The sequence below is a fragment of the Salminus brasiliensis genome, chromosome 12, assembly GCF_030463535.1.
Source record: "Salminus brasiliensis chromosome 12, fSalBra1.hap2, whole genome shotgun sequence".
Taxonomy (NCBI): Eukaryota; Metazoa; Chordata; class Actinopteri; order Characiformes; family Bryconidae; genus Salminus; species Salminus brasiliensis.
Window position 1 is genome coordinate 23,442,482 of NC_132889.1, and position 277,083 is coordinate 23,719,564.

The window sequence follows — 277,083 nt, forward strand, 5'->3', positions numbered from 1 at the left end:
GTAGAAAATAATTGTAAATCTCTATGCTTTTTCAGATATGTTGTTTTAGTAACTCAGCATTTTGATTTAGGCAAAGCAGCAGAAGCAGAGCCACCAGCAGTTGTGCTCCTGTACACTTTATTCAGCACTGTGTCGTTAAATTGAGTCCATTTATCTTCTTTAGAATGCCACAGATATAGAATGAATCTCAGACTGGTAAGAGTAGGCTGTCAGATGGAACTCCAAGCATTCCATCATTCCTATCACGGTCTTGCAGTCGTAATTATGGTTTTACCTGTGATTTTTCTTTGCTTATACAGTCTTAATTGTGAGACCCATGTGTTTTTCATTGTTTTCTCGCTCTGTATTTATCAGTTAACCTGCTGCTCGCAGAGCCTCTTCCAAACTGCTGAATCTATCTACCACTCTAGCTCCCCTTTTCTTCATTCTTTCTTCCTCTACGGTTTTGTTAACACTCTTGATGGTCACCCTTTTCAATCATCCCATAATTTTTCTCCATTCATCCAGTCCAATTCAATCACTCAGTGTTTGGAAAAAAGATAAACTCCTTTTAACTTATTTGAACAATAAAAGTAGTTTGATTAGTAGTTGGTAGATTGGTAGTGTGATGGCGTGGGGATGCTTTAATGTTTCAGGGATATTTCCACGTTTCAAGGCCTTAAAAATGAATAGCTATCACAGCTATTATTCAAAGATAGTAAAAGAGCACAGAATCTGTTAACCACATTTTAGTTATCCAGCAGGCTAACTGTATGTTTTCACAGGTTTTGGGAGGCATCATTGGCTAATGATGAGTCTGATATAATGCACTTGAAATGTAGTGACCAGTGGGCCAAATTTGTAATTAATATTTATTAATACTACCCTTATTACCATTAAAATGTCTACAATGAGAGTTGTGGTAATGTGTTACTTTTTACCTCTGAAAATAGCCTGGCACAAAAATAGAATGTTTTACAAAGTAAAGCCCAACTCTATTCAACATTTGTAGTTGTACAATTTTCAATATTCAACTTTTCATATTTTACATTACTTTAAATGTGTATATTAACAAACAATCAAATAAAAATCTTTGCACGGTTCATGAAAATACAGTCCATCTCAGAGAAGAAAATACATTTTAATAACAAGAAAAAGATAGTAAAGAAAGTAAAGAAATTAGTAAAATATGGTAGTTAAAAACGTCCTCTAGAATGTGGGGAGCAAAGCTGCTTAAAATGGGTGAGCTGAAGACCTCAGTGATATGAACCTGTCCATCAGGCTGAACCTCCATATTCAGAGTTGGACAACTGACGGCCTTTCACAGACGCTGCTTGATTTTGCGGCCCAGCTGCAGGCTGTAGGGCCGGAGCTCTCCTGAGGGAGCTCTGAGCAGAGGGTCAATAATAGAGTGATGGACGCTCTGGTAGTCCTTTACACTAAGACCATGAATCAGGGAGGTCTCTACCCCCAGTGGAGCTCGTCTCTGGGACAGAGTCAGCAGCAGTGGGTGGACGGAAGGCAGACTGAATGGAGAGACGCAACGAGAGAGTTCAGCACCTGATTTCTGAATGCCTTTAGTTGAGTTATTGAATGTCACGTATTAATGTCTTTTAGGACCTATAACTATGTCTACAGAGGAGCTTTACTAGATCTGAAGGGTTTCTAGGTTCTGCTGCTGTGTGATTTACCTTCTGGCTGGACTGAATTCTCACAGGCTTGCAGATGCAGCTGTTAGTGTGGTCCAGCCTGGAGCTCAGCACCTGTACTGATACCTCTGGAGCTTTCGGCTTAGAGGTTTTACTTTTGGCTGCTGACACTTCCTCCAAATAGTCTCTCAGCCGTCTGGTAGGTACTATTTTCCTTCTGAGGCCGTACTGACCTACAGAGGAACGATTCCCTGTGTCCTGAAACTGAAATAGAAATCTTTAATAATTCTGTACTATTAAATATATCAGTCTGATTGAAGAAACACCCTTCCACAGATAGATGTACCATTTCTGTAGGAGATGGAGCTGTACTAGAAGGTAGCTGTTGTTTGAAGAGCAGAGTTGAGGAGCAGAGTTGTGGTGTGTGTGTGTGTGTGTGTGTGTGTGTGTGTGTGTTATCAGAGAGAGTCTCTTTGAGTTTGTTGTCGTTTGAAATCTGGACTCAACATTCGGTATGACATCATTAGGCGATGATGATCTCATGACCTGTTGAGGTGTAAACTCTGGTCTCCATGGATGCAGATCAGCAGCAGTGTTTAGAACGTTGGGCTGATTTAAATGGACACAGGTTTCTCTGCACTGACACAAACACTCATATAAAGAGTCAACAGCTGCTGTGTAGGTGACCTACAGCAACCACTGCAGCAACTGATCCACAATTCAAAATGATCATCACAGTCCTCATGCACAACACAGGACTCTGCAGCACACAGTTAACTGGCTAACCACAGTAACCGCAATACGCAGTCCAGTGATGGTGCCACACCTTTAAAAAAGGCGCAGAACAACTACTTAAACCTAAAATCTATTGGGTAGAAAGACCCCCAGCATTGAGCTGTGGAGCACTGGAATACTTTTCAGATGAATTGGGGAAGAAGTGGGGTGATCATCCAATATCCTGACCTCACTAAAATCCCCACAACAATGTTCCAAAATCTAATATCTAAATCTAATAGAAAGCTTTTCCTGGAGAGTAGAGACATTTACTATTTTACTCTTTTTAAAGGGTGCCTGTGGATGATTTCGAGATTTCCTGTGTGTACCCTTCCAAAAACCCTTTGGTGCCAGGACAGAAAAAAGCCTGGATGCTTGTCTTACGCGAATCTTAAGGGATGGCTTTTCGAGCCAAGCCGTACTTGAAGCTTGAAGGGCTCTTGGTGCAGATCGGCTTTTGACCAAAATATTACATGGTATTGGTGCCTGATAATTGTCAATATTAATGCCTCTGGATTTAAAATAGAAGATCATAAAAACTTCTGCAGGTGTAATGAGTAGATGTCCCATACTTTTGTCCATATAGTATTTCATCCTTAGACTCTAGCCTATTCCCACTGGCTAGGGATCCTCTCTTAGAGGACAACAAAGCACTTTTGCGAGTGTCTGCTCAGTGCCATACATTTAATGTTCGAAAATAATTCTCCCGCACAATTCCTCAATTTCTTAACATTTTCCATCTGGGCCAAACGGAGAAAACGTGGTTTGGAGGCAGCCTCGAGTTTAAGTAAATCTTGCCTGTTTTCACGCTTCTGTGGTTTTTGATTTGCTGGAACAAAATGACAAACACTTCCTTATCTCCAAGAGCTGGGAAGTGCTGCTTTTTACTGGTGCCATAATGTTCAGGCAATGCATTTTCTTTTGGCACCCTCTGTGAAGATGAGTTACCCTCTGTGAAAAAGGAGCCATGAGTGAAAGTCTTTGTTGTTTTTCTGCTGTTCATGTTTCATAAAAGAGGGAAGGTTTCCTGTGAACAGAGCACCCAACCTTTTAGTATTGGAAATGTATTTAAATGCAAAAATCCTGGCCTTTCTCATTTCAGATGGCACTGTGTTCTGTGGCCTATACTAGGACAGTATATCAGTTCTCAGGATGCTGATGCATGTTAATGTGAATGTGAATGTAAATGCAGAGCCCCTCTGATACTACTAGTCAGCCAGCGCTCTGTCAGTATGTCAATGCTGAAGGAGCACAGCTTGCTGGAAGTCTAAATGGACCTCTAAGGCTTTGTGGAAAGTGCTTATGTTGAGCATGTGCAGAGCTGGGGGAGAAGTGTAGCCCAGTGCTCTGCAGGAGATGGGTGGATGCAGTGATTATCAAAAGTCGAGATGGAGGAGAGGTGTTAATGAAACCCATGGTTCCTTGAGGTCGTGCAGTGAACCTCAGGTGTTGATGAGAGGCGGAATGGATGTAAATAACGGAAGCGACAAGGAAACACCATGCCAGCGGAGTTCATATTCACATAAGGCCTCTTGACGGAGATTAAGGCGGAGAGTGGCTTGTTTGTGAGGGGACTAAGAAGAAAGGAACAAGCAGAACTCTTGAAACAAAAATGTGATTTAGCCTGGGTAAAAAGAGGCTTGCTGGCGCCTGCAAGCACATGAAAAATCCAAAGCGCAGTTGGGAAGGATTTACAGTGCTTGCCGGCAAGAAGGATAGAGTGGTTTGTCGGCAGCTGAGCAGCCAAGACAGGCTTGATCTTCTCTGGCTGCGAACAATAAGGGTGGCTTTAATTGAGTGTGATCTCAGGCAAAGCTTCTCTCCAGCCTGCACTGCCGGCAGTCACACCTCTGGTGCAAAGAGCATCTCATGTACACCTCGCCATTTACGTCAGTAGAAAAAGACTGCGCATGTGAGAGTAGAAGAGGTAAACAGACTATATGGTGTGTGTTGTATAATCATGGTATGTTATTTTATTTTTTTTAGATCAATTTTGTATTGAATTTTGAGCAGTTATAAAATAATAAAATAATATATAATAGTAGAATTACAGTAAAGATAGGATGGGGAGGAAAAACACTATAACAATGTAACTGATAAAGTAAATGGAAAAAATAAAAATCAGTAAAAAATAAAGAAATAAACAAACAAGTATGAATTAAATACGTAAAAATAATGTAAATAAACTGCAAAGCTAAAAGAAAGGAGGCACGTAGCATTTTCATGTGTAACAATTTAACAGCTAGTAAAGGCTGTACTTAGGGTGTACTCACACTAGGCCTAGTTGCCTTGTACCAAGCTTGAGCACAACTGTCCCCCCTCTTCACTCCTGCACTGGCTTGCGCTCACACTGAACTTAATGTTCCAGACCTGAGCATGCTTATATTGCATGCTTATATCATGGAGGAATGCTGCCTGCCTGGTTTGGACTGCATGCACAGAACTTCTATTTCCCAGATTGGATTTACTCGGATGCTTTTTTGGAGTTGTTTGGGGATACACAGCACTATCCTTATATACTCGCCTTATAGATTCATGTTCTGTTAATAGTGCTGCTCGTTTAAGAATACGCAAGGAGCATCACTGACGTCATGTTCGAGCCCTGTGCTCTTCAAGTGGGACCAGGGGATCATACTAGTCAACTTGAGGGGGAAACATGCTTGGGCACGGTACCTATAGCCTAGTGTGAGTTGAGCTCCTGCAAATGAAACATAGCCAAACTTTTCTGGAAACTAAACAATAGATTTTCTAATGCGGCCAAGATACTCATTTTCGTGCAGCAGTGAGAAGCAGATGGTGCTATAGAGGCCCTCCCTCCACTGTGTGATCAATTTACAGCCTAGTGTTAAAGCAGTTTGGCAGTGGAGGGCTCTAGATCTGACAGAGCAGAAGGCTCCTCCATGATACACAATCCAGGTGAGAACTGAATGTGATGTGATGCGAATTTTCTCAATATAGTATTAAATGTATGATTAGAAGATCTGTAAATTAGGACACTCCCACATCATGTGCATCAGAGTGCCTAAGAATGTCTGCATTTACTTAAGGAAAGTGCACTTGTAGGACTGATGTAAGCACATACTTTGGTTCCTTGTCATTGCAGTGGTGAGACACCACAGACCAAGACTGTACAATGATAATAAATATAAGCTCACTGGGCAGAAATGCAGTTGCATGAATTATTTATTTACTAGTACTTGGCTATGCGTCCACTTTAGTCCACTCTCCTCACAGCTGGGTGAACATTTTTGCTTATTTATGGCCACATTTCAGCACTGTTTGTTCAAAATGAAAATTTGAGATTAAGGTGTAGTGATTTTGCTGGTCAGTCAAAGAGTTTCTAGTGTTCTATCAGTCCATCAAATAGTATGTGGAACCAATCACACAGAGTTGGTCAGAATGTGTCAGTGTCGGGTTCTTCTTGGACATAAAGCACAGAGTTCATGGAAGAGTGAGCTACAGTGGTGTAATCCATACCTGACAGGACTGATGCTGTGTCGTCGTGGTTCGTCTTGTTTAAAAGGAGACCTGTGACCACTGTCTTTCAGTTGTAACAATGAACCATTTCATTCCAATCAAAAGTACAGTGTGGAGAGAGTCCACCGATTCTGGGTGCCCCTCGATCTCTCTCTCTCTCTCTCTCTCTCTCTCTCTCTCTCTCTCTCTCTCCTCGTTTTTATACCCTACTACACGTCATATTCTGTTGGACTGTTCCCATATGCAGAATGTTTGCATTTCATCCATAAGGAACACTCATTAGCCACCACCATTACATACGTGGTCCACAGACACATCTGGACCACCTTAACGGCTGCTCTGTTATATGTACAAAAGTTTGTAGACACCTGCTACTCCAGAGTTGCTTTTGAACTTTTTGGCATAATTGGAATCTGGCAGCTGTTCTTTACCTTACATTATGCAAGAATTTTATAATGAACAGATAATAGAAGTGCTCCATTAAATGCTAAGAAAGTTAGAAGCTCTTGAAAGTTGTCATTTTGAATATACAAGGTTTTGTGTGACAGTATGTACCTTACATTGTAAACATAGATGACAACTAGGCATTGGTCCATCATAGTGGACATACGTGCTGTATACCAGTTCACCCTCTTTAGTCATCGGAATGTGAACGGCCGGTTTTGATTTGGCTATTCAACAAGTGAAGTGAAAGTGGCAAGTAAAATCATCAAATAAATATACAATATTTGTACAAAAGTATCCAGACACTTCTTTTATTATCCTGTCTAAAACTGTCTAAAATCTAGTGTAATGGCAGCAAAGGGAAAGCAAACTCCCTATTATCACTGTCATGATCCACACGGTCTGACAAGAATGGGTGAACACTCGCAGGGGATGGACCAAGGCGAGAGAGTTTATTGATCACAATAAACCGTAAACAAAACAGAAATGCAGCAATGATTACCAGGGATAAGGAGCTGCCGGGGCTGAGCCAATACAATTACTCAGAAACATAAACCTCCAAGCCGAGCCTGGGAAAACTATGAACTAGGACATAAAGAGTAGCGCTAGTCAGGCGCATTGAACTTACTAGACTTGAGAGCGTGAGGAGTCAGCCACCAAACCTAGACGACTGTTCCAGGAGCTCCAGGACCCCAGCTTGCAGAACCGAAGAAGCCTGGCGAAAGATCGCCACAGACCTACATTAGCTCCCTAATGGACCCTGAGACGAGAGCTGCCTAGCTAGTTAGCTTTCCCTGCTAAGCTAGCTAGGTTGAAAGAGTACGTACTCTGTACGAGGATGGACTCTACAGACTAGACCGGTGAATACTGAGTCTCTACCGTGAACTCAATAACCTGGGTGCATGTGGTGCACTAAGAGTAATTCTCTGCAACCGGCAGCTGACACTAGCCCTACTTAAATACACCAGCCCACAGGTGTAACACATAAACCAGACAATGAACAGACACATGACAAACACAACCTAAAACCAAGATGGCGTTGATGGATGTCAACACAAGAGTCCTTTTCAACATAAAAATCCAGAGCATAACAAAACATGACATGAACATGACAAGACTGTGAAGGGGGAGTTCTAGATTGCCTGTGAGCCGCGGCCCAAGACCGCCCCTGGGGCGGGCACGGCGGCGCGGGCGTGACAATCACCCTGGATTTTAAAAGCAACTCTGGAGGAGCAGGTGTCTACAAACTTTTGTACGTGTAGTGTATAGTGTAGTTGATTTACCCCAAAATATTTCACATTATGAGTATTACTAATATGATTTACTTATTTTTAGACATTTTACTTACTTCAAATAATTGTATCTAGCCCTTTCATTTCTGAATTATTAAATAACAGAGGTGGATTTTTTTTGTTGACTTTAATTTTTTTTTCCAATATCCATTATTTTGATGAAGATACATAACTGTCCACTGTAGTGTACACAACTCCAACAAAAAAACTAATTTTCACAATGTTTTTCACTTCATTTATGACCATTCAATTGCAGAATTTCATATTCTGACAAATATGTAAATGTGTCTAACAGGTCTGTAGTATAGAAGCAATATATATTGAACATTAAACCAAAGCTTTCATAGCATTTCTAAATTAATTTATGATCTAGTACATTAGTGGCTTGAAATGAGATACAGCCACAACAAAAGAATGATGATAAATCATTTCTAATTGAAGTCCTTTGAATTGAATTTTCTTATTTTTAAGACACCCTGCAAAATAACATGTATTAAATACATAAGTATCTATATTTAGATAAATATATCATACTATTGATTACCTATTGCTATTTTACCCAATAGACAGAATAGGTCCTCACCTATTGTGGCACCGAAGTAGTGGAACGAACTTTCACTGAGTGTTTGAATGGCAGAATTGCTGAAAACAGACTGAAAACCCATCTAAGCGTAGAGGTATCTTTTGGGTTCTAGCCAATACAAGCTAGCTAAGGGTATTAGTCGGAGTCGACACTGGAGTCGACAGTTACAGTTTGCAGGAAGGGACAAAACTTTTATTAATTAAACTTTGATACAATTATTCCCTACAACTTAGTTAATCAGGTAATGTTTTTGTAACCCTGTGTATTCCATCATTAAATAGGTCAGTATTCACATGGTTACATCCACTACCATCTGCCATTTTGGATCTATGATATAATAATTCAGTATGTTCAGCATATTTAGTGTCAAATATTAATATGACGAGTAAGTATTGCAAGGCATGTGGTTTAAAATTATGTTTGGATATACGTATATCTCCTCTAGTGGACACCATGCACACAAGGCCTATAGAAATTGGCGAATTCTATTAGCAGTGGAGTAGATACTGTATATTTGCTTTCTTCAAAAAATAATGCTATTTTTTTATAATACTGTCTTTAAAATCCTGCTATTAGAACTGGCACAGAAGCGCTAAGCCACCGTAGACCACTTTGTTTCACACAGGTCTGTTCTATTTTAACAAGCAGTCAAATGACCCCTTGTCAAAGTAGGTGGGCATTTTACCACGCCAGTCGCACAAAGCATTTCTGGTGACAGCTAGAAATTTGGCTTATTTAAGAGGGGCATTCCTATGTACTGTGCATTCCACTCACAACCTGAGGGAAAGAATAGGTGTCTCAGAGAAGCACTGATCAAAACCTCATAGCACGCCAGCAATCAGCAGACAGCTGACCTGTGCACTGGTGCGGCTGACCAGAACATCTTGTTGGCTTACGTGTTGGCATTTCAGTCGATACCAGGCACTGTCATCAAACAACCTTTGACCCAACTTCTATCAAAGGCCAGAATGTCAAGTCAACACAGGGTCCAGCTTTTTTCAAGGCAGTTCAGTATGTTGACCGCATGTGGAGTCACACCCAATCCACTTTAAAAGAGAGAACAGCAATCTTGGATAATGCATTTTCATTCCTGAGGGAAGTGGATGTTTCCTTTCAGACCTAAAACAATTTCTTTTCTTTGAAAAGGGCCTTTCATCAGTGTTGGAAAGTAAAGTATTGATATTTAGGAGTTGTTGGTATTCATGCTGCCATATAGGCTCTTCAATCTACAATGAACATACCAGAGATGTCCAGTGACGTTTTTGTTGTTGTTGTTGTTTGAGTCAATACAATACAGTGAAGAAGAACCATGGAATTGAAGCAGCTATGAATCAGATGCATTTTAATACAGTTTCCCCATTTCAGGGGTCCATCTGTAATTAGACAAACAAGCAATTGTTCAGTCTTGTCATGGCGGGTGAGGCCGGACACAGAGGGATGACCACTCAATGCAAGTAGTTTATTTAACAAACAAAAGGGGGCAAGTGAGACAAAAATGCAGCAACTAAAGGGCATAAACATGAACACAGACCAGCTACTAGACAAGAGCGGCTAGGCCGACGCAACCTGGAACTGCTGCGTGGCAGAGGGTCACCTAGCTGGAACGAGAGTCGTGGGTATAACGTAGCAGATAGTGAGCGAACCTCGCTGAGTATTTTAACCGCCGGCTGGCTTGCTCGCAGAAGGGGTAATCGAGCAGAAGCTGGCCTAACCCAAACGTGGCCTAATCCTTAAGGTTCCTTAACCATTTATTTATATTTATCATATTCTTGGCAAGGAGCTCTGTAGCCGAGCTTCTTAAGTACCCCCTGTCTCAGGTGATACACAACTAAACAAGACATGATAAACCTGAACCAAAACACGTGCACATGAACAAAACACTGAACCCAACATACATGAACACAAATGAACAAGAACTGAGTCTGTAGACCACAACCCACAAGTATCAATCAATGTCTTATTTTGGTGGTGTCCTACAAGGCCTGAAATGAAGCAATTTTTTTAGCTCCTGCTGGTTTTGAAAGCATTTTGCCTTCAGTGATTCAACAGCATGCTCAGTGGGGTTTAGGTCAGGTAATAGTCTTTGGCCAGTCAAGGACTTTCCACTTTTTCACATAGAAAAGCTGTGTTGTTGGTAATGTCTTGGGTTATTAAGTCCTGCCAGTCAAATGAGTATTCAGTTTTCAGCATATACGCACTTCAGAACTCATCCGACCTCTGCTCTAGGCAGTCAAATCATCAATAAGACAGTTCTACTGGCAGCACTTCACGCCTAAGGTTCCCAATTTTGTTATTATATTGCTATTCCTCATGCGTCCATTAAACCATCCAGAAAAAGCTGTCCATAATGCTCAGGAAGCCATAGTCTGACCTTTCAGTTCTTGACTCAGGTCTTACCAGCTCTTTGCATGTTGTTGGAAATTCTCGGAGGTCATGCTGGTGTTTTCTTCCCTTTATAGAAGCCTTTGACACATCTAGGCCTTCATCATGGAGTGTGTACTTGACAGCTCGACAGTGTTACTTTTTTTTTATATGCTTCAAAGAATCCTTTGGTCATGCACTACTGCAGTCCTCGGTGGCCTGTCAGCTTGTTTGTTATTGCTAAACTCTCCAGTGGGTTCATGCTTCTTAATAATTCACCAAATCGTGGGTTTTGACACACCTCATGCTTTGCTGTATTGTCTAATTTAAAGCTGTCTCTCTAAATTGAGTTAGTCGGATGTTTTAGCCTTATGACAGCCTGCTAAACTGACACTGACACTTCTTTAGTCACTGAGAGACAACACCAGTGACCTGCATAATCTAGAATCAGCAAGGTTGTTGTGCATGAATCAAAAAAACGAATGAACTACTTACAATTTATTTATTATTAATCACATATTTTGTTTATTTTTTAAGGGAAAAGAAGAGAACACCACCCCCAGCACACTATACAAAATGTGTAATAAATAACCAGTAAAATAATTTGTAAAGAAAGAATGAATACTTGCAAATGCACACAAATACAGCTTGTCTAGTCATTGTAGAGAAGTACTGCCAATAGATTAGGACTCTCTGGAGCAGGTAAACATGATCCTACTGCACCGTGCCCAATGCCATGAGTGGGCCAGAGGGGTATACAGCCCATTAGCGTTGAGCTGTGGAGCAGTGGAACTGTGTTCTCTGGAATGATGGTGCTCCATCCAGTACTTTTGGTGATGGGCTGGAGAGTTGGGATGAGGTTGGGTGGTGTGAATTTACATGCTAGGTTATTCCACAGTGAAACAGTAAAATATTAGTTATTTAATTTCTTCATAAACAATTCTGCATTGACGTTTCACTCCTCTTTTAGCCAACATTTAATTGATGCACGCAGAGTTTTTAGCAGCTATTTATACTAGACTACTGAGCCAGGACAGGCAGAAGCAGCTTCAGGCTCTGCAGCCCTGTCTATACCCATCCCCATATCCCAGCCCTACTACCAAGTATAGAAGGAGGTGAGCAGCACTGTGTTGAATGACTTATCAGTTAGCATAACTACAGGAGTTCAGTGGGAATTTCTTTAATAATGATTATTTTATTTTATAAGTCTTATAAATTCTTTGCAATAAAAATAATTCAATTCCTTTTTCATTCCCTGCTTCGAAACAGAGGCACAAACCATCATGTGTTTTAGGCTGGTCAGTGTTTGGTCTGGTGCTGATTCAGGTGGTTTAGAGCATTTTAGTGAGTGTCCAGTTTACAGCTTTCTGTATTTTTTAAAGCGTCTGGCTATATTTTAAAATAGCTCATCTGTTGTCAACTAATTTACCATAATTACACTACGCTTTTGTCTGTTTTTTACACTGCTGCTATCAGACATGGTTAGTGAGGGTGTGTTATTTAATAATTGGGAAGAACACAACAAGCTCCTCACAGACAGTGACCAGAGCTGGGATTTAACCCACAAGCCCAGGTCCGTGGAGCTGTGTGACACATTGACTACTGCCCACCATTGTTATCATGATGTGTAATTAAATTAGGATTACTGTACATAAAAGGTTTTGTACCTCCATATATAGACATCACATCTGCCAGATTTGATCATTTTGAGAGGAATGCACGGCATGATGATGGAAATTGATAGTAGGTTAAAAAAAACCTTGCCAGAAATGACTCAGCACTTCACAATCAGTGGCTTTGTTTTTTCATTTTTTCATTTTCCCAAGTAGGCCAGACAAATTTAGACTCCCTCTTCAATCTCTTCTCTTCTTTGTCTTTGGCAACAACAATTCCAGGCTATCATAGAGCAAAATCAGGTCACATACTTTAAACAGATAAACATGATCCTCCGGCACCATGTCTAATGCCATGTGTGGGCTAGAGGGCTATTATACAGCCCCTCAGCATTGAGTTGTGGAGCAGTGGAACTGTGTTCTCTGGGATGATGGTGCTTCATGCAGTACTTTTAGTGATGGGTTGGAGAGTTGGGGTGAGGTGGGGTGGTAATCTTCATAGTGGTGCTCCAAAATCTAGTAGAAAGCCTTTTCTGGACAGTAGAGACAGTTACTCCAACAAATGCAGGATAAACTCTTTATTAAGACAGAATGAGGAGGTGTCCCAATACTTTTGATCATATAGTGTATATCTAGATGAACGAAAATGACACCTCCTCCTTTGCCTTGGGTGTTACGAGATGAGATGAATTGCAAAGATAGGATTGCCAAAAACATCTTCTTGTCAGAGAGGTTCATGCCATCTGCTTTGCATCTGCATTTGGTAGTTCTTTTTACTGAGTTCAGGAATAGAATTCGAAACATGCTCCATTTGTGGAGCTTTTAATAAAATGCATTATTACATTCATAATGGAGCAAACCACTCAAATCCATCATCCTATCTGTTTCTTCCTCGTTAGGAGCACAATGGGTCTGGAGCCTACTTGGAAACACTGGGTAAAAGGCACCAGTTCATCACGTGGTACGACACACACCAAGAGGCAGTTTAGCATGACCAATTGAAGGGAGGGAAGAATGAAGTATGTGAAGGAAAATCACTTGGATAAAAGGGGACACTGAACTCTATTTGTATAAGATCAATACTATATGCATACGGCTTTGCAACCAATAAAATCTGAAGGCCCTACCCAAATCTGAAGGCTCAATCAAAGATTGCTGGAGCCTACTCATAATCACTGGGCGCAAGGCAGAAATGCCCCCTGGATAGGGTCCAGTTTTTAGAAAATACTTCAGTGTCCTCCAATTCTCTATAATTGTCAACCATAGGATCCATTAGTTTAGTAGCTAAAATAATAGTAATAATAGTAAAATAATAATAATAACAGCAACAGAGCACAGGAGCAACATTCACAGATTCTCACTGGTACTGTAAAGCAGAGGTCACTGATCTTGTCCCCAAAGGGCCAGTGTGGCTACAGTTTTACCCACCAAAACATACACAAGCACACATTAAGACAGAGACCAATTACACTGTTAAAAGTATAAGATCCTTGAGGAACTTTTGGAAGTTCTTCAGTTTAATATTGTGAAGGAACCTTTGAGGCTAAACCCTTGAAGGTTCCTCAAAAAAGGCTCTGGTGGCAGAATGCTTTTACAGAATCTCAGCAATGTTTTCAAAAATACAGCACACATTAGACACTGATAGATTTAAGCCAAAACTACTAATAGCACCCTTGTTTTCAGCTGCTTGTGTTTGAGGAGAAAGGTCAGTTTAGGAGAAAGTCAGTGCTTAGTTTAAAAGTAGTAAGAAAAGCATTTTCTCATATTTTTCCATATTTATGTTTATATGTATAGCCTCTACTACAGCCTTAATGTGCAAGGCTAAGTCATATTGGATGTGGTAGGCTGTGCTCACATGTTAATCTGATACCAGCATGGCCTCATGAGAACACTTTTAGTTGATTTCTCTTTCATCCCCAGCACTTGATCATCAATGCACACCACACCTGATCCACACAGTCCTCACTCCAAACTGCATGATGATCCGCCTGTGATTTCTTTCAGTAGGCATTTCATTTTCTTTCGCCCAGACCTTGAGTAGTATCCACTATATCTTGGAGCTTCTCTAAGCATAGAGACACAATTCAATAGAGTAACTTAATAATGGTTCCTTGTGTCTTTTTCTACCTCTGGGACTTTTTCATACTGCATGATGTCTACATGCTATGTCAAAGCCTGGACAGTATGTTTGTTTTCAGCATTAAATGGTCTGTTAAGGTTTTCCAGTGCTTAAAGCATAGGCCATATTCTTAAATCGTTCTTAAGAAGAAAATTCTTAAACCCCATAAACACAGTTTTCATGAGGATTCTGTTATTCACAATGCTTTATTTTGGGATTTGTTTGGTTAATGAGGTAAACAGCATCTGTCATTATAAAAGCAGAGCTGCAATCAGTTCTGCTGTTTAAAAACATGACTTTTCTCAAGAACAAATTTAGGAACGATGGGAAGAGACTGGTGAATGAAGCCCATTATTAGTAACTGCTGACTATGTTTTTGAGGGGTAATTGCTTCAGGAAGTTTTAGCCTTATGCAAGCTTATCTTTTTCATTGCAATCTTGCTGCATGGTGGCAGGATTATAGGCACCTTGCATTGTGACTTTTCGGTTTAACACTGCTCTATGTGACTTATGGGCCAACAGATGCCTCACCACAAGCCATTAATATTAGAATTCAAAAATAACAAAGCAGCAATAATTGGCCAATATCTGTAAGCCTACAATTTACCTACACCACTCCCTCTGCTATATTGGATTTTCCTCTAGTGATTGGTAAAGAGAGGAGGAAGGTTTATTGGTTTATTGGCAGTGGCTATATAACAAATATATTTTCACATGTTTGTGAACTTCTAGGTGTATGAGTTCATTTATTGGTGTAATTGAATTCAGTTATTTTAATCAAGTAGATGTCATTGAGATGTGAGTAAAGAGCCCCTCTTATGTTGCAGGAACACTTTTTTCTTAACTGTTAAGAAGTCTGGTCTCCACTACATAGTTTTATAAAGGATCAGATGTGTATATTTAATGTTGGATAATTTTGCTCAATACATAAATGTCAAAATTACAGTGAGTTGCATCATCTGTTTAACTGAGATCTCATTATTTAGTTTTAGGACAGGATGAACATCTGCAGAAATACATAAAGCTGCAAAGGGTTCACAAACTTACTGCTTGGAATAAATTAATATTCACAACCTTATCTTACCTTAAGTTTAACCTTGCTGCCATTAGCTGGGTGTCATGATCCACTGGGTCAGACAATGAGGGATGGACCAAGGCGAGAGAGTTTATTAACTCAAACAGGGCAGAAAACAAGGAAAAAGCAGCAACAGACTAACAGGGTTAACGATAAACAAAAGACAAACGTGACAACTAAACTGGGCAAACAAAAGAGCACACCTGTGGCTGGTGAGGGACGAGGGCTAGGCTAGCATACCAGGGCTGAGCCAGAACGATACAGAAAACCTAAACCAACAGGCCATGCCTGGGGAAAACTGTGAAACAGAAAGACAGCGCGGGCCAGGCGCTTCCGAGACTTACTGGACCTCCAGAGCTGAGGGATCCACTGCCGAACCCAAACAACAGAACCGATACAATGACGGGGCTAGCACATAAACGATGAACAGACACATGTCAAACACAACCTAAAACCAAGATGGCGACGATGGGTGTCAACATGAGTCCTTTTCAACATAAAAGTCCAGAACATAACTAAACATGACATGAACATGACAAGACTGTGAAGGAGGAGTTTTTGATTGCCTGTGAGCCGCGGCCCGAGACCGCCCCTGGGGCGGGGACACGACGGGGCGGGCGTGACACTGGGGTTTCATTCACACATTCCTTGGAATAACAAATTAATGGCAAATTAAATTATGAAAACAAACTTGCTGAATAAATACCATAAATGTAAAATTGTCTGAATAGTTAGATGCTTCTCTTTTTTGTGTTTAGCTGTTGCGGCAAATTACATGACTTAAAGTTTAAATAATTCAAAAGTTCTGATATCATAACAAAGGTAAAGGTAAGGGAAATGTAATATTTGACAGTAAAATGTGGGATTAGCAGACATTTTTTGAGCTATATTGTTAGTGGTAGTGTTTACTGTTATGACTCTAGAACATCCCACAAAGTTAGCGGTATCCAAGATGCTATTACCCTTCGTTCTATACTATTATTAAGGATGACTATCATGCCCTTTTGTACATCATATTGTGGCCTTTGCTCATGACAATTGTTTTGCGTTCTGCTACAACTAACTGGTGTGCTCGCTAATTTATACGTTCAGCAAACCCGGTCACAAGGAATCTGTGACATCCTAGGCCAAGTTCATTACAAACCAGGGGTGGTCATAATATTCTGATATGACTGTGACAGTGTATGCTCTAGATTAGTGAAGGTGTACCAAAAACGCCTCCCAGCGGCATAGCAGTGGTGCCACACAGGTTATTGGAGCCAGAAAGGAATGCCGACTGTAGTGAGTGGTACAGACCAATCGACGTGCCACTGTGAAGCCACAACATCTCACTAGCGTCATCTGAGCCAAGGGAGCCTTTTAGTTAAGAAACAGAAAGAATAAGCTGCTCTGTCTTTCTTAGATGAGCTTCAGAGTCCTCTCTTCTATTGTACAGAATGGATGGAAACGCAGCCCAATTTGCATAGTTTCTCAGAAACTGGACAGAAAAATCAGGCTTTGGCTTGGCTATTTGTTCATTATATGAATGACTTATGTTTACCTACTGCTCTCATCTTCCCTTTTTAGAGCTTGTAATTGCACTCTTCCTTTCACAGCGCAGAATTTAGGAACAAGTCTGAAAATAAAGAAAAAGGAGACACGTGCTGCAGAAGGATGATGGTAATCTTTTTCTGTGGGAGAACTGGCAGTGCAATGCGGCTGCCAGCCCCTCACACTGCTCTCTAAGCACGTCAGGGAGCAGATGACTGCACTTTTCCAGCTAATATATTGCTTCCTTCCTCCCATGAGAGTCACGACAAGCCCTAATCTCATGAGGCCATACCGCCACTACAAATGGAAGAATTTGGAAACACACACACACACACACACACACACACACACACACACACACACACACACACACACACACACACACACAGGGGTGACTAAAACCATCTAATCCCTGTTCCAAGCTAAATTTGTATAGTTGCACATCAGAATTTGGACCTCGATCAACTAAGCGCCAGATACATAAATGTATCAGTAAATGCCTGTTCACTGCTGTTTTCTTTACATATAAAGTCCCTGCGTAAACAGGATAAAATATGAAACGTTGTATGATTCTAAAAAGGGATGTTTAATAAAACATCTAGCAGAGTTTGGGTGAAAACAAGATAGAAAACTGAATGTTTTGGGTCCTGCCATAGCATTTTAATAGGTGACTTTAACTAGGTCATTCCAAAAGTTTAAATGTTCTAAAAGTTTTATTTTACAACCGCTGTGAGATAGATGTGCTTGTGTGATTTGGATCATTGTCTTGTTGCATGGCCCAACTGCGCTTTAGTTTATTGACAGATGACCTGACATTCTCATGAAGGACTCTCTGACAGAGTTCATAGTTTCCCCAGTGGTAGCAATGCATTCAGGTCACGATGCAGCTAAGCATCCCCAAACCACAAGGCTTCACAGTTGGAATAGGGCTATTACTCTTCAGCATTTAGACAGTATGGTAGTTCTGTGGAGCCCTAGAGTCTTAGAAATGATGTTGTAACCGTTTCCAGACTAACCTTGTACTGCAAGAATCTCTCTTCTCTGAGACATTATATGCCTGACAGGACAAACCGTGTGCTGCCCAAGTTCACAGTGATTTAAAACCCAAATTACATTAGATTACAGAGGGCAATCCCAATTTTAGGCAGGTCATTAACTGTCACTAACTTTCTTCATTTGATTGCATTATCTCAGGCGCCCTATAATACTCATTTTAAATTATACTCTAATTATTAAGGACTATCTAGAAGCAGCGAAATGATAAATTAGTGATTTGAACATAAATGCTCTTCTTATCCATGCTCACACCATTGCAAAGGAACAACTGAGGAACAACTATGTAGTAACTATGCAGTCAGGCTTAAAATTACTTCTATTTTTTAAAGTATAGATATTTATTAGTAGGTAAAGTGTAAATATTAGCCTGTTAGATGTAGCTGAAAATGAAAATAAACTGAGAGAATTATGAATGATAAAGTAATATTATCAGTTCATATAAACATAATCCTTTATTTCTCTCACAGGCTGAGGAAGCTGAACAAAAAAAATGTATTCCTAATTCTTTACAGTAGTAAATGCATGCAGAAGTAAGCATTACAGTTATACCCTGTAAAATCTTCACATCTTTGGTGTCAGCATAAACAATATGGCTGTTCTTCTTCAGACCATGATAATCTCAGATCATTTTCTCACCCCTTTTCTCATCCCCTATGAACTTCATTTTAGTCATAATATCTGCTCATCTGCTCACTATTGTGCCAGGGGTACTTTAACATCCTCCACAGCTAATAGCCTTATTGATGTACACTCACATCTATCGGCTTTAATCAGCTCTCCATCAAATCCCCCAAGAACTGGATATTATAAGTACGTTTCGCTCTACTTTAGATAATGTGTCACCTCTAAGAATGAAAATAAATGCCATAATGATCGGATTAGTCCTTTAAAACTGTCGGTCTAGAAGCTAGAATGCAAATCATGGCTGGCAACACCAGAACCATTCCGGTTTCCTCCTGGACTGACATCCCTATACAATACAGAAGAGCACTTATGGAGGCTCGTTCAACTTGTCTCTCCTCACTGATCGATCCCAAAATACTATTTAGCAAAATCTCTGAACAAACTATATACCGCACAGCTACTGAGCTCTAAATACCAGCAGTTTGTAGTGGCAATAATGACATGATTATTTTAATAATAAAATGGATTTTGTATTAGACAAAAATTCAATCCACACATCAAATTTGAACAAACCTGCTGTCTTATGCAGATGGTGTAGTGCATGTACACTGCACTACAGAGTGTACACTACAGTATGTATAACCTATACTATTATATAAACTTACAGTTTTGTGATTTACAGGATAAAATATGATACTGTAGAATTCATGCGCTACTGAATTTTGGCCATGATGCTGTACAGATCTACAGTAACACGTTGTATTCAGTAAAAATGCGTTCATTATACAGAAGTAATGCTGGAATGCTACAGAAATGTTTTACATTGAATGATCAAGAAACCTAACAGGCAAGAAAACTTGGTCGGGATCACAATATTAGGTTGGTCCTGGTTCAAATCATACCTGACAGTTTGCTATCATTTTGTAAATGTATACAGTAAAGTGGTATACAGTACACGTTCTAGGGTCTCTATTATTCATATCATATACGTCACCTCTGGGTAAAATTCCACCAGCATGCACCACTTAAGCCACTAATATTACTGATCCCTGCATGAACTTTTGCTATCTGGTGTTGACCAGAGGAGGATTGGCTTTGAGTTATGCGTCCAATTAAGGTTTCTTCCTGTCCTTCTTAGTGAGTTTTTATTCGCCATTGTCCCCATTGGCTTGCTCACTTGGGGCTCGAACCCAGATCTCTGTAAAGCTGATTAGTGACAATGTCTTCTGTTAAAAGTGCTACATATATAAACTTGAACATAAACATCTGTTTCAAATCACCCCAATGCAAGCAATCATTCTTTAAATCAAGTGTATTCTGCATGGAACTATACTTTTTAATTTTGTAATAAGAATGTAACTTCTGCTAAACCTTTCATTAGTTGTTATACAGTTACATATTCAGCATTTTAATAATGCCCTGTTTATAAAACAAACATTGTTTCCCTAATGTCAACTATATTCATAAAGTATATTCATCATAAAATTGAATTCATGCTGTTTGTAGTAGAGCACTGGACAATACCATGGCTGCCCCTGAGTATTGTTTTGCCCTGGTCAACCTATGACATCACAAGGCTCATCCAATAGAATGAATCAAGCTAAGGTAATATTCAACTTTAACCTGGCACAGATCAAGTATACGTGGCCTTAGTAACTGAGCAGCGCTCAAGATGAACTCCTCCTGTGAAACTAAAATTAGTCCGGATTATTGATTTAGCCCTCTTTGTGCAAGACTCCCAAAGGATTGCAAAATTGGTACATTGCACATCATAGACATGAAAAGTCCCCTTTTATGTATTACTACAGTCTACAATAAACTCAGACTAACTGTATTGTGAAAAATGTGCACAAGCTCAAAAAGCCAGACAAGGCTTTTGTTAAAACTGTGCAGGTGGTGCCATTAGCCTTCCCCGACAGCAGATGTTTTTGGGCCAAATGCATCCCAGTTAAGGCAATGGCACATATATTGTGCCCCCAAAATTAGCCCAACTACCATTTATTGACATTGTGTTCATTTGTGTCTACTTGTGTCTACTACACTGTTAGCTTGGTTAGTAGTATTAAAAGCCCATGGTTTGACTCAGACCTTAACATCACCAGTAGTGACAAAAAACAGACAAGGCACACATACACAGTCCTCCATAATGTTTGGGACATAAACCATGAGCAACCTTGTTGTCATTTTACTAAAACAGGGTTGTACAGTACAATGAAACACTGTTAGGCTATGGATAGACAAAGGACAACAGGCAAAACACGAGACAGTGTGCATAGGCAACAAGTACAAAGATAATACATACAATAAATACAAAAATATGCAAATATGTGCATGTACAAATGTGTGAGTGAGGTTAGGTGATTAAGATCTGAGCTAAGTTACTATACTAATAGTAAAATGGAATACATATGTAGAGCAGGGATGTGTTGTGCATGTAAACGAGGAAAACAGGGAGTTCAGGAGCGTCTGCTGAGGTAGACCAGTGTGGTATTATAGCAGCATCATGTATGTAAACAAATGATTAAAGCTGCTAGTGTTTAGGTACAGAGGACAGTACACTGCTTATGTCCAGTAGAACGAATTCCACAGCTAGTGGAGCTCAGTGTGGGTATGATGAGTGAGAAGGAAGGATCAGAGTGATTAGTAGCTGTCTCTCTGTGTGTGTTCAGGTTGAGGTTGGTGTTGCTGGTGAGACCAGTTTAACAGCACACTGAAAGAAACTCTTCTTAAATCTGGTGGTTTCTGTACCTCTTTCTGGATGACAGGTGTTGAAACAGGAAGTGGCAGGGATGAGTGGGGTCAGAGGAGTTGCTGATGGCTTTCTCTTGTTGTAGAGATCCTTTATGGGTGGGCAGGCAGCTGCAGTGATGCACTGGGCAATTTTCACCACTCTCTGCAGGGCCTTGTGTATAGCAGCAGTGGTGCTGCCATGCCAGACCGGTCAGGATGCTCTCCACAGTGGAACTGTAGTGGCAGGTTGAGTCTCCTCAGCCATCAGAGGAAGTGGAGGTGTTGCTGGGCCTTCCTGTGTGGTGTGTTGAGTGAAAAGGTCCTCAGATATGTGGACACAGAGGAACTTGAAGCTGCTCACTCTCTCCACCGCTGTTTCCTTGATGCTTAGGGTTGTGTGTTCTCTCTCCTAAAGGTAACGCTCCTTAGTCTTGCTGACGTTGAGGAGAGCAGGTAGGAACAGTAGATGTACCAGGGAGATGTTAAAGATGTCCATGAAGGTGAAGGCCAGTTGGTTGGCACATGCTTTCAGGACTCTACCAGGGATTCCTTCTGGGTCAGATGCTTTCCACAGAAAGACCGGCATCAAGTCAAGTCAGATTTATTTGTATAGCGCTTTTTACAACTGTTGTCGTCACAAAGCAGCTTTACATAAATAGTAATTAATAAAAGACAGAGACAAAGAAGAAAGAAGAAAATAATGTAAGAATGCATCAATGCTTTCCTCACATCATCTGTACAAATATGAGTGGCACGTTTATGGTGGAGGGGAGGACAGTGATGGTGAGCTCAAAGCGGGCACAGAAAGTGTTCAGTTCAGCAGGGAGGGAGGCGTCTGAGGATGCTGAGTTACAGACTATGCTCTTATATTGACTGACTGCTCGAATTCTTTGGATTCCTTCATTGGCTGCAATTTATGTATTGTAATTGTGTTTAGCAGCTGTCGTGTCAGCAGCCATTTTAAGGTTGAGAAATCAGAGTAAGCAGCCAAACTTTAGACTTATCAAAATCAACATTATTAAGTAGAAAAAGAAATTATGAAGAAAAACTGACCATGGATAAAAAGAGCTGCTATTTCTACATGGTAAAACTACCCTTTATTGAAATCTGAGAAAGTGCAATTTATGCATATGGTTATTATTTGAGTCCAAGCTGTGCAGTTCAGAGGCAGAAAACATGATTCTGTCCCAAACATTATGGAGAGTGCAATCACTGTACCATGAAATTACAAACTGTCTTCAAGTGACAAGTAATATTATTTCAGTTCTTTTCACTGAAGGAAAGGAAAAAGTTTCCCATCTGTAATTTCCGCAACCTTTATCTTCTCAGTCTGATTGCATGTGTTACATATGTAAAATTAGATTGCAGTGATAAAAGGAGCATATTCATTTTTCCCCTTTGAGTACCAGCATGCTTTTGTCTCAATTACCCCTGCCTCTCTGATTCTTTTAGCTACTTAGCTGAAGTATCCTTTTTGAAGAAAGTCCCCTGACTCTGCTCCCACTTCATTACCACTTGCAAAAAAAGTAATTACCAGTTACAACACATTTGGAATAGCAGACGTGATGTTAATGCCAATCAATGTATCACTAACAACCGTTGATGAAGCTGGTAAAGCCATCTCTTAAAATTGGTTTTAACTTTTGGTATCACTTCACTTGGATGGTTCATTATAGATGCCTTGCAGATGTTCTCCTGACATTCAACAAAATTACTGTCTATAGAATGTAGCCCTACACCTAACCCTAACCCTAACCATACCCTTTCAGAGTTAGGTTCAGGGTTAGATTTAAGCTTTAGGTTAAGGTTACATTAAATAGACAGTCATTTACATTCAACTTAGACTTCAGTTGCATTTGATAGACATTCAGTTGAACACCCACTGAATGTCAGGTGAGCATCTATGATGCATCTACAATAGGCCATCCAAATAAAGTGATATCTAACCTTTTAACAACATATTAAGATAATACCCATTCTTTGATGTTTTTTTATTTGTCCTGCCCACCATCCTTATTGTCAGATCCAGTAACATTCAATGGCACCAATTTGCTTAGAAGCTGCCCAGAAGCTGAAACTCTTATCCATGTGTGTGTGTGTGTGTGTGTATATATATATATATATATATATATATATATATATATATATATATATATACTGTGAAAATTGCAACACAGAATTGTGTAAACCTATCGTAAAGCCACATTTTCTGTAAAGCAGGATAACAGAAGTGGGTATCTGGAGCTCTTATTTATTGGTTGAACAGGAAATGGAAAGGTTTGTGATAACCCAGTGATAGATGAACCTTCCTTACACTTTGACAGACCTTTTGTATTCTCTTCCTGAATGTCTTGTAAGAAAAACATAGCCAAAGGCCAGTCTGCGTAAGATCTCTCTGATTTTCAGAACCTCTGCTCACACTCTTCAGAGCCTTTGAAAGTCTATAATAATGTGCTAGAGGAAAACACTGAAGACATGTACTGGTCTCTTTTGTTTTTTGAAGGGCACTTTACTTCTTCTCAGAATAAGTATAACATGGTAAAACAGAAAACCAGCCTTGTATATTTCACTTTAAACAGCCTTACATCTGTACATGTTTGGAATAACTGCCATGGGTCAGAAGCACTTACTGTTTAATGACCGCATCAAATCCATTAAAAATGTTGACCCTAAAGACAGGTTAAACTCGGTAGCTCTGCAGGAGTACAGAAGTAATATAAGCAGCAAAAATGTTATGGATGAAGAGCTGAGTTGCAAAATGGATTAAACACGTAGACTTTAATATAGAACAGGGGTTCACAACCCTGGTCCTGGAGGAACCCTTGCCCTATACATTTTAGTGTTTTATCTGCTCCTAACACACCTGATCCAGCTAATCAGCTCATTAGCAAGCCCTTCCTGAGTTGAAGGCAGTGTGTTAGAGCAGGAACCCCCTGAAATGTACAGGGCACGGGTGGACACTGGTGTAGAATATAGAGACTATGGCATAGAATAAAGAATTTTATTGAGTTGACCACACTTTGGGCGGCCATGGTATGCATACTCTCTAAATTGGTCTCTTTCTACATTCTTACTATAGACTTGTCAGCCCCTCTGTATTGCGCCCTCCCCCGGGAGCCGCCCACAGGCTCACATGAGGACTTTTGTTGTGTTTCCATTCTGGTTTTGATTCATGGATTTGGTTCTTGTTCATTTACGTTCATGTATGTTTGGTTCAGTGTCTTGATTCATGTTCATGTGTTTGATTCAGTTTCATCATGTCTTGTTTGCCTAATGTGTGTTTTACCTGAGGTTGGGGGCTACAGAGCTCCTCGCCGAGAATTGGATGTAGGTTCTGAGCCTCGAGGTAGCCTGAGAGGTTCGCTACTCAGATCACGGTTTGTTTAGGCCTTGCTTCACAGTTCCAGTCCTCTAGTGGACCTTGCTTCTTTTGTCAGGTTTTGCGAGTCGTTTTTGCACGCTCCCTGAATAAATCTGCGACTCTTGCTCCAGCTAGGCAACCCTCTTCCACTTTGCGTCTCCAGGTTTGGTCGGCCTAGCCGTTTATGGTTCTGCGGCTGGTTCCCCAGCTCTCTCCCCCCAGTTTTGTGTAGTCTCTGCGTGGTGCACACATGTCCTTAGTTTTCCCCTTAGTCTCCCCAGGCACGCCCCCCCTCGGTCTCAGGTGTGCTTTTGTGTTCGCCCGTTTGGTTGACAAGTATACATTGCTTTACTGTTTAAACCCTTTAGTTGCTGCTTTACTTGCTTTTTGTTTGTTTTGTGTATCCCCCCCTTTTTTTGTTGTTAATAAAGTACTTGCATTGGATCCATCTCTGCGAGTGTTCGTCCCTCGGTGTCTGGCCTAACCAGTCATGACAAGACTCTATATTAGATGCGGCAACTCATACATGTAATCAAATGCCAGGGGAGTTCACCAATTTCTACAGAAAAATCTGACATTGTGTTCACCTGAAGCATGACATAATATTGGCAACTTCTACAAGTTGACCACAGTTGCAGATAGTCAGTGAAATGATTTACAGTCTTATGCAAATGTGTGGGCATCCCAAATTATTTCGTTTTTAATTAGGAAGTAGTAATCATATCCTATTATTTTTAGCAAATGCAAAATGAACAAAATAATGAAATTATCACTGTGACCTGAGCAAAGTTCGCCCCTGTTCACCATTAGTGTTCTTTTATGATATACAATTTTTTTTTCCAAGCTTAGCTTTGCTTATTGTGGCCAGTTGTGTTTTGACTGCAACAGTCCACTGTTGTTTTCTAGATGTTCTGTAGCATACGTACACGTTTCCATGAAGATTATGTTTGTAAGGCTGCAGAGTAGAAATGTGCACACTTTTTCTAACTCCTTCCTACAGGTTCTTGGCAATGACAGGGAGGTATTGATTTGTTTGTCCTGCCGGCACAAGCAGTTTGCTCTGTGAGTTTTCTTGATCTTCCAGATCTGCCTAGGCCTTCACAGTTCCCCTGAACAGTTATTTCTTAATAACATTCCACACTGTAAAAAGTGTGGAAAAGGAAAATCTTGTTAGCCTAACTTTCCCCTGTTTCATTAAGCTTGGAAATTTGATTTGGCTAACAGTTCTTAATAACAACTGGTGACATGACCCAGACAATTTAGCTATAAAAACTTTGCAACGCTAATTTTCCTAGCAGTAACTGGTCATTGGGTTCTGCTGAGAAAGTTGTGAATAATGTTTGCTACAGAGATAGTAACAGTATACTAACAAAACATTCCCCAAACCTCACACCACCTCCACCAGCCTGGACTGTTGTCAAAAGGCAGGTGGTGTCCATAGGTTCATGCTGCTGGCATCAACTTTGGTGGACCAGGCTTCCTGTCTTTAACTGTCCAGTTGTGGTGAGCCTGTGGCCACTGTAGCCTCAGCCTTCTGTTCTTGACTGACAGAGGAGGAAGCTGACATAGTGTTTTGCTGTTGTAGCAGAAGGTTTGAGGTATTATGCTGTGGTTCTCTGTTAGCTCGATCCCGTCTGTCCGTTCTATGTTGACCTCTCCTGCCAACATATTCATCTGCAGAACTGACGCTCACTGGATGCTTTTTCTTGATTGCCTTATTATTGCATTATTCTGTGCAAACTCTAGAGACTGATGTGCATACTTAAAATGATCACTGAGATCACGTTTACCCCTTTTTTGTAATGTTTACTGTAAACATGTGAAGCCGGTGGGCTGTTTTTGCATGAATCAGTAGGTCTACAGGATGTTGTACCTTGTCAATTAATTCCTTTTTTTTAAATCATGGCCTTATTTTCAAATGTGATGCTCTCAACACATGCTAAAAAAGGGGAGAGGAACATGTTTACCATGTTCACCTTTTCTTTTAATAACACCTATTAATTATTTGAGAATGAAAGGCACCAATTTGTCCAGTTTTGAAAGAGGAAACTTCCCTTATGCAAGTCTTCCGCTGGGGAACATTGTGCTTCATAAAGCATTATGTTAGTTTTAGTGCCTGAACTGCAGGTAGGCTAGTCTTGCACCCACACTCTTGAATAACACAGCCATGCTGCTATGAATCATGCAGAACATGGCTTGTCTTTTCTGAAAAGACGCCATCTATACTGCAAATGTTGCCTCGGCATATGTATATGCAGTCTCTTCCAGCATTGATAGTACTTCCACAGATGTGCAGGTTACCCATGCTGTAGGCACTGCTATATCCCCAGTCCATGACATACCCTGGCTTCAGGACTTTATTTTGGTAACAATGTGAATGGTTCCTTCTTGGCCTGGAGGATGTGACATTCATTATTTCCATAAACAGAAAGGTTTACCTGTCAGACCACAATACACATTTTCACTGTGCATCCATCCATTTCAGTGGAGCCCAGAAAGGTTGTTGCTGTTTCTGAGTGACCGGTTTTATTCACCTTTCAAATACTGTCACTTTTCATACTGTCACTGTAAGGGTTTAAATGTGGATAGCTGGCCCTTGTGTATGAATGTGCTTTTCTAACAGTGATTCTTGTTGCTACAATTACAATATCCTTGTAGCTGCAATTATAACCTCATTGTATCTAGTATTAATAAGCTTACAATGTTCTTTGAGTTGAACACAATTCCAGGACCCATCCTTGGGCCCAAATGTTTACATATAGGTCTACAGCAGGGAATTGTTAAAAAAAAGTTGTCTGTCTGTCCAATTTGATCACCAGTGTAGACTTCACATGCCTGAGGAAATGTGTATTATGCCTCATTTCTTTCAATGGGTATGAATAAGATCGCCTATATTCATGTCAGCCAGTGGTTATTTTGGTAGGTGGTTTTAAATTAGTTTCAGCCTTAGTCTTTCATTCTAAAACATATATTGTTTTTTGTCACATTTTAGTTATTTACAAAACATTTTAGTCAAGTTTAATCAGTTAAATGAAGTTAGTTGAGCTTCAAAAATATTTAGTCATGCATTTTTTAAGGGTTTTATTATTTCAGAAGTATATTTATTGCTAACTATCCTAAACAATAGGTTAAAATAATGTTATAAAATAATGTTATAATGGTATAGTTGTCTTTGCTTTCATATGCATTTTGCATTTATTTAACTTAAAAATGCTGCCAATTTCCCTGATATGACATTTGCTCTGTTAAACAGGTACATATAATATGGTTTCACTGTGGCTGAGGGGGGAATTTTGTATACCCTTCTAGTCCCTTGGTTTTTATGTTGCCTTTTTCGCTATATTGATCATTTTATTTATGAAACTTTTTTTTTGAGCTTGGTAAAGTTAGTTTGATATTGGATATTTAGTGGGTATTCGAATTTCGACCCCTCCTAAATTTCAAGATTTATTTGGTGAAATGGAAAAACCAGGAACTCTAAAAAACAAATACGTTTTAGCTAACAACACTGATGTCAGCATTTGGACCATGCAGAACAACGGTTTCAAAGATTTACAAAGGATTCTTGCTGTTAGCTGGAAACATAAGTACATAGCTGTTACAAATGTGTCCAACTGGCACAGGTGAGAGTTGGAGCCCTATTGTGTCTTTGCAATAGTACGCCTTGCGCAGCTTGAAATGCGCAAAAAGGCATGTACTAAGTCTCTTAATTATTCATTGGTTGTGTTTTGGGCGTGACATGCAATAAACCAATCAGCATGTCAGCTGCTATTCCATTTAAGAGCCAGGTGCCTAACATTTGTTGACAATTCACTGCCAAGACAGCAATGAACGTCTGACTGATGACGTCTGCCTAGGTTGTATTGATCCAGTGGTGCACCAAAGTTATCCACTGTCAAGATAGCAATATGCCAGAAATTTACCTGAACAAACCTAATGTCCAGACCACGCCCATCGGCGTAGATATATTCATAAGCACTGTGGCTATTTCAACGAAAATGGCAGAGGGTGTGAAAATAGACTGTTGGTGGGGTGTAAAATAGCAAAGAGCATCGTGCCACGCCTTGCACAGGGTGTAAGATAGGGCCCTTGTTCTTTACAAAGAGTTAGACACTCTCACACTTCCTACCTTTTTAAGCTTCACACATAGCAGCAGCGTAGGCAGTGTTCTCATTTAATAGATATGTTCTTGATTAGGGAAGCTCCTTAGCCCATGTTAATTAAGTACTGGGGAGCCATGAGCAAAATCCCTAGAGTAAGGTTAGTTCATTATTGACTTGTTAAATTACAGCTAGGACAGATCTTTGGCTTCATTTAAAATATCTACATTGTTTCAGGCTGTGTGTGTGTCTATGTGTGTGTGTGTAGGAGGTGTGAAGGGTAGAAATCCTTTCCTATTATACAGAATTATACAGGATTTATGTGTTATACTTGTTAAACCTGTGAGTCATCCTATATTTGACTTGCCTTAATTATTAATATATACAATTGTACATACAAAGTAAACCCCAATATAATCGGTTCCTTAGTATCAAAGCCCCTTGCATGTTCCAAGCAGTTTGTAGGTTACAAATAATACACATACTCATATTCTGAATAAGCAAATCTGAAACATTATTTGGGACTGTTTTCTCTTATATCCTGGATATTTGTTTTCAGGCCATAGGCTTTTTAAGGGGTTAGATTATGTCACATCTCAATGGGACTGAGGTCATGACTCTGGCTTTTTGTTTTTGGACAACTCCATTGTCGTACTGGCCTCTCAAGATGCTTCCACCACCGTACATCACCCAATGTGTAGGCATAGGCACTGCTAGGTTTGTACAATGCTTTGTTTTTTTAAGTCATCTGACTCACATCATGATCTTGTCCTGCTCCGCTTAGGAAGATGTCTAGCTGGTGAGAGATGTAGATTCCACCTACTAATCCTATTACTGACTTGACAGATTTTACTTGGAGGTTCAAACACTTGGATTACTACTATTTTGTACCCTTTTCAGCATTTCTGAATTTGTATGACTTTAACTGGAATTTCCTTCAGGTTCACAGCTTGAAAAATTACAGCCTGAGCAAAGTGATTTTGGATTTATCCAGAAAAGGTGGCGCTGACATTGTAATGGTTCACCAGCAAGAACAATTATTGTCAATCATGTAAAATTACGAGGAAATCGCACATTTGTTAGGGAGTTTTTTTGTCTTGTGGAAGCTTGGTGCTTCCAAAAATGATTTAAAGGTTATGCAAGTTTAAAGATTTAAAGTGTAAAGTTTTTTTTTTTAATTTCTAATCCGTGAATGTATAAATATTAATATGTGTATTGGAAGTATGTATCTAATTTAAGGACTCATTAATTTAAGATACATTAGAAATCAAACTTATTATTATCATGAAAAAATAGAGATTAGAGATACTTCAAACCTTGAAAACAGTCTTGGTCTATCACTTCAAAAATAAAAGGAGTCAAAAAAGAAAGTTATATAGTTATATTTGTAATTCCGAACCATTTTTGTAAAGGAGACGTGTGATTTAACGCAATAAAAAGATTCCTTCTTATGTATTGCTTTTCATCAGTAGGGACCTAAAGTGCCTCTTCTACTGTGGTTCTGTTCAGAGAACCCATGTGGCATCTTTTGAAGGAGTGTATAGCTACTCGCATAAGATTTTTGTTTCATCTCTGCAGGATATGGTTCCCATATGGTTTTACGAATACAAATTCATATGGTGATAAAGGCTACTGCTCACATTCGATATGTGGGAATGACGTCAAAACTAAAACATGAATGTGAAAACTAGTGACCACTTAAGATTTCATGACAGCCTGACATAAATACACAATAGTTCCTAGTTCAGGAAGAAATAAATTATGTGCAATTTGCCACAGTCTGGTTTGCTTACATACATAGATAAAATTGCAGTCCTGGTCTCAAACAGTGAGCATTACCTTGGCTTACCTCTTACTTAGGCCAGAGAAGATTTCTTTCAAGTGGAAAGTGCAGAGTTTTTAAGCAGGTAGATAGCAAAATCCAATTATTAACGAGAAACTGTAGAAGATAAACATTGCCTTATGCCTTTGAACACTAATTATTATGTCTTACGCTGCACAGATAAATAGATTGCTCAATTTAAGCATTTGTGTTTGACTCACTGGGCTTTCTTCTAATCATACAAAAGCAGAGAAACAACTTGGACTGACCTCGGTATTTAAATCCTCCACTATACATTCACAGGGCGTGAAAGAGAATCTGTCTTCTGTACCTTGCAATTTTCCCCCTGAATAAGCCAGTCCAGTCTACTCCTAAATGATATGGGGGTCATGACAAAGGGTGTGTTTAATTTGCTATATTAAAAATAAAGCAAAGTACAATGTGTTATATAAAGCGACAGTACAAAGAGATATAAGATTTGTTTTCAGTGTTCTTTAGACATGTGCTTCAATTCATACTTTCAAGATTTTGCCATTTGATCATTATCTAAGCAATACAAGTTACTGGACACTTTACAACTCTATTTACATTACTTCCAGTTTGGTTAAAAATGTCAAGTACAAAATGTTTGCATAAAAATACATTTCCAACCGTAATCCCTTAATAGTAACATCCTAGAGCCATCCTTCGCTATAATTCTTCGAAACATCAGAAAACAGACCCAGAGATCTGCTGCCCATAACCAGAAATGAATCATAAATGAAACTGGGGACTTCAGTGTATGTGAATGTGACTATAATACAGGATTGTGAAAGTATATACTATTAGGTTCTGAGCCAGACAGCTGGTTTCACAGAGTATGTGGAGCTCATACAGTTAGAACTCACCTTTAACTCCTTGCCAGCTTATTGTCAATGAAAGATGGGTAAATTACCCCAGGTCACTTTTACTCCATGTGAAGCCAAGCCCAAAACACTCTCTCTGACCGGCAATACATGGTGGAAAGCCTCTATGTAAACAGATAAAATAGAAAAATGAAATCAAGATAGGGGCCTTAAAACAATCGTCATAACAGAGTGTTTGCACAACGTCGCAGCGGTGATAGCTGGATTATGAAAGGGCAGTGCCGAGTCGCACTGCTTGCTCCAATGGTTGGTTAAATGCATTTCGGATTCCTATCTCCAAGGCCGCTCACCATGACAACCCCAAGCTGGGGTTTAATAAACAAACAAAGAAGACTTTAAGGGAGATGCAACTGCACTGTTTGGCTAGCTGTGCTGCAGAAATCTCTGGCTGTAAGCACACCCATTACTGGCCAAGAGAATGAAAAGAGGGAACAGTGGCTTGATAAATCAACTGACAACAAACAGACTACACTGAGAGTTTCTTTTTTCTAGCCAAATTACACTCCCCAGCTGGAAGCCATGATTTTCGTTCACAGGCAATTTCTCTCGCCAATATTTTGTATAGTTAATTTGTCACACTGTATTCATTCATTTCAGAACAGTATGGAAGAGTATGTAAAAGACGCCTCCACACATTGTTGCTATTTCTAAACAATGGACAAAAAGATACCAGACATAGTTGAAAAAGAGGTGACACTCAGCATAATGTTGCTGTTATATCAAAGCCTCACACTCACATCTTTCTGGTTCATATTCATTCATTTGTGGGACATTCTACCAGAAACATACATTATCTACCCTGGAGGTTTTATAGTGAATAGAACTATAATCCAAAATCCAATCCAAAAATGCCAAAACTCATTCGAAGACACTTCTGAAAATGACAAAAAAGACATCTTTCATAGTTGGGTTATGATAAAAACTAGAGATGTCCTGATTAGGTTACTGTTCCCCCCAATCCAATCCGAGTATCTTAATGCTGAGTATCAGACGATACTGTGTTGATCCGATCTTTGTGTTTGTATAAATAATATAGCCGCACAGTTTAGATAAGGTATTTTTAATAAAGTTAAATTACTTTATTTCTATAATGAGACATTGTGGACATGATTTATTTAGATTAGTAGAGACTGTTTTCTAGTTACCTCATGTGTTCTAGAGTTAATATCTTATAATCCAGTCTGACTTTAAATCCCAGACCACTGGCTCCCAGTTTCTTTAAAACACTGCAGTCAAATCACTGTGTGTGTGTGTGTGTGTGTGTGTGTAGTTGTACACAGTCTGCACTGAGATCTGTGGTTGTTTGTCTAATACTGATGTGAAATAATAATGATGTGTGAGGTGAATGCGCTATAATTTAGGTTTCTACGGCATGTGTGTATTAGCATGAGCGTTAGACTTCACTCGGATCTGAACGCGCTCTTCAGTGCTGGTTATAAACAAAGAAAGGCACAGATTTATAAAGTTTTAGATTAGGTTAGATAGATTAGATATTATGTTATGTTTTCATGTACCACTGTACAAATGTTTTTAGGACGAAAACACCCTTAACAACAAAATTAATTTATCATTTACATGAACTGATTGAAACAAAATAATAAATACTTTCTACAACTAAACAGCATTTTACAACTAAAGGTAGGACTTTTACAATGACATGAGCACCTGGTGGTTATTCTGTACTTACCTTCAACTACAGTTTAGCGAAATGTTGGCTAAATGTCTAAAGGGAACTTCAAAACCATGTTAGAAACACTGGCATGTGATATTATTGGCAGTTAGAAAATACTATTTGTGTCAAAGAAATTCATTAGGAAGCCATTCCAACCATATACAGAAATGAAATGTGTATACAAATGTGTTTTATTCAAGCATAGTTTAACATGTCCTCCATAAGACTCCCAAGATGTTTGGAAGTGGACATTTTAGTTTCTGGTAGAATGTCTTCTTTTTATTTTTGCACCATTTAAAAACACCTTTTTATTAAGTAATCACTAATGGACCATCAGAAAACTTAAAATCACACATACATTGAAGTTAAGGACATTATTCCCATTCTATAAAGTTACTATTTTGAGGATATAGGGTTTTGCTACAACAGCAACAGTAAGTGTATAGATGGCTTTAGTAAATAAAAGCATTGCCTATTTACTGACAAGATTTACACTGACTGACTGACTGACTGATGCACTGGCAACAGTGGCAGGACCGAGAAAAAAAAGAAACATGATTTATACATCAGCCACTCTCTCTGATTGTATCTGCATAGCAACAAAAAGATAATGCAAGGACAGTAACATGTGCCAGTGATGTGAATATGTTTGTCTAGTAAGGGCACGTGTATGGGCCGTGTGTCTGTCATCTGTGCCATAATGTCCAGTGTGCAGATTACGTGAGCAATTACCCATCTGTGTGTGCAAATGATTGTGTATTTACCAGTCTACCAACGATTGTGCATGCATATGGGAGAGTGTGCACGTAGGGTGCAATAATGCTGCTCTTTCAAGAACCATTACAAAAAAGGCACTTACTAAATGCATTCCACATCTCAAATCTTCACCTGTTTCACTGACTGATGCTGACTGCAATTTCTGGCTTAAGTCGAACTGCTCCGTTCTCCCAGGGAGAGACTAGTCTGTTTTCTGGAAGCATTATCGGCGTTTATCGGCGTTTAACATTGTGGGGCGTCTATTTAATTCCAATTTCAGCCTCATGCTTCATACCATTTGACATATGGGAAGTTCTCAAAACGGCTGTCATGTCCAAACCTTCTGTGCCTGTTTGGGTGGATCTATTTATGAAGGAGCCAGATGCTGGGGGTGAAGCCACAGTAGACAGATAAGCTGCAGAGACCACAGTGGCTTCTGTTTTCACAAAAGACATCTGGTTGTTTGTGGCTCTTATTTGTGAAAAATTATAAGAAAAAGTGCTAAAATGATATGCTTTGGGGTTTGGTCGGCAGGAGGCATCTTCCAAATGCCATGTAATCACTTGCTTGTTAGTGACAACAATAGCTGCACTCTGGACCTTGAGCTTGGTCCCATTATCTGAGGCTGGCACCAGAATTAATTTGGGCTGGACATTACTCAAGATCTGTTTTTGTTCCAGTTTGAAAACAGATGAAACAGATGAATGTGAAAATGCCTTAGAGGTGATTACTGTCTTCTCGGTAGGGGAGGCACATACTATCAAATTAGTTCCACACAAACATGAGTACCGTAGCTACAGATACACATACACTTTCCCTTCGGCTGCCCAGATATCAGAAGCAGGATTCGGGCACAGGTCTCTGTCTGCCTAGTGAGGTGGTACTGTATCTGGCCCTCTGCAGAGTAGCAAAAGAAGGTTTATCTGCAGTCAGTGCCTTGTGGGCTGGCATCAGCGGCCCGTTCTTCTGGAGAGACGCTGTCCTCCTCAGGCTAAGATCCAGCCTGCTTTGAATACTGGAAGAGCTGTGTGCTCTCTTAATATCAGTTATGCTCACAGATCCATTGTGATTTTCCCTTCCATTGACAAGGGCTTTGCTGTTGTGCTGCCCATTGCTGCTTCTATGGGCGCTGCTGGCTTTCTTCTCCTCGGATACCACCCCATTCAAGGTTCCATTAGACAGTGAGAGCTTGGTTGAGTTCTTATTAGTTGGTATTTTTCCTTGACCAGTCTCCTTAGAAAGTCCTTCCTTTGTCTGGCTGTCCTTCTTAATAGTGCCCATTTTTAAGAAAGACAGGACACCATCTTGGCTTCCAGTCACCTCTTCTGATTGGTTTTGACTATAGGGAGTTCTGCTGGCTCCAGCTGGCTGGCTCCACAGTCTCTTTAATGTGGAGTCTCTACTAGCAGGTGCACTGCTAACAATGTTTGCAACAGCAGAAGCCCCTGATTGCGGGGCAGCAGTTGAAGCTTGGTGGGACTGACCAGCTTGAGTCTTGCCATGTTGCTCCGGCCTGCTCCTTTTGGAACTCCTTCGAGCTACTGAGCCCTCATCTCGTCCCTTAGCATTAGCAGTAGCAGTGCTTCTATCTAGAGCTGGTCTGCTCTGGCCTTCAGGCACTCTGGGCGAGCTTCCTTGTTCCACGCCACTGAAGCTACTGCTGCCACTAGGAGAGCTAAGTGAGTCTCCCTCGTGGAAATGGGCTTTCACTTGAGCAGGGCTAGCAACCAGGCTAACAATGGGCTCCTTGGTGCACCGTGGCCTTCGTCCAGATTCCAGGTATTCCACCAGTTCACCAGGCTCAGCTGGTGCAGTCTGGGGGACAGACGTAGGTTTTTTGTGGTCCTTGGAACCAAAAGACCAGCGTAGAGGAAGAGTTTTGCCCAAACTTTCCTTGCTCTTGCTGGGTGAACGCATGCTCACACTGCGGCCCTGGGTGCCCCGGACAAATGGTCTTGAATCAAATCCATCTAAGGGGTGTAGAATGTAGAACAAAGCTATAATGCAAATACAACATTTAATAAAAGTCTTAAATATGTTTCTGACAACTATAGTCAGTGCTCTGAAAACTAATTGGTCAGATCTGCAGAATATCTGCAGGTTTTGTAAGTTACTTTTTACATAGCTAATATTATTATACAGACAAAGGGCAGGCCACTGTAGTTAACTGTCAAAGTATATTAAACAGAGAAATAACTGACCACTATCTCCTTTAATGGATTGCTCGTGGAAGACGGGAATGGTTGGCGTTTGAGGCTCGGGTGCAGAGGAACAGCTGGAAGTCTTGGTTGATGGGCTAGAGGGTTGGTTCTCTCCTGTCAAAGATGGCAGACGGACGAGCCAATGATTAAATGTGGAGGGAGTGGTAGAGCCTGTGAGAAAGGGAAAGACCCTGTCAATGTATGACAACCTTGTTAAATCTCTTTGCCTTAACAAATGCAGTTAATCATAAGTAGGAAACAAACAAAGGTAATTTTGCACATTACGACCCTGTCAATCATAAAAGCACCAGCAATTTACTGGTTTTAATCTTCAGTCAGTGACAAAAGCACTGCCAATCAACCCTGTTCATTATCCATATTTTATTTTTTATATTTAAAGATTGTAATCCATGTTGACTCAACCTAAGAGGCATTTAGTTTTGAGAGATTTACTTTGAATATTAATGCATCTCCCACCTCCATATAGCTCTCAACTTAGATTTACAATGTACCAACACAGATTCAGGTCAAGCTTGGGTTAAATCTATCTTTATTTATTAACCCAACTGCACCAAACGTAATACCTCATTTTTAACGAGGATTGGTTGTAATTTTAATCCTGGTTCTTGGTTTTACAGTGAACCTAGATAATTGTAATTGTAATCTTGTTGCTCCATGACTTTTAACTGAGATTGAAACTTCAGTTAGGGATTGAATTTAACCTGGCACTAGTTGTCCTTTACCTTATGTCAAAATGTCATAATGAACATTGACTTTCTCACATTGACTCCTCATTCAAAAGCTTCAAATGCCCATTCTTACCTTTAGATCTCTCGTTAGTACTATTGAATAAATGTCGAGAAAAAGGAATGAAGACCTCTATTTAATGTGCTGCTGTGGTAGTTTTCAGTCATAAGGGGTGTAAAACGTACTGATAGTAGTGTTGAGAGTTTACTTGCACTGGCAAATTCATCATAGTACACATGGAGGTACCCTTGATTTAAATCTTGTTGGTGTAACTCACATTTAATATTGTTCATGGCTGTGTAAAGCTTGGGATTTGGTAAATAAATGATCCTATGTTTTTTGATGCTTAATTAAATAATAATAAAAAAATGATAAATTAAAATCTTATCAATCATTATCTGTAAATGGTTCTATCATGGTCATGGTTCAATACACTGATCGTGATGTTCTTGTAATTCATCAATCCATCATATATCTGAACTAGGGTTTGACTGACACATCTGTTTGCCAATAATATCAGTCAGTGATATCTCACACCTTATTGGTATTGGCAAAATAAAGCTCATCAGCTTAAATCAATAAAGACTACTAAAGTGATCACCACTTGCTAATTTTTATCACAGCAGTACAGGCTGATTAGGCAAATATGAACATAAAATACCACCAGTGGCAGACAGGTCTTAATATGTGATGCACAAAATATTTCAGGTAGATGTATGTCTGTAGAGCGGCCCTGCTCTGGTCTAACCAAGAACAAATTGGCTGTCTGGGAGTGGCCCGCCCCCGTAGTGCATGGGGTTCCACCCTCACAGTTTGTTATGACAGCGACTGCATGGCCTGTCAGCTGTGCACGGGCACACCCGTGGCTTGTTGTTCCTAATCAGCAACACCTAAATCCACTCGCCAAGCTGACTGTGGCATTACAAAAAACTCAGAGCAGCTTTGAGAGTGAAATAATCTCTCTGCTGAACAGTGCATGATCTGTGCTTCCCTCCAGTGACCTACCTGTGGTTTTATTCTTCTTTCGTTTTCCCTTTTCTCTCTCTCTCTCCCCTTGAGACTCAATAAAGCCCCTCTGCTAAGAGGTTTTGAACTGTACTCCTGCTGTCTGTTGTTTCTGGTTGATGGGCAGTGCCACCCCCCGCCACAGTAGATAGAAGACTATTTATTCATATTGGGTATTGAGAATAGCAGTGAAGCCCAATGGATATTAGGTTTGAGCTGGTGTACATACTGCGTGTTGAGAAGATTAATACTGACCTTGAAGAGCGAAGTTAGCTGACCATGCAGGGATGCTGTTGCGTCTCTGGTAGAAGAGGATATAAGCGCCCCGTGTGCACACCTCCCCCTCGGGCACAGGCTCTACGCTGCTGTCGTCATAGCCATACCACTGACCATCCACTGAGTTCCTGCAGTATGCTGTTTCATAAAATGTATAAGAATAAGTGGCAGAAAATTAACATTCATAGACATTTGCTTGTGCACCCACTGCCAGACTGCTGGTTTAAGAAGTAAACACGCAACTGTACTCTCAGTTCCTGAAAAAGTAATATGTGCACAATGAATCACTTCAGCTTCTAGCACCCTATACAACCTAAGCAAAGGGTTCTATATAGTACCGCAAAATGATTATTTGACTTTGTATTTCTATGTAGAACCGTAAAAAAATATTCAATATAATGTTATATCTATAAAACTTTAGACCGGGCTAAAGTACCACTGAGGCATCATGCCAAGAGTTGACATGATTCAATATTAAAGCTTTGTAATTTCTTTTAGATACCATAAAGAAGCCCTTTTTGTAAAGAATGTAGAGACGACTGAATGTTTTAGTTGAATGGGGTTAGTCAGTACATTATTCATGATCCATTTTTAAAAAGAAATTAGTGGAACATATTAGTGTAAAAATGTTTAATGGAACTGTTTATATGAAAACTGTGTAAAATGAGATGTATTAATACATGAAGATGAACTAAACTATTTCTGAATTATTAACTAATAATGCCCATGCATAGTGTGTTTTTTCTATATTGCAAAAGGTTGTCAAAGGTTGTTTTTACTATATGTATATATTATAACACCTCTGTAGTACTGTCAAAAAAGTAATAATTATATTGTAGAAATCCTTCAGAAATACAGTAGCACTGCATTACTTTTTTCATGAGGAAACAAATACAAATTCAGTTATCTTACATTATCTGACAAAGACCATCAAGAATTTCTATTAATAAATTATAAATAAATTTAGTATAAAGGAATGTTGCATTTAGCAATGAATCATTCATTTTATGACCTTTATTTAAATTGAACAGATTGCTACTTTGCCCTGTCACAGATAAAAAAGAAAAGGCAGGAGAAGTAGATAATGCAGTAGATGCACAGCTTTACCAGGACAGCAGTGCAGTCAAGCAAGTGTAACAGCAACAGGAAGAGTAGAGGCAGACACATCAACATGAAATTGTAATGTGGTGCTCACTTACAGCAGGGTTTGAACCCAGGCCGCCGTGTTGGCGGGCCGGCGCGCTACTGAGTGAGCTACCACGATCACGTGACCAACGGGCCCAAGTGCAGAGTCTTTCAATCTTAGAGCAGGTAAAATGGAAATGAAAAACAAAGCCTCTCGGGACTCGAACCCAGGCCGCCGCGTCGCAAGCCTGACGCTCTGCCGCTTCACCAAAGCGGCAGTTATGAAAGCGGCCAACAAAAGAAACTTTAAAAAGGATGGGTTTAATAAATAAACGAAGGACACCAGGGGAGAGCTGGCTACCTCTTTAACTCTAGAGGGAAATACAACTGAGGGCAAAAGGATCTCCCAAAAGAAACCAGAAAACTGAGAAGTTACAGGGAAGGCAGACACTCCTGCCTTCCTCTGTAAAACTAGTGTATGTGTGCAAACACACACACACACACACACACACACACACACACACACACACACACACACACACACGGGCACACACACCAGGGAAGACAGACACTCCTGCCTTCCTCTGTAACACAAGTGTATGTGTGCTACGCGCACACACACACAGACACACACACCAGGGAAGACAGACACTCCTGCCTTCCTCTGGTACACGGGTGTATGAGTGCTACGCGCACACACACACACAGACACACACACTGCACAGACACCGGGAGAGAGAGACTCGGGAGAGACACACGAAGGGGAGTGACACACACTCAACCTTCACCTCGAGATCTACACAGGCACACAGACACACACACCACCAGAATCAAAAGATCCAGCAGTGGGGCAACTGGATCTGTGTGCCTATATAGCCTACAGCCCAGGTGTAGGGAATTGGGCTCGATTACTGGCTGGGGTGACTCGGGGCCTCCCCCTGGTGGCAGGAGGAGGCCTTGCCCTAGAGCCACCCCTTACAGGACCCCCCCCCCGAGGGGCGGCACCCGACGTCCCCAACCCAGCAGCACGGTCCCGACGAAACGCCCGGATGAGCTCGGGGTCCAGAATGTGGCGGGAGGGCACCCAGGACCGCTCCTCCGGGCCATAACCCTCCCAGTCCACTAGATACTGGAGGCCGCCGCGGATCCGACGGACATCCAGAAGGCGCCTGACAGTGTAGGCCGGCGCACCGCCAACCGTACGCGGGCCCGGCGGATCGGCGGGACCCACGGAACACAAGACTGGCTTGAGGCGGGACACGTGGAAGGTGGGGTTCACACGCATCGAAGGGGGAAGGGCAAGGCGGTAGGCAACGGGGTTGACCCGGCGAAGGATCTTGAACGGTCCGACGTACCGAGGCGCCAACTTGCGGGGAGCACCACGCAAGGGCAGATCCTTAGCCGAAAGCCAAACCCGTTGCCCAGGACGATAGGTCGGAGCTGGCCTTCGCCTCCTGTCCGCATAGCGCTTCTGAGCAGCTACTGCAGACAGGAGGGACCTGCGGGCTTTCTGCCAGGTTCTCCGACAGCGCCTGACCATCTGTTCCGCTGACTGGACCCCAGTTCCTGCCTCCTGTCCTGGGAACATGGGCGGAGCGTACCCGTATTGGCACTCAAAGGGTGACATTCCCAGAGACGAGTGCCAGAGGGTGTTATGTGCGTACTCCGCCCAAATCAGTTGGTCAGACCAGGTAGAAGGTGAGGAGGAGGCCAGACAGCGGAGGGTGCGCTCTAGGTCTTGATTGACCCTCTCTGTCTGGCCGTTAGACTGGGGGTGGAAGCCAGATGTGAGGCTGGCCTCCGCCCCCAACAGTCGGCAAAATGCACCCCAGAACCGGCTGGTGAATTGGCGCCCACGGTCTGACACAATGTCAGAGGGGAGTCCGTGAACCCGAACCACCTGGTTGAGTACTAGATCCGCTGTCTCCTTAGCTGATGGCAGCTTTGGAAGCGCCACAAAGCAGCCAGCCTTGGAGAACCTGTCCACAATGACTAGAATCACAGTGTTGCCACGTGATCGGGGCAACCCTGTGATAAAGTCAAGGGCCAGGTGGGACCAAGGACGCGTGGGGACAGCCAGAGGGAGCAGCAGACCAGTTGGCCTGGTTCTGGGATCTTTGCACTGAGAGCACACCAAACAGGAAGCTACATGAGCACGCACGTCTCCTTCCATGCCGGGCCACCAGAATCGCCGGCGCAGAAGCTCGAGCGTGCGTGTAGTCCCTGGGTGTGCTGCCTGGGAGGACGCATGGCCCCACTGAAGCACCCGTTCCCTTACAGGCCTGGGTACATAAAGTCGATCCGGGGGGCCACCACCCGGATCAGGTTCAGTGAGGTGGGCCTGTTTGACCGCGTCCTCTAGTCCCCATCGGATGGGCGCCACAATCCGGTCTTCGGGGACTATAGTCGTGGGTGTGCTTGATAGAGGAGGGGGCTCCCACTGGCGAGAGAGAGCATCGGGCTTGGTGTTCTTCGAGCCCGGTCGGAACGATAACACAAAATCGAACCGAGTGAAGAACAATCCCCACCTGGCCTGGCGCGGATTAAGACGTTTGGCCTGTTGGATGTAGGCCAAATTCTTGTGATCCGTCCAGACCAGAAAGGGATGTTTTGCTCCCTCAAGCCAGTGTCTCCACTCCTCTAATGCAAGCTTGACCGCCAATAATTCGCGGTCACCCACATCATAATTCCGTTCAGCCGGGGAAAGGCGGTGGGAGAAGTAGGCGCAGGGGTGCAGCTTTTGGCCTGGACCAGACCGCTGGGAGAGTACTGCACCCACGCCTACCTCAGAGGCGTCCACCTCCACGATGAACGGAAGTTCCGGGTCGGGCAACTGGAGAACAGGGGCCGTGGTCAACAGGCGCCTTAGAGTGTCAAACGCTTCCTGGGCCTCCGTGGTCTAAACAAACCTCCCTGACGTCTTCCTCGTCAAAGCGGTCAGAGGGGTTGCCACGGAGCCAAAATTCCTCACGAACCTTCGGAAGAAGTTGGCAAAACCCAGAAAGCGCTGGACAAGGCGCAAAGAGGTTGGCCTGGGCCAGTTTTCCACGGCCTTGATTTTGGCCGGGTCCATGCACCATGTAGGAAGGCTGAAACAAGAGCACTGGCATTCCATCCACTTTCCGCCGATAGCGTGCGGAATTCAGTGGCATAATCAGCCACCGACCTTTCTCCCTGACGTAGGTGCAGGAGGCGGGACCCTGCCTCTTCTGCACGGAGCGGAAGGTCGAAAGTTTGTGACAGCGCAGCCGCAAAGCGGGCCACAGAGGCACATACATGGGGTTGATACTCCCACACCGGGGTGGCCCAGGCTAATGCCCTACCGGTGAGGAGAGAGATGATGTATGCCACCTTAGCACGCTCGGATGGAAAGTGGGATGGTTGCAGCTCAAAAGCCAGTGAACATTGAAGGAGGAACCCTCTACATCCTCCTGGTCCACCAGCATAGCGCTCTGGGGCTGGTAGAGGGGGCTCAGCACTAGAAACCACAGCTGCTTGGGCAGCGGTAGCCTCCTCCTGGGGAAAGACAGGAGTGTGCTGGCTGGTGTGTTGAGTCACTAGATTTGTCAAACCCTGCAGCTGAGAAAGAATCTGCTGCAGGGCCTGCTCATGCCTCCCCACAGTCCCCCCCTGACTTGCTAGAGCGACTTTTACCTGCTCTAGATCGAATGTCTCTGCTGGGTCCATGTCTTGGCTGGATCTTTCTGTAATGTGGTGCTCACTTACAGCAGGGTTTGAACCCAGGCCGCCGTGTTGGCGGGCCGGCGCGCTACTGAGTGAGCTACCACGATCACGTGACCAACGGGCCCAAGTGCAGAGTCTTTCAATCTTAGAGCAGGTAAAATGGAAATGAAAAACAAAGCCTCTCGGGACTCGAACCCAGGCCGCCGCGTCGCAAGCCTGACGCTCTGCCGCTTCACCAAAGCGGCAGTTATGAAAGCGGCCAACAAAAGAAACTTTAAAAAGGATGGGTTTAATAAATAAACGAAGGACACCAGGGGAGAGCTGGCTACCTCTTTAACTCTAGAGGGAAATACAACAAAAGGATCTCCCAAAAGAAACCAGAAAACTGAGAAGTTACAGGGAAGGCAGACACTCCTGCCTTCCTCTGTAAAACTAGTGTATGTGTGCAAACACACACACACACACACACACACACGGGCACACACACCAGGGAAGACAGACACTCCTGCCTTCCTCTGTAACACAAGTGTATGTGTGCTACGCGCACACACACACAGACACACACACCAGGGAAGACAGACACTCCTGCCTTCCTCTGGTACACGAGTGTATGAGTGCTACGCGCACACACACACACAGACACACACACTGCACAGACACAGGGAGAGAGACTCGGGAGAGACACACGAAGGGGAGTGACACACACTCAACCTTCACCTCGAGATCTACACAGGCACACAGACACACACACCACCAGAATCAAAAGATCCAGCAGTGGGGCAACTGGATCTGTGTGCCTATATAGCCTACAGCCCAGGTGTAGGGAATTGGGCTCGATTACTGGCTGGGGTGACTCGGGGCCTCCCCCTGGTGGCAGGAGGAGGCCTTGCCCTAGAGCCACCCCTTACAGAAATAGATGTGAAGTGGAGACAGAGGACATGAAATAAGAAATTGGATACCATGATGGGGTGATACCACGCTACAAAGTTGCACTGTGGAGCTAAGGGGCTGAGAGAAAATGTGGGATTGTTTCCAACATCTTGTGAAATCCATGCCATGAATAAAGTAATGAGAGTCCCTTCCCTGTGTTAGTACTACTAACTTAGTCCTAATAAAGTGCTCCATGAGTGTAGAAATTAGACATAAAGGATGTTCACAAATCATTTGTGAACTTAACATACCAAAGGAGTTCAGAATTAGAGGCAGCATCTAGAGAGCAGACTCTAGCATCACAACCCCTCATTGTTGTTAAAGGAAGTTTCACAATAACAAGCCTTTGAGACATTTCATTGATAGTAGAGGTGGGTGACATGGTAAAAAAATAGTATCATGATGTTTAATAACAAATACTATCCCACACTCAGTATGGTAATACATATTCAAAGTTGCTGCACTTCATCTGATAAAACTGAACTAATTACACTCTCTGACATAAAATATTCCATCAGTGTTATTTAAGCACTGATGATACCCACAATATGCTCAGTAAGTGTGTATTACGACAACAGAATTGTCACAATACCATAAAATTTTGTTTTTTTTTGTCATATTGCCAACAATTGTTAATTGATCAATCAATTGCTAATTGATACTGTTATGCAAGGTGTTCCCCAGGAATCAGTGCTTGGCCCTTTTCTGCTGTATACTGTACATGCTACCTCTCGGGCAAATCAACTTGAGTTTGCATGGTTTCAACTTTCATTCCTATGCTGGCGATGCCCGTATTTATGTAAGTACGAAAACCCATCACATCTCTCCCACCCCTTGTCCTATTATTATGCGTCTGACGCACAGTGGAGCAGTGGAGGTAAGCTTGACAAAACTCAAGCACTGCTTATTGTTCCCAAACCCAAATCCCTGGTCCCTAGACTTTGAAATTCACCTTGATGTGGTGTGTGCTAAAGCCTCTATTGTAGCTCAAAACCTTTGCGTTCCTTTTGATTCTACCCTTACTTTTAAACCTCATATTAAGCATGTGCTTGCTTTCTTACACCTCCGCAATATTGCCCATCTCTATTCACCATGCTCATAACATGTTGCCTAGATTACAGTAATTACCTCTGTGTTAACAATCCAGAAAAAAAGTTCATATTGAGTTTAAGGCTCTGTTTGTGACATACAATGCCTTAAATGCTCATACTGTATATGACCTCTTTCTGCCATACACTTCTACCCATTTACTGAGGTCTTCCGGCACTGGTCCCCTGGTGGTTTCACCCTTTAAATGATCTACTTTTGGGGCTGCTTCTGTAGTTTCACAGCACTATAGAATACTCTTCCTCTATCTCTCTGACTTTGCTGACTCTATCTCTGACTCTCTCCTGTTCTTTTGTCTTCGCTTGTTTTGTCTTGAGGGTCAAAAATAACCCACCACTATGTTTAGCACTATGTTTAGTGACCCCAACACAAGAGAAAGTGAATTATTGACTTTGTTCATACGTCCATGAAAGCTGTACAACACCAGGGTAAACAAATTGTCTTCGGGCCATTTTAGAACCCAATAGGACAATTTAATCCGTAGGACATATGTGCCCCCCAGATGATGCTTTCTTGCCCTTCACCTCCTCCATTATTTTATAACATCTGTATTTTTACACTTTTAAACACCTACCATGTTTGTCTATGCTCTGATGCACACGGTGATGAGCAAAAGCCATTATCAGTCAAAACAGACATTTAGTAATTATTTTTATGCTATTAATTATGTAAGTAATTAAGTTAATAATTATTCAGCATCAGAATAAAATGCAAAATACATTTAATTGAAAATCCCACTGAAGTAATAAAAATAAATAACAAAATGAATATTAATTAGACATAAAATTAAAGATATTTAACAGATTTAATCCCTGTCCAAAAACGCCCCAAAACATTATAATATTTCTAAAGTAGAGGGACTGAACCTCCAGCGCTTTGCCTACCATGTAAGCAGATTTCCATATGATGTAGTCGTCCTTGCTACACTCACTGTGATTAAAATAAGTACTTGTACTTACTGATCATTTTGACGGGAAATTACATTTATTATGGGTGGACTCCTATGGGTGAAGTCTTTCTGTCTGTTGTACATGGGGAGTTTAGATAATTAAGCTATTAATACACAGCATTCATGCTTTTGTACACAAAATTCATCCTAAAACCTGGTATAAAAAGCTTAGTAATCTGAGTCAACAATTACACATCAAAGGCCTTCAGCACACAGCATAAGCTTGTACCCAGGGTGTAAGTCTATAATTCACTGCATAAAAAAAACATATCTAAGCAATTTTAGGTCATTTACCATCATTTCACATACCTGTGTAGTGACCCCCATGCATGCCTCCATGATGGTTACATACGGCGTACAGGTCGTACAGGAAATCCTGAGCTTGCTGGGCCATTTCAGCCCTTTGAGGCTGGTGTTTCCAACCTGTGGGGAGTCGTGTGAAGTTGCTCCTCTTGACCATGTGGGGCGCCATATCCAGGGCAGTCAGCGGGAACCGGACAAGCGTGGACAGCTTGTTCCGCCGTTCACCCACTTGTCGAAATCGCTTGAGGTGGAGGATGAGGATGTCAGGAAGTGTCCAAAGACTCATCTGAACCGTGCCTTGCTGGAGCTGCTTGCAGTGTGGACATTTCCACGCGTCATCAGGAGCCAGCTGAGTGGACAGAGAGTATATGATAAGGCACTAGAATTTATAGAGAAAGGCATGGTTGGATTTAGGCTAGGTTAGACTGCTTACACTGTTGTTTTACATTCTGATTTGTTCCTCTTTCATATGTGCGACTAAAATCTGATATGTGGCAATGTGCCATATTTTATGTCGACCCAGCTCAACTTTATTTGATCTTTTCTCATTTGGTGTCCAAGAGTTGCTTCTTCAGTTTTGGTACTGATTTATATATTGATTAGCCTTGTAGCTAAGTCTGGCTGCCAAATGTCATGGTTGACCAACTACTTTTGTGCTAAGAAGATTTAGCAACTAGCCTTCACTGCAAACTTACCTAAAGGTGACTCTTAAAGGTTGATAGTTCTTGATAACAGGATGGGTATTATTTTACTTGTGTGGGTCATTTCAGAGGTGTAACCTATTCTGACTCATGTTGAATTTGGACATATTAAAAAGATAATGTAACAGCGTAAGGTAAGAACTGGACTTGTGTAGTAAATTGAAAGAGAACACGCAGGTGTACAGTGTGAAAGTAGTTTTTGTAAAATAGCTGATAGGAATTATTACTGTATCTCAGAGGTCACAATATGAGCTTGCTGTAATTCAACCACTACTCCACTTCAACAAACCTACTCAAATAAGCATTTGCTCCCATCCCACTCCAAAAAGCACTGTTTTATTGAATGTATTAAAGAAATAGTTTTTTACTTTAACTCCCCCACAATACCCTGACAACCCCTTTAACAGTTAAGTATCCCCAGCAGAAATATTAGATCTTTTAATATTCTGTTCTTCCTAGTCACACTCAAGTTGCTCTCAAGAAATGGCACTGAGGTGCTACATGAAGACTAGCACTGGCAATTGGGTCAACATCAAACACATTTTTCATGTTCCACTATAAAGACATCTAGCTAAGCTATCATCCATAATAAAACAACTTTACTTTGATGTAAACAGGGATCATGCTACTAACGCATAATCCTACGCACGTTTCAAAGTTCTATTGATCTCTTGTTGTAAAGGTGGTCATTTTCCTTATTCAAGTTCTTACTACTGAGTCAAGCCTCTTGTAGTGAATCGAGGGATGTAGCAGAGGCGTAAAAACTAGATGGAGTTAACAAAAAAAAACCCCCACAAATTTTCTTCAAGTGCTAGAAAAAATGTACAGCCACTTGTACGTAACGGTGTAAGTAGGATGCTTTTAATGTCTTGCAGCAGGTTGTGGAATCCAAGCTTTTGTGACAACATTTGGACAGCTGATACATTACATATTCTAGAACTGGTAAATCAAGCTCCACACTTGCATCAGATATGAAACAACCTGTCCAAGTGCTTCTGTCCATCCTTCTACTGTAAAAAAGCTGTGGATCAGTGCTGTGGATCTGAAAGGATCTCTTAGTAAATGAAACAGACACAAAAGTACAATGGACTGACCACCCCAGAAACCAGGCCACAACATCACTGAACATGCTAAAGATTATGTGGATGGTGAAAAGCCACAAATTCTCCAATGTCTATTTGGAGGTGTGGAATTCTGCAGATTTCTACAGAAAAAAAGGTTAAGATAAGAAAGAGTGAAGTCACTTAATATTGAAACAGCTGATGTCATATTCAGTTGTTGATGTTTTTTTTTCTCATATATACAGTGAGGAAAATAAATATTTGAACACCCTGCGACTTTGCAAGTTCTCCCTCTTAGAAATCATGGAGGGGTCTGAAATTTTTCATAAAAAATCTGGAAATCACAATGTATGATTTTTTAATAATTTATTTTGTTACTGCTGCAAATAAGTATTTGAACACCTGTGAAAATCAATGTTATTATTTGGTACAGTAGCCTTTGTTTGCAATTACAGAGGTCAAACGTTTCCTGTAGTTTTTCACCAGGTTTGCACACACTGCAGCAGGGATTTTGGCCCAATTCTCCACACAGATCTTCTCCAGATCAGCCAGGTTTCTGGGAAACACGGAGTTTGAGCTTCCTCCAAAGATTTTCTATAGGGTTTAGGTCTGGAGACTGGCTAGGCCACTCCAGAACCTTGATATGCTTCTTACGGAGCCACTCCATGGTTATCCTGGCTGTGTGCTTTAGGTCATTGTCATGTTGAAAAACCCAGCCACGACCCATCTTCAGTGCTCTAACTGGGGGAAGGAGGTTGTTCCCCAAAATCTCGCAATACATGGCCCCGGTCATCCTCTCCTTAATACAGTGCAGTTGTCCTGTCCCATGTGCAGAAAGACACCCCCAAAGCATGATGCTTCCTCCCCCCATGCTTTACAGTAGGGATGGTGTTTTTGGGATGGTACTCATCATTCTTCGTCCTCCAAACACGGCGAGTGGAATTAAGACCAAAAAGTTCTATTTTGGTCTCATCTGACCACAGAACTTTCTCCCATGACTCCTCTGGATCATCCAAATGGTCATGGGCAAACTTAAGACGGGCCTGGACGTGTGCTGATTTCAGCAGGGGAACATTCCGTGCCATGCATGACTTTAAACTATGATGATTACCCACAGTTACCTTGGAAACAGTGGTGCCAGCTCTCTTCAGGTCATTGACCAGCTCCTCCCGTGTAGTTCTGGGCTGATTCCTCACCTTTATTAGGATTATTGATACGCCACGAGGTGAGATCTTGCATGGAGCCCCAGTCCGAGGGAGATGGACAGTCATGTTTAGCTTCTTCCATTTTCTAATAATTGCTCCAAACAGGTGATTCTAATTTAGAATAATAAGTGGAGTGGAGGTGGACTTTTTAGAGGCGGACTAACAGGTCTTTGAGGGCCAGAATTTTTGCTGATTGGCAGGTGTTCAAATACTTATTTGCAGCAGTAACACAAATAAATTATTAAAAAATCATACATTGTGATTTCCGGATTTATTTTTAGATTATGTCTCTCACAGTGGACATGCACCTAAGATGAAAATTTCAGACCCCTCCATGATTTCTAAGTGGGAGAACTTGCAAAGTCGCAGGGTGTTCAAATACTTATTTTCCTCACTGTATTTTCTGATGCTATAACTAACTGTTAACTAACTGATATAACTATAAATGCACTTAATGGAAATTGAACTAAACTAAAAATGGCATCACAGAAACGAAGGGTAGTCTTTGACTTTTGCACAGTATTGCAGATCACAACAGAGCAGGCTAATAAAAAATAACTGCGGACACACTAAAGCTAAAGTTAAAGCTTAACTGGTGACCAAAGGATAAGTAGCATTCTCATAAAACACCATGACCTGTTTTATTTCTTGTCCAGTATTCATTGTTCACAGTTGGTTGAAATTATAAAAATGATGAAATTATGTGATCTAGTGTTGCCATTTTGATTGTCTGCTTCACAAAACTTGTTTCACAATCGTTTTACTGAGCTGCCATGGTTACAACTGCTGCAGCTGGGTTTCAAACTGTTAACCACATTTTAAACTAATGAACCATAGTCTGTGAGCAGAATATGTTATACAGCAGGAGGAGGCAGTCATTGCTGGAGGGTAAATAAAATAGCACAAAACTTAAGAGGAAGAGAAACAGTGTATCTTTTTTTCAAACAGTTTTATAACCGCATGAAATAAACAGACAGCTTCAAATAAATCCACAAGTGGCTTGCGTAAGTAATAAGACAACACAGAGATGATAAACGCTAAGTATTTCCATAGTCAGAAAACCTGGAGAGCAAACCACTTTATTAACCACCTTATTAGAATGGCACCCAGGGCCAGCTCTAGACTATAGGAGGCCCTAGACAATACTTTTAAGGTCTGACAAGGATGAACAAGTTCTGACAAGTTCATTTTAGCATCTATTTATTTGATCTGGTTTTCAAGGCATGTACTATGCCGGTCGAATGTTTTAGAACACACTGTATACACTATATTGCCAAAAGTATTATACATATGCCTACTTTTGCATGCATATGAACTTGAGTGACATCCAATTCTTAATCCATAGGGTTTAATTATGATGTCGGGCCACTCTTTACAGCTATAAACAGCTTCAACTCTTCTGGGAAGGCTTTCCACAAGATCTAGGAGTATGTTAATGGGAATTTCTAACCATTCTTTCGTGCATTTGTGAGGTCAGACACTGATGTTGAATGAGAAGGCCTGGCTCGCAGTCTCTGCTCTAATTCATCCCAAAGGTGTTCTATCAGGTTGAAGTCAGGTCAAGTTCTTCTACACCAAACCCGCTAATCCATCCATAGTCTTTGTGGACCTTGCTTTGTGCACTGTTGCGCGGTCATGTTGGAACAAGAAAGGGCCATCCCCAAACTGTTCCTGCAAAGTTGGGAGCATGAAGTTGACCAAAATCTCTTGGTATGCTGAAGCATTAAGAGTTCCTTTTAGTTTGGGCTAAACCCAACTTCTGAAAAACATCCCCACACCATAATCCCCCCTCCACCAAACTTACCACAAAACCCAGACTCATCTATCGGATTGCCAGACGGAGTAGCATCATTCCACTTTGTTATAATACCACTGACAGTTGACTGTGAAATATTTAGTAGTGAGGAAATTTCACGACTAGACTTGCTGGACAGGTGGCATCCTATCATGGTACCATGCTGGAATCCACGCTGGAGGTCAAAAGTGCGACCCATTCTTTCACAAATGTTTGTAGAAGCAGTCTGCATACCTAAGTGCTTGGTTTTATACATCTGTGGCCATGGAATTGATTGGAACACCTGAATTCAATGATTTGGATGGGTGAGTGAATACTTTTGACAATATAGTATATATATATATATATATATATATATATATATATATATATATATATACACACAAGACACCATCATTTGATACAAATAACAAATAAACTCACTCGCATTGAATTCTCACATCGGTAAAATTTCACATTGACATCTAGTAACTTGTCAAAGCTCAAGTAGGTGGAGGTGTACTGCAGTAGCTTACTTTACAACCAGCCAAATATATATATATATATATATAAATTGTTCTGCAATGGAAAGGTCTGTCATTGTTTTTAGAATCTTTTAGTTTCTAAGGAGCAAGAACACTACTGCCTGACTCCAGTGTCTGGTCTACAGAGTTTGGCTTGCCGTCTAACTGAATTTACAACACCTATTTGAGGGCAGTACACCGATCAACACAACTATACAGATGCATGCTTTACACACTATCACTCTAAAACATTAGACACGGTTAGAAAGGCTGATGCACCAGGATACCGCATTTATAGTCACCTTGCTTATTTGGATTTTGATTTAGATTATGCTAAAGCAGTACACTTTTACCTACCTGACCTTTGACATCACTGGACAAGTTCCGAGATGTCAAAGTGAAGTTTCAAACTTCAATCTGAGTAATTTGTTTCAAATGTTGGTGTCTGTCAAAACACTTCACGTTATGGCGCAGTCAGGCTGTGTTATTTATAACTACCTTAGCAAAACTGCTATGCAAACTGCTTCTTGAGATTAGTACCTCACCGGTAGACGCAGTGCTGTGGGCATGCAGGGGCTATTAATTAAAAAACAACCTAAACTGATAAAGGTAAAGGTTTCTTAAAAGACGACCAGGATTTCAATTAATTTCATTTAAAAGTAGAGAGAGAGAGAGAGAGAGAGAGAGGGAGACAGAGAAAGAGGGAGATAGAGAGAGTGAGTAGGTGCAGGTTAGATTTAATAAGACCAAGTTTCCATGCTTTCTGAACACTCAAGAGGAGGAAGTTAAATTGATGTCTTACCAATACAAAGCCACTCTATATTCCCCAGTTCCACACACATCCTGCTGTACTCCGTGTTTCAGGATGCAAAGACAAAACAAAGCTTCTGCCTGTCTTTTTGCACACATGCCTTATATTCCTTGAGCTGCAATCATGTTATGCGCCATAAGCCTGTTTGGAGAGCACTGGGAATATCATCGGCACTAAAAAACACTGAGCAGCTATGTATTTTTTTTATGCAAAAGAGCATAATTTGTCATGTTTCAATTCAGTCTGGATACAGTGTAGCACAGTTTGATATCACTACTACTACTAGTTATTGACAGTGCTTTGAAAATTATGCACAATTCTTCCATATGTCCACTACTGCTGTTTGTGTAGGAACCAAAAACAGCCCCACTTTCCAACCACTCTTTTCCCCTTACAAATAAACACTGTAACTGTCTCTTCAAAACTAACAGGTTTTCTGATTGTCTGAAGCCCTGCATTGTTCCTCAGTGTAATCCCTTCAATCAATATATGGACATATGATATAGCAAAAACAGTCCAAACATATTCAGTTATGTGAATAAAATAGGACATATCAATATTTTATATTCAAATATGGGTCAGTATCATGTTACATGGTCCACCTCTGCTTCAGCTTCAGTTTTTGAACAGATGATTTTCCTCAAGCCCCTTTTGATACAATAAGGAATTCACAGTGGATTCTATGATAGAGAGCTTGCCAGGCTCTGCTGCAGCAAAGCAGCCCCAAACCATGATATTTCCACCTCCAGTCTTCACAGCTGGTATGAGGTTCTTGTGCTCAAATGCTGTGTTTGGTTTGCAACAGACATGTCTTCTGTTACTGTGCCCAAATACTTCAACTTTGGATTTATCTGTCCAAAACACATTGTTCCACATTGTCTTTCTCTGGGGTTTCTCTTAAATATTTAAGCCTTGCCCTGTCATTTTTTGACAGCAAGGGTTTTACTTTACTTTTACTTTAACTTATAGGTAACTGTAAGAAAAAGAGTGTAGAATTCTTCTTTATGCGCATTGCGGTCTGCTACTTGGGCTAAACTTGCTAAGGTGGCGTGACCTGGTCATGCTGAAAGCTGTACATTATTTTGTGTACAGTGGAACGGCTGATTTGTACTTAAACAACCTCCCAGACTCATCTGTGTCTATAACATGCTTTTTGAAGAGAGCTCTTTGGAACAAACCAAGAGCAAAGCAAACTAAATGTCTATGAGGTTTAAATATGACAGGCTCCTCCAAAATCCTCTCTATTGATATCCTTATCATCTGCAGCTGATGTGCTGCACCTGATTCTAATTTCAGGAACGTCTTCTTCAGAAGACAATTGCATTTTCATTAATTACCTTTTTAAACCTATACCTATATAAAAAATTCTATTTTATTTGTATATGTTATATTACCTCCAGTCTGTCAGTATTGTGTTTAAATATGTTAAAAAGACAAAAGATTTCATGGGGTGTCATCGGAGGCTATGTGGCTATGGGTTACCTGCTCCTCTTTCGTGTAAAGCTGAAAGCACTCATCCAGTGTACAGCTGTGCTGCTGAACATGCTGCTGCTGCTGGCTACGTACACTCTCAGAATCCTTCACCACCTCCTCCTGGATGTTACCAAACAGACTACACACATACACACACAGACATAGAGTAAAGCCCTTAGAACCAGGTCAATCTCTCGGAGCAATAACTGTTTACAAGCAAGAAAACATAATTAGCCATCCATTCAATTCATGTCACTGAATTCTTGCGATTTTTACCCCATGGGGGGGTATTTGTTTAATAACATGAAATACAGAAATAAAGTGCTGTCCAATGAAAAACTCAAAAAACTGTGATTATACAGGAGAAGACAAAAATGCTCTTAACTACGAACAGAAGTCAATGTAAAATAAGAGTTTATTCCAAATGATTTCGAGCATTTCTATTGGTCTATTCATCCAGAATTATTTGCACAGTGTACAGAGCAGCTATAGGGATCAAACCACAAAATCTAGAGACATGTTTTTTTGGACAGCAGCAAAATATTACATGGTTAGCCACTTAATTCTTGCTTCGTGCCATGGATGGGGTTTGTGCATAAATAAATAATTAATTTAAATTAGTAATCATGTCATATTATTCACATACACGGAGAGTGTATCCAGGGTTCACACATACTCAAGTTCCCAATGACCTACAGAAGATAAAAAATCTAATTTGTCTTGTCTTCTATCTGAATAGTGTTTTAATGACTAGGAGTTTTGTGGACTGCAGTAGCCAGCTGGGGACATTGTTAAGAGGCTTCCACACACAATACAACACTAATGTGGGCCGTGCTGCCTTCTTGTCTACTTACAATTTAGCAAAATTACATCTTCAGATCGATTAGACATGATAATGGATTGACTCACCAGTCTTTTATCCTGTGTTCCCACTCAACAATCAGCTTCACATGCGGAGGCCCACCTGAGCCACACAGCTTCAGGGCCCTGAAGAAAGACACGTGAATAACAGAGGCGGTATTTACGGTTAAACATCTCAGTAATACCTACTAAAAAACCTTACATCTCAAATGAACACATCTGTAGGGAAAGTGGCGGCAATGTGATTGCAATGATTACAAAGGTCAGTAGGGCTTTTGTAAGGAAGCTGTTTATGCATTGAATTAGCTTGTTTACACATTTAGGTTTCAATTAAATGCATTACAAGCATGGTGTAAACACACATAGTATCATAATTAATTTGTCCAACTCAATTCAGCACATTCAGAGAGCATCTGCACACTTTCTCTGCACCTTTCTCTGTCTCATGTTGTGGTGCAGCGGCAGGATGTCTCCTTCAATAATGCACATAATTCAAAGCATAATGCGTATATATATATATATATATATATATATATATGTTCTCTTCTTTATAGTCTTTTATGACATAAAAAAGAGATAAAAAAAATCGTGCAAAACGCTTAGTTTAAAAAAATATATATTTATTTATTTTAAAAAACGTCACCAACTGTAGTTAGGAACTGTCCGCTGGATGACATTTCCAAGCTTTCTACACTCTCGAACCCTTCAAACCTTACACTAACAATCATCAAACATGGACTCCTTTAAGCAACTGTCTAAAGAACTAAAAATTAAAGTAATCAAAGTACACAAAGAGGATAGCCAAGTTTTTCCAGCGTGCAGTTCCTACAGTATGGACTGTTGGTAGTTCAGGGGAACTGTGAAGGTCAAGATATGTGTAATAATGAGAAATGACACTGTAAAAGTATTGAATACGCTTACTGAAATGTATTTCATACTTTAGATAAAAGCCTTCGTTGGTGATGACAGCTTCAAGACGCCTCCTGTATGGAGAACGTAGTCGCATGCGTTGCTCAGGTGTGATTTTGGCCCATTCCTCCACACAAACATTCTCCAAATCCTGAAGGTTCTGTGGGCTCCTTCCATAAACTCCCATAGATTTTTAGTTGGATTCAGGTCAAATGACTGGCTGGGCCGTTCTTGCAGCTTTACTGTCTTTCTCTGAAACCCAGTAGAGAGTTTCCTTGGCTGTGTGTTTTGGATTTATTATCCTGGTAGATGGTGGCAGATGTTTATGAAGAATGTCTTGATACATTTGTCCTTTCATCGTACCTTTAATTATATTAAGAGTGCCAGTGCCGTGTGCTGAAAAACAGCCCCACAATGTGATGTTCCCACCTACAAACTTCACTGTTGGTATGGTGTTCTTGGTGTTGGTTTGGAGTCTTGCGTGGCGAACGTGCAAACAGGCTGTGGCGCTTGGGTGCATTTCTTATTGCTTTCTTTGAAACACCTGTACCTGCTGATTCCAGGTCTTTCTGCAGCTCTCCACAGGTGGTCCTTGGCTCTTGGGCAACTTCTCTGATAATTCTTTTCACTTCTCGGTCTGAAATCTTGCGGGGAGCACCTGATCGCGGCCGGTTTATGGCGAAATGATGTTCTTTCCCCTTCCTGATGATGGCCCCAATAGTGCTCACTGGAACCTCCAGTAGTTACCAATGCCATCAGTGTGTTTTGCAACAATAAGGTTGTGAAGGTCTTGAGAGAGCTCACTGGTTTTACCCATCATGAGATGTTTCTTGTGTGGCACCTTGGTAATGAGGCAGCTGATATTAATGTGCACTAAGTGGCAGGACTGCTTTCTAATTACTGATAGAGTTCAGCTGGTATCATGACTTCCCATGGCTTTGTACAACTCTCTTTCTTCATGTGTTATACTTTCCCCCCTCATTTCTCAGTGTGTATGTATGTATATATGTCAATTTCATCATGAATGGACTATATAGACTAGGAATTATTCGAAATGATCAAAAATAAAACATTTTTACTTAATGTTAAATTAAGAATACTACGATTTTAATCATTACAATAATCACTAGATTATTATGGATAGGTATGAATGCTCTCTGTACCATTTCAAGTGCCATTGTTTGAAGTTTAGGACGAGGTCATTAATAGCATAAAAGGGTTAGGGATGGCGAGTTGCTTGTAGATGTACTTCATTTAGGTCAGAAAGCCTGTGCTGAACCTGTTTATTTTTAGAACTGAAATCGATCAACTGAAATGCTTATCTCCTGTCACAACATTACAAAAATGTAATTTAAAAAGTCTGAGTAATCGTCTGTCTCCTTTATGAAATCTTTTCAAAAGGTTTCAACCCCAGCATTAGGATGAGGTATATTAAGGATGGCTGAGAATTTAGAATATAGAGAGTGAGAGATGGCATCAAGATTAACTACAGCAAGGTTTACACACTGCCTTTAATTTTATTTAATGTAATCTGCTTGGGTAGGCCTTTAACATGGTATGTTTATTTGGACTGGCATATGTGTTTATATATATATATATATATATATATATATATATATATATATATATGAGTTAATGTTGCTATTATACTGCATTACTTATCTGCTGAAACGTATTACTGGGCCATCAGGATGTGTGAGAACTCCCCTCTCTATTTTTATTTATGGAAAAAATGCTGAAAGTAAGTGGATGATTATCGGCTTCCCTGAAGCCCTATCATTGCAGCAAAGTGATGAATATGCTCAACTCTGATAATGATAATTTTAAATAGTATTTCTAAAAATAGCTGAGAGCGCTGAGAACAAAAAGAAGATATAAAGATTTATCACAGACTCACACACACACACACACACACACACACACACACACACAAACAAACAGAAGCACACATGCTTTTGTGTCCTTTTTAAGTGCCCAAGAGCACAATGAGTGATCAGGGATGACGATGCTGTGATAAGCGCTCTGTGTGAGTATTAGTGAAAACATTGCTTTTGTATTTTTCATAAAACTGCTGAAGTGCTTTAGGTCTTATTACTCATTGAGGAGCATTAGTTGAATTTTTGTCCATTTTCTTATAGTATAACCGATCAGAACAAATATATTGAAACACCTTTACATTACACATAGAGGCACACCATGGAGTTGGTCCACTCTTTGCAGCTCTAACAGCAGGTATTGAACAATAGTGTTGACGACTTTTACGTACTATGCCCCTTAGCACTTTCTGACCCTGCTCTGTAATTCTACGTGGTCAGCCACTGCATTGCTGAGTTGCTGTGGTTCCTAAACACTTCCACTTTTCAATAATACCACTCGCAGTTGATGGTGGAGTATCTAGGAGGGAAGACATTTCACCAACTGACTTGTTGCAACACTGGCATCCTGTTACAATGCCCATGCCCAAATTTTGCAAGTTTACAAACGGCATGGCATCAGCATGTGTATTAGGTGCCTTAGAACCTGTTTCAAAAACAGGGCCCTGACTTGGCTGCAGGATTTACACTGATCACCTGCCAGTCTGCGTGAGACTCTCTTCAGCATCCCATTACTCCACCCCATCTCCACAATGCCCCATCATTTCACACTATTTCCAGCCAAATCTGGTAAGCAAACTGCACCTCTTGGGGCAAAAAATATGCAGTGCTGTTAAAAAAACGAAACAAGAAAGGCGAGAGTTAATGCTGGAAGTGCTTTTTCAAAATGTTGTTGGTGATCAGTTAATACACTCAAAGAAGATAAAGTTGGACATAGAATTAGCGACGTAGCAGGTCTATAAATGCTGTAAACCTGTATTAAATGTGCTGGGGCTTTACATAAAGAATGGTGAAGATAAATATATCATTTTACTAAATTAACCACTCCAAGGCTTATTACACTCTAAGGTGTATTATTCAGTAGCTACAGGGACATCTGTACAAACTGGTGGAGCTATTCTTTGGTAACAGAAACACCTTCGGCCCACCGGGGGGCCATAATTCAATACATAACACACATGAAACTGGGTTTCTTTGGCCTTATCTGCCTTCTTTTTTAAACAAGCTTTGCAGCTGAGTTGTCCAGGAGAAAGTCTTTAAGGAACTCCATTATTTCCAGCTCTTTCACAGCACTGCACTGTGGTCTTAAAAAAGGAGTGATATTATAAGAAAGCTTTCCATTTTACTTACAAAGGCACAAAGAAAACAGAAAAGCTTCAGGTTTAAAAAACACTGAGTCTGAGTAGTATACACAAACAGCTTACAGTCGCCCACCCCCCACCCACCCCCCCAAACTCAGAAATACATTATCACCTACCACAGATGCAATTCATTATAGAGCAAGGTTTCTCTCCAGAAACAAACACGGTGCCATTCACGTCATTAACGGGCATGGCAGAGAGTGCTTTATCTTTGAAAAGGTAATCAGCTCAGAACTGCTCCAGGTCAACTCTTGGGTGCAGTTTTCCAGAATTCTGAGCTTTTAAACTGATTGAGCAATGTATGAAGGCCAGCAAGCCATGCATTTTGTGCTGTAATTGCTAAGGGAATGGCTTCCTGTCAAACTGAAGGTGAACAACCATCTTATTCCATTTTTTTTTTCCTTTTTGTCCTTGGTTCTGTTTTTGCTCACTGACTGCAGAAGAGACAAATCAATACGTTCCCATTTCTTATGTAGTTAGAATGCACAGTAGGGCTTCAGCAATGATTCAGCTGCCAATGAGGCAGGATGCAAATGCGAGTGGTATTTATTAAAGTCCATAATGATAGAGAACTCAATGAAACAACAAAATACAGACGGAAAAAATAGAAAACAAAACATCAAAGACTTCAGAAACCGAAGTAATAAGCTGGGTGAGCAAGCCAGAAAAAAAAAGAAAAAAACGTCAGACATTCCAAAAGGATAATTTGCTAAACAATGAACATGGAAATGAGAACAACAAGCAATGAACAACACTGAACCATAAAGATGCAACACAGAGCTCAAGCACAGAGGGGTTTATGTCCACAAACACAAACAAGTAAAAAACAAGGGCAATGTTATGGAGCAGAAGCAGGTGGGAACCCTAAAGACCAAGCAAACCAGGGCGCAGGGACTAGGATGAAAACAAACACAGGTGTGCGAGGGGAAAGTAAACAAGGGACCCTGTTAAGGACAATATAAGGGCAGGGCTAAGTGTTACAGCTTCCTTCATATTCCCAGATAAAATGTCCTATACATTGGAGAGACTCTGTATAGATCAGTACATGAGACATGGCCAAATACCTTTTTTTTGGGGACAACGTGCATGAGACACCAAGTACTGCATCTAGCCTGATTATTGGTCAAAAGGTCATGGTTCTCAGTTGGACATGGTGACGGAAAGTAGCAAGAAAAGGAAAGGAATGGAAATTGCAGTGTGTAATTTATAGGCATCCTCCCTTATGCTGTAAACACACATGCGGAAAGTCAGCTTCACCCAAATCACAGTAAAAAAGGCTTGTTGTTCAGCAGATTCAAAGTTCTGACTGTGATAGGCTGTTAAATCCCATATGTAGATGCCCTTCTACTGTATTATGTAAATGTAACTACACAACATGATTATTTCTATGGCTATAAAATTATTTCTTTATTGATGAGTTTAGACCCAAGTTTCCTACTGGTGCATTCCAATGTCAACAAACAGCAAAAAATAAGAAAAAGAAGAAGTCTCTTTCTACTGAACAACACACCTCCACCTTAACACACTTGCACAAGCTTGCACTCTTACTCTCCCTTACCTGTCTACTGCAGGGTGGTAAAGTGGACGTCCATCTTGAGGACTCAGGTAGCTGCAGGAAATGGACCCTCCAACGACTCGGATCTTAAACAGTACTCTGGTGTTCTAAAATGAATTAAAAACACAGCCAGATATAAAGCAATTAAAGTAGCAGGTAAAACTGTTTCCTGTTTGCTTAAAACTGTTTCCTTACAACTTACAAAATATAGGAAAATAAAAGGAGCTTGATGTAGCACGTGAACTCCCACATTCTCTACTTGGCCATACAACCCAAGTAATATGTAAACTAAATAGTATGTAAAATGCAAAAACACCTCTACCGCACATCTCACAGGCCATGAAAGATCTGCTGGAGTTAGATACCACAGGACAACTTCAAAGGTCTTGTACAGTAAGCTCCAGAACCAGTAGCATATAGGCAGATGGTATGATATATTGGCTTGTTGGCAGTTTAGTCCTGCCTTTTTATGCTAAAGTTTCAGCCTAGACTACTTTAATGAAGAGGCAGATGTACAATGACAGATGCTATGCTTTTATATAGGCCAGCAACTCAGAGCCGCTCATTAACAAACATAAGCAGTGGAAGACAGCTGGTCCGATGTACATGTCCTACACTGATCTTCAGCAACTTCAGATGTTTTGAGCAATACAAAGATGCCTCACCACTTATTAAGGAGTGGGTTGAGGAGTCAAGAAATTCAGGTGACGTAATGAACAACACAATCAGCAGACAGAAACAGCACGGAAAAAGTTTGGGACTGTGTTGGAGATGGAAATGTGTGAGAAGAAAAGTACAACCGCTACAGGGGGTCTGTGGACCGCAGCCAATAAGACAATATGAAAGAGCAGCAGTGTGAGGCAGTAATCGAGCCCAGAGAAAGACGTACAGAATACTGATGCTTATGCTCAGATGCTTAGATAGTTTGTTTGTTTTGATGCCATGGTATTTATCATATGAGTGAGCATTACAAAAGATTTAAGCAAAGTGTCTGTTTAAAAAAGCAGTCTTTTGATATTCACAAAGGGTCTTGCTGTTCTGTTTGTTCTCAAAACAGGCGTCTGTGATTACAGAATTCGTTTTGGTAATAGGATTTCTTGTCCTCCAGGTATAGTTGACGAGCCCTGCTGTTAGAAAACACAAGACAGATTTCTCATTAAGTCTTCTGGTGACCTCTAAAGCAGAATGTGTTTGAATCTCCTATTAGACTAATCAAATTGCCTGAGGTACAAAAGCTAACAACAAGAATATGAACAATGGCGGTGGCCACACAGAAGCCCAGGCGTCCACAATCCCTTATCTGAAGTAAGCTCTGCTTTGAAGAAGAGTTCCACCACCAAAACCACTCAACTTCTGTATTTTAGCCCTAGCAGAACTTCATTTGTGATATACACATTAATATAAAAAAGTACCAATACTGTCAGAGAACGGGTAAAAGGACAACCTCTGCTTTTCGGCACTGACCAAAATTGTCTCATAGTTCCGCGTAATGAAGGTCCATTTAGACCGCTCTTTTGTACATATTTCCAAAACTGAAAATGTAGCTCTGATTAACCGCCAGAAGTTAGGAGTTTTTAAGATTTTGCTATTTCATATTGTTATTATTATCACTGCCCAATCATTAGTTCTTTCAATAGCAATGTTAATAATATTCAAATAATACATTAAAATGTGTTCAATTAATAATGCCACATATTTTTGACACAATTCCCCAGTTGACCTCTTTCAACTGTCTGTGGACTAGAGCTAGGCAATATGACAACATTTTATCGTATTGTAATACATTTTCTTAATTGTGATACACAATATGCTCTTCTAATCATATCGAGGATATGATCAGTGCTTAAATAACACTGATCAGCTGTAAGTTTCATTACAAACAGTGCAATTAGTCTGGTTTAACTGGATAAAGCGCAGCACAATGATACAGTGATACAATATTTTTGTATCATATCGCCCAGCCCTTGGGTGGACTATGCCACCTGCACCCTCTCAATTTTGATTTATTGTAATGTATGTAATGTAAGTCCTGAAATACTTCTACACCCAAATGGTTTGTTATATGTCCAATAGAAAGCTATTTATATTCTTCTTTAGCTTGCACTATGTAACATTTAGTGCTCTGTACACAATAATCAGCCATAACATTAACAAAATCAATAACATTGATCATCTTGTTACAGTGGCACCTGTCATGGGGTGGGAGTTACATATTAGGCAGCATGTGAAAGAACAGTCAGTTCTTGATGAGTTGGAATCGGAACAAAAGGACAAGCATGAGGATCTGAGCGACTAAGGATCAGAACATCTTCAAAACATCAGGCAGGTCTTGCTTCAAGAAAGTGCTCCAAGAAGGGGCAACTGGCAACTAGCAACAGCATGGTCATGGGAGCCCAAAGTTCACTGATGAGATCCATGGAGGCTCCACCTCACAATTTACAGGCCTTTAATATTGGCTGCTAAAGTCTTGGTGGCAGATCCCACAGGACACATTCAGAAATCATGTGGAGTCCATGCCTCAGTGGATCAAAACTGGTTTGGCAGCACGACAGGGAACCTACACAATATTAGGCAGGTGGTTTTAATGCTATGGCTGATTTGTGTATATGTGTTATTGAATTACTAAAAGTAATAATTGCATTCTACTGAAACTTATTCCATCTCTCTCATAGCTACGGAAAAAAATCTTTAGGGAAAGATTAGCGCAAAGAAGACAAATGGGATTAAATGCAATTATATTAAACAAAACAACGTGATTATCATAATTAGTTATTTGAATCATTTGGCATCCCTGGTAATTATGCAATTACCTGATGTATTAAATGTTGAGTTAATTAAATTTCTGTCATGCATGCATAGAACCAATAGCTGCTTCATTGTTGTGATGATACTGATGATGATGCATACAGTCTCAATTAGGGTCTAATTTTTCCAGCATGTCCAAAACATAAAACATAAAGTCAAGCTTTATGAAAGGAAACAGATGTTAGTGAACATAATCAATCAACAGCAAACGTGAGCCACTGCTATCTCTCCGATCACAACTGTTCTTCTGCGAGTATGAGTTGAGTGTGACAATCCAATCTTAATTAATACTATCAATAATATCATTAATAGATTTGTAAAGACTGTCAAAATCTCAATCAATCAAAAATTGTACATAGGGTATCTGTTTTTAAACATTTCTATTTAAGTTCTGGTGCAGACCTTATCTTTCTGAGATGTGTGCTTAAAATAAAGGCTCTGCGACCATTTTCAACATCACAACAAAACACAACAAAGCAAACAAACAAACAAACAAACAAACAAAAAAACATATTTTGACAAGCCAACCATAAGTGATCAAGCACAGTCCTTGAGTACACTTTTTTCATTTAAAGGAACATTTAGTCAGCTTAATCCTTAATCCCTGGATGGGAAACCAGCCCAAAATGTCATGTTATTCTATGACAACTATTTTAGACCTTAACAACCTTTACACAATTGGTTTACAAATTGGGTGTAATTGGATTTATTGGATAAATCAAATGTCTCTCTTTTTCATTCACAAACTTTAATGTAACCGATTTGAAAGGTTTAGAGGTTTTCTTGCTATGAGCGAGAAACAATGAACCCAGCGCCACACTGTTGTTATCTGCAGAGACAGCATAGGTGCTCTATTAGTTGTGCTCAAGTGTTTCTGCATTCTGCAAAGGGTCTTTCATGCTTTGTAAAATGAAAGGAAAAACTGGAATCGATTTGCTCTCCTTTCGAAATGAAATCATGTGTTGGTCTGGCCTCGGCGAGATGATAAACAAAAACAAGAAGTCCTGCAGGGAGGGAGCAAGTGAGGGAAAAATAGATGTTTTTTTTATTTTATTTATTTATTTATTTTTTTAAAAAGGTGGTTAAAAAGAAAATGTGGACCACTTCTAAGACTCCTTTTTTTCCCTGAGCTGTTCCACTGTGATTGCAGAGATGTGAGCATTATTGCCTCAGAAATGCTGCCAGGGCGTGACTGGTGACAATTAGGTTATCACTGAGTGATACGGGCACCATGCCTCAAACATACACACACACACACTAAGAGGCTACATCATCCTTAGAGGAATAGATCAAATGAAGTAGACATCAAAACCTGGTCATTTATATCCCACTGTTTCTGGTTATCATACTGTCATGCTGTTGTGTTTACATGCTGAGCTGATAAATGTTAGTGGGGGTGTATTCTTCTAAGTGTCCAGCAGAGGGCAGACTCTGACTGCTGATGAAGAATGGGAATGAATTCTTTAAAAACTGAAACTGTATGATGACTACGATGTACATCAGCATGGTAGGGGCTAAAATGCTACAATCTTTACACAGGACGGGCCCTTTGGCTGTTGTCACACCTAGTTTGTTTGCTAAAGTTTGCACCAGAGTTGGTTTTGCACTTGGACTTTCACCCACCCATTATGTTGGGTGTTTCACGACCAGGGTGATTAAAATATTCATAATTGTATACATAGTTCTGCATTATAGATCACTTTATCACACCTGAATTGAATCAATCAGGTATCAGGAATAGGTATGCCCTTTATGCAGCCCTGCTGCACTGTTTAAGGTGAATTGGAAAAGGGAAATAAAAAGCCTTCAAAAGGAGCTTTAGCCTTGTGTCATTTCTATGTCAGAAAGGTGCTGGGACTTGCTTGGGATTTGGCTGTGAAGAAACAGGAATCAAAATTTCTTGATTGGTGTATAGCTGTTTGTTACCGCATGAAACTTGGTGGAATAGGCCACAAGAAAGAAGCTATTCTGGACTGAGTTTCCCAAATGCTTCATCATGGTAACATGGTAACACGGTATGTTAATTGGCTCCTAAGTCTGTTTTCCAAGACCTGTGTAACAAAAGTACAATGTGTACCTGCTTGCTTATTAACAACTAACCCAACTTATTCATTATTCACAAAATATTTAATCATTATAATAATCACATTACCAAAATACATATATTATAATACACACATGCTTATTTATAAATTACTTTCATTTATTTTCTTTCTCTTTCTAACATTTGCAGCACTAATATAGATTTAAGTTAATTCATGTTGTGTGATTTCAGTATTGGTGTTATTGTATAATATTATTTGAAAGTAACATAAGGATATACTGTGTATCTGACTGATTTAAATCTATGTTTGAAGAAGAACATAGAACAAAACAAAAATCTAGATATGATTTCTCACAACAGATTAATGTTTGCGTGATTTAGTGCGTAGGGCACTTAAACTAGACGATTTTAATGTCATCCGAGGCTTGCATATGTGTGCAATACGGACAACGTGTGTAATATGTAATTTGCCACTAAATGTAGTTCTGTGAGCATGGAGGGGGGTGTGGTTGTATATGAATTTCGAAATCAAAGTCACCCACACATACTTTGGCTGAAATGTGAAATAACCCCCCCTATAAGCATATCTGATCATTTCTGAGAGCAAATCCGAAAACACACACAACACAGCAAATAAATTAGCACAGTTGAATGTCATTCACAGAGACCTACGGAATCTAAAACCTGAACTTGCATGCCCTTTACAGTAAATCAGTCACATCCCATGTCCATTATTTAGAGCTAATTGCAACATCCCAGAACTGATCTGTACCAGCTAAATTGCCTTTAATAATAAGGCTGGGCTGCACAAAGTAAATTCAGCTATTTATAGAACAGGCAGACTGCCAGACAGAACACATTACTTAGCTGTGTCTCTTTCTAGCCTTGTCTGTGTAACACTCACTCACTGTCTCACTTTCTGTCTCACTTTCTTTCTCTCTCTCTCTCTCTCTCTCTCTCTCTCTCTCACACACACACACACACACACACACACACACACACACACACACACACACACACACAAATGAGGAAGGTATGTCCAAACGTTTCTAAAATTAGAATACCTCCACAGTCACAATATACTGTAGTCTCTAGTCTCGCAAGCTAGACGTCTGCCTATAATTACAGTCTGGTACTTTTCATCGCTTAACTTGGCCAAGAACCGCCTACTTTGAAAGGATGATGCAGCTTGACTGACATGTAAAAAACAACTAATCACAGCCCACTGTTTTGTCTTGGCTTGTAGGAGAAGGCTCTTTTTTGTCATGAAGTTGAGTAAAGGGAACTGGTCACCTCTGCCGAGAAGAAAACAACAGAGGTCAATATCACTATAATGATTTATAAGAATAATGCTGCCTTCACGTGCTAGTCGGAAGATCCTACTATCCCACCTGTGAAGTCGGGATTTTCGAGCATGTCACGATTAAGTGTCAAACTGACGGACGAAACGACAGCTTATGTAACGTTAATGAATTGCGCTGCACTAGCAGAGTAGTCAATTCGCTACGGACAGCGACAGATAACATTGTTTTATAGCACATTACATGCACACAGAATACAGATTAAAATAATGTGCACAGCAGCTGCACTGTAAAAATGAAGTACTCTTCTCCGCCATGTTAAAAGTTTCATGGTCACCTCAATTCAAAATTATGAAAATTACCTCAGAATTTCTCACTTAAAATTATGACGTGAGGGGCTGTTAATGTGCAACTGCCAAGTCACCCACAATTCCGACTGCATGTGCCGGCAGCATTAGGCATGGTGTAAAAAACACATCTGGATCAATACCTTCAACTCATGTCCCAAAGATCAGACTCGCCGAAGGTCTACGGACTGGCCACCTGAGGCAATCAGGCCAGTCTTTTAGAGCTCTCAATAAACACATACTCACACACTGCAAGATTACATATAGTGCAGTAGTGGCGTCTTGAGCCTTGAGTGGCAATGACGAAGAAGCTGTTTTCCCTATGGAAAGTCAAGTAAAGCCTGATGATTTTTAATTTTAGGCTAAATTTGCTGTATAGTGTCACTTTAAATTTCAATTTAAATTAAGTAGAGTGTAAAATAAGCTGGAACCTGATGTTTATCACAGTGCTTCCTATGTGGTGTTTCTGTGTATCTGGACTTCTCAGCAGCATCTAATGCTGCATCTAAAGACTTCCTGAACAGTGATGGCTGCCCTACAAACATGTTCAATTCTCTGGTTTAAGATGTAAGATGTATGGTTCTGCACTGCCCTCTGGTGGAGCACAGGGTGCAGAGATGACAAACTGGCAGAATCAACAATTCTATTTTACTATTACATTTTTTACTATTACTATTAAATCTTTCATTAATAGTGAAATATTTCAATATTCTGACCCATCAGTAATAGTAATATTATATTGAAAGGGGGCAGTGGTGGTTTAGAGGTTAGACCACTTGGCTATTGATGACAGTATTGTGGGTTTCATACCTGGGTTCGCTCTTGGGCCCTTAAAAAAGGCTCTTAACTCTCTTTGCTCCCCAGGTGCTGCAGCAAAGGTTGCCCACCACTCTGGGCATGTGTACCCATTGTAGTGGATCTCCTTGTATGTGTGTGTTCAATGTATGGATGGGTTGGAAGGCGGAAGTACATTTTGTGTCCATCACAAATGGTGAATGCTGGTGGCCTTTGTGATAGTGGTGTAACAATTAATAGTATGTAATTACTATTATTACTATAAAATATCTCTATTTGCACCTTTTTTTACTTTTATGATGAGCGGACCATCAGGAATGCTCCACAATCACTTGGAACACAATCTTTTTACATTTACTTATTAATTAATATTAGAATATTAGACGTTTTTTTTCTGTCACATGTATATTACATAAATATATTCATGTAATTAGTGTAGTATATAAATTTGCACATACTGCACAGCCTTATAGGACAGATAAAGAAAAATATTATATCTATTAAAAATAGATGCCAAAGATATGACATATATGAGTGTGTTTTTAGCATGTTCAAATGTAACTGCTGGCATGTGAGCAGCAACAGAGAGGGGGGTAGACCAGAGGTAGCAGGTGATAGATGCTGCCTGCACAGGCTATCACACTGAGCTAGAGAAGATAGATGTGAGAAAAGAAAGGCTTCTGTAGAACAGTCGGCTACCAGCTCTGATTAATCAGAGTGAGATTTAATCAAATAGTCTACTGGGGGGGCCGGACAGACGAGAAGAGTAACATGGCAAGGGTGTAATGAATGGACGAGCCCTTTCTCAGAAGCTCCACAGCTGAGTTCAGGCCAAACGTCTCTTGTTTTTTCATGCTTACTCGCTTTGTCACTAACTCTCTTTGCTTCTTACTCAATCTCAATGCTTTCCTAAATGGATATCTCAATCTAGCCCTTCTTTCCTTTGTCTCTTCAGTTTAAGACTTATTGTCCCCCTTAAAATTCCATCCTCCCCACTGTTTCTCTCGCTCTGCACCACTCCAGATCTGCCATTTAATCCATAGACATCCAGAATTACCACCTGTGTTTTGACGCACTGTATAAATGTAGGAATCTGCCAACTATCTGCCACCATTAATATCACCAGTATTAACATTATCATTACTCTCATTAGTCTTACCATCACTGCCATGACTATATTAAGTTATACTACACCATGATTATTATATTATGGTTATGAATATGTTGCACAACTGAGCAGTACAACAGTTTAGGTGGTTTGGTGACTTATCTATAATTTATAATAATAGTTCTGATCAGAGGAGGATGGGCCCCCCCTGTGAGTCTTGGTTCCTCCTAGGTTTCTTCCTCCAGCTCTGAGGGAGTTTTTCTTGCCACTGTCCTAAGTCTTTGGCTTACTAACTGGGGGTCTTAGGTTTTCTTATGTTGTTGTCTTTTTACTAATTTCTGATCGTGTAAAGCTGCTTTGTGACAACAACTGTTGTACAAAGCGCTATACTAATACATTTAATTTGAGGATTTGATTTAATACATGCAGATACATGATGCATGATGATACCCATGAAATACCAATACTGAATGTTATGTAATTTAACCATATTGATGACTTTGTCACATCGTCCACCCCATTGTGAGGGTGATGTTATTACCTGTGGCTGTGCCCCGTTGATCATCAGGTAGTAGAGCTTGCTAAGGATGCTCTGCTGCAGCTGATCCCATGACACTGACCTGTCCTCACGCATCAGGAATGGAGGACCAAACCTGTAAAAGAAGAGAGATTGGCAAATATCTCTGGTATTTTCCAAACTTAGCTGTGACACTGATGTCTTGAAACTCCAACAACATCACTAAGCCTGACACTATCGCACCAGAACCACACACACTACTCTATCAGTGTCACCGCTGTGTTGAGAATTATGGCTGGGGTGACTGGGAGAATCAGGGCTGGGGCAGGCCTGTTGAAAATAACCCGTAAATCAGTTATTTTCCTTGCACTACACTGATGCAAAACTACATTTGCCAGTGATTACCTATTGCTCCAGATACTGTACAGATACAGTACAGATACCGACTCTGTCTAACCAGCCACATTGGGTAGTTTCTCTACTCACACTTGATTCAACTTATCAGTCAATTACCAGGCAAAATGGATGTGATTAAGTAGGACAACCAAAAACCTTGGCTGGAGACAGGCCCTCCTCGACTGGAGTTGTGTACTCTTAATCTAACCTTACTACTTATCAGATGTCTATTGATCCTGATATTCACACCATTCCACTTTGTATATATTTAATTTTTTGGTGAATGCAGTGTTCTAGTGCTCTGTGTCACAAATAAAATCGCTGTTGAAAAAACAGCAATTACTGGTGGAATAAGTTTGCATTTAAATGGTAGAAATTGCCACAGTGTACAATCAAGTAAGAATGCATGGGGGAAGAGCCATAGGAAAGAAAAAAATAACTGTTACAGTTTGGAAGCGGAAAAATGACTATGCCATAATTTAACAATCAAGTGCCTGTCTCCATTAATGAAGGTGCTAAGCTTCAATGTTTGGCTTTTAACTTGATGCTTAAACTCAAACCAAAAAACTACTTGTTTTAAGCAAAACTTCCAACCATGCTAAATACAGTGGCAGTTGGCAGAATAGAATTGTTGCAACTTCTTGTCTTAAGTGTGAAGTAATTCTACAGTGCAGACAGTTTGCTTGCATTTCAAGGTATTAATGTTCTCTTTTGCCAAAACTGATGCTATATTTAAGTGTCAGCAACTACTACTACTAATAATGTGCGAATTAGGACTGCACAATACTGGAAAAAAAACTGACACTGCAATATGGTTTTGTTCTGTTGTATATATTGCAATATTAAAAACATTAGTCAGTGATCCAACATGTTATGATATTAATAATGCACTGTGTGTATCCAATATTGAAGCAAAATAAACAATATTGGGAAAATAGAATGTGCCTCTGATTGATATGTCATGGAAAATGAAAACAGTATGAGTTTGTGATAAGGATGCTGAAATTATATATTGTGCTGCCCTAGTGCTCATTATAATCAACTATGCTCTTGTTATTTTTGCTGTTTGTTTTGGCTACACTGCACCACCACTCAAAAGAAGTAAGTTGTATTTTTTATTGTCTGTATTTCTGCATGCACATTAAATTTGCCAGTGTCAAGTCAACACTGTGTTGAAGAGTTGAAGTGTTGATTAAACGCTGGCAAATTTGCTGTGATGAGGAACAATTCTTCCAGTCACATTTGTATATTAAGTATATATTTTTGAGCAATGCTAAATTATATCAATCAGCATTTTCTGAACTGTCACATTGCCAATGAAACAGACACTAAATATAAAGCATACCGACCATAAAATGTTGTTCTGGATGCATTCTGTATGTAAGGATGCATCACTCTGAAATGTGTTTTTCAACTGCATTGCTCATAATTGATATATACATATATATATATTTTAAACACAAAAATCCAATAAATTGCTTGGTATATTATTTTTTATCATCTGCATCTGTATTACTGACTCAATTTACTTATATAGTATGTCATTTGTATATCATTATTATTCAATATTTCAGTATTTTAATATATACTTTTAATATATACTTTTTATATATACATTTTGCATCTGCATACCAAAATAAAAAAAATTGATAAAAGTTAAGAGCGAGAGAGAGAGAGAGAGAGCGAGCAAGCAATAGCATGAGAGCAGAGGGAAGTAGAGGACAGTGTAGGGACTTAACACAAACCTCCAGTCAGGTCCAGGACGTGCCGAGTCCGCTCCCTCACTCAGCCACCCAAACAGTGGAAATGCTCCACATACATTAAAGAAGATTAGCCTTCATTTAAATCACCAGTGTATCAGCAGTCTGTGCTTCACTTGGCCCCAGTGGGAACACCTCAAACAAATCTGCTGGCAGAGTCCTCTGCAGAGTTCGTTCTCCATCACTGCTACAGCAGTGAGTACAGAGAAACAAATTACACCACATGTAGAAGAGAAACGAGGCACTCTGTGCTAAACAGTTAATTATACTGGGCTGTAATTATTCACTGTGGCGTCAGAGCCAGGAACAGTCGCCCGGTTGTGTGTGGCATCAGACTGAGTTCACAAACTCAGCAGCGCCAAGCTTTATTCTGCTCCTACCAGCTTTGATGTTCCTCTGCTTGGTTTGATTCTGACTTTGCCTGCAGGTACAATGGAGGGTTTCCCAATGACTACATCAGCAGCACACCTCCCTGTCTTTATCTCTATATTTCCATGCCCTCTCATTTCTGCCTTTCTTTCCCTTCTCATTTTTTCTGTCTATGGCAAACAGTAGTGGTTCTCATCACAAGACTCAAAGATGCTGAACACATACACACTGCTCTGTGCACAATACATCAGCTCAAGCATCACTAAATCACTAAAGATGCCAAACAAAACAGACAAACATTACCAAGTAATATTTGATGAATATATCTATAGATGCAAAAGAAAAGGCTGAATTTACAGCCACAAGAGGCACCAGCAACTCAAATAGGATTCGATGAAGATGTGCCGAGTTTCTTACCCTTAACTACAACCACATACAAGAACAACCCCCGGGTCAGAAAAAAAACACTAAGCATAGAAACGGGTTGTTTAACTTCACTTGAAATATAATTTTTTTAGCTGCTAGACTAAATAAAGGTTCCATTACCAGACGAAAAAAAGCTGGAGAACTGTTAGATTACTAGACTGAATAAAGCCGGAGAACTATTACATTACCAGACTGAATAAAGCCGGAGAACTATTACATTACCAGACTGAATAAAGCTGGAGAACTGTTACATTACTCGACTGAATAAAGTTGAAGAACGGTTAGATTACTAGACTGAATAAAGTTGGAGAATGGTTAGATTACTAGACTGAATAAAGTTGGAGAACTGTTAGATTACTAGACTGAATAAAGTTGAAGAACGGTTAGATTACTAGACTGAATAAAGCTGGAGAACGGTTAGATTACTAGACTGAATAAAGTTGGAGAACGGTTAGATTACTAGACTGAATAAAGTTGAAGAACGGTTAGATTACTAGACTGAATAAAGCTGGAGAACTGTTACATTACTAGACTGAATAAAGCCGGAGAACTATTACATTACCAGACTGAATAAAGCTGAAGAATGGTTAGATTACTAGACTGAATAAAGCTGGAAAACTGTTACATTACTAGACTGAATAAAGCCGGAGAACTATTACATTACCAGACTGAATAAAGCTGGAGAATGGTTACATTACTAGACTGAATAAAGCTGGAGAACTATTACATTACCAGACTGAATAAAGCTGGAGAATGATTAGATTACTAGACTGAATAAAGTTGGAGAACGGTTAGATTACTAGACTGAATAAAGCTGGAGAACAGTTCGATTACTAGACTGAATAAAGCTGGAGAATATTAAAATGACTGCACTGAGCTAGTTAGAGACATGAAAGCCCACCACCACCAATTAAAGCAATTTTGTCAATGTATATGATGCTGTGTTTAATGTAAATCATGTAGGTCTCTAAGCAACTTTTCACTTTCACTTTAGCCTGTGCATGTTAGCTTTGGACGCTGAATCATGATCCAACCCCTCTGAGAGCTCAGTGTAGAGCATGCTGAGTCATTAGCAGGCCATTAAAGTGTTCTTAAAAGGTAGAAATATATGAGAGCTTCTCCTTGTGGAGCGTAGCAAGGGTGCCTGGAGAGGAACGTGAAAAAGGCTGAGCTTTCAGTGCTGTAATTTCATGCAGGCGGAACTGCAGCAGCAACTCCCTGCTGTCACAAACCAAAACAAACCACAAACTCCCCTCCCTCTATCTCGCCTGCGATTGCTTCTGAAAGAAAGCCCACTCTAACACGTCCTCCTGCTGTGTGAGCTGAGGAGAGAAGAGAGAGCGGGGGGAAGAGAAAGAGAGAGAGAGAGAGAGAGAGAGAGAGAGAGAGGAAGAGTCGGACCGAGGGAGGGAGGGAGGGAGAACAGACGGAAGATCACATAAAGACTAATAATTGTGTCATTATTTCCAATTGTCGCTATCTCCTGTGACTCAGTATCAATCTGGGTCACGTTCGATTTGTTTGCGGCAGCCTCAAAGGATGGGGGAGTGTAATGATGGTATCGCTTAAAATGAAAAATGGCCACCTGACTCCCAGGGGCTTCATAAAGGAGCAAATAACCCAGAATGGATCCAAATGAGTCTGTCTGAACACACTGAGAGAGATTCATGAGTTGCAGTTATTCCTGGCTTTTAATGCCTTGTGTCATTGCAGGTTTTTGAATTTTTTTCTTTTCTTTTTTACACAATTATCTCATCAGAGGAGCTTATGTAAAGCATGTTCATGCATACATAGTCTTTCAGAGGAAAGTGGAGAAAGGTAGGCCCAATCGTAATCTGTAAGTTATTAACCTACTGGACTGGAGAATTTCTAAAATGCTCTTCAGATTAGCATAAGCAGTGTGCTCTTCTTTAGACTGCATAATTCAAATCATTTACATAATTTATAGACTAATGTACTGTATGTCGTTCCATATTTTAAATAATTTTGATTTGTTTGTGCAAAACAAATGAAAAAAAAGTGTGTTCATGTATTCCCATTTCCATGTAATTCTTGTTCAAAAAGGGCAAGGAAGAACCATTATCAACCCAAGATTCCAAGTTATTACTTAAAGGACATAAAAGTACGAATGCCTACCTTCCTTTGAAAACACAAAAAGAACCTAGACTATTTTTAGATCTTTCAGTCATGGTTCTCTCTTCATATGTGAAAGGCGACCGTGGGATTATCACAGAGAATTGGCAAGAAAAGGCCAGTGGAAGTGTTACTTCCTTCACAAACCAACATCTTCAGCCTCCAACGCATCTTCACTATCCAACTGATCTGCATTAGAACACTCATTCTTTCCCTGCTCCTCTGTCTCTGTCTCTTATTCCGTTGCTAGCACGCGTGGGAGGAAATCGCAGGGGACTCTCTTGATCTTTGGGTGCCACTGACAGAAGTCTATCTGATGGATCACTCTGCTGTCAAATGTCAAATATCTCTGAAAACTCTTAAAAGACAAAGTCAGAACTGAAGTAAAAGTCTGAAGATGCCAATTCAGGATTTTTGCCTGAGGCTGGGTACTTTTGACAATTGTTACGTCAGAGAATGTCTCGGATTACATGGTTTCGTTTCTTAGTGCTTGAGCTGACGTTGGCCCCCAAACTAGCAATACAATGTGAGAATTGTATTATACACAGCTACACAGAGCTCCTGCTATCTAAGCACAGGCCTAATTGTGTGTGTGCTCCCTGGGTATGTTTGACATGCACAGGTATGGTCAGTCCACTCCTTTATTCTCACCTTACAGCCTGCTGACCTGCTCCGGCTGCATTACACACCAACAGAAGAATCTTAACTGTGCCTGCACTCTGATTGAGGAATTCGGAGGACAGAGCTCCAGAAGCAGCCAGTCTTTGAGCCTCTGGCCCAGATGAGGAGTATGGTGAGGAGGGGAGGCTGTGGTGGTACCCTGAGACAAGAGAGAAGAGCAATAGTTAGCACAAACCAGCTACAGACAGCTCCTGCAGACTGCTCTACTGGGAGCATGTTTTCTACTCTCTTATTAGCTGTGGATAGGAAGACATAAAAGGGTACACTAGATTGGCGCTTGGTAGGTATCCCAAGGGAAATTTCAGCATTACAGGAGCAATACGTATATAACGATACATAAACAGACACATACTTGGCAAAGAAAAAGCAGGGTAGTGTGAATACTGCCTTAATAAGATATAAAACAGAGCAGTATTTAAGAGCATAACACACTCACCCAGCACTTTCTTCATTTCTTACTCATTCATGCAATTATACAATCAATATAAAATCAAGTAATAACCATGAGAAAAAATGCAATCTCAGTGATTTTGAGCATGGCATGATGTTTGGTGCCAGACAGGCACAGTATTTTTAGAACTGCTGATCTCTTGGGAGCGCACCATTTTGTAGAGTTTACAGAGAATGATACAATAAAGGAAAATAAAATAGAATGGGTGTCAGTTCTGCAAATGGAAATGTTGGTATGAGAGGTCAGGGGAAAATGGAAAGAGATGGGTATTCAGTATATGTCTGAAAACAGGGGGAGTGTGCTTGAATGATGATGCGCCAAGCCGAGCTTCACTTGAAACTCGATCAGGTTTTCAGCCACGGCTATCAGGTAGGGATGGTTTTAGGGTCAGTTTTTGGCTTAGTAGGCCAGTGTCAGGGTTTTAAATCTGATGCAGGCAGCTACAGGAAGCCATTGAAGGAAACACAGTAAAGGAGTGTGACATGAGCAGAGAATAATAACTGCTTAACGTAAGAGATGACAAGCCTAAGGCGCGTTGAGGACCTGTAGTTCCAGGAATGTAAAGCAGCTCAGTCTTGCTGGGGTTGACCTTTAACTGATTGGCTATTACAAAAGAGGACCCAGCAGCGGGCCTTGTGGGACACCAGTGGAGAGTCTGCATGGAGCTGATGTGATCCCACTCCATGTTATCTGGTAAGAGCGCCCTTTTAAGTAGGGCATAAACCACTGCCATGCAGAACCTGTGATTCCAAGATTGGTGAGGACTGACAGGAGGACCTTGTTTTTTTACAGAGAGATCAAGGCTGCAGGGAGATCTATAAGAATCAGGACTGATGACAGTTGATCAGTTGACGGCTGATCTCGTAGAGTGGAGTTTCTCTGAAACTGCTACGAGGACAGGATGGTTTCTCAAGTATGGAGTGCTCCAGTTTGATGCCAGACTGGTTGGGGTCCTGTAGGTTATTCAGAGTGGGAAAGAGAGACAGCTGATTGTAAACAAGATTACTCAAGAATCTTAGAGCTGTCTTGTGTTGGCTTCTTTATGATGGGGACCATTCTGGCATCCTTAAAGGCAGAAGGCATGTGGCCTATTGACAAGGAGTTGCTTACGGCAAGAGTGATAAATGGGAGAAGGTACTGAGTGATCATCTTAACCAGCGTGGATGGAATAAGGGTCTAGTGGACAGGTGGTTGGATTATTAGGTTTGAGAAGCTGTGGGATATCATTTGGGAAAAGAGGAGAGAAACAAGTAATATATGTAAGAGGAAGTGGATGGTGTCTGATGGGAGGAGTTTAGCAGAGGTCTCAGTCTGACCGCAATGTAACAAATCCAAAAAGGTTTGCAGCGTGAAAGAGCAACTGACAAATCTACAGGAATTGTGTGACTCAATCATATCAACATAGACCATCATCTCAAAGCAATGTTTTCGATTTTTAGTGGTGTCCATATGATAGACTTGAAGCTGTTTTGAAAGAGAAGGAGAGTCTACCCAGTATTACTATAGTGTTCTCAACAAAGGAAAAGGTTAAAAAGCACACACATTTTTATCAACATGATTAAATTTGCCCAATATTTTAAACTAATATTACATAAAGCATTTACTTTGTTGTGGATAAGCAGGATGTTCAGACAATGCTAAAGGCTAGACTAGGCTAAAATGCCTAAATTTCTAATCTTGGTTGATACTCATAAATATCAAGTTCCCCACAAAAAACACAGTGTTACAAACCAGTTAGTTGTAGTTGTCCTGAACTCACATGTGTGAGGTGGTTGTCTAAAAAGGCAGGTAGGCTCATTTTGTACATTTTTGAGAGAATGTTCAATAAAATACCCCAGAACAGTAATTTCGGACCCCAGACCAGAGAGAGAAACAAAATAAAGAACAAGAAAACGATCATTACTGTCAGGAATAGATATTGCCTCGTTTTCCATGTTGCCCACTGCTCCTGTCAAAGAGCAATCGTATACCTAGATTTCATCCCCATCCCAGTCACGACCACAAGAAAATTCTCCACTGAACCAGCTAGCTTCTTCTCAGGGGAGGACTGCTGGAGTTCACTCAAGAGTCTAGGCCATGAATATCAGAATCAACCACATGCCTCAAACAAGCTAAACAGCAAAGCTCATGACATCAGGGCCTTTCATTTGCCTATAATAAGGGAAATATGCTGCATTCTCCATTTATTCATGATCGCTGTAATAGAGCTTCTGCTCGCGCATGCCTCTCATACATCACACAAAGCCGTGTGCAAGATTAACCTTCAGGTACCTTCACACGATGAGGGATGACACATGTTCATAAGAAGAAGAACACAATGTAAGTGAAAGGTCTCCTTATAATGTAGCAGTGCTATACGCTAGAATAAAGGCTGTTACACATTGAACATTAGGGGTGTAAGAAAATATCAATATATTGAAGTATCACAATACTATGTTTGGCAACACTGTATTGAATCTTAAAAACACATTATAGATTTTCAATTAATAGTTCACATGCAAAGATTGGTGACAGGCAGTGGTTCATTTTGTGTTGTGTTTAACCCTCACTGCTAGACAGCTGTGTTGTCTTCAGATCCCGCTGTTGTGATTACATAAAAGTCAAATTTATTTTACTCAGATTTTATGCATAAAATAGTGTGTTAAAATAGTTAAGACAGTGTGATTTATAACATTTGCAATATGTTGAATCATAACCCCTGTATTGTAATAAATATCATATCAACAGATTCTTGCCCATTCACAGCCCTATTGACATGATACGAATAATTAACAAACACTAATAGTTGGATGTCTTTTTGTTACCTTAAAACTTTATACTGTCATTATTTATCCCCACTTCCAACTATTTTTGTCTATGTTTATGTCTACCTTGTCCTGTCTCATCCATGAGCTTATCCCTAGTGTCACCATCTGTTCGTTGTTCATAGCCCTGCTCCTTTTGTTACTTTGGTCAGTTGTTAATTGTTTAGTTAAGTATATATGATATGGTGTGTTTGTCAGTCCTTGTCGAATCTTACATGTAAAATCTGTGTAAAGTTCGGTTTAGGTTTCTTTTCTGTCTTTTAATAACAGCTTTTCACATTTAAACAAACAATAATATTGTGAAATTATATTTATGCCATAGCACCCAAATGATGACCATCAACTTAGCTGTCTCCAGGTTAATGGATACGTACATGCTGAAATACAAGCATGGAAACTTTTACTTTAGTTATACATTCTTATTATTATTCAGAGAGTAAAACTAGCTTCTAAATATCCATTCGTTGATGCCTACAAAACAGCTCCAACTTCTAAACCTCTATGATTGTAATTTGGATTAGAAAAAGTAGGATCATGGACTGGGCTCATCACCTCTGTCATCTCAACCTTTTCTGACCACAACATTGATTCTCACTCTAATTCCCCAACAGCTGAGTGAGAACTCCTCTGTGCTGTGTGCCTGTCAGTGTGAGCTCAAACTGCCAGATTCTTAATTAAACACCTCTCTTCTGTGCAGTGGTGTCCTCAGTCCTCGCCCCACAGTGCAATGGTCAAAAACATCAGCTAAATCTGTACTGACTTCACACACAGGGAAGGGTAACCCTTTTAAACTCACATTTAAACTATATGTGCACATTTGTTATTTGTTTATTCAGATGATATAACAGAATTTTGTTCAAAATAATAGCCTGTGACAATGATTAACTACGAGTCTTGACTTTGTTAGATGTTACATACCAAATCCCCGCAATTGGCGCACTGAAATATGCGTTATTACTGACTGAGTCGATAAATTGGCATTTCTTCCATTATGACATTACTATATCTGAGACACTGCTACACTGGCTACAACGGTCTATCCTTGTTTGTTGCTGGTATAATGTCAGAATGAAGCTTCAGTGGTTTGAAACTGAGCTGAATCTGAGTTGGGACTGATTTTATTTATAGTAATTAAACAAAGATTTGTAATGCATTGAATAAGTGATGGTTTGCCCCACCCATCAAGTACAAGAGCATTTGTAAGTCACATAAGCCATACAAGCACTTGTAAGTATTGATCTGAGTCAAAAGACAATACTGTCATCATACTAATGTTGACTACACATCTGTATAACCTTGGACAAACTGGAGGAGGAATAATGCACTAGATTGCTTTTAGCATCTATGTTAAATACAGCCTCCTAAGAGCACATTTCTCTTTTAAAAATCATTTGTAAAATGTAATCAACAGAAATGCAATTTTCTTGTAAGGTAGACGTTAGGACACTCATTTATTGCTACCTAAAATGCATACAATTATAATCAGGTGCACCACAACCAAACATACATCTTTCCAAAAGTCCTGGTCTTTGTCTAGGTGTTCTCTGGCGATGTGTGTTTCCTCCAAGTATTTTCTTCTAGCACACTTTGAGATCAACTGTTTGGAAAGAGCTACATGTAGGTCCCATGATGACATTTTAAGATTATTGCAAACTTCTGAGCTTGCTAGCCAGTCCTGACCTAAACATGCTGGGAGTTATTCTACTTGTAAATGATATTGAGGACAGTTTTATGGCTGATAAATGGCTGGTGCACCTGCTTCTAATTTTAGGCATTTTAATTCCTTGACACCCTGTTTTTTTTCATTCAGCAAATATTATAAATGATTTTCTCTACTATAAAGTATTAATTATTTAAATAGTATTTATTTTAGTAGTATTCAGAATTCTCATTTAAAGATGGGTTGTTGGGCCATTAGGGTTTAAAATGAAGTACTAGTAAATGTGGGGGTGTCCAAACTTTTTCCTCAGGAAAGAATTGCATTCCTATTAATACATTTTACCTGTCATGGTGTGTGAGGCCAGACCAGAAGGGATGAACATTCGCAGAGATGGAAATCAAACGTTTATTAACGAAACCAAACACAAAACAAAGGGACAAGAAACGTGAAGTGCAGCAACGTGGGCAAAACCGTGAACAGAACCAAAATGTGAAAACCCAAAATGGCGAACACAACAAACCTGGGACTGGAAGGAGCAGGGAGCTGAACCAGAGTGAAACTAAACTAAAGGGGAGATACCAAATCAAGGACAGAGCCGTGCTCTGTGTACATAAGGGGGGAGACCAAAAAGGCAAGGCCGACCTGAACGTAGGTCGCCTTGGAACCAAAGCGGAAGTGAATGTACCTCGCTTGCCTCTAGAGTAGGTAGGAGAAATTTGCCTGAACATGAACCGCAAACTAGAGCCGACCTGAACATGCCGGTAAAGCGTGCCGAATCTCTGAGCGCCCCAGGGATTCCAACAGAATCAATTCACGGCAGTGAACAAAAGTGGTAACGCTCCTTAAGTACTCCCAGTCCCAGGTGAAACGCATGAACAGACAATGAATTGTGCATCAACACAACGGAACATGAATCAACAGAAACAAACTCAAAGGAACCGGAAGTGACGGATATGTCCTTATTTGGGCCTGTGGGAGGCGGCTTGGGATTGCCCCGGGGGAGGGCGCGGTACAGTTGTATTTGTTTGGTTATATTACCTCCATCTGTCAATATATATTTAAGTGAAGTTCAAATGTTCATATGTATAATTATGTAAAAAAGACAAAGGTTTTCATGGGGTGTCCACATTTTTTCACATGGCTGTTTCTCTACTGTTAGTATCCACGTGTGTTCTGGTTACATGTCTAAATAATTGCATGACTAATGTGTACAGTGCCCATGTCCGAGTTGGAAAATCTTTGGAAATAGTCGGTTGTTGTTGTGTAAGTTACCTGATATTCGAGTAGACCCTCCCCTGATATAAAGGGGCGGGGCTTGGAAGGCATAGATTATGTCACTCTCTGCGATACTGGTCAAGTCATCCTCATCAAAAAAAGAGCGCTGGAAACCTGTGGTGTAGATTTCAGTTAAAATCACCTGGAGAGGAAAAGAACGACAGAAGAAATATTAAGAGGATTCATTCTTAACTCTACAGATTTAAACACTTTAACACTTTAAATTTATATTGATCTGATTTATTTACACCATACAACTTATGAAAGGTTGACAAAATTGCCCAGCTGTTGATTAATGGATTCAGTGCATATTTTTACGCAAGTGTTAATACATCACATTCAAGTGCTACAACTCTAATGGGGCTACTAAATCTAAGGCTCATTTGACCGGACTTTCCAAACTGAGTAATCAATAAGGTCTAAACTTCACATCAGCCTCCATACTGCTTCCTCATTTGCGCTATGTTGCCACTGCACTAAAATGAACTCCTACCTGAAATGGTTTAGCACTTCAACAAGGGATGGAATGGCACAGTTGGTGACAAATAAACATAAAATACAGATGGGCCCACTCTGAAACAATTTGTCACATTGTGCCTTGTCCAATTCACACTCTGTACAGCAGTATTTTTAACATTTTCTTTATTCACAAGTGACCTCAGTGGCCCCGAGTTCCACTCTTACACAGATTTCCATTAGCGTCCAAGAGGGTCACACCTTGTGTGTGAATATTGGCAGCACACTGCTAAGGTTGTTCATGTGTGCTGAAGTCTGGTTAACTAGAAATAGAATATGCTTTACTCTTCATAGCAGAGCACTGGCCTTCATGGGCAAGAATACCCTTTTTTATTATAATCCAGTCAGAGACCACACTTCACTCCATTCATTTCAGTTGCCTCAACAACTAAATACAATACCAAATGGTTCAGTATTTAGTGAGTCCAGCCTTTATATTTAATACAGCTTCTATTCTTTTCAGAAGACTTGCTTTCAATCTTCACCTCCAAAGCTCAGTTTTAGAAGTTGGACTCTTTTCTACTTCTCATAATCCAGGTCTACACATCTGATGACATTGGGATAGATTATCGGACCACAGTGTGCTTTGGTCACATATTACATAATGTGTCTCGATGCAGTACCCCATCCGGGGGACTTTTCGTGCATTGCTAATCGAGTACCTGCTCTTGCGTACTGCTTCTGCCGTACTCGATTTTAGACGCAGCCATTGATCATCCTGAGAACACCAGCAGTATCAGTCCTTGGCACTTGTTTACAAAATGCTTCTGTTGTCAGATTCCTTTTTAAAGATAATTCCTCAATGCAGATGTTTGTGTAAGCAATGCTGCACAGTTGAATGGTGCACCACTCCTCCTGTGTTGGTGTGTAAAACATTATGGCAGGCTTACTTTGCCTTTCATCCAGGACATGATCAGTTCTCTCTCTCTTTTTAATTTCTATTAACTTTATTTTTAGAACCATGGCTGCTTAGAGAAACCCGCGGTGAGGTAGTATTTGGAACTATCACCAGCAAAATTCACATTTACACAAAATGACAGTTCTTGAGCTGCAAAATAAGTTGATTAAGGCGCATTTACATTTCTAGGGAATTAATGTTTGTAACTTATATTTAATAATTGTAATGACAGCGTATCTGTATTGTTTGCAGTATTTGTATAACAAATCAACCAAACATGTAACTTGGCCAAGGATGCGCACATTTGCATATCATATATATTATATACACAATCAGTGGTTCCCACTCCTCCTGTAGTCTTTGAAAGCTTCGCAGTCTTGCTCTTGTTCATACAAATTTAGCACATTATTAATGGACTGATGCATTGTACTTTGTGGAGATTTTCCAGGAACTTCAGATTTGGGACTTACTGTGAGGTATTATTGCAGATGTCGTCACGATGCACATCAGAGATTGACAGAACCAAAGATGGTGTGCTTAGTTATGTTTGTGTGTCATATTACGTTTGCAATGTAATGCTAAGTCAACAATCGCAATACAGATGTTTAAACCCCCCCCCCCCCCCCCCCCACACACACACACCAGAAAAAGCCCTCAATTCTATTGGTTACTCATTTACTTGGTGACAAAGGAAAATGGTGTACTCATGTGCATGAATGGTCACCTGATCGGGTGAAATCTTGCCCTCGTCCGCCACCATCCTGCGAAGGCAAGCCAGAGAGCCGAACAAAGGAACAGCCAGTCCCACTCTCAGATACCTCTGCCCTTTACTGCTGAATACCAGGGTCACACACAGCGGCCTGGACCACACGGACAAAAACCAGTGACAGAGATTATGGTAAGACAGTCACAAAAGGCACAACGTTCTCAAACTATAACCCCTGTATCACAGACCTAGTATTTTTTATGCCTTACAGATGCAAGAATTTCATGAATAAATCAGTGCATTTAGCATTAATAATACATCCTTAAAGTTACTTCACGTGTGTGAAAAATAATGGAATCCATATTCCTATGCATTTTTAAGCAGGGCTCTGTACTTGGCTCTGACCTTTTCCCCCCTCCGAAACTGAAAGTGCTTCTGCTGACGAGGCCACAGAGAGGCAACAAAGTGGCTTTAGCCAGGACAACAACCATAAACTGTATCTACTTAGGAGATATCTGCCTGCTGTATGGACTATGAATAAACAATGAAGTGCTGAGAATAACCTGGGTGTGTTTGAGTGTGTGGTGAGGAGTGCACACTGTTCAGCTGCTCTTATTTAAGGCCAGTCCGAAGGTTTGCAGTGATGTGTGGAGAACCTTTACAGGGTCTAAAGAACCCTAACTTGATGTAAAGGTTATTTGCCATATTAAAAATCTTTCTTTATGGAACCAGAGGTGGATCAAAGAACTATTGGAAGCATCCTTTACTTTAAAGAGTGTGTATGTAACACAACCTCATATACAGTATACGCCAATGCATTTTATAGTACTACACGTTCTTTACGCTTCTTTCCGGTGAGATTTGCAGGGTCTACATGGAATCAATCGGCGCAAGTCAGGAACACCTTCTGGCCAATTGTCAAACCATTGCAAGCTAAAATAAAATGAATAATTTATAAAAATAGGCATATTAATAATGTGTAAAAGTAATTTATATATATATAAACTTGTTATTATAGAAAGGTATATTAAATGAGGTCTTGAACAAAAAAATAAGACTAACCCAGGTTTCTTTTCATTTAATATGAATGGACAGTATGTACAGTGTTAATTAAGCAGCAAAATGTAAACGTCAGCGCTGGCACTGACACTGTCCTTGTCTGATATATATCTCTGCTGTCCAATGAAAAACACATATCTCCATTTATGTCTGTTTTTAGTTTTCTCCATGGTTTGAACCCTGTAGCTGCTCTGCACACTGTGTAAACAGCTCTGGATGAACAGACAAGTAGAAATGCTCTAACTGGTGTGGAATTCATTCTTCCATTCAAAGTTCAGAAGATTCAGCATTTTGGGGAGACACATTCATTGGACATATGAGTCGCTCTCTCTACGTGCAGCAGCACTTTCCTCAGTGCATTTTTTGTTTACAGATTCAGACTGCAAGACCAAGAGGACTTCTTGAAAGTGGTTGGTTACTGTCATGTCTCTCTTTTGTACTGATATGGGACATCAGGTCGCTTTTCTTTGCAATCTTCTCTTCTTCACTCTCAATCAAGCGACAGACCACATGAAAAAGAGGACCATATCTGGGAATTTTTGGGGGATCTTCGTTGCTTGTCTGTACTCTGAAAGGGAAAATGGTTGAGCTGGAGTGTTTGTCAACCTGTGCGGAAGGTGTAGTGTAACCTCGGTGGTGGAGAGTAATGGGACAGTGTCTCTACCACACAGGTTCATTTGAGTTTGAGGGTCGAGTGATTTACCATCACCTATACGTTGAAACGCAACAACAATCAAAGCGTGTAAAGAGAAAACCTTCAGACGTGCAATTAACCTGACAATAATCTATTACACACAAGCAGGCTAATCTGTTCACAGACACCCACCAGGTCTCCGTGACAACAAACAGAGCAGGCTGGCATTTAATCAGTCCTCATTGGCCGTGGGAAGTGTTCCTAGGTTCTCTCTGGCTGTGGGAAACATTCCTAATGCTGACTAATGACTTGCTTTGTGTCATTCCACTGAAGGAAATGCAGCTCCTCTTACTGAACAGAAACCTCAACAAGTATAACAGGCCAGGCGTTTTCTATATGCAACCATATATCACCTTCATTTGTAGGAAGACATTTCTGATGTCAGACAGCAGAAGGTTAGGTTTGTCTCTGTATTTTTTTCTGTTGCAGTGATTGTTTTGATCTGCCATCTTTATCTTATACATCAGTGCAGTGATTTAACAATCTAAGTTCTGCCCACAAATGCATCATTTGTTAAAACTCTGGCCAGGCTGGACAAGTTTTACAGAATGTTGGCGTCCAAATATCATCTAAGTAATTGGGAATTGTGGTGCTCAGAACAAGTTTTTGAGTGCAAAGTGCAGGTTTTTTAAAAAGCCGTACTAATTTCAAATGAAAGGGTAAAAAATCCTTAATATGCCCACTGTATGTTGTGGTATAGTATTTTTCAAAATAATGATCAAGAATAAAAAAAGGATAAACATTTGAAGTTTTTAATATAAGCAGATGAATGCACTTCTTTACATTTTAGCATACTATTACAGCAATGGCGTTTCTGTGGCATTTGTACATAGATTTTCAATGGAAGCCTAATACATAAATAATGACTTAATACATAGAATAATGACTTAACATACAGACACTCATGGTCCAAACCTGCATTTACAGAAATACTGTTTTATGAAAAATAAGTTTTTAATAATAATTTATGTTTGGTGGACTGCAGTCAGTCAGCTAACTGAATAGTGGAGAGAACCGTCCAATGTAAAAAAAAACAAAAAAAAACAAAACATAAAATGTTGAAAAACTGTATTCACTAGTACAGCCCATGCCATTAGCATTTGATGAGTTGGACTGATGACAGTGGGAAAGACCTGAAGTTCAGGTGGCTTATGCCTCTGGTGGGAAGTGAGCGCACCCCTCCCTCCTGCTAAGTGGAATCAGAAATGAGAGAGATTTAAAAGAAGGGAGACGAGGTGGTGGAGGGTTGCAAAGACTTGTCAAAGGCATGTGAACAAGGTAGAGATTTACCTTGCCACAGTTTACCTAATTATGATCCCAGGTTGACATATTTCTAATGAATAATTAAAAGGTATTCCGTCATGCAGAATAATGCAATTCTCACAGGTGTTGCCCTGCCTGCTGTAACAGAGTTACGTAGTGCAGTTAGCAACTTACCAAGCCCAGAGTAGCAACAAGAGTGGCACTGTTCTCCCTATTACAGTCAGTCTGTAGCAGATATTTTAAAATTATAAAAAGAATATGTTTACTTATGTTTAGGTGAGCTTACTAGCTGGGTTTAGGCTGGTTAAATAGACCAGATGGAGTGTTTGTGCAATTAAAATTATATTAGTCATGTCAGTTTGCACAGTGCTGATTAGCTTCAACTACAGTCTAGTTTGCTAGTGCAACATTAAGATAACTGTATAATATCAGAAATAATAATATAATCACTTTAAATATCTTAAAAGACTTAAAAAGTGGTTCAGCTAAATTATCATTTTAAGTTTAAATTCAGTTAAATTGTTCAACTTTCTTTTAAGAATTCAATACAGTACGAAGCAAATGGAGGGGTATAAATCAAGGCTACAGTAGCACAGACAGTTCATTTGTGAATGTGCTCCTTGTGCGAGGAGGCCCAAAACAGAGACTGAACTGGTAAGTCTTATTTCATTGTTTACATAACAGTAAACAGAGGTTGCATATAGTGCACAGCCCTCGGCTAACTCAAAACACAATAACAGGCGCAGTCCGAACAATAATCCTGGGCAATATGTTGCTCAGAAGCAGTGCACCCCTCATTGTCTTCATTCACTAAAGGAAGTGGTGCTTAGGGGAAGCACCTGAACTGCTCTGCTATGAAGAAAGCTGATAAAAATAGATGGAATTTTTTAAAGGATACATGATGACTATGGAAAAACACTTAACCTGCAGAAAAGGCTTAAAATGCTTGTGTGTGTGTGTGTGAGAGAGAGAGAGAGAGAGAGAGAGAGAGAGAGAGAGAGAGTAAGTGATGGACAGAAAAGAGTGCCAGGCAAGCCCTGGAACCATAATGAGCGGTGAGAATGAGGGAGCCTGTCTCTGACACTCCTCAGGCAGGAATCTGAGGGGAGCCACTAAATCAGCTTCTCTAATTACCACACTCACCTTCCCTGCTGCACACCTGTCTCATTTACACTGAAATCACAGCACAGACAAAAAGTGAGAGAAGGAGTTAACCTATTAGCTCAACATTCCATAAAGTTCTTGAGATTCAGCAACTGTTATTAAAAACCCAACAAATGTCCCAAAAAAGATGACATGCTGTTAAAATGGCAAGACTTACTACAACTGGAAATGTATTTTAAATACATTATAATGGTTTTCTAATTTCTGCAGAAAATTTTCACATTACCAAAGCCAACGGGAAGCAGTGAGGGTGAGGAGCCTTGCATCTTTCCATTGTTTTTATTAACATTTAAGTCCACTGAATATCTTGCAATAGTACAAACTGCCAGGGCTTTTGAGTAAAATGAACTAAAACTGATGATGTAGATTGTGGGACAAAAAGGGCCTTTTTAGAAAAAAACATTTTAGGGAAGTCATTGCTTAACAACTTACAGCTAGTCTGTTAGGTAAATTAGGCTTTGACAGCTAATGTAAACAATTGATAATTTACAACTCCTTTATCTACATAAAATCAGTGTAGGAACTGTGTTACGACACTCTGCACCGCAGTATTTCAAGGTCATTGAGCATTTAGATTCCTATTATAATAATACTTCATAAGGGGTCTTAAAAGTCTTAAAAGTGTTGCTCTGCCCTTTGAGAAGTTACACGTTAAGACGGAATGTTGTGAGGACAGTTTCCTATACCAAACAGATCTTTAAATCTAGAGAAAACTAAATAGGTCTGGTACAGGAAGAGATCTGACAGACTCACATCCACAGCATCATCAGAAGACAAGTTTCTGAGAGTCAACACCTTGTGAGATCGGCAGCTCACATGACAACACCTGTTAGCACATCTTAACACTAGACCAGGTATCAGTTTTAGCTGAGAAGAGAACATTCAGAGCTGCAGGTTTGATGGGTGGAGTGGCAGTAAGAAAGTCAACGCTAAGATGGCAAAACAAGCAAAGCAGGCTTGCGTGGGCTATGCAACACTGACAGTGGACTACTGAAAAAATGGAGGCTGTTCTAAAACTTTTGACCGTTAGTGCATATAAATACTAAATTAATGTTCAGCAACAACAGGAAGAGATCAGGTAAAGATTCCCCATAAGATGGCGCTATTCACACTCACAAAGTTTTTATGTGACTAAATGAAACAGAAAAACAGCATGAAGCCACGCTCACACAATTAAATGAATTTTCAGTTATACTGTACAACCTTAATGACTTAAAACACCTAAGTATGCAAATGTAGAGTATATCCGGTGTTGATTGCAGTAGGAGATACTAAGGAAAGGCAAAAAATCACCAGTATCTTATATAGCGTAATTTTAATAATAACTGCCACAGTCAGCTAGCTAACCCACAAGCCATTACTAATATACAAGGACTGAACTCCATACTCTGCAAAGCATGCAAAGAACAGCCATTATTAAAACAATGAATGTTGTGAACGATATACAGTGATGAGTAAGGGATGGAGGAGAAGAGAGATGAGAAAAGGCAAAGAGATGAAAGTGTTTAGGTCAAAAGTATTGGGACACAACAAAACCGCATACTCTAGTCCATATATAAACCTCATATAAGCCTCTATACAGTGTGGTTGCTGTAGACCTACATTTTTTGTTTTTAACCACAGTGTGTATATGAACCATGTGTATCTGTGGATATGAGTGTGTGTGCGTGTGTGTGAGTGTTTTCTTACAGGTATGAATGGATAACTCCACTAAAATGTCAGGATTTCCCCTGCAGGCTGATGCATAGTGCTGATAGGGTGGGGTGTGCCACAAGGCTCCAGTCTGAATATCATATTGTTTTATTTAGGAGGAACTGTTTCCACAGTAGGCCTCTGCCAATTCAGCCTATTGTCCTTGAAGTAACTACCTAACTCTGCCCAGCCCTCCTCCATGCCCGTCCTAAGGGGGTTCCACCATAAACAGACTTTAGACAGACAGCTAGAAATATGCTAATTGTTTTAACTTGAAAAAGTCCACTGATGTTACATTTAAAATCATACAATTCAAACATTTCTTTGCTGTTCTGTACTACTCTGATTACAGGTTATTTATATTCCGAAGCACCTTCTTTCTTTTCTCCTTCTCCCATGCCTTTCTCCCTAACCCAATGCTAGTGCAAGTCTATTCATGAGCGGGTGCTGCTGCCTGCCTATCCTTAGGTTCAGGCTCTCCAGCTGTATTAACTTGCCATTAGTTGCCATAATTCTTCTGTTTTCTTTTTCTCTCTTTCCCATGTTTTGAGTTCTGACTTTTCTCTACAGACGCATCTCTTCACTACCCTGCTGCCTGCTTTGGATCCTTGCACTGATTCATTCACACCTCTCTAGACACTACATAGCTGTGCATATGACTATTTCACAAGAATGGACTTTTACATTAAACACTGAGTATGTGTCATACACTCCCTCACATTCTCAGAACTCATGACCTGCTGTCACATTAGCCATAGCTCTTTAATATTTCACTTTTCTATCCAGTTATTATATTGTTGTCTATTTACTAACCCGTTATTATATCAGAAGGAAACATGCAGATTTTTCTTTTATGGTAGGCTTGTGGAAAACAAAAGGCTGGTTTATGTCACCATGATGAAAAAAATATAATTATTAATATTTTGTAATTATTCTTGTGTTGTTGTCCTCTCTGGGTTCTCTCAGAACTGTGTGTGGTAAGCTAGCTGAGACTGTACCCGATCCTTCTCCCCTCTTTGGTTGGCCTAGAATTAGCTTTTAGGCTGCCCACACAATTCCACGGCTTCCACAAGCCACGCCATAGGTTCTCAGTGTCGAGAACCTTAGTTTGTACTCGCTGCAACGTTGTCCATTGGCGACATGGTACCACCGGCTGTCGCACATCGTTGGTTTTTAGTGTTTTTAACCTCACTTCAATTACTGTCCTGTAGTTGTTGCATTTAGTCTTGAAAGTTTTACTTGTGTGGGTTTTGCTCTTGACAGAGGACATAACAATGTTTGCGGTTCACAGTATGCCACTTTCATGTATTGAACTCTCCTTGTTGACCTACATCAGTGTAAATACAGTTTCCTTTTTTATAGCACCTTTAAAAAAACATGTTATATATATTTATACAATCTGTAGAGATGTACTGTAAATGTTTTTTTGTCTACGAAGCAATACAGTTTATGGATCTGTCATTTGTATCTGACAGTTTATTATCTGTCATTCGTAAATAAACAAGCAGGGTAAAAACAAGAGCTAGGAAAGCCTGCCTGATGTCTTGACCATACAATATCTCTGAAGTTGAGCTGTACTCACCTGGTTTGGCGCAAAGGAATGGGAAGAGAGATACACAGGAAAGGATCGAAGGTGTGACTCTGCTTAAGGCAATGTGGGCATGTCAGAGATGATCTAAGGAAAAGAAGAACAGACACAACATAGAAAAGAAATGAGGTTGGCATGAGAACTGTACAGGAACCTTTTCCACCTCAAGGCCCACTTGTTTATAGCTAGAAAGACTGAATGGCCTACAAAAATACAAAACTTTTTATATAACATATGATATTTTAATTTCTCAAGTGCTGAAAATGAAAAAAAAAGGATTTGGGCCTGAGCAATAGCTTAAAAGATTTATCATCGATTTTAGTTCAATTACAAAAAACAATGTAAAGATGTTAAACAAACAGAAAAGCGAGAGGAAAGTTCTCCTCTTAGCTGTAACTCCAACAAGAGCAGTCTTAAACGAACAATAACGGGACCAGTGTGTGTGTCGACCAGCCATGAGCTCTAGTCTGCACATCTGTGATGAACATAAACACACAGAACATGAATTTACTATATGCAGTAACACCATAACCACTGCGTTGTCTCAAACTGATGATGCTCGCCTTGAGTTAATTCTACTTTATCTATTAATGTTTATAGTTTGAGCTGTATAGTTAGTATTTTGCTTATACTATATACATTTTATTACACTTATACTTTTATAACTTAAAGTGCCATTACTGACCCACTGTTGCTTACTGCCACCCCCTAAGGATGGGCCTGCGGACCACTAGAGGGTGCTTCACGGCCCTTTATGTTGAGAAACCCTGCTGTACCACTGACGTGAAAGTTAAAGCTGATTCTGAGCTTTATTGTAAAAATGTATATATATATAAATACATTTTCTGAGCATATCATGGATATCATCTGCACTTCTCAGTTTTTTCTGATGGTCACCATTAGATTATACACAGATGCTCAAACTGACATCAGATACCAAACTATTCACTGAAATTCAGTTGATCCTCAGGCGGAATAGAGTTAGGGTTAGGTTTAAGATTATGTTTAAGCTTAGTCTTGTTTAGACTTGACTGAATTTATTGCATTTAATAAAGAGTTCAGCGTAATTTGGTTAATGGTTAAGCTGATTATTGTTATATGCCACTCATACCTAATCTGAAGTGAACTAGCAGGATACTGCTATTACACATCTGAGTATAGTACACCATGCATTGTATGCACTGTAGAGTATGTTACAGAGGACTAATGCTCAGTTGTAAAGGAAGTGATGTCAGGGGGGAGCAAAGAAGAAGCTGGATGAGGATTGTTTCAGCCAGTGGGAAACGATACACAGCGCACAGTTTCCATTTAATTGCATCATTCTTACCACTGCCTTCTGTGAATCTCTGCGGCTTATTCCTAGTTCACGCGTTCCCTTAGGGAGTCTTACTTGAATATAACATGGTACTTTTTACTAATGGACAACGACGGGAGAGACCAATGAAAAGAATGCTTGATTGCTGCATTGACAGCAAATGAGGTCAAATGCAGCGTGCGTTTCATGGAGAACCGCGCTCAGGAAAGATTCTTGTCTTCATAAACCTTTCAAAAATAGCAGCTTTAGATAAATCAAGTGTTTCTTTATCCTCTTTTAAGATTCACAGTCTTGCATCTGGAGTCATGCAATTCTCACCACAGCACCAAGGCCTTCTCATATTTCTGTTGCGACATGCTAGTGCTTAGTCGCATTCGCTTACTCACGTTAACTGTCACAGTAAGATATGCTTCATAGGCAGATGCATCTTCAGCATCTTGAAAACAAATAGGAGCAACATTATCATCAATATTCAGCATCATTACACACCACGATTGGACATGATTTCCTTCTCAGCTTGCACCTGATAGCCCTGTGGAGAATCAAGATCAGAGAGAGAAGAGAGAGAGACACAGATAGTGATAGAGAGAGAGCGAGAAAGAGAAGGAGAGAGGCCTAAGAAAGCCCTATTCAGCTCCAGCCAGCTGTCTGCTCTGTTTCCTCCCTCTTGCTCTCTCTCTCCCTCTCTCTCTCTCTCTTCCTCTCTTTCTCAGTGCTGGAGTTCCAGCTCGCGTACAGATGTCTATTCCTGAAAAGACACCCATCAGCTGCGCCTGCTCACTGCATACAAACAACGCAGAGCCCCCTCTACAGCTGCTGAGTGCTCTGCTTAGAGCTGCCTATAAGCACCTAATATATGAGGCTCGTGAGTCACATGTGCCAAAGGTAGTTGAGCTTTTAAAATCCATACACTGCCAACCTCGTCTTCCTCTTTAGGTTTAAACAGCTGAACAGTACCTGAACGGTACCAGTTGTTGCAAATGATCTAAATGGAAAATGGAACAGAGGTTCTCCCAAAAAGCATGATGTACAGGATACAGAACGCATCTTCTTATTGGTAAATTCAGCTGCATTTCAGTGCACCTGTTGCTGACATAGGTGTTCAAACCCACACACAGCTCATATAATCCCCATAGAAAAGTACTGTCAACAGAACAGGATGCCCTGGAGGATGCCCTGCACATGAGTCTAAAGCCAAGTGTCAGCTGGGGGGTGTAATGTCACCAAGCCTTGGAGCTGTGGAGCAGTAGAACTGTGGTCTCTGGAGTGATGGAGCTCCACTAGGATGAGCTGAAGTGGCGTTTTGTGACGCAGAACGAATCATCCAACATCTGTACCTGCCCTAAGTAATGCTCTTGTGATTGAGTGCCATCAAATCTTTACAGCAAGGTTTCAAAATCGATGGGAAAGCCTTGCTAAAGAGCAGAGACAGTTATTGCAGCAAAGAGGGAACAAACTCTTTTTAGTACTCCTGATCAAGTAGGTGTCAACTATGTAGGTGTTTCCCAGTACTATGTTGGGGTGTTGGGACTACAGCAATGACTGCAAAAACAAGCTGTGTAATATCTCAAATATAGGGCTAGGGATGGAACATTATAGTGTACCATAAAATACACTAAATGCACTTTCCCAGTAAGAATGTGAATATTTGTACCTTTTCATAACTTTCATTTAGATACACTCCAGGGTAAATGGGATATATGTAGTGCTGATAAAGGGTCTTTAACTCACAACAGTAATGGAGTCCTTCTTGGTGCTATATATGAATCCATTTTTTAAGCTGAAAGAACCCTCAAGAACATGAAGCATTCAGATGGTTCATATTACACTGAAGCTGTCAGCTTTCTTACAGCGCCAAAAATCAGCTTAACATAAGCAGGGACTTATCATTAGCGCTACTATTTACTGTTCAGATTATGTACTGTGTGTAAACACCAATTATTCTGAAATGTGCTTTGCAGGGAGATTGTAGCAGCAAGCTCTTTACTCTCACTGTGACGTTAGAAAAAGATAAATTATTCTGATTTCATATATAGTACCAATCAAAATGTCACTATATATAATACTGATCAAAGGTTTCAATGTTTGGAGTTTGAATGTCTAAGAAAGTTTTTATTGTCAAATCATCAATGGTTAGTTCTTTATACATTTCTTCACATAAAACTTATAAAACATAAAACATTTAATTTCCTAATTTAATAGAATATATTTGTGACTTTAGTTTTTTTCTCTGAATATACAGACATTATTTTATGGCTTTATTTTAAGGTTTTATTCAGTATCTACTATAAATAATAAGCATATTTTGTCCCACAAGCTATATTGAGTTAGTCCTTTTTTTTAGCTTTGTAAATGGTTTAACATGTTTTTAGAAAAAAGTGTGAGTGAGAGTGAAGAGTGATGAACTTGTCTTTAGTACCTTTTAGTAGAACATAACGATACCATATTCCTTTACAGGTTTTTATGTTGCATTGCCCCTATATACTTTGTTTTCACATTTATTATTTAATTTTTCTGTTTGCAAATGATTAAATCCGAAATTATTGTTATACACCTTTCTGCTGGAAAAGTAAAGTGTAGTTTTAAAGGAACCATATACCATGTATTTACCATGAAGGTATTATGTACCATGTAGGATAAATGTAAGATACATTTGTAGTACCTTGCAAAGCAAAAAATGTATCTGTAAAGTATCTTTTCCTGAAAGTGTACATATTACCATTGGTATTTGCAATTTAAATACAGAAGCCAAATGGTGGGCAATAATGTGATTCTATGTATTTTTCATTGACTTCTATAAAACTAATAAAACTGTTTTTGGTAGTTGAAGGAGTTGAGCAGAGTGTAATTCATGAATCACCTAATGCGGTTGGACCAACTCCATAGCGCCATCATCTACCCCAGACCATTCAAATTATCAGTCAATATACCTGCTGTAAAGACACTGATATGTATTCATTACATCCATGCTGCATTAATATGAAGGCAAGATGGATGGAAGAAGATATATTTAACAATAATAAAATCTCATATACAGTGGGAAACATGACCTTTCTGGTGAATTCTAGTGCGTTCTGGGAAAGGAAATGTGGGGGGGGGGGGGGTCAATTGTTGTAGAATTATTAAGATCAACAACTATGCAAATTCAGGTCTTGTCCACAAAGCTCTTTTGAGACCCCACATCTGTTATAAATAAAGCCAATCTAAAAATATCCTGGCTCCATTGCAGCACTCAGGCCTGATGATCGCCACTTGTAATGTATGAAGCTTTCATAGCGGTTGCAACAGCCCATAGTAATCAACGTGTTCTACATCAATTTAAGATTCAAATAAAACTAAATATTATTGTCTTAGACGAGAACAATATTCAGTTAAATTAATTGGTCCATAAAAATACATTATATATAATAATAATATTAATAACGGGAGCTACTGCTGTTCTGTGTTGGAGAGACGTGGGATTCCCTCAGCAGAGTAAATCCTCACCCCCCTTGCAAAAATGAAAAACTCCTCCAATCTACACAATTCCTGTGAGAGGCATATTTATCATTGAAAACGGTGAATTTTGCAGAAGGTGACGAGTTTGCATGTATGCCTGACAACTAGGTAATGAATCAGGGGCTTTCACATCCAGCCCATCCTTTCATGCTTTTAATGCTAGAAACTAAAGCCTGTCAGTCATCGTTTTTATATTGCACAGTCAGGATGCCAGAACAGTGTGTGAATCTACAGATGAAATAAAGTGCAGTATCTCATGCTGCTGTAACAGCTTTAAAGGAGCGCTGTTTGTCAAGTTTAAGATTTTAATGCTGCTGAGAGCCTGGCAGATGTACAGATGCTGGACATAAAGACACTTCCATGTGAGTTTTCCATTGTAGTGTGGTGAACAGGAAGCCATTCATGTCCAACAGGTGCTGCACAAGACAACACCCTGCAGAGCTCCATGATGTTCTGTTTTTGACTGCAGGTCTCCAGCCAGGGAGCATACATTTGGGAGAGTTTTTGCTATTGGCCTACATTGGCCAAGGCTATTTTTTTTTCTAAAGCATCTTAGCACATAGATGTTTTGCTCTCTCTACTACTTTAACTGATCTGTACATTAAAACTGGGCCGTAGTTATTGCTGTCACTTTCATAGCAACCAGTAGCCTTTTTGATAATCAAGATTAGCCGGTGTTTAAAGGTTTACGTTCCTGCTTAAACTGGTAGCACAGCAATGGTGTGTAGTATAGATCTATGTTGGCGTCTAACAACCTTGTGTTTTTTTTTTTTGATATTTTGTGATGTTCTTAATCAAATTAAAGAAATTTCTTGGTTAAACGCTAGAACCCTGTTTATACCTGGTCTGGATTGTATCCTGATAAGTTTTTAGCCACATACATTTACACTTCTCCAGTAAACAGACTGAAATCGATCGCTATGTGGGCCAGATTATGCAAATTAACTCACTGCACAGCAATACAGTGAGTACACACACTACTGGTGGTGTACTGGGAGGTTGGGAGGCTTTGGTTGGTAAATATGTCTTGGAGGGACATATGTGTTCACGTTGCTATAACATGTGGCTCAGATGCGTCTCAGATCACCTCCTGAAGTGGTGTGTTTCCACCTGTGTGACTTGGCCTTATCCAGATATAACCCTGATACTCAGTACGCATGAAGAGACCAGGTGTGAAAGGGGTCTAGGGGGCAACAGTCACTCAAAACCTTTTCATAAATACAACCCCCCCACACTTCTCTCAACCCACTCACTTCACATGCATGCTTCATTAAAGTTGGGCCAGCCTGCCGATGCGGTTTACAGCACAGTATGACTGACTGTGAAATATAAACATTAGACCAAACTTCACTGTGCAGCTGAACGCTAGGGACAGCCAGTAGAGACAACAGATGCTGCATACTGACTTCCCTGCGGAATTTGCATGCACACTTTAGGCAAGCATGGAAAGAAAACAACAACAAAAAAGTCAGACTCTTTGCTTGGCATTAGGTGCTGCTCTGATGTTGGCTATGTAGTAAATAAGATAAAATAGGACGAGCAGATCATTGTAAAGAAAAACAACAGAAACATTGAACATTTGGTAGTGTCATTTTGCCAGTGTATATTTTCCAGTCCGTCACAGTAAGTCTTGGGATTCTGGAAGAAATATAGAAGAAATTCTGGAATTTTAAAAGAGAAGAAATCCTGGAATTTCCTGTTTCACTTCTTATGGAATTTTTCCTGGTGAAATATCTTGTAATATCTGAATCCTATCATAGTGCTGGGTGATACAACCTCAAATGAATATCACGATTACTTGAACATTTTACCTCGCTTGCCAATAATGAACGAAGTTCCTGGAGTTGCTCAGTTGGCTTGGTGTTTCAGTTCTCCTCTATGTTGCTTTCATGTCACAAACAGGATGGGGAGGAGTCGCACAAGTACACAAATCAAAACAATTGACATGAATGGAAGTTTGCATTGATTAGAGGTTCTGAAAGTTGTTTCATTGATTCATTTTCTGGATTAACTGCCCAGCTCTACCTTGTATGAACGATCATTTATGTGTGCAAAACACAACAACACAAAGATTCCTGCACATAACGTAACATAACATAACATAAGCAAATCAGTCTGGAACAACAGTATTAACACAATAGTTATAATGTAGTAAGTTATTTATTTATTTATTAATTGTAGATAACACTGAGTGCTTAATGCTGTAGAAATGTATCCAGGTATTGGCTGATCATCTGAGCTAAGGGGAAAAACTAGGCAAATCTATTTTTTCTTCCCCAAATGATTCCTTTAAATCTCTAGAATCAGATTTTTTTTTATTACAGAAGCTTCCTTCTTACTAATGGCTACAGTACATTGCCTCAAATTAAATATGCAATGTCACAGATCAGATATAAAAATGCTTTAAATTTCCTCTACTTTTATACACTATCTTCATATTACACAGTACATAGATGCTTCACAGTATTATGGTTAAGCAGCTGTTGCTCTGGACTGACCATCAAAACATAAAACAAGAACCGCACCATTCCATTTCAAACAGGCCTCAAGCACCGCTTCATTTTCAGTTTGTAATAAACAATTATTAGACAAGAGGGTTAACCTCGAAATAACAGACTTCATGCATGATTGCAGGGATGTGATTGCACCACGCACTGACCCATTGCATCATGTGGCCTCAATGTCCATTTACGCAATAAATGATCCTGAGTAAAAGACAGCCTGCTGTGTGGACACACCCGCATGACAGGTGCTGATCTGCAAAGTTGGAGATAACCCAGCAGTTGGAGGTGATGAGCATAGATGGCAGTTTTGACAGATACGTCACAGACTGAGGACTAAACCACCAATTTAGCTAGCTGTGAGCAGATGTATGAGGAGGAAAAACGCACATGGCATCTGGTATAATGTTCGGAAAGACGTCTGCAACTTAATCATTGTTTTGGGGAGTTCTCCAGATGTCAAACATGAGTGTGAGCTGATAATTATGTTTAAAGACTTCAAATCAGTGCACAATGCTAAGAGCAGGACCATACAGCACTCAGAGCCAATATAAATATCTTATTAAGCCTAATTTGTGCTTCAGCAGTAAAGTGCTGCTACGCTTATGGTTTGACGTCTTCTGGCAAATCTTTGCAAAGCCAGGCTGGCTGCTTTGACTCTGGACAGCAATTCTAGACTGGTGTGCAGCAATAAAGTAGCAGCTATCTGTACAGATGCGGCAACTAAACGTCTTGATGAAATGCACCTACTTGATAAATTAGTATAGAGTTGGATATGTGTATAGTGGAAAGTATGAATCCTTCTGTTGGTAAGATGTAGGGGCTGGAATCTCCAGGGGCAGTGGTGGCTCAGCGGTTAGAGCGCCGGGTTATCGATAACAGGGTTGTGGGTTTGATTCCCGGGCTTGGCAAGCTGCCACTGTTGGGCCCTTGAGCAAGGCCCTTTACCCTCTCTGCTCCCCGGGCGCTGGAGTTGGCTGCCGCCCACCTGTGTGTGTGTGTGTGTGTGTGTGTGTGTGTGTGTGTGTGTGTGTGTGTGTGTGTGCGCGCGCTCACTGCCCCTAGTTCACTAGTGTGAGTGTGTGTGTTCACTACCACAGATGGGTTAAATGCAGAGGACACATTTCGCCGTACGGTGCACACTGTACAGTGACAAATATGTGCACCTTTACAGGATTTCTTAGGATATATATGGTGAATTTGCTTTCAATATAATAATATCAATTTATTAATGAAACAAATAATAATAAACCTTACCCGCCCTAGGGGTTTTGACACAGTGAGCAATTTAAGCGCTCGCTGAGAGGCCAGGTTTAGCATGAGGGCAGAGCATTTCACATGTAGGAATTTACCCTGTTTAGCAGCAGCAGCTATGCTGGAGTGTTATTAGTAACTAAAACTACTACTATCTTTTTCAGACATCTGCTACATTCTTAAACAGGTGGCTCTCATTCACTGCTCTTGTTAGGCACACAGACTGTCCGGGCACTGCACTTCCACACCTCCTAGTTCTGCCTTTTGCGTTCCGTCAACATTGCGTTATCAATTAACATTTACAGAAGAAGAATTGGACACGTACACATTAAGATACTTCTAAGAATCCTCCACCTCTAGAAGAGTGGTTAAAAAAAGAAAATGTCAATCACAGCTAACAAGCACCATCCCCTTAACGTTCAGGGATGTTACTGACCATTATACATTATACAAGTTGCAAAAATTACATGTAGGAGACCTTAAGCAACATACATATAAGATCTTGGAGAGTTGGTTATAACAAGACATTATAAGAATGACGTTCAGGTGACATTAAGCAACGTACATATACTCAAATGAACAGTCAATTCAAATTAAAAGCAGGATACATAGACGAGCATTCGAATCTGAGACACTTTAACAAGGTCCACATTGTGAAGGACCTATTTAAAGCTTTCAAGCCTTTCTGAGGATGTCCTAAAGACATGGTTTTATAAGAATGAGGACATTCCTGGAACAATGTAAGGACGTCAGAGAAGATGTCCCTTGAATAGTTACTGGAACCTAACAAAATAACATCCATAAAACATCATTCCTGAACGTCCTTGTAACTGTAAAGAGTGCTGTATAAATGTCCTAAAGTTAAACTGGCATCAGGTATATGTGCCTCCATTGAGTCAAGCTGCAACTCTCTTCTCCAAACGTATAAATGAGGTTTTACAGTAACACAGTTGTGCAGAAATAAAACTCCATCTGTCAAGTGGCTTCATTCTGAGACAGAGAGTGAGCACAGGAGAGAGTGGGAGTGAAAGAGAGAGAGCGCGAGAGAGTGAGAGACGGAGATAGCGAGAGAGACAGCGAGAGAGATAGGCGGGTATTGATCCCCAGAGTGATGGCGCTCTGGAAAAACAACTCTTCCATGTTTCATTAAACTCCGCTGTTAACATTAGCCAGTTAATCACTGTCAGTACTGTCACGGCTCGATGTGTCTCAATCAGTGCGCCTCTCCATGTCTCTCTACCATTCGCTCCCTCTGCCCCCAATGAGAGCAGGTTCAGCCTCAGCAGGAGCTCACAGTTGGTATTATATTGAAAGGACAGTCTTAAAAATAAGGGGTTCTTTGAAGCAAAGCCATCGAAGAAACAGTTTGGAATCATTTTTGTTCTCTGAGGAAGCTTTTAAAGCAGTATGTCTGTAAATGAGCTGTGAGCATGCAGAACGTCCACATATTATTAATATTCCATTATTACATTATAATTCCATTGTTTTATTTATCTGTAGATAAATAAAAGGAAAGAGTCACAAAGTGAACGACGACAAAAAGCCATAAATGTCATAAAGCCACATTGCAGCCTGATCAGAATCATTCTCTATTAATGCTCAACCTGGCGATATGATACATATCACAATACAGAGGTTATGATTCAACATTTTGCAATATATTCCTATACAGTAAGTAAAGCGATTTATTGTGATTTTTAAAAAGCAAATTTTAGGAAAACTGTTACAGTATAACAGAGTTGGGGTTTAAACACAACACAAAATGAACCACTGTCTGCCACCAAACTTTGCTTGTAAACTACTACTTAAAAACCGAAACTGTGTTTTTGAGAATTGATGCAGTACAGCAAAACGTAATATTATGATTCTGTAGTATATCAATATTTTTAAACATTACCAATGTATATTCACTTTCTCAGTTGAAGAAACCACAAAAAGTGTTTGTTTTATATAAATTGTCTTCTTTTTTTATTGTTTATTGGACAACAATTTTCAGTTAAAATACACTATTTCCAAACAGATAACACATAAATCTTCCATTCATAAGTAGGTGCTCAGAAATATCAGGTAACCAAAAGCTACATGGCTCTTTCTAGTTAAAGAAAAGGATTTATTTGAACTTTCACAGTGATCTTAAAGTTGCCAGTGGGTGCAGCTTTCCATTAACTCAGATTCCATTCTCCTAGTTATAGATGTCAACAATTTCAGTGCATTAGAAAGTAGTCCAATGACCCAGCCAGCAGTAAGACTTCAATGGGAAACCATAAAACAAAAGAGGCCTACTACAATTTTGGCACAAACAGGGTACAATAAAGTTGAAAGCTGAACGTAGAATCATGAAGGTGTTATAAGGCAGTAACCAATGGACCCTGGTGATAGGATTATGGGCATCCAAGGAACATGAATGCAAGTGGGGAGCAAAAGCTAGTCTTTTTTGATCCTAAAGAAGAGCCACAATGTCTTAAGAGGTCCATGTCTCGACAGATCAGAGCTGTTTTGGGGGCAAGAGGGACACTTACACAATATTAACCAGGTGGCTTTAATTGCTGGCTCACGTGTGTATTTTACACTTCAGTCCTATTTTATTGTTAAACCTTTAAAGATCTGAATTCCATTATGAGCTATGTTTATCTAACAATAAAGACAGCACTGTGCTTCTATATACAGTGACAGAAATACAGGAATAAGGAGACACTGACATAGTCTATAAATGGATCACAGATTAAGTTGAATTTGGTCAACTCTGACAATACAGAATATGGATGACTGCTATGTGACATCAACCAAACGACCTTGTTTTAATTTACTAGTTTCCTTTCATTGTATTCATTTGCAACTAGTTGCCATCGTGTAAATTTAAAGTGCCATCATTTAGTGCTGAAAACAAAGATGTGGCTGGAATATATGAAGATCTGATACAGACACACAGAGTATGTCCTTGTATCCAGTAATTACAGCTGTGACCTTGGTCCATTCGTCTCATGCATTCCCTCATGCATTATATATTAATACTATTACTATTATTGTGAAAGAGCTAGCTCTTGTAATGAAGGTGTAATACGAGGATTTAAAGGCACTATGGGGGCAGAATGGATTCCAATACGAGAAATGTACTGCATGGATAACTGACTTTTTTTTTTTTTAAAACAACCTTGAGATGACTCAGCAAAGCTTACTGAAAGGAAAGTGTAGCTTCCACACTAGTGTAAACAAGTATGTATTTTGCAAGGAAACCTGAGAGATAGAATTGTGAATAGAATCTCATAACCTCTTCATGCTTTTTTCCACCATTAAGGAGGTTTCTGGAGTTGTTGCATTTATGTAGGCTAAGGAACGGGAACGTGATCGAATAAAGCAAGCACATGAACAGAAATATCCTCCACAATTCAGTGACTTTTTATTGTTGCTCTAATTCAACCATTCAATAATAGGTGCTTATCGATCTGGATTGCATTCTCATTGAACTGCATGTTTAGGAAGGATTCATTGTGCTTAATTTTACAAAGTGCTAGAAAACATGGTAGCTCCAGTTTCTCTTCTGTTATGCAAAATATACATAAATACCATTTAGAAAGGTGCATTTTAACTGATTTCGATTTTGGGTAATTGATTAGCCAGCAGAAAAAAACCCAGAAAACGGAGGTTTTTGCATCAGATCAAGTACCAGGGGCTTCTATTGAAGAGGGCATAAAGACTTAAGCTGCCCATCAGAACAGTATCAGATGCTAATGTGGGCTCACTGTCTTCTATGCAAGCTCTTTTCTCTTCAGAGAACCAGAGACCAGTGAAGTTCTGAAACATGCTAGGTTGGGATTTTCTCAACCCATCTACCACAACCTGGTTAACATCTGGCTAACATCAGCTAGAGTACACTATATGTATACATGTTTGTGGACACCCCTTCTAATGAATGCATCTAGCTGCTTTAAGTTGCAATCATTGATAACACAGATGTGCAAATGCACACACACATCCTGTCTAGTGCTTGTAGAGAAGTACTGCCAAAAGAATGGGAATCTCTGGAGCAGATAAATATGAACCTACTAGCACCATGACTAATGCCAGATATTGGCTAGAGGGGTATAAAGCCCCCCAGCATTGAGCTGTGGAGCAGTGGAACTGCGCTCTCTTGAATCATGGTGATCCACCCAATACTGTTGGGATGAGTTGGGGATTGTCCCTGTTCTGTACTTTATGGATTAGTTCCACCTCACCCATTTTGGACTTCTTGTGTGAACTGCTATGCAAGGGGCACGGCTCTTTATTCAGCATTCAGCTAAACCACTTTCTAAGGCCCTAAATGGCACACGATGGAAGCGGAAGAGGTTTTCCTTTTATCCTAATTGAGTCAAAACTGTCAGAGAATCTGGGTTCCAAGATTAAAGTATAACAGATGGCTTCAAACTTTGCATTAATTCAGATGTGCAATTAATTTTTGACAGCATTGCTCAAATGATGTGGTTGCTGTGCCAAAAAAAGTTAATTTAAACTTTATGTGCTACCCATTTTCACTACAGAGAACTGGACATGATACAATCGACCGATGCTGATTCTTTTTCAGCACTGCAAAAAAAAGGTCCAATTCCGCCATTGCCAAAAAAAAAGTTCAGTAAATGCTTGTTCAAATTTTGTTAGCTCTCGAAGCTAAAACTCATGTGACAACAAATTACAGGTTTTTACACATTAAATTAAAACTATTAAAAAGTCATTTTTTGTATAATAACATACTGAGCCAGATTGATAAAGCACACCAACAGATTTACTGGGACATTAATAGGAAACATCTAGGTATTTGTGTTTTGTACTGTCTGGATTAAAAGGGCATCTACTGTACTGTCCCTTCACTGCCCTAGTGATGCATAAACTACACAGAAATGATTCTGCTGAATGATTCTACCTGATCTACCTAAATGAATCTGAACTGGCAAGAAGTTAATGTAGATGTAATTATATTTCCTGACATGTTTGGTGTCTTGATGAATGTACACACAGTCTGCTAATTGACCAACCTAATTAAAAGGCTCATTTTGATCTGTTTGAATTAAGCATCATAGCAAACATAACTGCCATTGAGATGAACCTAACCACCTTGAGAGGGATTGCAGAGCTTGAATGAGACTCAACTAGTCTCAAAAAGTCATAATGGCACCACATCCATGTGTTAAGCACTGAATCTGTCTTTAACTTTGTGTTTGACTGTGGTTGGAATTTATTTTTAATTTTGCTATCACTGAAATTGTTGGCTTATCCGATGTGTTTAGTCCTTTTTAATGTTAGATTGTTTTTTTTTTGTATTTTCCCTAAAAGAATTCTGAGATTTTTGGTTTGGTCTATGGGGAATGTTTTAAGTCTCTGTGACAGTTTAAAACAAGACACTAAATATCATTGCTTTATTTATGGGATTTACACTGATAATAATACAGGTCTTCAATATTGGCCAACAAATCAACCATTATACTACAGTTAGTTGCGGCTTTGCAACGTGATTTGCTGATAGGCATTCTATGAGTACAAATATCTCACATGCATAAACCTCATCCTCCCCAAATAAAAATATTAATAAATCACAGCCCAATTGTGTCATTTTTCATGGTTCTTTTTTTAACCAGCATAATCATTTCAGCACCTCAAAGGAGTGTACATCCTACAGAGGGTGGATCTTGGGTGTTCTTGCCTTAAAGAGAGGAGCTTGGTGCTGGAATGTGGGGCTGGCATACTCTTCCAAAGAAGGTTCAATTTTGCAGGGATAAAGGCAAGGCTTGATAGCAAAGCACATTTCTCAGAATTGACGCCTAGTGTAAACCTCAAATCCACAATCTAGAGCTTAAGAGTCTTTTCCACCTGGAATGTGCTGAAACATTGGTGGTTTGCGTCCAGAGTCTAAATCAGCTTCTTCCTCCTTGGTCTTTTTTTACCTACCAGTGGCAGCTCAAGACGATATCACAGGCAGATATCATAATACTTGAAGCCACTTACATGATGAACGATACTGCAAGTATTGCTATATTTAGTTTTGCTAAGATTAGCAAGTTCAGTATGCTAAAATACATTTAAGATCAACAGTGCCCCACAAAAGCTGTGGGCAAAAAGGCTAGCCTCTACCAAAAACTCAACATCTGACCAAGTCACCCATCTAGTGGAAAATGCGCTAACGCCTTCCCATGTGTTTATCCCTTTCACGTTTCTACTGGCCATACGTGGCCCTACAGGATAGTTAGGCTGAGGTGAGGTGACAGTTCATCCAGCTGCCAGAAGTCTCAAAATAATATGTTCAGTTCACTCTGTTCTCTTAGTCACGCTTGCTCTATTGGCACCAGCTTCCTCTGACATGTTGCCCTAACAAGGCAGCCTAGCTGTCAAACCTTATAGCAGGTACAAAGGCCGCTGTACGCAACCTGTCACCATCCACAGGAGATAACGATTAATCTGGGTGGACTTACATCTAACTTACATTAAGTTCGAGACCCTGTGGAGGCAGGAGTGCTGACCTGCATAAGTCAGTGTTGTTGTAGTGGAGTAATGATTATAGACACTCACTTGTACTGTGCCTGGAAGTGCTCCTGTACAAAGCTGTGGCGTACACTGGGCTGGTCAGGGTTTGGACACTCGGAGGCTGTCGTTTCCTCTCCTTCGGCTAGACCCTGAAACAGCAAACAAGAGTTTAAAAATACACCTCAAAGCCATTGTTTTCCTTAGATGTTGTTGAGTTATTGCTTTCTTTCTGCTGCACTACCCAAAAGTAACCTAATTACATATTTGATCCCAATTTACGTTTCAAATTAATATTCTGCATTTACAGTCTGTAAATTTTTCTGGTCTGCCTCCATGACAAAAAGCACAGATAAACGTACAGGATTATGCAGTAACAAACAATAACCTGTGGGTCTTTTCTGATACAGAAACTGAATTCTTTAAGCTTTTTTTTAAAAAGCTGTCAAACAGCAGCTTTGGAGGTCCCTCAGTATAACTGTGTCTTTCTGTCCTCTAATGTACTCTGATGGAAATAGGTTTAGGTATATTGGATGCATCTTCATAGGTGAGCAACTCCAAACTTCATACAAGTGCTGTGTGTAAATGGTTCTTTTTATTGCGGCAGGTGTACAGAATGCTTGATCTTAAGATACTTAAGCAACTTTTGCACTGTCCGTTTTATCTCAGTATGGTCCTTAATGTGGAGAGATGTAAACAGTTTTCACAGCAGGAGGTTATGAACACCTCTTAACCCTTATTGCTTTTCATTATTTACATTTCCACCTACATTTAAGGCATTTTGCAGACCCTCTTATCCAGGGCGACCTACAAAAGTGCTTTGCTAGATATCCTCAAGCTAGATAGTCAGTATGGCTACCTAGATACACAATACTCACTATACTTTGAGTACAATTGTAACCCTTAAGAAGCGCAAGATTAGTGCTGATTTAGGTACTCCTGAAAGAGATGAGTCTTCAGTTGGCGTTTGAAGACAAGAAGTGACTCTCAGTGGAAGTTCGTTTCACCACTTAGGTGCCAGGACAGAAAAAAAGTCTGGATTCTTGTCTGCCGTGGATATTAGACGATGGTGAGTCAAGCTGCGTAATACTTAAAGCTTAAAGGGTTCTTGACCATTGCCATCAAGTATAAAGGTGCAGGTCCATTCTTACATTAATGTATACAATAAGGGTATTTAGCTGATGCTCTTATCCAGAGTGGCTTACAAGGTTACTCACAATACTATTATGGAGTATTATAGAGTATTTTGGTCTCAGTATTGACTTGTGTTTGGTAGGGTCTAAGCTTAGAGGTATCTTGTGGTTATTCTTGAGTAAATAACAACACACTTCTGGATAAGCACCATATATGTAAACGTAGTGTTAGGAGTCTTGCCCAAGGACTCTTATTGGTGTAGCGTTGCATAGTCAGACCAGGAATTGAACCCCAGTCTCCCACATGGTGTGGTAGCGCCTCAATGGCAGGCAGTGGTGTTATCTGTTGCGCCACACCAACCACCAACCACAGTCTTTGTAAGCCAGTGTCAGGGTTTTGAACCTGATGTGGGCAGCCACACTGCAGCCTGCAGAGAGATCCTACAATGAGCTATTTTTAATTGGAGCACTGAAGGTAAGTTGAGAATCTAACAGCAGACTGCCATGCTCAAACTACTCAAATGTTCTACTAGCCCCCAGGATGAAATACACAGCTAGCATCACATCTCACAGAGCGAGTGTGCGACAGTTCAGGCTAGATTTGCTACAGGATTAGATTGAAGTTTTCCTTACGATACCTGCTCTTTTTCTACTTTTCAGCAAATTCTAATAATAATAAAACATCACAAAATGACAAAAGTAGTGTTGCTCTGCTGGACCGCTGCGATTGTATTTGAGCTTCTCATGTCCGATTGTGAGAGACATTTGAGAAAACCTCAGCTCATAATTAGGTCTCTTGTGGCAACAGGAAACCTTCTTTGACCAAAAGATTGCTTCGCTTTGTTTCATGTCTTTGTCTGAAGCACTAGGTTGCATTTAGCACTTGATATTCACCCCTTGACTTCTCGTAAGTGTGTTTGTTCACTGAAAGTGCTCTTTAAAGACGAGGGACTTGACTGAACTTATTTGAACCCCTTCCACAGAGGGAGCGCATCCAGCCCTCACGCTCATATGCCTGTTTTTATTTAATCACCTTCAGACCAGTGAGACTGGCTTCGGTATCAGATTTAAAAACAGGGCAGAAAAAAAAACCTCCCGGAGAAATACCACACGAGCGGCACAAGGTCAAATATGAGAGCGGAGAAGAAGGCTGGTACGGCTTAACACTGAGCTACTCACTACAGGATTCTAAACTAATGAGTAATGTAAGGGAGGGGTGGAAGGAGAGAAGGAGAGAAGGAGAGAGAGAGCGAGACAGAGAGACAAAAAGAGAAAAGGGAAATCTGCTTATCATCAATAGTGTATGAAAGAATTCATTCTTCTGTCCCTCGGTATCACCGCACTGCTATAAACAAAAACAACATAACAATAAGTCGCTGATGAAGCTTTGCAGGGGCTTCCACCTGCAGCCTTGTTTAATTCTCCAGCTCGAGCACAGATATGGCTATGACTGTGTGAGAGCATGCCAAAGGAACAAACATCTATTGTTGTGTTATACTGCTGCAACAAATGGAGGCAGGTTACATTGACCATTTCAGCCACAACAAAGAAGCAGTACAATAATAAAGTAATTAAAATAGCAAATACATAAAGGCGTTCTAGATTATTCTGAAGATTTACTTTTGAACCATGTCTGTGACAGAGATATGAAGAACCTTTAAACTGGTACAGAGATTTACATCAAGTGTAGGTTCATTAGACCTTTAAAAGCTCCTTCAACAAAATTAGGAGTAAAGGGTCGTTTGCAGATTTGATATTTATCATAATATTTTACAAGCATACCAATCAAGCCTATATCCTTTTCCACATCTCAGTATGTGAAAAGAGAGGATGGTGGAGCTAAAGGGGGGATAAAGAAAGTATTTTATCTCAGTGCAGACTTCCACAACGAACATGAAGTGATCATATGCCATCAATATATTAAGTTGATTATATACAATTATATTAATTTCCAGATATTACAATGGTGCTCCATCTCCATATTTTCACCCCAAACCACTGGTGAGTCTGATACTTTTTGTTTGGATAGGCATAGATAGGTACAGGTACAGATAAATGCCAGATCTCTGTTAAATGTATTAATATGTTCACAGTAAAATATATATATACGGTGACATACTATGATAGCAAAACATGCAATATAGTATTGCCTGAGTGCTTGGTATTACACCATAGTCATAGTACCAATTAAAGGAGCTAAAATTATCATTCAATACAGTTTATTAGGGTCAGTTCTGTGGTTAAACAGTGCTATACTCTATTCAGCACTGTATATGAAGTAAAAAAAGCTGCTAAAACATTTTTTTAACAAATAAATTTATTATAATTTTACCCCATTTTAATCCTCATTTATGTGAACTCTACATATCACTACCACATGTCTCCTTCAACACAGTCTCTGCCTTTCATCGAACTGCATTGCTAGGTCGCCAGCACGCTCACAGGACAGCGCAGCTCCCAAGATGTGTTATGACAGCTGACAGAAACCTGTGCTGACCAACATTAAAATGGGAGTGATGTGGATAGAAAGCTTTGTCCTTCAACTCTTCAACTAGCCAAGCTAGTTGTGCTCTCTCAGACTCTGACTGCAGATAGCAAGCAGCATGACCAGGGATTTGAACCAGCCATCCTTGGACCATAGGGGCAGCGCCTTAGTCCACTGGACCACTTAATGTTTGCAATCAATCTTGGTCAGGCTCTAAATGTATAGATTCATTGAATATTCATTTCGCAGTGGCAGTGGTTTTTTTTTTAAAGCAGATCAGAATGAAAACTTTGAACTTATAGCTGAAATGTCTTGGAAAAACATCTTCACCTCAAAAAGGTGGCTCTTGGCCTAATGCATTTAATCGGGAGGTCAGAGCCAGAGTGCTGATAACAGATCAGATTATTATTCATGACTTTACTAACAGAGCCAGATCTGAGATCAGCACTATCAAATAGACCCATATATTTCATTTGTTTGTTTCATCTCTCATAAATTCCCACAGATGCCACTTTGGACTTGTGCTACTTGAACCATATATTCTCTGTTTCTTTGAACTGTACATTCTCTTTCTCTTCTCTTCTCTCCCTACTGCTTTCTCTCACTCTAAGTACTGCCTCTCTCGAATCACTCTTACTTTCTTCTCGCTTTTTCCTTTCAGTATCTCCTCTTTCAAATCCCTTTCTTTCATTACCTCTCTTCCTAACTCTCTCTGTTCATCCTCCAGTCCACAGAATACTCTTGAGTTGGTAATTAGGGCCTTGAAGCGCTTGCAAAGCAGCCCTTGAACACACGTTGAGAGACAAAACACTCTCTGCGCTTGTCGCAATGGCTACAGAGGCTAGAGGGTTCAGCAGCATCTCAGCTGGAATTAAAGAACATGTGGGTCAAGTAGGTTCGTGCTACCAGCCCTATGTGAAAGCTCTTTGATAGTTTCTTTTAATGTGGTGCTCTTTAATGCATGTTGAGGGTCATAAACAGGTTATTTCTACTGAAAGAATCTTAAAACACCAAGCTAGGTTGGAACATGGGGCAATGTCTGTCTTTCATCAGAGCAGAATCTCTATCTTCAATTTTCAAGCAATCTAGTATCGTCTGGAACAGCAGAGCTACTGCGGCGGAATGATCCCTCATGATCAGCATGATTGAGAAGTGAGGGTTAGAAGGCATAAGGAGCAATTGCAACCAGACTTCTCAACTGCCAGGTACAAATTAAAGTAGGGTTGGTATCCACCTTTTCACACTGTTATACAGGGCAATTACATTCACATGGCTTCTGTACAATCTCATTCAGCCTTGATGTTTAACAGAAAAATGACCAAATACAATGTTCAGTTTGCTCGCAGGGTGACAAAGCCAACACTGTGTCATTTTAAATGAATCATTAAACTGCTCTATATCAGGAGAGAGAAGCTGGTTAGCATTAGCTTAGCATAGAGCACCACAGGACAGAAAGCTGAATTGAGTTTTTTAGCTTAATTTAATTGACAGCCCAGTGCAGCTGCTGTTGCCTTGTTGACCCGTGTCGTAGAGAGCAAAGTCGTACGACTGTTGCTGGAAATAACAGAAAGGTTATTAGAAAAGGTTAACAGAAAGCCTCATACGGTTAACAGAAAGCCTCATACTTGAGAGCATGAGTGGAGCCGAGTGAATAAGGAGTGTTTTCAACTGCTTTCAGGTACATGGTTCATTTTGTCTTTCAGTCTAACCAGAAAACGGCCGGCCACTGGTTGAAATATGAACGGGAGCTCTCCTAATGCTCAACATCGGGTCTGTTGACGGATAATGTCGTGCCTATTAACAAAAACAGCCAATCAGCTTGCTGGTTGCAACCCCCTCAGTGCAATTTGACCTTTAGTTTCCAGTGTTTTGGTCACTTCTCATTCATACAGAATATAGAAGCCTGGTCTTGTGTGGCTGGAAATAACTGCCCGGTGGCGTTGCAAAGATGGCCGCTGAGTGAACAGACTTGCCTAGAAGGTCTTTGGTCGAACTTGCAACTACGGTGGGCTTGTTTTTTTCATCACCATTCAATGACACATTCTCAGCACATTATAAAGCACAGATTATAGAGCAGAATGTTCCCAGGGCATTAATAAGATTCTTAAGAAATAATCATAGAAGATCTGCATGCTAACTCTAAGGGAATGTCTTGTGTTTGCTGGGATCACAGCTGTATGGGAAAGGTTTAGGTTAACTTTATGGTATAAATACATGCAAAAATAATCTTCCAGTTCACAGTGTAACACAGAGTAAACAAAGAGATCGACTATTTACACTGGAGTGTATAAATACAGCATAAATATTAATGGATAAATATACTATGTGTGGTGCAGTGCATTTGGAATGCTATGCTTGGAAAGCAATGAGGATTGGGTAAACAGTGTCAGCAATGTGAGTGTGTTTGTGTTTATTTACAGTTACGTGGAGATGCAGGTGTACAGGAATACACTGTTCTGTACTGTGGTATTTTGTGACCATGAACCATAATGTACCTGGTCAGTACGTTCTCCACTGTGGAACATTACTCAAAAACCAAAAATGAACTTTTAGGAAACCCGCCTCACTTCCTGGCTTTTGCCAATTTCTGTACAATGACAAAGGTAAAATCATGTTTTTTGATATCTAGTTGAGGTATATGTGAACATTGCATTTAGCCATGTCACAGCTTTAGGTGACAAAAGTCTTTGGCTAGTGGGCTTGGGGAATGTTCATTTTGTAGTGTAAATACAATGAGACAAGACTGTTACGGGTTTGGAGTTGACCCGTTTTTCCCTTTTCAGTTTTTAAGGTTTATAATATGTCAGTTCAATTTCCTTTCAGTTCAATTTAAACTAAATGCTAACAAAGCAAGATGCAGTGTTTGAATTGAAATCTGTGTGGTTTGTGGCATCTCAAGAAATGGCATCTCATGGCATCTCAAGAAATACTGTAACGTACTATCCAAACAATTCGACACTCTTCAAGAATGTAGGCAAATTACAATGTCAGCGCAAGTGAAAATATAAGATATTTTTTTTATTCTTTATACAATTTCTTTATTAACTGTGTAAAACCACATGTTCCACACAAGAATCACCTTATTAGAGTATTTTGGCAAATACTATCGGTATATGAGAGTATATGAGAATATGAGAGTCTTAGAAAATTAAAATCCGGGTATTGTGACAACCTTATTTATGGTAATGTAAAGAGTACATGGTTGGTCAGCTACTTGTCCCCAGCTCCCCAACTCATTCTACATTTAAAACATTGTGGAACTTAGGGTCGCAGTTATCAAGAGCACAGAAACACAGAAAAGAGCCTACAGAGATTTTCCATTGATGATTCTGAAACTGTACCCTATCAGCCATGCAACTTGCATGAATACATTCCATTGATATGTTTATGAAGACAGTTGAATCTGACAAAAATCACTCAAAACCATTAATTCTCCAAAGAGCTTTATCACCTTACTAAATTCTCCTCACTGACAGACCAGTTATTCTGATGAGAGGGTAAACATGGAGGGTACTCATGATAACGAGTTCTATTTCCTAAATTGGACAAAAAAGCTGCAAATTGCAAGAGATAAATTAAAACCATGAATTTATTTATTTAATTTACATGTATTTATTGTGCTTCTCATAATCTTTTAAAGTGTTGCTGTTTGACTGCGATCTATTTGCTGAGATTGCACTGTTTAGTCCAATTGTCCTGCTTTTAAGGGCTCAAAGATGAAGTATTGGACTTTGCACTGATAGTTATCTTCAAGCAAGCACAATCCACAGCCATTAGGCAGAAGCAGGTTCATTACATATAATCTTTATCTATCTAGGTTACATCCTTAAGATAGACATTTCTTTTTCGAGGCTAACGATCAACAGGATTCACTCACAGCACACAGCAGGAGCTCGTAAAACAACATGTACTCACAAGAGGGCATTTCTTGAATAAGCAATGTGTAGTACAGTACATGTGGGCTGAATAAAATAAGCCCATCCTTTACACCACTGCCACGATTTGGTCCAGTGCCATAGCTCCGCAGCTAATCTATGGTGATTTCCTCAGCCCGGTACTCCTGTGTGCTATCTCTCCTTGACGGAAAACAGGAGGGTGAACAACATCAAAGGCCCTGAGGGAAAAACAATCTGGTGGTGGGTGAGTGAGCTGGTCCACTTGTGAAGAGCACAATCATCTGATACTCTGCCAGACCTGGAGGCTGCCAAAGGTGTCACTTCACACAGGAGCACTTGGCCAGTGATTTGATTTCATTCATCTGAAGCCTTCAGACATGTATGTGAAGGCCTCTTGTCCCAGTGTGAAGAAACTGTGAGGTGTTTGCTTTGTGCTCCTTGATGCTGAGAATATTTACAGGCAAAGGTTAACAATAAAAAGGTCAATGTGGCCTGGCCTGAAATGCTTTGGAGTTCATTCTACTTGAAGGCACAGATGTTGAGACTTAACATAACACTATACAGCCTGGAATTTAGAAATTCACATGCTCATAATAATACCAGAAAAAATTATTCACTTGACTTTGCTTTTGGATTGGGCTGCCTTTGTTTTATGGGATTTGCACAAAGTTCTGTTGCTGTCTTTTTGAATGTTATTGGCATCAGATACTGGCATTAGCCAAAAATGATCATATTAATGCATTTCCAACGATGTAAGTCAACTTCAGCCTTGCTTTGGCTGCTAACTGGTAACATCAGAGCACTTAGCAGATATATATTGTCACTATGAACACTGTCATGGGTGCTGATGCTGTCTTTAACAGATGTTATGAACATGATGCATGAATGAATGCTAGGAACAGTCAAAGCACAAGAACCACAGATACTGTGTTTCACTAATCTGATTATGTTTCATGGGTGGGTTGATGGCACTTCCTCCTGTTAGCTGTTGTATCGGAACAAGGGAGCCACGCTTTTCCCAGATTCACATGTGTTGGAGAAGACATGTGCTAGTCTTCACCCTCCTAGTACTGGGGGTATTGCTGGCTGCCACTGTTGGTCCCTTGAGCAAGGCCCTTCACCCTCTCAGCTTCCCGGGTGCTGGTGTTGGCTTCCCACTGTTCTGGGTGTGTGTGCTCACTGCCTCTAGTTCAGGAGTGTGTGTGATGGGTAAAATGCGGAGAACACAGACAGATACATGCATCTTTACATAGTGGGGTAAAACTTGAAATAAATAATAAAAAAATCAAAATGCTAATACCCAAATGCCTGGATCCAGTGCCCTGATCCCATTGCAGACGCTGTACAGTGTAGACTCAGTGCTGCTGTATATCATGTAATATGTAAATAACTAAGTTTATACATAAACTATTACAGTGCATCCAATCTTGCATGCTAGCCTTAATCATCGGCATATCTGATAGCTGATATTTGACTATATGCATGCTTATACGTGCCATAGTTCCTCTGGTAGTAGATTCAAACTAGTTTCTGTTTCTGTTGGAGTTTCTGAATGAAACACAGGCAAAACATTTGGGTTAACAAGTTGAGTTCATGAAAAAGATGGTGTAATAGTTTTACTGTAGTCAAGATTTTGTGCTACTGATTTGGTGCAGTGGATAGTTAGATAAAATCCTCCAGAAAAGTGGAAAAATAGCTTTGCTGTTTCAATAGCCTCACACATCATGTGTTATGTGAAAGATGATAAAACACAGCAGGTGGCACTAGGAGCACTGCGAAACTGCATCAAATCAGGAAGTCTAACGAGGCAATTGCTCTGCATAATTCAACAGACAAAGCTCAGTTGTTACATGTCATATTAATTAGCACCAACTACCCCATCTAATAGCAGAGCAGTACGGTTTTTGTTTATTATTTCCTAAATAAATACAAATCAATTCCTTTACAAACATTGGATGTACTTAACATGTTAGCGTGCCAACAACTCATTACAATAGTAAAACATATGCTTTGTGACAGTAGTTTAGTAATATACAGGTCTTTCCCCACAAAAGAAAAAACAAGAGAGCTAACGTCAAGAAGAAGACACTTATTTCTCTCTTTCCCTTAAAATAGAACTCATCAGGGGTGGTACTGCGTGAAGGCTAATGCCAAGATATGTTAAGCCGTTGAACTGTCAACACGACGTAATCAGACGGTCTAAATGCCAGCAGGATTGCTACCCAGAGAGGCTGGGAGAAAATTAAAACTCCAATCCAGTGTGTTGGCACCAACACTGGAGTAATTGATTTCGAGGATCTAAATAAATGACTCGAGGACTGTTGTGTAAAGACTGCGTAAGAGGAATGAAGTCATACACACTTAAATGGTTTGGAGTTCACAGCAGAACAGATAGAAGACTCTCATTAAAGTCAGTGCCACGTATTGGTGATCAGAGAACATACATATAAGTACTAATTGAAGAGCAAAGTTGAATTCATCAAACTTCAAGACATCATTTGATACATTAAAGTACAATAACCCTGATGCATGAATTATAAAATCCTAAGTCAAGATTTTTTAAAAGTGCTTTTGCTATTCTTAGAGCTTCTTTTTAAAAAAAAAATCAAATATTAATAATTTTTTTTTCAGGAAGTTACAGACATGGTTACAATAGTGGACAACATACACTTAAGCACATTAAACAGTATAAACCTAATGGAAGAATGAATCAAACTGAGTTATATAGTTGTACATTTTTCATTGTATGCTTTGAAAAGCGCTTTCAATAACAAGAGGGTCAATTTGTCAAATTAAGCCTTAGAGACTTATTTGTCTTTATTTTAATTTATTTAAATATCTTTATGCTGAACCAGCTTCCATTGCAGCTTATGAGCAGACTAGACGTTGCTGTTAATTATTTATTTTAGCCGCTAAAATGAACATAAGGAATGAAAAGCAGCACATCATGAAAGGTACTGATCTGAAGCCTTCCTGGCAGAGTCGCCAGGTCAAGTGTTTAACTTTGTTTAGGTTATTGTTATTCTAGAATTCTAGAAGTTCTTGTTGCAGACTTATAAAACTAGACATAGGTGACTAAGGTTAGCTGAACTAAAGTACCTAAACCATCTATTTTGTCATCTCCTTTGTAATCACAGTTTGTAATCAAAGTTTTACTTATGGTTACCTATTATTAATTCTCTGTATCAGAAAATGTCAAAAATGACACATTTCTGGACAATGGGAGCGTAACTCACCATTGCCAGCTATTTTTCATTTTAAAAACTCTGTTTACCTCTAGGTTCATCCCTTGGCTTCTCTTGAGAAGGCTTGCTAATACCTGCCACTCGCTTTGTTTCCGTTCAGTTCTTCTTTTACTGTTACTGGGCATTTGCGGCAGACTATAGGCAGCACAGACGTAGTCCCCCAATATTTCCCCCAATAGATCAGTTGTATGACTAAACAGAATGTTCTCTGTCTCTCCTGCCCAAATTGCTAGCCCACCATTGTGGCTTGTGAGTTGATAAAATGTACCAGTCACTTTATAAAATTACCCACATCTTGCCAATGGCGGGTGCTAATTTCCCACCCAGTTTGTAGTGGATTATGATTAGTTTAAAAAGTCTTGACTATAGTAACGTTACAACAGAAGAAGAAGAAAAATATTTTATTCCAAGTCATTTTATAGCATTTCTATTGGTCCACTGATCATGACATTTGCAAGATGATCTGCCAGATCTAAACGATGTCTATAAGTGAAAAAGACAAAATGGACATATATGGACAAGGGTTGTGTGTTGAAGTAACAGCTAATAGAGTGAATTTAAGCATATCCTCTGGTAAATTGGCTTAAAAGCAGAGACATTCTTGGATTGACTAGCTACCAACAATTAAGTGAAAAGGGAGGAACAGTGGTCCCACTTCACAGCAGCAAGCCATTTATTGCTGCAATCTGAGTCTTAATAAGCTCAAACATGAGCTTCAACAATAGTTCATAAATCAATCAGTGGTTAAGTAAGAGAATTTGACTATTCTTGGCCAGTTTACTGAGCAGTCTGATAAAAATGCATGACTGAGTATGACTTATAGCAGCCTTATTTGGGTCTACAAATTTATGAATTCCAGGAGCTTGATCCCTTTTTGTTCCAAAGCAGACCTATGTCACTGACATTTATGCTTTTAATAATTAAGTTTCCTTAGTCACAGGCTCAAGCTAACGGACTGGGTGTATAAATGTTTGGGTGCATATCTAAGTCAGGATTGTTATTGTTGAACATATTTTTGAGTATCTAAAAATCAGTAAAAGAGACTCTGCATATAATGAAAGATTGCAAACTATTTGAATGAGTAATATATAATGTTGGGCTGGAATTGTGGAATACTGGGACAGACAGCAGCATGTATTTATGTTTAAATGAAGCTCTTCTAGCATATTTTATTTTTATATTTCAGTACAAACATTAAAAGCAGTTTTTTAACAAGATCAGTCTACTTCTTTATTTCTCTTTCAACATAAAAAAACTCATAAAAAGGCCTACACTAATGGGCTGGGTGTATATAAATGTTGGGGTGTAAATCTAATGAGTCAGGATTGTTATGTAACAGTTTTGGGGTTTTGGATTTGGCCCGTTTTACAGCTATGTTTTGGTTATGCCGGATTTTCTTTTCAGTGAAACAAAACACTAATTATTAAAACCTTTTATTAATTAAAACCTAACCCTAACCCTGTGCCAAGTAAACTACAATTTAATATTTTTTAAGGAACCTTACAAAAGGCTCTTCACATTCTTCTTTAGTTCTTATAGGAAACAAGAGATTATTTTACACTGTAAAAGATCATCTGAGAAAATCACCTAATGTTGTAATAAGCAATTCTGAAAGAGCTTTTTACCACAAGAGATTTTATTATTAGTTTAATGTTTTTTTTCTGTATGGTAGTGCTCCACAGAACTTCTTTTTCGCAGCTTTAAGAGTGTTTGAAATGACCCTGACTGGTTCATGAACCTCTGACATGAGCTTCAAACCCTACGTCTCTGTATGAACTGGAAAAGCGTAGCGTAGCCAGCATAGTCATGATCTAACTTGAGCCAGCGTGTCAAATGGGCCAGATCAGCGAACTAGCAGGCCGTTACAGGCAGTTTGGACACTGATTTGAGGCCTTGTCCACACACAGGCGGGAGTGAATGGATGGAATTAAACTAATGGGCCTGCAGAACCCCGGTCGCTGTGCTGTGGGAATGGGACATTCACTATGTGCGTTCATAAATGAAAATGAGTGGACTTAACTGAAGGTACTTTCTCTTCAAAGGCAGGCAATATTAAAAATAGATTTGATGGGTCTTGGGGTATAGAGGATGGAAGAAGGGAACACAATCAACCATCAGAATCATTCCTATGGTTATCATGATTACCGTCAGCAGCTGCACTGATTTCCTACAGCAGCGGAGGCGACATCTGTCAGGCTCCGATTAGCGAGGATCACGTATTCCAAGTCACAACTCCGCTCTTAGTCTAGCGCCTACAAGAGACATCATCAGTGCTGGATGATTGGAGTCCTCCACTTGAGCGCTTCACTAATTAGCCGTAGTGTCACTAAGCCACCAGACATGTGAGAGTTCTGTCTTGGACAGAAGCCGTCTGGCCAATCCTGCTGATGGATTCTGAAAAGATTTCATATGATTTTATAGCTCTGAAGTAGCATGATGATGAATAATTGAAATTCAGGAAAACAGACGGATGGGCACATGCCCGTGGAAAGTGCAGCCCCGATAAGGAAAGAGACACACACACACACATGGCAATGAATAATGGACCCCTTACTCTACTGATAGCAGGGCTACCTGCTAAGGTCCTCTCTAAAAATAGAGTGGAGGGAGAGAGAAAAACAGCAGCACTTCTACCTGAGCTCTGCTGCGACTGCTGTTCCCAGAACAACTACTCCATTAAACTAACACAATATTTAGATGTATATTTAAACCAAGGCCATAAGTGTAGGTCTATGTGCTCTAGATCTGCACTGTTAGATCATGTCGTCCTGATGATTGGAGATATTGACAAGATTTTCCTCGACAGCAACAATATGCAATTTGGCATTGATTACAAATAAAATGGTGCTTTACCCAACTCAGAACAAATTTTTGAGTATTCAAAAGTAAATCAGTAAAAGAGACTCCAAGAGACTGGGATTGTGGAATACTGGGACAGACAGCAGCATCAATGTATGTTTAAATGAAGCTCTTCTAGCCTATTTATTTTTACATTTCAGTACAAACATTAAAAGCAGTTCTTTAACAAGATCAGTCTACTTTTTTATATCTCTTTTAACACTCTACATTAAAACAAAAGAAATTATTCAAGATTTAAATTAGGTTTAGATGAAAAGAAAAACAATAGGTCTGGCAGAAACTTGCGACGTCGCCTGTATTTTGCACTTCAGATTTTGAAATATTTAAGATGAAAAAGAAAACGTTTGTCTGCAGTCTCTTCCTGCACAGCAAATAGCTAATAGGCCTAAAAAGAAAGATTGGCCTGGCCTTTAGAAAGACAAGGCAGATGTGTGGTCATACTTTCCCATGTTATGTTGGGCCCAGCTGTGATATACACAACTTTTTTTTTTTAATTAGTCTGTAAAGAGACTTATGCCTGCATTACATCTGCCCACATAATTGGAGAATGGCTATCAACAAGTGGTTTGTCGTGCTCGATGTTGTTGAATGCTATTGATATGATATTGAAATGAAATTTTTGCAGACAGAACTCGCATTTAAGATTGTTAGGATTCTGCTTCAAAAATACCTCCATATTTAGACCTTTGCTAAAACATAGTTATTGCTAGCCTAACCTAACATCTGCTCTCCCGCCTCAGCTTCAGCTTGCCTCAACAGTGAACCAACAGCACGTTATCACATACATTTTCTGCCAGATAGATTCACTTAATTTATGTTAATTTATGTTTTTGCACCTTTGCACCTTTTTGTAAAGCTAAAAAATCCTCAACTGCTCAACAGGTCTGATGATATGACCATTTTCTAGCCTGAACTGTGGTGCTCATTAGACACATGAAAAGTAAAACCGTTTGTACTTAGTGACTTTGATAATGATCAGAACATGCGACTGTATATATATTTATGCCCATATATGAATATGTAAAATGTCTATTATGTATATACATTTTATATGCACTTTTTATAAACAATACCCATTACTTTTGCAAAACCTTTTCAAGCTTTGAAATGATACCCGCTGATGTAGTTCTATAAACAACCACTATAAATAACCTTTATTTAAGAACCCATGAAGAATTCCTTTTTTTAAAGGAGTAGACAAATATAGGCTACTTCTGAGGCTTCTTCACGCACACACACATTAAGCTCACACATTTACTTTGTCAAAAAGAGACAAACCCCTGGCTCTTCTGTCATATCTGAAACCTTCCACCACACGAACAGCCCTGCTTATGCAGCTAGCTTCTCAAAAATGTTTTTACGAGCAGATGACAATCTGCCAAGTAAACCTGCTTCTCCATGTTCCCTTACCCACTGATCTGTCACAAAAGCAGAAGCAGCAAACGGCAGACGTGAAGTAGGACATTGATCACACTGACAGATATGTGCCACAGAGTCCCAGTCTTTCCCTGTTTGCAAATAGCACATCCAAACTATGTCCACTAGGGCTGCACAATATTGGTAAACACTGACATTCTGACATTTTTCCTCTGCAATATAAATTTCCCCAGAAGTCAATGATCCAACATGTCATGCTATTAATAATGCACTCAATCTATCCAATATTGGAGTAAAATGAATGATATTGGGCAGATGTGTCATGGAAAATAAGAGCCTTAGTTGTATCGTGGTGGCTTTGACACAACCTGACATTGCACCTGACATTGCGCATCTTGCAATGTGACTACTGCACATTGTGATGGCGATGCTTAAACAATATACTGGGCAGACCTAATGTCCACTGTATCTCAGAGCAAATTACGCTCAGCCACAGTCAGACAGGCAGCGTGTAGAAAAGAGTGCTTTCTATAGTGTTTAATTAGGTGGTTACAGTGAGTGACTCTGTTACATCCCACAGGCTTCCTCCTCAAAGCCTTTAATTAAATTTAAGAGCTTGGGAGGTCAGGGAACTTTGGGAGTGCTGATCCCGAGCATGTCAACTGAACCCTTAAAGGAAGAAAAACAGGAGAAGGGATTTCCTTTCCATCGCCTGTTCAATGGGCATGAAATGAATCACCAGACTGAATGCAATTCAGATTAGTACACATTAACATGTCATTGGATATTCTATTGTATCAGTTTACAAGTGTATATCTTTAACCTCACGATTTGAGCATCATACAGCATTACCAGTAACCATACCGCTACTGATGTTTACCAGCAGATTTGGACAGAACAGAGCCTCTGAGCCCATGGCTACTCTACGGTGAATGTGATCGACCATGCTCAGAGCTTCCAGGGCTGATTCCACTTCACAGACCGGAGGTAGTGATCTGCTTCACTAGTTTAGTCACAAACGTGCACTAAAGCTAGGCTTAATGAGCAGAGTGGAAGACTCAAGTATTATCTTATTCTCTGGAGGGTTATTATTCCCTTCCTTTGGATACACTTTACTTCTTCATGGCAACAATACTGCGTCATTGGTGTTTTACTGTAATGGGACCTCCCACCAGTCTAACTTTCATCCAAAGCCCACCACAAATCACCACACATCTTAAGGGCGGAAGTAAAGGTAAAGGTGTCACATTTGTCACTGTACAGCGAAATGTGTCCTCCGCATTTAACCCATCTGGTAGTGAACACACACTCACACACACACATGTGTTAGGGGCAGTGAGTACACACACACACACCCAGAGCGGTGGGCAGCCAACTCCAGCGCCCGGGGAGCAGAGAGGGTAACGGGCCTTGCTCAAGGGCCCAACAGTGGCAGCTTGCCAAGCCCGGGAATCGAACCCACAACCCTGTTATCAATATCCCGGTGCTCTAACTGCTGAGCCACCACTGCCCTAACTGTGGAAGTACCACAGTTACAGCAACTTGGAGGTATATGGAATAGGGGTGGGGCAGCCAGTGGAGTCTGTAATGTGCTGTCAGCAGTAGGAAATAAGAATGTTGTTTCAATAAAGTACTGAAAAACTGAATGTACATTCAACACAATGTTTAAAAGTAACACTGTCCATTATTCTCATAGGCTGAGCCACATTGGAAGGTGTGATGTTTGTCACAATGCTCAATCCAACCAGATTAAAATTGGTATTTAAAATGTGTCACTCAGCTAAGAGTGTGTATGTATATGACGACTTGCCTGTGTGACCAAACATGTTTGAAAACATTATACAAAATCTAATAAATGTATATTGGCATGGTATGATGTTATGAATTGTTAACGGCACATGCAAATTAGGGGAAACTGATGCAGTGGCAGATATTGCGCCAACAGTGAAACAGGGCATTAATTCTCATTTAGGATCAAGCAATTGTGTTACCATGATGCTGTTTAATCAAAATGTACCTCTATTGTCATTTATACTTGTACAGTACAGTAAGATTCTTCCCATTTCCCAGCTTAGAAAGCTGGGGTCAGACAAAGGTATGAAGACTTCAGGACTTTGCTCAAGACCCACAACACTGTGATCAATAACCCCCCAAAAAATAGAAAAAATAACTGAGACACTGATGCACATCTTAACTTCCTGGTAAATTTGCATGTTACGAATCTGGCCCATTGTCTTCTCAAGTACAGCTGTACACAGCTGAGCTGCAAAAGACATGTATAAAAAAGTACCGCTAGAGAACACATCCAGATGTTTTTGTAGAGGTAGTCAGGAGGTCAGATTATCTGTCGTTCTGCTAACTTGCTATTTTTTGCTATCTTGTGTGTATCTCATAAAGATTTATTTTTGTGCTACATATTCATACAGTCATACAGACAAATACTTTATTGAAATGATCCTGCACTGGTTAGTATCTTTCTGCAGGGCATAGACAGGGTCCTTCCTTCCTGTCAGTCGGCTGCATTCACCATTCACTGGCCATACCAGATAATGGCTGGCAAGCACAAAGACAGGCTCCAAACAACTGCTCCTCTGTCTCCTTTCTAGTCCACTCTGGGGCAGCACTGTTTTTTGAAACGGCAGGGCACTTTACAAGCCTTTTACCACCTCCCAAACCCGAACACACAGCAAGTGCTGGCATAGTCTGCACTCAGCCACTGAGTCATACATCACTGACTCACGTTCCCATCTGTATCAAAACATAGAGCTGAAATGATCCCATTAACAGCACATTCTGTTTGATTCATAAATCCACACTGGATGACTGTACGTATGTCGAGAGTGTCTTTATAGAAATGTGAACCTGCAGATTTGAATGATGTGGTAACAGTTCTGGATCAGTGTTTCTCTAGCAAGAAATCTCCAATTTAGGTGAAATAGATGATGGCTTACAATTTACCTGAATATATCTCTCTCTCCCTCCATTCCCTTGCTCTCTCTCTCTCTCTCCCTCTCTCCTGAGAGAATCACAGAGATGCCAGTGGGCCTGATGCAAAAAAGGCAGAGAAAACGAGAGAAGGGGAGACAGAGAAAGAAGCGCACAGTTCTCCATGGAGAAGAGTTCCTGGCATCCTTTCAGAACCAAAACACAGAATGGCATTTATTTCCTTTCAGTTCTCCCTGTTGACTCTTGGTGCCGGATATGAATGTGTTGAAATGAATAATATTCACTCATAAAAACCCATTTGCCTCTTAGCGGCACCTGTGGCAGAATGGAGAGAAATTGGCTCTAATGAAAGGCAGGTCTCAGGGCCACAGCAGAGAAATGCAGCTTCACTGATCTTTTCATTGTGAGACGCTCACTGTCAAGAGGGCTGAAGGACAGAGAGCATTTATTTTTTTATTTTTGTATTTTAATATAAGGAATAAATGAAAATGTGTCATAGAATGCATATAACACCACAGAAAAAAATCTGATAGGACTAGCCTCCAATTCCTACAGAACCTTCTGTAATAAAAATACTTTAGGCACTTTTATGCATACATTCTGGAATTGTTCTGGATTAAGGTCATTAGAATTCTTTCTTCATTAACTCATATGAATTTACCAAAAGAAACGACCAATTTAAAGTCTGTCTCTACATCTTTTACTTAACAGTAGTTTGGTCATTTTGTTTCTAAAAAAATAAAAATATCAAATAAAAAAAATGATAAAAAAAATGTTAAGAATACTTATTTCACTATTCAAATTCATTCAGAGTCATTTTTAGTATGTTGCTAAACAAATGGTAAATACAAGAAAGAATTTATTAATGCATAGAATAGACATTATTAAATAACGCATCACTGTAACGCAAAAACATTGTATATCCAAAAAAAAAAGATTTATAGTAAAATTATTTTATTTTAGTAATTTTAGAGCATTTCTATTGGTCCACTCATCATGAAACATGAACACAACGGCAGATTCACATTATGTCAAAAAGTGAAAATAGAAAATAATGAAGATAAAAGGGTTTTGCACAAAAGTAATGAATTGTATAGCTATTAGCAATCATTCACAAACTATTAGATAATGATTTAATCACAATTTATGTGGTACTGTGTGTTTGTTTACCAATGTTTTTTTTTTCTTATGTAAAACAAATTATAATTGATTATTCCCACAAACAACTGTATGCACAACAATAGCATTTCAACAATAATATACCAATCACTCATAATATCATTTTTTTGGTATTGGAAGTTATTTTTTATCAAGCTATTTGTATTCATTCTTATGTTATCATGTGTATCTATGTCTGTTTTATATGGATTCAACATTCTCCCTGTGTTTAAAGATAACTTTCTTCTTGTTTACTGAGACAATAAATAATGAATATCTCCTATTCTACTGATAAACACAACTGCGTGAATTTGAACAAATCTCTAACTGTTTCGGTCATTAATAACAATTTGCGCTTTGTGATGCTTTTGTTCTTCGAGGCAAACACTGCATTGTGTTTCTATTTGGCTGTATCACAACAGTGTCCTGAACCGTCCACATTTCACAGGGGGGGCACAGACGAGTGTATCTGAGAACAAAGTCATGAAGTAAGTCAGAGACTGGGTGTTGGCCTCGCTGTCTTTAGCTGGAGCAATGTAATGTATAATGGCCTTGGATGGTGTCTAAAGGTGTGCGTGTTCTAGACACTCAGAGTTTAATTGTGTCTGCGACTGCAGTGCACGCTTCCCCTGTAGACTGCTGATAAATTAGAAAGGTCCTTTTCAAGAACAAAGCTCCGGGCGGCAGAGGAGGAGGCAGTTTGACATTAAATGTCCATGACTACAGTCGCGCGCCCGAGTGAGCACACCGACATACACACAACCATGTCGACACAAAGACATACTCACACACACACACACACACACACATACAACCTCAGACACTGATATATCAAGCCAGAGATTCAGTTGTTGAATACAAACATTATGTAAAGAGACGACAGACTACAGTTTTTATGTTTGTGTGGTTTCATCTATGATTTTTTAACCTCTCTTATTTTCACCTCATGTTTCAACCTCTCCCTGATAATTAACCAGGTAGATTTTGTTACTGTTACTTTAAGACTTACCTTCTTCTGTACCTGGTATTGACTATTCTTTGTTTTTACCGTTGTGGCAGAGTGCCCTCTGGCATCCTCTATGCTCTGCTAACCAACAACATTAACAGATCAGAGACTGCAGTGTGGAACTATTTTACAGCGGGACATAAAAACTTAAAGTGTTTTGACTGTGTTTAAGCTGCTTTCTCCAGAGATTTGCCAATTATTTGCCTTTTTGCCCATGTCGTCAAAATCAAAATGTGAAAAAATACACTCCTGTCATGTCTTTACTCTTGAATTACTCATTGAGTGTTAGGACTCTCTCCCCATCACTTTAAAACCACATTAAAACCTTGTTTTGTGAAGGCGTCACCTGTGCAGACTGCCGCTGATGTATTATCAGTGGGCAGCACACATGCTCGGAAAAAAACACCAGCTCTGATACATCAGCTAACAGGCGCTGGCCAAAATCATGCTGGGAGTGATATGGGAGGAGAGAGCCATCTACCCATACAGAGAGAGTACGGCCAATTGTACGGCCTCTCTCAGGCTCCAGCTGCTGATGGCAAGCCGCATGATCAAACGTTTAAACTAACGATCCTTACATCATAGTCTCAGCGCCTTAGTCCGTTCAGCAACTTGAAGCCCCCCTGTTTTACCGCAGCGCGAGTACTATGCTAACTGAACAACACAATCAAAATGTGTTTGCTTCCAGCTTTATAGCAAGAGCTCAAGGAAGGCCCCATCATAGTTCCTAATGACAATTCACACATGCACAAAACATAAAGAAAAGGTTTATAAAGAAATGCTAACTGGTGTGGGAGGCCTGCAAAGAACCTTGACCTCAACCCTGTCCAACAGCTTTGGAATGAAGCGAAATGCTGGCTGCAAGCCAAACCTTATCGCTGACCATCAGTGCCTGATCTCATTAATGCTCTTGTGCCTGAAAGCACTTGTAGAAGGAAGGAAATCCCCATAGCCATGTTCCAAGATCGCAGCGGTAAATCTAGAGGTAAATCATTTTACAAGAGTGAAGGCTGTTTTAAAAGCAAACGAGGGACCAACTCCATATTGATGAGATGTTCAACAAGCATATATGGATGTTCAAGTGTCCACACACTTCGGTCCGTATAGTGTATATACAGTATGGACTGAGGAGAGAACACTGCTTCATGGTCCCTTTAAAGACCCAACAGGTTTATGCAGACTGCCTGTTTTGGATCTGACTCCTCTCTTCTGCTGTTGGGTGGCTCCAACCTCACAGGAAGTTATTTACATCATACGGGGTCCTGCATATCAAAGAGGGGGAAAAGGAAACACATAGACACAATAGGCCTGCACTCTGGCCTCAGTGTGCCACACAATACACACATGACTAAGGGAACCGGAAGGTGTCATTCTTGTATTTTATAATTGTCTCAAGAGTCAAAAAGTCACAGAAAGGACATTTCACCCAAAGGGACCATTGTTGAGTCTGTATGGAAGTTGCAGTCATGTTGCTACACTTGGCAAAAAAGCAAGAAGGGCTTCCAGGACTGTCTAACATAGCGCCGCTTTGAATACAGCACAGTCACACTGGGCTTACTTCAAGCCAATTTTTCAAAAATCTATTCAAATTGTACATGTGATTGACTAGCTGGCAGTCAACATGGTGGTAATGCATTTTTTTACTCTCCTACTGCTTCTTATACAGTACAGAATAGAAAGAAATGACAACCCCTTTGAATGCATTTGTGTCACCTTGTTTTTAATGTATATTTTAATTTATTGTACATCATAAGCTCTTTTCAAAGCCTTTAGCATTTTCCAGTTTTTGGTTAGAGTGAATTTACATGCACTATTTGTCTGTAGAAGCTAAAACTTCACAACACCTGTGTACTATATAGGGAGTACAGAGCCACCTGAGGTAGCACTTCAGCTTGGGCTTAATACTACATGAGGGAGAGCTAGGCAAACACAGACATTCAAAGCTGCTAAGACAATCCAGTAATCCAATTTTTTTTACATTTTATTTAAGTCAAACCGTATCACTAAGTGTGAATACAGAAGCAGTTGACTTCATCTATCAGTGCACACGATTGTCAATGAGAGAAAAACATCGTAACCAGAGATGGAAACACATCCAACAAGTACTCTAAAAACGCACCAACTCTATTTCCTTAATGGTTGTCGCGAAGGCATTTTGCTAGTTACCTGCCACACTGCTCAGTGACAACCAGATTATGTTCAATACCAGCTGTTAGGTCATTCCTAAGACCATTCACTCGACTTTGTGCTCAGATATGAGACTTCAACCTCTGAACTTGCATCATTTGAGCCTCAGTTAGCTGGAACTGTCTGTGCTGTGGTGTGCTGTGCTACCACTTGCAATTCTATATAGTGTGTATAACGGAGACTGAAACAACAGAATGAACAGAATGAAACAATGACTATAGAAAACATGGACTTCTTGGTTCAATTCCCTTCCGTTCTATAGAAATGAAGCCAAAATTGTCTGCCATGTTGTCAAATTTGCAACCATTTGTTGAGACCAGAGGTGAGGCCAGACTTGCCTACTCGTTTGGCAGACCCCACCAATTTTTACATACCAAGTCTGTGTCTCACGCTGCATTCCAGTGGTGTCAGTTTTATCGTGAAAAAACACCAGGAAGCACCACATAAACACCCTTGAATGCTTAAGTTGGACACCTTTAAACTTTCAATGCACCATGAATTGGCCAAGTTGTCACGCAAGTGCTATTTCCAACATTGCTGAACAGTTAATCAACGGTAAATATCGAATAATAATGTATCATTTGTACACAAATTCTAGTAGTAACATTTTTTTAAACAATCAACGCACGTTATTTAAAAAATAAACTATATATTAAAAGAAATACATTGACCGTGGGGTTTTCCCACACTACCACATGAACATGACCAAGTTGGGTGAGCGAGTTTCACCTCGGAGAAACATACTGCCCAACATGCACTCGAAAGCACAGTCAGACTTTCTTTGTTGAGCTTACAGTGCAGAAGCAACTGTGTTCCCCTAGATTCCCAGTTTGACTGGTAAGTGTAATGTTTTAACAGTAAAAGTGCAGTTCATGTACGTTGGACTACAACTCAGCTACTCCTGCAGGCAGTCTCTTCCAGCCAAGGCTTAGTGTAACCCCGCCTTCTTATGATAAAGTAGAATAACGTTTTTTAAAAGGGAAACTGTTGGAATTAGGCACTAGAGATGGAAAGGACAGTTTAGAAAAGAAAAATGAATGAAAGATGAAAATGGCCTGTTTTGTCTTTTAAACATATGGGGATGGGCGGAGCAACACATCATACTGCAACCAGCCAGCAGAGGTGCTAGATCTGTGAATTCTTCACTTTTGAGAGTGGACGTCCATTGTGCTGTCCATGTCCATGCTATCCATCTACAACCACTGAAATAAAATTAGTGAACACCGCCCCATCCTACTGGAAGGGTTCTTCAAAGTTAAAAATAGCAGTTAAGAAGCAATATGGCTACACAATGTACCCTGTGACTCATATTGCTTCCGAAGAGATCTGGATTTGGCTGGACTCTTTTGTCCGAAACCTCTCCGTTGCTTTGTGTGCAAAGGTTTTCTTTGTGATCCCTTTGTTGAACTTTTTCCACAAACACATTTGGCACTGTGCACCAGCTTCCTGCTTCAGTAGCCGATGGGGCTCCCCCTGTGGAGTGCATAACCTATTTCCTTTGACAAACAGCTAGGGGTTAAGACACCTATATGAGCTTGCCGCTAAATATATAAAATACAGCCTACATGTTCGGGGTGACGACTACCGCATTCGATTCTCTCTGGAGTCAGTTCTCTTCCGCTTCCTCACACCCAGGCAATCTTCTTGGCCTGACTGAGGTGGTAGCTTTAGTCCATGCTTCCACGTTCGCGTATCATTAGCGGCAGATGAAATGTCGTGATAGCCACATGCTACTTCCCAATTGATCCACTCAGATCTTCTGATCTCAGATTGCTACCTGTCTGCTGCAGCGTTCGGCAGGGCTGTATCACATCGCAACAGGCGGGTTCGTGTGGGATGGCTATGACTAAAATTTTACACATTGCAGGACACAAAACGCTTGCAGTCATTTCTCAGCAGATTGCAGTGTCATCGGAGCAGCCTGTGAGAAACCTAGACTGAAAAAAACAATGTGGCTATACTGCTGAAACTATTTTCGAACCCTGCTATGATTTCTGCACCTCTCAATTCCGTACGTCGAATTGCTTTTCTGTGTCTCAAGCTAAGCCAAGCTTCGCTGGGTGGCAGTGGAGTTTCTCACCTCCTCCTCTCCCTGTGTCTCTGTCTTTCTCTCTCTCTCTCTCTCTCTCTCTCTCTCTCTCTCTCTCCCTTTCAGCCCAAATGTGTGAAACAAGCTCCTCTTTCTTCCGCCTGCTCACAAAGGACTGCTTTCATTCCACTAAGAGATGGCTTCGCACCAGCTCTGTTTCCAAAGTGATGCCTCGTAAACAAACCGAAGGGAATGCCAGAAATGAGTGTCCCTGGGACTCTGCGGTTATGAGAGCGTGTTGGGGGGGGAGGTGGGGTGTGGTGGTCCATGTTCGCATGTTACAAGGAATGCACTTGTCAATCTCCTTTAAAAGGCACCTTTAAAAGGTTCCGTAGCGTGAAACAAAAGAATTTGCTATCATTTGCAAACACTGTTACAAAACTAAGCTGCAAAAACAACTAAGCTGCTTTGAAGTCACTGTTTTTTGTGATATCAAAAAACAACACAATTTGCATATTATCTCCGCCCCATGCCCACTGACATCATAATGTCTGGACTGCTTATTGAACAAAACACAATATAGGGTAGCAAATCAGAACAGGTCTGATTTATGGTGCTCTTTCTTAAAGACATAGTACAGAAAACAGTCTGCTACATTTAAAAGTGTAAAGTAAAATTCATTACAGCTATTAATATGATAAACCCACACACATGTCATGAGTGGATGTCAGGGAACTGGAATGCAAGAACAAATATAGGATATGAGCCCTTTAAAACTCCGGTCCTGTGTATATACCGTAGATCTAATAAAGGCTGCAGACCTCTGTGGAGTTCTTTCTGGGTATACAGCTTCCCCTCCTGGGCCACAGATGGGGGAATTTCCCCTCTATTTTCTAGAGTCTATTCCCTGTTAAATGACCCAGTGCATGCTGAAAACAATTACAGAAACAAGAGCAGGGGGTAGGCTGGGGCATCCCTCCCTCTGGTTTGCTGTAACGTGCTTTGACTTCTGAATGAGGCGGGTTTCAGCGGCCTGCCTCGCGCTGACATGGGCTGAACTCCAGAAGCAGGACGGCACTGGGGCTGGAGCTTAGAGCTCTGGCTGGGTGGCAGAGCGGCAGACAGAGGAAAACAACAACATTATCGGCCCATACCAGCCCCCCCTGCTCACGCCACACAGTCAGCACGGAATGAGCTGATGTTAAGTCACAAAATCTAAAAAGGCTAGGACGGCATATTTTGTGGCATTATTGCAGAAATGTGCGTTATCTGAAGGTGCTTTTTCTTTTTATTGTGCTTCCAGCACACTGACCAATCACAGACATTTTCTGAGTAGGGGTGGGCATTATTTTATTAGAATAATATACTGTGTTAAATACTGTGTTTTTAGCCTGGCAGCATCATGTTTCATCTTAGACTTTCTTTCAGCTTAAAACTAGCAAGTGTGTGAAGAGTCAGTTAGCTTAGTTTTCCTCGGTTGAATCTTGTGTGTAAAATAATCCCATGAGTCTTTCTATTGCTGCTTCCTCTGTGTGTTTTTATACTATCTGTTACCCAGCACATGAGACTAGTGCAGAGCTTGTAGTGCTCTTTTTTATATTACCATCTTTGGACTGAACAGATCAGACCAAAACATAAGGTGCAAGTTCTACATGGTGGTGGTGTATAGAGATCTGTAAACTAATGGTTCTTCAATATGAAGAACTCATAATATGAGCGAAACTAATAGAGAAACTAATTTGGATATCAAATTTACAGATTTTAATTTTTTTATATTAAAATTCTTCTGGCCAATCTGTTTTTTTTTTTTTAAGTTCCCATCAATCAAGGGGTTTGCATGATCCAACAAACATCAATCACTTTGGTCACAAATAATACAGGCCAGTCTTAACCATATCAGATCCTGGGTTTGCTTGTGTGTATTATGTGTATAATATGGATTGTATGAAGTTTTTTAAAGAGTAAGAGCTAGGTCTACTTGTGTTTTTTGTCATATATATTGACAAAATATTAGCAAAGACTATGGCCTCTTTTTTCACTGCAGGGCCAAACGATTCAGAGCGTGGAGGGTAAACTTTCCAGTGGCTTTTCCACACGAAGCGCTGGTTTTCTCAGCATGGTTAGCTAACCGTATTTGGGACCACAGAAGCGCTCAGTGGGAGTGATTGATGGCACAAGGATCCGCTGATTGGCTCCACATTTGCGTCACCTTCGTGCTGCAAGATCTGGCTTTTACCCTCCTAGTTAGTTTCAAGCAGACATGTTAAGCATACTACATCTATATAATGCCTTTTTGACATGGTATGAAATGAGTGTAATTTAGGCATGCAGATTACACAATGCTAACAGATGAATTGCGGCTTGAAGCTTGAAGCTGTAGCATGATTATTAAGAGATGCCGCACACTTCCTAGTCCTTGTTCAGCAACCCAGCAAATGAAAAAAAGAACCTCTAACTTGGCATAAATCTTACAACCATGCTGGATCAAAAAGAAAAAACAGAGTCCTTGTGTCCTTGACTCTTCAGTCAGTGAACCTCATGCATGTCCAGTTAACACAGTAGCTCGGGCTAACTGTGAGACACTGAGGGAGGGCCTTCACAGATTTTGCTAAGTCTAAAGACCTCATTCCCGCTCCATTCACTTGACAGTCATGTGCTCCACTCCAAGGGGGGTCGAGTTCTAAAGGAAACGTCTTCGCATTGGCAGGGAAGCATGAACAGTACTGAATAAAAGCCAGAAAGAGCGGAAGACAAGAAGGACGAAAGCTGAGCGGTGGGGATCCTCCTGCGTGAGCAAATCCCATTAGAAGGTACAGTATTGTGGGAGTGCTGGGATTATTCCTGCGGTACCAAGCACTGCCCTATCAGCCCACATGTTTTCATGCTGATAAAAATGAGATGCATGGAAACACTGGTGTCTACACACACTCCCCTGCGCGGCTCGCTCCACACGGGGCTGGCTACACATTAGAGACAACTGTCACAAAAGATTTTCTTGCTTCAGCAAAGTCCTCCGCGTGCACTTGGATATACGCGCATGTTCGAGAATCTGAAGCCTTGCCTGAGCCAAAACAATTAGGCTAAGTATGGGGGATGGGAGGCTCGTTTTTGTATTGGTTCTTATTTAGCGGTTTGATTTCTAACTGTACAAAGCTTGCGCTTTTAACCTACTTGCCACAACTCGTTTAGAAATGTACTGCATTCTCGCCAGTCCCCCAGTGAGACATCAGCTCAGTATCAGTCATGGCCCCAGAATGACCTGCACCGTGACTAAGCTGCCTGTCATGAAGTTATCTTCTGTGGTTTCTGCTAGAAAGGAAAACGGCAAATGTCTTTATCAGCCTTTGATATGACCTCAGTTATTTAGAAACCTTACACATACAAGTACGGTAAACTGGATCTTTCACTGCCAGCTGGGGATGGGATGTGTTTACACAAATGGTGGATAAACAGTAATATCTGTACTAAATAATTTAAAGATTTTCACAATGTAAAGAACAACTGCCAGATCCAAATGATGTCAAAAGTGAAAACAGGAGAATACAAGGTTTTGGCATGACACTGATGCTTTATTATTCTTTTACACTGGACGTGTACATGTGCATGAAACCGATGTTGCATTCAAGTCACGAGAGCATCCAGCACATGCAAACCTTTTTTAAATCATTATTTCTAGGCCTGCCACGATAATTACGTTATCGACTTATCGTACGATAAATGGACGTGTCCACGATAAGTTTAGCAGACGCCGATAATAGCCAATTGGTTTTCGCGCAAGTTTATTTACATTAGAAAAAAACGCAGCCCGTGGCTCCCTATCTAAGGCGAAGACGTGTCTGGGCCAGACAGCGACTTCTATCGGTTAGGAAACGCGTGCATTGCACACAGTGGAGGCAGACGAAGGTGGAGGCGTGTTAGCTGGCGAACATATTCGAGGCTAATAGGAATTTGCAAAAAAAAGTTACACAGATCCAGAAAGAAAGTTTGGAGAAGTAATTCAAGATGGACTTGGTTTCAAAGCCACATTGCACTGCTCCAGTGTGGGAACACTTTGGCTTTAAGACACATGAGCGCGGAGAGCCCATCAGCTTTAACGAGGCGGTATGTCGTCTTTGTCTAAAAACAGTGGCAACAAAAGGTGGTAATACAACTAACCTAAGAGCCCATTTAAAGCACAACCATCCAGTTCAATTTTCCGAGCTGGAAACAAAGAACCCGGTTGGAGAGGGGGCGTCCAAGCAGGTGACTATCACGGATGCCTTTGCTCGACAGTGTAAATATATAAGTGATAGTGTAAAATGGCGCACATTTACAAACAGTGTAACTCACTATATAGCCAAAGAGATGCTGCCGTTAAATATGGTGGAAAAAACAGCATTCAAAAACGTGCTGAAAACGTTTGACAGGCAGTACGAATTACCAAAGAAAACATGCATCTCTCAAACTGCCATTCCAGCTTTATATAATGACGTGAAAGACGACATTCTGAAGGAGATAAAAGACATCGCATTTTACTCTGCATATTACAATATTATCGTTTATCGCGATAATTTAGGAGACAATTAATCGTCCAGAAAATTTTGTTATTGTGACAGGCCTAATTATTTCCATAGATTCAAAACATGGTCAAAAGTGGTGAAAACACACAGGACTCTCTAGACATACTCGTTCCAAGCTCCAGCAAAAAATGCACCATTCGTCCCGTCGCTTACACACGATCACTCAGGCTTGTGGACGGTGGAGCAGATGGAAGCCAGTGTTTCAGGGTGCTCCCGTGGCTCTGTTACCCTCTGGCTCTGTCCTTTTAATTGGGCTGTTATAGTCAGATCTGCCAGAGTCGTCAGTCACACTCTTGATACTGCTCAACATTCTCTGCTCTGCTTTGTCCTTTCAGAACCAATTCCATTTCTTTACCTTCTCCATTTATTCGGGCTGACCTGTTGAAGGACTGACCGCTGTGGTCCTCTGTACCTGTGTCCGACCAGCTGCCACCTATCAGACTGACCACCAGCTGCGCCATAATGACTATGTTAAGATTTATGTGGACTCTCTGCCAATATTAGTGTAATTACCACCATTTAACATTATTGCTCTCATTACTCTTGCCATCTCTACTATGATTATATTAGCTATACTATATTCTGATTATTAAAATTATTGTATTTTGGTAGATTTGCACACCTGAGCAGTGGAACAGTCTTTTGCGGTGGTTCAGTGACTTTTATCAATCATTTATAAATAGTTCAGACCAGAGAAGAATGGGTCCCCCTTTGTGAGTCTTGGTCTCTCTCCGCTTTTGGCTTTGGTCTGGGGGGGGGTGTCTTATTTCTATGTCTTGTTGATCTCTTGTCCTCTTACTGTTTACTGATTCTAAAGTTTTTTTTACAGCCCCAATAAAGAGCTAAATACATACAAAGATAGATACACTCAAACAACACACACGCGTGGACAACTAGAGCACATTTCAAACAGCAGAGATGCCTGGAGTTCCCAAAGTTGGTGTCAACAGGAGTGGTCAGATGCACTTCAGGGGGTGTTCAGGATTTTATCTAGGCCACATACTTTCACTGGTGATAAAAGGCAGGAAGTTTGAAAAATTCCATCACAGGACTAAAAGAGCTCTATGATGTCTTTTCACAACCGGACACCTGTCAAACCACCCATAGCAAGCTCTCGTGCCTGAATAGCGGTGCACTCATACGGCTCTCTGCAGAATGCATCCACGATCTCAACAAAGAGAGGAAGCATCAAGCCTACAAAACCCAGAGCAGGAACAGTCAAGCCGCAGGCTGTCCATTGTTGACACTGCTGAAAAATATATAATGAATAAACCACAGCAGAGAAGAAAGGCCTAGCATTTACGCTTTCACCACAGAGATACAGAGTGTGGGTTTATACACTGGATCTACAATGAACTGATCGGCCATAACATTAGCACCACCTCCTTGTGTCTACACTCGTGCTCCATGTAATCAGCTGCACGTGCAATTTGTAGTTTATAATTACAGACTGTAGTCCACCTGTTTCTCTGCACACTTTGTTGGCCTCTTTTCACCCTGTTTTTCAATGGTCAGGACCCCACAGGACCACCATGGAGCAGCTATTGTTTGGGTGGTGGTTCACTCTCAGCACTGCAGTGACACTGACCAGGTGATGGCATGTTAGTGTATGTTGCAATGGTGGTACGAATGAATTAGACAGAGCAGTGCTGCAGGACTGAGAAGAATCCACCCACTAGAAATATCCAGCCAACAGCGTCCTGTGGACAACTTCCTGTGACCACTAATGAAGGGCTAGAGGGTGACCAACACAAACTGTGCAGCAACAGATGAGCCTCTGTCTCTGACTTGACATCAATATGGACCAGCTAGGTAGGAGTATCTAATAGAGTGGCCAGTGAGTGGACAAACTCCAGCAGCACTGCTGTGTCTGATCCATTCGAACCAGCACAACACACACTAAGACTACTACCACGTCGGTGTCACTGCAGTGCTGAGAATGACCCACCGGCCCAGTAATACCTGCTCTGTGGTGGTCCAGTGGGGTCCTAACCATTAAAGAACAGGGGGACAGCAAAGTATGCACAGAAACAGAGGGCTACAGTATATATATGGTCAGTGGAGCTGATCTAATGGACAATGACACATGAACATCAGCACCTGGTTATTAAAAGAACATCTTAGACAAAAAGAAAGTGAACAAAAGTGTTATTACATTAATAAATGAATCTGTGTTCTATAGATATTTTTTTATATCTATCTATCTAGAACAAAGTTATGTTAAGTTATGTTTTTCTTGTGAAATTCTCAATAAGTTTGATGTGTCACATGACCCTCTTCCCATTATAAAAACTAAAGTTGGATCCAAAATGGCCGACTTCAAAATGGCCACCATGGTCACCACCCATCTTAAAAAGTTTCCCCCCTCCCATATACTAATGTGCCACAAACAGGAAGTTAATATCACCAACCATTCCCATTTTATTTAGGTGTATCCATATAAATGGCCCACCCTGTACTGTGTAGCTTAAAGTGTGGTTAGCTGTGGTTTTGAGAGGGCTATTCGATTAGGGGTGTTAAAAGTCTTTACTCTGCTTCCTTCATGTGGCGCATTAATTTTACACATTCTACAAATGTGCAGGTTTAAGTCTGAAACGGTAAAAATCAGCACACTGGCGACATTCTATCTACATACAACACTAGATTTAAGGGTGCCATTGTATTGTTCAACCAGTGGTTTAATATAAATATATCATATGATCTGACCAACTTTTAGAATAAATCAGAACTAGAGTTCGAGGGATCGATTGGCTATGTATCGGCATCTGTAAATTTTCAGCCCAAATATGCGATTGGTAATTGGATTATACTGATACGTAGCCAATCTATTCTTTCATCTTTAGTCAAACTGAATGAAATGTAAACAAAGTATCTGCTGATGTGCCTCGGGGACACCGGGGACACTTGTTGGTGAAAAATGTAAATGAAATCTGTGAAAAAAATGACTCTTTAAATATTGTATTCTATATTCTATATATTATTGTATTGTATTTTCTATTAATAGGATAAACACTGCCTTAGATATCCATGTCACCAAGGTACCAGTCTTTGGAACTGGATCTTGTTCTTGTTCTGATAAAAACACTTTTAATGTGTTTAACCATATTTTAATCTCCTACAATGTGGTGGTATATTTCTATTCGGTATACTGAACTGGAAAGATAAGCTTGGTAAGTGCTCTTTAAAAAAAGACTTGGCTTGAACATATAAAACAATACATTCTCATGACCTTGAACGAACAACTTCAAAACCATTGTGGTACTTCACTGTCTATTGTACTATTGTGGTACTTCACTGTACTATTACTGTACCACATCAGTACACATGCTTCTTTCACTTTCAGTGACTGCTCTATATCTCTTAGCACCAATTAGACTTCTCAACTGCAGAGGGAGCCCAGAAGCAAGAGCTGCCAATTTTCCATACTGTTGCTTTAAAGGCTTCTCTTAATTGGTGGAAAATATCTGTTGATAGTTCTTTACAGCACCTTTAAACAAGTTGATTTTAACAGCACCAAAAAGGGTTCCAGTATCATTACAAGTCTAAGCAGCCTTTTGCTTAGAATGTACCACAAAGTGTTTGGTTGCTTGTGGTAACAGAGCTTATCTTTGGTGGCAGGCTCTGCGTCTAGCAGCTCCATGGGTGTTGTGATGCTGGTGACCTGGTGTAGACATTCTGTCTGACCGCTGCGCCACCAGAAAAGGTCAGCAAAATCCAATCATGTCCTTAGTCTGCATCAGTGAGTACTACAAATTCTAAATGTAACCATTTTCATGGCCTTAAAAGTATGTTTTAAAGACACACTGGAACACATTTGAATCCTATTGCAAGGCTACAGGGGGTCATTTGCAAAGATAGACTTAACATACAAGCATAATGAAGTCTCAATTTTAATCATATTTTTAAAAATGTTTCCTTTTTTAATTGAATTAATTTTTAATTGCTGTGGTATACTGTATTACTGTTATACAGTCCAAGCCTACACAGTATAAATCTAATACTAAACACAAAATGAACCACTCTCTGCCACATCTATTCGATACAGTATCGTAAAACGGAATTGTACCCTGCAGTTTTCCCAGCACCCTTAGTCATGATCATGTCTTCTTGTGAAGGAACTTTATCCTGTTACATGAGTGAGTGAGAGTATAAAAGAGTGACTGGATATCATCATCTGCCCACAATTCCTATACAGGTCCATCCCTATAAACCTGACCTCCATTCGAGGTAAATCCTAGATATCTCCACCATAACTGAATAACTACATCTAATCAGGATAGTCCTTCTGAGTGAGTCCCTGATATAACAGTGTGAGCAGGGGTGAACAAAAAAGCATTTCTTTAATAATAGATCAAGTTCTCCAAAACAGAGCAGATGAAAGAACTATCCAGGGGGTAATAAAGCTGGGCCATAGCCATGAGCATAGCCTAAAGGGGCAGAGAGAAAAACAGAGAGAGAAAAATCTAACCCAGTCTTTCTTTCTCTTTTTCTCTCTCGCACTGAAATACACACATAAATATCTATTCAAAAATGTACACTTTATACCACCACCTGCACACAAAATAATTATTAATTTTTTAAGCTGAGAGACAGAGTTAGCAGCAGGTCTTCTGAGTAAACACCAAAAAACAAAAATCAATGGGCCTCATTTTTAAGAAGAAAATTTCTTTTTAAACCCACTTACGCAGTTTTGAACAAAGATTCTACTGTTCAGTTATGTTTTCCTTTTTGGAATTTTTTCCAATTACGAGACAACGCGATCCATCATTATGAGAGAACAGCTGCAAACAGTTCTGCAGTTTAAAAACATTAAAAACAACTCATGAAACTGATGTAGACTTTTTCCAGAACTTTCTGGAACATTCTTAGGAAGGTATTGCTGAATCAGGCTCATTGTACCTTATCCAGCTAAGCTACAGTAAACAGCAAATTAAGTTCACGTAACGTCTGTCAAATGATGAGCTAGGCAGCCAAATGTCAGGTCCGCGTCGCTACGCCCACCCCGAGGGTGGTCCCGAGCCGCGATCCACAGTTTTCAAGTTCAAGGACTCTTAAGTTGACGTTTGGTTCATGTCAAGGTTCACGGACACTGTGTCGGTTCACGTTCATTGGTTTAAGTATTCACGTGTGTTTTTGAATCATTGATTGGATTCACCTGGGGCTGGGGTACTTAGGAAGCTAATGCTGACATCCTTGTTGCCGAGAATTATACTTGCTACGCCAAGCTGTATGGTTGGCTTCATGTTCCGGAGATTCGAGGCCATCTATAATGTTTCTCTAGAGGACGGTCTATGAGAGTCTGTTCACGTTCAGGAGTATATCGCTTCTTGGTTCGCTGGTTGGTTGCCTTGAGGATTCGGTGGCCATTCCCTTAGTTTCAAGTCAAGTAAGTTTAGTTGCGCCTGACGAGCGTGGTATTGTGTTTATTTTGTTTTACTGGCCCTGCCGGTTGCTTTGGTTCTAGTCTTTCTCCCTGTTTATCTTCCCTATCTCGCCTGGCTTCCTGGCTACCTACCAGCCTCAGGTGGCTTTCATGTTTGCCCATGTTAGTTTGTCACGTTTGTTTTGTTTATTCATTATCCCTCGTGTTATTGCTGCGTTCTTGTGTTTTTCCTTGTTTGTTTTAATAAAATCTTACATTGCACTGTCCCTGCGAGTGTTCACCTGTCATTGTCCTAGCTAGTCATGACACCAAAACAGTACTTCAGTACTTTCTAGGGCTTGTCATAAGAACTATTTGTTTTGTACAATACTTTGTACCAGAAATAATTGTGATAAATGATATTACTTCTTTTAAGAGCATTTTATGCCATTGATATAATGATAATATAAAAGCACAATCATGCAGTTACACCTCTTTAAAGAGCAAATAATAAAGATAAAAAAACGTTTAATTATTCAGAATATTCAGACTTTGGAGTTGGAATATTAAAAAAAAATGTTCAAATAGCCTTCATAAATAAAACATAAATAAAATCAAACCACTGTTCTTAAACAAAGTTGACGTGCTGGCTCGTTTATGTTAACAGGTCCTTCTCACAAAACTCACTGTTCAACAACAGATTCCGGTTTTTGAGTCACCGATCAGATCATCAAACTGCATGCGAAGTGATCCAAAAACAAACTTGTGATGTCACTACAGATGTGTGGCCATGTTGGACCGTTGCCTTTTGTGCTGCTAGTGGCATTTGCTAGTTCTGCTGTGCTCTGAAACTCACTATACTGAGCTGAGCGATGAAGATAGTTTTAGTCCATTATGGCAAAAAACTGACAGACTGACGACATGTTCTACACATTACATACTATCACATTTGTCTTTCTTGCTAACTTTTACCCTAAATATTTTTTTGTTTTTATTTATTTTATTTTATTTTTATTCTAGCTTATATGTGTAGACAAAACTCATCACTGAAATCCACAATGAGAGCCACAGTGACTCTCAACAACATATGGTATTATATTGCGTGAACATTTGGATTCACCCTGGAAAATTGTAGATCAAACTAAGAAAGTGTGTTAACAGCTTTATTTTTTTTTTGCTCATTTATCTGTCTGTTTTGTTTGGCCTCTTTAAAAACTGATCTGATATCAAACTAATATGCTAAGGTTAAAAACTACTGAGACCTAATTGATCTACGGAATTTTTAACTGAAGCAGTTCACTTACGACAAGCATATAAAAGTAGGCTATGATGCTCAAACTATTCCAACTCTCTACTACCCCACTGGCAGAAACACACAGCTTAAACCAACACATCTCACAGTGTGAGTGTTTGCTGTTTCAGACAGATTTGTTCTTGTTTTCCCTCTGATAGCCAATCCAGCATTTGCAGCTGATATCAGTCCAATACCGAACCCCTATTATTATTGTTATTTCATCTCTAGACAAAATAATGAATTCACTGCTATTGTAAGACCAGCAGGACATGTGGAAACTCCAGAGAGAAACTCATTTTTGAACTACACATGAGGTAAGAATGTTTGTGCAATTAAAAAAAAACATTGGTGAACCCTTCTCACCTTGCTCGTGTTGTTTCCGCAGGTGGACGCGGAAGACGCAGAAGACGAGTTGACGTCCTCATGGATGCGGTCCAGCAGCCACAGCAGGAATTCAAGAGCATCGTGCTGGGAATTCCCTCGGAACTGTGCACCATACTTGGACACGATCATCTGAAATTGAGAAGACAAGACAAGGGAGATCCTACTAATGAGAACGGTTTTGATTTGCACATCATTGGAAATGACAAATAATAGCAGACAATAACAAGCACACTCATCTTCAAGAACGGCGGTTAGCAAACAACAGCTTCATAATAGAACATGTTCAGCACGCATCCATTTAGCTTGTCTGTGTGCTGTCCATTGAGTCTCAAATAAAAGTGGTGTTCAAAAATAGCAGCTAGCAATCTGATCCACAGACTGACAGCTTGTTAGGAGCCAGGATGCAAAAGGGACCAGCTGGAGGATGTAAATTGCATTCTGCTGCATAGCTGGATGATGTTTACTCACTGCTGATCATAGCTTTGTTGGCAAAGGAAGTGCGCAATCACTGCCACATAACAGCAGTCTTAGTCCGTTCCTTAATTTTATCAAGTATATCTGTACAGCTGCTAACTAACTATCGGCACAGAACATCATCTCTGGGATATGGAAGTATAGACAGGGATCTATCCTGCTAGCATGGCATGTTTACAAAAAAAAACAAAAACACATGAACAGACTGTGATCTGCAAAATACGGGCTGTTTCAGCTCTACTGGTAAACAAAATGAATGGACCAGGGTTTTCTTCTTAAAATTAAGCCTGAACAGTTTAAATAAACCAAGCCTAGAGTTACATTCAGAGGCCTAATTACAAACTTAAAGGGCCTACACCATGAAAAAGCACTTTTCCTAAAACAAACATGTTTGGTGTGGTATGTAAACACTGCCATAGCTTCTGTAGTTCACATATGGATACACAACTGCAAAAACAGCCTATTTACACATTTGAACAGTCTATTTTTATTATACAAAATGGCATTTAGAAGGACATGCTATTTGGTTGAATATGATGCCTGAAGTCTGAGACACTGAGACACACGTATAATGATAGTTTTATAAAAACATTTTGTGCCTGAAATATGTTTTTAAAATCATTCATGGTAGCAGAAGGTTACATGCAGAAGGTTATAATACAAATAGTTCTCAAGGACAAATGATAACTGGTGGATGATCCACCACCACAGTAAAGAAATACAATTTCTCTCACATTTCTTTCACAACTCTGTTACAGCTGCCCACTATATTGTTTTAGTATTGCCATCGCAAAGTGGACATGCGCAGAAGTCACATCATAGGATGTGCAGTGTCATGTAAGGCAAAATTACTTCTATGTTTTAAAAAACTATTGCAATGACAGTTGTTATTATTAGTATTGTGCAGCTCATATATCTGTTTATCTTTCTTCCACTGAAATATGCAGAAATCTATAGCAAAAGCCTATGAGATTCCCTGTATAATACAAGTAGGTACAGTAGAAAAGAAGAATCACAGCCTGTTTGATTCTAAGGAATACAAAGATGTTGGAAAATGGTCAGGTACAAATTTTTGTAAACCTGCATAAACCTCATAAGTGAACACAAAACATTGTAGGATAAGAGTCCTTTACAACAAAGCCTGGTTCTTTCCAAACACCAAGATTCCCAGCTGTCCTCAAGCTGTCAGATTTCTTAGATGTCACCATGGACACAGCTTAAAAAAAAACTAGGCTACAAGAACAAGCAATTACAAGGTAGTTGGGAGACTGGAGATAATATTGCATAAATCTCCATTTTAATACTGACTGACACAAAGAGTAATTATGCTCGTATTAACCACATGAACTTCAGTGAGCAGCCAGAAGGAAATGACAGATTATAAAAAAAAGGACTGCAGGCTGAGATAACTTAATAATCCTAAATATCAGTTGCAGTGGACAAAAAAATGCGGGCATACACTTGAGAGCCTTCATCAAAAGTAGGTACGCTTGTCAACGTAATGATATACTCAATAGGCCATAACAGCCTCTGGTATTTCATCTTCAAAGGAGTTATTTGAGTGAACTACGTTCACTCAAGGTGAATGCTGCAGCTACAAAGAGATCACTAATTATGAAGATACAACAGAGCATGCTGATTCACTTCTTAAGGAAAAAAGGGCTGATAATAAGACTCATCTGCTGAAAAAAAAAATCTTCAGAACAGATAGTCAGATATAGTGCTTTAACATCTCTTTCTACACCTCTTCATACATCAAACATGTTTATAGTATTACAGAGATAATTGCAGTCTTCTGTTCCGTGTAATTATCTTTTTTTCCCACCACAGAAGACGTGGGCATTTGTGAACAATGAAGTGACTGATGTGTGACATGGGCTTGCAAGCTACTTTGACAGAAAACACAATGAACTTTCAGACCTTTAAGAAAAGCAAGCCTAAGATCATACAAATTGGGGACATGAAGGGTTTGGTTTAGTGCTGCAAAAAACAATCAAAGAATCGTTGAATCGTTGGCAACGAATCTTCTTATTGATATGTCATGGTGGTGGCTAGGCACTGTGCTTAAGACAAAGTAAAACTATAGTAAAAAGCTCAAACATAGCGTGTTGTCTAGGGATGCACGAAATATCAATTCAGCATTGTCCTCTTATTATGCCCATACAAAAAGGCCACATTCACATTCACTCAGGATCTGCAATATCATGTAATGCAAATGAAATCATACACATAATGCTACTGCTTGCTTGATACAACAGGAAAATCTGCACTGTTCTCATTTGCCATGACAGCTCTACCAGAGGCAGACTATATCTGCTCAATATAATTTATTTTACTCCAGCCATGGATACACAGAGGACATTATTGATATCATGATCCATATATTGGATCATTGACTTGTGTACAATCTCTGTGTTGTTTTGGTATCACAATATAAGTTGCAGAACAACAAAGTCAATGTCAGTTTTTTTCTAATATTGTGCAGCCATAGTGTTATCTGCTCAGATAACTTCCCACAGCTAGAATTAGAGTTTGACACTGTAAGAATAAGTGTATGGCACTGGTGTTTCACAAATGGTGAGCCGCAAATTAGGACCCTGCATGTCTGACATGGCTGATACCCAGTCGATTTTTTTTTGTAAAACAAAACCAAATATTTAATGCACTCTTAAGAGTAATTCAAACTAAACTGAAAGTCAGAAATCATAATCATAAAACACTGACTGTTTTTTGTTTTTGTTCAGCACATGAAAAGCGACACTTCTAATGTAGAAAGAGTCGACCTCAAGCAAAAGGATTGACACTTTCAGTTCTGTCGGCAAAGAACGAACATTGGAAACACTGCTGTCCTCAGCTGACGTCCCCTCAACATCCTCCTTCCCTCCTCATGCAATTCCACTCTTCGCCGAGCCGTTGGCACAGCCCACAAGCCGACACTGGGCACAAAGTAAATCAGCAGCCACACAAATGCCAGAGCAAACACAATTTAACACCTTTAACGGTCGTTCCCATGAGCGCCCATGAGTGTTCGCACAGTGGGATCCAAAAGAACTACTTGTTCTCACTAAAAGGTACAGTGTTACAGTATCAGGAGAAAACAGTGCCTACAGCTTTAGCTCTGAGATAAAGTAAAATTAGCGAGATCTTGTGAGGCTGGAAGTTAACGGGGAGAAAATATTTTTTTACACATGTGCATTAATAAATTCCCATAGGCCATTGCTTAAAATAGTCTTAATAAGAAAGAGAACAATGAGGCCTAAGTTATTCAAGCCTGTTATCATAAAAGCTGCTATTTGCTGTCCACAGTATTATATTACTGGGCTCACAGCATGAAATTATAGTTTTGAAGGTACTTCACTAAGGATGTGGTCAGTCAGCGCTCCACATAATCGGTCATTTGGAGATTGCTGTTGATTCAAAATACTGACACGCTACAGAAGCCTAGTCATTAACTCATGCGCAATGCTCACCTCAGTCAAACATTAACCCAGCAGCACTCTGAAGACATCTTCACACAGAGACTCCGAACAATGATACAGGCCTATAGATATAGACATAAACACAGCTTTACTCTGAACAAAAATGCCAGAAAGGGTTCTTTGGAGTGATGCCACAGAACAGGAGTGTCAAACTCATTTTGGGTAAATACAGTCCATTTTCAAGGGGGTGAGCCATTTTTCCTTGGAAAACCTAAAGACCTTGTGTTCACTTCTTTTTTAAAGAGCACGGAATGAAGAACTACTAAAGAGTGCAGGTAGAACAGAGACTGGCTGACAGACAAATGCCAGCTTTCTCTGACTTAGTGGCTCAGTGGCCCAGTTTTCTTTTCTGACTAAAACATTAAGATTAGATTAAGATCACTTCACCGCAGTACAATGGAATTCAGTTCCACATTTAACCCATCAGTGGCATCCAGGGAGATATTGGGCACCTCAGACTTAAATGTGAAAGGAGGAGAACATGCTGTTCCTTTACTCTCCTCACCCGCAAAAAGAAGTGTTGAGCTAGGCCTATGTTGTTAACAGAATCCTATGAAGAAAATAACTGTGGTGATGTGTTAAACAGACTTTGTTGGGGCAACAGGGATATTTATTTTCATTTTTATTATTCCTCTTTGACAGCGTTAAAGCTCCAATGAAAATGTTCCTCCAATTCATTCACTTTGAGTTAGGGCTCGTCAAACAATTACAAAAAAAAAAAAAAAAAACACGAGTGCCTATTATTATTACTATTATCTCTGTGAATAAAACATCCATTAATGCTTTCAGGAACTTTACCAATAATGTGTCCAGAAAAAATAGCTGATGCGCTTACAGAGATGCTACTACTAAAACATAATAATAACTTAATAATAATAATAACATTTTTATGTCATTTTGATCCTGGAATAGAAACAGACACAAGTATAGCTTCTATGTCAAATAAAAGGCTATAAACTCACAGTTAAGGAAATATTGGTGTTGTAATACATTGTCTTTGTTGTTTGGCCATGAAATTGTCATTGTTTTAGTTATTTACTCAACTGTTCCATATGAAACTGCTTAGCTTAGCTTCTTCACTGAATCCAATTCACCTGGGGTCATTTGATACGGCCAGTTTCACCTGATACACAAGGAATAAGTGTCTTGCTATAGTTTGCCTGACATAACATTTTATACATTTAGATATAAATATAAAGACATAAAGAAGCTCCATTTAATGCCAACTTTTTATTTATTATTATTTAAAAATTCCCCCCCCCCCCCAAGTCATTTATTTGAACCAACCAAACCAACTGATTATGAAATCTTTGGTATCGACTGACACTAGGGGTGTAATAGTATACAAAAGTCATAGCTCGCTTCACAGTATGATCGCTGTGTGAACTCTGGCTCACAGAGTTTAGTATAACAGTATAAGTACAGTATAAAGGGGGGGGAGGGGGGGGGAACGACAAAAAACTGACCCAGGTTTCTGTTCATTTCATTTCAACAGTCATGCAAGTTGCTGTTTGTTCCATCTAGTGTCTAATGCTTTATATGAATACGAAGTACTGATACCGATACTGTTACCGATCCAATATTGGGCCGCCACAATTAGTCACCTTAGCCAATGACGTCATCAATTTCAACATTTAAATTTTCCTTTTACTCATTACCACTAAGTAACTGCTAACACTAAGTGAGCTCCTTTCACAGCTACAGTTAGGGCTGCAGCCGAGTCCGACTTGATTGCGAAACAGGTTTTTCTAGACGATGGACCACCAGAAATGGCAAATTTTTAACTCATACGTTGTTTTCATTGGATGAGTGGTGGAGCTTTAGAGCTGACTCTGAAAGATAAACATAGCTCATGTATTCTTCCAAGGGGCACGAAGGAGGCAGCCATTGTTAGTTTTTTTAATGGTCCTGCAGAAATTCCAACCTAACAGCATCTTGACATCTTCATGATCTAGGGCTGAACCACCCAACCCCCTCACACTTAAGAGCAGCAAAGAAACTCTGGAAGCTAAAAGGAACTGCTGCTTATGATAAATGTTTATTTTACATGTTTAACTACTTGGTTATCTTCTTCCATTCTACCTTATCAGTGATAGTTCTCAGCTGCTGCCTGTGAAGCCTGTCACTGGATCTCTTTACACTTCTCACACGTCGTTATGCATCTGATCTTCGTGACGCATCGTGATTATATTCCATTTGTGTTTAGTTTCTGCCTTTTTGTTTTTAGTGTAAATATATTGAGCATACTTTTTTGTAGCTCTGCAATTACCTTATTTGGTGTTGAAAGAGCGTAAAAAAACACTGAGAAACACAAACTAAATTAAGGCTTATGAAATGTCATGCAAGCCTCTGTCTTACCTATAAACAGGTCACCTACTCATTAAACAAGCTCCTTTGTTTGAGTTTCTGCTCACAGGTTAAGCTCTCAGCACTCTTATCTCTCTACAAATATGTTAAGAATTTTGTTGTGACACTTCAGGTCATACGCTGTTTTAAACAGGGGCAAATCACTATAACACTTCGGAGTTAGGCAGCTGAGTAGTTCAAGTTTCTGTTTTGACAGAGCCGACCTCTTCTTTCTTTTCATTTTGTCCTGAGTAAACAAGCCTGATTCAATACATCAGCTGTATCTCACAGCCTGCACAAGATGAACTGCATGTGTTAAGGCAGTGTAAACTCCTTAAATGGGCACATTAGCCAAAAAGAAAAATGTAACCATCACTGCATGCATACATGCTGTTAACACTGCTTTAAAGGAGCCTGCTCACCTCCTACAGCGGTACCACAGTAGACTCTGAAGGGCGAAAGACCAGAAAATACCCTTCTTCTATCCTGAAGGTGGGCGTTTTGACTTGAGACTATGTTTAATTTTGATATTTATATATTAGCGGCTACACTAGTAATCGGGATTTCTTTATCACCATAGGGGAATTTCCAGTAGTGGTGTAATGCATGCTGGGTACTGCAGTGGGGGAGTACTGATAGATGAAAACACAAGAAAAAAACAAAATCAGCACTTGTGGCAAACAGCTGAGGCTGAGGTATGCAATGCTGTGCTACAGGATTGTATATAACACATTAAAAATGCTCATTTTGGCAAAGAGTGTCCCTTTTGGCATAGAGTGTTTGCATATTTCACACATTTAATTGTTTCAGATTTTCAAACTAAATTTAACATAAGATTAAAGTAAGCCTAAGTAAAGAAAATTAGACTACCTAAATAAACACGTGTCTGTTTTAGAAGAGATGGAAAATAAAATTTTATCAGTTTAGAATGGGTTACAAGACTTTGATACTTCAGCAACCCACAGCGAGAGATACCATCTCCAACTTAAAAGACTTGGAATAGTGGTTCATCCAGGAAGTCGTTAGGAACCCAGAGAAACATCTAAGGTTTTACGCTGAAGTTTTTTACGATATTTTATCGTATCGTGATAAATTTTGCTACGGTGATACACAACCTGCTTTTTTAAGCATATTGAGGTTACTGTTAGGGCTTAACGAACACTGATCAAGTTTCATTACCAACAGCGTAATTAGACTGGTTTGATCAGACAAAGTGCAGCAGATGTTGAATAGATGTTGCAGATGTTGAAAATCACTGTATTCAGTAAGGGTACATTTGCCAAGTGTAAGTAATAGTAATAATAGTAAATAGTAAAATCTGTGGCTACTGATGTACTTAGTCTGCGATTGCATGTATTGTGAACTGCTGGTCTCGCTCTCTTCATTAAGGTGTTCATGACAAAAACTACTACTAACCAAGAGGACACCCAAGCCAAGTTTTTCAGAATAATGTTCTGTGGAGTAATAAGCTAAAAGTGCATTTTTAGGAAGACAGGGGCCCATTACATCTGCAACAAAACTATCAGCTGCTGTCAAACATGGTGGAAGTACTGTAATGGTGATGGAATCATGGTATGCTTTGCTGCTTCAGGGAACAATAAACTCTATGTAAGAAACACAATGAAGGATTTGTGATGGCCTAGTCCAATGCCTGGCTTACTGACCAATTTCGAGGACAAAACGTTCATGCTCCAAAACCCTCCTGAGGCTGAATTCTACAATGTTTGGTAACAGCTATTGCTGCTGAAAGTGTTAATAACAAGTAATTAAGTTGAGGGGGAAATCACTTTTTCAAATGCATGTGATCTATGTGCTGCAAAAGCGCTTTTTCCCATTTAGTGTCCCATATGCAAAACAGAGAAAATCAGGCCCTATAAATGAGGTAAGTTACAAAGGTATGTATAGATAATTCTTCTGACGAATTTAGAATGTTGAAAAAAGTGCTTATATAGCATTTGCAGTGTTACAGTGTTTTGCTGCTAGCAGCAGTTTAGGCCTCTTTTCGCATGATGATTTTTGCTCTTTTCTAATGCTCTCATTATGTCACTCATGATCTATTTTTGCTGATTAAAAATAGACCATGCTTTATAACATCTGATATTAACCACGGCAAACATGAGGATCACAAATTCAGCACTTCTCTGAAGCACGTCCACCTGTACCATTTGTTGGTCCTCTCCTCTGACGTGCTTCGACAAGCTGTATGATTGATAGATACACTGTGCGCTGGCCGAGCCAAATACTTGATGCAGGAAGAGGCTCCAGATTATGGGGTAATTTAATTCTGTATAGATTTTGTTCTTTCCCTGTTTTTAAGACATTGAGTCATGAGAGGCATGGGAGTCTACATTAAGTTGCACAGTCTTTATGGAGCTGTGTTGTAACTCACATGACAATTTTAGATGTTCCACACGTGAACTTCAGACCCTTCCAGTCACAAGATCTTGGGCCAGAATGCGGCTCTCTGTCTAACCCCAACAGATATCTAATCATGCTTATTTAAGGCTTGGTTATTGGATTTATGACAAAGTATCTTATTACATTATGATTGCATTAATTACTCTTAGATAAGGAAGAGTTGACTGTAAAGGGATGTTAAAGACACAGCAATGAGTCCTGAGACATGAGTGAGAACATTACAGTCTCTGTGGTAAGATTGAATCAAATGATCTAATACGGGCCGAGCCTTCGTGACTTTAAAACGACATTGGAGCTTAAAACAAACTCTGAAAGATGGGTCTAAATGACTCCATGTGTTACTAGAATGGAAATATATCATGTTACTTGACCTATTCCCAATCTGAAGTGTTTGGTAACCAGCTGCATTTGATATATTGAAATGATGCAGGGGTGTAATGGTACACAGGAGTCGCTGTTCAGGCCATACGACGGTACGGACCTCAACAGCCACACTATTCCACATTTTGCCTTTGTCTTACATGACATTGCACATCCTGCCATATCCTGCCACACTATTGCGCAAGTGCACACTGTAATGAAGATGCTGAAACGCTACATTGTGCAGCCTTAACTAAATTATTACATAATTATATTTAAATACATTTTACAATACATTTAAATGTGATCCTTTCAGCTTTATGAGCTTACATGAACACATTAATACAGTCCGGTAATATTTACACATGTTCACATGTAGTCTTAGGTAGTCTTAGGGATGTAGCACTGAAGTGTTATTGTCTCTATGGCTGTTGTTCTGTAGTGTTTGGTTGTTGTTTTGTTTATATTTTATTGATTCAATCATTCTGGTCATAAAGTCTTAGTTTTGGCTTTGTGGCCAGTGTAAATATCAGCCTACCACTGTACTAAAGGTAAAAGCACATATGTGCAAGGTGTAAAAAGCACTAGTCAGCAAGCTCAGATTGCAGAGTTTCTGCATCTCCGGAGTAGGTTTTGCCCTCCAGCTATGTGAGTACCTCCTCTCTTTAATAGTTCCAGTGCTATAATTCACTGTAGATTTCTCCCACACTATATCATCTTCACTTCAGTAACTCTTTACCTCAAGATAGATGGCTCAGCCTACCATACAGCTTAAGAAAGCAGATGAGATTTGTTTTCTCTGCGGCCAGTTGTGGAGGAGCCCAATGGGACTTGGACCTGCAAGATCCTAAAGCTAACAGATGAGCCCAGGCTAGTACTATTTTTATCTTATAATGGCAATATAATGCTGAAACTTCCGCTCCCACAGTCAGGTTAAGCACTGCAGCGCTCCATTCATAGATCTAGTATGGACAGCTGGTAATTCATCACTGAACTTCTGCAATTACAAACTGGATCAGTTCACTTTAGTTCACGCTTAATAATACTGGACTATTCAGAGGAGAGGGCCTGTAATTCTAGAGGGATATGTTACTGTAAAGAGCAGCTGTCAGTGATGACTGCATGTTTTATAGAGAAGAAGACACTAAAGCTTAGTTTTGGCTTTACAGACTGAACGGAAGACTGTCATTTACGCTGGCCAAACAATTACAGTGGCTAAAAATTATTATGGAATTGTTTATTATTATTTTCTGAACAATGTTAGGGTTAGGGTTGATATGAGGAAGGGGATCGTGGTGAGGGTTAGTTATTGGTTCTGGGTTGAGGCTAAGATTAGTGTTAGAAGCAGGATTAGGTCAAATGAAGCTGAATATATCAGATATTTAGTTGAATGCAAGCTTAAGGTAAATAAAATATCTACGATTATTGGGCATCTAGTGTCCAAGTGTCCAATCCAACAAAAGTGTAAACCCTTTTACCATACTGTATTCATTTAATGAAATGCTGCCATTCATGCATTTCAAAATATCTCTTAAATCCTAATGTTAAGTAAATTCTACACAGACTGTTTCAATTAAAGGTTTTCTTACAACTGCTGTGCATTAAAATACCAAAATAAAAAAATGAAAATGTCCAAACATACAGAGTCACTCCTTCACTCCTGAATGCATTCAGTTACTTTCAGTTGCACCCATTGCTGACACAGATGTGCACAGGTGTGTAAATGCAAACACACAGCTTTCCTAGTCCCTGTAGAAAAGCACTGCCAATAGAACAAGAACTTATTAGAAACCTATAGAAACATACTGGTGCCATTCCAAACTCCAGGTGTGGGTATAAAGCCCCCCAGCATTGAGCTGTGGAGCAGTGGAATTGTGTCATGAATGCCAATGGTGTCCCAATACTTCTGTCAATATAATGTGATCTGAGCCGTCAAAGCACTGACTCCTCGAGACCTCTAAAGACGTCCTGTGGTATCTAGGTACTAGGTATTAGGTAACCACTGCATACCAGAAAAACCCCACAAGATCTGCCTTCCTGATGAGCTGTGACCCAGTCGTCTTGCCATCACAATTGGCCTCTCAGAGTGGCCCATTTTGTCTAGCTTTTAACACACCTTCAACTGTTTACGTAGAGCCTAATATATTCCACCTCTTTAACAGATGCCCCTTTAGATAAAGGTAATCAACCACTGAGTGAGTGGTTGATTACCTTCATCTAGTGTGAGTGGTTGATTACCTAAATAACTACTTCAGTATATACAGTGAGTCCAAGAAGTATTTGATCCCTTGCTGATTTTCTTCGTTGGCCCACTAATAAAGACATGATCATTCTATACTTTTAATGGTAGATGTATTCTTACATGGAGAGACAGAATATTAAAAAGAAAATCCAGAAAATAAATCTAAGGAATATATATTAATTGATTTGTATTTCATGGAGTGAAATAAGTATTTGATCCCTTAGTATTCATTAGCAGTTCTGGCTTTTACAGACCAGTTAGACACTCCCAATCAACTTGTTACCTGACCTGAAGCCACCTGTTCTCACTAATCACTTGTGTGAAAAACACCTGTCCACAGAATCAGACAGATCACACAGATTTCAAGTCTCCAACATGGGTAAAACCAAAGAGCTGTCACAGGACCTCAGAGTCAGAATTGTTGACCTTCACAAAGCTGGAATGGGCTACAAAAAGATTAGTAAGGTGTTGGATGTGAAAGTAACAACTATTGGTGCAATTATCAGAAAGTTTAAAGAGTATAACATGACAATCAACAGACCTCGGCCCGGTGCTCCAAAGAAGATTTCGCCTCGTGGGGTGGCAATGATGCTGAGAACAGTCAGAAATCGTCCTGCAACCACTCGGCAGGAGTTAGCAAATGACCTGAAGGCAGCTGGGACCACAGTTTGCAAGGAAACAATTGGCAACACTTTGCGCAACAATGGATTCACATCCTGCAGTGCCCGAAAGGTACCCCTGCTGAAGAGAGCACATGTGGAGGCGCGCCTCAAGTATGCCAATGATCATTTGAAAGATGAACCAAGTTATTGGGAGAAGGTTTTGTGGTCAGACGAGACCAAAATTGAACTTTTTGGCCTCAACTCCACCCGCCATGTGTGGAGGAAGAAAAATGCTGCCTATGACCCCAAGAACACTGTGCCCACCGTCAAGCATGGAGGTGGAAGCATAATGTTTTGGGGGTGTTTCTCTGCCAAGGGTACAGGGCTACTTCACCGCATCACTGGGAAGATGGATGGAGCCATGTACCGCACAATCCTGAGGGACAACCTCCTCCCCTCTGCCAGGGATCTGAAAATGGGCCGTGGTTGGGTCTTCCAACATGATAACGACCCTAAACATACAGCAAAGGCAACAAAGGATTGGCTCAAGAAAAATCACATTAAGGTCATGGAGTGGCCCAGCCAGTCGCCAGACCTCAATCCGATCGAAAATCTATGGAGGGAGCTGAAGGTCAGAGTTGCCAAGCGACAGCCCACCAACCTTCATGATTTAGAGAGGATCTGCAAAGAAGAGTGGGCCAAAATTCCCCCTGGTGTGTGTGCTAAACTTGTGGTTAACTACAACAAACGTCTCACCGCTGTGCTTGCAAACAAAGGCTTTGCCACTAAGTATTGAGTGTGTTTGGCAAGAGGGATCAAATACTTATTTTCCTCATTGAAATACAAATTAATTAAAATATATTCTTTAAAATTATATTCTGGATTTTTGTCTTGATATTCTGTCTCTCCATGTTAGAATATATCTACCATTAAAAGTGCAGAAGGATAGTGTCTTTATTAGTGGGCAAACAAAGAAAATCAGCAAGGGATCAAATACTTCTTGGACTCACTGTATATATATATATATATTATATATTTATTAGTATATATATATATATATATATATATATATATATATATATATTTACATTATAGAACTTATAGAATCCCTGACAATTAACCTGTAGGAGTGATCCCCTGTAAAAATGTCCTCACGAAACCCCTAAATGCACCTAAAATTGTTCTAAAGTACAGATTACTCTGTGTGCTGGCAGTGTTCAAGGTTCATGGTGTGCATGAACTGCGTGACCATAAGGAATGATAGTTGTGCACACACACACACACAAACCTGCGAAACTTACTCTCTTGGATTGTGTAGCACACCACACACACCATTTTAACAGCGGCCAGTTAGGGAGCACTGGAAAGACAGTGTGTTTGTCAGCAAGCTGGAGAGGTGTTATAACCTGATACATTAATAAAGTGGATAATCCTCAAATTTAAAGTTTTTAGCGCACAGGCAAATCGATTACTAGCCCAGCAGTGCTAAAGGACAGACTAACATTGTGTGCCTACAGGGCGATTTTGGTGCATTCCAAGAAAACCAGCCAACTATCTATTTCTGAAGAACTGTTCAAGAGCAGAGAGGGGCATTACCTACACCTACCTAAGTTCTGTTCTTTTCCACACTTGGCAATTGTATTTATTAGGCCTGACCCGGTAAAAGTAACAGCCTTTTACTTACACACCGTACTCATTAAGTGTGTTTAGTGAAACGACAGGCTAAAAGTGCACACAATGAGTTTGGCAGGTGACTGTAACAGTACCTGATTAAGGACTTGGGCTAAGCAGCTCAGAAAGTGAACTGAGAAAAGAAATCAGTCATTCACACAGAGTTCCTAATCCCTTCTCTTGCATTTAATTTCATTCTGTTCTGTTGGTTCAGCACCTGGACTGATTGGTTATTCCTTGCACCTCTAACTTTCGTGCTTCTGTATCTTATCTTAAACCCAAAAGGTGAAGACTACCACCTAACAAGCTTCATTTCCTATGCTGATACTGTAAATGCTGGATGTAGTAAGTGTGGCTTATAGAGAACTCAGTATTTCAATTTTTGGACCGGCAACTAATAAAATGCTGGGTAGCTCAGACGAGTTTCTATCAGCATTTAGCTACAGTGGAACCATTTTGGCAATCCTGCAACCAAAATGAAAATGTAGGGCAATGTTCTGAGATTCTGGGACAATTTCCTTAATTAACTTGAATTATGTGAAAAATCTTTGCTCCAGGGCTCCCCCTGCAGGTGGGGAGAGTAATTCACTTTTACTTAATTACAAAAAATAGTAAATACAAACCTCATGGTATCCATTCATTTGACAGTCTAAGAGATACAGAATCAGCATCTGAAGTGAAAGAAGCATGTGAACTGAACTGTGGACTGGTAGAGTAAAATTACAGGAATTTATAAAAGCCGAGTGGTTAAGACGATGGACTGCTAATGCCGTGTGGGTTCGAATCCCACCTTTGTCGGCAAGTCTTTCTTTAGAGCCAAGTAGAATATAACTGTGACAGGATGTCACGTTGTTGTGGTTGGTCAAAAGCAGTCTTCCAAGAATGCATTTTAAGCACTAATGTCCTATAAACCGAATGGAGAAACCCGGGAAGTGGACGAGGTGGCCGAGTGGTTAAGGCCATGGCCTGCTAATCCGTTGTGCTCTGCACATGTGGGTTCTAATCCCACCTTTGCCAGCAAGTGTTTCTTTAGAGCTAAGTGAAATGTTACTGCGACAGGATGCTATGTTGTTGTTGTTGTTGTAGTTGGTCAAGCGCAGTCGAGAGAGAGGTGGCACTGACAGACATGCCATTACAGTCAGTGCACCATCAGGATGATTGTGAAGCTGTTATTTTGACGTAAAATTGAAGGACAAAGTTCTGAGAATGTTACAAAAACTGAACCGACTGACGACGAGGGAATATTTCAATGTGTCCCTGCAACCAAAATGTAATGGTAGGAGAACGTTTTGAGAACGTCATTCTGAATGTTCTCAAAACAATCCAAGACAACGTTCCTAGACTGTTTGTTTGTCGTTGCTAATAAGGCTGAGGTGTCAGTCTGGGAATGTTAAGAAACTGGACAGTGCAACATTCCCAATGCAACAGAAAGTGGAACGTTAGGGGAACGTTAAAGGGAGCATTAGGGGAATGTTAGGGGTATATTCTGAGAACGTAATTTTGCTAGTGGGAGATCATTTGGGTAAGGCTGCTAATATAGTATGGTAATAGTGATAGTGTAGCAGTTAGCCAGTGTGTGTAATATACTGGCTTACATATATATATAATGATCCCTAATTATTATTATTATTAATATATCAATCCAATATTACAGTGCACTCCTAATTATTATTCACTTTTAAATTTACTAACAAAAATATATAGCTTTGTTATTTTTTTATATTTATATATTGATGTGCTATAAAGAACTTCTGTGGCAGACTTTTTTTATCTGTATCAACTAATCGTCTCATCACCATATCCATATATATAGATATCCATCCACCATAATACTTCCCCCCCCCCCCCACCCAAAGTGCACGAACTTGTGTCACCTTAAACTCCACCGAGAGTTGAGGTGTGTACTCCAGCGTCCACAGCGCCCTCACTAGAGCGGCCAGCTGCTCGGTGACCTCTCCGGCTCCGGCTCCGGCTCCATGCTGAGAGTCCTCCTCCCTCACCGCTCCGTTTACTCTCTTCCGACTCAGGTCCGACTTGTAGCGCTCCAGGCCCAGATACTCGGCCAGCAGGTCCGTGTTGCTCAGGCACTGGACCACGGCGTTCATGAAGCACGTGTTCCCGTGGTTCTTCAAGCCTAGGACGCCCGGGATTTTGTCCCCGAACGACAGCGGCAGCCTCTCCTTCTCCTTGGCCGCCGAGGAGTGTCTGGACTGCAGCGAGCAACTTCGCACTCCTCCCCGGCCGTCCTCCTTTGAGTTCCCGGTGGCTGCCGTTCCGCCGTCTCGGAAGCCCCCTTCGTCGTCCTCCTCGGCGTCTGCCAACGAGTCCGCCGGGGGCTCTCCGCCGTGAGCCCAAGCCCCCAGACTCCTGAACACCTTACTCACAAAACTTCCCACAGATTTCAGCGACTTCTTTCGGAACAAAGCCTTCCCCGACACTTGCTTGCTCTTCTTGTCCTTCCTCTTGCTGCTGTTAGTGATACCAGCCGGCTTGGCTTTCCTCGCGCGCTGCTGCTGCTGTTGCTGCTGCTGCTGCTGCTGCTCGCCTCGCTCCATCTCGCGCGCCCTCACTCACGCTCGCGATGCTCGAGGCGGCTCTTCCCGCTCCGTCCGCCGAGAGCACAACCATAATTTCCAGACGGAAGGACGCGACGAGGCGGCGGGCATCTTAGTCTGCGTTCGCTTCCCTTACCTTCCTTCACTCTCTCTCTCTCTCTCTCTCTTTCTCTCTCTCTCTCTCTCTCTCTCTCTCTCTCTCTCACACACACACACACTGCACTTGCCGGGTTCGCTCTGACAGCTCTCACACACACTTTTCTGCTTTCTCTCTTTCACATACACACAGACGCGCGCGCGCCGTGCTGTGGTAACTCCCACCAAAAGTGGCGGGGAGTTTGTGGAGCTCGCGCTCCAGCACATGCGCCGTGTGCGCTGCAGGCTAATGGAGATTCAGAACTGGGAAAAGACCCGTTATTAAGTTACTGCACGATTAAAAAAAACGGGTTGTTTTGAGGGCCCTGATGCTTCTCCACCTGCCTTTCCAACCTTATAATAACAGCGTAATGACAATGTGTGTAATAACCGACTGTGCAGGTCATAGCGCTCTCTACGGTTTCATTACACACTAAACCTTGGTTGAGGGCATTTCTCTCTCCCTCTCCTCCCAGACAGCAGACCATGGCCCCTTTCTGACCCACAATTATACTTTCATTCGGGTTGTTTCTGTTTGTGGTGATCAACCAGTACTACAGCAGCACCAGGCTGACATAAACTAGCATTTGTCGTGTTTTGAACACTGGTTTGCTGGTCATCCAGCACCACACCAACATCAGATCAACTTGACCCCCTAACAGTCCAAGGCTTATTACACACACTACGTTGTATTACTCAGTAACTCCCAGGACTTCTAAACAAACTGATGGGGCTATTCCTAGGTAACAGAAGTTTGTAATTACATTTTTGGCCCACCAGCAGTCCATAGGCTTTATAAGGTGACACCAGTACCAGACCAATGTAAACCAGAATTTGCTTTGCTTTGATCACTGGTTTGCTGGTCAACGGGCAGCTAACCGAGCCAGCATAAAGCAGCATCTGCTGTGTTTTGAGCACTGGTAGACTGGTCAACCAGCACCAGACCAGCATATACCAGCATTTGCTGTGTTTTAAACACTGGTAGACTGGTCAACCAGTACCAGACCAGCATATATCAGCATTTGCTGTGTTTTAAACACTGGTAGACTGGTCAACCAGTACCAGACCAGCATATACCAGCATTTGCTGTGTTTTAAACACTGGTAGACTGGTCAACCAGCACCAGACCGGCATTTACCAGCATTTGTTGTGTTTTGAGCACTGGTAGACTGGTCAACCAGCACCAGACTGGCATATACCAGCATTTGTTGTGTTTTGAGCACTGGTAGACTGGTCAACCAGACTGGCATATACCAGCATTTGTTGTGTTTTGAGCACTGGTAGACTGGTCAACCAGCACCAGACCAGCATATACCAGCATTTGTTGTGTTTTGAGCACTGGTAGACTAGTCAACCAGCACCAGACTGGCATATACCAGCATTTGTTGTGTTTTGAGCACTGGTAGACTGGTTAACCAGCACCAAACTGGCATATACTAGCATTTGTTGTGTTTTGAGCACTGGTAGACTGGTCAACCAGCACCAGACCGGCATTTGTTGTGTTTCAAGCACTGGTAGACTGGTCAACCAGCACCAGACCGGCATATATCAGCATTTGTTGTGTTTTGAGCACTGGTAGACTGGTCAACCAGCACCAGACCGGCATATACCAGCATTTGTTGTGTTTTGAGCACTGGTAGACTGGTCAACCAGCACCAGACCGGCATATACCAGCATTTGTTGTGTTTTGAGCACTGGTAGACTGGTCAACCAGCACCAGACCGGTACCAGACCAGCATACACCAGCATTTGTTGAACATCAGTTTTGTATGTAGATTTGTGATGATGCTATATGCTATATCCAGACATTAAACCCACACTAATGCATTGCAATGTGTCACTCTCTCTCTATTTCTTTTTCTGATTCCAGCCACTGATGGCAAAGCAGCATGGCTCAGGATTGCTAGAGAAATCTAGGCACTTGCTTAGGGCCCCCAAGCCAATAGAGGGCCCTACAAGTGTGTAGTGTCTTTCGATAGTCTTTAAAGTCTTTTATATTTTTCATTTGTTTTTTATTCATAGAGGGAGTAGAGGGACCCAAATGCTGACTACCCAGGTTACTACCTTGTTACACACTAATTAGTAATCTGTCCGAACATACTATTTAGGAAAATACTAGCCTAGTCAACTGACTTATTTTCAGGATAACACTAAGATACTTTATCCAAGAGATTTCCCGAGAGAACAGCATTTACAGTTCCAATGGATATTATTCAATCCCCAATGGAAATAATTTTTTAAACCACAATTCTCAGCTGTTTGGAATAAACCAATCAAACAAGAACAACTAAAACTGCTCAACACAATTAATGATTAATGTCAAATGTAACACAAAATTCCACTTTTAATGACTACTGCAGTTTCAGAATTATTCAATCCCTTCATAACAAGCCTCTTTCACACCTTTGCTGGTGTGACCTGCTGCAAACCTGCTGCAAACCTGCTGCATGGCCATATACCAGCTTCTTGCAGTGTATCTGAGGCATCTTAGCCTATTCCTCTTGGGCAAGGGTCACACAGTTCACATTTTTGGGTTTGTATGCTAATTTAATGTACGTATCTATCGATCTAATGTATGTAATAAATGTGAGAAAAAACTTAAGGATATACGAGATAATGCTATATTGCTCAATCTGTCCTGCAAAACTACCTACCAGTGTAGATCTTTTCACTAGAGATGTTGCCACCATGCTTGAACTTACGCCGCCCGCTGGGTAACCCCACACCTTCAGCAATTTGTCATCACCTACTGTAGAGACCAGATATCAGACACAGTGAAAAATTCAGCCTTGGCTGCACTGCTTTCCCCAACAACAGATAAGATAAAGGACAAAGTGTTATCATTTTGCCTGAGAGAGATAAGATTGCTTCTATTTCTGCAGTCTCCAAACAGCTGACACAAGATGGTTTCCATTGATGGGCGGTAGACAGGACCAGAAAGAAATGCTTCTAACTTTCATATGGCATGACCATCCAACTCCCAGAATGGATGCTAGAGGTATGCATATTCATCCTGAACCATTGGAAGGATGATATGGTTCGGTGCATGGTGTGATCAATCACAAATAAATAAATAAATTATTTGACAATATACTACAGAATATTCAATGTACAGTACATGCTATACAGTGCCATGCAAAAGTATTCAACAATTATAACTGCTAACACAGAAAGGCTTACAGAAAGGGACTTCTGTAGAAACTGGTGGGGCTATTCTTTGGTAATAGAAGTTTGTAATAATACTTTCAGCCCACTGGCAAACCATGGGCTTTTTAATGCGTTAATAGTCATGAGATTAGATGTGAGTTTTGAGGCACAACCTTGTCTAGGCAGTGCCCAGGTGATGTTATAGAGCTTGCATTTCTTTATGATTACTCCAACAATTCTCACCGGGCTATTCAAACACATTTCTCAGCACAAACTTAACATTTTCTCTGATTTCCTGACAACACTCTTTGGTTCCTCCTCAGCTTTCCTTCAGATTCAGAGTCTGGCTAATCGTACTTACCTAATTGTAATTAAGAAACCTTCTTTAATCCAAAAAAAGGTGAAGACTTTTAATGACTCACAAGTGGAAACCAGTTGTAAGCCAATGATGTCCTCAGTAATATCTGTCATCTGTGCAAACTTGGAAAGTCCACAGTTTTATATTTCTGCAAACAGCATTTATCAGTATTTATTGTTTGAGAAAGGATAAAAGAGCTGTTAACCGTTTAAACGATTCTAAAGAATTAAGTGCTCATCAGCTGAAGTGTACTGTTGGCTGGGTTTTGCTCATTACCCCAAAGATTTGTCAGAGAGATTTTGAAGCTAATTCAGTCTCCTTCTGTCTTAATAAGCGTTTGTGTGCGTCAGTTTTTAATGGTTATAAAGATCTTATTTTTGGAGACTGGAACTCTGGCTTTGCGCTGCTCCTAATGAGTCCTCTATATGCAAATGGAAGAAAGGATAACGTCTATCAGCCGAGTGGCATGCGCTGCTTAAAACATGTTTGTGTGTGTGAGGGAGAAAGAGCTTAATCGTCTCTGGGCTTGGCAGCTGTCTGCTTCAGCGCTGGCCTCTCATTGCAACGAGTTTTTGAAGTTATTTTTAGAGCCTGAAGTAGCTCGCGTTAATTTGAACCGCAGGTGCTTTTTTATTGTCCCACACTATTACAGTACGCTAAGACAGACATTGATGTTAACGAACACACAAGATGCGCGGTGTGGAAACTGTAACTGCAGGGGTGGAATGTACTTGAGTAATGTTACTGGACTTAAAGCTTAAAGCTCAACCTGAAATCAAAATGAAATATTTTAACTTTAAGCAAAATTGTAACCAAAAAAAAAAAAAACTGTAAAAAACATTGACATAGTTAAATAATGAGAGTTCAGTGCATGGAGGCATCATATTGTAAAGCTCGGACACTATTGTGACCTCTTTCAAAAGCAAAATCCACACAAGTAAAGCAGAGCTGTAAAAGTGGCAATTCAAAAACCTTAAAACTGTCACACCTTGACTCGATTATATTTATGCTCTCTAAATTTACATACACCCAGTCCACTAGTAAAAGCCTCTCAAGACTAAACACAACAGCTAGCCCTAGAGAATATGTGGCTAAAAGGCTAAAAGCTAACATTTCTCAACTCAGAGAAATGCTGACTGGACTGCTTCTGCTGGTATCCACATGGTGGCTGGGGGGGAGGCCGTGAGACACATAGGATAGCCGCGGGAAGAGCCATGAGAAGAGGAGAGCTGGGCTAAAAGCTAACCCTACTACAGTCTATTCAGCTATCTAACTGCACTTGTGCACCAATGGGACACATGCAGGACAGCAACAGTTCCCAATAAGACTTGAATAATTTCAATTATTGTTACATGTCTAAAAACAATGCTAGTATAGACTAGACTTGGCCAGACAAGGTGATGTAAACCAGCAAATAATAGCAGAGCTTATTATTTTTCCCCCACAAGTCCACCAAAAAAGGATGCATGCTTCATTCTTAGGAAAAATGCTTGTGACCTTTTTTTTCGCCCAACCAAAGAATCACATGCTTACTGTTTATAGAGGATGAAGACACAATTAACGGGAGTCACTGTGGCCATGCCCACTGTGTTTAGTGTGAATGCTGCTAAAACATAAAAACATCAAAAATGGGAAAAAGCTGTTGTATACAAACAAATTCAGCAAGAAATTACTAGGAACTATCCTTTTACAGTATCCTTTACTGCAGAAAGCTCAAGAGAAGAAACAAATGGATTGCTGGAATTGACTAGAATCCAGGTACTGAAACATGTGAGAGCTCACTGATTGGTCACAACGACTTGTTGCAACTTAAACAACCAACTGAGTTCGATCAATAGGAAGGGCAAGCAAACCTGGATGAACCAGTCTGCTAAATGTGCCTGAAAACAGTCGAAAAAACACTTCTCAGACCATCCCTTAAGCTTTGTGCTCTCAGATATGAGGTTGTATCCTCTCAATATGTGTGATCTGAGCCTCGGTTATCTGGACATTCCTGGATACATACCAATGTCCATGGATCATTGTTTTTTTAGTAATTTGGTTGGATCGCTGTCAGGTTCAACTGTCTTTAAATTGAGCTAAAAATCGCGTTTCTTTCCCGGTTTGGCCGTTTCCCCTAATAAACCCAGCCATGCTGCAGACTAAAGAGGGCGTGTTCCAGCAGGAACGTGACATCAATGCATACCCTCTATACATCTAACCTCAACTAAAAATACTGAATAAATGCATTCTTTGGTAGCTCATCGCTATATTCATTGAAAGTGACTAACTCCTGATTATGGAAGTAAGTGGATAGGAATAACAAATTATCTGTACAGATTACAGATACAGATATGAAAACCGCCTAGATCCTCTTGTACTTTCAGTCCTAGCAATATTTCGTACCTCTCCTCCAGTGTGGGTGCCAGTGTGGTGTTGCAGGATGTGAGAACTCCTCCATGGTTGATGTCACACTCCACACTCCAAACACTCGCTTTTCATGATCCACTTTTATCCTGTGGATAAAATCATGTCTGACCCACAACGATTTCTGACCCAAACGTCTATTTTCAACTGGAAATTCTATATTACAATATATAATATTATATCATGATTATGAATATGTTGCACACCTGAGCAGTACAACAGTATAGGTGTTTTGGTAACTGTTACCAATAGTTTAGAAATAGAGGTTTTCTTCCTGTTGGCTTGCTCACTGAGGGTCTTAGATTTTTCATGTCTTTTTATGTTATGGATTTTTTTTCTGTATTTTGTTACTTAGACCTTAAACCTTAATGTTCACTTAAATACATTTTTGGGTGGAGTAATATTTTCCTGTGTTCTCATTTAACCCCTTAACCAACCTGGTTAAACTGTTATTACAAACCTCTATGATCAAATAATACCCCCACCAGTTTGTACAGAAGTCCTTGTTGTTACTGAATAATACAGCCTAGTGTGTGATAAGCCATTCTGCGTTAAGGGGTAAGGAGTTAAGGGGTTATAATTTCTCTAACCTCTGATAAAATACAACACGACGATATACAGTATACTTTCACGGCAAATGATAGTATTCTACTATTACTGCATTTTAAGCTGGTGTACCTAAAACAAATGAATATTTTAGTTATAAATAAAGCATTTTTAAAAAAGCAATGTAACTAAAAATTGTTGAATAACTGGTTCACTTTTGACATAAAAAAAATGTAAAATATATGTACATGGGAATGAAAAAAATAAGTAAATCAATTTCCCAACATTTTAAGGTTAACTCAGAGTTTACAGTTTGCAGTGTATTAGCATTGTTGATGTACAGCTCTGTAAATTGGCTTCTTCAGTGCAGGTTAGAAAAACCCACACTAAGAAGAAAGCTTCACACCAACAGTTATTTGGATCCATAACTACATCACACATTTCCACAAAAACACAGCAATAAATAAAGCAGTAAAAGCCTATAAATAGACGTGAACACCAGTGAAAGTATGCAGAGTTAGAACCCCCCCCCCCCACTCCACCCAAGCAGTGATAACTATTGTGATTTAATATAAACTAGGTTGATTTTCATTAAAACTTATTGACACGTTATATATATTTGTGCAGATTTTTTTCCCCCAGAACACATGAAATCGTTGGAAACAGCACGAACATCCCGCTGCAGTGGTTGGCACAACAATGCTGTCTGCCCCAAGAGCAACTGCTGTGACTGAACAGCCATGACAGCCTGCAATCAAAACAGCAGTTTAGCACAGCCTATAGCGGTCAAACACTTCCCCCTCTGCCTGCCTAAGTCACTTAGCGCATACAGAAATCCTATGATGACAAACTGGTTGGAAACATTGATAGAATCTACCCTTTAGCTGCATACCTGTGAATAGCTGCATGCCCTTAGGGCCCATCAGTTAATCATGCCAATCATTATTTATTTATTTATTTATTTATGAAAATAATAATGCTATACATTGGAGAAAACTATCATTAGAATAAACACGAATACACATAAACCCAGTAGTCCAGTAGAATGGCTCTCTCTTCCCAAATCACTTTAGTGTGATGCTAGCGGATGCCTGCATGTGTTCCTCTGATCCTGAGTTATGAAGCCTAGAATAGCGTCCGTGCAGGAATCGGGTTCAGTGAATGGATCAGCCTCTTGGATCAGCCTAATGATCCGATACCCGATCCGGCTAATTTTGTTAGTATTGGGACCGATATCCTAGTATCAGATCAGTGCAGCCCTAATATTCACTCCTACTGTAAACATCCACTCATTCCTTCCTTCCTCATTCCACTTCACTTCCATTTGCATATTCACATGGGGGGGGGGGGGGGGGGGGGGGTGTCACAAAGTAACTGGTGTGGAGGGGGGGAGTGAGTTATTAAATCCTCCAACAGCAAGTGAGTACCAGGGCACACTAAACCATGACACTCCACGGAAGTACAGCTCAGAAAGCAGAATGGAGGAAACACCTTACAAATGTAGTAAAATATTGTATTTTGGTATTTATTATTCATACAGTGTTCCTCATTGGTGAACTTAAACTTCATAAACGGCAAATAAATTCATTTCACTTAAATCTTTTCACCTGTAATTGACACAGAAGCATGAATTCAAACACACACATAATGATTCTTCTGTGAGACACTCTGCATTTTGCAGGTACAGTTGGAAAAACCAAAAGGTTGATTAGTCTGTGAGTGGAAAGCGACTTACTATACATTCATTCAGTCCTTCTTCCTTCTGGAAGCATAGAGGGCGTCCCAAGTTTACCCATGGATTTATGCCCATCCTCTTACCCATTAGAAGCACCCTTCACAACACAGAGTGTGACTTCATATGGAGTGTAAAGTTTTAGTGAGGAGGTAGTGGTTTGGGCCAGGCCGATTCGGTTCCTCTCACAAACTCTGTTGCAGATATTACACAGAACCACCAATCAGATCTAGTTCACCTGGTCTCAGTCACCTGTGTATTGATTCAGCACGCCTGTCAACATGTGTGTATATACCTGTTTGGTTGAACCTCTCTTCAAAGTTTTGCCTCAGTTTTGTCTGTGTGTACCAAGAGTCATCTTTCTGTTTCTCTGTCATGGCCTTATTCTGTCCCTCATTTTTCACTCTGGTTATGGTTGCCCCTTTGTTTTCTCTCTGGTTTTGGCTCTTGCTTGTTTTCTGGCCATCCGTGTGTGTGTTACTACAACTGCGGATTCTCTGGGCTGGCTTGACTACTACTCTTTTGGGTTGTCCCACTACTAATAAACCTTATGCGTTGTTTTAATCTGCAAATGTCTGTCTAGTGTCACAGAAGTAGGTGCTATAGCTGTACAGCTATAGAAGAAACCCACATTTCAAGCAGTGCAAATAATGCTTTCTAGGAAAACTTTACTAAACTAAACTTTACTCTAAGAGAATTACAAAATTGTCTTGTTCTATTGCCAGATCATTTAGCTATTTTCAGGACATTTCAAGACAATTTTCTAATAATAGAATAAGGCACTTTCACTTGTCTATAAGCAAAAATGTAAAAACATTTAAACTCAAATAAACCTTCTGTGAGTACTCCCAAAGTAGAATTGCACTAGACTGGAGCTCATTCACCAGTGGCAGATGCTCCACCCCAGCTGGCAGTAACACGTTCACCATCTTGATCTTGATAAGACCACTTTATAAACACTCTAAGAAGGGTTCTATGCAGTCCTGCAGCATCCAGATTGTTCTTTGAGTTGCCATGGCTGTATATAGCAGCATTAGCTATACTACAAAACCCTTGAAAAACATTATTATTATAATAGCAAAAATGTCCATTAATAAAGTAAATAATCATTCTGAACAACCTCATATTTGACATGCTTGACTTTTAACTGGTCAATTTTCGCAGTCAGGGTCATGAAATTGCTGCTATCAGGGCGGGACGTTGTGGATTTTAATCGCAAATGAAAGTTGTTGTTTTTGGTGTGGAAGTTGACAGAACTTGTCCCTCTCTGCCTCTGCAAACCACCCTCCTACAATCTTTGGGCTGACAATGGCTGTCATCCCCTGCTGTGTGCATTATTTACTGTCAGTGTTAGTCTGCAGTGTCAGGAGTGAAGCTCGGCATCCACTCAGGTGAAGCAGAAAAAACATGTTCATCGAAGGTAAACGAGGCTTCTCTTGCACACTATGGTCCATAAAGCTAATATGCCTGGGGCTTTAATGATCCCACTTCAATGTCAATCAGTCAAGACATGTTTGGTGTTCTTTAGTTTAGCAATGTAATGGAGGTAATGGAAGCCTATAGCTTACCACTGTCATACATGTGATACAGGTAAGACTCTATACACAATAAACACTTTTTCACTCTGCAGATTTGACTTTTTTTTTAGGCTAGACACCAAAATGTTAAATGTTATTTTCAGAAGTTAGTTTTAATGCTTTAAATATTTTGAAATAAAAAATCGATATGATAAATAAATAAATGTAATAAATAATAAAGGATTTATTCTAATTGTCTGTTTACAGTATTTCTGCTAAATAATCACTTAAAAAATAATGGTATTTTAAGTATACATTTTATTACAGTGTCTTGATAACAGTATATATTATTAGTTAATTATGAATTCATTAAAAATATATTTAAACATTAAAATAAATAAAAATGAAACCACTGCTTGCACATCTATTCAACTTATTCAGACTGGGCAGATGCTTTTATGCATCAGTGAACCTCAAGTCTTGATGTTTTACACTTTTCTGAAAAATCCCTAAAATGTCTTAATCTTGATTTTGAAGTTTCTTTAAAGACCTATGTACAGGTTTTCCAGAACCATGTATACCAGACAAAGAACCATTTCAACAAAATCCTAGAGAGCACCTTCCAAACAGTACTCACACATCATGTGGGGGGGCAGTGGTGGCTCAGTGGTTACAGCTCCGGGCTATTGATTGAACAGGGTTGTGGGTTCAATACCCACCCAAGCTTGGCAAGCTGCCGCTCTTGGGCCCTTGAGCAAGGCTCTCTGCTTGAGTGCAGTGTGTTTCCCAGTTTCCCAGAAACCCAGTGTGTTCACTGCAAATTCAATCTGTGTCAAACACAAATGGTGAATATGATTGTCTTGCTGTATTTGTAAGGTTAAAGCACCCTCTAGTGGCAGTACAAGACAGCAAAACACAACTGTACAACATTTAGAATGAAAATGTAATAAACTTAAGAACGTCTCACATTTACTCACTAAGTTATAGCATAATTTAATTAACATATTGCTGTTCCCACAAACCTCAAAATTGTAGAGTTATGAAGCCAAATTCATTCTGCTGTCATTATATTCAATGTATAGCCATTCATTTAAAAAAAAAAAAAAAGTGAATTCTGGGCACAGCAAGATGCTAGATGGTCAATTCCCATCATTAAGCTAAGACTCCCCCATCACCTGATGCTACCAAGAGAAGTAAAGGGATAGACTAGCACATGCTTCAACCACATTTTTCAGAACTGCTGCTAAATCAACATCAATGGACAGCTGAACATCCTTTGAGGAGAGTACTAATGGCCAATTCTGTTATGTCAGCTGTTATGACATTCACACTAGCTAGCATCACACTGAGTGATAGAAGGAGAGTGAGGACCATACCCACCCAGAGAGAGTGTGTTGTCATTTTTGGGTCATTATTAGCTGAGGCATCAGTAATAGGGCAAATGCTTGGATGGTTGTGCCACTCAGGACACAACTTTATTATTTGAAACTACTTGTTTTTGTATGATTAAAAACATTGATTCAGAAATGTATCCATTATTCTATTTTGGTACAGGCACAGATTAGGATATACACATATTACATGAATGCATAGATGGAGACCCTACAAAAAGGACGACACTCTACTCATACTGGCCACTTACACAGCAGTAGCAATTTTTAAGAGAATGAAGGATTCTCAACCGAATGGGCAAACCATGAAAAGAATTTGTAGTCAGACCTGTTCAAACATGGTATGCAATTTAAGCAAGAACGTGGGACTGTTCAAAGCCTGTTGTTAAATGTCATTTGGGTAAAGAGGCAAAGGGCCTGTTTGTCAATTCTCTGCAATATTCTGATTAACAGCATCTTCAGCACCACAGCAATTTACTTGCCGCTTTAGAATCCTGGGTTTCAGCTGTTCGTTTCTTTTAGAAGTCCGAGGCAAGTGGTGGTAATGGTAGTCTGTGGTTGTTGAAGGCTTTCAAAGGCTTTTCAGAGGAATGAACTCACCTAAGTTGTACCTTTCCAAAGTCAAAACCAAGCCCATAATGACTCTCGTCAAAGGCCTGGAGTTTGAAGACGGGATTCAATTCCAGGTTTGCTGTAAGAACTTCTGTTTTGTGTTTGTAAGATTTAAAGGCCTTTTTCATGCATTCAAATGTATATATATAAATATAGATATGGTATAGAATTCTTCACATATTCTCCTTCACACTTACTTCACTGATTCAAAGCTATTAAAACAGTCTTGTTTACAGGCTTGATGGTCATTATTCCTACAGTTTGTGCAATAATTATAGATGAAAAGTTATATCAGGCAATAATGCAAAGCACCACATGTGTTTCTACTGGCATGTGTTCTGCACTAAGTGCACCAGACAGTGCTAGATTGTGTTTTTCCTAGCAAAGAGTAACAATGAATACACATGCTTGGCAAAACAATTGTCAATAAATATATACATATTGTAACGTACTGACACAGATTCTCTGGGATGTAACTGCTTTAAGAAGAAACAGGCTAACTGTACAGGATCTCCATTGATTTCCTTTTTTTCTGTGGTTTTCTAGTTCAGTCTTGGGGTCCCACTGCCCTGTATAGTTTTATCTAATTACTGAACCCTCCATTAGCTGCTTCAGGTGGGTTTTGTGCAGAGAATACTTGTAACTGCAGGGCAGTAAAATGAAAACCACTGCCTTAGAGAGTCAAATTACTGCCTCTTACATCTGCCTACCACAAAGTGGCGCTGTGATGCAAGAGCCATAGAACAATAAGTAAGTTTGGAGAAAATGAGTAAAGCACCCTGGATGTAACATGGAGGCTATTGGGGTTTGTTGTCCTTGAAACATGATTGTTTCCAAATAGGCCTAAGAAAGCAGATGTTCAATGCTGAGAGTAAAAATTCCTCAAAAGTTCAGCCACCAATTAAACTGTCAACGCTGTAAACATCCAGTGATGGCTCCTTCAACTCCTCTTCAACAATGTGTGTCCTTTGTAGGTATGCATCAATTTAGCTAATGTACACTTGGTAAGCTCCTACATCCAAGATGTCCCCACAGAATGAATTCCCTACGACAACGTAATAATATCTATGCCGTAACATGTTCTGCGTAATGCATAGTGACCCACTGCCCCCGCAGGGGCTGAAAGTTCATCATGGGCATCCCACTGCTTTGAGCCAGACAAAGTCAGGGGGTGACACCAGGGTTACATTTGGAATGGACCACCCAACTCCCAGGGTGACGTCAATTCAAAGCAGCATATGGTGCAAAGACGGCTTCAATAAAATGAGTGTGATAAAAGAGGAAGAAATAATCGTATGGCTGGTGTAGACACAGCAGCCTTTTGACAGTCTGTTGAAAGATAGTTTTCAGGGGATATACGCTGCTGACCTCTAAATAGGAACTTGTCTAGGGCGGCTTAGAACTGTGAGCGACCCCATAAAACAAAGAAACACTTTCAACTGAGAAAGAGCTACAGTTTAAGAATGCTTTTTTGTGTAGGAAGTATATGAAGAGTCAGAAGTTCAGATGACCCACTATTACACTCTGGCGTAGCACTAGCTTGGCTTGTGTTGACCCCATTGCATTATTTGGAGTCATTTTTGTCTAGAGAGATAGCACATCTTTAGGCCTTTCAAAGGATGGTGGTATTTAGAATGTGGTTATTTTACATCCAGAGCATGTGTACATCAAATACAAAGGAAATAAGAACAAAATAAGGATGTAAGGATGTCTTGGTCAGGTAGCAGCAATAGTAAAACGTACACAGGCCGATGTCAGCAGAAAATACTGTTCAGATATCAGATGGAAAAACTGAAGGAATACAAGCCAGTCAATTCCAGTTAAAGTGGAACAAACACAGCCTCAAATAGCCCATACTTGTACCGTGTGGTATTGTAATGTAGCTGTGTATTAGTCCTGGATCAATAATAGATATATAATTGTTAATAGATTATAGAATTATATAGTTATAGAATTATAGAATATTATAGATAATAGTTATAGAATTATATCCATTGAATGATGGCAATTATTATTATTTTATTCACTCATATTGGGCAAATTGTCATTCTTTAGTTCTCCTTTACAACATATTATTAGTGCTGTGACTTTATTTAACCATTTTGTATAATTGTTCTATTCCATGGTTTGTTCAAATAGAAATTAACAATAGAAAAGATCTCACTTAATTAGAGACTATACAAACAGGATATCAACTCATTAACACACATACTCTGAATGCCTCTGTAACAGGTTATAGCAGGAAAACAAAAGGGAAAGAAAATTATATTTTAGATATATTGTGCAATATGATTATATTTGTTTCATTCATTTTCTTGCTAAATGAAAGGCACAGGGATCACCTGTTGTGACTTGTTGTCTTCTGGCTTTGACCTGAGGGGGGCAGTCTTCTGACAGAAATTGCAAAGCTATCTATACCAATTGCGTTCCAGTGGTCTGGTCTCAGCCACTGTGTAATCTGTGGTCGGTAGTAATTTTGGACTTGACTTGCCTGTAAAAAAATGATTGAGGATTTATCTACAGGTTGGGTGAATTTGGGTGTGACCAAGAACAGTGTGAAAGCAAAACTGATATATTGTTTTTATATAAAATATTAAATAATGCATCTGAAAGACTGTAGAAAATTTACGTTGAGGCAGGGTCATTTCTTACAATAAGAGGAACAGGCAGCCATATAGGGCCCCAAGAATATTATAATTATTATTATTTTAAAATCAATAATGATTTTGGTGGGAAAAAAAATATCTCATGAAGATATTGTCCATATAATGACCATCAATTAGACTGAGTAGATATGAAGATGATGATGATGATATTGTCTGATATATTTTATTATATTTAATTAAGTTTTTCTTTCTTTCTTTCAGTTATGTATTTATTTCTCTGTTATTTCATTTAATTTATGAATGTTAAGGAGTGCTGGCTGCTCAATTTGTTTAAAAATGAGTCTTTACGATGAAAAGTCTTTATTGCAACATGTCCTTCCTGCAACATAGTAAGACATGTCACAGTAAACTGCACGACCTGTTACAATACAATACCTTGGACAGATAATGAATATATTTAAATGCAACCTTTTTTATCATTACATTTAATTCACAATTTATTAGTTAAGGTGTCCAGTAAGGTCAGAGAAACTGCTAATCATAGATGACTAATGCAGGTTTTATTTGTTTGGCTTTAAAGAAGACAATATTTTATGCCATTCAGTCAGTGTTGCAGTGTGGGAGATGATTGACCAACAAAAAAAGATGAACAAGACAATATGTTTCATATACAAGACTGAGGACATTTGTAACTGTGAAAATGGAAATTGCAGGTTTTGTTAACTCAGGTTGCAGGTTTCATTCAGAATGTGTTATGAGATCTCAAATATATTTGATACTTAATGCTAAAAAAATCAATACATACAGTATTGTACAGCCATAGGTAAGATACTATTTAAAACACTGTAACCCTTATTTATTATGTTTTCCTTTTATTTTTTCCTGATCAGAATGAATTATATTATTCTATGCCATTGTTATGCTCAAATTAATACAAAAGGAATGGGTGGGATTTTCTTAGGGTCCCTAAATGTTTAGAAATCGCCCTGCCGACCGGGCCTGCACTGGAGAAAAATTAGAGCTGACATTAGTAGCCATAAAACACCAAGCTATTGTTGTCACTGTAAACAGGGGTCAGAAATGTCATTCAATCAGATTTCTCCCTGTGCTAAAGAATGTGTCCAGGCCAGATGTTCCAACCACAAACAGATCAGCTTTGTCCAGAACTACGGCCCAACAAAGTAGTACAAAAAGATAGTGGAAATGCAGGTTATGGTGGTCAGGTTGGCCGCTGTGCGCTTAGCACAGTGTAGTGGGAAAAGCTCTTTAGACAGTATTAATTGGCTCAGCGAGGCTCAGAATGCAATTAATTGGATAAGCGTTTAATCTTCGTGGGCCGGAAGAAAAGAAGGCCACCAAGAAAGTGGAGAAAGGCAGTACTAATTGATCCTGAAACCAAAGGAGAGGAAAGAGGGGTGAAGGTTGGTGGGATGGTTTACTTTTTCCTCTCAATTGTTCTGATGCAGGCCTTGACATTCCCACAATGTGAGGCTGCATTTATTGGCTCATTATAGCATTTTCCAAAGCATCCCAACACTCACAGCCGAGAAAACTGATACACACTCTCCCTTTCTCTCGTGAGTTACGTGATATTCTCCCTCTGTCTTTCAAAACTGGGAAGACAACCTCTGCTTTTTATTTGTTATTCTAATGATCATATTTCAAGCAAATCCACAAACAATATGCTTTAAGACATATGATGTCTTTTTAATGAAAAACTGCTGCTGCTCCAGTTAAGCTCACTGTTCTCCTTTTAAACCCATTTACACTGAATGTCTGCAGAAATATTTCATAAACAGACATTAAGCATACTTTCTGTCACTTTAAATTAAATACACTTTTCTGTCACAATTTATCCAGAACCGTAATTCATGACCACAACATGACAGGCATGTCATCCATTCAACAAGGTTTACTGAATTTCATGGTTTATTGCTTAGGTATAATGGGTTTACACACATGGAAAGTAGCTATGCTTAAGTTTTAACTTAACAACACTTATAAAATTGGTTCTTCAATCATGACAACTTGACAATAAACATTCAAATGCTAAATAGTTCTTTATATACAAGGAAGACCTCATGTAGATGATACTTTAAAGAACCCTCTTCCATTCTATATAATACTCTTTTAGATAAGGATTTTAGCTGAATAAGAAACTGTAGTGAACACAATAATGAGCAAGACCCAGTTTCTCCAAAAGTCTTGCACAATAATCTTTGTGTTAATTGTACTGTGTATTGTGTAAAATGTACTTCAGACTATATTATAAATTTATTTGATAAAATTGCATTTAATTTGAAATTGTCTGATTTATTAGCTTGGTGTTTGCTTTAAATAATTTGGTGTTTGCTGTAATTAGATTTTTTACATTTAATATTTACCTTTTATATCATATTTATTATATTTCATATATATATATATATATATATATATATATATATATATTATTTAAGTTTTTTATAATAAGCAAACCATTTAAATAAAATATATTAGATGACATCATTTTAAAAAGGAAGTGAGCTTCAACCTGTATTTAAATGTATTTTTTATACTTTACTTCTATTTGTTCTGTTTATTCTTACTTATATTTACTACATTCATTATTTATATAAAAGGGTTTAACCGATATATCTCACTATGAGTTGTTTCATTTGGATATCACAGCCCCTGCTGAAGCTCAGTGAAAGTAAATTATGATGAGCAATGTTTTAGGTTGCCTAGGTCCATGGTTCTGCAAGTAGATGCCAGGAACTCACAGGGGTCCTTCATGTAAAACTCAATTTTGTTTCTTACCCAATTTAAACTTTGACATGGACCACAATGCCACATCCCTCTTCACTCAATGTTCCCCAACCCTGCTCCTGAAGAGCTACCTTCTTGCAGATTTTGAATCCAACCCTAATCGCCCCCCACCTGATTTAACTACTTTCTGCCTTCAGAAGTTTGTGATTGGCTGAATGAGGTGTGTTAGACTTTGTTCATTCATATCTGGATTGTATCCTGATTGATTTTTACTACTGGTCTGGACAGCCACATGAAAAAAACACATGGAATCCAATTTCATCCAATTTTATATAAATATGATCTGAACCACATTTGAAGGCAGTTTGAACTTGTACAGATTTGCCCCAGTCTGGATGTCTGCTCAAATCAGATTTCCAAGTGTCTTTTGTGTCACTCGCAACACAACACACAACGACTATGTCAAATCCCGAGTGACGGAAGTCCAGGGATCCAAGAAGAGCACCACAGGTTAGTTACTGACGCCTACGTTGTTACCATGGCAACGTATGCAGATAGGTTTGTGATGTCCGGACACGCAAATCCAAAATCTGATCACTTGGAAATAACAGTGATGGAAAAGATCTGATTTGAGAAACAAATCTGATTTGCCTGCAGTCTGAACATACCCATAGATTTGGGGTCAAACTGAAACCTTGAAACCTGAAAAAGAAGGTAGCTTTTCATGAGGAAGGTTGGAGACCACTGCAGTACATCAGCTAAAACCAACACAATTTCAGCGCATTGACGACATCATCCAGAGTGGTTAAGTGAAAACATTGACAGCAGACCAAACTCTTATCTGTTGAAGGGTTTTAAGCAAATGAAGCCATGAAGCTGGGCAAGCTACATCTACTTACAGAGGGCCCTGATTATACCAGCAAAACAAAAGAACTGTTCAACTCTACACTAGACAGAGGAGAGCGATCTGGATTGCCAGAAGCCAAAAGCTGCACATCACTGGTGAAAAGCTTATTTATATAGAATAAATATGATGGAGCATATTTGCAACACATTTGAACAATTGGGTTGTGTTCATAAAATAAATCAGTGGGGGTTTCCAAGTTCCCACATAGGAAGGGGTCACATCCCTGGAACAACTTTTCAATGGATAGTTGTTTAAACGAACCATTTTAGTTACTGAGATGTGTGAGTGTGAGGGACCTACTGAAAACCTTAGAACCAAAGTTCCATCAGCCTGTAGCCTCTTATTCTTAGAATCATTATTCAGTAATTACGTGGGAGACTACGCAAACCATCAGCAGGTTTTATGGAGTTTAAAAGGTTAAAAGGTTAGAGGCTTTATTGACATTGTTTCTTGGGGAATCAAATATGGTTTGGCTTGCATAGCTAAAAAAAACGACCTTTATTTTTAAGAGCTTCACAGATGTGAAAGTGAACAAACTCTACAACCCCTTGTTTGTGCAGTCCATTCATCATCTTTCCATTCGCTCTTTGTGGTATGATTTGCATAAGACCCTTAGACGTGGCCCAGACATTCCAGGCTTGATTACAGAACCCCAAGACTTTGACTGAAGTGCTATTGCTCAGATGTTTGCTGCTTTATCCTGTCTTGTACCCCTAAATTGCCAGCTTCAAGCACAAGTGTGGCAGTTGTCACATGGAAATCTGCATGAATTGCTGTTTTAGCGATTCTGAGTCCAGGCGAGATCCTGTCAGCAGACTGCCGTCAGCAGAAGTGTGAAGACAGTTTATTGGAGAAGGGGACAGAACATGATGGGAGTAGATCGAGGGCATGAGTTCAATTGTACATTTCTCTAGTCTTTCTTAGTATTGCAGTACTGCCAGCAACACTGAAACACTCACAGATCAACTGGCCAAAAGACCAATCTGCACGGCATGAAATTAGACAGATCAAAGTCCAGAATCTTGTTCTCCCACTACCGATGACATGATGTACAGCAAGTAGATAAAATAATGACATGGCTAGGTAAGTCATTTTTAGTGATTATGTATAAAATACAAGACCATATGCAGGTGGTTTCTATTCATTTTACATTGCTTTACTGTAATCTGTTGATAATAATGACAGTGCGCAACTGCTGTGAACAGCATTTTAAATTCAATACAGGTTTCTGAAGCAAAACAAGCCCCTAAAACATTTAAAATAAGTGGGGAAACCTTTTCATAAATGCATCCTAAACTTTGACAATAAGTTTGGTCAAAAAGAAATGTAGGCGACATGTAAATATAAGATGTAATGAAACATGAATATTATTGCTAATCCATATATCTCTACTTTTGAGGCATTTATTTTTTCAAATTAATTGATTAATTAGGTTTTGTATTATTTTAATTAAGGTTAAGAACATTCCTTCCTTTGTCAATAATGCATTATTGTTGGAGCAAAAACAACATATCGTTTCATGAAATGATCTAAATTTAAACTTCTCCGACTCAAATCTCCAGACTCTTCCTAAACTGGACATATTTAGCTTTGTTAAGCCGATTTGTATGCCAAAGCAGCCAAAACACAAGGTACCCAACCAGCCCATAGAGGAAGTTGGTAGACTTTATTCTGTAGATGAAGGTTGCCATCTGTTAAGCATAATTGTCGTTTGTTGCAATGCAAAAAACACTTCCTGCAAGCGTGCATAACACAGACTAAGGTGAAACCTGGAAAGGGCCGCCGAAGGCCACAAGAGTGAGGCCATCTAAAGGAAACTGTGGTGCTTGGGTTTCAAGAACCTGCAAGAATGCTCAGTTAAATTCATATCTGCGCAGATTTTGGGATGCGTGTTCAAAGTTTTTACACAACACATAACTGCTAAAGGCACCTTAACCTCCCTTTCCCACGAACAGAAAAGCCTGCTACGCACTTCATAGCCCCTCGTATGAATTTGTGCCTTTGACGAGAATGCCCGCGGCCGCTGTCTGTGCATGTATTTATTTTGCGGGCATCTGAGCGAAATCATCGGTCATGCCACACTGTAATTGTACCTGCATTACCAAAAGTACAGGAGGCAAAACAGAGAGCTTGCCGGAAATCTGATCGCTGTTTTCCATAATGAGTTTGGTGGTATGGAGTCTGGATAATATGGTTAGAGCAAGCTGACAGGGATATGACCCAGACTTGAGTTGCCTTGAGTGGAACCTTTTATTATGCAGTAGATGCTGCACAGGCTTGAGATATAGGAAGGGAAATGGCTGGAATCATGTTAGCTTCATTACTTCTACACTTCTGAATGGCTCTTACAATTAGGCCACAGACTGCACGATGAATAATCTGTGTGCATTTCTCATCTGTGAGATATTCTTAGTGATCTACGCTCTAAATAAGGGGTTCTATATACTGTAAGTGTATGCATGTTTAAATGTTGAAAAGGGTTTTGCACTAAAAGATTTTTTCTTCTGCCAATGTGAAGGACCCTTTAGGAAGACTATTACATATAATGTTCACATGTTCCTGTATGTAAGGTTGGACTGCTGTTCTAAGTCCTACATTTGGGGTTATACTACCTCAGGTTTTGACCTTGACCTTAGCCTCAGTTCTTAGTCTGGCTACACCTGTGCTATTTGACACTGGTCTGCGGATTGCGGGACAGTCGGATTTAATGATTGGGATAGATAACTGAATATTGTGAGACTGTGAGGGACAAAGATTCAGATTTTTAGTCTTCAAATAAAGTTAAATACCAGTTGGACTGTAACAAACCATGCAATCTCACACTGGTCAGTGTCTCAATCTGAAATTTTTACCACCAACCAATGAAAACTGAGAACATGTGAAAGTAAATATAGCAAGTAAATAATTAAATATGCGGAACAGACATTCTCATGCACAGTGGAACTTTTTCATTAATTTGTTTAAGGCAGGAGCACAATCAAGTGCCTGGACAGTGTAAACTCTCAAAACTACAACTCGCTGATCCCGTCTCACATTCATGACCCTCACCCATGTGTGTTTTACCAGCTTTTGCTTTACTGTGCCAGTGCAATCAGTAGAGAAAACAACAGCAGCAGAAAGCTGATACAGCACCTCCATGATTGTTTTGCTGTCTGTATCTCCAATGGGCTGTGAGTTAGATGTGTTTGTAGAGAACCTATAACTTGTGTAGTATGTTATCCCATGTTGTTTAGTGTGTAATCCACAATATTTCTGCTAAGAAGCATGAGATACCCAGTCTTTTTTAATAGACTTTACCTCCCATCAGCTATCATTACAAGTCTGATTAGGATTTTAACCCCTTATAAAGCCTATGGCCCATGGACAGGCAGAAAGTGTTATAACAAACTTCTATTATCAAAGAATAGCCCCAGTATAGCACCAGTTTGTACACACGTCCATGTAGTTACTGACTAATATGCCTTAGAGTGTAATAAGCCTTTCTGCATTGAGGGGTTAAAGGTTGTATTCTGGCCTTAATTTACAATTTTTTGCTTTGACAATATACAGTGTAGACCCTTTCTAAAAACACACTATTAATTGTTATAAAGAGTTTTCTCACATGCAATACTATTACACTGATGTATGAAGTTCATTCCTTACTCTCAACGATAGACAAATTTGGTTATGAATGTTTAAGGGCTGTTATTAATGCCCAGATAATGTTTTATAGGGTATTATCTTTCACTTTGACTCAATTCTGAGAATTAATGTGGCTGAGAACAAAGGTTTTTAGGGGGGGGGAAGAAGTGTGAAAGGAGAAAAAAAAAAAGATGAGCTCCACGTGAAGGTGTTCCAATACATCAGCTCTTGGCTTGAGAAGAAAGCCCAGCTAAGCAATCAGCTCCAAGAGTGCTGTGTCTCTCAGTGCTCATACATATTCCTCTCTGTTACATAATTCACATTCAGTCATCTCCTCACTCTTCCTCCCGAGTGAGAGGGCAAAGAGGGGGGGTGTAATCGCAATCGCATTCCGACCGTGTGATCCGCCTCTGTTATTTCTGCACCCGGGAGGCTGCACGGGTCTGTAAATCAGCTGGCGTTAGTCTCCGAATCCCGAGCCGACTAGACCCTTCATCCGGCTGGATTTACTGTCCATATGGCCTGGGTTTGGTGTGTGAAAAAACATGCTGGTTGGTGATGGGAGGTACGTGGGTGTCTGAAATGTAGGTGGCCATGAAGTGAGGTCATTGAGGGTTAGGGTGATGATAATGACAGCAATGTCCCTGGTGACGAATGGAGATGCTGGGGCTAATAAGCCATGATTTAGATGCTGACAGTGGTTATGGTGGCAGTGATTAGGACGACAATGATTGTAAAGATGATGAGCGCTGTTGGATCAATGAGGATAATTATGATGTCATGCTGTTGTGGCTGCATGAGTAGTTCGAGGCTTTCATGATTACATGCAGACAAAGAAAAACCCCTACAGAGCAAAAGGAAGAAAACTTGAGAGGTGCCGAGATGCAAAAGGGGAAACTATCCTCTTCTGGTTGACACTGGATAGCACAACGACAACAACAACAACAAAAAAAACACATTACATGCCACTGTTGGCCTACATGTTCCTGCATCTATGTCTACCATTGGTAAAACTGCCACTAAGAGAGAAATGGGAGAGAGAGAGAGAGAGAGAGAGAGAGAGACTGACTGCAGCCTGAAATTCCTAAACCCCAAGGTAAATACATGAATCAGTTCTAGAACCAGGTAGACCAACTATTCTGACAGGTCCGAGTTTGAAATCAGTGATCAAATTGCTGTCACGCACATTAACCCTTATTGGACACGTCAGGAGGACACTACAGTGGATATGTAACAAGCACTAAATAAATGTTTGTGAAGTCCATGCAGGCTTAACAGTCACATACACCACTAAGCAGCATCATTCTGCTGAGAACAAACCAGTGAAAATCAGGAGCAGGACAGCATCCAAGCCGGCAAAAAGGAAGTAGACCGCAGGGTTGAGTTAGCATAAAGGCAGACAGTGGGAATAGGTCATCTTAAAACATGTTAGAAAGACAGAAAGAGAAACAGAAAAGAAATAAAATACAGGAGGTTAAGATGGTTATGGCAAAAACGCAGGAGATACAGGAGAAACTGGTTCAGAGATCAGGCAGGCAGCAGGATCCAGCCAGACTTGTGCCAGCAAGTGTTTAGCAGAGGCTGGAAAGCAGAGACTCAGGACATGGTAGAGAGAGAGAAAGAAAGGGGTTAAGAGGATATTGTTAGTAGCATAACAGACTAGAACAATTAGTGGTAATTGTATGAACATGTATGTAACCAATCAGTAAAAAACAATCAGTTTTTTTGAGGTTTATGAGGGAGTTGTCTTCCCCCAGCATTGCATTTCCTCTAATTGTAGGAAGTGAGAGTAGGCTAGCATCTCATGAGTGTACTGTATGTGATGGGTTGAAGGATTTAATGAGTAAGGCAATATACTGCTTAAGAGTCACTTTTTCAACTCTCACCATCAGTTTGAGTCCCACAGGCTTCCATTCTGAGCCCTCTGTTGTACTCCCTTTACACACAAGATTGTGTTGCCACTTCTCATTCCAACATCATTGCCAAGTGTGTGGGCCTGGTTTGTGATGGAGGTAGTTAACCTGCCAGGCTGGTGCTAGCAAACAAACTCCACCTGAAGACAAGAAAGATAACAGTACTTATTGTGCATTTTGGGGTGTCACAAGAGAGGCGCTACCAGCCTTCAGTATCAACAGGATTCCTGTGCACAGGGTACAGAGCTTCAAATACCTCATACCACATCATCCGCAAACGAACTTGGCCCATGCAAACCAACATCATAGTAAAAACGGCCAACCAATGTTTGTATCACCTGAAGGTAATAATAGAACCTCACACTGCACCTCAAAGCATCTCGACTGAGGGTACCAAAACTCAATGTACACAATATGGGGACAAAAGTATTGGGACACATTCATTGCTTCTTCTGAAATCAAGTGTATTAAAAGAGTTATTTTTTTATACCCTTTAAGGGTATAAAATAAAGCTTATTTTGTTGAAGTGACTGTCTCTACTGATCAGGGAAGGCTTTCTACCAGAGCATTATTATGGAGATTTGATTGTATCCAATGACAAGAGCATTAGTAAGGCCAAGATATTGGATGGTCACCACCCCAACTCACCCCAAAAGTATTAAACGGACCACCGTCATTCCAAAGAACAAAGTTTCACTGCTCCACATCTCAGTGCTGGGGGGCTTTAACAGTAGAGCTATGTTTGCCTACTCCAGAGAGTCCTATTCTTTTGCCAATACCTCTCTACAGGAACTGGTCAAGCTGTGTGTGTGTGTGCATTTGCACATTTGTATCAGCAATAGGTGAACTTGAACTTGAAGTAGCTGAATGCATTGGAACCTCTGCTCATTGTGAGTAAACCGGTGCCCTTGATGATTTGCCTTGAGTGGCATAGGAAGTGGTGCAGATTCTCTTTTTACAGTTTGCATTCATCTATCCCCAAGAACTATGTGCTTCTGACATGGGCTGGCAGAGCGGCAGGCGGTAATAAAAGACTGAGGTGAGTGGAGTCATCTCTGCCAAACCGCTCACAGAGTTTTGCAGAACGTGCCCGTGAAGCAGATCCTGCCAGGCATGTTTCAGCCTGTGATGTCACCGCAAGATCTTACAGTCCACCCTCTGTTTGCTTTGCCTCCGTACCACGCGATTGTTTGGTGAACAGCAACCGGGCCCTGGTCAGCCAAGGGCACTGAGCCATTTTGATCAAAGTTGATCATAGATTTATAAAAGAGTTGGTACTGGATCCAGCTGTGTTTTTTTTTTCAAATGAGCACATCTTGACTTCCTTTGCCACCTGTAAAGGAATGAAGGCCTCAGTGCCAGCTGGTGAAAGCTGGAATCCTGGGCCATTAGCATAGAGTTACCAGGCGTGCTAATACCTTAAGGGAAGGTGTTCTAATCCACTGGACTGAGAACCGAAGTTTTACTTGATGACAATGAATGAACATGTTCTTTTTCCATAGAAATGGAATGTGTTGTGTTCTTTTGTCTGGCTATGAACCTCAGCTGTTTCCTCTGTGACCTTTTGATCCTTTTGACATAACGTCTAGACAATGGTAATGCTCAGATGAGGCCTTTCTTGTATTTTCCAGCATTATATCAACGACTCATTAGAGAGCACTGTAACCAAGGCAGAACTATGAGGGTACCTGCGGTATTTACTGAAAGAAATCTGAAAGATGTCTGCTATGCTTTTGCCTGAACCCGCTGACACTGTCTGGCAATTGAAGAGGGCAGCACTGGGCTTGAGAACATTATGTGCGTGTGTGTGCTCCCGACCTTGCGTTTATGTTTGTGGTCCGTGTGTTTGTGTGAGAGTTGTCACGGGGCTTGTGATGAATGAGCGGGATTCTAAACAGTCTGGCAGGAATTCTGCTTGTAAAAAAAGGCCGGCCAGAAAGGAAGGATGGGTCCATTCATCACTACATGACTTGGCCACAAGAAAGAAGTCCAACGGCGCATAATGCGCATCAGTCACCATATTGCTTGTGTTCCCGACACGCACAATACCACAGGGTTGACGGTAGCACGCCGCTGAAAGGTCCTACATGTGAGATCGAACAAGCGGGTCATTCCATGTCAAAGCATCTGAAGAAAGAAGGCTTCGACACCACCTGTCATAGATCTTGGAGCCCCATTGACTTGCCGCAGAACGACGCGAGCGCTTTTGCCTCCGGAATCTGCCATTGTTATTTATACTACCAGCTAGATTTCTCAGGAGAATGCACAATTCCGGCATAAGCCTGCAGATTCCACCGCTTTTATTGGTTCCATGAGCTTATTGGTTCCACATTCAGCAGCTATACGTTGACCAGGAAGGCATGCTTGTGAAAGCTGTGTAACAGTTCTGCACAAAAAAGTTCTTTCCTTACTTTGAAAATGAGAAGCTTGTCCTGTTTCGTACTTGCCAGCAGGCCTTCACAACATTTTCTGTGAGGATAATGGTTGTGTACGTATCAGGAGCGAGGATGTGTGTGAGATCATGTGCATGTGTGTAAAACCCCAATTTCCCGTGTTGACTGAGGGTTTTATTGCAAGGGCATTGTACCCAAACATTTTCTTTGGCCTTTGATTTGAGATTCACCACAAACAACCTCTTTCTGCCAGCTTGAGTGTTTCCTCAGCTGGAGGATAACCTCTGCTAACTCGCCCCCTCTCTTTCTCTCCCCTTCCCCCCTCTTCCTCTCGCTCTCTCAATCTCTCTCCCTCTCTCTGCCTGGGCGTCCCTCTCTCCCCACTCTGTCTCCGTCTTGCTCTCTCTTACTTCCTTTTTCTATCTCTCTCAGTCTCCCTTCTCTCATTGCCTTCTCCCCCCCACCTCTCTTTCTTGCTTTTATACCCTCCTTGCTCTCTCTTTTCTCTCTCTTATCCTACCTTTCTCAGTGTCGCTCTTTCTCCCTCTCTTTTCCTCTTTCTCAGTGTCTCTCCATCTCTTTCTCTTTCTATTCTCTCCTCCACTCTCTCTCTTCCTATCTTTTCCTCTCTCTCTCTCTGCGTCTCTCTACTTCTCTCCTTCTCCTTCCATGACTTTTGCTCCCTAACTCATTTTCCTTTGACGACTTTCTAACTCCATCTCTTGCAGTTCTCCCTCTGCATTCGTCCCTCCGTTTTTATTTTTTAGCTTCTGCGTCTTGTGTCTTCATCTTCTCCCCGCTCCTCTCAGCGAGGTTCATGCTAGATCACGGATCGAAAGTAAATACATTAATCAGCCAACTCAATCAGGGTAATCAAGGAAGCAAGCCTAGCGCCGTATCTGTAATTTGGCTGTAATGAGTGTTGTTCTTCACGTTTTATTAGAACATTACTATTCAAGGTTGAGGGTGGAGGAATCTGAAACGAGACGTACGGCAAAGCAGAACACAAACAAAGTATTTGGATATTCGTGCAGCAGTGGAGGTGAAAATAAAGGGATCCAGACAGAAACACGAGGGGAACACAGCAAGGCTCTGCAGGAACTGCTAGGACTTCTGGCTTTCAGGTCTGGACAGTCTCATAGAACCTTGTGCTAGCATGTGCCAGAGCCAGATCTACTCACACAGAAATACAGCCACACGCTCGCCGCCATCAAAATCCACTACTAAAAGTATGTGGGCTGGAAAAATCTATTACATGTTTCTGAATGACGTATGGTCAAGCAAGTCACCCAGCCTTGAACGCTGCACGGACTGGACGCATATCAAAGATCAGGCTCAGCTTGGGGGAGGTTAGAGGTCAGAGGCACTTAACCTTGACAAGTGTGTTAGAACACATCTGTACAGCAGCTTTTCAACCACACACACAGACATACACCTCTTGCCAACAGTCTGTCACAGTGACTTATGTTTACATGCATAAAGGTGGTCATTAGCAGACAAATGAGAACAATAACGGGAAGCGTAACTTAGGCTTATTACTCAGTTATTAATCTTAATGTCTATTACTGGGAATTACTGTGAATGTATGAAGTTATTATGTAATTATGTAGATGTGAGTGGGGAACTGGTTCTAAACATAGGCCCTTTTTTGGTCCCCTAAACAACTTTGTTGGGCATGGTTTCAACTGAATTCTTTGAACAACCATCAATTGCAAATGTTTTGAAGTGAGCTAAAAGTGGTCCTGTGGCAAACAACCCTTTCTGGCACCTTTCTTTCTAACAGTGTGGGTAAGAAATCATGCTGGAAAGGCTCTTTGTATAGCTTGCCATGTAGATGATGAACAGAAAAACATCAGACAGACACGTCAACGTTTGGTCCAGACTAAATCAATAACAAGGTCCAGCAGAAGCCTGTTAATTTGCTGCCGGTGCATGTGTGCTTTTGCCTGAGTCCTGCTGCGCCACCTGACCCTCACAAGAACTCTTCGTTCCTTCATTTCAAAGAAAATTGCGCTGCTCCAGTGTGGCTTATTTAGCCATGAAGCTCACAGCCATTGATGGATGGAAGGCTTACGGTAAAGGCAGCAGATCCTGGACCAGCACCTTGGCACGGGCCTCACCTCCAGCTTTTCAGCTTTTCCCCCTCTCTCACAAATGTCCAGTTTCCTATTCTAACACCTCACAGGCTCTTTCTTCAAAGCAGTTGCTCTTTCTCTCTCTCTCGCTCTCTATCACTCTCTCTCTCTCCCCCATGTCTCCTGTTATGAGTAAGAGAGTGCTACGTGGTGGGGATGGGAAGGCAATAGCAATAGCAATGGCACCGAGGGCGATGAGCGGTAAAGGGGCTTTGAAGTGATGTATAAAACACAGGGGGGAGGGTGGGAATCACCTGCCATAAAGAACACCAGAGGCGTGAGTAAGCGCTGAGTTATTCGCTCTGGCGCTGGTGTGGTTATGGGTCTCTGGGGAGACCCCAGCAGGCCCCTGAGAGGGAACAGATCAGGGCCCCGGCCGAGCCAGAGGTGGAACTAATGGGCCCATGTGTGCGCATGCACTTCTGAAGACCAGATGCGGGAAGGAGAATGGTGCTGGAATTTTCACACTATGGACCCGCTATGGAAAACGAGGCAGATTTCTTATGAATGCCACATCAGACATAACCCAACACAACTTGTTACATATTTCCAATAACTCTAAACATTAAAATCCACTTATACAAGGATTCTGACCATCACCATTGTGGATTTGTTTGATTTATGAGGACAATAGGATCATCTTTATAAGAGCAGATTTTGTTAGATCTCAATAACAAATTTAAGAACATTCTTAGAAAGATATGCCTGTTATCTTCTTTAATATCAAAGATATTAATTATATGGATAATATGCTATTTTATAGATCTATTTTTTGATTATTTGTATAAAAAAACTGTAAAATTACATTATATGTAATAAATACCCTAACTAATAATTGCATACAAATGACACACTTATACGTTAAATAATTACATATAAATGTAATTCCTAATTACACATAAATTATATTTATTTCTTATTATGTTTGCAAATAAATACTATATTATTCTAACAATATTTGTCTGCCTTCCTAAATTACAATTAAATGTATGTAAAATTACAATAATTATCTGTACTTAAACATGCATATAATGATATAAAGGTTTAGGTCCATACTCACAATTAGTATGTATGTATGTTTCTTCATAACTAATAAACTAGGGTAAACTTTATTAGTTTATTAAAACAGTCCCGCAGCAATGGCTGCAAAACAGAAAACACAAAATTAAAGTCAAATATCCTCATTTAAATTCAGTAGGAAAACCATACATTTACAGAAACGTTCTGCAGAGAAACCATTATTTTACACATTTGTCCTGAATTATTGTAATCAAACATCTTCAATGTATCCTGGGGGAAATGATCACACACACTGACGATTGGCTCCTGGCGTCATCTATTTTCATATGTGGTTTGTCCTCCAATCACTGACCCTTACTATCAGTGTGTTATTGTTTTCCCAGGTCTACATTCACTTACTTTCATTCACCCTTGTGCTAGCACAGGGTTGTAATGTCAGTGCTTGAAAAACGGTTCATTTTGTTGTGTTACTTTTAGCACAGCCATTTATTGAAGGTGATTCCTTGTAATAATTCAGGAAAATCTGTAAAATAACACTGCTTCACTGCAGAAGTGTGTGGTCACTTTGATAGAAATTAAAATAGTTAGATTTCATTACTTTGGACCGTTTCTGCTGGTCCAAAATCTAAAAGATGGGGGTTAAAAGGTTTTCATATGATAATAACAATGTGTTCACTGCATAGTCATAAAAAAGTTGTTCTTTGTGTCTGAGGTTGTGTTAAAAGCATGAATGCTAATACACACTCCGATATTGTCTTTCACTTCTCCAAAAAACTTCTCATGCCTATGCTAACCTCCGCTGAAGCAATAAGTACATTCCAGTCTAGCTTTCATTTATATGGCATGCAAGGTGAGCTATTCCAATAAATCCAGCTCAGGTCAAAATCTATCTGTTCCATATGATGTGCTTGTCCCCGTAAAAGTCACGTACAGACCCTGTTGCTCTGGCTTCACTGTATTATTAATGCTGCCCTGACCTTATGAAACTAACATCTTATTCAGGCTGCTTAATGGTTAACATCTTTTGCTGCATTTACTCTGCCATACGCCTCCATAAATCCCGCTAAGATGGATGGAGAGCGACCTGAAGAACCTTTCTGAAGAACAGTCCAATGTGAAGTTTTTTTTTTGTTTCTGAACAAAAAAAATCATTTTGTTTAGCTTTTCCTTCTAGAATCCATTCAGATAAAGGAAAAGTTCACATGTATGCAGCAAATGAAGGCAGATGTAGAACAAGAAGCTCAGTAATGTTAAGATCTTTGGTGGACGTGCAAGGTTTGGGTAGAGCCTTTGGCTTCCATACAAGGCTCCTCATGGAAACTGCTCCTTCTGGGACATTCTCTCCAACCCTGTTCTACTTTGTCTCATCCTTCCACAATTCCAACATTTTGTTCCAACTGAGTTTACGCCCTTAATGCAAAAAAACTTGTGTTGTAATCTCATCTCACAAACGTTAGGTGGCAAATATTTAAAGATGGAGTACACAGTCAGTGGCAGCTGTAAAATGCCAGGCTTCACTTTCCTCTATATTTATAGATGGGATTAATGTGGCTTGTAAGTCATTCATTTACTCTTTCCACCGGACTCCAAATTGACTCTGTTTGATTGGCTGCACATTCATAAGTCAGCATTTCCACATAAAACAAGTCTTCACACTTCACTGCTGGCCCACACTTCAGACCGTACTCGGGATTTCAGGGCTTTTTGCGCAGATTTGAGGTCAACGGTTGGTTTATAAACTGTGACTAGAGGCGTTTAATGCCTTACTTGTAACAATTTACAAGAATGAGCTTCTGCTACATTAAATGAGTCGAGATGGGAGGGAAGGATTGAAAGCTAACCTTTACATAATGAATAAAGTAGCAGCTAATAATTGATTTATGAACGAATCCCTGGAGATCTGCTCTGGGTCAGAGCAGGAGAGTGAGAGAGAAGCGAAATGTGTATTTTTTCAAAGCAAAGCATATTTCCTGTCGTTGGCCAGGGAGAAATATTCTTAATGCCACCCTAGCAAGCGGAACTGGAATATTCCAGGACTGCAAGGTTAGCCAGGTCCCTCAGCGTATAGTGGACAGGCAGTGGAAATAATGACGTCACCCTTTTCCAAACCTGCCAGAATTCCTGAGGATTACTTCCCCTAGGTTGCAACTGGATCAAAGTCTGAGAGGCGTCACACTCTTCCTCCTGAAGCTCTAGAGAACAGTGTCTCACTCTCAGTCTTTTACTCCCACCCCTCCTCTACTTCATCTCGGCATGCATGTATGTCTCCTTCTTCCTATCTTCCCACCTTCTTATCTCCTGTTGCACAGGAGCCATCAGATACTTTACCACCTTCACCTCAGCAAGTCCAGGGTCACTGGGATTAAGGGACAAACAGAGTGTGAAGGATTGAAAATGTGACGACTGGAGAGATACACTGCTCAGAGGCCTGTGTGACAAACACCACAGACCGACAGGAAAGAGGGGTCAGTATGCAACACGACCTCATTTCTGGAATTTTCCTTAATAGTGTAAAGACACACTGAAGTGATTCAGTGGACTGGCAGTTTCCCATTCGGATGACAAGCGTCTGATGACTCGGCCTGTTTTTCCCCCCATGTTCCGCTAAGATGTTTTGCAAGTTCTGAAAGCAGTATTTTGGCCAAGCCTTAATGTAATCAAGGCAGTTGTTTTCTTTTATTCTATTATTTAAATATCTGAGATGTCTCATTGGGTCAGTGCTGATTTACACAAAATAACTCAATCGGGTTTGACTTAGGAATGCAAAGGCCTGTGGTTGTGACTAAGGGTGTATTCACACTGGACCTATTTAATTCAGTTCAACCAAATCACATTCTGATTGTGTTGTTTTTTTTCTTTTTTACACTGGTCAGAAAACTGACATTGGAATCCTGACCCATCAAGCTGCTCTGGTCCACCACATGGTTCATTAAGTCTGAAAATGACCCAGACTTGAAGGGCCTGTTAACACCTGGCCAGAGGTGCTGCTTTTCACCACGCAAGGCAGGCAACTGCTTGGGGCCCCAGGCCTTTAAACTACAGCAGCGGCAATGTGCAAAGTTTGCAGTGACAATAGGAAAGACCTGGCCTCCTTGGGGGGGGGGGGGGGGGGGGGGTCACCTGATTCCACTCAAGAATACACAGTATGCGCATATTGCATTGTACACTGGGTATTTCCATTTGTTCTCGTCGTCAAGTCACCAACCGATGCATCCTCGGCTTTCAGTTCTTGATTATTGGAATGCAACTCGCATTCAAGCAAGAACACGAGAACAGAAGAACACACAAGAAGGCGTATTAAGAAATGGTCACTGGTAAAGATACATGCTTCCTGACATAGTACATTATCATGCATGAAAGAGCTCTATTCAAGTGTTCATAAGCTATAGTCATTAAGGGCTGAACTTGGTCAGCGCTGATTTTCAGGGATGACATGCCTGTCATCAGATGGTCTTCAGTAGTGCACCAGGAAAATATTCTGCAAACCATTCTCCCATCCTGAACCCTGATTCATCCAACTAGGCTACATTTTCCTATTGCTCAGCTGTCCAGTTTTAGGTGCTTCTGTACCCACTGGAGATGCATTTATGTCTTATTCGTCGATGAAAACATCTGTACCTAACATTAGGCCAGATCCATAAAGCGTGCCAGCAGATTTACTGTGATGTTAAGAGGAAATAGCAGAAAAGCATTGTTCCTGCACTGCAGTTCTTATGACGGATTGCAGGAATTTAGGGGGGATAGTGTAATCCTGTCACGCTTGTTGTGTAGTAACATTTTTCTGCTAACTGTCAGCTGACAGGACCCTTCACCGCCCATAGGCTTCATGTTTATCAGAGCCTGTGTTCCCTGGCAGTGAGGCCAAGCTGAACAAATACCAACTGAACCTTGCTCATAGTGCTCTTTCTAAGCTCTGGTGTTTATCCTCGTCCTTCTTCATGTCTTTCTTATTCTTATTTTCTCTTGAACCCCCCCTCCCCCCAAACCCAACCCCCACACTGTTCAATGTGTAGTCGTCTGCAAAAGGTTCTGTTATGAAAGGCATGTGCTGAGGATGGGCTGAGTGTCAGCTTGCCATCACTGAGTCTAAGAGCCAGCTCCCTGCCAAGTTCAGAGATGGAATCCATATAGGGCGGGGAGCTCTGGGTCGGGTTAGACAATAAAATAAGACTTACTGTGGTAGCTGGCAGGGACGTGAATCCATCTGTGTAGCTCTTCCATGGACAGTCACTGTGGATCAGAAACAGATGATTGAGATCTCTAAAAACGTCGGGCAGCAGCGATTAGAGTTCTGTTAATCTGTTACGAGAATGGTTCTTGTGTCATTGCCACATGTCAGAGCTGAATGTCAGAACCCTAAGGAGATGAACTTGGTGTGCCTATTGATTTTGAGAAACCTTTAACACACACATTGTCCTTTGAGCACTTCACCAATTACCAATGTTTTGATTACATAAAATTCCCAAAATCGTTCATGTTGTTTCCCAGACTTGTTCCCGTCTGTGGGAAATGTCTCTGGGCTTGGCTGTCATGGCTTTGGTGGTGCAGTAAGTTGATTATATTTGAGTGTCAATGACCCAAACTTTGAGTTATTCTGGGAGTGTTCTTACTTCCCATTCTTTGGCAATGCAGGTTCTCTCTCTCTCTCTCTCTCTCTCTCTCTCTCGATCTTACTCTTTCTGCATATGACGTATAAAAATCCTCTCATTCACTCACATTCACACACACACACACACACACATTTTGGCTTACCATAATATCCCGCAATATGCTTTGCTTTCCAGTGGGAATGCTTCTTTCTCGCTTGGATCAAATCTGGGGATGGTTGTGTTCTTACAGCCTTTCCTAACATTGGCTTTGAATTATAAATGCATTGTTATAAACAGTACAAATCTGTTTCATGCCCCTCACTGGTCCCGAAAAAAAAACAAAAAAAAACAAAAAAAAAACGACCTTTCCTGTTTGGTAGTCACCTGACAGCGTGATACCCGCTTCCAAGGACAGTCATCAGGATTGTGTTCATGGAGGTTCCAGAGAGGTGATAGGTCTGGAATTGGACTTCCCCATGGCTGAGCACTCTGAAAGCATTAAAGCTAATAGAAACATCTGAACCTGAGGGATTACTTTGAAAGCTGCCTTTGATTTTTCTGCGCTGGCCAGCGGACGCACAGCCAGACCACTGTCCTGCAATCTTTGGCACGGTGCCATGAGAAAAGCAATTGCACGTCTGGGGAGAAAACATGGTGTTTGATTGGTTTCCGCAGCATGCGTAGAGTATTTAGCGGGGTACATTTGGAATATAGTGTTTCAGAGGGCAGAGGACTCATGTGGCTTGGAAATGTTCCATAATGATTTGATTTGCAGCTTGTTTTGCTGAGACTTTATCTTTCCCTTTTATCTTTCAGAGCATTGAATACGGTATGATTACCTGTCATAGTCCGCTACTATCAACGGTCACTGTCCTACATGTGCACTAGATTATGGAACTTTTCTTTTGACTGTTTAGAAGCATGGAAGATCTGTTACTGTTGTTTTGCTCGCATGGGATATAATGCAGAGTGAAGAATATCCCATTGTTGCCCATCTGTAGTTACATGCTACATACATTTAATTCACATCTGATTGAAATTCTTATCAATTGTGTTTTTAATGCTGGCCTTTTCCATTTGATTCAGTGTAAAAAGAAATACACCTCCCTGGTGCTGGGGTTGTGGGTTCAGTCCTTAGTCCGGTTACTGTATGTGAAGAGTTTGGTGTGTTTGGTGTGTCTGGGTGTCCTCCCAGTTCTGTGAAGACACATTGTAGATAAATGGACGATGCTAAATTGTCCCTAGGTGTGAGTGAATGGGTGTTTGTGGTACCCTGTGGTGGACTGGCAACCAGTTCAGACAGTATTTCTCACTTGTAGGTTCCTGGTAGGTTCTGGACCCCCCGTGACCCAAACTAGAAAGAAGCAAATGGACTAGATTTAAAAAATCTCTCTCTCTTGTAATTACTTTGATTTCTGGTGAATTCGAAACTGGTGTGTGCTCTGTTGTTGTTTTTGGCTCTTTTAGGATCTGCACTGCACATCTGCAAATCTCACTGGTTTCCATGAGTTGAGAAATTTAATATACAACTACATGCTCTTTAGGTTGAAAGGTCACCATATTGATTAGCTTTTAATTATTTTAAGATTCATTGTCAAACTACTACAGCATCCAAATGTGTTAGATCATATGTGTTTATCAAGGACTTTAATCTAGGTCATTGTTGTCCACTCCAAGTATGATGCAATGGGACTTTGCTTCCAAGTTGTCCACAAGTAAACACAGCACCAACAAGCAAGGAGCCCCCTCACTGCTAGTTGCCTTATACCGGTCCCTCCATCCACCAGCGAAGGTGAAGAAAGCAGGAACGAGTGCGAAAAAAGAGAAAAGCGATTGAGCAGTGTCGGAATGTGAGAAGGAGCAAAGCCCCCATTTGGCAGAATTGGGTCTTGTTTGCTCAGCAAACGCTGCGGCCCTGTACATGGCCGTTTGGGGGGGAAATGCCCGCATTGTTGGGCTGCGGGACCCTGGTTACAGGGGAGCGAGGGCCCCCCGGTAGGCAGGTTTGGAGGAACAACAGGATGAAGGTCAGCTAATATTGCGGTTAATTCCACTTCCCAGTCCCCATGACACCCAGCGGGGGTTTATTTGAAGATCCCAGACGTCAAAGTCACTGAGCACTTTGTTTGGCCGACGAGGGCTATGAGTCGGTGCCAGCACTCTGGGATATTAATGTATTCTGATGAAACGGGGCGACAGAGATCACTAGAGAAAGGATGGAAAATTCCACACTCTCACCACACTGCTCTTGTTTTGGGTCTTTGTACTTTGCTATCCTCTAGTGCTAACTAGCTCTGGTGGTGTAAGATGCTCTTATATAAAATTTTAAGTAAAGTTGAAATACTACAGTCACAGAGTTTTTCCTAATGGTTCCTCACTAGTACATAGTTCGTCCATACATGTTAGATTCATAGGGGTTTCCTAAAAATTGTTACTGAATTATTAATCTTAAGGTTAATGACTAAAAGAGAAGCCTGGGTTTCAAGGGAATAAACATTGCCATTCAGAAGTAAATCACTGTGGAATCACTGATTTCACCAATAGAAAACCAATGAGGTTTTAAAAAATATATATACATTTAATGTATATATTATTCTAATATGGTTGTCCTCTGTAACTATGAAATCATTTATATACAGATATTAGGAGGCTGTAAATAAAAAAGAGAAAAATTTAGCTGTGTCCAGAATGATGTGAAGAGATGTAGATGGTTTTAAAATGACAAGCATAGAAAAAAAAAAAAAGAATGATAACTAAAAGTATATTATATTATATTATTGGAGTTAAATAACATTTTATTCACATAGTTCTTGAAATGTTGAATAAAATACTTTAATTAAAACTTTTTGTCAAATAATTTTGACAATATCCACTGTAAAAAAAGTTCTACAAATACATTCAAACATTCAAATTCAAACTTCAAAAAGTTGGTTTGGCCAACTTAAAATGATAAAGTAACTGATTAGAGTGCGTTTTTGAGTTAACTCAACTCTTAAGTTCAGCCGCTGCTGAAATTGCTTTAACCCCGTAACACTCCAAGGCTTATTACACACTAAGGTGTATTATTCAGTAACTACAGGGACTTCAGTATAAACTGGTGGGGCTATTCTTTGGTAATCAAAACTTCTAATAGCACTTTTGGCCCATTGGTGGTCCATAGGCTGTTTAAGGGGGTTAATATTGTGTTAGATGTTGCTCCACCTGCAAGTTGTTTACTGTTACTGTTATTTCCATCTACAGGTTAGCACTTCCCTATCACGTGGGGGAGGCCTTCCTATTCTCAGACTCTCAACCATGGAGGTTTGTGGGTGTTGATGGAATTTAGGCTGATGATTTCCTGTCTTTGAGAAGCAGGCAGTTAGACAGTTGTGCCACTCTAGAGCTGTTAAACCAAATACATATCTGTGTCCGAGAAAGAAATGAAAAGTTTACTCAGAATTGTGTTTAATCACAGCTATATAGAGACACAACAGTCTGACTATCTGTTTATTAAGTGTAAGGACATCAAAAATTCAGATGTAAACTCAGTCTTATTGATTTCCAGTTTATCTCTCCAATGATTTTCTCTTCCTGACCCCTTCATCCCCACCCCCACTAGTTAAAGGTGTGTGTTACTGTGTGAAGTGTGTGCCATGTCTATTAGAGCAGCTCTGCCGATTGGCAATGAGAGCAGCCCACACATAATAAATGGAAATGAAGATGCATTAGCAAATTGTCTTAGTCGTTGTTTACTTTCAGCTTTGGAATATAGCTAGCAGGGAAACGGGGGAGAGATATAATCCACAAATCCCCCGCGGTGAAGTGGCTTAACCCTGTATGGAAATGTTAATGAGATAAAAAAAAGAATCCAACCTTGCATTCCTTTCTGAGTGCTGAGGAGTCCAGGCTGCTCTTATGTGCATAAGAGGCGTCTTTGTAGCCTTGTCTCGTGAGCAAGAAATTAGCGCTAAAAGAGAGACAAAAACAGAGAGAATGAGTGAAAGGATCAGAGAAAAAAAAGACAGGGAGAGATGCTGAAGGTGTCGGGAGTTAAATGATCTGGGGGTTTTGTATGTGTGCGTGAGTGTGTATAGGGATGAAGAACTTGGTACTGAGCACCTCTTTTGAGTCCTGCTGTGATTTAGACTCCATTAAGGCATGGGAGCATTTATCTCTCGGGGAGCAATTACCAAGGGGTTTAAGACACTTTGGAAGAAGAGGAGTGGGGGGGTGGGGGGGGGTGGGGGGTGGGGGGAGACAAGAACTGAGAAGAGCAATGAGGGGATACAGCTTTCAGGACTGTGAGGAGCACATTTCTAGTATGCTTTCATTTTGTTTCCAAAGTATTAACAAGTATACACATGAAATTCCATGAAAAACTTCACTAGAGATAGATTACAGACTTGATCTGACAACATCTGGGCATCTAGCTCTGTCAAAAAGTGTGGGAGCACAGTGACCATGATCAACATCATTTTAATAGGAACAATCAACTGATTATCACCAGCCACTGTTATGATAAATGTATGAATGGATGATATTCACATTTCACAATGCTGTCTTCATAGTAGAAGGAAGTGTTTTGTAACTGCATTTATAAGATGGATTACAAATGACCTTTGATCTTTATATTGTGTTAAATTGTTTTGATGATTGGACCAATAAAAGTGCTCCAAAAGTACTTGAAGTAACATCTGTTTACATTGATTCTATTAAAGTTGCTAAGTTCCTATAAAGTTGCCTTTTTAAAAATAAAAAAATAATAACTAATATTTATAAATACTAATATTTATATAAAAACTCCCCCTATCACTAGCAATGCTCCTAAAACTAGTAGGGTCAGGACTTAACACATGTCTCCTCTAATACATGCAAAGCCAGCTGCTGCCTCTTTTTGAACTGCCACCGATGCGGCATCGCTGGGCAGCCAGCACACTCAGAGCAATATGCCAGGTCCCCAGCTTCACCACACCAGCTGACAGATGCTTGCACCAGCCAACATCACTGAAGAGTGATGAGGGGAGAGAGCACCATCTACCCACCTGGAGAGAGCACGACCATTTGTGCTCTCTCAGACTCTGGTCACTGATGGCAAATCCCGGCATGGCTGGGGGAAGTGGTAGTGGTAGTGCATTTGACCACTGAGCCAATCTGAGCCCATAAAGTTGCTTTTTTTTAAATACAGCATATTTATGTGATAACGACAAGTTGTTTTGCCAACCAATATGCTTTAAAGGTTCACTAAAAGAGAAAATAACTGTGAAAATTCATTAAAAAATCAATCCTGCTCTGCTGGGCTGAGTTTCTACCAGCTATGCTCACTGTTTGGGAGAGACTTTTGCTTATTCTTCTGGGCAAATTTGCTCCAGGTTGTCCATGTTGGTTAGATGATGCCTGTGGAGCCCAATTTTCAAATAGTGCCGCAGATTCTTGATTGGATTGAGATATGGACTCTGACATGGCCATCGTTGAACCTTTACGTTTTCGTTGTTCAACCACTACTGTGTTGCTTTGGCCTTATGCTTAGGATCAATGTCATTCTGAAAAGTGAAGTTTTAGTTACACTTTATAATAACTGATATATAAATTACATTGTATTTAATTATAAACTTCATAATTCTGGGGAATATATTGATTGGAAGCGAAGAATCTACTTCATGCTACTTCAGTCAGAATTGTATATTAATTGTATATTAATATGACTGAGAAATAACTGAAATGGAACTAGGCTTGCGACTCCACCCCTTCTGACCAGAATGTGAAAACGTCTGATAGGTCCTTTTGGGGCGTCCCTTGGCAAATGCCTTTTGAAAAACACAGTGGCTTGGGTGAGAAATCGACAAGGACGGCCGTTCTCATGAAAATCAGTGGCTCGAGGGCAAACAAAACAGCATCTGAGGTGGCAGGAGTACGATTTACAGAGGGTTAATGCTGGAGACGAGGGGCCCAAAAGCCTACATCACTGAAAAGGTCCTCAATGCCATACAGCAGTGAGGGAGAGAGAGACAGAGGGAGAGAGACCCTCTCAAAATACAGCACACAAAAGCCAGCTTTGGTTCCTGTGTCTTTACAGAATGAAAGTGATCAAATTAGCGCTGGACGCTGGACTTTAAGAAGTTAAATGAAGTCTCTCATGGAGTCACTTCCCACCAAGGCACAGGGTGAGAAAGCAAAAGAGGAGCTCTCCGGGTGAATTAACAATCATGTTGTGTAGCTAGAGGTTTGGTTGGTGAGGGGTGGGGGGGTTGGTTGAGAGGTTCTCAGTGAAGGACTCGAACAGGGTCGCCAGGGTTCTTCTCACCAGAAGCTAATCCTGGTTGCCAGTTGCAGCCAAGCCAAGGAACCCATCATGGGTCCCCATGGTGGCGTGAAGCTCAAGTGGCACTGCACTTGAGTTTTTAAGGTGATATACTGGGCTGAGAGAATGATGCCAGCTTTGACTAGCACAGAGAGGCCATTGAACAGGAAACGTGTTGAGGAGAACACATGAGGAACGCTCATTTTATACATTGTCCTAATGGAGTTTACTAGAGGTTGTCAAATGACTGGAAAGGGAAACAGCACTGTAAGGGAATAGCCATGATAGAAATCCTAGGTGTTTACTATTTTGTGCACTTCTTGGACCCTTTGGCCTTTTCGTAGGTTCACCAAAACCACACACACACACAAACCGGAAAATGTTTTGGGAGTTGCCTGATGCTTGTTAACAGAAACACAATGGTGGGAGTGTATCTAGAATAAATTTTTCAGATTGGGCTGGAGCGTGATTGTCCCTGCCACCTTTGCAATATGACCTCAGACTGCTGTGGACATATGTGGACATATCCTTAGCGTTTTTCATTTTTTTTCATCTGCGTCCCAAGGCTTCCTAAATGGAAAAGGTTACCATGAGTTACTATATAAAGGAATCCTCCACAAACCAGTAACCTTAGAAAAAGTGGGACATTACCCCCAATTTAACCCTATTGACATCACATAATAACATATTTCCATTTATATATTTACAATTATACATATGTACATACTACATTGCACATATTTACAATTATGTCATTAGGTAAATCCCTTCATATTGTGAGAACATTTTCTGATTAACAGATATTCTGCAAAATTAATAATTCAAATGAACGCTTTGTTGCAGATACATGTACAGAAATTATGTATATTATGTATAAAATGAAAAAATATATGCAAAAATGCTCATGTGTTAGTCAACCAAACTGTGCAGCACAGTAGGACTTGAATTGAAGATTCCTTTTTATTTAGCATGAAAATATCACAAAATAAATATCCAGATGCTTCACATTTCAAAAGTAATGATTAAATATTGCTCTTGAGAAAATTCTAATCACCTGTCTTTAGCCAATCACCAGCCTCCACCTGTGTTAAAAGACCTTACACGCTTCTTGATGCCGCTTTCAGAAGTTATGTCATGTCTCTCGCTTCTTCCTCCCCTCCGCCAACCGTTTTGGTCGACTGCCCGGGTGTACGCTCCGCCCCTGCCTCTAACATGCGCATAAATATGTCCTGCACTGATGTTGAGCAACTGTTTTGGATGTGTTTGAAGGCATCGACCTCTTCTTCTTTGGTGAGAAACCACTAAAAAATTACTTGATCCGCCAACAAGACAATGCAAGATACTATGCCGATCATCAAGCATGGAATAGGTAGAAATGTTGAACAGTGAAGTTCAGGTGATGTACCTGCCAACACATAAGCGTTGAGAAATTGTAGGACAGTGCGGCTGTTGAAATACATGGAGAAGAGAAATCCAAACGTTTTGCATGTGTGTGGGAAGTAGCTAATTTATATAAACTATATTTAGTGGTGCTAAATCCGGTGACTATGGGTGGTCCTGGTGTGGTATGATTTCAGAAAGAGCGGAGTAGTAGTAAACAGCTAACTAGCTTGCAACCCCCTTCGATTTTAACAAGGCGAAATAAACTGCTATCAGGAGCAAATGCACTTTCTGTGTTCCCATGTCCTTTGCCTTTCACGTCAACTGGCTTTTTCTGCCGGACATATTTTATTTGCGTTTGCGCCTTGCATTCTCACCTTGCCTAACTCAGCACTATTTATTTGCAGGTTCCACAGCATGTGTGGACAGTGGAGAGAATTTAAAAGGTCTGGGCAAGAGATTGCATGAGATATGCCTCCCTAGGTACCCGCCAGCACTGTGTTCCACAGACATGAACATTAACAGCGTGCTGACGTCTCACTAACTTACCTACAACCCCAAACCCACACGCCCTCACAGTTTATAACCTACCCTTGATGCTCTGGGTTTTATAGAGGTGGTCAGAGCCAAGGTAAATCATGATGCAGGAAAAGCACAATCTGCTGCTGAGCTTTGTTATAAAAAAATGTCTGCAATATTCTCTCTTTTTTTTTTTGCTAGTGACATTTATGGTTCAAGCTAAACCCTTTGCTGCACCTTTAACAAGTCTCCCACACACTCACTTGGCACTTGCGGTAAAGTTTAGCTTGGCCAAAATGATGGAGCTTGGGAGTAATTAATGCTATTTCTTTTTGTAGGTTTCTAAGCAAATTGTGTTTGTGTGCACTGGAGAATAGAAATGCTCAGTCAGTGAGATTTAGCTGTAGTGCTCGAAGGCCCTGTGGACACTCTTAGAGACCATATTTATTTACCTAAAGCACTGTATTCTTACTAACCTAACTACAAAACTGAATACTTACTAAAAGGGAGGCAGCAATGTGGGTTTTAGGGGCTAAAGTGTAAATCTGTTATTTTTCATGTGCTTGTATTTTCCATTTTTCTTTTCTTTTCTTTCTTTCTTTATTTCTTTTTATTTTCTTTCCAAATGCTTTAAGCATCTCAAATATGAGAAAGGATTTTAAAAAACTTAAGGAAGCTTCTCAGAATAATAAGAAAGCATCTCTGAAATGAAAAAAAAATAAATGTAAAATAATAAGAAATTGTATCAAGACATTGTAAAAGTTACTCAAAATAAAAAGAAATTGCCTCAAAATACAGAGAAAGAAATTGAGAAAAATATTGAGAAAGCACCTAAAAATAATGAGAAATCAAAATTTCAAAATAAAAAGAAAGCATGCTAACTTATCTCCGAAGTATCTCAAAAGAATTACTTAGCAGCTCACTTAATGATTATTATTTTTTTAAGTGGAGGGAATTAGCTTCCATAACACTGGAATTATACAATAAAGTCATTAAAAAAAATCTTAAAAAGCTGGGGTCTGAGCACAGGGCCTACCATGCAGAGAGTCAAGTGCCTTGCTCAAGGGCCCGACAGTGGCAGCTGAGCAGATCCAGGTATCAAACCCATAACCTTGCGAACAATATCCCAGTTCTTCACCCACCAAGCCACCACTGCCCTGATATATAAACACTGATGAAATTGGAGCTAGATCCACCTGAACTAGCATTGCAGAGACATATAGCGTTTATTTCTAGAGGATTAGAAATGCTGAACAATGCATGACATGCAGATATTTTAGCACAGCAGTCCAGCGTCACCTAAACATTCTGTTCCTCCACAAATACATCAAATGCTGGATTGAGATATGAAATCTAAACATCTACGCAATGCTGCTAATTATTTCAAAGCCAATTATTTAATCGGCCAAATCGGACATTAATATAGTAAGCACACTTCACCTACTGCTCACCTACTGAGTAAATTAAAAGGTTAAAGGTCCTACCTGTTAGTATTTATCTTTGATATCTGCCCCTATAGCCCAACATAGCATAACATAGCCTAAACATTGTGGCTCACCGAAGCATTACAGAGGTATTTTTTTTTTATCATTACACCTTATGTTTGTTCAATGTTTACCAGGGTTTATTGAAAACAACTTCCATTTTCTCACTATCTGCATGTTGAACGGTTACAACTTGTTCTTGGCCCAACCCCCAAACATGTTGTGAGGCAGAAACAATACCCAGAGACAGAAATGATAGCAACAATAACAAAAAACCAAGGCATGTAAATTCAGATATCATTAAATATATTCATTTTTTTATGAGAACCATTATATATTAGTATGCATTACAAGACAAAACACAGCTTTTATTTTTTTTTTGCAAAGAATACAGCTAAACTCCATTTACAGGTGGGACCATGAACAATGGCTAGGTCTTCATCCAGAACCTGTTCTGCAGAATAATTCTCCACAGGAGTGAAGAATTGGTCTAAATGTCCATGTTGGGTCAATATACATGTAGTTTTTTTTTCAACACACCAACGCGTATGTGTTCTAACTGAGAGAATGTACAGATATTCTTTCAAAGCCAGTATCAGAGTTCATAGCTTGACAGTGACTTAAGTGTGTACTGTGTGTAAGACATTCTGTGTACATGTGTATGTGTGTGATGTTAGAGAGATATATTAAGAAAGTTGAGTGTGTGTGTGTGTGTGTGTGTGTGTGTGTGTTGAAATATTTCGTTCTCATAGCACAGATACTGTACAAATTTCTCTCTATTTCATCAACTCATCATGTAAACACAACAAAACAGAATGCTAACAATCGTATTCTTGTATTTATGGTACTAAACATTCTGGTTAATAACATGAATATAATCTAGTTAATGTTATACCAAAAATATAACTATACAACTATACAAATAACGACAGAACAATACCTTCCACAGAGTACCAAGCAAACTGTAGGTCTACGCTTTATTACATGAGGCAGGATGGGTCATATTGTCGTGGTCTTCAACCTGTCAACCGGTCTTTTATACGTAAGGACTTCCAAAACGTTCCTATAACTATAGATCATGGACCGGACATAACTGCATGACCATAGGTGTCATGTTTACATGTATGAACGGTTCAGGTAAAGGCTAGGAGGTTTTGGTGGTTGTAGTAGCTCCTACTACCTCTTTTGGAGGAAGTTCACCCTCACTGTGTAATTCTCCTTGAATGCAGGCCGTGTTTCCCGAAAGCATCAAAACACAAAGATCATTCCTAAATGGTCGAGTGAGCATCACTCTGAACACGCTCTCCACCAGATCTTTACACTAAGGTGCTCTAGGAAGCTGGGCCTCTGAATTGGAGGAGGAGAGTGATGTGAGGACAGGTCACTGGGTTTTGTTCATTTCAAATGCATCATTTTTAAACTTTCCACACTTTTAAAATATTCATATTTTTCAAATTGGCATACTTTTACATTATTCTTATTTTTCTAATTCTCACACATTTTAAATATTCATATTTTTCCAATGTTTACACTTTTAATTTATTCTTCTTTTTCAAATTCTCACTTTTAAATTGTTCTCATTTTTCAAATTCTCACACATTTTAAATATTCATCTTTTTCCATATTTCACACTTTTAATTTATTCTTTTTTTCAAATTCTCACTTCTAAATTATTCTTTTTTTCCAAATACTCAAAATGTAAAATATTAATATTTTTCACATTTTCACACTTTTAAATTATTCTTATTTTTGAAATTCTCACACAAATTGTCACATTTTAAAAATGTTTTTCCAGTTACATATTTTTCCCAATTTACATAATTGTTATTTTTTTTGCAAATTAAATACTAAATGTTGAATTATTTTAAAAGTGTCATTTTCAAATGTAAAGTCATGTTTACATCAATACTGACTGTTCAGTAAACGTGAGCCACCCCATTCAAGATATCTTGAAAGTGAGACTGGATTCCAAACTTTGTCTTATTACAACTGAATCACATTCCAGGATCAGAAAGGGGTTAAGAATGAAGCTCTTTTTTATATAATTAGACTTACACTATGGTAATCTAAGGTCAAACATGTTACATTGTACACTGCAAAAATCACTGCATAAAAAAAAACATTCAACTTACATTAATAGTGGTTCAAGCAAAAATTTGAAGTATATCACTTTTTCCATGGCACATTCTGAATTGCTCAAGAAGCAATGAGGTATCATCTGCGATGCATTATGTGAAAGTGGGGTTTACAGATGCTGTTAGTTCATTCTTTACACTTCTTTACGCAGATACCAGGTTCAAAATCACAGATCATCAACATATAGTTTATATATAACGTATGACCCTCCACCCCCCAAGATCACTTATCTTTTGTCACTGGATCATTCACTTGTGATCAGTTCAGTTAAGGAGAGCACATATATTATGAGCTTTGCAATAACATCTCCAACTCTTAAGACAAAACACAGTCTAAAAGGGCTTTGCCATCCAGAGGTGTGACACAGTAGCTAATCTGTTTTTATGTTTTTGAATAGTGACTGGACAATTTAGGCTAGATCAAAATAAAAAAAATAGAGTGAAAGACACCAAAACTGATCGCTCGAAAACGACTTTACATACTGTATACGTAACATTAGGTGCAAACTCTGCAAAATCCACAAAATGGAAAAAAGAAAGACAGCTGAGGACAAAACTGTGAAACTTGGGGTTCCTTCACAACAGTTCCTACAAAAGGCTAGCAATATCCATCTGCTTAGCAGCGCTCAGTCCATCCCTTCCTTTGTCTCTCTCCTTCCATGATTTCCTCCACGCCTGGTTCCTCTAGCACTTGCCCCTCTTGTCGCGCTGCTGGAATTTGCGGAGCCGCCGGGCCCACAGGTCCTTCCAGGGGATGAGCAGGCTGCCCTTGTCAGCCACCACACCGCTCTGGCCGCGCGAGTCGTCGTCGTCAGAGCCCAGTAACAGGTACTTCTTCCCTGGCTTGATCTTGGGGCACTTGCAGGCCACATCCTTGGCACGCACCCACAGCAGCTGGTCACCCCGACGGATGCGGTGCTCGCCCTGTTTGTAGACTGAGATGATGTTGATGGTGAACTTCCACCACTCGCCCGCCTTGTCGCCTTTCAGCACGTGAACTTGGACAGCTGTGGAGGTAGGATAGAATAATGAATGGTTAGGATAAGACATTGCAAATGCAGCACTAAATTATACTGTACTGTGTGAGAAAGGGTAGAAATTCAGACATTCTCGCAAGAGGCCTTGCGAGGACTGGACTATAAAGAAAAGTGATACTTATAGATAGGGTCTGTGGTCTTAAAGGAGACCCGAGTTGGAAGACTCTGATGACACATATTAGGGAACCAAAAGTGAGTTATTATAAGCCGTCTCTCCAGGGCAACCTTTTGTGATAAGACAACTATAAGAAAGGTCAGAGATGGTTGGACCAGGGTGTGAAGTAAAGTAGATCTTAAGGAGCTGTGTTGGTGACCATTGTTTTAGACAGTTCTTTCATGAACTTTTCGTTGGACAGCAGTATTTTCCTTGGCATAGTTAAATAATGAGAGTCCAGTATATGGCAAGGGCATATCATATGAAACCCATCCTCATAAGAAAAAGAGGGCTGTAAAAAGGGCCAATTCCAAAACCCCCAAACAATACAGAGACTCTTAATTCATTTATAATTCCACCACCTAGTCGAAGACGGTGGGGTAGTAACACTCAGAATATGATGTAGTACACCAGTAACACTGGTGCAATTGCATATCACCACCAGACTAGGCTAGATTTCAGCAAATAAGCACATTGTGCAGTGCAAGGAAGTTAACGCATAGGAAGCTAGCAGATTTCCATGCTAAGCTAAAGCATCATTCCAGATGAGCTCTCTGCACTACCTGGTATCTAGTAAGACCCATATTGCTAGGAATAATTACAACGTATATATACAGTGCTAAAAAAACGAATAAGTAATCACTAATGTTAATGCTAATGTTGTGGCTAGACGTGTTAATTCTGTGTTCTGTTATTCATGAGCAGACCATAAAGGGAAAACAGCCTGTTTCTTTCCAGGGCCAGATCATAGGGTTAAAATGGATGTGGAAAATCGCATCTGGGTGGTTCACACCAGCTAAAGTCAGAACTCTTCTTTGTAGACACCAGAGAACAAGAAAGTGGTAGAAACGGCATCTTACAGAGTATACAGAGCCCTTTTTGCCAAGAGAGTCACTTTAACCTGTCGTCTCAGTGCATTCTTCCCATCGGGGGGTGTTTCAAAATGGCTGACTCGCTTTTCCTCAACCTCTTCCCTCCTTCTCTCCTCTTGTCCCGACCCCTGACCTTCCCTTGTTGTCCTGGCCAGCGTGTTCCGTATTGCAGCAACAGTTGCCATAGCGCTTGCGGCCAAAGACAATGCATGCCCCCAGTGAGTGTTTCGAACGACCCCTCCCCTTCCCCAGCGGGACCTGTTGTAATGTTAGGCTACAGTGGATGTAGCCTTGGAAACACTCTCCTTTCGTCCGTCGGGCTTTAGAAATAGGAAGAGGCAGGGGCGTACAGTACCTGCTTCAAAGTACAGTGCCTCTCAAATGTAGCATTTCTTCGCTCAGTGGTTTGTAATATCTATGAACGAACAATAACTTCTACTGCTACAGAAATTGTTCATTAACCTCATTAAGTCCTACGGGCTTGTGTTTAGACTTTCACTGTAGTGTCCCTCTGCTGGCTCTGCCCCCTAATTTAGCAGTAATCCTAAATTACCATCATTGGAGTCACTTTAAAGGATTTGCTAACTAAGCTATATAACTGTGATCAGTGTGATTCAATGATGCCGTACTCTTCTCCTCACTGGTGGCAAACCTTTTACAGATGGTTGTAGCTCCCCAGGTTCCACGATTGTTATAAACACCCTGTGATGCACAGACAAAAGTATTGGGACACCTGCTCATTCATTATGTCTTCTTGAAGGGTATTAACAAATTGTACAGGAAAGGCTTTCTACTAGATTAAGAAGCATTGCTGTGAAGATTTGATTGCATTCAGCAACAAGGGTGTTATTGAGGTCAGGATGTTGGATGATCACCACCTCACCTCATCACCCCAACTCCCCAACTCATCCCAAACATATTGGATGGAGCACCAGAGAACACAATTCCAGTGCTCCACGGCTCTCAGTGATGTGGGGCTTTATACACTCCTCTAGCACACTGTAGCCTGGCATTAGGCATGGTGCCAATAGGTTCATAGTGATCTGCTCCAGAGCGCCCAAATCTACTGGCAACACTATGGAGACTAGACAAGCTGTGTCAGCAATGGGTGCAACTTGAAGTAGCTGAATGCGTTCATTAGAAGCAAACATTTGGACAGCGATGAAATACTTTCGCACTGTAGTTTGCCCACCCCTATAAAAGAGCATGCTTGCTTTCCTGCACAGTTTAGATCAGGCCCCCTTTGCAGCAACAATTTGAATATGCTCTTTTAACCATAGAAATGAATGTAATATTGATACGAAGGAAGGCATGGCTGAACATAAATTTGAGTTAGCAAACGCTTATGTCACCTTTAAAACTTTTGATGGGCGGCGTAAATCAAGATAGAAAGGCTTGTTGAGAAGAGCCATTGGGTTAGTAAAGCTGCAAATCCATCAGGCTTGTGAAGTTGGGGGCAGGCAGGCAGTTGCTTTACAGCGACTGTGTGAAGGCAGTGCAAGTTAAATAAATGACTTAATCTATAGAAAATACAAGCACACACTTTACTGTGAAACAAGCACTGCATGAGGGTCCAGAGCTAGACCAGCATCACATCATTCTAAACACATGCAGTCCAAGCGTGTGAGATAATCTGAGCTGGAGAAGAAATGGTTTGGCTGGGAATGTTCTAGAAAGAGCCAGAGGGGGTCTACCTAAGAGTCGCTATTTTACAATTAGAGGGAATTGACCCTGCTTGGGAGAGGGAGAATGCCCTCTGGTGTGAAACGTACACACACACAAAAAAAGTTAAGAAACACAAGTGAGCACACACACGCACAGGAACACACACACACACACACACACATATAGGTACACACAAATGCTGACAGTGACCTACCAAAGGTGAATCGTGTTTTAGAAATACACCATTTGGGGCATTATGTAAAAGTGACAGGGGAAGTGCTGTATTTCCCCTTCTCTTGTTTCTGTCCCCCACTGTTGAATGTGAGCGCTGTTTAGTGACGGGGGCATGAATCGCCCCCTATAACAGAGTGGAATGTCCCGGCGGGGCAGCGGGGGGCCTGCTGTGAGCAAATTGCACCCAATTTGAGAAAAGAAAAGAGAAGTGTTAGTGTGAGGAGAGCGCACTCCCACGGGCCCACCATTCATCCCCGCTGGCTCCCTGGGCCTGAGCCCGCTCCTCTGGCCAAAGAGAAGGAGAGAGATAAAAAGAACGGAGGTTTTTTTTTTTTTTTTGGGGGGGGGGGTGGGTGGCTGCGGAGGGGAGGCCACTATTTATCTTCCCAGCCACAGAGAAGCTTCCAGAAGAATCGTGGAAGTGTTCCGACCTCATCGGCTCGCCGGGCCTGTGGGCTCCAAGAGCAGTGTGAGAATCCACTGCCGGAGCCTCATTCTCCTCTCGCTCTCGTTTCACTGCAGCGGCCAGCCATGAGCCAGCCATGAGCTCACAGCCAGGGGTACCAAAAGGACAGAGAGCACCACCACTGGAATTGCAAAAGCCCAGGTTCTGTATGCGCATGCTAGTGCTAGCTAGCTAGGCCTAGCCCCCCAGTCCATTATACAGATACAGCTGCACTACACAAGCAAAATGGGCTCTAGTACCAACATTTTTTAAAAACTCCCCTTTGGTACTAAACAGAATCAATAGGTTCTTTAAAGAACCATGCATGAGAAGTCCTCCATCACCCCATACTGAGCAAAAAGTGTTCTATGTACTGTACTACTGGAAAAAGGCTTGATTGACTCCTAATAATAGAGGAACTTGGCGCTATATAGAACCAGTTTTAAAAGGTTCTTTAAAGAACCATAAACAAGTCTGCTATTACCTACTCTGTGAACATGGGTTTAGTATCATAGTACTGCTTTTCTAACTGGCTACAACAGTGGTATAGAACCAGTTAAAGGGTTCTTTAAGGAACCATATACAAGAGCTCCCCCACCCTACACCTTAAGCAAAAAGTGTGTTATATATTGTAGTCCTAAAAAGGGCTATTTAACTCCTAACGAAAGTGAAAGTACCTTTTGGTGCTATATAGAACCATTTTTAGACAGTTCTTTAAAGAAACATATACAAGACATTCTACATAGCACTGAAACTACAACAGTGGTCTCAAACCATTAAAAGGGTTCTTAAAAAACATATACACTGATGGTGGTAAATTAATGAATGTGTTGCTATAACACTGGCAAATTTGAGGTATACAAGATGTTCTTCATCGTACACTCTAAGCAAAGATTTTCCAATGTACTAAAGTTTTGCTAAGGGGTTATTTATGTCCTATGGTTCTATATGTGATGTTTTACCAAAGAAGAAACCTGTAGTCAGACTCATTGTACTGTACTTTGAGTTGCCATTGGTTTGTATAGAACCTCTGCATTTACTGAAGAACGTAGTAAAGTAGTGTTATTATTTTTTTTATCATTTATTAATATGTTTCCAGAACTGTATATAAAGCTCATTAGCAATGCACACTAATAATCACTGTTCCTGCCAAGAGACAGGTATCAAATTTCAAGCTACAGGATAATAACTGCTCTTCCACTTTTTTTACTATAGGCTTGATTAAAAACAAAAACCCAGCTTTGTACACAGAACACAGCAAAACAACAAAAACCAAGAGGAAGGTCTCTGCAAGCATCACAGCACTATAGCACAGGTTTTGAAAATGACAAATATATTGAAAAGTGTAAATCTCAAATAAGACTTATGGAATACATTGCCTTGGATGACTAGTCTACATACTTTATTTAGGCTAATCATTTTACAATAGGGTGTTTTTTTTTTATCTCATGCTATGCTAGATAGCTGTAAGCACAGGTTTTAGTGTTTTCACTAAATTATTGTAATGTTTATATTCAGATGTGCTTGAATTTAAAAAACATTCAGCAAGCAGACAAACATTTGCTTGATTTTAGTTTATAGTTAATGATTTTAGAGTAGTTTTATTTCAGTAGTTTTGTTTATATTGCTGTTCCCAGAACAAAACCTCTCTATTTCGTTTTTATTCAATTGTTTTTATATTTACAATAATAGCAAAATTTAATGATGAATGGACCAATAGGACTGATCAACAACGCCATGGAATAAACCTTTGTGACATTGACGTCCACTGTAAGCTAAAATGTTAGTAAAAATATACTTTTCCTGTCGTTTTCTTTTCTGCCAGCAATGATATATTTTTAGTACCTGCAGAAGCCATACACTCTTCAAGATAAGTACATTTTCAGTGCATCGAGCCACATAGCTTCCTTCGCCAACTGTTAGATGCTTTTGGGCATGCTGCCAAAGAACAAAGAGGTTTAGAGTTCAGAATGAGTGTGTATGCAGAGTTGTAGGCTGTTCACTATTGCTAATACAGCTAGCCTATAAGTGACATATTCAGGCCTGGTCTGTTTTGAGATGCCACTGCTAGTGCAGCACTGAAATGGCGCAGCTTTAGTGATGAAAAGCCAACATGGCTGAATCCCAAAACACAATTAGATCTGAGTGAATAGGGGACAAGAAGATAATGGGATAGATCCACCATTCACAGTCTGAAGAGTGTGCTGCACCAGAACCAGTGTTGCCTTCCAAATCAGAGAGAGGAAAAGAAGGTGCGATAGATAGAGGCGGGCATTTACATTACACACTTACATGTATTCATTTATAAAACACTTTTCTAGCCAGACTGACTTACAATAGTGCTAGCAATGAGAGTCGAACTGACACTCAGTGAATCTGCAAATATGCAGATTTCTGAGCTAGAAGACAAGAGCTCTGTTGTAAGTAAATAAATATAAATCTAGATCACGGAGACAAAGTCTAAGCAAGCATTACACAAAAATGTGCAAAAACTTGTGTTTAAAAATGAAGTGTGAATGAGTGCAGACTGGTGTAATCCTGGCTGATGTCTACAGAAGTGTAGTACTGTGCAAAAGGCAAGACAAGTCAAAACAGTAGTTCAAAAACATTTATATGGACTCCAAAGACACTATTTACATTTAGAACACAAATAAATCTCTACACAATAAAAATGATAAAATTGTACTTGCTCATTATAACTGTTCATTGTTATAGTTAACTGTAATTGTTAATTGTAGCTGTTTATTATAACTGTTGATTGTAACTGTTAACTGTAATTGTTCATTGTAGCTGTTTATTATAACTGTTCGTTGTAATTGTTAACTGTAATTGTTCATTGTAGCTGTTTATTATAACTGTTCGTTGTAATTGTTAACTGTAATTGTTCATTGTAGCTGTTTATAATAACTGTTCATTGTAATTGTTAACTGTAATTGTTCATTGTAGCTGTTTATAATAACTGTTCATTGTGACTGTTCATTGTAATTGTTCATTGTAACTGTTCCATGAAATTGTTAATCATAATTGTTCATTGTAACTGTTTATTGTAACTGTTCACTGTAATTGTTCATTTTAATTGTTCACTGTAATTGTTCATTTTAATTGTTCACTGTAATTGTTAATTGTAACTGTTTACTGTTATTGTTCATTGTAACTGTTCATTGTAATTGTTCACTGTAATTGTTCACTGTAATTGTTAATTGTAATTGGAACTGTAATTGTTCATTGTAACTGTTCATTGTAACTGTTCATTGTAATTGTTCACTGTAATTGTTCATTGTAATTGTTATTTGTAATTGAAACTGTAATTGTTAATTGTAACTGTCCATTGTAATTGTTTACTATAATTGTTCATTGTAATTGTTAATTGTAATTGTTCACTGTAATTGTTAATTGGAACTGTTCATTGGAACTGTTCATTTTAATTGTTAATTATAACTGTTCATTGTAAAAATATATACAAATTGTAAATAAATAATTGTAAGCTGGATGGGAAGCAAATGTCTTGTTCCTCTTCTCCTCTATGTACCTCAGCCACTTTATGGATGTGTTACAACCTCATCACCAGCGCAATTTAAATATATTGGATCACATTTAGGCCAACATAATGTAACATAAAGCATTAGCTGAAGCATGGTATTGGATGGTAAATGAAAACAGTAGGCTGACTTGAGGAGAGGATTGAAAATGGCTAAGAAAAATATGCTAACATGTCATGCTCATTTTTAATTCTTATATTAGTGTTTTTAATGAGCAAATACCATGTGTATACTCTTAAAAATAAATTGTGATTCCTGGGTCTACAGAAATATCTGTGGAGGTTCTTTTGTGTTCCTAGAACTTTGCAGACATATGTCTCAGAAAAGTTAGCCTAGTGAGTTTCCCAGCTAGCGACACAATGACCTAGACACAAGTGAACATGCAAAATATTGCGGTGCTGCGTCAATCTGACAACAAAACAAAAGCTCCACTACCCCAGTTTAGGTTACCATTTTTTTGGAGGTGAAAGGACCACACATGATGAAGAGGACAAATTCATTCTTTTGATGTTTGCTGAAAGGTTCTGGCAGCTGTGACACAGCCATACTATTAGCTTGGTTGTCACAATGCCAACACCAGAGACAACAGTGATTGATAGAGTGAGTCCATGTCGCCTGTGAAAGGAGCCGATAAAAATGAACAGAGGGTGAATTCAATTATTATGCATGGTCACCATCTGAAAAAAAAAATGTGTTATTGTTATGCAGGTTTACAAATGAATATACTGACCAAATGAAGTGTGCAAATAAATGCTGCATGTGTCAAGGCCGTTATGCTGCAAATATTATTCATAAAGTAAAAGTTTCAAAATAGCAACATTTTAGATCACTTGTACAGAGGTCTTTTTAAAACCTTACATAGAATGTTGGGGCTAAAGTGGAGCTGTATGGTGGAGGTCAAGTTGAGGCCTGTAAGGTCAAGAAAGGTTTCCAAAAGAACTGCTTGTACGATTGCAGAAAGGCAAATCAAATTCAAAAGACTTTCGGGAAGATTTAGCAGGCTGGTGCAGAGCGGTGGTGCACTCTTCTATTGTGCAGCGACACCTGCACAAACATGACCTTTGATGGAAGAGTCATCGGAAGAAAACCTTTCCTGTGTCCTCAACACAAAATTCTGTGTCAGGAGTTCAAAGAAACATCTAAACAAGCCTGAGGCGTTGAGGAAACAGGTCCTGTGGACTGATGAAGCAAAGATATGATGTTGGATTGGCAAACTGTTGGATGGGTAATCTTTCAGGCTTGTGTTGCAGCCAGTGGAATAAGGAGCATTAACCCCTTAACACTCCAAGGCGTATTACACACTAAGGTGTACTTCTTAGTAACTACAGAGACTTCTGTACAAACTGGTGAGGCTGTTTTCGGGTAATAGAAGTGTGTAATAATGCTTTTGGCCTGCTGGCAGCCTTTGGGCTTTTTGAGGGGTTAATTTAACCACCAGTAAATTCTAGATGCAAACACCACAGCATCTGTAAAAAAAATCTAAAAGCAAAAAAGACAGCGACTTCTACAGCAGGATAATGATGCTAAACACAGCAAAATCCAAATCCACAATAGACTATCTCAAGAGGTGCCAACTCACAGCCCCCCGAGCTAAACAAAAGCGAAAATACATGAGATGTAGATGCACGCAAGACGATCCAAGAATCTCACAGAGCTAGATGCCTTTTGCATGGACAAATGTTTTGTTATTTTGAAACTGTAAAAGATATAGAATAATGAAGTAATCTTGCTTAAAATATGAATATAAAAAATAAGAATTGTGAAGAACTTAGAAGAGCTAGTCACAGTAACATAAACGTTGACTGGGGTGCCCACACTTTTGTATGCCACTGGAGTAATATTTGTAGCATAAAGGCTTGCAAACATGTCCATTTTCTTTGTACAGATGTTTGGTAAAAATATTTTTTTACTACATGCCACTGTAGCTAGTGCAACATCTGCAATATAATGTTTAATAGACCCTTTTTTTTAGCACTAAAGTATAATAACTTGATTGGAAATGTGTTGCTAGTTAAAAGTAATAAAGGGTGTTTTGACTTTTTAAAACTTTTTTTACTTTTTTTAGAACTCTTACTTAAAAAAGTACTGTCAGAACCATTACAAAACACATAACAATTAAAAAAATAATACACTTAATATTTAAAAGAACATTCACAAATGTTCCTCTCTGAGGCAGCCTTTCAGTTCAACAGTTAAACAGTTGTAAATACAACTTTCTCAGGTGGCCCAGGACTTTGGGATAGCACTGATTCAGACCATGGCGAAAGGAACAAAGACACTGGGAAGGGTGGACGCAGAGAGAAAGGAGGGAAGCTGCCGGGCCTCCCGTCGCTGTTCTGTGTTCTGCGGGCAGTGTGCTGGGGCGTGACCCACGCGCTCCACACAAGCCAGCCTAATCTAATTAGTGCGCCTGATTAGCGCCCTGAAGCTCCGGCTCACACCCCCGCTGGGCCGCCCTACGCCCAGGCGCTTATCACTGCGCTGACTGCTGGCCTTGCTGCAAGTCTGCGTGTGTGTATGTGTGGCACTGCTCGGGGGCCTGCGAAGACACACACAGTCCCCGCCTCACACACATACACACGGTGCTTTGATTCATTGTGGCTCACTCCTGGCCCAGGACCAAGGGTGGGAGGCGAGAATGCAGGCCTTTATGCTTGCTGTCTCCGTAGAGACGGGGAACAAAGGAGGATAAGCAGGGAATATTTCTCTCTGTCTCTCTCTCTCTCTCTCTCATTCTCATTGTCAGTAGAGGGCAGATTTAACACCTGATGTGGGCTGGTGTCGGAGTGGTGAGATGGAAGAGGCTCTGTTTAAACTGGGTGTCTCATACTGTCAGCCTGGGATGTCTGCAGAGCACACAGACACAAACACACATGGAGGGCTTTAGGGGTCTTTAAAGAAACAGGGGTGGGCAAACACGCAGCCCACACAAAATGACATGACTGAAAACTCTCAGACTTGGATTTAACCATCTTAAAGAATTCTCTAAAATGGACCCAAACAACAAATAACCAATGCTTGCCTTCAGACATCAAAAGTATGTCGATGAAGGGAGAACAATGACGGCAGAAACTATGTTTTTCAACCATTTTCAAGCTCTTCATAAAGACTGAAATGAAAAATATCTCCAAATGCATTAAGAAATGAATTATGTGAAGGAGCATGACAACTGGGGTCCTTTTTTTTTAATCCTCCCAGTTGTTTTAGAAGGATCACATTTTCTCCATCTCCTTTTATTGCCCTATGAATGAGGAAAACAGAAGAGTCCCCATATTTCCACGCTCATTTGGACGCATTTGAAAGCACCCGCGACCGTTTCTCCCCTCCCTGGCTTTGATTGATGAATTGTGAGGCTTTTTGGGAGGCTGACAGCTCTGTATAGGAACAGCATGGCCCATTTGCTGCATGCGATGCATCTCGAAAAAATTACCCAGCCGCCCAGAATGCACACTGCTGAGTCCTGAATAGGCTGTGGAAGCTCCCTCGCTTTGTCCCGCTACTTCTCATTGGATCCGAATCAACTCCTGTAAAAGTTCTGGGGGGCTTTTATACCTCCACTCATGCATGCTAATTGCTAAGAATAGACAGAAGTGGATAAATGTAAAAGTTAAAGAGAGAGAAAGTAAAAACAATACATAACAATAAAGAGTAAAAGAATGCTGCTATTTTTTGACACAAGAGACTAATAGATTGGATAGTGGTATAATCAATTCCCTCATTGATTATTGATTATTCTACCATACGGATGTATTAAGCACAAACATTCTGTGTTTCAAACGCTTAAAGAGTCAAGTGTTGTTGTTAACAAAATACTATTTTTAATCATTTTTCATTGTTTATTAGTATATTGCTCTGTATTGACAAACGTAAGTTTTGTATCTAAAATATCACCAGATAATTATAATATTTTTTTTATCAAACCTACGATTTGATTCCCAGTTTATAGAGGATATATATATTCAAAGTGAAAACGCAAAAAAATGTATGTGTATTTCCTTCAGTTTGACTTACCACCCTGTCACCCTGCCGTATACTATATAAATAAATACTTAGTGTAGCGCAACAGATAACACCACTACACCATGCAGGAGACTGGGGTTCAGTTCCCTGTCTGGGTGACTATGCTGTGCTACACCAATAAGAGTCCTTGGGCAAGACTCCTAACACTACATTGGCCCACCTCTGTAATACGAGTAACCTTGTAAGTCGCTCTGGATAAGAGCGTCAGCTAAATGCCATAAATGTAAATCTAAATGTAAATGAGGTAACCGTCACTGGCCACATACTTCTTTGCGGCCTTTACGTTGGCATGGGTGTTAAGCAAAACAGTCGCTAGAGGGCAGTTAGGGAAGCACTGCAGCCATATTCGGATGACATTTACCATCCCGCGGCATGCGCCACATCACGTTTTATTGTGAATGTTTATGGCTCCTAAATGAAAAGGCTTATATTAATAAGGATTTTATGCCTGAGGTGAGAAAATGTGTTTTTTGGAGGATGAACATATCTTTCAATTTCAAAATGGAAGTAGTCTGTCATCATAGAATTGACTACTGTTATCCTGAAAGGACTGTTTTACAGCAACAGGAAAGGCAATACATGATTGGTAACTAAACTTCAGCTCTTTTAGCACTTTGTAGTTTTGTTTTTTAAGCACTGCAGCATTGAGGCTAACGTAGCTAACAGGTAGCTAACAAATGTCCAAAAGACACACCAGTCTTAGAGTACTTAAAAAGCTCCTGTGGTCTCTGACATTGTATTACACGCTGTGGTACAAGGTCAAGTTGTCGAAACAGTTTAGGGAAGGTGGTGGAGGTTCAGACTTCTAGGTAAACTTTTGCACCATGAACCACACCAAGAACTCATACATCACCACCGTTTCCCTGACTCATGCAGTGACAGATACAAGTTAAACTCACTGCTTAGGTAGATGTTTAAAACAAACGAAAGTATAAAAAAAAGTATATTTAAGAGATGTTCATGTAATTGGGGTGATTTGGTTAATAATACCCTAGCTTGCTCTTGGGTGGTCTTAAACTTTCTGGAAAGGCACATCATTGCAAAACTTCAGACACCAAACACCCTGCACAGGTAGCCAACAACTACTCTTTTTCTAACAGTTAGATACAGGAATGTAAATAAGAAAAAGTATGAGTACTTATGTGACTATGTATATATAACTTATATGATATATATTTTTTCTTCTCTTTAATGCATATGAAATGTATATGGCTGCTGTCCAATAAAAAACATGTATCTCCATTTTTTGTCAGTTTTTAGTTTTCCCCATGGTTTGATCCAGCTATAGCTGCTCTCTGTACACTGTGTAAGTAATTCTGGATGAATAGACCAATAGAAATGCTATCAATTTGGAATAAGCTCATATTTTACATCAACTTCCATTCCAAGTTAAGACTATTTTTTGCATTCTCTTGTAAAGTCACCATTTTGCAGATACATGTTTTTCATTGGACAGCGACAATATACAGTATATAGAAAGTGTAAAGTATAAAGTGTACTATTTAATATGGAGGCAAAAATACACTGAAGTAAAAGTCTGAAAGTATCTACAGTCAAACCCACTTAAGTATGTATACAGCTTAATACAAAAGTTTGGCCTACCTGGCCAAATTTGTTGTAGTGTAAAGTGTAAATAAGTCCACATCTTTAAAGGCCCAAAAACACACCTCTACACATTCTAAAGCTGAAGCTTATAGTATAGCTTAAAGCAATAGTAGCTATTGAACATATTACAAAATATAAAAAACATTAAATGTGGCACATGCCCAAGCAATTTTTTTACAGTATCTTCAGAAAATAAATATGTATTGTGCTCTAAAACATGCAGAAAATGTTACTGCTTAAGTTTGTTTCCTGTAGAGGCTTTGGTCACTTGTTTACACTTAGAAAACCAAAAATAACAGGGGTGTGCAAACCTTTGCATAAAGTTTTATCATTACACATTTGGTGGTGTGTGATGCAGTGGCAACTTATAAGCAACTAATGTGTAGCAGTATGTATATATATATATATATATATTATAAGGATTTAGCAGCTGGCCAAATCCTTCCACTAGAAGAATGGCATGGTATGGCAGATGCTGTCTCAGATGATGAATTGATACAGCAGTTGAAGCCAGGAAGTGAAAACTTCAGGTGGGCTTTTGGACATGTGCATACACACACACACACACACACACACACACACACACGGATAGGCAAAAGAATGTGTAACCAGAGAGCTGATACAGTATGTGCAGAAGATACCACGCATTCTCTCTTTCCCTCTCTTTCTCTCTCTGAAGGGAGTAATACTGTGGTCAGGAGACACAGGTCTGGCTCACACCGCGTCTCCTCCTGAACATCAACATGATAAACAGCTCCCCTGTGAGAATGAAGCCGAAACGTGCGAACAACTGGTGTTTGAGAGACAAGAGACGCAAGGAAACTTTATAGCTATGTCTCGAACACGCAATAGGAGTTACGGAGAACCACAACGGCTGTTAATAGGTCTCTCTGTCTTTTTCTGTGGGTGCTGTTTCAGATGATTGTGATAATGGAATATCTGTCATTTTCTGCCCAAAGCAAGGTTGGCCAGGAAAAGGTTTGGAAAGCAGTCGTGAAGTGATTTCAAATGACTGATTCAAAGTAATAAGAGGTAATGAGATATTAATATTGATAAGGTGCTAATGATATACTGGCTAGATGCACTCTGGATGGCCTCTGTGGCTGCAGTGCTATGTCAATACCAAGAATGTGTTTATGTGTGTGTGTTTTCTCTCTTTCTTTTCGCTCTCTCCCTCCTTCTTACCCCCTTGTCCTAACAGATACCCTTTAGCTCAATGCTCTTTCTAGACAGGAAGGGCAGGAATGAGCTCAAGATGTTACACCATGAAGTCAAACATCACTACTGTTTCCCTAAACTCTGCACACAGCTTTAGAGCATGACTTATGCAGTGACACTCGCGTTCACCCTGCTTAGGTAGCCTAGGTGACAGTGTAGTCTAGAGTAGTTGCTAACTATTTAACTGCTATTCAACAGCATCAAGCATATATGAAAGACCCAACGGCAATAAAAGCTGCATTATATTTGCAGGATCTTCGTGTACTTGGTGTAGCTTTGTTGATAATACCCTAGCTTGCCCTTCAAGGGGTGGTCTTAAACTTACTCCAGGCAAATCAGAAACGCTGAAAGATTTGTGGCCATGCCATGGGTTTGAGGTACATGGCTTGGAAGGTGCGATGGCGTTTTTATGGCTCTTATAAATCCTTTAACCTCTATCAACACGAATATGAGCATGGGTGCTCATGAACTCTCGGCAAATCTGCGATTTCAACAGGAACCAGCTGTCCCCTTTGTCCTCTGGAGGCTGGGAGACAGTCTGAGCACGTCCATCAGGGGAGCCGTGCTGGGCCATAAGCTTTGATGCTATAACTTAAACCCATAGCCCATGAATAAACCATCAGCGCTATAGGGGAGATCGAGAGTGGGAGGCAATAGAGAGAGTGAGTGTAATTTGCACAAGGACGCTGAATTGAATGTGATTTCCGTTCTAGGTTGTTGGCCCAGCCGATGAGAATGACACTAACTTGCACTGAAATTATTTGAAGCTTATACAGGTAAATGTATCCGCCTGCTCACTAAAGATTCTGACTTAAAACATGAGGGCCAGACCCCGCCATGACAATCATCCAGAGGGATCAGCCTTGTCTGAAATGTCATTCACTCACCAAAGTCCTTTTTGCAGTACTTCTTCATGGTGACCTTCAGTTTGCCCTTAGAGGCTTTGCAGTGGGAATCACAGTCTGTGGAAGGAGAGTGAAAGAGAATTAGATGGAGCTTTATGGGACAATAGAACATGGCCTGTTCAATGTAGTTTTGGGTCATTCATTTCATCGAGTCCACTGGGTGCCAAACACAAGTCCCAGAGATCATACACAATTTGCCAAGCATTTATTTGAATCCGGCTCTGCAGTGACTCGTTTAGATGTTCTTCAGAAGCTGGAATTTTAAGCTTGCCAAACTGTCCTGACAGATTCCAAGTGTTTACTTGCATTTTACTCTTTATGCTGCGTGTTGTTTTGTGCTACGTGATTTGGTCCTCTGGTCCTCAGGCCAGACTGCAGTCTGTCTACCCAATCCAATGCCATACAGCCCTCTAGTGAAAGTGCCCCAGTAGATCAGACTGAAGCTTAAACTTAACCATTGTTATTTCCCCTCTAACCCTCATTACCCAGGCCAGTCCCTCCATTCCCCCCACTCTGTCCTAGACCCCAAAATTAACCATGTCAGCGCAGGGGCTAAGGAGGTTATTTCAACTCAAAGAAAGGCCACTGTGAGGGGTGGGAAACACTGCCGAGGGTTCTCCTCTGCGAGGCCCTTGATTTAATTCAAATCAAGTGAATTAAATTAAGCTGCACTCCATTCACTTGTAGAACCTGGCCTATACGCAACCCAAAAGAGTGGATCCTGGTTTGAATGGAGCTTGCTATGTATGGACTCACTGTCAGATCAGACTCCAGAACCTATGATTAATAGCTCCCGCGCTCAGCACGTCCATTTGAAACCACCGCGGCGTCCCGAGCCCCAGACTGTGCCAGAAGGTTTCGCCGATGGCTGCCTTCGTGTTGGGTCAGTGCCAGGCACCTTTTGGACGAAGGCCGGGCTCAAGCCAGGCCAGACAGGAAGGTCCCCCTCGACATCTCTCTCCTGACTGACACAAATTGGAACCAGAAAGTCTCCCGGTGTGGCTACCTCACATAGTGGTAATAACTTGGAGGGTTTTCGTTTTTCGGAAGGTGAGGAAGGGGAGGGCGTTGGGAGTGGGAGTGTGGGTGGAGAAGAGGAAAGAGGAGGAGAAGGAGTGAGGGAGATGGGAGAGAGGAGACCTTTCAGCTTCTCGCCTGAATATGGACAAACTTCATTATTTTTTTTCCAGGGCCTCTGTTCAGCCCTCCCTTTTCACGGCCCTTTCTATTCCGTGTGAAAGAGGTTGCCTGGGCGATGGCGGAGCGGGAAAAAAACGCCACCCCAAAAAAGAGGCTTGAAGGGGGAGGAAGAGGGGGTGATAAGGTTGGAGAAGGGGGTGGGTAAGAGAGAGAGAGAAATAGAGAATAAGAGGTAGAGAGGCTCAGAGAGAAACAGAGATGGAAAGAGCGAGTGTGAGAGGTGGAGAGTGTTGTGCGAGTGTGTGGCAACAAACTTTTCTAGAAAGATGTCTGCCAACTTTTAGAAGGAAAAAAAATGGAAGAGGGCAGGGAATGAGGAAAGGATGGTAAAGCGTAAAGCAGTGGAGATTGAGGACAATCCTAAAGTAAATGAATTTGATGAGTCCATATCAACCATGCCTGATTTCCATGTAAATGTACTGCGGTGCGATGGGAGAGCTTTGTGCACCCACAAGGCCCGTCCACCCCCATCCTGCCTCTCTTTGATATGCCCAGGCCGCCATTAGGCGGGCTACACAAAGCCCGGCACTGCCCATCACACCCACAGCCCTCATTAACACCCGGCCCCTGCTGGGAGACAAACGGCTGCTTTGTGTACCCTCTCAAGTAAGGCCATGCTATAGTCCACTGGTCCACCAGGGGACCACACCAGAGGTTTTATTCAGCATAGCCCCGGGGGAAGGTCTAAAGCCTTTCTCTAGACCTCTAGACCAGTGGTTCCCAGCTCAGTTCTGGGGACCCATTACCATGCAAAGAGGTCTGGTGCAACACATGTTAACCTGTTTCTGGAGTGGTTTGATCATTAGCTGATGAATTGAGTCAGGTGTGTTGAGGGTAGGAAATGCATGTGCACTCAACATGGTTCATAAGCAGTATCCTTTTATTCCCATATGTCATTGCATGTCTTTTAGGGTATATAACGGTGCTGCTTAGAAATCCTGTGGAATGGATTTCAGCTTGTGTCTGTAGAGCTGTGGTTCCCGACCCATGTCCTGGAGTACCAGGAGTGCACCTGCTCTGCACTTTTCCAGTGTTTTCCCTGCTATAGCACATACTTTAGCACAGCAAGGGCTTTTTAATTGGCCGAACAGATCAAGCAGCTGTGTTAAAGCAATGGAAACACTGAAATATTGAAAGCAGGGGTACACCAAGGTTTCATTTTTCCTCAATGTTGGGGGAAAACCCACTGATTTTTCTAAAGCAGCAATTCCCCTGCAGAACAAGGAGACCACATCATCTAGTTGGAGTTGTGCGTGCAGGGTTTGGTAGAACATCAGAACACATTGTGCATTACAAGACTCCTGTGGAGCTGACACTGACCAACCTGCTGAGATAATAAGTGTGAAAATCAGCTCGAGAGCACCGTCTCCTTGCTAATTCTGCACACACAAAAGCTCCATGGTGAAACAAACCCATGCAAATGAAGCATGTAATCAGATTAGGATCCCAGCTAGCTTTTGCTGACAGACGCTGGGGATGTTCTAAAGGAACACAGAGAGAACACACCAATCTGTCAATCCAACATAGTTGAGAAATGCTTCTCTAGGTCATGTAGCAGTAGGAAATATGTCTCACAATGGAACATCATGACTGTGAATCTGGATATGAACCGACACTGGATCTTTGTTTGACATGCTTGTTGCATTTTCCATCATGGAAAAAAGAAAATCATGTACATCTGCTGCTAAGACGTTTTGTAAAAGGGAAAACATTCTGGGAATCACAATATTGGCTAGCTTTCTGCCAAGTGTTCTGCCATGAAATGGTTATGGTCTCGGCCTTAGGTCAGAATGAAGACAAAAAGAGCAGAACAGAAAGATGAAAAGGAAGAAGAAAGAACTGACGCGGATGTTGTCTCACTCAACCAAAAAAACCCTTCTAACTCTTTACCCTTGGGCCAGTTGAGACAGTTCATCCAGGGATATTTCTTTATGTTGATAACCATGCAGGTTAGATCATCAAGAAAGACGTAACTAGTTTTTGTCTGATTTCACACATTGTTGTCCTGTTATCATTTCTGTATGCAATACTGCATTCATTTATTCTTCTTATCAGTTTCTTCCTGGTCATTGTCGCAGTGGGTCTGGATCCTACCTGGAAATACTAGGTTCAAGACAGAATAACTCCCTAGACCAGGGGTGGGCACTGAGGGCCAGATTCCAGCACAATTTCAACAGACTTACTAAACCCAGTTGAATTTACTGTGTTTGAGCAGGACAAGCAAAAAAACTGTGCAGGAATCAAGCCCTTCAGGATTGAAATAGCCTGGCCCTGCTCAAGAAGGATGCCTGATAACTCATCTAATGATTTAATTCACTCTCCGGAGTGATGGAGGTTAGAAAATAGTCAGAAATGGTCCTGTACCATCTTGCGTAAAGCTTTCCCAGAAGAGCATGGAACATTACTGCAGCAAAGAGTGAATACCTCCCAATTAATATTTCTTATATATTACTAACATTAATGCCACCACTATACTTTAATACTGACATACTGAAATGATGTGAGATGATATAGCAATGTTCTACCTGCCAAGCAGTTGGTTTGTAACTTTTTGATTGATTTACCTACAGTTGCCAGGTCCTGACATTATATATATATATATATATATATATATATATATATATATATATATATATATATATATATATATATATTAATCTATTAGCTATTCATAGGACTGCTTTCAAATAAAAGTTTAAATCCAAAAGTTAAATGAATATGTTACGTAAGAATGTTTAGCAAACAGATAGACAACATTTTAATTAGTAACTCACCTGTTGGTTCTTCTGAACTGCTGTAAGTAGCTGTTGGGGAGGCCACTGGAATCTCTATTAACAAGAACAAAACAAAACAGAGACAAATCAGCTACAACCAAAATAATACTCTCAACTGCTCAATGCCATCTCTTCTTTTCCTATTGCTTGAGATTTCCTTTTTCAGTAAATAGCAAAAGAACTATTAAATTGCATTTTATTTCAAGAGCTGCATGTATTGTGCAAAGTAATGATTTATTGAGATGTGGGGAGTCTCAAGGCCCCTTTTAAAAGAGAAGTTATTGATCACTGATGAAAATGCATGTATTTGATTTTATTAGGTTTTCTGCTCAAAGCCCAGTCTTCGCTCTCTGCACCATTGGCAATTGTAAGCTATCCACCGCCAGGGGATTCAGCAGCCGTTAAAACTGCAGTTGGCAAAATGTCTGACATTACAAAAAAAAAATTATATCAACCTATTAAAACTAAAACACATTATCTTGCAAAGTATATGAGAAACCAGATCTTTGCAGCTCATGCGCTGAGGCTCATGTTCCAGGTTTTACACTAGATTTGTTACTTTCCCAGTGAAATGAAGGGAAACCTAATTCCATGGGGTTCACAGGTTTCATTTCGCTTTAGTGGAACCCAGCCAAACATATCAGAAAGCTTCCATATCCGAGATAGCTTTGTCCGAAGGCCAGATTAATTGTTATTGCCGACTTTCTCCGTTATAATACAGCAGAATGGTGGAGGTTAATGCTAACGACCCTTCATTGTGTCGCGCTCCCCGGAAATTATCTTATCGAGCAATGCCAGTTGGGAAGGGATGAGTGCCAGCCTCCCCCCCGCTGCGGCCCACTGTGTGGTCCTGCCGTTTATCACCACGGAGATGGAATCTGCAGCCTTGTTGATACTGCCAATAAACATATCACCAATCTTGGTTTTGGAGCAGGCTGTTAGATTCATGACTTGACCGACCGTCAGCGAGGTTGGGGGCACACCAGGCAACGTTAGTCAGTCCTATATGGTCTGTTTGCTTTAGTACAGGTCAAACAGCAAGATGTCCATCCATGGAAATAGCACCGGGATGATGAAAAGAGCCAGGGCCATGAATTCATGAATAGTAAGTGTTTATGTAAACTGTATTTAGGGTGTTATCCACCAGACACCCCTAGGAGTACACTGAGCAATTGCTACGATAATTCAGTTTAATGTGTTCTTCACTCGAATCTGTTTAAATGCTGTTTTTTTTTTTTTTTAATTTTATTTTATTTTTTGTGGGGCCAGGTGGTATTCCAAGTATTATTGCACTACATTTGTCAACATTTGTCTTAGCACCATTATGCTTCAGTGTATTTTCAGTGTAGATGGACATACTCTTTGTAAAAACAAACACATTTAGTCGAAATACAAACAATATTTAAGCAGATTTATTTATATCATAGTATTATATATATATTATTATATATCATATTTATTATGTCATATTTATAAGTCAAATTTATTTAGAGCTCTCATCATTACATCTTCAGAACTTCATTAATCCATTAAAATTGCTATAATCTTAAGTGTTTTCAAATATTATTCAGTAAATGCAATACATTATTTTGTAACAACTATGATTTGTTTTTATTTGATAAAAAAGTAAAAACTATTACATAAATATACAGTTCTATACATTAACATTTTGAAATATTTTAGCCATGTAAGTGGCTACTTCTCATGTCATTTTTGTGTTTGTCCTGAATTAAGTATAATATAGTGCTATATTCCATTAAAAGTTATGAACTTTCCTTTATTCTCTAAACTTGTTTAAATTCCAGATAAAATATATTTAAAATTTTTAATTCCTTGGAAATCAATAGAAACCAACTGTTAACTAAGGAACAAGTAACTATCCCTTAGTTATAGGACTGAGTAATGTAAGCATGGACCTATTGGCCTGTGCATTTATGTAGTTACTAAGTAATGAGCTTTGTCAAAATTGCTGTATATGTAGGTCATTAAGAGTGGTTTGAATGGAAATGGTACCTTGTAATACAGTAAAGTGAAGTATGAAGTGCTAAATGCATTTAAAAGCTATCTCACACTTTTACTAAAAGCTATGGCCTAGTCTCTTTAACATAGATGCAGGTAGGCATATTTAAAAACATACGCAGAATTGCTAGAATTGTACTGTGCCAATACTACATGGAGTAGTGTAAACATGTTTTAGGCACCCAGGCACATTATTTCACACTATTTATCCTGACAATAAGTGTGTTAAACAGCCAGTGGCACTTCTATTACTAGAGAATAGCCCCACCAGTTTATACAGAAGTCCTGTAGTTACTAAACAATATGTCTCAGTGTGTAATTAGCCTTTCTGCATTAAGAGGTTGAAGACCGATTTACCAAACCTGGTGTTAGATGATAACTATTAAAAATACTAGACTCCCATGAGGAGAGATTTGGAGATGTTTTAGTAAGCACAGTCACAAAACCACTACTTTTGAGTTAATATTATTTGTCTTTATTCCAATTTTAGTGTTTTACTGAGCAAACACTTACTGCACTTACTCTGAATGACATCACCACTATTCAAATATGAAGATAATGAATTCAGTGTAATATGCACCTTAATTCAGCCAACTAAACATTGACTGTAAATGAGCATTTTATGACTCATTAAACCACTACTGACTATAAAGTTTCCATTTATTTATTTATTTATTTAGTCATTTTCACCCATGTTAAAACATGGCTGATCTTCGTGGTACTTTATACACTACGACTAATGCATTCCATTCTTAAAGTTTGATGTCTGTTAAGGTCTGTGAGCCATGCAAAGAGCAATAAAGCAGCACATGGATGGTTGCCTGGTCATAGGATGAGTGATTGAGAGGGAGTCTTACTGATGCAGGGGGCAATGGGCGAGCGGCTCTGCTGGTAGCCTTTAGCGCAGCGGTTGCAGGTGATGCCTGTCACGCCATCTTTGCACGGACACTGGCCTGTGGTCTGGTTACACGTCTTCCCCGCAGCACCAACTGGGTGGCAGTCACATGCTGGAAGGAAAAGAAGACATGTAAGAGTCTGTCCCTCAAAGCCCTGAAAGTGTAAAATCCCAACAATTAGCTTCTTTCAATACCCTTCATGTTCTTTACAAAAATGAAACTTTACTTTACTTTCAATAAAATAGACGTCAATGTTATGATATTTTAAAATATTCTATAAGGACCATTTCCATTAGTTTTTACACATTAGACATTTTAGCACAGTGCAAAGAACAGCTGTCCAATTCCAATTTTGTCAAATATAACAACTATGTCAGATTAAGTCAATTATTTTTGTGTAACAGTGACAATATATTATACATATATATATATATATATATATATATATATATATATATATATATATATATATATATATATATGTACACAGTTCTTTCAACTTGCGCAGACTCGCTCAGGAAACGGCTAAATAGATCATTACTGTCCAATAAAAAGTATCTCCAAAATACTTCAAATGTTCTTAACTTTGAAAGGAAGTCAATGTAAAATGAGATTTTATTCCAAGTAATTTAGAGCATTTCCATTGGTCTATTTAGAGCAGCTACAGGGTTCAAATTATGGAGAAAACGGAAAAATGGACAAAAATAAAGATAGATGGTTTTCATTGGAAAGCAGCGGAATACACATTTACATGACTCCTCAATCTTATTTCACCTAACATTTAAAGCCACTATGCATTAAAAAAGCACATACACGTATTTAGCACATAATCCATCCCTACGTTCCGGCAAAAAAACAGAAATCCTTAAACGTAAGCTACTGATACCACTAGAATGCACAATTAGGACAAAACCTTGTTCTCTACGCAATAGAGTCAGTAGTTGACATGATTTCATTCATTTGTTATCTTAACATTAGAGATTTTTTCTTTTAACATTCAGCAGGCCACACTTCAGACCCAAAGGGGTGTGCTTTTCCCCTCACTTATGTCGTCCTGAAAGGTAAAGCATCAATCTGCAGTAAATTCATGCTGTTTAAAAGATCTGCATCATATAAGATGAACTGTAGTGGACACTTAATAGAAATTCTTCATTGCTCTCCATGAACGCAGGTGTGGGAGCTTAAGCTTTGGCTTGTTTAACCTCCCAGCTCTTAGATGTGCCCTCTGAGCTGATAGCCAGTCTGGAACTTTATTCGGGGAAGCCACAAATCCAGAAACCTCAGTTTGACATCGTTCTGCTGTGCCATAAGAACAGTTATAGCCTGCACCTGTGAGCGTTTTAAGTGTGTGTGCATGTGTGTGTGTGTGAGAGAGAGAGTCTGGTTAGGGTCTGCCTAGCAGTGTAAGTGCATGTGTGTGTGAGGTGTTTTCCTAGTTCCTTACTTGCATATATGGGGACTACCCATTGCGTGCCTGAGTGATGTGTGTGTGTGTGTATGTGGCCTGGTACATTGTGTGTGCGTAAATGTCTGGCAGGTGTCCAAATTTATATCTGTTGTAAGTCTACAGTTCACCACTCTTTGGTCAAAACAGGCATTATGAATGTTTCTGATATGAGATACTGTGCTAGCATAAAGAAAGAGAAAGTCATCATTTAAAAAAGGGCTTTAGGGATATTCAAATAATTACATGTGAAATAATAACTGGAGTTATTAAATGAATAAGAATTGAAAGAAAGATTGGGACACCCAACAATCCCACAGACCATCACAAGTAATGGGGAAATCTGTACATTGGTGTCTTGACCTAAACTTAAAAAGCTACTTAAGAAATGGACTCCTGTTCTGTTACCTTACATTTAGAAGTTCCAGATTTTATTGCAGCACAGATGCTACCATTTACGTTTTTGCTATATTACAAAAATATAAAGCCAGCTCAAACCACTAAACCATGTTTTACAGATGGCAGGGTGTCCTTTAATGAAATGCAGTTCCTTTTATTCTCCACAGCACTCGCTTTTAAAACTCACCTGGCCTCTTTAGATGTTCTTTAGGTTTCCTTCTTATGATTCTTACATGAAGATTATGTATGTGCTGCTCATGCACCAAGCTGCCATTTGCCACCCTCACCCGCTGCAGTTTTCTGTAGGTTCTTGGCAGTCATATGGGGTTTTTGATTTGCCTGTCTTAGCAATACAGTTCTCTCTGAGAGCTTTCTTAGTCTTCCAGATCTCATCTTGACTTCCATAGTTCCCCAGATTAACAGTCAGCACTGTGGAAACCGTAAGCTTTGGCTTCGTAAAGACTTATTTTCAATTTCAGATCTTTAGACAGTTCCTCAGAGAATCCCATGTTTGGTGAAGTGTCCGAGAGTTTATTGAGCTTGGTAATTTGGAAATACGACACTTAGGGTGTCCAAACCTGTACTGATTATCAACAAAATACAACAAATGTGTCCTTTGGCCAAGGGTGCCCAAATATTTGCATAAAGCTGTATGTCTACCCACATTTTTGCATGCATGTGTGCCGGTCGGCTATGTTTGCAGCTGGTTCTTTCTTGGAAGACCCTACACATGTGTGTATGTGTTCATGGCCCGATATATGTATGTGTGTGTGTATTAAAAGCCTTTGTGCTCAGCTGTGGGGTTGTGATGTGCCCCATAGGCCGCTCTCAGTTCGCTCTGATCGAGTTTCCAACGTAAGGGCTCTTGGCAGGCGCAGCCCCTGCAAATAAAGGCAAAATAACGTTCCCCTTTAATGGGGCAGCGCGGCACACTTCAAAGACGCTCTGCTTAAGCTGTTAGTCAGGAGGATCGCACATTAAAAGTGAGAATTTCTTTGCGTGCTCGCGCTGCCAAACGTTTACCATAAAGCTGCATGTTTGAAGTCCCGGCCCAGCTTTCTTCATCAAGCCGGTAGGTTTTTATGGAGCTGAGGAGTAATTTGAAAACAGCTTGAAACAGCCTGGCCTCGCGAACTTCTCGAACTGTTAGTCTGGAACTGGAGACGCTTGCAAAGATCAGAAATTGCTGGCTGAATTATACAAGAGGATGGACATGGCTTGTTTTTCTGAGGCTATTTGAGTCCACAGAACCGTCTGAGGAAGCTTCTTTCGCTATTCTTGTACAATGTCGAAACTGGTAAACAAATAAGAAAAAGATCACACTTTCCATGCTAAATTAAATCCAGTCCCATCAGCCGTCAACAGCGCTGGAGTACAACTATGAGATCATGAAACAGACATTGTTTTTCCTCTCAATATTGCCCTTTCCAACAAGAACATAAATTACATTCTTCTGACTTCCTCTAATGTGAGAATCCTGTCTGAGTGGATGCAGGACCCACATTAAGCAATATAGGATAATTATAAATTACGAAAACAACGGGATGGGACTGTGGCCGAAATCAAATGAGAGTGGCTGGTGGAACTAATTTTAAACATCCTCTGGACGATGCTGTATGTTTTCTCAGATCACGGTGCATTTGGGAAGAACAACCATGCAATACTTGAAAATAAAAAGTGCTACAAAGCATTCTTTGGAGGAATACCGTAGAAGAACCACTACTGATTGCTTATACTCAACAACATGGCTGGCTCACTATTGGACAGAGCATATGCTGGTTTAATCTTACCTAGCAAACCATTCAACCTGTATTGTGGGTTATATGGACTAATACTAAGCTAATTTTAGCCTTTAAACAGATTTGTATAATTATTACCAATGCTGACACGCCAACACAGCATCAACAGTGCTCTACTACTAAAGAGGAGTTGGGGGCTGGTTGAGGGCTCATTTGCTTTTTCATGCTCAACAATTTAGTTAAGGAACCACTATTACAAAATAACTGAATAGCAAAGTAGAAAGACGATATCGCTCGCTAGTAGCTAAAATGATCATATTTTGATTTGATCAAAAAAGACACACTGTAGACACACAGGAATTCGTTAGGCCTAAGTTGTAGGATCATGGCAGTGTGTGGGTAGGAGGGAGTTAAATATCTCAAAAAAGTATGCAACAATGTTGAAGAACTTACATAAACATTTCACATTTACCAACACTAATAAACAGTGGCCAGTGTTAAAAAGCTGCACAATATACAAAATACAGCACACGTGGCATCTGTAGAAACAAATGCTGATGTGAAATCAGTGGGAAATCCCAGACATTACAGACATTAATATATATATATATATATATATATATATATATATATATATATATATATATATATATAAATTGGTGCAAATATTGGTTTAATAAGGAAAATGTACCTTAAAATGTACATTAGCTGCACACTGCTTCTTTTTTGTGGAACGAGACTGACTTCACCATTTATACTGCACACAACTACCCAGCACTAAACAAACACCCCAAGAAATTGTCCCAGGTAGCTCAGTAGTTAGGTAGACAGAGTGTACAGAACTTTTCTATGTTTTAGTATCAGTTAAAGAACCATCTCTGTAAATGTGATATGCAAGTGTGAAAATCCTAGAAGCACTACATGTAGGAACCATCATTTATAAGAGATTTGCTTTTTGCATAATTGCTGAACACCAACTAAAGTGGCACCAGTTCTCAAGTACGAAGCTAAGTTCGTTTTGTTCCGCCTTTGCTTATTTAATCCATAGACAGACTGCATGTGCCTAGTGCCCATTTCAGAGTCTCCAGTTGTCAATGAGAAGGTGGAACTCTACTTTGAGGCAAAGTGCTTTGAATTTCAATGTGCACTTGACACGGCTACTTCATATTAGTCACTCCAGAGTGGCTGTTCTCCTGTACTCAAGCCACCCACCACCTGGCCTACCTACTGTTGTTTTAAAGCACTACTCTACTTTTACGCCCACCACAGAGCATTGCAGACCACCATCCAACCCAGAAGCACTAATGAATGCTAGAAGTTGGGATAGTGGGTGTAAGGAGTTGCAGTGTGGCCTTTGAAAAAACTCACTCCGCGGTTAAACTTAAGTCTGTAAGGCGTGCACAAATTGCAAAAGTGCTGATTACGTTAACTTGAATTAGTTCTCACTCATAGCTCCCTGAGAGTGGAAGGAGGACAAGTTCTGTCAAAAGTTTTGACTCCAAATTGTAAAGCAGTGTCACAGTGCTTTTGGTACGCTGATATTCAATACTTTTGAATTGCACCAATATAATAGCAGGCAAATGTGTAAAATTATTCCAATCAATATCTGCAATTCCCTGGTTCAAAACAATTGTAGAACACTACAAAGCCATAAATAAAAGATTAGAAACTTTAGATGTGCCCAGAATAGTGAGGTGTATACAATTCTAAAAGGACAGAGAAAGCTGTATAGCATCAAGAATGAAGTTACACTGAATTTAATGTCTAATGTCTAAAGTGGATATCAATTCTAAGATGGATAACTCAATTAAATGGAAAGCATATAAACAATTACAGTATATTATTTATCATTTGATTCACTTTCTGTTCACTCGGTCCTTGAAACACTGAATAAAACATGTAAAAATTTAATAGAGAGAAGAGATAGGTCTTCAGTCTGTGTTAGGTTAGCCTGTATTTTTTTTATTAATTGACAGTGAAGTCAGACTTATTAAAGTACCTTAAAGCTTTCATGTTTCATGTTTGTGCTAATGTATGCATGAAAACATATCCATTCTGTACTGGCAATTATAAAATGACATTAAATAAAAAAACTATATAATAACTGACAAATGGGGGGTAAAAAAAAAGGTGGCAAGTTAGTAAGCTGGAAAAGAAAGAAAGAGTCTTGTGGGGGGATTAAAACAAACTGGTGTAGCTGTGGCAGTCGATGTGCTGTTTACACTGTGCTTGATGAGGGATGAAGTCGTTAATCTGGGAAATAAAGCATGAGGCATTCCGCACTGCCACTGGAGACAGATTCGGTTCAGACCCGCTCCGTTTCCTCCTTTCATTCCCGAACGGTTATCCTATTCCCTCCTTTGCCCTTCACAAACGGGGTCTGTGCAGCCGTGTTTGCGGGAATTAAAGGCGATTTTCTCTTGAGCGCCGCTGGCACTGCTGTCACGTTTTCTGTCCAAAGAAAGCACGGCGAGATGGTTGGCTGACTCTAACAATAAATATGGCCGGTCCCCTAACCCACGTCACGAGTGAAGGCTCTGTCACCTGAGGAGAGCGTGGCAATCAGGCTGTTTAGCTTTGCACTCCCACCTCGCTCCCCAGCCAAACAAATGAATGCCTGCGACTGGAACCCGTCAGCTTCTCTTCAAGCTCCTCCCACTTTATGGAAGTTACATGTTAAGCTTGTGAGCTTGAGAGGGTAGCCTGGCTGTGGGCCTATCCGTTCTTCCCTTTGCCATCCAAGCATCCCAAAAATAGCCAGAGTAAATGTTTTGGCTGGCAGGCACGCGTCGACGTTGCTGAAAACCATTCGTAACCTTCTTATGAATCAGCAGCATTCCTCCGGTGAGAATACAAAAGTGATGACAGTGAAGCATGGCGCCGTGGTCGCCATCAATTACGCCTCGGCTCCAGGCTCGGATGACCTGCGAAAGAACAACTCCTACAAGCCACCCTGGTGATTGGCTGCACGCCCACCTATATTAATTATGCTGAAGTCAGTCCGAGGCCAATTACCCGGCATGAGCGGGGAATGAGGGAAAGGGAGGCCTCTGGCCTCGGGAATATCTTGGTGGCTGAGGGAGGACAGGAGGCAGCAGAATGGCAGTTAGAAGGGCACTGGTGGAATGACATCGCGGAATCCAGCTCAGAACCAATAGGAATGCAAATATGGCGGTGGTTAAAAACCACACTGTGGTTTGTTCTAGACCTTTTCGGCAGCTGTGCTCACTTTAAAGTATGCAATGGCTCTAAAGGGCAAATGGTAAATAGGTCTGCAGTCTGGGTTATTTCACAACAGAGCAGAACAATGTATTAGAATGCTTTCGCATTTTAACTCTACTATGCTACTATGGCTTATTCAATCAATCAGCCATGATTAATTTGTATAGTGATAGTGAACTGAAATCGCACATTTTACGTCGTGTACTCACAAGGGGAGACCCATCTTCCTCTGGTCAAAACCGTTTAAAAATTACAAGAAAATGACATGAGGTCATCCACTGTGCTCGGGACATGCTTAGCAGTAATAATGGTAATAATAACAAAGGAAACGATGAAGGTTCCTAGCAAACATATTTGAAAAATATCATTAATAGCAACAATTACATCGAGTCCATGTAAAGGTGCACATATTTGTGTCCTCCGCAAATATGTCCTCCGCATTTAACCCATCTGTGGTAGTGAACACACACTCACACAATAGGGGCAGTGAGTACACACACCCACCCAGAGCGGTGGGCAGTCAACTCCAGCGCCCAGGGAGCAGAGAGGGTAAAGGGCCTTGCTCAAGGGCCCAACAGCGGCAGCTTGCCAAGACCGGGAATCGAACCCGCAACCCTGTTATCGATAACCCGGCGCTCTAACCGCTGAGCCACCACTGCCCACGACATGTCAACACCATATGTCAATATGCAGGGTGGGTAACTAGTCTAAGGCAGGAAGCAGAAGACCCCAACAGTCAGTCTTCCATCAGTGTCAGCTTGGACAGGTGGGTGGTCATGTATAATACACACTGACCATTATATATTACAATAACTGTTATATAACTAGTATGAGTATGGAAGGGAAGTCTAGATGAGTCTCTAGATTTCAAGTGGTTAAGTCTCCATACATGCAGGTATTTTCCCCATGAACTGCTTCTACACTAACTGACCCTATTAGGAGGCATAGAATACTCAATAAAAAGGTTTCTTGCACTCACAAATGACTCAATGGCCTCAGCTGTCGCAACTGAAATTAGACCAATAAATACAAAATACCTCATTATACATGTGAATCCTTAGACTCGGACTGCTAATGCAGTTCAGTGCAAGGAATTACTGCCTTGTTCAGGGAGTGATTGTTAACATCTACTTTTGTCCTGAATTCCATGGCAGCCCTCCTTCTCTCCTTGGCCTCAGCTGGCTTTTTCCAAGGGAACTCCTTTTACACTAGCGCTGTCTCGTTCCACTCTCAGGCAGCTCATACTCATTACACTTCTCCAAGTTAAGCAAATAAAAGCAAATGAAAAGAATAGGGAGCTTGCTCGCTCGGGACCACCGATATTATGACCCTGCTCTGTTTTAATGATGGGAGTTTACCCTCCAAGTGCTTTTTTAAAAGGTTCTGAAAAGATAGGTTGGCTTTAAAATGACAGATGAGAATAGGCTGAAGGTTAGTCTTGGGCTAACTAAAAGTTGATTGTATTTATCTAACCTGACTGGGATTTTTTATTGGTGCATGTACATTTTGAGTATAATGACGCACTGAAAAAGTAATACTCAAGACGCAAAAGTAATACTTTGAATGTACCTGTTTCACATCATTTTCTAATCAATACAATAGTTGCTCTACTGTATAATAGTCATAGTCAGGTATAGGTGCTTGTGTGTGAGCAAACAATGTACTGTTTACTGTTTTACTTTCATTCATTCAAATGTCAGTGTTATAAATACTGAGACATCTGGGAATGTGCCTTAACCATTTACTATAATGATGGTGTGTATGATGTCCAGTAGCTGTAGCTTTATAATTGACAATTCATGAACTAGTCAGGTGTTTAGAGGTATTCATAATGAATTAATACATTAATATTAGCTTATTAATTTATAATTTATAACAAATCAATGAGAAATTAAGACCTTTTTTATCATATCGTTATATTTTACCACGCAAAAACCTCCCAAACTTTACAGGGAGAGTTAAAAACATTAAAAAAAATTTAAGTCCAAGGAGTAAAAAGATCTGATTCTACGTCATTCATCCTAAAACAATTGCCAGACCAGCAGTTATATGTGAGTTTACAAATACTGACTGAAAGTGCAAAGTGTTAATTGTAAAATTTAATAATAAAAAAAAAACTGTTAAACACAAACAGCAGCAATCGTGTTTAACAACTGATTCCGATTCTGATTAATGAATATACTGGCTGGGTCTAACTCTTCTAATCTTTGGATGTAGGGGTTTAGCTTGCAGCCATGCCGAAGGAAGCTCCTTAATGCAGGGAGAGCTAATATAGCTAATGTAAAATGCTATGCTATTAAGCTGATATTCTCCCAGTAGAGAGAGAATGGAGTCGAAGTTCTACCACCCAGACCAAGTAAATGGATGAAACCCTTTCATTGTTTCACAATTTGTGAAGCGTTTGGCATGGGAATGTACTTTAGAAAACATGTTACATCATAAATAACATCTGTAAAAGAGGAAATGACCCCAGCACATATATCTATACCTATATATGCCTATAAATACCTCTTAATAAAAATATGTCTCATTTTGTCAGGATTGATTGTAACTCTAGTTTCACTCTTTTAAACTCATTCTCCTTGTTTCTGAAGGTCTTTCAAGCATCTCATTTACTACATTTTTAAAGAATGATCTAGTGGAAGTGTCTTTACTGAAAATTCAAAGTGTCATTTGTAAACTCAATAAAAAAGCCACACTCAAAAACATTAAGCTTCCAAAATATATGTTGAACCCTGCAAACAGCAGCATCACATTTAACAAATGACTTTTATATGAATGGTCTTATAGGCCTTAATCTACAGTTTATATAATACAACTTGATATATGCTTTTTATTGTACAAAGGTCATTTACAAACTACTCTTATTTTGAAGCCAACCATTGAATGTCAGTTAAGATTATTTAGTCCAAATTTATAAATATTTAAAGCATATTTTGAAAGTCGGAGGGATTTGACCATCAGCACAGTAACGATATTCCTGATCTGACCTGAACTCCTCCCCATAATTTTAGTGTAATATAGCATGCCTATGTGATCTAGACCCCCCTTCTAATGAATGAATTCAGCTATTTCAAGTTGCACCCATTGCTGACATAGATGTGAAAATCCACACACACACATACACAGATTGACTAGTCCCTGTAGAGAAATATTGCCAATAGAATAGGACTCTCTGGAGCAGATAAACTCAAACCTTTTAGCACCATGCCTAATGCCAGGAGTGCGCTTGGGGGGTTTAATTGCTTAACAACTCCCCTGACTGTGGAGCGAACTTTCAGTCCTCATTCGTAATCCCCAGCAGAAGGAGCTCACCACTACCTTATGTTCCTCTGCCAAAAACGAGTGTGTTGTGGGAATATGGGAATTCCTCTAATCTCAGCACGCACTGTGGCATACGTGTGCATATGTGTGTGCATATGTTGCCAACACAGTTTGAGAATTTGTGCATGACTATTCATAATCTCACACTTCACTTCAGTTCCACCGTGACTCCCAATCTCTGAATGGCAGGTAACAGGGGTGCAGGTGGACATGGACATTTAAGAAAAATCCTCACCTGCTTTTCCAAGTTAGGTCTAACTCTTCTAATCTGTGGGTTGTAGGGGTTTAGCACACATTCATGCTGAAGGACGCTCCTTACTGCAGGGTGAGCTAATATAGCTAATGAAAAATGCTGTGGTATTAAGATGATGCTCTCCCAGTGTCGAGAGGATGGAGACAAAGGTCTCCACTCCAGACCAAGTAAATGGATGAAACTCTTCCATTGTTTCACATTTGGGAAGTGTTCAGCATGTATATGCACTTTAAAAACATGTTCCATCATTTACTTGAGAAAGGCCCGTCTCCCTCCTCCCATCCTCACCCTCTTCTATAGAGGGACCATAGAGAGCATCCTGAGCAGCTGCATCACTGCCTGGTTTGGGACCTGCACAGCCTCTGACCGCAAAACCGTCCAACGTATTGTGAGGACAGCTGAGAGGATCATCGGAGTCTCTCTCTCCTCCGTCATGGACATTTACACTGCCCGCTGCATCCGCAAAGCAACCAGCATTGTGGATGACTCCACCCACCCTTCACACAGACTGTTCTCTCTCCTGCCATCAGGAAGAAGGTACCGCAGCATCCGGTCCAACCTGACCAGACTCTGCAATAGCTTCTTCCCCCAAGCCATCAGACTTCTCAACTCCAGAGACTGAACTGATGTTTTTTTCTGTTCCATGCACACACTCTCTCTCTCTCTCTCTCTCTCTCTCTCTCACCAACCATTTACCCAAGATAAAATGGGAAGCATTTTGCACAAATAACTTTACTACCTCACTGGACTCAATGTTAATTGTACACTGCATAATTTGCACACTATCCCTAATTATGTATTATTCTTTGTCTGTACTGTGTTGTGTTGTCTGTCTGCACTTGTACTGTGTTGCACTTGTGTTCTGTATGCACTGTGTCTATGTTGCACCATGGTCCTGGAGGAACGTTGTTTCGTTTCACTGTGTACTCTGTATATAGTTGAAATGACAATAAAAACACACTTGACTTGACAAAAGCACCTGTAAAAGAGGAAATTACCCCAGCACCTACACAGACTGATTGTGACTCTAGTTACATTCTTAGACACACTTTACTTTTCTTTTTCTGAAGGTATTTTACTACATGTTTAAAGAATCGCCCATTGGAAGGGTATTAAGGAAAATTAGTTTTGAATTATTTGTTAATGATTAAATTGTCTAATAGCAGACTGACTCAGTTAGGTAGTCAGATCAGAATCACTCAGGTGGGTTTGAAAGCTCTTAAGCCTCTGCGTACCTTTGCAGGCGCGTCTGTGGGAGATGGCCTTGGTCATGTCTCTGTAGTAGCCCTCCTTGCAGTAATGGCAGTGGCGTCCGGCGGTGTTGTGTCTGCAGTTGAGGCACACGCCTCCACTCCTACGGCCCGACAGCTTATACAACTCCATGTTGAAGCGGCAGCGGCGAGCGTGCAGGTTACAGTGGCAAGCTGGGAGAGAAGGAAAGAGATAATGAGTTCCAGTTGAAAATCATGATCTGTAAACAAATGCAAAAGAGGTCCACGGATTTCTTTCTCAAGAAGAATGATAACAGTACTACTGAACTGCACAAGCTCAAAGTCAAAGACCTGTACCCGTAAACAGTGGGGCGGGAGACATATCCACTCTTTTTGTCTTTTTAGCATTCCTCATTCGGGTTCACTTAAGACATCTGTGTGGCTTTATGGTCAGAAAACAGCCATAATCAATTTTTACACAACCATTTTCCAACCTTTTAGAGTTTGGTGTAATTCCTTTTTTAGAATTAAACAGATTGTTTCTGTTACGAGCCTCTACAGAGCCTTAGATAGTAGATAATCAAGCTGAAACACTCATGAGAACAGCAGTTTTTCATGAGTAGGGCCTTTAACCTTTAAGAGGCATTGTAACCGCACGGTAGACAGTACTTTTTTTGTAATAAAAGCTTGGCAAAATCCATCTGTGGCTGTTTGGGCCTTATTCCCCTCCTTGAATAGAGTGTATAATGCGGTTATATCCACTGGGTGGCAATGTCAGTGTGTGACCGCTCAGTTGAGTTGCCCAGTTAGGGTAAACCCAACTATATGCAAACATTAGCTCAGCATAAACACTGCATAAGATTAAATTTACCTTCAAATTGGCAAATCTTTAAAGCTATCTAGTCTTTACATGAAAGTATATGAGCTAGTAATACATAGCTAAGCCTCAATGCTACAAACACAGGGCACTAAATAGCTATAGCCACAGCTGTCTAGATAGGAAGGTAGCTTTTAGCATTACATTTAACAGGCTGTAACTGAAAGGGTTTAGCATACTAAACCAGACAATATTCGACAGTGTTATCAAAATATTATGAATGGCTCAGATGACACTAGCGAGATGTTGTATTAGGTGACCATTCATAATAGAGGTTAACTGGTCCACAGTGGTGCGCTCATTGATCTGTACTACTTGCCGGACTTGCCATTCCCCTCTGGCATCAATTTCCAATGGGGCACCACTGTTAATGTCACTGTTAATCGCTTTTAACAGTTTGTGGAATGTACTGGAGCCGCCGTAGTGAAGGTGTACAATGAATTGTCTACTCGCTCATTTTGGACCAGTTACTCTCTACAATGAACACCTTTCATCACCTAATACAGCCAATGCCATGACATCTTGCTAGTGTCATCCGAGCCAGGGGTGGTTATTCCCACTGATATATCTGTGTAGTTCTTTTGCATTACAGTAACTGTTCTGTCATACTTGTCATACCCTAACTAGGCAAGGTTCATAGTGAAGGTTCTAAGGCTAGTACTAACAAACTATAGTACTAAAAATGTAATTTTATAAAGCTGGTGTACAATACCCACACTCATTGACCCATTTCATAAGGTCTCATGTTCACTTTCACATTCCCATTTACAGACTATAGCTGCACAGTGTGTCCGCCCCATTTTACACTCCTCATCAAAAGAAAAGGGCCATCCATCACACAACCATTGCTCCTTGGATATTATTTGAACGGTGGACCATTCCCAGCACAGCAATGACACAGACATGGTAGTGAGTGTTGTGCTGGTAGGAGTGTATCGAGTTACCATGCTTGCTGGACTATTTAACAATCTCACTGTCACTGCTGGACTGAGAATAATCCACCTGCCACAACCACCCAGCCAACAGGGGTTCTGAGGAGAGGGTGGAGAATGACTGATGCAAATGGTGCATGGCAAAAGACAAGCTACTTACCTACACTCTGCACCAAGTAAGTAAGTATGTCTAATTTGGTGGCCGAAAAGTGTTTAAAACGCTATCAGTGCTGCTGTGAAGTGAAGCACACCCTAACATGCCCCAACCGTTTTGGTCATAGGTGGTCCTGCTGTGGCCCTACGGTTCTTTTCTATTGATAGAAGGGTGACTAATAAATTGTGCAGCAACTAATAAATATATATTTTACAACACCAGTGATGAGGCAATATTAGAAAACTCTAAACCCTTTCAAATGAATCAGCAAAAATAGTTTTGACATTAGCAAACCACAAAAAATGTAAACATTACCAGAGGTCTGCATTACAGCACCTGTTCTCCGGTTTGAGCAGTGTAACTTGTGAAGAAGTGAGTGAGGTTTCTCCTGTCTCTACAAGCCCTCATCACAGAGAAGGAGAGAGGAATAAGAATGAAAGAGACGTTTGACTAGTGCCTTGAGAAAGCTGTGTTATTTTAATGACATCACTGGATCTCCGGGCCTCCATCCACTCCAGCAATTCATTAAAAGACAATAGCTTCATAAAAACAGTTGGCCAAGACACTGGAGGATTGCTCTCAATCACTCTTTTTCTCTATTTCTCTCTCTCTCCTTCTCTTGCAAAGACCTTTGACCTTTCAACTTTCAGGTTTCATGACACTGATCCTTTCCTCCTTTAGATCTAAACTATTGCTCAATGCAAGCTCTTCTCTTAATGCTACAAACTCTCAAACTCTCTGGAAGTTGTGGGCCCTTCACGCTTTAATTTATAGTAGCTACCAAAGAATTCATACAAGCTAACGAATGAGACCTTTTTAGACTTAAGGCAATTACAAACCTAATGTTTGAGGAGCTAACCTAATAAAATGGCAGGTTTATTACTTTATTATTATTTAGTTTATCATTATTTTTCTTCCCAATACAAAACAAGAGTGTTCTAAGGTTTAAACAAACCAGCAGATCATTCAGACATTTGATGATACTAAAGATTATAGGGTGATGTGATGTGAAGTTCTAACCTACAAATGGTATTAAATAGTAAACACGTTGAGAGGGATGGGCCACAGACTAAACATCTTGCTAAGTATACTTTATGAACAAAACTATTGGGACACCAGCTCATTCACTGCCTCTTCTGAAATCAATGGTATTAAAGGGGCATTTGTTGGAGTAACTGTCTCTACTGTACAGAGCAGGCTTTCTACTACAATGTGGAGCATTGCTGTGAGTATTTGATTGCATTTAGTGACAAGAGAGGTGGTAAGGGTCAGCATCATCCCCAGCTCCCCAACTCACCCCAAATGAAGTGGATGGAGCACAAACCATCTTTCCAGAGAACACAGTTCCACTGCTCCACAGCTCAACGCTGGAGGAACTTTTAGACTAAACTAAAGGGGCGAATTGTTGACTAAACTAGGTTATCCCCAAGCACCCCCCCAGCAGTTTGTACAGCATAGAACTTGTAAAATGTTCATAAACCTGTTGCAATAACATGTTAAGTAAACTGAATCTGTCACAGTATGTTAACAGACTGTGAATATGTGTCTTAACCTGTTTACCTACTAATAGAAGTTCAGAGGACTTAAAAATAGATTGCAGCAAAAGATCCTAACCTTTTTCTTAATGACAGCAACATTTTTCACAGTGAACATGAATACCTCCAGACTGTTGGACATACTGTATAGTGTATGTATATTGGAAACATTCATTTATGCTGCTGTGACACGAGCAAGCTGCTGGTCTTTTCTGTGCTAATGGAATAACAGAGTCCACAGAGCGGGATGAAACAGGCCTGCTTTTTAAGGCTAAAAGAGCACAAGATAGCAGGAATGTTCGAGCCACACAGTTCCCCTCGGCACAGGAGAAAAAGTAAACAGAAGAAAGTGACAAAGACCAGTGAAACTGGACGCGCGGCCAGTAAGCAGGCGCTCTGCGGGGAAAGCTTTCATCGGTCCAGTTTCGTTCTTCAGTGCGTGGCTGACCCTTGCATGGAAAGTAATTTGAAAATAATGAAAAGTAATCAGAATGCATTATATGGTTGCGTAATGCAGCAGATTATGTTACTGATGACTCTTTTGGGCCGCTCATCAGTAGTCCAGAATTTGTAACAAGAACTAGGTTTCGAAGAAGTCCCTGCTTTTAGAATGACTGTGTTTCGTTTCTGTGAAATGTTTTCAGATTCTCGTCTTTATCGTTTCAGTGATTATTTACTATGTTGTCCTTTTGCTGCAGTCTGTGTGTGTGTGGGTGTGTGTCTGTGTGTGTGCAGGTGTGCAAGAGCAAGGCCCTCATCATGGCTCATTCTCTTCTAATCTCTCCATCTGTGGCCTTCTTTGCTTTGAGGTTACTGCGCCATGATGGAAGTGATAGACGAAAAGAAAAAAAGAATAAAAAAGCTACATGACACGGAAACACTGCTCAGCCCATTTAATGCACACTGCTCTAGTCCAGCTCACACCTGCCTTAAAACACAGGCAGCGGTTAGTCACCGCATAGGGGTGGTTACACACACACACACACGCACGCACACACGCACACACAGGAAGGAGGTGTTAGGCAGCTGTCAAGTTTTTATCCCCCACACATCTCAAACACTTGGCCCACTCAGCACGTTCACAGCATACCAAAGCCAGGCTTTGAATCTCTCTCTCTCTCTCTATCTCTCTCTCTCTCCCTCTCTCTCTCTCTCTCTCTCTCTCACACACACATTCTCTAGTTCTAGTTCTTTGTCTTTCACTGTTTCTGTCTCTTTCTCATCTGATATCAGGCACCAATCCACTTTCTTTCAAAGAAATTGTGTAAAAAAATGCTTGGTAATGTAATTAGCCATTAAGAACATTATTAGCCTTCAGAAGTTTGAGTATAAATGGGTCATACAAAAAGCAAAGAAAGGCTTATTACACACGAAGGTGTATTATTCAGTAACTACAGGGACTTCTGTACAAACTGTTGGTGTTATTCTTATTAACACTTTCAGCCTGCCGAGGGCCCATATTCTGTGTGAAGGGTTAAAGCAACATTATGCAGCATGTGTGCTCTAAAATACCAGCTTCAGAATCATGTTGATGCTCCATGAGTTGTAATAGAGAGAATAGCGTCTCTATCATTGCTACTACTGCATTACTATGTAATGTTGGTGAAGCAGGCAGGACAGCGCTCAGGAGAACTGTATAACCTGTGTCATATACAGCTCAAATCCGGTAATATCACTCTACAGCATCACTGTATATGCTTCTTTTACATCACATCAGGTTCTGCGTCACAAAGGTACACAGCGTTCACTAGTTCACTCGGCAGCCATTTTTGCATTTATGCTGCCGAGCAGTTTTTTCCAGTCATACGAGACCCAGCTTCTATCTCTATAAATGGGGAGAGACCAAAATATTGGGAGCTGAAGGTCAGATTACCTTTTTGGAACCATATTTTAAATCGCTGATGAAATCTGACTTATGGTTAGTTTGTTGTCTTTTACACAAAAAGCTAAGCTGACTGCCTCTTTTTGTTGAAATGCTGCGTAGAGAACTCCTACTGATATTTCAACCAGTGGCTGCTCATTTATAATGTGTCTAATTACACTGGCCACCTGTGAGGGAAGCTCATGAGCAAGACATACTATTTCAAACATAACGCTGTTTAACAAAATCGAGAGTTTTTGTCAAACATGCAAATCAATATTGCATGTATGTTTTACTGATTATTTAAAGTGGATGAACAGATGTTGTTCATTTTAGTCTTGTTTTGTGGGACAGGAAGGCCATCCTTTACATTTTTGCCATTTCTAAAATCCCTTAGCATCAAAACAAATGAAGACCCACATCAGAAGTTGATACAGAATCATATGATCAACCATAATGTTAAAACCACCTGCTTAATACTGTGTAGGTCCCCCTTGTGCTGCCAAAACAGCTTTGACCTATGACCCTGACATCGGTTCACCAGTTGTCTTTCCTTAAAACCACTTTCAGGTGATACTGACCACTGCATTCCAGAAAAAAAAACAAAAAAAACCTGCCTGATGTTTTGGTGATTCTCTGAACCAGTCATCTAGCCATTTAAATGTTGTCCTTATAAAAGTGGCTCAGATCTTTATACTTCACCATTTTTTCTCCTTCCAGGACTGTTCACTTGCTGCCTAATATATCAACCCCAACCCTGGACGTGTGCTATTGTAACCAGATAGTCGCTATACTCTATTCAACTTCATGTTTTTAATGTTATGGCTAATCTGTGTAAATATAACAAGCAATTGAAAGTATTTTCAATTCTAACCACTACCATCCTTTGAAAAATGAGACTTTACACCACTTATAACGATTGTTCCATATATACCAATTATTATATACATTCATTCTAAAAATAATTATATTCCAGCAATATTATCATTGTTCCATTAAAGTCAAGTTTATTGCGCATGCTATTTAAACTGTGCTTATAGAGTACTATTAATATAATAATTAGCCTCAGTTTATCATGTGCTAATGGTAAAACGGTGATTATGGGGCATTATCACTGCAGCTGTCCCCAGCTTCTCGTAACAAGGCCTGTCCTATCTCTTATACACGTCACGCTGCTGCAGCGTTTAGCGCTGATGATGGCTGCCTCTGTGATAAGCCGTATTTAGACCAAGAGGCTGAGAACATCCCTCAGTGTTTCACAAACTGGACAAACAACTGGCCTGCCAGCTCTGGATGACCACAGAAGCAGATGCAGCCAATGTTGTTACTCCAATTAGGGTCAAGAACCTTCAACTCCTGTGTCACAGAGTCTGTGTAGAATCATTTGAGTTTTGGCAGTTATCAGGGTCAACACACTTGGCAATAGTCCACCAAACTGTTAAAAGGCCACAGTAATGAACTTTGAATGTAAAGAATGTAAGTATGTTAATTGAGATCATACTTCTCTTTGGATATCCCAGCGTGGAAAGAGCTCAGAGCGTAGGCTCAGACATGCTATGGCACCTGTAGAGTGCAGAGGGTTAGGGGCTTTGCTCAAGGGCCCAACAGTGGAAGCTTAGCCAACTTGGGTATTGAACCCACAGCCCTGTGATGCAGGTTTTTAACCCACAACCCCATTTTTAGACATACTTACGTCAAGTTAAGCAAGCCATGAAGGTTATATCTTGCTTTACATATCTTGCTTGAAAGCTTGAAATTATTTTTAGCTTGAAATGATTTTTTTTTAAATCCCTGATTATGGCTTTTACATTAACATAGACCTCCTCCCTTTCGAAAAAGAAGTTTGTTTGTAAAAGTAATCCACTATGTATTAGACTGCCAGGTTTGAACATTACAGCCTAAGCTGCACAACCTTTCCTCCAGCTTTTCATTGTTTTTTCATGGATAATTACCTAATCCCATCCCTGATAGTTCTGAACCAACAGCGAGGTTTGACTTAGTTTGGCAGATTGATACATAGATAGATTTCAGACCTGCTGCTTGTCTCCCCTAGACACAGACAGACAAAGTCTCTCTCTCCGATGTTTGGGCAAAGCGAGGCATTCCTCCGAAATGGCTGTTTATCCCAGATCAATTAACCTCTCACTGCCTGAAGTCCATAATTACAGTTGCCCCATTATGGTCATGTGGTGGGTGCCAAGTCAAACAAAGCACTCATCTTCTCCAGGCACAATGATGTGAGGGACTGACGTTTCAATACTCTGTGGATTAGTGCTCATGTCAGAAACACTCTCTCCTATCCTGCAGCACGTTTTCACGCTGTCGCAATGCTTAATAGCTCAGCAATTCCAAGATCTGTTTGCGTTTGTCTTTTTTTTTTTTTTTTTTGATGATTACTGTAAGCAATGCAAGTGCCACAAATCTTTCTTTGTATTTGGAGTTGAGGAGATCAGGGAGGGGTTGGTTTTGGGTGAGGCTGTGCTAGGCCTGCTTCAGCTGGAGGGTGAGATATTGTTTGGCTGTGTCTGAGTGTCCCTGTCTGGGGTACACCTCTGCATTTCCCTGCCTAGGATAAGAGTATGGATTTCACATGTTTATGGAAAGTTTCATAAGCTTGGCCGTCAGTCAAACGGTCGGTTTTTGTTTCAATATCCTGGACAAAACAAACACTGGCGTGATGCTAATTTAAACTAATAAACCCTTTAGGTGAACGCATAAGAGAAAATTAAGCTCCACAATGCCCCAATGGAAAGGCATGTTTTGAAGCCCACACAAAGCACTTGTAAGGCTTGCATAACTTAAGAGTACTGTGTGGGTGATGTATGAAGAACGTCCATTAAAATCCTGAGAGCACTATCAGCCCTCGCCAATTTAGTGGTACCAATGTGTTCCAGATGCAAGTCAACAATTGTTGCGTTTTAAATGGTATGTGATGAGACGATACATCCATAATGAGGGGACGATATGTTTGGAGATGATTTCCCATCATCAATATGGTGTGGTTCAAAAAGATCATTTACATTTTACAGCATAAAACAAGGAAGAAATACGCCAAATCAATGTTTTGCAGAGCACTTGTAGATTTGCATATAATGCACATAAATCTACTCCTCCTGGAAGATTATCAAGAAATTTGCATCCTCTCCATGCATCATCAGACGCTGTCAGCCGCTTTCCCCCCATTGAATATTTTAATGGCACATTTCAAGAGCATCTGTTGCTTCCTTGGGAATGGGAATTACAACAAAGGCTCTGGCAGAGTGACATCAACATGATTAATCTTTTTCACAAGTTTCCGGAATGCTTTTCATGGCAAAGGGGTTAAAAAAAAATATATATGGAAAATATATATATATATATTGGCTGACTCTGACTCTGTGAAATGGATTCATTTGATTACCATCTCATGCATGCACTGCTCTGGCACGGCATCACCTTGGCATTCCATGAACAAATGAAAGATGAAGGGAGTATGGCGGCAATAGACAGACAGAGATTCCAAGCTTTGATGTACTTTGGCTCCTAAGAGGAAACGAGTGATTGAGTGGAGAAGGCAGGAAGTGGAGGCACACTAATAACGGGCCACGCGTTGGAAGCAGGTCGACATTGAGGATGTCTGCGTGAGCCGTGCTATCATGATTTCACCCCAATATTGAGAGATCTCTGTGAGCTGTGCTGACATAATGTTGTGCCAATACTGAGAGATCTCTAAACCTGGTCACAGTGCATACCATTTACACAAACTGAAGACAACTCCTTCATCCATGCTCTGCCCACATATGCGGCCTTTCATGAAAACTGTTGAGAGGTTGAGCAAGCTTTATGCTACATGGGCAGAAATCCCATCTAACAGAACGGGAAGCTATGAAACTGTAAACTGTAAAATCCCATAGAAGTGCATTATTCATTTCAAATGATTTTCATTTTGTATGTCAGGAAACTCTAATTAATAAAATGAATCAATAAAACATGGCAAATATGTTGTAGCTTCCAACCTGCCTCTTTTTAATTATAGCTATACCAATGTAGTTAGGTATGTAGTTAGGTTCACTATCAAAGAACCTGTAAAAAAAAATACAAATACCACTATAAAGAAGGTTTCTCCAATTATTGCTATTAGAGAATGTATGTGTGGGCAAAGTATAGGTAGGTCAACGAAATGGCACTTGTAAACTTAAAAATAAAAATATCCTTGCTGTAAGAAACAACGACACCTTTTTTTTTGCATTAAACCCTGTAGCACTAGATTTAAGTTGCAGCTTGTTGTGGAAACACACCAAAGGCTAAAGCTATAAAAGCAAAGCTGTGGCTTCTGAGATGCTATCTGTTTAGCCAGGCCAATTCTAGGTGTTACTTTTATAGCCTACAGGGGGCTGCTAAGGTAATGGAGACTTTAAGAAGTTTCAAGAAAAGTCTCTTTTAACCTTTTAATACCTGTCCAGCACCCACAGGAGTGCGTTTTGTGCTGGGAGACAGGATTAAAGATTAAAAGATAAAACAGGGATAGTCAGTTAGCAAGGAAGCAGCCCTAATTGAATGTTTTAGCAACAAGCAGGTGAAGGCATTTTTAGTGTGTGTTAGCAACCCTTCAGGCAAAGCTTAGTTATAAAAAAAGGGGGAAGTGTTCCAGGATCCAACTATACTTCAACTATGGCTACTTTATTAGTTTATTACACTACATTTATCGCAGCTTGTTTTTTGAACATACATTGCTGCTAATCACTTCTGGGCTCACATAACTTTTTTCATTCCAAATCCAGAGACAGCTTCTTCCTGGGCTGAATCCCACAGTGGCAGTCTGGGAGGCTCGCTCCCTGCCCAGCCGAGTGCGCTGTGATGTAATGGGGAGGAGGGCATTCTGTTTTATGAGCACTGCTCTGTGATCTCTTGCCGACACCAATTAGCTGAGCAATCAGACCTCCATGCTTTTGTGTGAGTAACTGCTCGTAAACGCCACAGTTGCCTAGCGAAAGTTAGGCACAACGACTCAACAAATACAATTACGCTGAAACCAGACCAGAAGTTTAACCGTAGACGGAGGAAAGATGACCTGGAGAATTTTTTTCTTTCCTCTGTTTTGTGCGAGAACGGCTGTAAAAGTGTCATTCCTGGACAAGTGTGGGCAAGTGTGCCTTCTCATCCTGTTGCTTACTTTTTGCACCGTGGTCTGAGAGGATTATCTCATAACCACAGTCCCATAACCCATGTATCCATTTCTTGGAATTTCATTGGTAACGTAAACAAAATTAATCCTTCAGAATCTTGCCTCGTGAAAATACACAATACCCCCCACTTGTGCTAATCACCATCATTTTTCTCCCTGAGAAAAAGAGCTTGCCCATTTAAAAAACAACACTTACTGCAAAGTGCGAGCGATGTGTCATTTTCCTCACCTTATTTAGTCTGGCTGCAAAAAAAAAATGCTGGTAATTCGTCAAACATCAACACGAGAAAAATGATGGTGTAAGAGCGCATGATCAAAAGTAGTTCGCCTCCAATCCCATCATCATTAGGTCTGCTGATGTAATATTGGGTTTAATACCAAAGTGGACTATTAACAAGCTCACTTGCTCATTTGTCATGACATTTAATGATTTGAGCATGGCCCGAAGAGACAGTATAATGCCTCATTGAATTCAGACTCGCTGTCATGTGTTCGCAGTTTCTTGCAAGCTCTGCGATTGTTGTCTGTCTTCTTATGCAACACGCTGTCATTTTTGCAAGAATCTCTTATGTGGCATGTTGACGTGCTAAAACACAGCAGCTCGGTTGTGCTAAACCAAGCTGGAACCTTAAGTAAGTAAATGCCATGGTGGATTTTTGCAAAGTCCATGGCCTTGACTAAATGAGAAACACTTGACACAATGGGTCTAGACAGTCTTATAATTGTGCATAATGCGTCCCTTTTGCTAAGTAAACATAGCTAGCTTGCTGAGCCAATCGTAACACGTCACGTCTAACAGTTAATAATATATAATAATCTGAATATCTTAACATATTTAGACTACAGAGAGTTCTGGAAATTACCCAGGCTATCACTGGAGGATTCAGAGAGTACCTTTGTGGTAATTAGTCTCAAATCAAAGGAAACTGCTTCAGCTGTTCACCATATTGCAACCTCTGGTTCTCATGCCCTCTGCGTCCCTCTGCCACAGCCTATTTACTCTGCATAGAACCCTACAATCTGCTGCTGGGTCTCCAGGGAGGCATTTGCTGAATGAAAAAAAAAACTTCTACATTTCAACAAGTATATTAGTCCTCAAAGTAAGAGCAAGTTGCACTCTCTTAACTGCATGAGTGGCCAATGTGGGAACATAGAGGCCTATAAAATTTATAATTAAAAGCTTCAGCTGTGGTAGTATTTCAGAGCTTCTGAAAAGTGTGCGAACTAAGTAACGAAGTAGTTTGGGGTCAACAAAAACTGTCTAAATGAAAACATACTTTTGTATCAAAAATTTGTATCTAAGCATTTCTAAAAGAAACCGTTATCTAGGGTACTTTGGAAATACAAAGGTACGTTACATGGAGTGAGGGACTCCAAAAACTGCCCTGAAAACTGATGATTTACTCAAGATGTTAAAATTACAGCACTGCCTTTGAAACCGAGCCTTTTTTTCAAGGATTGGGTTGATAAAATGGTAGGTTGTAGCATTCTTGTTCCTGACTTTGAGCTTTTTAAGAATATTCCTAGATGTAATGTTCAGATACAAAGTGCTATACAAAGGTTAGCTGCAGCATGTGAAATACTACGGAATGAGCTTTGCACTTTGTACACTTTAAGCCCTGCTGCCTAAATCAAGAACAACCGAATACCTGCCAGCCTTTAGTGGCCATTTTCCAATCGGAATCAGAATATTCTAGACGCAACCTAGAGTCTGAGGTAATACTTTCAAAAATGTTCAGTACAAAATGGTAGCATCTGGAATCCCAGCTGTAATGTCCTCTTCATTGCTCCCTGAGCTCGTTAAATCTACAGTGAGCCCAAAGCGACGGAGGAGCTCAAGCCAAACCACAGAAGCTGAGTATCTTCAGCTCCTCTGTGAGATAAAGACATCCCTTAAAGCCCTGGACACTAGACACTGCAGAATTTGGCATGAATGGATATGCTTCCCTTTGGGTCATAAATCAGCTTGGACCTCAAGGAGGGGGAGTCTGGTTGGGGCACAATGTGAGCTCTTCCCTTTCCCAGCCTGCATTCCTGCTGTTCTCGGGTCCGGTGTAAATCAGTACTGTGACAGGCAGGGCTGCAGATGTGTGGCCCTTCAGCTCCGCCGCTCTACTCCCAGGGTGCAGCAACAGGTCCAAGGACCCTGCTCTCAAATGATCTGTAAATAGGAATTTCTCCCAGCTTCATTCACGCCATAACCCACGCAATATAGAGCTGGCCTGGGAGTCGGTGGACGTGGCCGAAAGACGGAGGGCTGACTCCTCTCCGTTGCAGGTGTCATCAATCCATGACACGTCTAGGTTTGTTCTCTCCTGCTGGAGGAGATTTACAGCCCTTGAAGGGCAGTAAGAAGCCTCATTGACACTGCTTTATTGGAACACGACCTCTGCAGCTGGGGAGGACTTCTTTGGTGAGGTTTACAATGCGTGAAGTTGACTTGGGTGATTGCAGGAGTTGATTTGATGCAGAGGGCCTTTCATGCTTCATTGATGTGCTGGACTGAAGTATGGATCTTTTCTTCATATTAGGAGCTACTGGGAATTCAGAGGTTAAAAGGAGCCCATTTGCTTTTATTGGCAGAGTTGGCCAGAAAAAAAAATCAATTAAGCAACACTCTGGACTAGCAAAAGAGTGGAAAATGGAAAGATATTAGAGTCCTGGGTGCTGCAAAGTTAAATATTTGGGTTAGCGTGTTAAACTTTAACTTCAGTTGCACTGAAGTAGCTTTGGATTCAAACTCGTTTAAAATAATATATTAGTGAATCAATTGAATATTTTACTTGGATTCAGAATTTCCGCGTTTCCCCTAACAAGACATAACAGATACAGCACAAAGAACCATCCTCAGTTCAGTTACTAGTCTAAACAGTTATTAAGTTTAAGTTATGCATTTTTTAGGAAATATTTCAGAGGAGATTAGATGTAAAATCATCTTGCATCTAAATAAAGTTCAAAAAAATAGTTTTAAAAGAGTTACAAAAAATTAAATAAAAATGGGACTCCTAGCAATCATGCAAGATCTGGCAGACCACCAAAACTGCCCCCATCACAAATAACACTTACAGCTTTGATCTCTTTAAGAGATCTAAAAAAACTTCCATGTGTTTCTGTACATTCTTCTGAGAAGATGACTCAACACTGTGGGTCTGAGAGGCTGTTTGAGCTGACTGAGAAGCCCCCTAAACAGATAAAACAGAACTGACCACTGCAGACCTCAGTTCTAAGACCTCAGTTCTCAGTCCAGACCTCGGTTCTAAGATCTCAGTTCTCAGTCCAGACCTCAGTTCTCAGTTCTTCAGTTTGAATCCCAAGCCACGCCACTTTCCCATTAGCAGCCGAGAGGTAGACTCTAAAAGCTGTTGGCCGGCACAGGCATCTGTTACCTGGTGTGGCGGAGCTGGGGAACAACGCTTTCCTCCGAGAATGTCGGCTGCCTGGTGACTGTTGCAGTTTTTACCCTCCTAGTGATGGATTGGAAATGAAGTACTGTATCTCAATTAGAAGAATTAAGATTTTTTCAGTTCATGACAAATGGTATTTGATGAAAGTTACCACAAGTCTTTCAAATACAAAAGGCTCATTTTGCCTCAAATGAAACTGAGTCCATATCTAAATAGCTCTAAAGCCAGTTACAATCAATTACACAAGTCTTAGGAACAGGGAACATGGCATAGTAATATGTAGTCCTTGAGGGTCTACAGTGCAATCGCTTGGCTAACAGAGATTAAAGATTTAGCCTGGCTGGAGGTGTTTTTCTGAGGATCAGCATGTAGGAGCCATAACGGGCAGCATTCCAGTAGTTCCCCGCTGGTCTGCCACACGCACTGGCTGCAGCCTGGCCCACAGCGGACAGGGAGCGCACAGGAAGTGGCTGAGCTGTAAATTACTAACTCCAGGTGACCGTCTATCCTCACTGTGGCATGTTTATTGTACCTTTCTGCCTAGCAAGAATGTCATATATAACCGAGCTAACCCCTCCTTTTGATATGAATCTTCCATGCAACCGACGGATAAAGGCGGAAGGCTGTCTCTTCTGAAGTTTCACAGGCTATGTAAGTAATGCTAATTTATGACACTGATAAAAAAAGACTAATTGCTAGATTATAGTGTGGGAAAGGACAAATGCAATGACAATGCAGTCAGGATCCATCATTGAATATAAAAACTAAGAAGATATATTCAGAATAATATACAGAATAAACGTGCTTTTTATTAGTCTTTGTTTTTAACATTTTAGGAGAATACTCTAGTGTGTAAGACAGACTCTAACAGAGGACCTCAACAAATGGCTTGTTTGCAAACAGTGCAAAGCATGAGTATACTGCTAAATCTCTGTCATGGTAAGTCATTTATCTTAATGTTTCTTATCTCTGCTAAAGCATTAGTAGACTGATAAATCAGTGTGATGATCAGATCAGTTATTCATCTCTGTAACTGAACTCTGCTAATTCATGAGTAGACTGACATTTCACTGTTATCTCAGTGTTACTAAGCTAGACTGGCAAATCAGTGATATCATTTATTTATCTAATACTTTATTTAATGTTTCTTAGCTCTGCTAAAGCATGAGTAGACTGATAAATCACTGTTCTGCTAAATCATTTATCTGTGTTACTGAGATCTTTTGAGGCACGATGGATGATGGCCTCCTCAGTAGTGGGCATGCTAATCATTAATAAGCTTAGCTCTGGTGTTATACATGTCTCAAGTGTGTGCTTTGTGGCATAATGTTACCTATAGCTCACAACTGTAAACTGCACACATAACTTACAGTCAAATGTGGATGATTTGGTTAATAGGATATGGTAATTGAGGGAGTAGTCCTCACTCTACACTAGCTCTCTTGGTAAAGTGATCTCCTCTAATGGATTCTCTTACCACTGTTACGCCGATGACACTCAACTCATGCTCTCTTCCCCCCCCCTCTGACACACAGGTTTCTGCCTGCATCTCAGCATGCCTCGCCGACGTCTCTTCTTGGATGGCGGCTCACCACCTCAAACTCAACCCCAGCAAGACGGAGCCGCTGTACATCCCGGGAACTGCTGGACCAAAAAACGATCTTGCCATCACCTTTAAGAACTCACTGGTCACTCCTTCTACAGAAGCTCGAAGCCTTGGTGTAGTCATGGATGATCAGTTATCGTTCTCAAGTCATGTTGCAAACGTAACTCGGTCATGCAGATTCCTCCTGTACAACATCCGGAGAATTCGACCCTTCCTCTCTAGAGAGGCCGCCCAGGGGCTAGTTCAGTCTCCCGTCACTTCAAGACTTGACTACTGCAACTCTCTACTGGCTGGTCTCCCTCTGCGCACCATCAAGCCCCTGCAACTCATCCAGAATGCAGCGGCACGGGTCGTCTTCAATGTCCCTAAATTCAGCCATGTCACTCCACTGCTGCGTTCTCTCTACTGGCTTCCTGTAGTTGCTTCCTGCATCAGATTCAAAACCCTGACGCTGGCCTACAAAGCCAAGAACGGACCAGCCCCTCCACACTTGATGGCAATGGTCAAAAGCCGATCCGCACCTAGAGCCCTTCAAGCTTCAAGTACGGCTCGGCTCGACCCGCCATTCCTCAAAATCTGAGGAAGACAATCGTCCAGGCTTTTTTCTGTCCTGGCACCAAAATGGTGGAACGAGCTGCCCCTGGGTGTCCGAACGACCGAGTCGCTCGCTGTCTTCAAACGCAAACTGAAGACCCACCTCTTCCGAGAGTACTTGGTCACCTTATTGTCTTGTGTTTAGTAATGTCTAAGCTTAGAGGTATCTTTTGAATTATTAGTCTATTCTAACTAGCTAAGGTTTTTCTTGGGTAAATAGCAAAGCACTTTGTAAGTCGCTCTGGATAAGAGCGTCTGCTAAATGCAGTAAATGTAAATGTAATTATCTGTCAACCAGTAGTCTAGATGGTACATCTAGATAGTACATCGCCTGTCTTTGTGGTGATGCCCTCAAGGATACCTTAATTCCATTAGGCATGAAACATAATTGTACCTTATTAATCTGCAGGGGTTTTTTTTTGGAGGGGGGGTCCTTCCTTTCCTGCACTCTCTTGGCTTTTAGGGCCATGTTTTATCTTTGAGAGTACATTCAGAACAGTGAATTCAATATTTGACATTTTCTGCCCACCTCTGCATACAGATTAGGGGTCCCATTCATCCACATCTGCTTTTTCTTTCTTTTTTGTTACATATCATTCACAACATTCCCAAACACCCTCGTAGCTAGGTGGCTTTCAGCAACTGGGCAGGACAGGAAGAGGGTGAGTGCTTCCTGCCACAGGCCAAAAGTGTGTTGTGCCTGGAAACAGACTGAAGCCAATGACTTCCTGGGCCAATGAGCACACAGTACGATTTGATCTGTGTCCGCTGATAGGTTGTCTGGTTACCCTTGGTTACACCCACATGTCATCGCTGTAACCGGTTGCCTCCCTCTATTGATTCAAATGGAATACTCTCAAAAAAAGTGCATCCAGATTTTTCTGAATGCATTGGTACATGTGTCGGTGCTTTTATACTTGTGTATCTTTACAATGTATATTTTATACATTTAGGTCAGTTTAGAAAATGAAAGTAAAAGAAATAGAATTAGATTTTTGGAGTTGGACTTGTGCTAGCTGAGCATGGTCTACTGTTGAGTTACCCAAGCTTTTAAAGTAGTTTTAATGATCTGTCCAGATTTAGATTTGAGTTTTCTCTTCTTCATAATAACTATAAGGTAAGCTTTAAAGCTCATGAGGTTTCATCAAGGCCTCCTATATAAACTGCCAGGCACATTCTAAGCCTATATTCAACCAGGTGGCCACAGCCCTTAGCTGGAAGGATACAGAAAATGCAGCTCTAGCCATAGAAGGAGTGCTGTACTCTCCTCTCAGTAGGCCTATTTATATTATTATCTGATAGGTCCTTCAGCCTCCGATGCAGTCACCCCTAATGAAGCATTTAGTAGTCTCCCATAATGTTAGGTTTATCACAGATCACTGTAATGATATTCAAAAGACCTATTCCATGTTTAAACTGTTGTAGAAAACCTAGTCTAGACACAAGAGAATCATAAAATGTCCATATAGGGGCATGCGATTTACCTATAAGTGGTGTATATTTAGACCAGAGGAGAGAGTGATCTGATATAAGAACAGAAAGCATGTCAAAAAGCCATGTGAGCCCATAATATATAGTCAGTTCTGGAGTAAGATTCATGGCGTGAGAAATAGAAAAACAACTCTTGAAGCATCATAAATCTTCTAAATTCAAATTTGACAAAAAGTAATTAAAGCTGCTGAGTATTGTGAAGGGTTATCGATGCCTGAGGAGTTAGGGATAAAATCATTTTCATGTCACCTCCTAAAACTAAGTAATGGCCTGGAAATTTCAGTAAAATGTTGCTGGGCAAGAGCTCTTTTTCAAACTCATTAGGTGCATATAATGAGGCAAATATTATTTTCATATGATGAATTCTAACCACTATGTGAGCAAAACGTCCTTGATCATCTCCTGAGGTCTCAGGTTGAAGTGGCAATTTTCTATTCTGCATAATAAGAACTCCTTCACTCTTTAATAAAGCACATGAGTAGGCAGGCACTTTATAGTGCTTGTTTTGGAAATGAGGCACATCCTACCACCCAAGGTGAGATTCTTGAATTATTGCAAGATGCATGTTTGTGTATCAGGCATATGAAACATCTGGTTCGGTCTATAGGAAGACACAAAAGATTCCAGCTCATAATATTTAGTTTAGCCATTTATATATGGTAATTGGATTAATCAAGGCACTGATTAGAGCATCGCAATTGCATATAAATATGTTCAATCAGAACTATCAACATCCCATCAAAACAGTAGGTAATAACACGAATGACAATTAAATAAATACACTATATAAACAAAATGATTGGGACACTTGCTTTTCTACAAAGACTAGACAAGCGGTGTGTGTACATTTGCACATTTGTGTCCGTAATGCATTTTCAGAATTATATATTAAACTTTTCAATAGGAAGAAACTGTAGAGGGGAAAAGTGCATCTTTCATTCTGAGGCAAAATAATAAGGTTGTAAATTGGCTTGTAAAACTAAATCTGTGATTTTTTCACCTCAACCAAAGTCTGATATATACTAGTTATACATTAAAGAACAGAGAAACTCAACACAATATTCAATAAATGCATTATATAATGATATAATTTATATTGTCATATATAATGACAATATAAAATAACTACATTGTAAAAAACTAAAATGATAAATATTCTTTTAATAAGAGCTGCTTTAAGTTGCTTTAAAAGTCCTTGTTGGAAGTAATTTACTTTCACATAGCACTTTTGTATGACCTGTTAACTTTACGAGTTTGATTTATAATGTGTTTCTCTGTGGAAAAAAAAATGATTGAGTCCCTGGACCTGTTGTTTTATTCATTGTTTTTCTTATGGTTCAAATTCACACACTGAGGTCACGCCCTGGAAGTGTCTGAGGAGTCTTAAATCTGACATAGATATGGACATATCAGCGTGTGGCCGTGTTTTAATGAAGAATGCTGAGGAAATGCCAGACTCTGACCTACTGTAGCCTAATGTATGTTACATCATAAGCTGATCTAGCCCTCTGTGGGCTGGTGAAGAGCCCATTCCGGTTTCCATCTGCGTGTGAAGGGGGCGATATTGTATCTGAGCACAGCTATCCTGAGGAAATGGAACTCAGCGTCTGCACAAATAAACTAATGTACATTATGTGTAATGGCAAGTCCCCCGGAATGAGGATTGCAGATTGGCCTCTTAGTTCTCAGGCCACCTTACATACACCTTACATCAGCCATGGCATCAAAACAAGCAGCCCAAAATTATGTACGTTTCCCTTTTGCTGCTGGCAAAACAGTTCTGACCAGTCGAAGCATGAACTCCACATGTTTCTCAGCAATTTGAGCTATAGTAGCTCTTAGATCGGAACACGTACATCAGTGATTCTTGGGTGCCCATGACCCTGTCACCAGTTCACTAGTTATCCTTCCTTGAACCACTTTTGGTAGGTACTGATGGATATTTCTGCAGTAGGTACTGCATACCAGGAACACCCACACAGGACCTGTTGTTTTGGAAGTGTTCTGATCCAGTTACTAGCCATCACTTTTTGCCTTTAGGCAAAGTTCCTCAGATTCTTATGCCCAACCAGTTTTCCTGCTTTCAACACATCAAATTCAAGAACTATAACATCAAGTGTAACACCAATTGGCAGGTGCTTTTAGAGAGAAATAGTCAGTGTTTGATTTCATGTCATGGTATAATGTTATATTATAGGTGTATGTAAAATATGATTCTAATATGATAGGACTAGGGATGCAGCGATCCGATACTACGATCAGATATCGGATATATTATATATACCCCGATATCAACAAAATTAACTGGATTGGGTATTGGATAATTAGTCTCTCGCTTCGCCAGTATTCTAAACTTTATAACCCAGGGTCAGAGTAACCTACAGACATCATACACATATGATAGCAAACAGCAAGACTCGCCCCTATCTATCTTTCAGCATGGTGCCCTTGACCTGTCACCAGCTATCAGCAAGTAATCCAGCTTGTCTTCCATATAAGGAGAACCGAGAAAGGAGGAGCTGCTAGCTCCTCTTTAGTCTCACAGACTTCGAATTTCAGAATAAAAGTCCTGAGCCCAGACAACACTGTGCCGAGGTGCAGCACAGCTATCATTGTTGGTGACCAATAAACAGAAATTGTGTTCATTTATACCTGTGTTCATGAGTTTGTTTTAAGTTAGTAAAGTTGCTATCGGATTGATATGGGGTATCAACTGATACGCCAAGTTGATGTATCGGCATCTGCATCGGAACAGAAAAAGATGGATCGGTCCATCCCTAGTAAGGACTACTTCAGAAGACTCCGATATAATGTTGTAGGTTGCTGTCAAAAAGGACTACTTTAGCTATATCCAGAATGACGAATATAGATTTAGATGTTTCTACAATAACTGAGAAAGCTTGATAACACTAAGAATTTAGCTATAATAAAATAAACATCTATAATGCCTTGTATATAAGGCCTTGTAATAGGTGATCAAATCTCAAAGCAGAAACATGACCATAAGTAGATAATTACAGTACATTATATTTCATTCAACATCTTCTGGTTGTTCCCAAGAAATCATGAGATATTGAATAAAGCACTTAAAAATACATAGATAAAACCTAGACATTTAGTATACACAGCCTTAAAACTCCTCATGGGTTCTTTTGGCAATGGTTCTATGCCGCATCCACACTAGATATGAACCTAGTTGAGTAATATGTCATATGGGGTTAAACAAGAAGAGACAACAGTTACAGTAGTTTCACTGTTTCTGACGGTCCATAGTCTACAATTGCGCTTGTGTGTTGCTGTGGTATGCCTTCAAATCTTTGTCCAGTGTTCAAATCATGCTAATTTCAGATTCTCTAACATGTCAGTCTGTGCTATATAAACTGTCATTAAATAAACTAACAGCAATTGTTGTCCTTTCCAGATACCACTATTGAACATTTGGGTATCGGTTGATATCGAAGCTTTAAAGCAGCATTATGTGAGAACTGGTGTTGTGGAACTCCCTCAAGACGGACAGTTACATGCATTTCTGGACTTCTGAGAGATACAGAACTGTCACTGAATTGAAAGAAGTATGTGGACTTACATGGCAGAGTAGTATTACAGGATTTCATGACTCAGGTTCCACAGCGTTACACAGTTCTAGTGAGCATTTTCCTGCCCGCTTCACTAAAGTTACATAGTGCAGTTTCACACACTTTTCTCCCTATTACAGGTCAGCGGAACTTCACAATGATTTTGAAGTTGATATTTTAAGGTAAAAATGCTACATAATGTTGCTTTAAATTGAACTACAAATGAAGCACTTCAACTGTCACGTTCAACTACTCGAACCCTTTACTACACCACAGATAAAAATACAAAGCTAACAACATGATGCTGTTCCATGATGATGTGCTGTTCCAGGCTGGAATTATTACAGGACGTTTCCTCTATTATATATGCTGAAAATGGCATCTTTAATACCAGCTGAATCATTAATTAGAAGTATAATGCGTGCATTCAGTGATAAATATAGCATATAATTGAGTCTTGGGTAAAAATGAATGTAAAAAACAGGGCTGGTTTCCGAACAGGATGAGCAAAAAATCATGGTTCCAGCTAAGAAATCAAACACAGCATCTCCACAGTAGCCCAGCTGGTGACCTGAAGAGTCTGGCCTTCACCAGAGTGGCCTGGGATTAAAGACCCCGATACACACACACACACACTCACATATACACACACCATAAATGTCTGTGCATTCCCCACCATGCTGGGTTAGAGAAATGGATGAATCCCCTGCTTCTGCTTCACTCGCTACAGCAGATGGAGGCAGTGATATTTACAGGCCTGCTGGGGATAGGGTCTCTTTCTCCCCTCTGTCTCTCTCTGTCTCTGTCTCTGTCTCTCTCTCTCTCTCTCAAGCTGTCCTGCTGTTCTTCATTTCTAAATCAAATCCAGCAAGTGGCTGTAGACTCTCGAGCAGGGGAATTAGTCAGTGGTGCAGCTCAGGGGACGTAGAGACAGAAGGAAGGATTAAGAAGAAGAGGACAGAGCCTGCTGAAGTTGCAGTGCAGCTGGGCGAGATGCAGAGACGGCCGGGGAAAACAGCAAAGGAGAGGAAAAAACGGTCGATGGAGTGCTGAAGAGCTTCGAGACCTTCACAGAGCTATTCAGAGAAACAATTAATGAAAAAATGAAAGAAAAAACAGTGTATGGATGGGACCACAGGGGCAGGCTGTTTGTTATTGCATTGGGTGGATCAGAAGGGCTCTTGTGGCAGATGAGAAATTATCGGTAAGGCGTGCAGGATAGTCCAAAACGGAGCAGGGACGTTGTATTGCAAAGAAGGGTCCTGTCCTCCATGATAAACAATACTGTGCAAATGTTTCAGGCATGGGAGAAAATATGTGTAAATCGAATTAGCTGAACAATAAGCGTTTACTTGCTAAAAATTTAACATTTGAAAAATTAGTGCTTAATTATTTGTTAAGCTCTTCTCAAATTTACAATTACCATCCAAACATATCTACTACTAATCTAAAAAGTAAATCTGGTGAGCTGCTGGTGGAACTGAACATATCCTTGAGAAGTTAGCCAACAAACCTGTTGTTCTTCTAACAGTGTCCTTCTAGCATACATATCAATAGCTGTACTGGCAGATAACACATTTAGGGTTGGCATGTGATTTTCATAGTATGATAAAGGTATCAGAAAATATGGCATTTTATGGCACAATATTACAGTATTTCACAGTATTTCTCCCCTTGTTGTTGTTGCTCCTGTTATTATTATTATTATTATTATATTTATTATATCCTATAAGTGTAACAGGTGTCTTTGTCTTTTCCGTGTGTTTTCCCTTCCTGCTCTGTGTCCATGTTTACCCTGCCATGTGGACATTAGCACATGACTCTGTTTATGCTTGTTTCTTGTCTCCACCCTAGCCCCGCCTTGCCGTTAGTGTTCCCACCTGTGTCCCCTTTGTAGCCCTGCACTCTTGTTGTCCTTCACAGGTGTTCTTGTGCTCTTATACCCTCTGCGTTTGCTATGTTCCTTGTCTAGCAGAGTTGATGTTTACAGTGTTTGCTCTCTGGGTTAGCATTAGTTTGGTTTCTGTCTGCTTTGTGGTTCTGTCATTTTGGTTCTCTGTTTTGTTGGTTTAGTTTATGTTTTTGGGTTTTGTTTCTATTGTGTTCCTCTTTGTATGGATATTTCTGTTCTTCCTGATTCTGTGACCTATGTTTGAGGTGATATTAAAATGATGCACTTGCATCCTGCCTCATCCCACTCTTCAGTAGAATAAGGGATGAAAACTGTTTATTACTGTAGTTAGAACAACTTATTAATGGAAATATATGTAAAATATCTGTGTTTTGAAAATAAATAAATACATGAAGTGGAGCTCTTTTGACCTACTTTGTTTTCAGTTAAGGATTTCTTTCATTATGGATTAATATGATGATTATTTTCTCCATTAATTGATTGATTGTCTAAAACGTTACTAAAACTATTATTATCCCGGTAATTACAGTATTAAGCAAACTTACATGGTACAATAATCATCCATTCTTATACTTTAGTATACCTATAACTGGTATAACTAAAATACCCTATACCCCTGCAACCCTAAACACATTTTTCTACATATAGGAAGTACAGTGACAAAGTTTTAGGTATCTGTGTGTTCATTTACTCAGTAAAACACTAATATTAGAACAAATACTAATAACAGTAAGGCCCAATGCAAAAAGTAGTGTTTTTACATCATTATGTTAATTAAAACATCTCCAAAGCTCATTTAAAGTCATGATCCAACACCTGGTTTGGTAAATCAGTGCTTAACAATATTAAATCAGGTGACCTGGCTGGGGGCGTCTATCAAGCTTTGTTTTTTGAACTAGACAACACACAATCTCAATTACTTTCTTCAAAATGAGACATTTGTGTTACTTTTGACTTTATTCATGTTTACTTGCATCTGTTTTTTTAAAGTTTTACAAGCAAAAATGCTTACATTGTCAAGATATATAGTTTTAAAATGTGTTTAGGCCTTAAAACTCTTTTTTATATAAATTTTGATTTATGTCAATGCAATATACAGTTTTTATAAGCAAAAACACATTTACTGTCATTAGAAATGGTTAAACTTTTTTTGTGTGGTGGCTTAAGGCTTATATTGTGTGAAAGACAATAGGGCAGCAGACACTACATTAAGAAGAATCTAAAGCCCTATTCACCCTCATGAGACAATAGAAGCTTAGAACTTTGCAGTCAGCAGCTGCTGCCACTAAGAGCAAGTGTCCATGCTGTTTTTTTACTGGACAGTTTTAAATTCACTTATTGACAAAGTGATGGCTTTTTAACATCCAAAGATTAAGCAGTAGTTACATGGAAAACAATGCACACTGGTTATTCCAGACGTATATATGGAGTTATTATTTCTCTAAAAAAAGTCAAAGAACCAGTCAAAGAACCATGTCAACCCACATAACCATTTAGATGTCTAAATGGTCTTTTGTCTGTCTTTTCATCCAATTCTCTGGACCACACATGTTGGACAACCTCTCTTCTAAGTTAAATCCAAAGTTTCTTGCAAAGCCAGCGAAGCAACCTTGTTTTCCTCAGGCTGTTCAACTTTGGAGAGCCCTGCAGAGTTGGTAGAATAGTAGCCTCAGCCAATAAGCTGATATGATTAAAGCTCTGGGTTGGCACTGATCTGGAGATGTGAGTATACATGTGCATGAGCATATGTGTGTGTACATTTGTGTACGTGTCAGTGTTGTCTCTGGCACTGGTGGGTGGCAGCACAGCGGGAGACCCAGTGAGGGGTCTGTGGTGTTGCGCAAAGTGATGAAGCGTGGACTATGTGCGTGCCAGGGTGTGTGTGTAATTGTGCTTGTGTGTGCATGCGTGTCGGTTCACTTGACTGTCCTAAGAATTCCCTGATCTACATTCAGCATGAGTTATACACACACACACACATGCACACACACACTCAGGCACATAAACGCACTTGCACTCAGGGTGGTCCTGTCACTATCCACAGGTCTCTAACTAATACACACACAAAAGCTCAGAGAGGAATACTATTAAATGTATGTTGTCGTTGTCATATGATTTTATTATTTATTATTTGTCCTTTTAATTATTAAGACCATTTAATAAGCACTGCAGCCTTTTACTTCACCTGAACATTCATTATGTCTTATTACTTGTGTCACATAGTTTTACTTAATACTTTGTGTGAGGAAAGTAAAGGATTGGCAAAGTAAGAATTTTATTGAACAAAGTCAGTTTTTACTGTGTTTGCGGCAATAAAACTGATAGACAATCCAGTTGCATTAAAGCAAAACTATCTAGCTTTTTTGCCTTAAAATTGCAGATTTAATATCATATTAAAGCTCCACTGACTTGTAATATTGAAAACAATGCTTCTATAGTGGCTTTACTACTTTGTGGTAGCACCTGGTAAATCTGTTGGTACCTATTTTACTGCACCAGTTCACATGATACTTTCACTTTCAATGAAAGAATTCAGTATCTCCCAGCTTGTCCAGAAATGCATGTGTACAGCGTGTCCTTTAGGGGCATCCTGACAGTAGGGGGAGCCCAGGAGCTAGAACTACCAATTTTCTAAAACAATGCTTCAATAGAAATGTGTGACAGCGACAATATAGTGTCACCTTATATAGTTTACCCCAACCAATTTGTTTTTTTTTCCAACTTTAAGGGCATACAGCTGTTTAAGGCCAAAATATGAGAAATCTAGTGTAATACAGTTTTCTCCATGTTGCATTCGGATTTCTCACTCTCTGCTTGATTAGACTTTCTAGCCTTGGTGGCAACAGTGAATCAAACTTATATATACTCTCTGTACACAAAACAAAACAAATATCACCACAAGTCATCAAAATATCCCTCACTAGAACTGAACAAAAGATATTATAATAATCAGATTTTTGGTTAGAGGCACCAAAGTTCAGTTTCTGTGTTGCTTAACCGCAACTTCTCAGAACCGCTGGTGGTTCCTGGCTTTTTTCCCCCACTGTTGTAACTTAGAAACAACTTGGCCAGTTTGCACTGCTTTGCATGTAGTTACAAATTAGTAATTGTTAGGGTGAAATAAAAGTCACAGAGCACCTTTATGTACGAATACTTGTACAGTACAGCAAAATTGTTCTCTTCTAATATCTCAGAATATCCTAATATTCCAGTTTAGCATACCTGGGTTTCAAGCACACAACATTGGGATCAATAGCTCAGCACTCTACCCACTGAGCAACCACTTACTTTACAATGGTATTTGAATGTTTGGACACCCCTGGTCAAATTACATTCCGTTGCTTATCTATGTAAAACATTACACATCCTCAAAACCAAAACACTTCTGCTTTTTAATATTACGTTATGTCAAATCAGTTATTAAACAGTTTTCTACATAAAGAAATCCACAAAACATGCCATCTGAACACACATATCTAAGCCTTTGAATTTGATTGTACAGTCCTTATTTAAAGTGTGTAAACATACTTGTATAATTATATAACTTGAATCTTCCAACAATTCCAATACGATTCCAACTTTAGCACAGTTACAGCATGGAGAGAGCCTGCTGTGATTATTGCTAAGCAATTTGCGTGTTTGTAGCACTGCTTTATTTTTTTAAATGCTTAACAGACAATGTTTCTGGGCTGTGATCTGTGTCTCATAAACACTGTGTTATTCGCCTGTTTCATTCACACATGCCACATCGTAAGGAGTTTCTGTGAAAACAACAAACCTACACTATTTTTGTAATCTTTACTGTATTACTGTAGCAGTGATAGCAATAAAACTGGGAAGCAGAAGCAAAGTGAGAGGATACCATACCGAGACAAACTCAACAAGGATTCCAGGGATTCTTTGGAGAAACTATCATCTATTAACAACACTGATCCAAAGACTTGCCTGCAGAAAGTTGAAATGATATCACCACTCCACCGTCTCTTACATGGATATTACCAGCTAGCTTGTTAGTGGTATGTTCACAGGTGTCTGCCTGTGTACAGTTCTGAACCTGGAAATCCCCAGAAGCCCACCAATATTTCGTGGATGCAGGATGTTTACAGTTTTACAGAACGGCTGTAAAAGTATGCTGGGAACAGCAAAGGTAAACTGGCTGCAATCAAAGAAACTTGTCCAAATAGTAACCTTCCATGCTTTCAATTTTCTTCCCATTAAAGCAAGATATTACAAATATATTCCCAATTTCTGCTGTATTAATGACATAGTACTAGAGTATAGTCCTAAAGTAAAGCAGAAAGCGGGGTACAGTAAATTATGTAGTATTGTTTATTTTAAGTGAACATAAACAAGACCTCTGTTGTACGTCGGCTGTTTGTGCCATTAACACTATATTTCCAAATGTTTGTGGACACTACTCAATGCATTGAGCTACTTTAGGTTACACCAACTGCTGACACAGATGTGCAAATGCACGCGCACAGCTTGTCTAGTCCCTCTTTTAAACAGCCTTGAGTTTGAAAGAAACACTGAATGAGCAGGTGTCCCAATACTTTTGTCCATATAGTATATATTAAAGGTGTTTGAGATTAGAATTATGCATAAAGGCAAAATGAATGTGGGTGGGAACCACTGCCCCAGGGCTTAACACCTATGAAGACATTGTTTCAGGGATACAAGGCTCTGTTACAGAAGCATATGTGGACAGGAGGGTGGACAATTTCTTTCCCTCACTTATTCACATAAACTTACTCACTTACCACAAACCACAAATTCTCTGTTTACGTTTTTTTTTTCCTTTTGCTGTTGCTGTTGCGGTTGCCATGTGAACCCACTGGAAACGTGTTAGCTAACTCCACTTATACAGCTGGAAGTGTCCAAGCTGACAAACACACAAGTATTGAGCAAACACATTCACTTATACTGGAGTCTTTAACCTCAAAAAGGAAAACACTGCAAAGATTTCGGTTCTTTTTCCCGGCCTGTCTACTCTGCTCATGACTGGCTGTCATCTGCATAATGTATTTAACCCGGCTCTGTAGCCACTCAAAAGTGCCTCCACTCTCACTTTCATTGTCCCCACACTGGCCCAAATCTATACTATGCTTAAGCCTATACTGCGCTGCTAGTCTTTTTAAGGAATAGTGAAAAATCAAATCTTCCTCTTACCCTAAATGCCATCAATCAGCCAAGATATGTTTGGCGTATACACTTTGCCTTTTTAGTTTCGCACTGGAGCCACAGGGCTCCAATATGCACTGTGCAAGCTGCATGACTAAATTTCTCAATGTTGCCAATGTTGAGTTGCCAAAGCACCCATTTTTCTCATGTTCTTGTATAGTTTTCAAATGAATTCAACATATGTGTGACTCTATGTACCAAAAACACATACAAACTCATCTTTACATAACCCTTTTCCAATTGATCCCCAATGTAAATGAGGCTCTACCCCAAGGTAGAAACAATATATCGTATATATTATAACGTTTTTGTCCGTTTTTAGTTGTCGAAATGGTTTGATCACAGTAGCTTCTCTATACACTGTGTAAATAAGTGTGGATGAACAGACCAATAGAAATTCTCTAAATGGACAGCGACGATATAAAGATTGGTTCGGATTAGCTCCTCTGAGGCACTAATGTGCTTCATTGAAATTGCAGTCTCTGCCCAAACATACCTTATCACTTCAGAGTGAATGGGTGGAGCTAAACCACTGTATTTTTTAATAGGACAAAAAACAAAAAGACTGAATTTTGAATGGGTTGTTGTTGCTGCTTAGTTTCTATATTTATGATGTATGGGCTGAGTAGTGAATGGCATGTTTTGGCACTTTGAAAAGGGTTTCCATATTACATCAAGTGTTTTATTAAAAATAGTGAACAAGCTTTGCATGTTATGGGCCATTCAAATCATCTCAAATAGACTTGCTGATGTGTTTTCTGACATTGTTCAATATAATGGAAGTTAAGGACTGAACCTTTTTGAATTTAAGGGGAAGGTCCACGGCCTTAACCCCTTCTTCTCCAGATCTTCAACCCCTTTATATACCCACACTTCACAGTCTATCCCCGTTCGAACAAACTTTGTGCCCATCTCTACCCTGTTCCTCCATCTTCTGTAGACCATCACTCTGGTCAAAAGTGCAGTCAGGCTTCACATGCAGACCTTAGACCCGGACTCCTAGCCAAAACACTATCGTTCCACCTGAGGGTGTGATCCGCACTAGCAATATGGCCAAAATAGTAGTAGTATCCACACTCTTAAACATAAAGGTTCACAAAGGGTTCTTCCTTCGTGAAGATGCCATTGAAGAACCATAAAGAACCATTTTTGTAAAAGAAAAGTGTAAGTGTGCAGAACCTTATGTCAAGGTTCTTGACACTCAGAAATCTTTTTGCAAACATGGTTCTTCATGGAACCAAAAGTGCCCCTTCTACAACATCACTCAACGAACCCTCTGTATTTGTAAGACTGCAAAAATCCTTAAGGAAACATCCTTGAAGTGCCCACCGTGCTTGCCATTTGATATCAGTCAGCAACGGACATGAGGGGCGTTTCAAGAGTGTCGCATCATCACCAGCTGCAGAACATTCCTGAAAGTGCAACAATCCCGGACACCAGACGAGGTACAGACACACAGACTCAATAAATGCGCCAAGAAGCTGATCGCGAACATTCGCCAACTGAGCGAACTGCAAACATAAATATTAGGAGGGAAGCGGACGCGAGGCCAAAGCAAGCACATCCCTCCACGAGAACATGGACCACCTCTCCCGACCGCACTCAGAAAAGCAGGATATATTATGTTTGCTCTGAACTCCCTTAAAGACGCAGCAAAGCCTTTCGGCTCGTAAGTCATGTCTGCGTTGAATTATGAGCTCAGCAAAACAAAATCCCAAAAACACGCAGCTCTTTTGCCCAGAGGACTCCCAATTCCACCTGGGTTTGGATTTGGAAATCCCAAAATGCATCTCTTTTGTGTGTGTTTTTTTCTCTGATAATTTCCTTGTGTATTCTGTGAACCGCAAGGGCAATGGTAAATAGCTCCTTCCAAGCCAATACAATTCAGTACTAAATCAGAGGCTTGGCTTGGAGGCCAAGTTTGGGACATAGACATTTTACCAGTTTTACAAAACTTGCAGTTTTGTTTTTTTTTTGCAAGATAATGAAAAGGCAAAGGCCAAAGTGCTCTGCTCAATGGCCAACTACAGAACATAATAGAAACATTAAGCCGTTTTAATATTGTAAAAACTTATAGGTGCACAAGAGATACTGTACTGTGCAAAAGGTTTAGGCACTTCAGCAGATTATATTTATAATGGATCTGGTCAGCAAGCTCTGAATGGCTCCGACAATGTACACCTATATTAAAACAAATAAAAATAAAATAATCACAAGAACAGAACCATTTAAAAAAAATATTTTCAATATTACTTCCTTATTCAACACATGGCTTCTTTAACCCCTTAACACAGAAAGGCTTATGACACAATAAGGTGTATTACTCAGTAACTACAGGGACTTCTGTACAAACTGTTGAGGCTATTCTTTGGTAATTCTTTGGTTGAAGTTTGTAATAACACTTTCTGGCCTGCTGGCGGGCCATAGGCTTTTTAAGGAGGTAATCAAAGCTACATCTGGTGAATTTCTGCAACCGCTTTGAGGTCTTGAGAAGAAATCCGGAGCCACACCTTTGTACTTTCAACTGTCTCAAAAGACATCAACTAATTATTCTTACATTTTCTATACTTACACAAACACAAAAAATAAATAATTACAATACATAATTAAATAGTTAAAAATACAAAATGTGTTTATACAGCGTTTAAACAGTCACTTACTATACAATTGCCCAGATAAATAGTTTTAATTAGGGGTTATTATGAGTTTTCCAAACTTCAGGTTTGAAAATGTAATATTATTCTGCAATATTTTCAGTCAGCGAACAACTTCAAGTATGTTTTAAAAAAACCTTTAAATGACCAATCGAAGAACGGCTCTTTTTTATTGAGTTGGAACAACACTGTAGCATTTCTGACCTTTGCTGTTAGAAAAGCTTCACTCTGCAGATGGCTTGTATATTTATGTGTCTGCAATACCTATCTCACTATTCAAACTCCCAGTACCCTACAGACTCGAGTCCATGTTTTCTCTCTTAGCCTGGTAATGTGCTCATGTTCTCCAGTGGCTTCAATTGTTTGCCCTGGGACTTTTTCTTAGTGAGGCGGTAAAGCAGCCTTGCTGGCAGTGATCTCCCGGTGGGGTATTAGTAGGTGTCTAAGTTTCCATGTGGCCATGCAATGCCAAATTGGTGTCAGAACCAGCTCCCCAAAGCTGACTGGCAAGCCACCTGCTTCTGATTAACAACTCAAAGTGTGCAGCTCTCTCTCTCTCTCTCTCTCTCTCTCTCTCTTTCGCCATCTTTCTCTTTTTCTTCTCTTTTTTGCTTCTTATGTTTGTTTTCATTTGTTGTGCTTTTTTCCACACTTCCATGGCTCCATTTTCTTTTCATTTCACGACAGTGTTCAAGGATGACAGAGAAGCATTTTTATGTCCATTTGCTAAATTTCATTTCCTGTTTTTGCGCAACGCAATTACCAATGTTCTTGCCGCATGCTGCTGAAAGAGGCTACAGCAGCGCAGGCCTACAGAGAGCACAGCACTTGATGTATTACATTGGCAGTCTTGCAGAACTTACTGTAATTATACCACATAATGACAGGCAGTTGTTCAAGCAATTAAAACTGGGGTTACCCTCTGAGGACAAGGAGATGGGGGCAATGATTCCCCAGAAACTGACCAGATGGATCAGTGCTTTTGTAATAAATGTATTTGTGAAGGCCAAGTTAGAACATCTATCCTTTCATCGTCATCCCAGACCATACTACTATAACACACGACGTGTGCACACACATACACCAGCTCTAACGTCTGGCAGTGGAACACTGCTTTGCTGGAGGGTTTCATGTCCACGCCGTTCTATGATGTCATCCTTTTACAGGATTCTTTCAGTGGCCTCGTGGTCCAGCATCGGCACCGACAAAGCCACAGATGGTCCGCAGACTTGCAATCTCCAGCATGGCGGCCCAGATTTAGCAGAAACGCTCTTCAAGGTCTTCTTGCTGCTCCACTGAAGTGAAGCCCAAGCCAATAACAAGTCTCTGCAGACTTGGGCTGGAATGAAAGCAGAGAGATGAGGTCCAGTTTTGTGTGGAGACACGTTTGTGTGGCAGCGATTCCCTTAAAGCTTGAAACACACAATCGGTTCCTGCCTCAGCCGACACCGGCTACCTTCTGCCTAGCCCTGTGCTAACTTTCAATCACTCATAGAACTGTTTACCAAAAAACGTGCTGCTCTACTTCAAGGTTATGGCAGCCTATAAGCAGAACTTGCTTGGAACTAGCTGAGGATTAATGACGACCAGGAGTTTGCAATGTAGATCTGAGGACCAGCGTGCCTGGGGTCTATTTTTAGCACTCTAGACCAAGCTCTGCACTGGTTTGACTGGGACAAGGGCCAGTTTGCTATTGATATGATCACAGCCCCTTCGAAAAAAAAAACCCTGCCTGCTGCGGACATGTTTGTGCACTGCGAGGGAGACTTCTGTTTTAGCTTGAGAGTTACCAAACGTCCTCTCGAATAAACAGAGCGATAAGGCTCCTTGAGCCACGTCCAAAAGTTTGCACTGAAGCCTGCCTGAGCTGAATGCGTCTACATTTGATTCCGCAGGCCTGTTGCCTTCAGCTGCCGTAGAAATCCTCTGCTTACGTATCAAGAGAAATTATCGTTTCTTTTCTTCTCTCTGATCTCAAGTGGAGACTGACAGATATGGCGGCTGTATGGGATGAATTATATTCCTTTGTGCCCTTTGCCAGACTGAGGGGCATCGCCTCAAATTTAGCGAGCACAAAGGCGCCTACTGGCCTGCTGACCCCAGGGCAGAGGGAGAAGAAAGCAGACAGGTTGAGCCAGACACGTGTGTTTGATGCCAGTGTCTGATCTTCCTTCTTTCTGGCACTGGCAGAAAGAAGTGCGTATATACAGAGCGGGTGCTGTTCATTGAATTACCTGTTTCTGGCCCAAGAACACACGGCTACATCCACAGCGAGCTTTGCTGGTGGCATTCACTCTTCTAAATGTTTAGTTTCAGCCTTTGGCAAACATAACAGGTTCACATTGGGTAAATTTCTTATGAGGAACAGGTTCTGGCAACACAATGAGCGAAGTATTTGTAATACTTAATTGACCTGAACTCTGAAACAATCGATGCCATATACAAATCACTTTGCCTTTCTGGAAAACCATGGTTGAAAAACTTAGCAGCTGTTGATTTGTGAAGGTGAATAACCCTTAAAAGCATCACCTAATGTAGGAGTTGTATCCTTGCTTAACCCCTTAAATGCTAGCTTTATTATTCAGCTGTTAATCCTTATACAGAAAGAATTTAATATCAAGTGTACATCGTTTCATACGTGCCTTTTTTTAGTTTATTCACTGAATTAGGAAACTACTGTCAAACGCATATGCGGGTTAAGTAGTAGACTGAGGAACTGCAGGTCCACATGTAGGCACTTGTAGTCTAGACGGGGTTGTAGAAGGTGTTAATGGTAAGGCTGCGAGTCATAAAGACTTCAGAAAAGACACAGTACAGAGCGACTAGTTTCCCCAAAGCATCAGTGGATTAGAAACAAGCTACCAGAACTTAAGACTGCCAGGTCAAGTAATGAATGTCTTGAAACATGGGTACTTTTGCTGATACCTTTTAACTTCAGCTGTTTTCACAAAAGCTACAAAAGAAGACTAGACAAAGGTAACAATGCCATTGCACTACAAAAGTTCTGCCCCACCTCTTTCCCAAAACTGTGCCAATCAGCAGACAACTGTCTGTGTAGGAGGAGTCAAAAGAGGAATATTCAGCCTAGTAACTCAGTATGGAGATATAAAAGGCCTTTACACCTCATTCAAGTCTCATCCCACCATATACTATTACAAATAAAGCTAAATATAAACTAACACTAAAAATGAACACTAAAAGGTTGTACAGTAATGGTGGACAGTTATTGTATAGCGCAGATGACAGTGCCTTAAATGCAAAGTGCCCCCACAATTTCACTTAACCCTTTAAAGCAGAAAGGCTTATTACACACCTCAGGTGTATTAATCAGTAACTCCAGGGACTTCTGTACAAACTGGTGGGGCTATTCTTAGGTAATAGAAGTTTGTAATAACACTTTCGGCCTGTCAGAGATCTATAGGCTATCTATAGAGATCTATTTTTAAGGGGTTAAAACAAAAAAAGGACATTTTAAAGTGTCTTTTAACCATTTTCTAAAAGTTTTTTTTCACATAAGGAAATGTTGTTTTGCCAAATACCTGAACTCATTCGATGACATATACAAACCACTTTGCCTTTCTGGAAAACCATGGTTGAAAACCTTAGCAGCTGTTGATTTGTGAAGGTGAATAACCCTTTAAAACATCACCTAATGTAACAGTTGTATCCTTGCTTAACCCCTTAAATGCTAGCTTTATTATTCAGCTGTTAATCCTTATACAGAAAGAATGATTTATTTATTTATTTTTTACTTAGAATAGCTTGTGGATATAGTTCCACCAGGTTCTATTTTAGGGCCTATGAAAATTGTGTTAATTAGGATTATAATGTAGCTATGATAGTAAAGAAGTGTGGGCTACAGGGTCTAAGGGGTCAAAAATTGTCCACTAAGGAAAAAACTGGAAGACTCTTTAAGGTGTTGATTCTCAAACAAGTCCATCTAAGAGGTCCTGGGAGCTGGTTCAAGAACCACTGCTTTAGGAAACCATGTAATCTGTGGAACCACTACAACAAGCCTTTTGCCAGCTAAAGTTTCTCAAAACTAGCCGATCAATCTCATACACTCAAATCTAGACATGCCAAGTGAAAAACAAGTTTTTGTTCCAACACCACTTCACTTCCTGTCTCGGTTTCTTCTCTAGAGCATTACCTTGCCCTGTGCACTCAGACTAACGTCACATAACTTCACAGCTTCAAATCACAACGCCAGCTTCACAGCATCGCGTGCAAAACCAAGCCCCAGGAACTGGAATGTGCTGTTGGTCACCGCACAGCTCTCTGAATAATAAATGTGCCCCCATATGCCAGTTCATGGGAAGCTTACTTTGTTGTCCTTCTCCAGATTCATACCTGCAGCTCAGATACTGACACAATTCACTCCAAAGTTGAGCAGTGCCCCATACGCTGGCAGCAGTTCAGTGGCTTTTATAGCTGATCACTGGACTGTGGCAGCAGCCTTCAGACTCCCTCTCTGCTCCTATTCACACCCACACTCACACCCACACACTGTAATGGAACCACACCCCCGGCTGCCCCCATAGCTTTACATTTTAGCATACGGTTACAAGATCAGTGCAGTGATGGGGAACCCTGATTCTGGACTGCCACACGTCTGAGATCTACCCCACAACCCCCCAACCACCCACCCACCCACCGGCTAACAGAATGGGGGGGGGGGGGGGGGTGCTTTTGTTAAATCTGAAGGGGCATGTCTGAGGGTGGTCCTGCTGTATGGGCTAATATGCAGGGCATGCTGGATCACATCATCCATATGCACACTCACAAATAAAAATTCCTGGATAGTTCTTGGGCTAGACATATGGTTCTTTGTACTCACACATATCACGTTGCGTATCCGGGGGTCTTGAGTAGTGGTTTGAGAACTATGGCCTTAAAAGAACCTTCCACTGGATGGTTCCATCTCCATTTCCGAAAAGTGAGACCTCTACATAACATAAAGGTTCTAGGAAGAGCCCTTAAATTCACGAAGAACTCTTGCTCTAGCATTGCTTCAAAGAACCCGTCCTATTCACCTTTAGTTTTAAGAGTACAAGTTCCCGAGACTGTCAAGAACACTTCTTCTCAATTCTCACCTAATTGTCTAAAGCAAGCCCATTAAACAAGTCAGTCACATTATCCTGTATCTGGATAACACCGAAGATAAACCTCCTCCCTCTGCCCAGGTGTTTAGGTGCAGGTATTATCTCTCAGTGTAATAGGAGAGGTCAACGTTTTTTTTTTTTTTCACCACTATTTATTTGGCTCAAAGTAGCAGTTTGTTCTCCACGTGCCAAAAACATGTTAGCAATGCTGATCTAATCTTCGCCTTCGATCTGATAAAGACACCTGCCTTGGAATAACACTGCATGCATGACTTCACTGAAGACCTCTGCCAGACTTACACAGTCCAACAGCTGCTATTGTTGGACAAAGCAACTTCCTTCTCTCTCTCTTTCTCTCTCTCTCTCTCTCTCTCTTTCTCTCTCTCTCTCTCTCTCTCTCTCTCTCTCTCTCTCTCTCCTTTTTTTTTTTGTGCGCCATCGTGTTTTATGGCAGAGCGTTCAGTATGATGGGACAATAAAAAACAGAGGGTTGGATAATCCTGATTTATGCTCGTGCCTGTATATAACGGCATCAGCCGTAATTTCACGCCCATGCGCTGTAAAGGTCCGTTTGTATCATTTATTTCGTAACTGGAATTGATTCATGATTTTCTTGCTAATTCATAAGTCAATGTTTTGACACTTCCAGCTAAAAAAAAATTAAGGTATTTTTTTTTTGTAGTATATTCGTGCATTTATGCGCTAAATTATGTCGTATTGTTTATGTCAAGCATTACGTATTTTATTATAATGTACATTTTTTTTTTATAATTTATGAAAATCTTACATTAGAGGGAAATGTTTGGAGGGGAAAAAGGCCACATTTAAAACATCGGTGTTGAGCGATGCCGCGAAAATAATCGTTTCTGTAAAAGAAATGCGTGTAAAGTGTAAAGAACCTTTACACAGCACCAAGTAAAGGTTCTTCACGCTCACGGATCTTACCTCTGTATAATGTAGCGCTTTTAGAGAGATCTCTAGATGGATAGAGAACTGTTACGTTTTTACAGGTTCTTTAAACGCGCTGAAAGAATGGTTTGTAGCATCGTTTTTTTTCTGTGATTTGAGGCTGCACACTAAATGTTTACTAAGTGATAAATGAGTGAATTAATTTGTTTGTTTACGACTTTAATAAGGGGGTTATTATTGCCAGGCTTGGGGCCAAAATACTGGCTACACTGGAAGGATAGGAGAAGGATCAAACTTCTATGGCTTCCGTTTATTCCCAGTTAGTTGTAGTTTGTGGTTTGTTTATTGCAGAACGTAAATTTTATTTTTACGTTTTTGTTTTTTTTTGACAATTTTTAAAAAATCATATGGTTTAAAATAGGTGTGGTTATGTGATTGCTACGTTAAAATCATGTCGTTAAAAATTTTATTTTAAATGTAGGCGTACTGCAAGATCGGCATGCCTCCTTGTCCTGTAAACCTGCCGTTTTGGAAATGCGACGTTTTTGCGTGAAAGCGACTTTACAGAAAACACCTCAGACCCCAAACCGTGCAAACCCTCAGCACCTAAGCCTCTGCGGACGCGTCGCGGATTTCCCGGCTGTTCGAAAAAAAAAAAAAAAAAAAAAAAAAGACTCACCCACACACTCGTTGGCCTCCCTGGCGGTGGCGCGCTGCCACGGCCGGTCGTAGTGGAAGGGCTTGCAGCGGTCGCACTCGGCGCCCGCCGTGTTGTGCTTGCACTCGCACACGAGGCCGCCGCCGTCGCGGTCCTTCACGCACTTGGACGCGTGCCCGTTGCACTTGCAGCGGCCGCCCACCTGCAGGTCCGACACGGCGTAGAAGTAGGAGTCGCGCGCCAGCTCCGAGTCGTCCTCGTTCTCGTCGCCGAACGTGTGCAGGCGGCTGAAAGTCACGCGCACGTCTGTGGCCGTCACCCAGTCCTGCAGCACGGGCGAGTTGTCGAAGTCGTGCGCCGACGGGCGCCCGTCCAGGGTGCTGAAGGCGATGAGGCCGCCGGCCAGCGGCCGCATGTCCGTGTGCGAGTCCGTGCACACGGCCTCCTGCTCGTTCTGCTTGGTGATGGCGGCGCGGCTCGGCCGGTTGTACATCTTCTTGCACTGCGTGGAGTAGAACTGGAAGGGCACCCAGGTCTTGCCGTAGTCCATGGACTTGTAGATGGCCATGGACTCGGGCCGCGGCGAGCAGAACTGCAGGCTCACGTAGGTCACCTCGAACTTCTTGCCCAGCGAAAGCGTGAGCGTCACGTTCTGCGGGTGTTGCACGTAGCTCTCCGACTGCCAGCACGTGAGGTTGTGCGGGTTGTTCAGGTCCGTCAGGTAGGCGGCCGGGTGCGCCTTCTTGGGGTCAGCCGTGTCGCACGTGTGGCACTCGCGCGAGCGCTCCTCGCCGCGCTCGCTCACCACGCAGTAGCGCGCCGCCGTCTGGGTGCCGCACGTGCTCGAGGCGCGCACCTCCTTGCCGAACGCCGCGTTGACGAAGTCCGGGATGCAGCGGCGCGGCTGCCCGTTCTCGTCATAGCAGGGGTCGGGGGGCGACGACTGAGCCGCGAACACGCTCGCGCCGCCGTAAGCGTGGCCGTAGCCCCCTCCGCCTCCTCCACCGCCGCCGCCGCCGCCGCCGCCCCGCGCGCCCTCCACCAGCAGCGCGGCGAGCGCGAGCAGCGCAGTCCCGCCCGCGAGAAGAACCCTCAGCATCGCTCGCGCCGGGAAACCAAACAAGGGCTTGTTTAAGAGGTGGCGCTTGCGGTTGCGGTAATGGTGATGCTCGTTACGGGGTGGTGTGGGATAAGGGGGCCCAAAAAACAGAAGACCAGGTGCGCTTTATTAAAACTTCGCCAAAGTTGGCGCGCGTGCACGCAAAAAGTTCAGAGTCAGAATCGATACGAGCGCACCCGTCCCTCTGGAGCGCGTGCACGCCGCATCTGTAGCGCAGGGTCAGTAAAAGTTGGTTGAAACTCCAGAATAAAGTCGAGCTTGGGAGTCACAGCTGGACTCGCGCGCTCTCGCTCTCAGCTGAATCCGTGTGCGCGCAGCAGAGCCACCGCCATGCGCCCGAGGAGAGAAGAGCTCGGAGGACCTCGGAAGAGCCACCTCAGAGAGAGCAGCGCGGCGCAGCCAGGCGGAGCGGTGTGTCTTCAACACAAATTACAGCCTGCTCTGCCCTCACGTTCCCTCTCCCTCACTCTCTCACTCACTTTCGCCCGGATATGTTGTAATCTCTTACTTTTCTCCTCTCCCTCAGACCTGAACACAACAGCGAGGATGAAAACGAAAACCTGCTATTAGAGTACTGGCTTAACGTCTCTCTCTCTCTCTCTCTCTCTCTCTCTCTCTCCCCCAACTCATTCACACTGCCTTCTCAGAGTATCTCACCCTCACCTCTTTCTCTCTCT

At 40.4% G+C, this 277,083-nt stretch overlaps 2 protein-coding genes across 2 annotated transcripts; both read right to left on the reverse strand.

Moving 5' to 3' along the window:
• Nucleotides 1-30,961: 30,961 nt before the first annotated feature.
• usp43b (ubiquitin specific peptidase 43b) lies at nucleotides 30,962-158,169 on the reverse strand. The gene is made up of 15 exons (XM_072692864.1): nucleotides 157,254-158,169; nucleotides 141,767-141,916; nucleotides 105,916-106,019; nucleotides 90,805-90,897; nucleotides 83,369-83,504; nucleotides 81,228-81,372; nucleotides 75,011-75,179; nucleotides 69,300-69,411; nucleotides 60,362-60,465; nucleotides 54,708-54,785; nucleotides 53,808-53,937; nucleotides 46,256-46,598; nucleotides 38,131-38,289; nucleotides 36,124-36,294; nucleotides 30,962-35,892 (listed from the first exon to the last, which is right to left on the reverse strand). The coding sequence occupies exons 1-15, from the start codon at nucleotides 157,932-157,934 to the stop codon at nucleotides 34,757-34,759; spliced, it is 3,711 nt and encodes a 1,236-aa protein (XP_072548965.1). The 5' UTR covers nucleotides 157,935-158,169; the 3' UTR covers nucleotides 30,962-34,756.
• A 43,493-nt stretch (nucleotides 158,170-201,662) lies between these two features.
• ntn1b (netrin 1b) lies at nucleotides 201,663-276,385 on the reverse strand. The gene is made up of 6 exons (XM_072693189.1): nucleotides 275,308-276,385; nucleotides 237,702-237,890; nucleotides 226,047-226,196; nucleotides 223,171-223,224; nucleotides 219,179-219,253; nucleotides 201,663-204,509 (listed from the first exon to the last, which is right to left on the reverse strand). Exons 1-6 carry the CDS (start codon nucleotides 276,383-276,385, stop codon nucleotides 204,187-204,189), a joined length of 1,869 nt encoding a protein of 622 aa, XP_072549290.1. The 3' UTR covers nucleotides 201,663-204,186.
• Nucleotides 276,386-277,083: the final 698 nt, after the last annotated feature.

Excerpts from the sequence above, each read along its gene's own strand:
- usp43b (XM_072692864.1), bottom strand. The coding sequence starts at position 157,934 with ATGGAGCGAGGCGAGCAGCAGCAGCAGCAGCAGCAACAGCAGCAGCAG. Across the intron at positions 75,180-81,227 it reads AGGGTCTACTCGAATATCAG|GGTACCACCACAGCCTCCCC; the intron begins GTAACTTACACA and ends CTCTTGTCTCAG. Across the intron at positions 36,295-38,130 it reads AGCTAACTTCGCTCTTCAAG|GCTCTACCACTCCCTCCACA; the intron begins GTCAGTATTAAT and ends CCTTTCTCACAG.
- ntn1b (XM_072693189.1), bottom strand. The coding sequence starts at position 276,385 with ATGCTGAGGGTTCTTCTCGCGGGCGGGACTGCGCTGCTCGCGCTCGCC. Across the intron at positions 237,891-275,307 it reads GGAGGCCAACGAGTGTGTGG|CTTGCCACTGTAACCTGCAC; the intron begins GTGAGTCTTTTT and ends CTTCTCTCCCAG. Across the intron at positions 226,197-237,701 it reads CCACAGACGCGCCTGCAAAG|CATGTGACTGCCACCCAGTT; the intron begins GTACGCAGAGGC and ends TTTTCCTTCCAG.